The 287,282-nt window shown below is 42.9% G+C and overlaps 12 protein-coding genes and 3 pseudogenes across 19 annotated transcripts; 5 read left to right on the forward strand and 10 right to left on the reverse strand.

Moving 5' to 3' along the window:
* Positions 1-6,637: 6,637 nt before the first annotated feature.
* On the forward strand, positions 6,638-70,147 carry GABBR1 (gamma-aminobutyric acid type B receptor subunit 1). Of its 8 annotated transcripts, none has more exons than XM_051855794.2 (24): positions 6,638-6,987; positions 7,417-7,510; positions 8,147-8,350; positions 9,038-9,223; positions 10,496-10,516; positions 11,814-11,974; positions 15,151-15,285; positions 15,674-15,844; positions 16,920-17,021; positions 17,287-17,352; positions 17,847-18,038; positions 26,959-27,201; positions 27,840-27,903; positions 29,910-29,987; positions 31,354-31,504; positions 31,957-32,089; positions 33,314-33,430; positions 33,527-33,634; positions 34,035-34,128; positions 35,623-35,750; positions 36,325-36,453; positions 36,666-36,809; positions 42,089-42,130; positions 45,882-46,122. In XM_051855794.2, exons 2-24 carry the CDS (start codon positions 7,417-7,419, stop codon positions 46,086-46,088), a joined length of 2,970 nt encoding a protein of 989 aa, XP_051711754.1. In that variant the 5' UTR covers positions 6,638-6,987; the 3' UTR covers positions 46,089-46,122. The 8 variants fall into 8 exon arrangements, with proteins under 8 accessions (XP_051711754.1, XP_051711755.1, XP_051711756.1 ...); XM_008262635.4 differs by lacking the exon at positions 45,882-46,122 and adding an exon at positions 44,749-45,597 and having other exon boundaries at positions 6,641-6,987; XM_008262634.4 differs by lacking the exon at positions 45,882-46,122 and adding an exon at positions 44,771-45,597 and having other exon boundaries at positions 6,641-6,987.
* Positions 47,328-48,266, reverse strand: LOC100346202 (olfactory receptor 2H2). Its single transcript, XM_051855822.2, has one exon. The coding sequence runs from the start codon at positions 48,264-48,266 to the stop codon at positions 47,328-47,330; it is 939 nt and encodes a 312-aa protein (XP_051711782.2).
* LOC138849761 (olfactory receptor 2H2-like) lies at positions 60,909-61,426 on the reverse strand (annotated as a pseudogene).
* On the reverse strand, positions 67,468-77,803 carry LOC100352770 (olfactory receptor 2H1). The gene is made up of 3 exons (XM_017344998.3): positions 77,733-77,803; positions 77,217-77,360; positions 67,468-69,742 (listed from the first exon to the last, which is right to left on the reverse strand). Exon 3 carries the CDS (start codon positions 69,511-69,513, stop codon positions 68,578-68,580), a length of 936 nt encoding a protein of 311 aa, XP_017200487.2. The 5' UTR covers positions 69,514-69,742; positions 77,217-77,360; positions 77,733-77,803; the 3' UTR covers positions 67,468-68,577.
* Positions 77,804-78,779: 976 nt separating this feature from the next.
* LOC100345940 (PRELI domain containing protein 3B pseudogene) lies at positions 78,780-81,031 on the forward strand (annotated as a pseudogene).
* A 1,610-nt stretch (positions 81,032-82,641) lies between these two features.
* On the reverse strand, positions 82,642-83,599 carry LOC100345684 (olfactory receptor 2H2). Its single transcript, XM_002714321.3, has one exon. The coding sequence runs from the start codon at positions 83,578-83,580 to the stop codon at positions 82,642-82,644; it is 939 nt and encodes a 312-aa protein (XP_002714367.2). The 5' UTR covers positions 83,581-83,599.
* A 14,944-nt stretch (positions 83,600-98,543) lies between these two features.
* Positions 98,544-101,658, forward strand: UBD (ubiquitin D). Its single transcript, XM_002714335.5, has 2 exons — positions 98,544-98,955; positions 100,612-101,658. Exons 1-2 carry the CDS (start codon positions 98,878-98,880, stop codon positions 101,080-101,082), a joined length of 549 nt encoding a protein of 182 aa, XP_002714381.2. The 5' UTR covers positions 98,544-98,877; the 3' UTR covers positions 101,083-101,658.
* A 39-nt stretch (positions 101,659-101,697) lies between these two features.
* LOC100345169 (putative olfactory receptor 2I1) lies at positions 101,698-153,654 on the reverse strand. Its single transcript, XM_070074937.1, has 6 exons — positions 153,553-153,654; positions 153,379-153,432; positions 151,052-151,207; positions 106,624-106,699; positions 103,300-103,363; positions 101,698-103,197 (listed from the first exon to the last, which is right to left on the reverse strand). Exons 1-6 carry the CDS (start codon positions 153,652-153,654, stop codon positions 102,243-102,245), a joined length of 1,407 nt encoding a protein of 468 aa, XP_069931038.1. The 3' UTR covers positions 101,698-102,242.
* Positions 153,655-153,847: 193 nt separating this feature from the next.
* Positions 153,848-154,816, reverse strand: OR10C1 (olfactory receptor family 10 subfamily C member 1). Its single transcript, XM_008262707.3, has one exon. The coding sequence runs from the start codon at positions 154,814-154,816 to the stop codon at positions 153,848-153,850; it is 969 nt and encodes a 322-aa protein (XP_008260929.2).
* An 18,016-nt stretch (positions 154,817-172,832) lies between these two features.
* On the reverse strand, positions 172,833-174,425 carry LOC138849885 (ubiquitin carboxyl-terminal hydrolase 17-like protein 6). Its single transcript, XM_070074938.1, has one exon. It carries the CDS (start codon positions 174,423-174,425, stop codon positions 172,833-172,835), a length of 1,593 nt encoding a protein of 530 aa, XP_069931039.1.
* Positions 174,426-176,629: 2,204 nt separating this feature from the next.
* LOC138849886 (ubiquitin carboxyl-terminal hydrolase 17-like protein 6) lies at positions 176,630-178,222 on the reverse strand. The gene has a single exon (XM_070074939.1). It carries the CDS (start codon positions 178,220-178,222, stop codon positions 176,630-176,632), a length of 1,593 nt encoding a protein of 530 aa, XP_069931040.1.
* A 17,903-nt stretch (positions 178,223-196,125) lies between these two features.
* OR11A1 (olfactory receptor family 11 subfamily A member 1) lies at positions 196,126-197,151 on the forward strand. The gene has a single exon (XM_002714375.2). The coding sequence runs from the start codon at positions 196,126-196,128 to the stop codon at positions 197,149-197,151; it is 1,026 nt and encodes a 341-aa protein (XP_002714421.1).
* A 14,106-nt stretch (positions 197,152-211,257) lies between these two features.
* Positions 211,258-212,187, reverse strand: LOC100342131 (olfactory receptor 1f45-like). The gene has a single exon (XM_002714374.3). It carries the CDS (start codon positions 212,185-212,187, stop codon positions 211,258-211,260), a length of 930 nt encoding a protein of 309 aa, XP_002714420.2.
* Positions 212,188-228,961: 16,774 nt separating this feature from the next.
* Positions 228,962-230,122, forward strand: LOC100349502 (adiponectin receptor protein 1 pseudogene; annotated as a pseudogene).
* A 26,188-nt stretch (positions 230,123-256,310) lies between these two features.
* LOC100348745 (olfactory receptor 12D2-like) lies at positions 256,311-257,243 on the reverse strand. Its single transcript, XM_008262706.3, has one exon. The coding sequence runs from the start codon at positions 257,241-257,243 to the stop codon at positions 256,311-256,313; it is 933 nt and encodes a 310-aa protein (XP_008260928.3).
* Positions 257,244-287,282: the final 30,039 nt, after the last annotated feature.

Raw genomic sequence — 287,282 nt, forward strand, 5'->3', positions numbered from 1 at the left:
AGATTTCTATGAGAAATATCTAGATGATGTGTCTTATTCCTGAGTATTAGTTGCTTATTGTGATTGAATAAATAAGTAATCATTATAGGCACATGAGTTGGACATAATGGAAGAATCTGTTGCAGCAAAAAAGACAAAAATCACCAACCATTTTCATACACACATTACGATGCATTTGCTTTTTAGATTGGAATGAATAATTATGTATAGATATTTGAGTTAGCATATGCTTAATTATATGTATCTGCGATTAAACATGACACTTGTTAATTGTGAATTCTTTTTTAAAGATTTATTTTGTGTATTAGAAAGACAGTTACAGAGAGAGGTAAAGACAGAGAGAGAGAGAGAGAGGTCTTCCATCTGCTGGTTCACTCCCCAAATGGCCCCAGTGTGCAGAGCTGAGCCAATCTGAAGCCAGGAGTCTAGAGCTTCTTCTGGGTCTCCCACGCAGGTGCAGGGAGGGGCCCAAGGACTTGGGCCATCCTCCACTGCTTTCCCAGGCCATAGCAGAGAGCTGGATCAGAAGTGGAGCAGCTGGGACTTAAACCGGCACCCATATGGGATGCCGATGTGGCAGGCTGGGGCTTATAACCCACTGTGCCACAGTGCCGGCCCCAGTTACAAAATCTTTAAAAATAAAATTCTTTAATTGTTCCAGGAAGAGAAATACTCACTAAATCTGTGAGAACTGAGCTTTTTCTGTCTGTTAACTTGACCAAGAATGTACAACTGCTATCATGTGAATGTGTGGCCCTCAAATTCATATGTTGAAATCTAACCCCTAATGAAGTATCATTAAGCTGTGCCTACAGGGGCTGATGTCATGACACAGTGTGCTAAACTGGTGCCTGTAAAGCTGACATCCCACACTGGAGCACTGGTTCAAGTCCTGGTTGCTCATCTTCCAATCCAGCTCCCTGCTAATGTGCCTGGGAAAGCAGTGGAAGATGCTCCAAGTGCTTGGGCCCCTGCCACCTATGTGGGAGACTCAGATGGAGTTCCTTGCTCCTGGCTTTGATGCAGCCTAGCCTGGCCATTGTGGCCATTTAAGGAATGAACCAGTGGTTGGAAGATCTCTCTCCCTCTCTCCCTTTCAAATAAATAAATCAATCTTTTAAAAATATTGTGGATATTTTTCTTTCTTTCCTTCTTTTCTCTCTCTCTCTCTCTTAATTTTAGAGATCTGTTGGTTTGGTTCATGCCCTAAATGGCCACAATAGCTTGGGCTGGTCTAGGCTGCAGTTAGGAACCTGAAACTCCGTTCATATCTTCCACATGGGTTCAGGGGCCCAAGCACTTGAACCATCTTCTACTGCTTTCCCAGGCCACAGCAGAGAGCTGGACTGGAAGAGGAGCAACCAGGACTAGAACTGGTGCCATATGGGATGCTGGCACCGCAGGCGGAGGATTAGCCTAGTGCGCCACGGTGCCGGCCCCCGGCCCCCCCCCAATTTTTTTTTCAAAGATTTATTTATTTGAAAGACTTACAGAGAGAGAGAGAGAGAGAGAGAGAGAGAGAGAGAGAGAGAAAGCTTTCCATTGGTCACAATGGCCGGAGTTGCGCCGATCTGAATCCAGGAGCCAGGAGCTTCTTCTGGGTCTCCTATGCAGGTGCAGGGGCCCAAGGACTTGGGCCATCTTCTACTGCTTTCCCAGGCCATAGCAGAGAGCAGGATCAGAAATGGAGCATCTGGGACTTGAACTGGTGCCCATATGGAATGCTGGCACTGCCAGTGGTGGCCTTACCTATTACAATACAGTGCTGGTCCCCCTTCCCCCAATTTTTAACAGAAGTACTTGGCAGGGACACAAGTACTTAGGCCATCATTTCCTTGAGCCATCTGTCTTGCTGTCTTCCAGATACATTAGCAGGAACCTGGATCAGAAGTAGAATAGCTTAAACTAGGTGTTCCAATATGAGAGGCCAGTGTCCCAAGCTGCAGGTCAATCAGCTGGGCCACAACACTTACACTGAAGAGGTGGGCATTTTTGGGAAATGATTAAATGATGAGGGGGAAAGCTCTCACACATGGGGTTAGTGCCTTTCCTAAAGAGGCCTCTGGGAGGTTGTTGCTTCTTCCACCATGTGGGGACACAGTTGGAAGGCCCCACCTGTGAGGAACTTGGCTCTTACCAGACACTGAAGCTGTTCTTGGAATTCCCAGCCTCTCTGTTGTTTGTAAGTTATGCAGTTGGAAGTATTTTGCATTAGCAGCCTGAGCAAAAGATAAGAACCAAACTAGAGGCTGGCACAGTGGCTCATTCGGCTAATCTTCAGCTCACTTGGCTAATCCTCCGCTTGCGGCGCCGGCACCCTGGGTTCTAGTCCCAGTTGGGGTGCCGGATTCTGTCCCGGCTGCTTCTCTTCCAGTCCAGCTCTCTGCTGTGGCCTGGGAAGGCAGTGGAGGATGGCGCAAGTGCTTGGGCCCTGCACCCACATAGGAGACCAGGAGGAAGCACCTGGCTCCTGGCTTCAGATCAGCGCAGGGCACCGGCTATAGCAGCCATTTGGGGGGTGAACCAACGGAAGGAAGACCTTTCTCTCTGTCTCTCTCTCTCGCTGTCTAACTCTGCCTGTAAAAAAAAAAAAAAAAAAAAAAAAAAAAAAAAAAAAAAAAAGAACCAAGCTAGAATTGTATGTGTGGGGCATGTGGGGCATTTGTTAAACACTTTCCTTGTTTCTCACTTTCTTCTGGCCCAGTGATTCTGAGTGCCTACATCTATCAAGAAAAAAAAAAGGTGTAGGAGTTTAGCATAATGACTAAGACACGACTTGGGACACCCACATCCCATATCGGCATGCCTGGGTTCAGTTCAGGTTTTCTCCTCCTCCTCCCCCTCCTCCCTCCCCCTCTCTCACTTCTTCTTCCTCATCCTCCTCTTCCTCCTTCTTCTTTTAAAGTTTATTTATTTTGAAAGAGTTACAGAGAGGAAGATACATAGATCTTCCATCTGCTGGTTCACCTGCCTAGATGGCCACAATGGCCAGTGCTGGGCTAGGCTGAAGCCATCTGAGTCTCCTACATGGTGGCAGGCCCCAAGTACTTTGGCTACCTTTCCCAGGCCATTAGCAGGGAGCTGGACTCGAAGTGGAACAGCAAGAACACAAACTGGCTCTTTTATAGGATGCTGGCATTACAGATGGAGACTTTACCTGCTGTGGCACAATGCCAGCTCCCAGTTCCACTTCTGATTCCAGTTTTCTACTCATGTGCATCCTGAGAGACAGCATATGATAACTCAAGCACTTGGATCCTTGCCACTCATGTGGGAGACCCAGATTGAGTTCTGGGCTTCTGGCTTTGGCCTGGCACAGCCTTGACTGTCTGTGGGCATTTGGAGAATGAATCAGTGGATAGCAGATCTTTAGTTGTTTGCATCTCTGCCTTTCAAATAAAATGAATAAATAAATCCAAAAATCTAAAAATGCTGAGAGGCATTTGTGAAAAAAGGAAGGAAGAAAGGAAGAAAGGACACACAGGTAAAATGAGAGATGTGTCATTCAGGAAGGCTTTAGTGATATAAAATCATGACTAAGTGTTCACACACTCATTAAACAGCCAAGGCCAAGCTCAGAGGGTAAAGAACTTCATGTTCAAATTTAATTAAAATTTTTTTCATTTTATTTGAAAGGAAAAGAGATAGAGAAAAGGTAAGACAAAGTGAGAAAGGGAGAGAGAGAGAGAGAGAGAGAGAGAGAGAGAGATCTATCTTCCATCTGTTGGTTTACTTGCCAAATGCCTGTAATAGCCAGGGCTGGCCCAGGCTGAAGCCAAGAGTTGGAACTTCATTTGGGTCTCACATGTGGGTGGCAGCTCCCAAGTTTTTTTTGCCACTACCTGCTACCTCCCAGGATGTGCATTAGTAGGAACCTGGACTGGAAGAGGAGTTGCCAGGGCTCAAACTAGATACTTTGATTTGGGATGTGAGCATTCCCTATGGTGATTTAAGTGACTATACCAACACGTTTTGAATCATAGGTCTTTGCTTCATGCATTTTTCTAGACAGCAAGAGCTGTGGGACAGAAACCCCTCCCTGTATGTATATTTTTCACCCCCACATAAGAGGACATGGCTACCTTTCCCTTCATAGGCTGAGCACTGCTCCCTTGGGTGAGGAAACAGAATGGAAGTGCAGTCTGGCCTTTGATGAAAAATGCCCTGGGGTGGGATGTGGGTGAGAGAAGCACCTCTGAATTAAGCCTTGAGTGCAATGAGAATAATTCGGAGGGGCCGGCGCTATGGTGTAGCAGGTAAAGCTGCTGCCTGCAGTGCCAGTATCCTGAATGGCCACTGGTTTGAGTCCTGGCTGCTCCACTTCAGATCCAGCTCTCTGCTATCGCCTTGGAAAGCAGTAGAAGATGGCCCAATTGCTTGGGCCCCTGCACCCATGTGAGAGACCCAGAAGAAGTTCCTGGCTCCTGATAGGCTCAGTTCCAGCCGTTGCGGCCATTTGAGGGATACACCAGTGTGTGGAAGACCTTTTCGTCTTTCTCTGTTTGTAACTCTACCTCTCAAATAAATAAATAAAATCTTAAAAAAAATGTATTCCTTTGAATGGATGCATTCCAGTGTACTGAGTCAGTACCTTGTGATTTGGACATTAAGGTTGTTTTCTGATTTAGTAGCAGCAGTGTGCCAATGGACACCACTGAGATAACTTTCAGTGTCATGCACTCCTCTTGTCCAGAAGATTCCTCTGCTTCATTTCCCTCCATCAAGGCAGGACTTCAGAGAGGCTGCAGGTAGTGGACAGGTGTAGGTCTGAGTAAGGGTCTTGTGAATTGTTAGTTGGTCTATGACAAAGCATCAGATCAGATCCCTGCTCCAGAAGAGCCCTGCCAGGTATGAGAAGCGTGTCCTTTGGGCAAACAGCCTTGCCAGGTACACAGAAGCACACAGGAAGGGTGTGTGGGCATGTGACAGGTGAACTAGCCTGTAGACTGGGCTTCAAGTCAGGAAACTCCTCTTGTCCAGCCTTGTGATGGTCTTCCCGGTGTTAGTAACTTTCTTGCACTCACATTTCTTTGGTGGTGTTCTGCCTAGAGAACAGTTCACTTAGGGGAAGAGTGGTTGTCATTTTGAGTGGTCAGAAATCCTGTTTCACTCTCTTCTCTCTCTCATCTACTCATTTTCCAGGTCAGTGGTTCTCAACCACACACACCCACTGTGAAAGCTTGTGGGTCCTCTTTTTATTATTACAACAATGGAGTGAGGCACTACTGTCATTCATGAGCAGGGCAGGGGTATAGACATTGTTCAAAGTACAGCCTGCACAATGAAGGAATGTCCCTCATTCAGGTTCTCAGAAGTCCCCTAGGACATTGATGTAGGTGAAAACCTTGGTTAATTATTTGAGTCTAGAACTTAACACAGTTTTTTTTTTTTTTAATGGTCTAAATACATGATGAACTTTCTAGGAACGCAATTATGGTTTTCTGTAAATTAGGGGAAGATTTGCTTTGCTACCAAGAGTAGTTCGACATTTCATTGACTCACTTCAGTGATGGCCATGTGCTGGAGGGGGTTGAGTCACCAACTTAGCACCTGTATCAGCCTGTGCTGGTAGCAGTCTCATCACCGTGACTCTGTGCACAGGTGCAAACATCTGCCTACTACTCCATTATGACTTCTAGTGTAGCAAGATTTGAGCACTCATTCATTCACATATTGTTCGTGTTACTTTATTACAAGTAACCTTTATTTTCCTGGCAGGGACACATTTTGATCCTTTTTTTTTTTTCAAGTTATGTCATCTGTGAATTTCAATTCAGGTCACTACAAAGTGTTTATTATGAAAGAGGCATAAGACCTCGGTTGCAGGTAGTCTCACGTGCTTGGCGTCTTCCCCCTTTTTTTCCCAGGAGCTGTCAGAAAGCAGCCGCCCCTCCCCCTTCTCCCAGCTCCAAGTCAGGCCTGTGATGGACAGCACTGGCCTGGGCTGCAGACAATAGCCAAGGCGCTTCTGGAGCTGTCAAAAGGCCTGTACTTCCCTGACTATCTTCAGAGTTTCCACTCGGCCCTTAGCTAAGAAATATTGATTGTCAAGCTCTGCGGAAGTCTAGAACCTGGCTGCTCTTTTCTCTTGCGCGCTCCCCGCCCCCCTTTTCTTCTACCTTGATTTCTGTCCTGGATGCGCCCCCTCCCATCTTTGGCTTCCCATCCACTCTGCACCCCCTTCCCGCAGCAGGAGAGAGGCAATGCTGGCCCAAGGGGCCGCCCAGGTCTCCGGCTCTCCCTGTCGGCACCCGACGCTTCTCGCTCTTGGGTGGCTCAGGTGCACCGTCCCCCACCTCATTCCCCCTCCCCTTCTCGCCCAGGTTTCTGTCTCTCCCACCGCTCTCCGCGTAGCTCCCAGCCTCCGCCTCCATTGTCGCCCGGCTTCAGGGCCGCTTTCCCTCTGTGCAACCGTCTTTCTCCACCTTCATCCCAGACTCTGGCTCAGTGCCAGCTTCTCTCTGCCTTTTTGGCTCGGGGCTGCTAGCCGGTGCTCGGCCCCCGCCCGGGCGTACGTGCGCGCCGGGGTCGGTTCCCACCTCTCAGCCCTGCGCCTCTCCGCCGCCCGCCCCGCGCGCTGTGGGCGGTCCAGGGCGGGGCTGGGATCCGGGGCGGCTCCCGGGGCTGGGGTTGTGGGAGGCGCCCTCTCCCCGGTCTCCCCTCTCTTCCCCCCGCCCTGTCTTCCCCTGCACCCTCCTTCTTCCCTCCGCCCGAGAGCTTTCCCCGGTCCCCGGCGCCGCCTCCTTCCCTCCCGGCTCCCCGCTCCCGCGGCCGCCGCCGCCCCGGGGAAGGAGAGACGGGGGTGGGGTTCGGGGGAAGCGAGAGAGGAGGGGAGAGACCCTGGCCGGGCCGCAGCCCGGAACTGAGGGGAGGAAGGCTGGGAGGAAGGGAAAGGTGGAGGAGAGAGGAGGGGGGAGCGGGGAGGAGCGGCCGGGCCTGGGGCCTTGAGGCCCGGGGAGAGCCGGGGAGCTGGGCCGGCGCGCCGAGGTAAGAGCCAGGGTCCCGGGAGGCAGGGCTCGGAGAGGGGCGCGTGGGGGAGGGCGGGCCGGGGGCCGAGGGCGAGGAGGAACGGCGGGGATGGACTCGGGGAGCGGTGAGGCGGCCGGTCCCGGCAGCGTGGGTAAGCCGGGCTCCGCCGAGCTGCGGGGGCCGGGGAGAGGAGGTGGTGAGAGGTGGAGTCCCGGGAGGGTGGGGGGCCGAGGGAGGCAGGAGGAGGGTGGGGACAGGCGTTCTCTCCTCCTCTCCCCCCACCCCGCGCGGGGCTCCGCCCCCGCCTCCTCCGCGGGGCGCGCTCGCGGTCCCCGGGGCCGAGCGGGGTCGCAGCCTGCGAGGCCACCGCGGGGAGGCCAGGCCGCTCCCGGGTCCGGGCCGCGCCGGCGGGGCTCGGGCTGGTCCTCACGGCCGCCTCTCACTCAGATGCTGCCGTTGCTGCTGCTGCTGCTGCTGGCGCCTCTCTTCCTACGTCCCCCGGGCGCGGGCGGGGCGCAGACCCCCAACGCCACCTCCGAAGGTGCCCCCTTCTCCGGCGACCTCGGGCCCTCCTTCACCCAACTCCCGCTTTCCCCAGGCCTCTTCAATTCTGGAGCTTGTCACTGTCCCGTCAGCCCTACACGGCATCCCCGCCTGCCACCCCTTCTGCTCGGCCCCTTTTAGTACTCCCTACCTCCTTCCGGTCACCCCACCTTTCTATCCAGCACCCCTCCATCTGCCCAGGACTGCACGGCACCACCCGCCAGGAACCTGCACTATTTCCTCGACCCCACCTCCCTCTCCTGGCCCCAGGTTACCTCTGCTGGGTCCCACTTCACTGCTCAGATGGTCTTACAAGGTCCCCCACTCGTCATTCTAATTAACTCAAGGATCCCTTTAGCCTTTTTTGGGGGGCTAAGCTCCACCCACTCATCATACCCTTCACTATTTCCTAGTTACTTTTCTTCATCACCGTCCACTAGCATCGTCCCAGCCCGGCTCGTGGCGACTCCCCCCTCCCGCCCGGGGTTCTTTTCAGCCAGTCAGGCCTCCCCCTTTCCCCTGGCCCCCAGCCCGCCCAGCGGCCACGCCCTACTCTCCCTCCGCCTCCACCGCGGAGCCTCTTTTTCCTCTTTCCCACGATTCCTCTCTGTGTGCCTCCCCCACTCACCCTCAGGTTGCCAGATCATACACCCGCCCTGGGAAGGGGGCATAAGGTACCGGGGCCTGACTCGGGACCAGGTGAAGGCTATCAACTTCCTGCCTGTGGACTATGAGATTGAATATGTGTGCCGGGGGGAGCGCGAGGTGGTGGGGCCCAAGGTGCGCAAGTGCCTGGCCAACGGCTCCTGGACAGACATGGACACACCCAGCCGCTGTGGTGAGTAGCCTCGGGAAGCCCCTCCCCTGCTCAGGACCATTTGTTTTCATGACTCAAACTTAGCGTTACCACTTGCAAGTCAGCACTTTGTATCCGGGATAGCCAAATTCTCAAATACCTGAATGAATGGCAACCGCTGCTGTGTGCGATGGAGGTAGTAAAGCACTTCATTCCACCTCCCCTCGTGAGGCCACTGGGAACCGGATCAAGTAACTTTGACTATTCATCTTGTGAGTGATTCTTTTTAAGGATCATTAGTAGTGGGTTTTGCCAAAAAGTTGTAAAATGAGTTCACTGTGCTTTTGAATACCTCTGTCTCCAACTCGATGACTGTATGCCCAGGAAACAAAAGCCAGTTTTATACCCATTATAATAAAAAAAGCAGATTTGATTGTACATCCCATACCTGCATCTATACATTGCAAAGCTAGAGAACTGTCCATTGTGCTGACTTTTAAGAGATCCTATTTTATGGGCCTATAGCTCCATCTTGGGTTCCTAGGATGCAAGTGCTTTTCCTTTTCCTCTTGGAACCCTGTGGATGGAGCAGGTTTAGGGGAGGAGGGAAGGTAGAGCATGAATCCTTTTCACATCTGACTTTCTGTAGAGCAGGAAGCTGTGGACCCAAGCCCAAACTTGAGACCCCTGCTATCTCCAACTGGCTGTTCTATTTTCCTCTCTCCACAGTCCGAATCTGCTCCAAGTCTTACTTGGCCCTGGAAAATGGGAAGGTTTTCCTGACGGGTGGGGACCTCCCAGCTCTGGACGGAGCCCGGGTGGATTTCCGCTGTGACCCCGACTTCCATCTGGTGGGCAGCTCCCGGAGCATCTGTAGTCAGGGCCAGTGGAGCACCCCCAAGCCCCACTGCCAGGGTGAGGGGAACAGCTGCCTGCATGCAGCTGATGAGGACGCTTGTGCAAGGATGGGAGTGGGGTGGGATGGACGGTGGGAGAGGAAGGGGCACGATAAAAATGTGGGGGAGGGCTGGGGGACGATACAGGTGAAAACCCAACCCCTTTCTCCTTCCACCCACCCCAAACTTTCTCCTGCAGTCCCCACTGTCCACTTTATCTATTTTGGGGGCTTCCCTCCTGTACCTTTCTCTTTTTGTATTTTCTCCCCGCTCCCAGTTCTTTGGCCTTAATATTTTCTTTTTCATCATGCATCTTACGCCTTCCTCCACTTCTTAAGATTTAAAAATTCCAGTTTTCCCTAGACTCATTCCCTTTCTCTAAACTTACAGATTTCTGTCACCCTCTTCTAGATCCAACCTCTCACCGTTCATTTTATAATTGAATTATTGTAAAGATTAAGAAATAAATTGTACATTGCATTTAGAAAATTTGATAAGGGGAGTTATGGGAATGGAAATGTATCAGGGTAAAAAGACTTTAAATTGGGGGCACAGTGATCAGAACATCAAGGCCAACCCAGGGGTGGGTGGGAAGAGCATGGACCTTCTCCATACCTCCCAGAAACATCCATCATTCCTCAAGGGAATAGGGCTTGCGTCTACCACTTTTTTGCTGTCTAGTTCTGCAAGCATCTCCCTCTGCAGCTTTCTTTCTGGGCTGGCAGGTGTCCTGCTCCCCCTGCTGCATGCACCCTCCTCTTCTGTTGATTCTTTTAAGACCTCTGGTCTGTCTTTCTTCACGTAATTCAGTTATTCTGCTTCTAGAGTATCATTCCATTCCAAAAACGGGGAGTTCCATGGGTGGATTCACTATAAAGCACACGCAACTTAAGCTTCAGGGTTCCTCACTGAGGACTCTCTTCCAGTGCTTTCATAACGTGGAGGATTCTAAGAATGTGTTCACGTGGTAATAGATTTTTGTAAAAATTGCAGAAATAAGGTATTTTATCGATTGCTTGAAGCCAATTGTATTTGTAATTTTTTTCTTAAAGAGAACCACCAAATCTTATAATATTCAGGTGCCACAAGACCAGGATCTGTCCCTGCCTTGCCCTATGAAAAATAAAAGAAAACCAACACATCTTGATCCCCAGCCCCACCTTGCTCTTATCTCCGGGACCCTCCCCTCTGACTTCGGCATGGATCGGTGTGGGAGGGGGCTGGGGATCAGGCCAGGGAAGCTGGGCACCAGTGGTAACTCTTCTCTGATCCCCGTCTTTCCTGCCGCCAGTGAATCGAACGCCACACTCAGGTGAGATCAGAAACCCTTATCGCGTGCACTGCAATACCCTTACCCTTCACTTTTCCTCTCCACCCTCAGGGATTCGGCCCCTAGGCTCCCGGGGATGGTTCTCCTCCCAGCCGACCCTACCCAGCCCAGCTGGCGGTCGCCCCCCTCGCTCCCTACCTGGCTCCTGCCTCCAGTCCCGGTTTTCCGCGGGGCCGCGGTCCCTTGCGTCTCCCCGCTTGGCTGTGCTTCCTTCGGCTCCGCCCCCTCCCGGGCTCTGCCTGGCTGCCGCGCGGCGGAGCCCCAGCAGGGGGCGGCAGCGAGCTGGGAGACCCTGAGCTTCCACCCCGGCCTCTCTGTGGGGCTCCTTGCGACCCTCTGCCTGCCTCCCTCCTAAGATTTCGCCTAACGGACTCCGCCACCCGCCTCGACCCTGGCCAGGCCTCTCTCTCTTCCCCCTCCAGCTCTCGCCCCTAAGCCCATATCCCGCTCTTTCCCCTCAGTTCCTTCTCCCAGCAGCTTTCCTCAGCTTTCGGCTACGCAGACCCCCTATTCTCTCCCCCTGGCCCCACGACCCGCCTCTACATCACCCCCTACCCCTCTCTCCCAACTCTCTCGTCACGGCCGCTCCTCTCTCCCCTCAGCCCTGCTCCCCTTCCATTCACTGCGTCCTGCGAGACCCCGGCCGCCATCCCCTCGCCTCTCCCGCCCCACACCCCTTCCCGTCCCGTCCCTGCGCCCGCCCCTCGGTGGGACCTCTCTCTCCTCCCGGTCCGTCCGTCTTGCCCAAGAGGGTGCGACCTTTCCCTCCCCGCCCCCTGCCTGCCGTTCCCACCTCGCCGCCTGTTCCCTCCCCGCCCCTTTGCCGCCCCCCGCTGCCGCACGCCGCCCGTGACGTCAGAGCCCCCTCCCCGCCCCTCCCCGCCCTCCTCCTCCCCTCCGTCGGTCAGTCAGTCCGCGAGGAGAGTCCGCGGTGGCGGTGGCGGTGGCGGGAGCGAGAGCCGCGGGGGCAGTAGGAAACCCACCTTCCCTGCTTCTCCAGGGCCCCAGCCCCCTCTTCGCGCAAACGCAGGGATGGAGGCGCCTCCTCGACACCCCCTCAGCTGCCCTCCCCAGGAAAAGTGTCCCCCCTGAGCTCCTCCCCCTCCCCAGCGGCTACCCCCGCCCCTCCTCGCCATGGGTTCGGGAGCCCCCTCTCCGCGGCTGGGGTGGCCACTGCCGCTGCTGGTGGTGATGGCGGCGGGGGTGGCTCCGGCGTGGGCCTCCCACTCGCCCCATCTCCCGCGGCCTCACCCTCGGGCCCCCTCGCACCCCTCCTCAGAACGGCGCGCAGTGTACATCGGGGCGCTGTTTCCCATGAGCGGGGGCTGGCCGGGGGGCCAGGCCTGCCAGCCCGCGGTGGAGATGGCGCTGGAGGACGTGAACAGCCGCAGGGACATCCTGCCGGACTATGAGCTCAAGCTCATCCACCACGACAGCAAGGTAGCCCCGGACACGCGAGTGGGTGGGAGGTGGGAGCTTGGGGGGCCGGGGGACCGCGGGAGTGCATCTCAGTCCCAGAGCCTCTGGGATTGCGAAGCAGATCCCTCCCGTGCGAGCTGGGCTAGGGTTGCGGGAGCCAGGGGGAGAGTCGCAGTGGCTGGAGGTTCAAGATGAGGGTCTAGGGGTTCAAGACGGTTAAGCGCTCTGCAAGGCAGACCCTTCTGCCCCGCTGCGGAGGCTCGTGGAGGTGCTGGGGATTGGTTTAGGGTGCGGGCTGATGCTGATTCTCCGGGGGTAGGAAACTCGTCCTGGAAGGATTGGAGGGCGGAGGGAATGTCGGGGGTATGGGGCGGGAGCAGGGATTTACTTTTACCATGGTAACAAGTTAAATCTTGGCGTAGGTTGGGGCTGGGAGGAATAGGGACAGAATGAGGAAAATTTTGAGGGACTTGAGAGTTCTAGTTTATTTGTCAAAACAAACAGCTGACTCCTCTCATCCCTCCATCCCCAGCCTTGTTGAGGATTCCAGGGCCGTGCGAATTTATGGCCTGTGGTGGCTGGGAAAAACGGATGGTCAAGGAGTGGGCAGAGGCGCTGGGAAATGACTTGCAGGAGGGGTCCATAGGGGAGGCCCCACAGTAACATGGGGATGGAGAGGAGCCAGGGTGTAGGAATGGAGCGGGGAGGGGGCAAGGAGGCCCTGGGGCATGCTGCCGCTCTGACTTTGGCCTGGAGGATGTGAGAAGGGGAGTGGGATGCAGGGCAAGGGAGGTGAGTGCAGGGAGATGTGGGGAGGTAGGAAAATTTGGGCCCAAGGGTATTAGGGGATGGCTTTTCATAAGGTTCCTTTCCCCTACAGGAATACTTGAGGGTGTGGGAAAGGACTTGATGGGGAAGAAAAGATTTGAGACCTGCTCCAATTTATCTTTACCCACACGTTGCCCCAGAGATTTAGGGGACTGGGTGAGAGTGAAATAAAGCACAGAAGGTGAGGGTTTGGTGTCTGGGGTGGGCAGAGGACGTATAGTTATTCTCTGGAGCATCGGAGTGGGGAGGGGGCAGAAGTGGAGTTGAAGGTAAGATGCTTGGGGAGAGGCCAACACAAAGACTGTGGAGAGCCTGGAGAGAGAATGTCAAATCCCTTCTGTTAGCATCTCCGTGGTTCTCAAACTTCAGTGCACCTAAGAATCCCTAGAGGAGTTTGTTAAAAATACAGATCCTAACTCCTTGGTCAGGGGTGAATCCTGGAATCTGCATTTTTACGAACAGAAATCCTGTCCTGGTAGATGCATGAGCTATAGTTAACCCCAGGATGCCTACAGGAAGAGCCGCAGGGAGCAGGAAAAGAATTAGGTACTAGGGTAGGAGAAGAGGGGAGCCGCAGCTGGTCAGGAATGTTGGAGGGGTCAAGCTTGGGAGTGCAAGACGGATAATTGGCTATGGGGCACTGGAGTGTGGGGAGAGACTGGGAGAGGTGGGTGCAGGCTTTATGATAGGGGATTGCAGGGAGATCTGTGAGCTTAAACTCACGCACAGTGACAGGTGATTCCCTGGAGGTGTTGGGAGCAGATGGGGGGGCCTAGGAGAAAGGAGCTGGAGAATATAGGAGGGGTAGCAAGGGGAGGGGAGAAAATTCTAAAGCCAAGGGGCTGGAATGTGTCATCCGGAATGTGCCCCTTGTTGCAAATCAAGATCTTTGCTGGAGCAGGCTGTTGGGGAGGGAGGGTGGGGAAGCACGTGGCTGAGGGAATCTGCAGCCGTGAATAGGGAGTGTAGGGGGAGGTGAAGCAAGGGAAGGGGGAGAATGAGGAAGCAGGAGAGACCTCTGGCAGCATCCCTTGCCCCGTTGCACGGATCTTGTATGTTGTTGTGTGTCCTCATGTTTCTATTAAGCTCTGAGACAAGAAGTAGAGGGGCCCTTCCCTGGGGGTCTTGGGGAAAGCTGGGGGCTGGGTCTGCAGTAAGAGATCCTGGGTGAGTGCAGGAAGAGAATGGTAAAGATATACAGAGATGCCCCCGTGGGAGTCATGAAGAGAAAACCTTCAAAACGCCTGGTTGAGCACTGCCCTTGGCAGGGGTGAGGGTGGGGTGGGCAGCAGGGAGTTGTGGGTGTGTTGCTTCTTCCAATTCCGCCAGCCTTCCCTGGCTCCCCCTTCGTCAGCTTCCCATGGTGTCCCAAATGTCAGGCTCAGTGGGAAGTAAGCAGGCTCTAGGGGGCCTTCTTTATTTCCTTTCCACTCACCCCCTCCTGCTTCCTCCCTGTTCACCTCACCAGACCCTTTTGCCTCCTGTCTCTGTCCCCTCTGCCCTGGCTCCCCACTGGCTGCCATTTCTTCTCTGCTTCCTTTGGGGCTCCAGCAGCTTCTGAAATGTCGTATTTCAGCAGGAGGGGAACAGCCAGTGGGAGCCCCGTGGCTGACTCTTCCTCCTCCCAGCTCCGCTTTCACTCCACTTTCTGTCTTGTTTACTTTCCCTAGCTCTTGCCTCTTTTTCAGGCACCCCTAAAATGGTCTGTTTTTTGAGAATCCCGTTCTGTTTATTCTCGGTTCTTTCCTCATCCTAGATTGTTGCCCAGGTCCAGGTCTTTTTTTAATAGACCCATCAAATGTCAGAGCCCAGCAGGAGGGGATGAGCTGCTGAGCAGGACCCCCTACTGGTCTTGTTCCTGTTCTCTCTTGTTTACTTATCAGTGGCCCTGAAAAGAGATGAGGGAGAAAAAAAATGGGAGGTGGAAAGAGGCAGTTTGCAGTGATAAGGGAAGGCATCTCACAAATGGCTATGAGGAGGCCGTCTGGGGGGCTTGGGGGAGAGTTTGTTCTTGTTCCTGCAGGTCCTTTTCTATCCACAAATGTTTGCAGAGGAACAGAGGGAAAGTGGGCTTGGGGATGTCCGAGGATGAGCTGAGAGGAGGGGAGGCCATACATTTATTAATACTGAAGGGAGGAGGTATGCAGAAGAAGAGATGGATAAGGCCAGATGGAAGACAGAGAAGGGAGTTTTAACGAAAGAGGAGAAGCAAGCAAGTTGACAGGAAGAGATGTCAGGAGAGAGAAGATGTTAACAATGATGAAAGTGAGTGACTGAGGAAGTAGCTAGAGAAAGATGGAAGGGTGGGAGCTGCAGGGAGGAGAGAGGCCCTGGAAGAGCCTGCCCTCATCCCCTCCCTCCTCATTCAGTGTGACCCGGGCCAAGCCACCAAGTACCTGTACGAGCTGCTCTATAACGACCCCATCAAGATCATCCTCATGCCTGGCTGCAGCTCCGTCTCCACTCTCGTGGCTGAGGCTGCCAGGATGTGGAACCTTATTGTGGTAAGCAGGGCTGTGAAGTCAGAAGTTGGGGTCCTTCCCTTGTGGGCCACATTAAGGGGCCAGGGCAGCTCAGGTTTGTGTTTAAGAGAACTGTGTAGGACTTGCTTCCAAGATTCCAAGCCCTCTGCAGACCTGAGCTGGCTGGCCTCCTAGCAACAGTGGCTGGACTGTGCTACAGCCGACCTGGTTCTTCATCAGAAGGAAGTTGGATTATGAAGTGGGGCCGTATGGGTCTTTGATGATCATTTTTCCCGAGGGGATGGTGGGGGGAGCTTTGGAGAGAGTCAGGGAGAAAATCTCAGGGGCAGGGAGAGGGTTAAAGGACTCTTAAGCAGCTCTTAGTCGAGTCCACGTGAACATACTGTGTTGTGCTATCCCTGTCCCTCAGCTTTCCTACGGCTCCAGCTCACCAGCCCTGTCAAACCGGCAGCGTTTCCCCACATTCTTCCGGACACATCCATCAGCCACACTCCATAACCCTACCCGAGTGAAGCTCTTTGAGAAGTGGGGCTGGAAGAAGATTGCCACCATCCAGCAGACCACGGAGGTCTTCACCTCGGTGAGGAGGGACTGGGTAGAGGTTAATGGGGGCATCTGCTCAAACTCCTGTGGAGAGAAACGTAGCCCAGGATTTGTATCTGGGGGGAAAGCTCTTGGCTCTTTATCAAAAGAGAACAGATTCCAAGTGGGTTAAGTGCATGTTCTCTCTGTGCCCAGGGGAATGAACAAGTTGAATTTTTGGGATTCTCTCCATCTTTTTGATTTAATTTTTTCGTTTTGATGCTCTGCTCCCCAGAGAGACCCAAATGACTCAGTTCTGTTAAAGTAGGTTCAATTGAATGTTGAGACAAGAGAGGGAGGGAATATGAAATAGGAACCTGGAAGACAGCAGATTCCAGAGGCACTTACGGGGATGGGGATGCCGGGTGCCTGTGAATCGGAATAAAGGACATGGAGCTACTGAATATGGAGGCAGAGAAGAAAGGGAGCGGGAGAGCAGAAGAGAGAAGAGAGATGAAGAGATGATAGAGAACAGAGGACGGGGTAGAGGGAAGAAGGGCAGACAGCAAGTCCGTGAGTCTGGTATTTGGCACTGGGATATGCCAGTAGACCAGGAGAGGTTGAAGGAGGGGATAGGTGTGTGGAGGTGGAGAGGAAGAACATGGCTCTACTCGCATATCTGATGCAGGTAGTCCACTTTCTCCATTTTATTCTGTTCTTTGGGAGCTCTGTCCAGTCTTATATACAGGAGCCCTTTTGAGTATCCCCCCTCTTTTCATAGTGATTCAGACCCATTCTTCTCTGATGCTGTTGTCTGTCTGTTCCCTGCCTCTTGAGACTGATGTGATGCTTTCTGTAGCAGACCCTGCCTCATCTTTTCCTGGTTCCCTGGTGTTGCCTTTCAATGTAGGAGTTGGGTCAGTGTTAGGACTGGGGTTACTGGGGTGGTTTGCCCAGATACAGATCCTCAGGAGGGGCACTTCCTTTAAGCTTTCTTCTCCCTGGGGACAGAAGCTGTTAGCATTCAGAAGGCTGCTCCTTTGTTCTGAGTGTGCAGTCCCCAGTGAACATCTCTCTCTTGACCTCACTGTGCACCCCATGTTTTTCCTACTTGTTTCTCGTTCCCACCCAAGACTCTGGATGACCTAGAGGAGCGAGTGAAGGAGGCTGGAATCGAGATTACTTTCCGCCAGAGTTTCTTCTCAGATCCTGCTGTGCCGGTCAAAAACCTGAAGGTGGGATGGTCGGAGTGGTGGGCTCAGCCTTCAGAGGGGCTGCTTGGAGAGGACAAGGCTGGGGAGGTTTTGCTTTTGTGAAGCAGTGGCATTTCCTGGGGAAGACAAGCTCTGTCTTCCAGTTGACATTTATCCACTACCATTGAGCATTACTCTGCACTAAGCACCTTGGGACGGGAAAGCAAAGCTGTGTAAGCGCCTGGCTTAGCCCCTCAGGCGTTCCCAGGAGTCCCTCAGGAGCTCTGTTTCTCTTTCTGTTCTGCAGCGCCAGGATGCCCGAATCATCGTGGGGCTCTTCTACGAGACTGAAGCCCGGAAAGTGTTTTGTGAGGTGGAGATGGAATCTGGAGAGGGAGGGTGACTGGGTGGGCTTTCTGCTTCTGGTTTTCCCCTGGGATTTCCTCACTGCATCTCTGCTCAAGTTGGTAACAGATGATCAGAGGTGATGATTAATGGGGTGTCTTTGTCAGCTCTGGGGTTATCTTTCTCTCTCTCTCTCTCTCTCTCTCTCTCACACACACACACACACACACACACATTCACAGGAACACACGACACTTTCTCCAGATCTCCTTTTCCTTCCTCTTTGTATTTCCCGAGGAACCCCTAATTCCATCTTTCATGACTAGCTAGAAGAGCTACTGGAGAATGGCGGGGCTGGGGAAGAATCTAGTAGGAGGAGTTGTGTCTTTCCTACCACCCCTAAGACTTGCAGATTTCTCTTAATTAATCCTGTTCTTTTCTGATTCCCAAGAATCTGACTAGTGAGATGAGACAAAAATCCAAAGCAAACCAAACCCAGCCCTCCTCCTCCTCTGCATTCAGGTGTACAAGGAGCGTCTGTTTGGGAAGAAATACGTCTGGTTCCTCATTGGGTGGTACGCTGACAACTGGTTCAAGATCTATGACCCATCCATTAACTGCACAGTGGACGAGATGACCGAAGCAGTGGAGGGCCACATCACCACTGAGATTGTCATGCTGAACCCTGCCAACACTCGCAGCATCTCCAACATGGTGAGTGTGTGGGCACCCAGGATTAGGTGGAGGGCACTGAGGGAGCCCTGCAGGGGGGAGAGAGGGTGTGTAGTTTGGAGGTATGGGAGGGGAAGGGGCCTGTGCTCACTCTGAACATGTTTGCATCATGTTTCCTGTGTATCCTACCTCTGCAGTGACTTCCTTGGGCGAGAGAGAGAGAGAGAGACAGAGAGAGAGAGAGAGAACGATAGAGTATTTCTGTCTGTGTGTGTTCAGTAGGCCCCTGACGAGTGGAAGGGCTGTTACCATGGAAACAGGAGTCTTTGGTGAGAAGTCAAATGAGGGAGAGGCGTTAATGATACAATAGACGCCTGTACACGCAAGCACACCTTTGCAGGAGTGCTGTTCCTGGGCAGAAACACATTTTGCTTTTTTGGTGACTTACGTCGGTGCCTTAGAGTCGCTTAATGTATTCACTCAGGATTGATACGCAATAAGCTTGGATGCTGATGCTTTTTTCAATGATTCTTTTTTTAGAATTTTAGATATGAAAGGGACTTTTGAGATCATTTAGTCCCAGATGGATGTTTAGGGACAGACTTGGAGCCGGAGAATGCATTCCCTGATTTGCCAGGGCTGGGGCAGCAGCCTTGCAGATGCAGGGCACAAATGAGTATGGGTGTGGGACTGTTGGGAAAAAATACCTTTCTTGTTTGCACTATAGCCTAGAGTGGGGAATCTTGGGTGATCTTAAAAGGGCAACCTGAGGGACCCTCGGGTCTGCAGCACCTGCTCTGGAGAGAGTGGTAGGGGTGAGTTAATGGTGTCAAAGCCCCCAAGTAGCTTACTTTAAAAATAATCTTAGTAAAAATTGCGTTTATGTGGTAAACCAGGAACTTCTTAGGCAGATGATCTTGGCGATCCTCACAGTGTGCTAGATTTGTAGTTTATATTTTATAGACCTGGAAATTAAGACTCAGAGAGTTTTAATGACTTGACCCAGGTCAGGCAGACAGAATTGAATCCTATTTGACTCTGGTTCTAAGATGCTTTGCCCCATCACCTCCCAAGGAAAGTCATCAGGCTTAACTAAAACATTTGTGCTTTTATTCTCTAACTCTACTTAGCCACTGGTGATTTTTGAGCAGGAGATAAATAAGGCCCGGAGTTGGTTCTGGCAGTGGACTGTGACAAAGGATTAGTTGCCGTTGGGTTCTGATCATAGACACTGTACTTAGATATTCTTCTTTTATTTTATTTTGAAGATTTATTTATTGTTTTGAAAACAGAGTGACAGAGAGACAGAGATCTTCTATCCTCTGGTTTACTCCCCAGATAACCTAAGCTGGGGATGGGCCAGGTCAAAGCCAAAAACCGGAATTTCATCTGGGTCTCCCACATGGGTGGCAAGGACCCAAGTACTTGGGCCACCCTCTGCTGCTCCCCAGGTGCTTCTCAGGGACTGGATTGGAAGCAGAGTAACCAGGACTTCAACAGCAGCTCCCATTTGGAATGTTGGTATCTCAAACCCAGCTTAGCATTACAATGCCTGCCCTGTTTTAAGGAAACTTTATGCTTTCATTTGCATTTTTTGGAAAGGCAGAGAGAGAGAGAGAAAGAGAGAGACACACAGAGAAAGAGGATCTTTCATCTGCTAGTTCATTTTGCAAATGTCCACAGCAGCTGGGGCTAGGCCAGGCCAAAGCCAAGGGCCCAGAACTGAATCCAGGCCTCCTAAATGGGTGGCAGGGACTCCGCATCCCGGGGTGCACATTAGGAAGACACTGAAATTGGAAGCAGAGTCAGGATGTGAATTTAGGTACTCTGATATGGGATGCAGGCAATCTGAACAGTGTTTTAACCACTGGGCCAAATGCTTGCTACTATCCTTGGACTTTCTGAGGAGACTCCATGTTTAAGGCATCTTGGTTAAAAAATACCAGGAAAAAATTCTGGAAGTCTCTTCCCTGTAGAGTGCCTGGGAGGTGAGTCATCCTCAAGAAACTGGAGAAATAGTGGAGCTGGTTACCAGTGCCTGGAAGGAGAATCAGTGCTCTGATCCCAGGACCTGTCGATCTGACTTCTATCCCACAGCAGGGAGCTATAGAGCTGGACACAAAGCAGGACATTTGTTGAGGACATACAGGGACACCTCGGCTTTGGAGGTCACTTTCTGGCTCTTGGATTCTAGAAAAAGATGTTGGCTGCTCTTTAGGCCACAAGACTTCTTAGTAGCCTGAAATGCCAAGATTTTCCAATAGAAAATAGAAGCAGCCTTAGCAACTAAACTAGGGCAGAGATTATAGATGAATCAAACAGCACCAGAAGAGGATCAGAAGCAAGTGTTGAACCCAGGGGATCTAGAACCATGGAAACTTAGAAAGAAAGCAGAGTTGCCTTCACTCCATAGGGATGGCCTTAAGTTTAGATCAGTGATTCTCAGATTTTAGCTTCCTATAGAACCACCTGGAAAATTCACTAGTACAGACTATAGGTTCTTTCCAGGGAATTTCTGATTTAGTAGATCTGGGATAGGGCCTGAGGATTACATTCTAAAAAGTTCCTAGGGATGCTAATGCTGCTAGTCCAGGGATCGCACTTTGAGAACTATTAGGGCAGTGAGTTGTCTTTCTTTTTCCCTTCCTTCCTTCCTTCCTTCCTTCCTTCCTTCCTTCCTTCCTTCCTTCCCTCCTATCTTCCTTCCTTCCCTTTTTCTTTCTTTTTTAAAAAAGATTTATTTATTTATTCATTTGACAGGCATAGTGACAGAGAGGAGAGAGAGGAGAGAGAGAGAGAAAGAGAGAAGAAAGAAGAGAGAGAGAGATTGAGAGAGAGAGAGAGAGATCTTTCACTTGCTGGTTCACTCCCTAAATCATTGGAACGGCTGGGACTGGTGCAGACCAGTGCCAGAAATCCGAAATTCCATCTAGTCTTCTACATGGACAGCAGGGGCATAAGTACTTAGGCCATCTTCCATCCACTGCCTTCCCAGATACATTAGCTGGGAGCTGAATTGGAAGGGGAGCAGCCTGGACTTGAACTCATGCTCATATGGGATGCCAATCTGACAAGCAGCAGCTTAACCAGCTGTACCACAACCCAGCTCCAGGGCAGCAGTTTTAATCAGAGGTTCAATGTCTGTGGGTGGGAGTTTGGGGGAAGGATTGATGCTCCCGGCATTTACTGGGAAGAAGACAAGAATGCTTCTAAATATCCCACAGTGTACAGGACAGCCCCCACCTCAAGTGTCAGTAATGCAGAGATTGAGAAACACTGGTGTAGGGAATCTTTAGGGGCCATATATGGAAAAGAAGAGTGAGTTAGAGTGGCTTTGAGAAACATGTAGCTATGGGCTAGAGGGGAAGGAGGGAGGTGGCATACTTGAGGATAAGATTTTGGGTAAATCCTGATTGAAATAGAGAACCCATCAGACTTGGGTACAAAAGAAACTAAAAAGCTACCTCAGGATGCATGTACTAGATCACTGTCAAGCATCCATCAGCACACATAGAGATAGCCAGAAGGGCTGTTAAAAAATGGGATCATACTTTTGTACTTGTTTAACTCAGTAGTTTCCATGGGTTGTGGAATTTTTGGTTTTCAGTTTTCCTTAAGGCATATGGTAAAATTTCCTTTTGAAAATTTATAATCCTGTGTTTGTGGATTCAAGGGAGACATTTTTTTCTTGACTTTAGTCATGGGAGGGTCACTGGTGCCCCCAGTGGCTGGGTCTTTGAGAGGCAGTGACCTGGAGTATGGACCGTGTGAGGATCTGGGCAGGGTGACATCACGCAGAGCAGCTTAATCCCTTCCCATCTGGGTCTACTTTGAACTGAAGATTGGTTAGACCTGGAAAAAGCCGAGGATTACAATACTCAGGAAGTCTCAGCCTACCTGCTGTTGAAAAGCACTTCAGTGCATAGAGGTAGTGTAGAATCCTTGCTAAGAGTAAGGACTTTGGTGCCAGACTGCCTGGTTTTGAATGCCAGTCACTAGCAGTATAACTTTAGGCGATTTCCATACTTTTCTGTGTTTCAGTTTCCTTTTCTAAAGATAATGGGAATCGGATAATTCTTAGACATATGAATTAAATAAATTGGTAAATGTATCTTAATGAAGAGCCTGGCACTTAGTAAAGAAAATATAAATATTAGCCATTATCATATCATCATCATCATCATCATCATCATCATCTCATCATGCTGTAGAGGTAGAGAGGATATTAATGAAACATTTTAACAAAAGAATTAATACGGATTTGGTGATTTAAAAGGGTTTATGTAATTTCCAAGTTTCAATCTCACGTACTGGGAAATGTTAGAGGGTAAGGAAAAGCTGAGTTTAATCTTGGATATTTTGAATTTGTGATTATTGATCTTATACTTACAAATGCTTTAGAGTCAATTGAAGATACCAGACTTGATACTGAATTGGAATTGTAAACCTGAGTATCTAAAGAAGGTGAAATTGCTGGCGCCGCGGCTCACTAGGCTAATCCTCCGCCTTGCAGCGCCGGCACACCGGGTTCTAGTCCCGGTCGGGGCTCCGGATTCTGTCCCGGTTGCCCCTCTTCCAGGCCAGCTCTCTGCTGTGGCCAGGGAGTGCAGTGGAGGATGGCCCAGGTGCTTGGGCCCTGCACCCCATGGGAGACCAGGAGAAGTACCTGGCTCCTGCCTTCGGATCAGCGTGGTGCGCCGGCCGCGGTGGCCGTTGGAGGGTGAACCAACGGCAAAAGGAAGACCTTTCTCTCTCTCTCTCTCTCTCTCTCTCTCTCTCACTGTCCACTCTGCCTGTCAAAAAAAAAAAAAAAAAGAAAAAAAAAAGAAAAAGAAAAAAAGAAGGTGAAATTGAGGCAGGGAAATTCACAAAGTGATAAAGTAACTTACTTTGTACCCAGCATATTTTTTCTTAATTTTTTAAATTAATTAATTTATTTGAGAGATAAAGTTACAGAGAGGGGTGGAAGAGACAGGGAGAGAGAGTGTGAGAGATCTTCTATCCACTGGTTCACTCCCCAAATTGCTACAATAGCTGGGGCTGGACCAGGCCGAAGCCAGGAACTAGCAGCTTTATTTAAGTCTCTCACTTGGGTAGCAGGGGCCCAAGGACTTGGGCCATCTTCTGATGCTTTTCCAAGTGTATTAACAGGGAGCTGGATTATAAGTGGAGTGGCTGGGGCTTAAACTGGCTCCCATATGAGATGCCTGTGCTATTCAGGACAGCTTAACTCACTCTGCCACATGTTGAACCTTTATTCCCAGCATTTTAAACACATTCTTATTTCATCCTTGCACTGTCTTTTTTTTTTTTTTTTTTTTTTTGGCAGGCAGAGTGGACAGTGAGAGAGAGAGAGAGAGAAAGGTCTTCCTTTTGCCGTTGGTTCACCCTCCAACGGCCACTGCGGCCGGCGCACCACGCTGATCCGATGGCAGGAGCCAGGTACTTCTCCTGGTCTCCCATGGGGTGTAGGGCCCAAGCACCTGGGCTATCCTCCACTGCACTCCCTGGCCACAGCAGAGAGCTGGCCTGGAAGAGGGGCAACCGGGAAAGAATCCGGCGCCCCTACCGGGACTAGAACCCAGTGTGCCGGCGCCGCTAGGTGGAGGATTAGCCTGTTGAGCCGCGGCGCCGGCCCCTTGCACTGTCTTTTAAAGGTAATATTAGTATTATTCCCATTTTAAAGCTGAATAGCCAGCTTGTGAGGTTTGCTATCTTGTTAGAGATTTCATAACAGGTAAGGGGATTAGTTAGAATTGAAATCTATCTGTTGGCTTATTTATTCAATGAGATTTTAAAAAATTTAATTTGAGTACTCTTTTTTTTTTTATGTTTGGGATGCCTGCCACTTTGAGTGTTTTTTTTTTTTTTTTTTTTTTTTTTTTTTTTTTTTACAGGCAGAGTTAGACAGAGAGAGAGACAGAGAGAAAGGTCTTCCTTTTTCCGTTGGTTCATCACCCAAGTGGCCGCTACGGCCTGCGCATTGAGGCCTGTGCGCTGCGCCGATCTGAAGCCAGGAGCCAGGTGCTTCCTCCTGGTCTCCCATGTAGGTTCAGGGCCTGGGCCATCCTCCACTGCACTCCCGGGCCACAGCAGAGAGCTGGACTGGAAGAGGAGCAGCCGGGACAGAATCCAGCGCCCCAGCCAGGACTAGAACCCAGGGTGCCGGTGCCACAGGTGGAGGATTAGCCTAGTGAGCCACGGCGCCGGCCAGTGCAAGGGCTGCAAGTAATTTATTACTTTTTATAATATTTATTTTATTTATTTGAAAAGCAGAGTTAGAAAGAAGGGGAGAGACAGAGACAGAGAAATCTTCCATCTGCTGCTTTATTCTTCAGATTGCCGCAATAGTCTGGCCTGGAACCAGGAGCTTCTTTCAGGTTTCCCACATGGGTGCAGGGACCCAAGGATTGAGCCGTTCTCTGCTGCTTTCCCAGGTGCATTAGCAGGGAGCTGAACTGGAAGTGAAACAGCCGAGTCTTGAACTGGTGGTGCCCACTGGAGGCGGCAGCTTAACCTGCTATACCACAACACCAGCCCCACTTATTTTGTAAAGATCTGTTTATTTAGGAGTAAATCTCTCTCTTTTTAGAAGATTTGTTTATTTGAAAGTCAGAGTTACAGAGAGAGTGGGAAAGAAGGAGAGAGAGAAAGAGAGAGAGAGAAATCTTCATCAGCTGGTTCACTCCCCAGATGGCCACAATGGCCAAGGCTGGGCCAGGCTGAAACCAGGAGCCAGGAGCTTCTTCCAGTTCTCCCACATGGGTAGCAGGGGCCCGAGCCCTCAGGCCGTTTTCTGCTGCTTTTCCCAGGCCATCAGCAGGGAGATGGATCAGAAATGGAGCAGCTAGGTCTTGAACATATGGGATGGCAGCATCACAAGTGGCAGCTTTACCCACTATGCCAGGGAGAGACAGAGAGATCGTCCACCTGCTTGTTCACTCCCAAAATGACCGCAATTGGAACTCCATCTGGGTCTGCCATGTTGGTGGCAGGGACCCAAGCACTTGGGCCACCTTCCACTGCTGTCCCAGGTGCATTAGCCAGGAGCTGGATTGGTAGTGGAGCAGCTCCCTGGAATGAGCACTCTTATGGGATGCCAGCATTGCAGGTGATAACTCAACCACTATGTACAACCTGCTGTGCCAGAATGCTGAACCCCAGACCGTGTTTTTTAAAAAAGATCTTTTAGGGGAAATTTGGGTTTACACCAAAATTGAGAGGAAGGTAAAAAGTTCCTGTACATCTTCATACATACACAGCCTTCCCCATTCTCAGCATCCCCCAGCAGAGTGGTACATGTGTTACAGTTCATGAGCCTACATTGATGCAGTGAATTCACCCATCCAAAGTTCATTGTTCACACGAGCCTTCACTCTTGGTGTATAATTGGTGAGCTTGGACCAAGGAGTAATGACATATCCCCACTATTATAGTATCACACATGATATTTTTGCTTCTGTAATGCATGGACATTTATTCCTTGTCCATTAGAGGCTGGTCACAGTGCTAAATGCTAATGATTAAGAGAGGAGTGTAGGAGAGCCCAGGCCTGTGTGTCCTCACAGCGCTGGCTGCTTCCACTACACCACACTGCAGGATTTCTGCATATTCCACACCCCCCCTCCCCCCACAGAAAGTTGAATACAAAAAAAGTAGCAGGGTATTAGGAGCAAAGAGTTTTTTTTTTTTTCCATTCATTTATTCATTCCTTCATTACATTTTATGTGCTAATATGCTCCAAATTCAAATGATTATTTGTGGGATTCCCACAGGGGCTGCTTGTGCTTTGCTGAGAAGTAGTTGCCGAGCTTTCCCTTGTGTGGTTTCTGAGAGACAGGGAAAGGAAGATGTGAATTTCTTCCCCTCCACTGTGTGGAGGGAGTTTCAGGAGGTTAAGCAGTTTACCTGATGACCATTTAGCCAAAAAGTCTTACGACCAGGGGCACAGAGTTACATCTCTGCCCCACTTCATGCAGTGTTAAAGGAACTGGTTTTTAGCTTTCTTGGCAAAGGAAGATTGAGTACTGGGAGAGGCTTGGTAGAACTGGATAACAGGCTTCGAAAATGTGAAGGGTGTTTCTGTAATCCTGGTCTTCTGAAAACGCTGTCAGAGGAAGTGAGCTGAAAGCATTCCAGGATGGCAACAAGCTGGTGTGCTGAAGAGAAATCTTCCTGGCTGACAAACAGAGTGGGAAAGGCTATGGTATTCCTTTTTCTAGCATTTTTGGAACTGGAGGAACCATCAGGCCCTGGGCCAATGCTGTTGAGAAAGTCTGAAGGGTGAGAGAGCACCGACATCGTAGCTCTTCATTAGAGTGCCCTGTCTCTTCCTGTGTCTGTCTCTCCTTTCTATCCTTTACCATTCGTTATCAGAGTGTTTCCTTTTTTTTTTTCCTATTCTTTAAAATTTCTTTGAAAGACAGAGTGGCAGAAAGAGAGAAAGAGATCTTCCATCCACTGGTTCACTCCCCAAATAGCCACAACAGAATGATCTGGACCAGGCCAAAACCAGGAGCCAGGAACTCCATCTTGGAATCTTATGTAGGTGGCAGGGGCCCAAGTAGTTGGGGATCTTCTGCTGCTTTCACAGGTGCATTAGCAGGGAGCTGGATCAGAAGAGGAGCAGCTGGCATTGGAACCAGTGCTCTGATATGGGATGCTACTGTTGCAAGGGGTGGCTTCATCTGCTGCACCACAATGCCTATCCAAGATGTTTCAGACTTTTCTTTACTTCTGAGCTAGTAACTATGCATGTTAAGACTTTTGGATCTGGATAATCCCTGATGTAGTGTGGTAGCTTTCAATCTAAGAGACACATGGGTGTGGTTACAGATTTTGAATGTGCAATATGTTCAACCTGACAATATGAACATAAACCAGAGTCAGAATTGGGTGTCTCCACCCCCTCCTCCCAACACACACACATTCTAATCCTTTCCTCATGTTCTTCCCTTTCCAGACATCCCAGGAGTTTGTGGAGAAATTAACCAAGCGACTCAAAAGGCACCCGGAAGAGACTGGAGGCTTCCAGGAGGCACCTCTGGCCTATGATGCCATCTGGGCCTTGGCACTAGCCCTGAACAAGACATCTGGAGGGGGTGGCCGTTCAGGTGTGCGCCTGGAGGACTTCAACTACAATAACCAGACCATTACGGACCAAATCTACCGGGCGATGAACTCCTCATCCTTCGAGGGTGTCTCTGTGAGTTATGGCACCTTCTTCAGACCCACTCGTCCTCCTCTTTGTGAGGGCCCCTTCACAGATGCCCCCTCCTAGGCACATGTGCTCTCCAACTTCTCTGCCTATTCTTCGCCATCCTCAGTCTCAGGCCAGGGGAGCAGGGATCCCCAAACCAGAAAAACCCATACAAGATGATAAGGAAAAAAAAAAAAAACATGTGTTCTCCCCTCGTTTTCTCCTTCCTTCATTTCTTTTCAAACCAGTCCAGGTATTTATGAGTCGGGTGGGAATTGTAGGATTTTGAAAGAGGAAATAGTCTGAAAAAACCTCCTCATTCCTCTTAAAGTGAGAGAATGAGTGCCCAGGGTGGGTGCGGTGACTTGCTCAGGCCACACAGCCAGGAGCCAGGCTTCCTGGTGCTCTGTCTGGGGGATTTTTCCATTCAAATCTCATGGGTGAAGCTGTTCTCAAAAGAATACTGTTTCTAAAATCTAGGGTATGGGCATCTGGGGTATGTCCTATATGCAGGGAGATGCCATAAATAGCATTCATTCAGAAGCTCAATTACATCAATAACAGAAGGATTCAGAGTCCCTGATGTTCCCTTTTTGCTCTGCTTTTATCCCCTTTGCCTTCCTCCACATGTTTCTCTCCCTCAGGGCCATGTGGTATTTGATGCCAGCGGTTCTCGGATGGCGTGGACACTCATCGAACAGCTACAGGGTGAGTGCAAGGCCAGGACTCGGGGGGGGGGGGGAGCCACCAGGCTGGGACTGGGCTAGGAGAACACCTGAGACAGCACAAGATTGCCTGGCCCTCCTGCCTCCTGCTGTTTCCTCTTACTGTGTGTGTCAAGCCCTGAAGCAGTTTTAATAAAAAGCTGACATGGGATAGTTCTCTTTGAGTGCATTGTTGTATTCTTGAAAATGGGTGTGCAGATTGAAAGTAGGCTCTCTTTTCTCAGTGGCTTCTGTTTTGGTTCTGGACATTTTCCTTTGGTGACTTGGGATGAGGGATTAATGACCCAACAGTGCATACTTACAGACACAGAAAAGATCAATCTAGAAAGCTGCTATTTCCTGAAAATTTATTTGAAAGGAAGAACATGAGAGAGAGAGAGAGAGAGAGAGAGAGAGAGATCTTCCATCCACTGGTTCACTCCCCAAGTGTCTGCAATAGCCAGGCTGCGTCAGGCTGAAGCCAGGAGCCAGGAGCTTCATCTGGGTCTGCTGTGTGAGTTGCAGGGCCTAAGTGCTTGGGCCATTAGCCACTGCCTCCCCAGGCACATTAGCAGGAAGCTGGATCAGCCAGGACTCAAATTAGTACTTTAGTGTAGGATGCTAGAGTTACAAGTGGCAGAGTAAGCAGATGCACCATAATGCTGACCCAAAACCTGATATTTTTAAAAGGAAACTTGTTGAGTTTCCCTACTAGGTAAACTGTCATTCCGTCATTCCTGAGGTATCTATAGTTTGGCTTTTCTAGATTGTCTTTTCCCTTTCTCCCCTCCCTCCCTCCCTCCCTCTCTCCCTTCCTTCCTTCCTTTTGTAGAGGTACAGAGAGAGAGAGAGAAGAGAGAGAGAGATCTTCCATTTGCTGATTCACTTCCCAGATGGCTGCAATGGCTAGAGCTGGGCCAGGCTGAAGCCAGGAGCCTCTTCTGTGTCTACCACATGGGTGCATGGGCCCAAGCACTGGGGCCATCCACTGCTGTTCTCCCAGGCACATTAGCAGACAGCTGGATCAGAAGTGGAGCAACTGGGACCTAAACCAGTGCCCATATGGGATGCCAGCACTGCAGGCAGCAGCTTGACCTTCTACACCACAGGGCCAACCCCAGTTGTATTTTCTTATAATTCAGCACATTTATGTATATGAAAAACTTCTTTTAAAAATTATTTATGTGATAGATGGAAAGATACAGAGGGAAAGAGAGCTCTCATCCACCAGGTGACTCCCAAGTGGCCACAAATGCTGGCCTCTGAAAACTTCTGAGTTACTGTGTCAACTGCATCCCACTCAGCTTCACAAGGCATGGGCAAGGGACCAGTTTCTTGGCCTTTTGTGAACAGTTTCTTCCCTCCCCTCTCTCAAACTCCCACATCCTCTCCATTCTTATTTGTATCCAGAACAAGAGGCAATGGACTTCAGCCATGGTGAAAGGGGTGTGAGTTGGCTTTTGAAAGAATAATTTTGTTAACTAGGGCAGTTCTACAACAAAAATCGTAGGAGTGACTAGATTTCACTTAGTGGCTCTTTAAGAAGCAGAAGGGATTAGAGCCCAAGCCAACGGAAGAGAAATTTCTAAAATTAAAATGAAAGCCACTGGGAAGATAGATCCTGTGATTCTGTCCATCAAAAGAGAGAGAATAAGCAGAAATATGTTTAAAGCTTTAGAAGCCAGCATCAAAGTGAGAAACATCTTGCTAGAGAGGTGTGAGGCAGTGAAAGGGGTGGCAGACGTATTGCAGAGCCTTCCTCATGTAAGAGCTTTAAATATATGAGATATTCTTATTTATTTGAGTTGCCTTGGGAACCACCTTATATTACTCTTAAGTCACATTGCTGATTCAAGCAACCCCCAGATCCTTATAAGCATCTTTTAGGCTCAGTTGAAGATAACATTAGGGACAACCATGGGAAGCAGTGTTAGGGAAGTGGGGAGTTGAAAGTACCCATGATAGACACCTCACCTATCCAGGTCACTCCTTTTATTGTCTTCTGCCCAGGTGGCAGCTATAAGAAGATTGGCTACTATGACAGCACAAAGGATGCTCTTTCCTGGTCCAAAACAGATAAGTGGATTGGTAAGTTCATCCATCCTGTTTACGTTTTCCTTCAAGCCCTCTAAACAGTCAAGGAAAAGTCTCATGGGCTTGCATGAGGGGCGGGTGGTGGGTGCTGTTGAGTTGAAATGTGGCTGGGAGAGAGGCCAGGGGTAAGGATTAAGAGACAGTGAATACAACCTCCAAGACGTGGGTTTGGGGAGACTGGCGTATTTGGAGACAGAATAGGCGGTGGGTTGTACTATTTTTAATAGTACATTGCTGGGTAGCAGGATTAGAGGCAGAGGGTGGGCAGGGGGCGGGAAATGGAAACTCCATGTGGGTTTCCCAGGTGTCCTGGTGCCTTGATTAATCTGAACCAGCTACTTCAAGCCTGGAGCTGCCTCTTTGTCTCTGTCAGGGAAACAGTTGCTTAAGCTATCGGACAGGATGCAAAACCTCATGTAATTGTCGTCTACTAAAGTGTGCTTTCTAAAGAGGGGAAGTGAGCAGTTATTCTTTGTGTACTTGGTGGGCTAAGCAATAGGAGATGGGAAGGATGCTGGAGGTGGGCAAAAAGGACCAACTGCAGAAGAAAGGCTGAGCACCTGGAGGATGGAGCGGGGGAGGCACAGCCTTTGGAGATGGCTCCATCTGCCCTGCCCGACTGCAATCTAGCTGTTCCCAGCACTGCTGGAGCTTTGCAGTTTTTTTTTAATAATTTGAATTTAGGACAACGCTCTGTACTGCTATAAATGCTGCATGGCCTAAATTATCCTCCCCGCCCTTTAAACTAAGCAAATTGCAATTAGTTTTTTTTTAAATTTTTTGGTGAATCTGACAAATTTGAACTTCCCCTTAATGATAACTGGAAAATATCGTTGGAAATATCACACTTCTAGGGGTAAAATCTCCAATTTGCTTATTTTTATTTTAATTTTTGTTTGCCCACGATTAGGAAGCCCCATTAAATCTACTTGAAGGCCCCTTTAGTTTTATGATTCTATAATTGTTTTGTGCAGCTTATAATTTGGGTTACAAGAGACCTCACAAAATTTCTCAGCTACCCCTATCTTTTCCCCCTCCCATTTTCCTTTGCTGCAAGACAGACAGACAAACTGAAAGAATAAACAGTTAAAAACAGAGCCCACAGCCAAGGTGATAGACCTCAGCCTGTCCCAGCCTCTGGATGGACCATTCACTCCATCTTCTCATTTCATTTCTGGTTGTTCCCTGAGGGCTCTAGCCAAGGAACATTCTGCCTGTCCTTGCTGAGGACAGTTAGGCCTCATGTCCACAGCCAAAGACTCCTGTCTGTGGGCTGCCTTGTCCTCCACCCCTCTGCCTATCCTGTCTGCATTCCTTAGTCCTCCTTTCTTTCTCTTTTCCCCTTTCTTGTTCCATGCAGGAGGGAATCCCCCAGCTGACCAGACCCTGGTCATCACGACATTCCGCTTCCTGTCACAGAAACTCTTCATCTCCGTCTCAGTTCTCTCCAGCCTGGGCATTGTCCTAGCTGTTGTCTGTCTCTCCTTTAACATCTACAATTCCCATGTCCGGTAAGTATCTCTTCTGTCATTATCCCTTCCAAGATAATGATCATGCTCCTTAAAGGGGACAGGAATGAAATGTGCGTAGCTCCTAAGGCCATGGTTCACAGGTTTTCATTGTGACTTAACTGAGAATGAAAGTAGGGGTCCAGATAGGACCCTCCACCCCACCCTTTTCCAAAGCAGCTGACTGGAAAAAACAGCTGACCAACCTTTGGGACCAGATGACATAGTCCTGGTTCTGTATAAATCAGGTGTATTCTGGTGGAAGCCCTCTGCAGCTGTAACTCCAACCTAAGACCCAGGCTCTGTTGGTTGCTCCAAGCCTTTCTTCCTTTAATCCCATGACCTTGGAGCTGGGGTCACGCAGTTGTGTGATATTTGGAGAGCTGAGCCTTTCCAGAGAATAGGGAGTAATTCTGTTCTCTCTCCCTCTCCCACCTTCTCCGCCTCTGCCCTAGTTATATCCAGAACTCACAGCCCAACCTGAACAATCTGACTGCCGTGGGCTGTTCTCTGGCATTAGCTGCTGTCTTCCCCCTTGGGCTGGATGGTTACCACATCCATAGAAACCAGTTCCCCTTCGTCTGCCAGGTGAGGAGGTTGTGGTCAGGCACCTCACAGAACGTGGTGCTCCCACGCCTCTCAGGAGCACCTTCCACGATTTCTGGTTCCCTGCCTTGCCTTTCCCTGGCTCTTGCCCCCATTCCTTCCTCGTAGCATCAGTCCTCTGATCTCTGGCTCCGTCCCTTCTCTCTGAGTCTTTTCTATTATGTGCCTCATTGTCAGTTCCAAGGTTGCCATGGCATGCTTTGCAGAGAGGGGGAGTACTGAAGACGAAGAAAGGGGGTCTGCACAAAGAGCCCTTGAACAAAGGTGCCTTGTCTGGTGTGGGGGCTGAGAACCTGAACGTGGACTTCCTGTGGGAGCCTTAGTTGGGGTTTGATAGGATGATCTAAACAGAACAGAGAGACTTGGGGGAAGGGGCCACTGTCACACAGGGAAGAGGGCATCTGGAATTCACTGGTTCATGGGAGGTTCTAGGGCTGTGGGGACAGGCTGGCTTTAACAGTGATGTGTGAGCCATTCTCTGTTATGCTAGAAGGAAACACCTGCTCTCTTTCCTGATTCTGCCCATCTTTACTCTCTCTTTCCTCTGTCCCCATTCCTGTCTTGATCACGCAGCTATGCAAATGGAATTTGAACACACATGTACACACAGTCTACCAGGTGTTATCTGTTCTGGCTGCAGCGTGTCTGAGTAGAGCAGAGAAGCAGCTCACACCCAGTCCAGTGGTTGGGTTGACTGGACATCAAAGGACATGTGGGGCTTGGCCTGCTAGAGAATATAGAGGAGGGTTACTCCAGGAGCAGTGAACATTGTGTGATGAGCAGACACGAGAGTAGATCAGAGGAAAGTGAATAGGTCAGCATGGCTGGGCATGAGGTAGGTGATGTGCTGGGAGGGTGGACAGGTGGCTGGGATCATGTTGTGAAGGGTTTTGTATCCCATCTGGAGGTGTTCAGCTTGTAACCTGTAGGCACTGAAGGCTGGGCAGAGGTGTTTGGCCACTAAAAGCAGGAGGATTTTTAGCAAGATCACTGTGGTGGCAAAGTAGGAGATGGATGGGAGGAGTTGTTGAAGGGGGGCACTATCCCCTGTCCTTACCCTCCCCATGTGCGTTACCCCCTGGCTGCATCCTGCCTACTTTGTCATCTGCTGCCTGCCCACGCTTGCTCCCACAGTCCTTCCCCTCCTAGCTGAAGTCCCACCTTCTGCCCCACCCTGTTCTGTCTGTGTCCTCTGTCCTTTTCTAGGCCCGCCTCTGGCTCCTTGGCCTGGGCTTCAGTCTGGGCTATGGCTCCATGTTCACCAAGATTTGGTGGGTTCACACAGTCTTCACAAAGAAGGAGGAAAAGAAGGAATGGAGGAAGGTGAGCCGCTCCCCAACCCAGCTCCCAGTGTCTTGGCTGCTGGAGCTCTCAGGACTGTCCCCTGCTGATGTGCCTGTACTGTGTGTGTTTACTCAGACCCTGGAGCCCTGGAAACTGTATGCCACAGTGGGCCTGCTGGTGGGCATGGATGTCCTCACTCTTGCCATCTGGCAGATTGTAGACCCCTTGCACCGGACCATCGAGGTATACTCTAGAGGCTGAGCAGTGCCAGCCATCAGGGCCCTGGGGGCTGAGTGTGGCCTTGAGGAATGAAGTCGCCCTGTGAGTCAGTGTTTTCCTGCCATCTGTATATCGGTGGCTCTTCCTCTTCTCCTAGAAGGGCCCCTCAGAGGCCTCTGGATTTATTTGAAGACAGGGAGTGCTGGGGGTCTGGGAAGGATGTGTAGAACTTCTAGGCACCTGGGAAAGAGGGGAACACGCTCTTGCCGAAGTGTTAAGGAGACTGTGTCCAGGCCTAGGTGGGGGGATTTGGCTTCGCTATTGAAGGTTTTGTAGGAAAGCTGCTGCGTGGTTGGGAGGGAGGAACTGAGCGGAGTTGGTGAGGGAGGCAACATCTGTCCTCTGGCCCCCATTTCTTCCTTAGACTTTCGCCAAAGAAGAACCGAAGGAAGACATTGATGTCTCTATTCTGCCACAGCTGGAGCACTGCAGCTCTAAGAAGATGAATACGTGGCTTGGTGTGTGGCTGCGGGAAAAAGGAGGGGAATGGGGCAGCAAGGGCCGAGGGCTGCAGAGCAAGGGTCTTCAGGAGAGGAGTAGAGAACCCGTGAATGCAATTTCTGAATGTTCCCCTTTTTGTAATTGCACTCATCTTTTCTGAGAATAGGGACAGCTGGACTTTTTCTATGAGGAGTTTAGGGTTCAAAGTAGGGATGAGAAAGAACTTGTGTTTAGCAGAGAGACCAGTGAGAAAGACCTATCTTTGTCTGGCCGGCTCCACAGAGTCAGGCAAAGGTTGTAGGGTCATGGGTTTAGGCTTTGTTTGGCCTTTTTTTTTTTTTTAACTTTTTTATTTAATGAATATAAATTTCCAAAGTACAGCTTATGGATTACAATGGCTTCCCCCCCATAACGTCCCTCCCACCCGCAACCCTCCCCTCTCCCACTCCCTCTCCCCTTCCATCCACATCAAGATTCATTTTCGATTCTCTTTATATACAGAAGATCAGTTTAGCATACATTAAGTAAAGATTTCAACAGTTTGCTCCCACACAGAAACATAAAGTGAAAAATAATAGATGATTTTTTAAATGATGATGAAATCAGATCAGACCTATTGTCATGTTTAAGCCCAGTGAGAGTCAAGTTGGGAATTGATAATTTCTTCTTCTTCTTCTTCTTTTTTTTTTTTTTTTTACAGAAGATCAGTTTAGTATACATTAAGTAAAGCTTTCAACAGTTTGCACCCCCATAGAAACACAGAGTGAAATATATTGTTTGAGTACTCGTTATAGCATTAAGTCTCAATGTACAGCACACTAAGGACAGAGATCCTACATGAGGAGTAAGTGCACAGTGACTCCTGTTGTTGACTTTACAAATTGACACTCTTGTTTATGGCCTCAGTAATCTCCCCATGCTCCAGTCATGAGTTTCCAAGGCTATGGAAGCCCCTTGAGTTCTCCGACTCTTATCTTGTTTAGACAAGGTCATAGTCAAAGTGGAGGTTCTCTCCTCCCTTCAGAGAAAGGTACCTCCTTCTTTGAAGACCTGTTCTTTCCACTGGGATCTCACTCACAGAGATCTTTCATTTAGGTTTTTTCTTTTTTTTGCCTGAGTGTTTTGGCTTTCCATGTGTTTGGCCTTCTTAACATTGCTCTGATTGATGCCCATAAATGGCAAATTAACCTCGGTTTGGAAAGCCACCGGCAAACTTGGAGGATAAGGGGTGAGAACTTGTATGTTGCCCAGACTGGCCCATTCCCATCCCATGATCACCATGATCTTCCTGGGCGAAACATGGCTCCTAATCCAGGAGGAAGCCATGGGGTCTGGGCCAATTGAATAGATGTAGGGGTCACCGGGAGGGGTATCCTAGGTCAGAGGGGATGACTTTTTCCATTGTGGCACTATCAGAAGTGGCAGCAGTAGGTGAGGGGCAGAGAGGACGGGTGGTGGGTGGGGAGCATGAAGGTGCTTGTTGCTCAAGTGACTTTTTCTTGCTACCCTAGGCATTTTCTATGGGTACAAGGGGCTGCTGCTGCTGCTAGGAATCTTTCTGGCTTATGAGACCAAGAGTGTGTCCACTGAGAAGATCAATGACCACCGGGCCGTGGGCATGGCCATCTACAACGTGGCGGTGAGATCACCAGAAACCTGCTATTGAGCTTGTGGGCTGACCACAGCAACACCAGATATGGGGGACTAGGAAGCCCTGGGTGCTAGACTTGAGATCAGTTGCATGGAAGCATTAAAATGTTTGTCAGTGCTTCAGATTTGTAAAGTAATTTACAGGTTATAAAGCATACTACTTTACACACTGTGTCATAAATCCTAGAACTACCCAATAAAGTCTATGTTAGGGTCCCCACCTTGCAGGTGAGGAAACACAGAGGTGGTGGATTGCCCATCTGTGGTCCTCAGGCTGGACTCTGAATGGAGGTTTCTGCCAGGAGGTCTCCCCAGGCCTGAGTCTGGAGGACTCCGAGTATGTGTGTATGGATCCTGGGAATCCCTGCCTTGAGGAGGGGCTGACAGCACTGGGGACTTGTCTGGGACAGTGTATCTGCATCTAGTGTGGAGAGTGATCCTAGTCTGGATCCTTTCTAATGGGAAAGTTCACCAGGAACCTGTCCTCACAGGCTGTCTCCAGTGGAAGAACCCTGGACTCTGAGTCTGCAACCCTGAGACCCTGTGTGTGCTGTGTCCTCTAGGTCCTGTGTCTCATCACTGCTCCTGTCACCATGATCCTTTCCAGCCAGCAGGATGCGGCCTTTGCCTTTGCCTCTCTCGCCATAGTTTTCTCCTCCTATATTACCCTGGTTGTGCTCTTTGTGCCCAAGGTGAGGTTCTGGCTTCTCTCCCACCCTCTCTAGTCCCATGTTCTTTCCATTCCTTCTTCCCAGGTCTCTGTTCTCCTGGTCTTCCCTGCCCCTCCTGCTACTCCTTCCCTTATTTCGGGCTCAGCTTGTCTCTTGTTTTCATTCCTTCCAACTCCAACCCCACACCAACAAATCTCTGAACATCTCTGCTTGGCCAACCCGTGCCCAAACAGATGCGCAGGTTGATCACCCGAGGGGAATGGCAGTCTGAGGCGCAGGACACCATGAAGACAGGGTCATCAACCAACAACAATGAGGAGGAGAAGTCCCGGCTGTTGGAGAAGGAGAACCGTGAACTGGAAAAGATCATTGCTGAGGTGTGTGAGTAATGGCAGGTGTGGGGGCCAGGTTATCTGAAGCAGAGCCTGAGATACAGTCCAGGAGCTTGTGATTTATGGAGAGGGGGTGTATTAGTTTTCTGTCACTCAGTGAAATACCTAAGGCAGCCTCCCAGTGACCCAAAGACCTCTCTCACTAGGCCCCACCTAAAGCACCTTCTAATAACTCCACCCTGGGGACCTTAGAGGACAGCCAGACCATATCCAAACCATGGGAGATAATCTCAGGATAAAACCTGAAAAGGAGTGAGTGAGTCAGGATGGGGCAGGGAAAAGTGTTGAGCAAGTTGTTGTCTCAGATAAGATCTGGTGTTGGCCTCATCAGGCGAAGGGGGCTCTGGTGAGGGAGCTGCACCATCGACTACATCCCCTTGAGGCAACTGGGAGTGAAAGCTGTGTGCCATAGCAGCCAACACTCACAGAATCCAGATGTCAGGTGTATCCCTCAAGCAGGGCACTCTCACAGTGTCCACTGTGCTCCAGACTTTAGTTAGGAGCCCGTGCAGTGCCAAAGAGGAGCGTATTCCAAGTGGTTTGGTGTCAGTCCCTGTGTGGTTTGTTGGAAACTTTGTGCACTGACTTTTCTCCCCTTCTCCATTTTTTCCTGTTGTTTCTTCTAATTTCCTTGTTCTTTTTTCTTGCATGTGCCCTTTGTGTTCTTTGACTTTCCTTGTTCTTTTCTTGAGTCCTCACTTTAATTTCTTCTACCACTTACCCTGTACCCTGCCTCATGTTTCTGTGCTGTTCCTTTCTCTCAGCCCCACGCCTCGTGACCTCCTTTTCTCTAACTCTACTGACTCTTTTCTTCCTCCAGAAAGAGGAGCGAGTCTCTGAACTGCGCCATCAACTCCAGTCTCGGCAGCAGCTCCGCTCCCGGCGTCACCCCCCAACACCCCCAGACCCATCTGGGGGCCTTCCCAGGGGGCCCCCTGAGCCCCCTGACCGGCTTAGCTGTGATGGGAGTCGAGTCCATTTGCTTTACAAGTGAGGGAGTGTCAGGGAGGACAAGCTAGAGGGGGAGGGAAAGGGAGAGGGGGAGTGGGCAGAGAACTGGGGAGGCAGCAGGGGAATCCCTATCCCCAGATGGGGAGAGCATGCCATTCATTCCCATCTCTTGTAAATATACATCCCTCTGTGAGTCCTGGGGTTGTTTTGGTCTTGAATATTCTGGGAAGTAGACTTTTTTCTACCTTATCCATTCATATCATTCTATGTCACTACTTCATAGTTTGGTCTGTACCTTGCTTGAAGCTACTCACTCACCACTCCTCAGCATCCTTCCCATGTCCTTCTCTTCTCCTACATCAGGCCTCTGTCTGGTTACCAGGCAACCCCTGCAGCTCCCTCTGCCTTTGTACTCTGCTCCTATCCAGCAGGGGTCTCCCCACAAGTGCCCTTTCCACCCCAACAGGGGCCTCTCCATCTCTCTCATCATCATCGTCTCCTCCCATCCTATTGCCCTTCCATCCATTCCCTTTTGGTCCTCCCTGGATTTTCCTTCTTTGGAGGACTCATTCTTCTAGCCAGAGCTCACATGATCCTGTGCTCGACGTGTGTTCATGCTGCCCAACACAAGTGCGTCCTTTCTTCTCCTGCTTGTGCCCACTGGACATGCTCATGTGCACATGTGCTTTTCCCACGTGCATCCCTTAATGCTGTGGTCACAAGTGCTTGCTCATACACCTTGCACTCATAGCTGTGTGTTCTCCTCTCATGGTTGTGGATGTGCTGCTGCGTGTTTGGGTAGGCATGTGCTATTCGTCGTCTAGCATGTTTTCATGTCTTTCCTACTTGCACAATCCATGTTTATCCATGTATTTTTTCCTGTGTGCCCCCAATGTACCATGTGTACTTTCTTCCCTTTGCACCTTAAGATCATTGTATTCTTCCAACATAGCTACTCTGCACATTGGTGTGCACTCTCCCAACTCTGTGTCTGGTAGGGCTGTCCACACATACCCTCTCCTCTTCGCACACTCTCAGTTTCTGCCCACTCTTCCCCCTCTCCTTTGTGCTCATAGACCACCCTCAGTCTACAGCTCACAGTCACCCTCTCCCAAGATTACTCCCTTTTGCTTTGTGCTTTTTTGGGGGAATTAAGGGAAAAGAAGGGGGGCCAGGTTTGAGAAGCTGCTTCCAGTGGATAATTGGTGGAAATCCTGATCAAAGGAAGGCATCTCTTGACTGTTGGGATGGACAGATGGACTGATGGGGCGAGAGATGGCGTCCCTTTCACACTGTGGTGTCTCTTGGGGAAGGTTCTCCCCAGATCTCAATAAACCAGTGAACAGTGTGACTCAAGATCTCACCCTCATTACTGTGAACAGAGTGGGTTTAAGGCCAGGAGGGAGGCTATGAGTGGTCAAAATGAATGCAAAGACATTAAAGCAGAGGTGTCAAAGAGAAGTTTTGTTGATCCATTGAGCCTTAGCAGGGTGAAGCAGGACATGAGTAAGGCTGAGATTAGTGAGTGGTGACACTAGTTTAAAAGGGCTCTGGAATCAGACTGCCAGAGTGTCAGATCCACCACATACCAAACAAGTTCCTTAATCTCTGATGTCTGTGCCCTCATCTGATAAGATAGTATAGTAATGATAGCAGGAACACCAACCATACATTCCTCTACCCGATAGATGCAAGGCTAGAATAATTACGCGTTAAGGTGCCTAGGTCTATGTGGCCTGTGGTATATGCTGGGTAGATGTTAGCTCAGGCACTACTGTTTACTGAATTCTCTGAGTGTGGTGGGCATGTCCAGATGGCTGTTGACTTAGGACGGTTCAACTTAGGATTTTTCAACTTCATGATAATGCAAAAGCTGTGCACATTCAGTAGAAACTATACTTTGAATTTTCATCTTTCCCCAGGCCAGTGATGCTCTTGTGACACTGGGCAACAGCCACCACAGCCCCCAGTCAGCCCCAGGGTCATGGGGTGGTGGTGGGGGGACATGATACTATACCTTGTTGCTAAGCTAGGATATTTAGTAGGTAGGTGTATTACATTTAATATGATAGGATGCGATCCTGTGGGAAGTGAAGGCACATCAGTACGGGGGCCTGACAATGTGGTGGAACAGACGTTGACTACTCTCTTTCTCAGAAAGCAAGAACACCAGGGTGACAACTGCTAGAAGGCAGTGGGTGAGATGGCTCCCGAGTATTTCCAACTCCAAAAGACTTTGTCTAGGGACTCTGAGGAATTCTTGGAATTTGCTATCAAAATGAAGGTTTTGAATGGCTAAATGAGAAACAGTTTTCCTGGGACTTACAATTAATTGCATCCTCCTTGAGATGTGCTTTTTTTAAACTCAACTTTTTTTTTTTTAAGATTATTTAAAAAATTTATTTGAAAGAGTTACAGAGAGGCCGGTGCCGCGGCTCACTAGGCTAATCCTCCGCCTTGTGGTGCCAGCACACTGGGTTCTAGTTCCGGTCGGGGTGCTGGATTCTGTCCTGGTTGCCCCTCTTCCAGGCCAGCTCTCTGCTGTGGCCCAGGAGTGCAGTGGAGGATGGCCCAAGTGCTTGGGCCCTGCACCCCATGGGAGACCAGGATAAGTACCTGGCTCCTGCCATCGGATCAGCGCGGTGCACCGGCCACAGCACGCCGGCTGCAGTGGCCATTGGAGGATGAACCAACGGCAAAAGGAAGACCTTTGTCTCTCTCACTGTCCACTCTGCCTGTCAAAAAGAAAAAAAAAAGAAAAAAAGTTACACAGAGAGGTAGAGACAGAGAGAGAGGTCTTCATCCACTCTTTTGCTCCTCAGATGGCCACAACGGCCAGAGCTGAGCCGATCTGAAGCCAGAAGCCAGGAGCTTCTTCTGGGTCTCCCATGTGAGTGCAGGGGCCTGAGTGCTTGGGCAATTTTCTACTGCTTTCCCAGGGCATAGCAGAGAGCTGGATTGGAAGAGGGGCAGCCAGGCCTAGTACCGGTGCCCACATGGGATGCTGGCGCTTCAGGCCAGGGTTTTAACCCACTGTGCCACAGCGCCGGTCCCTCAACTTTTCTATATTAACATTGCTTTTTAAAAGTGATTCTTAAATTTTTTTGCAAAAGAGCTGCAAGGGTTAGATGGGCCCTCTCATTTCATTGTCCTGTTTAAGAACCAATTTCTGAAGTTATGCTAGAGCATGGATAGGTTAGATTTTAGAGTGGTACTTGAAAAACATTCCACTGTGATGTTCCACCTTGGGCCATTTGGATTTAATTTGGTTTCCCTTCTTCCCTCAGGGGAGAGGAAGAAGCCTATGGAGTAAGTAAGCCTGCCATGTGGAAAATGAACAATTGGCTTCAGAAACAGCAGTAGGAGCTATATACCAGCCTTGGATAGAACCTGAGAGACACAAATTACTACCTCAAACTTGCATTGCACTTAGGTGGGGTGCAAATTATAAACCAGGTTCTACTGTGGCTGGGGTGAACCTCTTTGCTAGCAGGAGTGCAGGAACGAAGCTAAATGGTAGGGCTAGTGGAGGTGTGGAGGGCTGTGGAGTGGATGTCTTGGCAGGCAGTGAGCTCACTGCACAGCAGTCCTAGGAAGTTACTCCCTCATACCTTGAGTCTGCCTCTGTGAGGGTGGCATTCACCCTCAGGCTTCTTATCTTTCTGACTTGGAAGCACCCTGGATTGTAGACTGCTTACTAGCCCTTGCTGTCCCCAGCTTTTCCATGACTTGGCCTCTGTCACCCTGCATTAGTACCTGCCACTTACAAATAGAATTTTGTGAGCACTTTGCTGCTGCGTGAATTTTGCTGTTTTCAATCCATCAACAAGTTACTCTTCTAAGCCCTTGGGCAGGGCACATTCTTGAGAGGAGAAGATGAACAGAAAGCATGTGGATAAACAAGATAAGGAGAGCCACCAGATGTGTTAAAGGTGGATATCTCATGGGTCAACTCTACAGGGGAGAGGAGCTGTATGCTCAGGTGTTTGGCAAGGAGACTGCTGTTAAGGGAGAGGGAGGATTGTGTCTGGTGTCACAGGTAATGAAGTAGAGCTGGTATTCAACTGCATTTAGTATTACCTATTACTATACAACCTAGGACCTTACATTGGCTTAGAACAGTAGTAATCATGTATTATCTCATGGTTTCTGTGGTTCAGGAATTCAGACAAAGTACATACATGGGGGAGATTTGTGTCTTGAAGATTTTCAAGGTGTGGGCTGGAGTCTTGTAAGAGACTGTCACTCAGTGTTTTAATAGTGAGTGTTGACCACCCACTGAGACTTGGAATCCCTGCATGTGGTCTTTCCAGGTGACCTGGGATTGCTCCTGCTGTGGTGTCTGGGTTCCAAAGGTGAGTTCTGAAAGAGAGAGAGAGCCAATGAGGTATCTGTTTTCTAGCAAAGCCTTGGAAGTCACACAGCATTGTTTGTGCCATTACTACTCCATCAGTCTGGGTAGCTGCAAAGCTGTGCCTGATTCACAGACCCACCGCTTAGCAGGATGAGCATAAGTCACATTGTAAAAAGAGTGTATGGGATGGGATTACTCTTGCAGGCTTCTTAGGAAAAAAAAATACCCATCATATATGCCTTCTCCAAAGCATGTTCACGCCATCTCACCTCACTAGTCCCCCCGCCCCCCCACCCACGTCCGTCCATGGTGTTTAGCCACCAGTCTGCCCTGTGATTCCTTTGTGATACCCCAGGGCCACCTGTGGTCCTACTCCCATCGCTTTCTGCCTGAAATGTTCAAGACGGCCCTGCCAGCTGTGGCTCTTCCCACAGGACTTGATAATTTTCAGGGCAGGCAACTTTTTGCTTATTTAGACTTTTGCAGGTTTTTTTTTTTTTTAAGTTTTATTTATTTATTTATTTGAAAGATAGAGCAACAGAGATAGAGATCGGGACAGAGAAATTCCACCCACTGGTTTTCTTTTCTTTTTTTTTTTTTGACAGGCAGAGTGGATAGTGAGAGAGACAGAGAGAAAGGTCTTCCTTTTTGCCGTTGGTTCACCCTCCAATGGCCACCATGGCTGGCGCGCTGTGGCCGGTGCACCGCGCTGATCCGAAGGCAGGAGCCAGGTGCTTCTCCTGGTCTCCCATGGCCACCCACTGGTTTTGTAAGGCCTCCACAAAACACACCAAACACCGGGGTAAGGGAAAGAGCTTATTGGGGGAAACATGGCAGACTGAAAGGAAGGGGCGAAGAAGGAGAAAGAGAAGGAGAGTGTCAGAGAGAGATAGAGAGAGCGAGAGAGCGCGCGCCACGTGTTCAGGAGCAGGTCCTTTTAAAACTTTGCTGGGGGGGGGGTCATGGAAGTAGGAGCAGTGAATCCCATTAGGATAGGGTGGGGCTTGACACCAGTGATTGGGCCATGTGACCACCTGGCTTCCAGCAGTGGTGGCAGGGGCTAGAGCCTAGGATGGTGTCAGGGTATAGATTGTGCCATAGATAAGACTGCACCATTTTACTAGCAGGTTCACTCCCCATATACCTGGAAAAACTGCAGGTCTCCCATGTGGGTGGCAGGGACCCAGGTACATTACCTGCTACCTTCCAGGGAACACATTAGCAGGAAGCTGGATGGGAAGCAGAGTGGGGACTCAAACCCAGGCACTCTGATACAGGAATACAGGCATCACAAGTGGTGTCTTTAATGCTGAGCCCAATGCCTGACCCTGATTTGGGCTTTTGAAACAGGGAATTGTGTTACATTGCCCATTTTGGCCCATTAACCTAAGGGTGATCATGTCAAGTGAGAGCTTCCCCCATCACGGGTGACATTCAAAATATGTAGCAACCAGTATGATGTTCACTTATGCAGACCCCAGGGCAAGGAAGGTGAGCTTCAGCACCAGTGGTGGCCATGATGGGTTGGAGTTGAGGCCTGTGTGGGCTGACACCGCAGGGGCCTGTGGTGCGGCAAAGCCAGGAGGCAGACAGATGGAAAGTGACAGTCACACATAGTGCCCAGTATGCTCTTCAAGTGTGTGTGGAGAGGTGCAGGGTGGGGAGAGAAGTCTTCTTCCTCTGCCTATCTTAGGTGCTACAGAAGAGGCTCTGTGAGTTAGACTGATCAAAGATTGATGGGACCGGCACTGTGGCCTGGTAGGTTAAACCTCCACCTGTGGCACCCGTTTCTTATATGGGCGCCAGTTTGAGTCTGGGAAGCTCCACTTCTGATCCAGCTCCCTGCTAATGGCCTGGGAAAGCAGTGGAAGATGGCCCAAGTGCTTGGGTGCCTCTCTCACGTGGGAGACGGGGAAGAGCCTCCTGGCTTAAGACCAGCCCAACTCCAGCTGTTGCAGCCATTTCAGAAGTAAACCAGCAGATGGAAGATGCTTCTACCCCCACCGCACCATGTAACTCTGTCTCTCAAATAAATAAATAAACCTTTAAAAGAAAGGCTGGCGCTGTGGCTCAATAGGCTAATCCTCCGGCTGTGGCGCTGGCACTCCAGGTTCTAGCCCCGTCGGGGCGCTGGATTCTGTCCAGGTCTCTCCTCTTCCTGTCCAGCTCTCTGCTGTGGCCAGGAGTGCAGTGGAGGATGGCTCAAGTCCCTGGGCCCTGCACCCACATGGGAGACACAGCGGCCATTGGGGGGTGAACCAACGGAAAAGGAAGACCTTTCTGTCTCTCTCACTGTCCACTCTGCCTGTCAAAAAAAAAAAAAACTTAAAAAAAAAAGATTGACAAGAGAAAAACAAATGGAAGTTTGTTAACATTGCTTCATGCCTCTATACACGGCAGTACCTAGTGAAGAGGAATCTAGAGTGTGGGGTACAATTTGGGCTTATTTACTATTTCAGGCTGGGCAAAGGAAAGGGACTGGAGGGAGGCAACTGGGAAAGGTGACCAGGGAAAGTGTGATCAGCAAAGGTTGCTCAGTGAGGTTTGTTATGCAGATTTAAACTGGCACTCTCCACCTTGCTGTTATATCTTTACAAATGTAAATTTTCTTTACAACAGGGAAATTGCCCTGTCTTTACAGCTTTCCTGGATCAAGTGTTTCTCAAAGGCACTTAGCTCAAAACATGCATTTGCTAAAGAGGCATGTTGACCCTCCCAGGGCCCTGGGATTCAGGACCTAGCTTTCAGCAGTGAACCTGGGACTACGTTTGAACAGGCACCTAAACCGGAGAGTTTTCAATAAGGTCTGTTTTAAGACCTCCAACTCGAGTGTTACTTTAGGTGGATGGGTAAGTCTTGAAGTCTGAAACATCTGTAAGGGGTCTCCCTTCCCCCTGTTGTATACAACTCAGTAGCTTCTACATCTTTTTCTAATAAGCTGTATCTTCCTTCTTGATTTCTTGGTTCCCTGGTGTAACGCCTTCCCCTGTTTTAGGAAACTGGCACAGTTTTAGCCAGGTGGCCACATGGCTCAACCTCTGTGGTCAAGCTCCACCCCCATCCTAATGGGATTCGCTGCTCCTGCTTCCCTGCCCATCCTCAGGCTAAGTTTTGAAAGGGCCTGTTCCTGAACACGAGCTCTCTTGGCTCTCCTCTCTTGCCCTCTTGGTTCTTCTCTCTTGGCTTCTCTCTGGTCTCTTGGCTCTATCTCTCGGCTCCTCTCATCTCTCTTCTCTCTCTTCCCTCCTTGCTAGCTCCTCTCCTCTCTGTTTCTTGCTTATATTCTTTTTCTCTTCCCCTTTGCCGCCCCTTCATTCCAGTCTGTTGGATGTTCCCCGATAAACCCTTCCCCTTATTCTGGCGTTCCGTGTGCTTTGTGACGGCTAACATTAATATATAACACCCTGTATGTACCTCCTTATCTTAGTGTGCAACATGATTATTCCTGCCTTAACCCTGTCCCAGCAAAAAGCAGTAAATATTTGACAATTTGTTCCCTCCACTGTGGTTCAGATCTCTAAAGAAGTTTTCTCTCCTTACACCAAGCACTCATGTGCTTTATTCTTTTTATTTTGTATTCCTTTGGCCTCTGATTTGATGTGCCTCCTAGTCATTTGTGTAACCATTACATGTGCTGGAAATATGACTGTGTGGGCCGGCGCTGTGGAGCAGTGGGTTAATGCCCTGGCCTGAGTTGCCAGCATCCCATATGGGCGCGGGTTTGAGACCCAGCTGCTCCACTTCTGATCCAGCTGTCTGCTATGGCCTGGGAAAGCAGTAGAAGATGGTCCAAGTCCTTGGGTTCCTGCAGCCATGTGGGAGACTTGGAAGAACCTCCTGACTCCTGGCTTTGGATTGGCACAGCTCTGGCTGGTGCAGCCAATTGGGGAGTGAACCATTGGATGGAAGACCTCTCTCTCTCTCTGCGTCTCCAAACTCTCTATAACTCTGACAAATAAATAAATCTTAAAAAAAAAAAAAAAAGAAATATGACTCTGGCCGCACCTGTCTTCTTTGAACTCTTTGAGGCTTGACTGAGTGATTTGGGAAACTGACTTCAGGGAAGCTGGGGAACCAGATTAGATGTGTGTTCAGATTGGAGTGATTTTCTCTAGATTTCTCAAGAAGTTCCGGCTTCTAGCTTGGGTCGTAGAAGCATTATGTATCAAGAGGCAGGGTTAGAGCATGGATCTGAGCCAGTCCTGGGCTCAAATCCTGGCTTTGACATTTTCAAGCTGTGTCTCAGTTTTTGCTGCTGCAGGATAATAATATATTAATAACATTATCTGCTTCCTGTGTTATAAGGATTGAATGAGTCAATATAGGTAAGTGGTATCTAGAAACAGATTACTATACAGATTAATAACAATAATAATTCTCTGAGCAGAGTACAGTCTGTACTGATGGTTTAGGTCAGGAGTTGGGGTGGGAAATCGGGGAGAGGGATTGCTATGAATAATACCACATTTAGCCAGTAGAGGGCACTAAAGCCCCAACATCAAAATTGTCCTGACCACTCAAACCTTTATGTTCCCATTGTTCTACATATAGGACACCAATAAAGACTTAAACTGAGCAATAAATATACCATTTATGATAAATTTGAAATAAATATTGTTATTGAAATATTCACAGAATTGGAAACTTGGGTCTTAATTGGTTGAGACAATGCCCTTTCTGAGCTGTGATTTGTGGGAATTCTAAGAGGAGAATCATAGAGTGGAAGAATTTAAACATCCTAGTTAAAAATGCCCAGGACTTTGTTCTGGCTTCAAGTCTAGCTGCACTGGGGTTTTTCATTATGGTGTGAAAGTAGTAGCATGTGTTTGAGCACTGCCTGAGTGGGGGTGCCTGGATTTTAGTTCTAACTCTGGGTTGCAGGTAACTTTCTGAATCTCAGCTTCCCCTCCCCCTTGCTGATATTTGGGAGATAAAGTAGAATGAGAATACAAACTAGACAGAAAAGTCAGAGGGGAAAAACTGAAAAGGAAAGAAAATGTGGTCATACTTAGAATTGGAAGTGAGGCACTGGTGACCCCATGACCTGAGAGGCGAGTTAGAAGTGAGAACATCACTAGCAGGGTGAGGACGGCTAACTAACAGGAAAACTAGAGGTTGAGGTGTAGAACTCAAGCTTCCAGATAAAAGCATGCAGAATCTCCTCCGAATTTTAAGGCATGCTCTTTCTCAGCTCTCCTTCAGCTTTCCCTGGGCTCCCCATCTTTCCCCAGCAACTTCCTGAGTGCCCTCCTTACCTCCTTGTTCCTCAGGGTGTATATGAGAGGGTTAAGTGAAGGAGTGCCTACTGCATAGAAGAGGCCAAAGAACTTGCCCCTCTCTTGGGCATAGGGACTTTTGGGCTGGAGGTAGACGGCAATGACTGAGCTGTAGAAGAGAGTGACAACCAGGAGATGGGAGGAGCAGGTTCCAAAGGCTTTCCTCCGCCCATTTGCAGAGTTAATCCTCAGCACTGCCCTGGCGATGGCGCCGTAAGAGACAAGGATGAGGCTGAGGGGCACCACCAGGATGAGGACACTGGCCACTGCCATCTGAATCTCATTGTAGGTGGTGTCCCCACAGGAGAGTCGAATCAGAGCGGGGACCTCACACACAAAGTCGTCCACCTGCCGGTGGGGGCAGAAGGGCAGGAGGAGGGTGGTTGGGGTCTGGACCACTGACTCCACCAGTCCAGTGACCCAGGCCACAGATGCCAGCTGCCGGCACAGGTGAGGGTGGACGATGGTGGCGTAGTGGAGGGGCTGGCAGACAGCCACATAGCGGTCAAAGGCCATCACTGCCAGCAGGATGCACTCAGTGGTCCCCAGGGACAGGAATATGAAGAGCTGCACAGAGCAGCCCAGGAAGCTGATGGTTTTCTCTGGGCCCCAGAGGTTGACCAGCATCTGGGGGATGAAACTTGTGGTGAAGCAGAGGTCCAAGAAGGCGAGGTTGCGGAGGAAAAAGTACATTGGAGAGTGGAGCCTGGGGTCCAGCAGGGACAGCAGGATGATGAGTGTGTTGCCCCCCAGGGTCAGGAGGTAGGAAATCAAGACAACCACGAAGAGAATCTTTTCCAGTCCTGGGTGTTCAGAGAAACCCAGAAGGAGGAAGCCCACGGGGGAGCTTTGGTTGACCATGACCTGGTCCTGTACAGGCTCTTGGAGGGAAGAGGCTGTCAGACCAGTGTGGATTCTTTTAGGTTATTCCAGGTGGTCGTTTCTCTTCTGCCTCTGCTCACCCAGCCCCGTTTCCCAGGCACATCAGCATCCAGCCTTCCTCTTCCCCAGTTCCTCCTGGTCAAGCGTCTGGTGGGATGGAGGGAGCCACGAATGTGGTAGACAGCGGATGGCACATCACAGGGTGCCTGATTTCCTGGTTGAGTGTGAAATAGGCTGATGTAAGACATGTATTCATTCATTCGCAGAAACATACTGAGTACCACTATTCTGAGTGCTGTTCTAAGTGCTGTGTTGTCTCCTACTTGTTGGAGGAGCCAGCCAAGTAACCTATTTTGAATGAGTTTTCTGAGTCTACGTTATCTCTGTGGGCATGGCATGAACTTCTTCATTTGCGGGGGCGGGGGGGGGGAGGGCTGTTGGAAGCAGAATGTTTTATCTGTGGAAGAGCTTATGTTTTGCTTTGAGAGAACTCCCTAACCATGGAGAGATCAGTTTTATTGTCCTAGCCTCTTCAGCAACCTGAGTCACCATGCCAGCTACCCTGGCTGGGGGAACTGCACCACATGATCAGTTTCTGATGTGAAACTTTACAGGCAGAAGACAAACAGAAGTGGCCCCAGGTACATTGAAATCACTGGGAGTTTAGGAGAACTGCCCAAAGACTCCAAGCTTTAAAGGCCAGCAGCCGCAGTGTAGTGGGTCAATGAGTGGAGAGAGTTGTAAGGTACAGGACCAGTTTGGTTGGACGCATCATGGAAAGCTTTCTGGAGGAAGTAACTTGACCGTTTTTTTCTGTAAGAGAAGTATTGGGGTATAGGAGTTCAGCTCAGTGATGGCAATGTGAGGCTGCAGCCGGCCAGCAGCTGAAAGACAAAGACTCAGGATTTCTAGTCTTAGAAGACCTTAGTCAGGCCATGGTGGAGCAAGTGTGGGACTCCTGGCAAAAGTGCCATGGGAGCTTATAGGGTAGCGGAAGTGTCTCCCCATCACAGGGTCCCCACCTGTGTTTACATTCCATCACCTCCTCCCTTTCTGCCAGAATTTGCCAATTTGTCTTTTTGGGTTTTTTTCCTCCTATTGTTATTTCCCTCCTTAATAGACCTTTCTTTAATATAAAAACTATTGCTTCATATTCAAGCCAAAGTGTAATAATAAACATCTACAGTTTAAAGGCTAATGATATCAGCCCCTGGTGTTCTCTAAAGCCAGGTTGAGGAACCGAGCAAATGCTTCAAGTGTCTTAGGGACTCCTGAGCATCTGGTCCCCACCTTGACCTCTCAGTTTTCCACCCTACGTGTGTAGCCTCCTCCTAAATTTTTAATTATTCCTTGCTCTATTTTTGAGATACTTTACACAACATAGAATCCATCATTGGGAATATTTTAAGTAATCTACAAGTTGTGCAACCAACCTATGAAGTTCAAGGATGTTTCATCCACCCAAAAAGGAACCCCATGCCCATTAGCTGTCACCTCCTCCTTTGCTTTCTTGATAAAGTAATGTTTTTGCATGTAAATTTAAACACACAGTAACCAACTGTCTCTTGTTCATCCATTGGCTGTCCTGATAGATTTTCTGCATTTCTATCTCTGTTCTCTGGTCATTTCACTCCCTTCCTTTGCCTTGTTTTGAATCTTTTTAGAATACATCTTCCCTAGTGACTCTCCTTAACCCTCTTTGATCATAGTTTTCCCACTGTCTTTCACTACCATTTTCTTCCAGTCCTCCTCCTTCTGATATATTCATTCACTGGTTTATGCATCTGTTCATTTTGTCAGCCCCAAGGTACCAGCATTGTGCAAGGAGATGGGGAAGAGGTTTATGATAGTCCAGGGATCACTGCTTGTGACTGTTGGTAGTAGCTATCATCCTCTGAGAGCTTCCTATGTACCACACACCATGCTAAATGGCTCCCTGTACATCTGGTTCTCATAACAACCCTACAAAAAACCCTCCCCATTTTACCAAAGAATGAAGAGTCTCAGAGATCATAAGCAAACTTGTCTCAGATCACCTAGCCAATAGTACCAGGTCAATAGACCCTGTTTAATTCTGAGGCTGTTCCATTATCAAGGACATGGAAACTAATATCTCATAGAAAAACAAATGTTCTACTCACCCTCGGTCATATAAAAATCTCTTCTGGTGTCAGCTGTCCCTCAGAACAAAACTTTTAATTAGTGCATAGCCTATACTTGAACAACTACAGCAGTTAGATAGTAATGACTGATGATGCTTACCACTCTGTACTTCTATGAACACGTGCATATGTGATGTGCTGGAGCTGGCTTGCTCTATCTCTTGCTTATTAAATTTTTAAGAATTTTATGAGATGGGGCTGGTGCTGTGGAGTAGCTGGTAAAGCTGCCACCTGCAGTGTCAGCATCCCATATGGGTGCTGGTGCTAGTCTCAGCTGCTCTACTTCCAGTTTAGCTCTCTGCCATGCCATAGGAAAGCAGTAGAAGATGGCCCAAGTGCTAGGACCCCTGTACCTGCTTGGGAGGCCTGGAGGAAGCTCCTGGCTCCTGGCTTTGGATTGGCGCAGCTCCAGCTGTTAAGGCCATTTGGGGAGGAAACCAATAGAATGGAAGACTTCTCTTTCTCTGCTTCTGCCTCTCTGTACCTCTGCCTTTTAAATGAATAAATAAATAAATCTTAAAAAAAGAATTTTAAGAGATAATTATTCAATCACTGATTAAATCACTGATAGCTCAAATCAGCCATGACAGGAGTATTTAGAACGTGGAAAATATCAAACACTCCAATTGGTGCTTTGCATTCCCCCAACCAAGTTTACTAAACATTAACTAGCACAGTTCTGACTGTCCCCAGCTACTCCATGTATTATTATATTTCTTTTAATAGGAAGAAGTGGAGCAAAGAAAGTTAGTAAACATCTCAGCTGATGTTTGAACTTGAATGAGCTGGATGCAAAGGCTATGCACCATGCATATCCCTGTGCCCATCATAACTGCATGGAAAACAAGACCAATAGAGGTCAGAGACAGCTTTTGCTAGGGAGGCCTTTGTCATCAACCTGCTGCCCCTTTCTGGGAGGCTGTTAGCTTCTGATTTAGGAGCTCTGGGGGTTGAAAAGCTGACCTGGTATTGTGGTAGAGGGAGGGATCCCAGGACTCCTATGGAGAGAAAGAGCTCATTAATTCTAAGACCCTAGGGTTCCACAGCCCACAGAAAATTAGCAACTAATTATGGTAGGGGTCAGGGGAATATCTTGAAGAAATATGCCAGCAATAGTCATCACTGTGGTAGGTACAAAGGCCATTCACTACTTCTCTTTGTCAGTATGGAAGAAAAAAAACCAATGTCCCTCTTCCTCCCCACCTCCAGTGATCGCCACTCATCAAATAATTTGCCCAAGCCTCTGGTCTGCCCATTCAGGATCTCGCTTTATATATTTTTTTTAAGATTTGTTTATTTGTTTAAAAGGCAGAGTTACAGAGAGAGGAAAGAGAGAGGGGAGAGAGAGAAAGAGAGAGAGAGAGAGAGATCTATCTGCTGGCTCACTCCTCAGATTTCAAATTTCAAATGGCTGCAGTGGCTGGGGCTGGGCCAGGCAAGGATCTGGGAGCTTCTTCCATGTCTCCCACATGGGTATGGAGATCCAAGCACTTGGGCCATCTTCTGCTTTCTCAGGCACATTAGCAGGCAGCTGGATGGGAAGTGGAGCAGCTGGGGCTCTAACCAGCACTACAAACCATGGTTTAACCCATTGTGCCACTGCACTGGCCCTAGGACCTCACTTTTTAAAATTTGCTCACTTATTTATTTAAAGGATGGTGGGAGGGCAGGAGAGAGAAGAGAAGGGAGGAGAGAGAGAGAGAGAGGGAGGGAGAGAGAGAGAGAATCTTCCATCCACTCCTTAAATGCCTACAAGAGGCAGGAACTCCATCTGGGTCTCCCATGTGAGTGGCAGGGACTCAACTACTTAACCGATCACCTGCTGCCTTCCAGGGTGAATATTTGCAGGAAGCTGGATGGGAAGTAGAGGTGGGACTCAAACTTTGCACTTCAATATAGGATGTAAGTGTCAAAGACAGTAGCTTAACCTGGTGTTCCACAATTCCTATCCCAGGACCCCACATTTCAAAGTTCTCAGTTTCTTCCTTTCTATTTAATTCTGTCTCTGAGATGGATCACACTGTAGTAACAGCGAATCATAAAGCCGGAGGGTTGGCAGAATACTTAGGACATTTAGTCTAATCCTCATACAATGTAGCAGAATCATTATTATGCCACTCCTGCATTAGAGTCCGAAAATAAATGGCATCCTGGTCAGTGCATGAATGAAGTCCACGGACCAACTGAAGTAGTTATTTCTGCACATATGCAGTGCATATGTGAGTAACTGGTAGTTGGCAGAATCTTGTTTTTGTTTGTTTCTGGAGGAAGATCTATAGTTGTAGGGAAGACAGAGTGGAAGCCCTGAATATATGCATGCACCTCCAGCCACAATGACAGCAAATCAGGAGTAATATCACGATCCAAGGAAATGATTGTTTGATTCTATCTTTAGCAGATGCAAGGATGGTGATATCTATCATACCCTCCATACTTCGGACTCATGGAAATGCTGCACAGAACCATTTACTTGTGACTTGAAAATGGACAAGAAAATGGCTCTGCAGCTGTTCTAGGTCATTATATTAGCAGCCTGGCTGCTTTGGTCATCTGTCCTAGCAGACTCTAAGGTGCTACAGGTATCAGTGGTAGGACATTTTGGCAAGCTTTTGAAGGAGAATAAATAAATATTCTTGGGGTTCTTGATCAAGGTTATACTACTAGCTGTAGAAAAGCATACCCTACTAAGAAACAGTTCCTATCCTGTGACTAAGCTGTAGTAGAGACAGAGCTGCTGACTATGGGACATCAAGTGACCACAGCTGGAGTTGTCCATCATGAGCTGCATTCTGCCTAACTGGATGAGTGATAAGGCCAAGGTGTTAAAGCATCAACACTTGTAAGTAGAAGTAGTACATCCTGGATCAAGCGTGAATAGAACTGGAGGGCGGAAGCAAGGTACATAGTAGATGGCCCAGATTCCCTATGTCATCCCCTATGTTAACTCAGTACCTCTCTCTTCACTCTCATCAATGGCTCATGGGGGGTGTTTCAGCAATTTATTGCTTCATTAAAAAAGCCTTCCAAGACTTGGTGGCTTAAACCAACACTCTTGATTGGGAGGTTGTCAAAGACTTTGTAATTGTCTTTAATTTGCCTTGGGTGAGTTGCATCTTGTGACAAACTGATGAAGGAAAATGAGGCTGATCTTGGTACATGGATGGATCAACATAATACATTGGCGTGAGCTGAAAATGGATTGCTACTGCATTGTAGCTGCATTCAATACTGCAGAATACAGTAGACATGTTATCCCAATGGGCAGAGCTTTGGGTGTTGCACCTGGTCAATCAATTTGTATGAAAAGAAAAGTGGCCTAACGGAGGAATATACATGTCCAATGGTAAATAGATGGGCAGATTGGTCATGGGTTTGGAAGGAGAAGGTTTGGAGGATCAAGGGCAATGAAGTCTTGGGTAATAGGGTCTATGAGAATGAGAAAGAAATGTGACTATCTTGTATTACATGCTGATGCCTACCAGAGAGCATCTACAACAGAAGTGGCGTAAACAACCAAGTAAAGAGAATCACTATTGGGTAGTTCATGTAAGCCAGCCATGGGCCACCCAGGGCTGCCACAATGGGCTTGTGGAAGTGGGAGCTTTGGCGGAAGGATGGAAGTACACATGGGTGTAACCACATGGGCTTCCACAAGTGTTCTAACTACTGCAGCTTCTGAATGTTAAATCTTTCAGAAATATGCAAACATTGTGCATCAACATGGCACCATATTCTGCATATTCTGAGTATGAGTTTTCTGATTCAGTATTGAAATCCAAGACCATCTGACTGCTACAAATTGGATAAGGGCCCTGAATAATAGGGGAAAAACACAAACTGATACTATTCTACTTTACTGTGAACACTCAGTACTTCTGGACACCAAAATGTGTTGATTTCTCTGTCACACTTATCAAGACATTTTTCAGTGGACTCCAACAGATGTTCAATTTGATTCAGTTCTGACACTATCTGCTTGTAGTTTGAATCAGATCCCATAGGTTACAGGATCCTACAAGGTTGCCTCCACTTCAGGTGTCAATCATAGGCCCAGGGATTTTTGACCTAGTGGCTAAAATTGAGAGTTCCTATAATCCCCTTTGCAAATTTGAACATTTGCTAAAGTGGTTCACAGAATTCAAGAAAGGTTTTTTTTTTTTTTTTTTTTTTTTTTTTTTTTTTTTTTAACTTATGGTAACCAGTTTATTATAAAGGATACAGATGAATAGCCAGATGGAAGAGACTCACAGGAAAAGGCATGTGGGAAGGGGCAGAGAGCTCCAAGTCCTCTCCAGGGCATGCCGTCCTTTCTGTATTTCCTTGTGTTCAGCAACCTGGTGCTCTTAAAGCTCCATAGATCAGGGATTTTTATGGAAGCTTCATCATGTAAGCATGATTGATGAACTCAATCTCCAACTTCTCTTTTTCATGGAGAATAGGAGCTAATGTTCCAATCTTCTAGTCCTGATTTGGTCCTCTTGGTGACCACCTTCCATTCAGACACCCACCAAGAGTCATCTCAGTAGAACAAAAGATACTCCTATTATCCAGAGAATTCTGACAAATCAGGAGCTCTGTGTCAAGAACCTGAGTTAAAGGCCAAATATCAGAACAAAAAATTCTCTCAGAGCCCATATTTCTCAGGAAATCACAAGGGTTTTAGAAGTTGTACCAGGAATTAGGGGCAGAGACAAAACACATATTTTTTATTATGTCACCATATCACCCCTTGGCTACCACATTATTCTGCAGCCCATGACTGCACTGGGTTTTCTTGATTATACTTGGCTGATTTTCACAAATGACAATAGACTGAAGTACAAAGTTCAGTGATGAGCTATGAATTATATGATTTTGCTAAGATTCTCTTCCAAATTTAGCTTTCTGAAAGTTCATTTTGTTTCATATATTATTCAGAGTTATATTAGCAATCTCTGATAGCTCTGTGAAGTAAAGATATTCTTGGGTATAGCAGTTTTTGGAGTGGATATGATACAAAGTGTTTATAGTTAATCTAGTTTAATTTTTATCCTGGTTACCACATTGTTAGGACCAATTTTTCCTGGTAGGTTGTGATGAACACTCGAACTGATCCCTGATGGGGCATAAACTTTTCCTGAGCCTATAGCAGCTTAAGATTCACACAGCTGTGCACACACACACACACACACACACAAACACACTTTATTTATTTGAATAGATTAAGTGTGCACAACTATAACATTAAAAAGACAGGAGACTAGTGTTGTGGCAAAATAAGCTAAACAGCTGCTTGCAATGCCAACTGGTATTCCATATTGGAGCACTTGTTGGGGTCCTCAATGCTCCACTTTTTTTTTTAAAAGATTTATTTGTTTATTTATTTGAAAGGCAGAATTACAGAGAGGCAGAGGTAGAGAGAAAAGAGTCTCTCATCCACTGGTTCATTCCCCAGATGGCTGCAACAGCCAGAACTGTGCTGATTCGAAGCCAGGAGCCAGAAGCTTCTTTTGGGTCTCCCACATGGGTGCAGGGTCCCAAGACTTGAGCCATCTTCCATTGCCTTCCCAAGCCACAGCAGGGAGCTGGATTAGAAGTGGAGTAGCCAGGACTGCAGTTGGTTTCCATATAGGTTGCTAGCACTGCAGGTAGAGGCTTTACCTATTATGCTACAGCGCCAGCTTCAATGCTCCACTTCTGATCCAGCTGCCTGCTAATGTACCTTGGAAAGCAGCAGAAGATGGCCCAACTTCTTGGCTCCTCGCTGCCCATTTGGCAGACCCGAATGGAGTTCTGGGCTCCTGACTTTGTTTGACCTGGTCCAGCCTTGGCCATTGTGGTCATTTGGGGTGTCAACCTGCAGATAGAGAATTCCCACCTCCCTCATCACTCTGCCTTTCAAATAAATAAAATATAGAATCTTTAAAAAAGACAGTCTCATATATATATATATATATATATACATTATTTATATAAAAGTCTACTTTCTTCCCATGTCTGTTCTTCAAGTTACCTGTTTCCTCTTCCTAGGTATGACAGATGTATAATTCTAGGAATATTTTATGTATATTAAAGTGGGGTAGGTCTAGCCAGGAGGCAGAAATCATATGGTGATTGATACAGGGGAAGCTTAGTATAAAGCATTGTTAAGCTATAATAAAAGAGTAACTGTTTGGTATAGAGATGGCTGTAGGGTACTCTTGCTGAGGGAGAGTGCACAAGTAAGGGTGAAACGGGGCCCCTTCCTCAAGTCTGGGTTGCAGCCTACTGGATGTCAGAGTTCAGTGGCTTGCCTTGTCCAGAGCTGGTCCACAGTTACTGGGCAAGCAGGAAGCAGCCCTTTGGGGTACAGGCTGCAGCTGTTGAGAAGATGCATGAGTATGAAGAAAGTGTTGGTGCTGCTGTGGGTGGGAAGACTCATGGCTGGTGTCTACTTTGGGAGAGCTGTAGAAGAAAACCTTTCAGGGTGCAGTCAACTAGAGGGAGTTGGGCTGTTTTCATATGGGTGGGAGATCTAGAGGGCAGGGTGCCTACATTATGAGAGCTGTGGCAAGGTGATTAGCAGGCTAATCACCTTAGCAGCTTTGAAATCACTGGGGGACCACATGTTCTAGGCAATGGTTGGGGCTGACACCACTGGTTTATCCTCATACCTGCACTTGAAATCGACAGTGGGCCCAGCAAGAGAAGCCCCTTTTCCTTTTTGTGTTCCTCTGGAGCTCTTGACTAAGAAAGCTAATATCTTACTCACTGCAAAGGAAAACTCTTTAAGGTAATTCTGTCTATTAATACAGAACAGCTATTGGAGTGAAATTTGAGGCTGAGAGCCACTATATTGACAGTTAGCACACACATAAAAATATAAATAACTATAACTTTGTAGCATCTTTTTTATTATACCTGCAAATCACCTCATTCTGTTTATTTGTTAAGAGAGAATTCGGGGGGGGGGGCAGTGCTGTGGTGTGGTGGGTAAGGCTACTACCTGTGGTGCCAGCATCCCTATGGGCACTGATTCAAGTCCCACCTGCTCTGCTTCTGATCCAGCTCTCTGCTATGGCCTGGGAAAGCAGTAGAGGATGGCCCAAGTCCAAGTTCTTTGGCCCCTACATCTGCGTGGGAGACTTGGAGAAAGCTCCTGGCTTCAGATTGGCTCAACTCCAGCCATTGTAGCAATAATGAACCAACAGATGGAAGACCTCTCTCTCTGTGCCTTTGCCTCTCTGTAACTCTGCCTTTCAAATCAATCAATCAATCATTCAATCATTCAATCAATCTTTTAAAAAAGAGAGAATTCTGGGGTCCCTGTTGTGAAATTGTGGGTAAAGCCGTTGCCTGTGATGTCAGCATCCCACATTGGTGCTGGCTGAAGTCCTGGCTGCTTCACTTCCTATCCAGTTCCCTGCTAATGCACTTGAGAAAGCAGCAGAGGATAGTCCAAGTAATTGGGTCCCTGCACCCATGTGTAAGACCTGGAAAAAGCTCTGGCTCCTGCCTTTAGATTAACTCAGTTCTGGCCCCATGGTCATTGAGGGAGTGAACCAGTGGATGGAAGACCTCTCTCTCTGTCTCTCCCTCTTTCTCTATCTGTAACTCTGCTTTTCAAATAAATAAATAAATCTTAAGAAAAAAAGACTACTCAATCAGTATGGCAGAACTCCAGTGAGCACTGAGGCAGGTTCATGGGCTCTGTCTGCATGCATTGGCTTAGCTTCTGTAGGTCTTGTGAAGGTGACTTGGTGTATGTAGCTATTTACATTGGTATCTCTGAAGGGATTTGGTTTCCAGAGCTTCTTACTCAGCTGTCATCTTGGCTGTGTCTCTCTGTTAATGCTTTTGACAATGTTCCAGATATGAAACTTTTTGCTCTCTGTTCCAAATAAACAGTTGTGCCCCTAACAGAGCTCCTAACCCCTGTGGTCTGCCCTGCTTACTAGAATTTTCATGCCATGGGGTTGGAAGGTGGTTGGGAACATCCAGGCCACTGATTTTACTGACAGTGGACTTTTTTGTTTTTTATTTGAGGTGTGTGTGTGGGGGGAGGGAAGGTGGGATGGCGGGGAAGAGAGAGAGAGAGAGAGGGAGGGAGGGAAAGAGAGGGAGAGAGAGAGAGAGAGAGGAGAGAGGGTGCTTCCATTTGCTGGTTCATTGCCCAAATACCCACAATGGCTCTGGGGGCTGAAGCTGGGAGCTGGGAATGCAATCCAGGTCTCCCATGTGGGTGGCAGGAACCTAACTACTTGAGCTATCATCACTGTCTTCTGGAAGTCACAATAGCAGGAAGCTGGAGTCAGGAGGTGGATGTTGGTATTGAACTCAGACACCTGTTATTACACCTGGTTGTCTTAACTCCTAGGTCAAATGTCTGCTTCTATTGTATTTTACTAAATAAAATTCTCTCAATTTTTTCTATACCTTTAATTAATTTCCAGAGCTCTGAAATGGTGCTTTCTATTTTGTCCAGGTGTAATGATGACTTTTGAGAATAGAAACAGCTAAATTCTCATTCAGGCATTCCTCTGTTCACTGAATTTTTTTTTTTGACAGGCAGAGTTAGACTGTGAGAGAGAGAGAGAGAGAGAGAGAGACAGAGAGAAAGGTCTTCCTTCCGTTGGTTTACCGCTCAGATGGCCTCTACAGCAGGCACGCTGCACCTATCTGAAGCCAGGAGCCAGGTGCTTCCTCCTGGTCTCCCATGCAGGTGCAGGGCCCAAGCACTTGGGCCATCCTCCACTGCCTTCCTGGGCCACAGCAGAGAGCTGGTGGAAGAGGAGCAGCCAGGACAGAATCTGGCACCCCAAACGGGACTAGAACCCGGGGTGCCGGTACCACAGGCAGATTAGCCTACTGTTCATTGAATTTTAATTCTAACCATTGGTACATAAGAATTCAAAGTAGGTTTTGGATTGAGTTTAGTTTGCATTCCTGAAGGATTATTCATTCTCAAAGCACTTTGGCAAAATTTCTTGTGAACTTTTACAGATAAAAGGGAAGGAGGCCTTTTTTCCATGCGTGGACTGACTTGATCAGAGTCACCCTATCACCAATAGGCAAGATGGGAGGTTCATGAATTTCCATGCTACTTCCCTCCAGCTTCTTAACCTATCACAATTCCCATAGCCTACTCCCATATTTTGGCTTTCTTATTTTTGTTAGATGACAAATAAAGTAATAATATTCATATTCTCTGGGAGAATTCAATACACACAGAATAAAATTATTTTACCTGATGCTGCCTTAAGGCCAAGTGCATCAGACACCAAGAAGATACCTTTCTTAAGGCCAGGAATGGGACACTCAGGGAGTCTGGAATAGTTGTGTCTCTGGTTTGGACAAGGAAGGAATTTCACATGGAGGGGAAGGAAGAGAGGGTTTTAGATTTATTGCTCACATTCCTTGACAGGACACCATTTTTCTAAATCCAAGTTTTCTCTGAATTAGTTTTTCTTGAGAGAATCCTGGGACTCTTGTAGCAACCTTATGAAGGGAATCCCCAAATTCAGTGGGTGATTTCTCTGTTGCCAGCCAGTGTCTGTCCAGTCAGGGACACTATGGTATTAGGTGAGTTTGGGAGTTGAAGATTTCTATTCTTGGTTTGTGGAGCTTTTACATGGGAGACAGGCTTACTTTAACCAACCAGAAGGGATGACTGACTAAAACTAAAACATTCTGTGAATGGACACTTCTAGGGTTGGTTCTTCATTTTGCTCCAACTGTTGGGATTCCCATAGGAAGCCTGTGAGACTGTATTCAAGAATGTGAGGAGTTAGGCGAAACTGAGAAGGAGGACCGGGGCAGAGAATCTGAAACCTTTTGCTCATCAAAAGTTGTTTTTCAGAGGATGTTCTAGGGAAGCTTATTGTGCAAATTGTACTCAGAGGGAACCAGACCACCAGCCAATCAATGAAGATGCAAACCCTTGACCTTCAAAATTTCTACAATTAAAAGATGACCCCATTCCTTCTGGAGAAGTACTTTTTATGGTAGAGGGAAATTGGAAGGGAGAGTGTTCCAAGCAGAAGAATGGCATGTCTAAAGGCTGGGGCAACAGAGCGAGGTGTGTTTCAGGGACTTCCAGTAGCTCTGTGAATTTGCAGGATTCTAGGTGGGTGGGTCATGGAGAGGGTGATGAGAAAATAAGGAAAACAAGAGCCTGATCTAGAAGTTTAGGCTCTGTGTTTAGTAACAGGGGGATTCACTTATTATTCTTGGCTAACAATTATAATACCATGAAAGCTGGGCCAGCCACGTGCGTGGTGAATTTAGCAAAGCCATAGTGGAGATGAAGACAGTCAAAATATTAATGGAAAAGAAAATAAACAGAAATTAAATTTTAACGATTTCCAGGCTTGATGATGTTTTTAGTTCTCAGGTATAAACTAGATGCTTGTGTCCTCTGACCTGACTCAATCTCTGCCTGTCCTTCTCTCTCTCTCTTTTTCTTTCTGTATTTCTGCCTTTCAAATAAATAACTAAATCTTCAAAAAAAAAAAAAAAAAAAAAAAAAGAAAGGCAGGCAGAGTGTGGGTGATGTTTGAACTATGGTTTTGACTTGACACACAATCCAGACCCAGATATCAGCTGCTGGCAGAGGTGGGGTGGATGATGGTGACATGGTGGAGGGGCTGGCAGATAGCCACAAAGCTGTCAAAGGACCATCATTGCCTGTGGGATGCACTCAGTGGTCCCCAGGGCCGGGAAGAGCTGCACAGAGCAGCCCAGGAAGCTGTTGGTTTCTTAGGGGCCGGTGTCTGGAGCCTGAACAGCATCTGGAGGATAAAGGACCTGAAGTAAAGGTTCAAGAAGCAGAGGTTGGAGAGGAGAAAGTGCATGGGAAGGTGGAGCCTGGGGCCGAGGAGGCAGCAGCATGATGAGTGTATTGCCTGCTAGGGTCAGGAGATAGGAAATCAACACAACAATGAAAGTAAATTTTTCTAGACCTGGGTATTTAGAGAAACCCATAAGGAGGAAATCCTCTGCAGAGCTCTGGTTGACCATGGCCTATTCCACCATGGTATGGCAAGCTATTGTACAAAACTCTGGGTACTTATGAAGTCACATCAAGTGGAAATTTATCTCTGCTTCTCCTGTTCATTCTGAAATAGACTGATTTCAACCTTTCTTTGTCATATAATATGAAAATTAGTAGTTGAAGTACACCATGTTGCACTTGGGACTTTTAAATAGAGTTTTTATTTTGCATAATGTGTGGTTAATTTTCTTCATATGTAGTTAAAAACTTTTTAATTTGAATTAATTTCAAACTTATAGGAAGTTTGCAAGAGTAGTTCCAAGGACTTTTATATAATATTTATCACGACTCACCAAGTTTTTGTATTTTCTCTCATTTGCACTATCATTCTCCCTCAGTGTATTTGCATATTATCATTTTTACTCTGAGTCATGAAGGAGTAGACTGTGTACTTCACTCCATTTTACTCTTTAATATTTCAGGATGCTTATGTTAAAACAAAATGATCTCCTAAACATTTTGCAATAAAAATTTAAAAACTTGGAATGCATGCAGTACTGATATCTACGTGCAGTCCATATTTCTATTTTGTTGATGCTCTCAGCAATATCTTTTGTAGGAATTTTACAAAAGATTTACTTTTTTTAAGATTTATTTATTTATTTGAAAGTTGGAGTTACACAGAGAGAGAAGGAGAGGCAGAGAGAGAGAGAGAGAGAGAGGTCTTCCATCTGCTGGTTCATTCCCCAATTGGCTGCAATGGCCAGAGCCGTGCAGATCCGAAGTCAGGAGCCAGGAGATTCTTCCGGGTCTCCCATGTGGGTGCAGGGGTCCAAGGACTCGGGCCATCTTCCACTGCTTTCCCAGGCCATAGCAGAGATCTGGATCGGAAGTGGACAGCTGGGACTCAAACCAGTGCCCATATGGGATGCCGGCACTGCAGGTGGTGGCTTTATCCACTATGCCACAGCACCGGCCCAAAAAATATTTACTTATTTATTTGAAAGGCCAAGTTACACACACACACAGACACACACACACACAGACACAGACACACACACAGGTCTCCCATCTGCTGATTAACTTCCCAAATAGCCTCAATGGCCAGGGCTGGGCCAGGCCAAAGCCAAGAGCCTAGAACTCCATCTGGACCTCCCACATATATGGTAGGAGTACTTGGGTGATTGTTGCTTTCCCAGGCACATTAGTAAGGAGGTAGATAGGAAGTGGAGCATTTGGGACTTGAACTTGTGCCCATATGGGCAACAGTTTTAACTTGCTGGGCCACAATGCTGAATCATTATTTATTTTTAAAGATTTATCATTATTATTTTTAAAGATTTTTATTTTTTAAAGAATCATTATTGTTTTTAAATATTTATCTGTTTATTTAAAAGCACCACAGAGGGAGAGAGAGAGACAGAGAAAGAGAGATCTTCCATCTTCTGGTTCACTCCCCAGATGGCTACAATGATCAGGGCTGGGCAAGGCTGAAGCCAAGAGCGTCTTCTAGGTTACCCATGTGGGTAGCAGGTGCCCAAGCATTTGGGCCATTTTCTGATGCCTTTCCCAGGCCACTGACAGGAAGCTGGATTGGAAATGGAGCAGCTGGGACAAGAACTGGCTCCCATATGCAGGCGGCAGTCTTACCTACTCTGCAACAACGCCATCCACTGGAATCATTATTATTTGTTTTATATAGAACCCAGTACATATTTGCATGGGCGGAAAGGTTTAGCACAGTGGGTAAGGTGCTAGTAAGGATGCCCACATCCCACATTGGAGCGCCTGGGTTGGAGGCTGGGCTCTGCTTTTGATTCCAGCTTCCTGTTGTTAACTGAAAATAAGTGTGAGTCTCATTGGGAAATCAAAGTTAAAGATTTTTAAAAAGATTTATTTATTTATTTGAAAGGCAGTTACAGAGAAGCAGAGGCAGAGAGAGAGAGAGAGAGAGAGAGAGAGAGAGATATCTTTCATCCACTGGTTCAGTCCTCAAATGGCTGCAATGACTGGAGCTGAGCTGATTCGAAACCAGGAGCCAGGAGCTTTTTCTGGGTCTCTCACGTGGGTTCAGGGGCCCAAGGACTTGGGCCACCTTCTGCTTTCCCAGGCCATAGCAGAGATCTGAATTGGAAGTGGAGCATCTGGGTCTCCAACCGGTGGCCATATGTGATGCAAACATTGTGGGTGATGGCATTACCCACTATGCCACAGTGCCGGCCCCCAAAGTCAGTTTTATTCAGCAAGTCAAACCGAGGATTTAAACCTGGAGACAATCGTCAGTTGCCTGTTCTGGCTGTTCCACAGGGCTGTTTGGTTACAGGATGAGTACACACACTGAAACAGGTTTAAACAGTACAGAGTTAATGTGCGGTTATCAATCACCTTGGAAGTCAGAGAATGCTGCTTTAAAAATTGAAGAACATCAGGTAATAGTTAACAGACTTGATTATTGATTAAAAGAGGTGTGGCTGGCACCGCGGCTCATTAGGCTAATTCTCCCCCTGCGGCGGCGGTACCACAGGTGGTAGTCCCAGTTGGGGCGCCAGGTTCTGTCCCGGTTGCTCCTCTTCCAGTCTAGCTCTCTGCTGTGGCCTGGGAGGGCAGTGGAGGATGGCCCAAGTGCTTGGGCCCTGCACCTGCATGGGAGACCAAGAAGAAACACCTGACTCCTAGCTTTGGATCGGCGCAGGGTACCGGCCGTAGCAGCCATTTGGGGGGGGCGGTGAACCAACAGAAGGAAGATCTTTCTCTCTGTGTCTCTCTCACTGTTTAACTCTGCCTGTCAAAAAAAAAAAAAAAAAAAAAAAAAAAAAAAAAAAAAAAGGTGGTACCCTACATTCCCATGTCTGATGTTATCTATATTCAGGGAGAGGTAAACAGTGGGGCTATTAATTACTTTTCCTACAATGGCCCTAAGAACAAAAGTTCACTCCCTTCTAACCATGCATACATTTTTCTTTTTGAGGTTTCTTTGTTCGTGGTTGTGGGTCACTGAGGAGGTCATGTTGTATGGGAACATCATCACAACACAGGCAGCATCCAGGTGATACACTATGGTCCCTTACACTCTGTGGGAAACCTGGATTGAGTTTCTAGTTTCTAGTACTAACCTGGCCCAACTGTAGCTGTTACAGACATTTAGGGAGTGAGCCAGTGGATGAAAGTTGTCTGCCTGCCTTTCTTTGTTTTTGTTTTTTTCTTTGTCTTTCTGACTTTCAAATAAATAAAAATAAAAAAAAATATAAGTTCTGGGGGCCAGTGCTGTGGCGTAGCAGGTAAAAGCCGCAGCCTGCAGGGCTGGCATCCAATATGGGTGCTAGTTCTAGTCCTGGCTGCTCCACTTCCCATCCAGCTCTCTGCTATAGCCTGGGAAAGCAGTAGAAGATGGCCCATGTCCTTGGGCCCCTGCACTCAAGTGGGAGACCTGGAAGAAGCTCCTGGCTCCTGGCTTTGGATTGGCCCAGCTCTGGTCATTGCAGCCAACTGGGAGTGAACCAGTGCATGGAAGACCTCTCTCCTCTTTCTCTCTCTCTCTCTGCCTCTCTGTAACTCTGCCTTTCAAATAAATAAATAAATAAATAAGAGAAAAATACACTATCTTTTATTGAACAAGTCCAAATGGAGCATTGGAAAGATGCCACCTCCCCAGGGGTTCCTCAAGGGACCACAGTAGCATGATCAGCACCAGTTGCCCCACTCTGGGGTACAGGGTCTCAAGGGTCCCACTCCTGAGAACTGTCACTGCAGTGCCCTTTTGCCTGGTGGAGCTGGTCCATACTCACCCTCATGGTGAGGAATTTGGAGGTCCTGTAGTTTGCAGAGATCGAAAGCTAAAGGGATTCTATAGGAATTTAATTCTAGGGGGTGCTGGAGCCCCCAGAGTGCAGAATGGGGCCTGGCCCCAGTGGGTGGATCCCCAGCTTCTCTGTCTGGGGGTAGTGGGAAGGTGTGGTGCCCAGAGCTGCGGCCTCCACGTGGATACCCTTTTCACTGGCCACAGGCCCTTGCTGTGCTCCTGCTGGACAGTCACCACGAAGCCCCCATGCTGACCTGGAGCTCTTATTGGAGCCATTGGACCACCAAAGAAACTTCCCCAGACTGCCCCTGAGAGGCATCTTATTATGTGGCATTTCCATTTAAACTTTTTGATTAGCCTCTTTGTCCCAACTATTATTTACAACTGCAGGCAGTCTATTTTCTTTAGCTAATATTTCCCCAGAAAACGGTTGTTCTGTCTCAGTAAAGCTCTTAGTTTTGTGAGTTCTGGGAAACAACCAGACAAGTAAAATAACGACAATTTTCTATAAGTAGGACGTTGAAGGATCTGACACCCCATGGTCCTTCCAGTGATTTTCTGTCTGCTAGTTTTCACCATGATTGTGTGCTGTGGAGGCTCCCGTGGAGCTTGGGAGGTGGAAGGGGGCTATGACGAAATCATTCCATAGAACTGAGTGTTCTTACTGAGACCCAGTCATTATCCTTGAATGAACATTCTTCAGATTGCAGCATGCTTTTGATTAATTTCTAGAGTTCTATAATTGTTAATTATAATGATGTTTTCTGGCTTATGAACAAGATAATTTATGAACATGATAATTTTTGGAGGATTTAACTGTGCTGATGTCTTTGTGTAGTCTTCAGTCATATTGGATACTTTTGGAATTACAATATAAATACTTAAGTCTTCACAGACTTCATAGAATTAACAGTTTACTGCTTCATGTGGAATACAGAAACCTCACCACTATATACTCAGAGATACTTTTGTCATTATTATTTTATTTTGTAATTGTCATATGTATTATATATATCCCATCAATTTTGTACACTTTGGTTCCAAAAGTGTTATATATTTTAAAGGACTCAAAAGCAGAATAATATACTATTATTATTCTATGTATGCAGATAGCTATCAGTTATGTGGGTCTTTCTTTGGTCATGATATTTCAAATTTCTCTCTGGCTTCAGGTCTTCAGCTAGTGATAACTCTCCTAATTTTACTTCTATGAAAATATTTTCATTTCATCTTTATTCCTATAGAATATTCTAACATGTATACAATTGCCCAGGTGAATGTTGATCCTTGAGGAGCAGAAATTAATGACTTTTGCTGCCAACATGGAATGAAGTTTAGGGAATATGTGGTCTAAGACCAAGATTTCTATGCAGGATCATGTGTTTTTGTTGGGCTCCAAGATCCTAAAGCTTGAGAAAAGGATGTAATTTTATGCTAAGAAGACCATCCACCTCTGAATGTGATGAAACCCACAGTGAAGTTCCTTGTTTCTGATAAAGTCACATGATCAGGGACAGAGACACCTTCTCCGGATGTGGCTTAAAAAAAAGAAAACCCACATGGTGGCTCATGGCGTGAGAAGGGACGCCTTCTCATGGTTCTTGATGTACCACTATGTTAGAGGTGAATATGGAGGGGTAGATTAATATTGGAGAAAAAGAGAAGCTCACTTGCATTTGGCTGACATTTACCAACCCTGGTGCCCAGATACCTTGATGACAGAAAGCCTTATCTATGGGGCAGAAGTTCTGTACTCTTTATATTTTGTGTTTACCTATTAGCAACAAAGTACCCATTGGAACATCCTGCTATAACCCAGAGGTTACATGATGTTGTCCTTTCTTGGTTTGGTGTGAAGGAAAGAAACACCACAAATGAAATAGTAAACGTTTCTCCTTCATATTCCACTTCTATTTCAGTCCCAAGGGAACTATTCTTTGTAACTACAGTTTGATAACAGCTATACACATTTGAAAGTTGGCTGGAATGAGAAAATTGGGGTCTATATTTTGTGCATGAGATTGTGTATGAGATCATAAACATGCTGAGTTTTAATTCTTTCACCTCTTTGTTCTTTGAAGGAGAAAAGAAGGCAGAAGTGGATCAATATAAGAAGGGCAAGGAATTAGAAAGGACCTTGAGGAAAGAGGAAAGAAGACAATGTGTGATGGGTTGAGTGCTTATGCCCGCCCAATTCCTATGCTGAAACCTAACCCTCAAGGTGACTGTGTTAGGAGATGAGTCCTTTGGATTATGATTAGGTCCTGAAAGAAGAGCTGTCATAATCAGGATTAGTGCCCTTATAAAGGAGACTCCAGAGAGCTAGCTATATGTGAAGTATGTGAAGACACAGTAAGAACTCACTATCTTAGGGTCAGAAAGTGGACCTTCACTAGACATGGAATCTACTTTAACTTTGGACTTGCCAGCTTTCAATACTGCAAAAAATGGATCTGTTGTTTACAATCTTCTCAGTTTCTGCAAATTTATTATAGTAACCCAGATTGACTAAGCAAACATGGTAGGAACTGGAAATGAATTGAATATAGAGTTACAGTGATGACTGTAAAATACTCTTATGATGAGTATGAGTCAAGGCCAAGGGCAATTGATTCGAGTGGCAAAGACATAGTGGACCACTTTTAGAGTCAGCGAGTTTATTATTTTCAAGCAAATAAAAGTCAAAGTTGCCAGCTCCTTGGGTCTTTGTGCTATGCACCAGATAAAACTGAAGGAAAAAGGGACCAGAGAACTAAAACACTGTTTGGGATATCCCAGTTATATACTACAGCTCAATCTCCAAATTTCTTCAGCTATATCCTAAATGATGTGGGGGCAGAAAGCCTCATGGTCCATGAGAACCTGGACAGCAATAAGGACAGCCTCCCAGGTGACATGAGGAAGAGAGGGATAAATAGCCCTTAGGTAGATACTAACAAGTTTCCCATCTTTATATTCCAGGAGGATCAAAAGCTACCCTTCCAAGGATCAAATTAGTTATGGTTCAAACTTTTGCTTGTGTGACCTATGTAGTTATGTGCAAAGTCTCCAGAACGCCATTTAGAGTAGTTCCTCAACATTGGCGGGACAATTGGAGACAGAGTGGACATTGGTGGAATTAGGCAATCTATAGAAGTGAAGACAGTAAAACAGAATGGAGAAGAAATATTAACAAAGGACAGACATGATAATATTTGAATTTAAGGTATATTATGGCTATCACTACTTCCTCTTAATCTCATCCTCTCCCACCTAGACACCACATGGTCACATTATGACCTACTGTAGTGGTGTGTATGGAGAAGGTAATGGTCTGAAAAACAAAAACTTCTCAAAATCATTAGAAACTTTATTTAGAAAGTACATTAAGCAGCTCTCTCAGTTTTCCCTGTTCTCTGCATCCTTCCCCAGCAACCTCCTGAGTGCCTTCTTTACCTCCTTGTTCCTCAGGGTGTATATGAGAGGGTTAAGAGGAGTGCCCACTGCATAGAAGAGGCCAAAGAGCTTACCCCTCTCTTGGGCATAGGGATTTTTGGGCTGGAGGTAGACGGCAATGACTGAGCTGTAGAAGAGAGTGACAACCAGGAGATGGGAGGAGCAGGTTCTGAGTGCCTTTCTCCATGCTACAGCAGAGTTAATCCTCAGCACTGCCCAGGCAATGGCGCCGTAAGAGACAAAGATGAGGCTGAGAGGCACCACCACAAAGACAACACTAGACACAGATAACTGGATTTCATTGTAGGTAGTATCCCCACAGGAGAGTCGAATTAGGGAAGGGACTTCACATAAAAAATCATCTATCTGGTGATGGGAACATAAGGGCAGGCGAAGGGTGGGTGGGGTCTGGACTATTGATTGGACTAGACCCATAACCCAGGCCACAGATGCCAGCTGCCGGCACAGGCGAGGGTGGACGATGGTGGCGTAGTGGAGGGGCTGGCAGACGGCCACATAGCGGTCAAAGGCCATCACTGCCAGCAGGATGCACTCAGTGGTCCCCAGGGACAGGAAGATGAAGAGCTGCACAGAGCAGCCCAGGAAGCTGATGGTTTTCTCCGGCCCCCAGAGGTTGACCAGCATCTGGGGGATGAAACTTGTGGTGAAGCAGAGGTCCAAGAAGGCGAGGTTGCGGAGGAAAAAGTACATTGGAGAGTGGAGCCTGGGGTCCAGCAGGGACAGCAGGATGATGAGTGTGTTGCCCCCCAGGGTCAGGAGGTAGGAAATCAAGACAACCACGAAGAGAATCTTTTCCAGTCCTGGGTGTTCAGAGAAACCCAGAAGGAGGAAGCCCACGGGGGAGCTTTGGTTGACCATGGTGCAGCATACGGTCTTATAAAAACTTACCTTGGTTATCTTCAGGTTATACCAAAGCAGGTGTTTTTTTTTTCCTCTGGCCACTCAGGCTCCTATTTTTAGTCACTTCACCATCCAGTAGCTCCTTCTTTTCTCCTATTCTTGCTGGTCCACTGTTTCATGGAAGTGAGCAAACCAGAGACGTGCAGACAATGGTTGGAGTCTCACCTTAGTACTTCTGACTCTCTGGCTGGTTGCAAAAGATGGTAATGTAAGACATTAATTAATTAACTAATATTAATTAATTCAGCAAACATTTATTGAATACCTATCATGATCTGAGACTGTGCTATCAAATTTTCCCTTCATGTGTGGATGGAATTAAAAAGTAATATTATTGAGTGAATTTCCTGATCTCATACATTACTGTAGAATTCTTCTTATTTTCCAATGGTAAGCATGAAATTCCTAGAATAATTCAAATTTTATTTACTTTACAGCTTTACCAGAGACTTGACCAGAGAAACAAATGTGGACTGTAAAGGTGATTTCTCCTTTATGTGAAATCATTCAGTCTCCAGCAAGATCAATTGAGGCCGGCGCTGTGGCTCACTTGGCCAGTCCTCCGCCTGCGGCTCTGGCACCCCAGGTTCTAGTCCTGGTTGGGGCGTCCGATTCTGTCCTGGTTGCTCCTCTTCCAGTCCAGCTCTCTGCTGTGGCCTGGGAAGGCAGTGGAGGATGGCCCAAGTGCTTGGGCCTTGAACCTGCATGGGAGACCAGGAGGAAGCACCTGGCTCCTCACTTCGGATTGGCGCAGCGCGCCGGCCGTAGCAGCCATTTGTGGGGTGAACCAACGGAAGGAAGACCTTTCTCTCTGTCTCTCTCTCTCTCTCATTGTCTAACTCTGCCTGTCAAAAAAAAAAAAAAAAAAAAAAAAGAAAAAAAGAAAAAAGTAAAAAAGATCAATTGAATGAACTAAGCACTTAAGAAGGTATGATGATTTATTCAACTAAAAGCAAATATTTTCTCTGAATATTATTAAGTCCTAACTTCAACTCTTCATTATGTGTGTTGTGGAATAATAATAAAAATACAGTATCAGTCATAAAATGATCAGTTTGGTTCTATAATACCAAAAGTTCTTACAAGGATTGAGGTTCAGAAATGGAAAATTCAAATAGACTGATTTCATTTCCCCCTTTTCATAGGAAATGAAAGTTAGTAGATAAAGTACACCATATTGAGTTTGGGATATTTAAATAGGGTTTTGTTTTCATATAATGTGTGGTTAATTTTCCTTATATGCTATTCAAAACTTTTTAATTTCAATTAAGTTCAAGTTTACAGAAAATTTGCAATAACAGTTCTAAGGACTCACAAAATTTTTATCAATTTTTGGTATTTTCACTCATTTGACTATCATTCTCTCTCAATATATTTGCATATTATCATTTTTACTCTGAGTCATGTGGGAGTAGGTCGTATACATTGTATCCTTTTACTCTAAAATTTCAGGATGTATTTGTTATAAGATGATCTCTTAATTACTGTATCATAATCAAATCAAGAAGCTTAAAATTGATATAGTACTTTTATCTAATAAGAACAGTCCTATTTTGTTAACTGTCCTAATAATATCTTCTGTAGGATTGTTTATTTGTTTTGTAGGATCCATTCTGGATTCACATATTGTGAAGTTAGCAATAGAAGGCTGCTTGGGAATGCCTGCATATTGGGGTGACCATATTTGAGCCCCATTTCTGCTTCTGATTCCAGCTCCTTGCTAATGTGCATCCTGGGAGGTAGCAGGTGTTGACCTAAATAGTTAGGTCCCTGCCATAGATGTGGTAGACCTGAGTTGAGTTTCTGGCTCCTGGTCAAGTTCCTTGGTGTTGCAGCCATTTGGCGAGAGAACCAGCAGACGGAAGATCTCTGTCTATCTGTCTATCTCTGTTTGTTTGCTATTCAAATGAAGTAAATAAATAAATAAAATATAAAAAATCATATTTTTTGTTAGTGCCTGACATTACTTTCTTTAGCAACCTATTCTGTGCCACTGTACTAAAGGGTTTGTTTTAAAACATTGGAGAACTAATCAGTACGTGCCAGTGAAGCTTATGGGCTAGATGGAGAGTGATTTCCCAGGAGAGTTTATTGGCCATCATCAGAAGACCCTAGGAACTGAAGGGCAAAGAATCAAAAATATCAGGCTGGCCAGAGACAAATTTGTAGAGAAAAGGAGCCATGTGCTTGTATTAATCAGGAAATGTTTGCAGGAGTATGTGACTTTATTTTTGTGAAAGAAAGGAGAGTTGGGTCCCAAAACACTGACTTAGAAGTGGGTGCGAAGCAGCATCAGAAACCGAGTAAGTGGATGAAGTGCCTTGAGAGGCCACATATTGGCAGTAAGTATCTCCCCACTAGCACGATTTTGTGTGTGCATAAAAGCTGAATTTCATCTCTGTCTGTCCAGTCTACCTCTGTCTCTCCCCAGCCTTGCCTTCTTTCCATTGTTCTTTTCATTCTGAGGGAAAAGGACCTTTGCTTTTAATTTTTATAATATACATGATCCCTAACTTATGCTTTAACATGATTTTTTGACTATTATTGTGTAAACGTGATACGTATATAGAAAAGCTGCAGTTTCAATCTTAATCTTTTGCTGGGCTGGTGATGTGTGGCATGATACTCTCTCATGGCCCTGGGCAATGGTAGCCATCCCAAGGGCAGATGTCAGATACTCTTTAGTGTACAGTGTTGCCAGCAATTTTTGTGTATTGTGGTTTGTGTTTTGCCTTTCATAATGTCTACAAAATGCCCATTGGTGTGTATACATATGATATTCAACATTTTATTATGAAGTCGTGTTAGATGAGTCTGATGACTTACAGTCTCATGTAAGTTTTCAAAGCATGATTAAGGCAGGTCAGGCTACACAGTGATGTTCTGTGGGTTAGACATACTAAATGCATTTACAATCCTGCAATATTTTCAATTCAGGATGAGTTTATCAGGATTTACCACCATGGAAAGTTGAAGAGTATCCGTATTGTTAAATATTTGAACAGAAGGCAGTGTGTATCTTAAAAGCTTTCTGTGTCTTGATCAAATCCAGTTCCTGCCCCTGAAGAGCTTATTAATATTTGCTTATTAATATTACTTTTAGTAAATTGTTCACATGCTGTCCTTAATTTTTTTAAATATCTATTTATTTATTTGAGAGGTAGAGTTACAGAAGAGAGAGGAAGAGACAGAGAGGAGGGTCTTCCATCTGCTGATTCACTCCCCAAATGGCTACAACGGCTAGAGCTGGGCTGATCTGAAATCAGAAGCCAGGCGCTTCTTCTGGATCTCCGATGTAGGCAGCAGGGACACAAACGCTTGGGCCATCCTTCACTGCCTTACCAGGCTCATTAGCAGGGAGATGGATTGGAAGTAGAACAGCCAGGACTTGAACCCATGCCCATATAGGATGCTGGCGCCACTGGTGGAGGCCTAGCCTACTACGCCGCAGTGCTGGTTCCCCTATGTTGTCTTTTAACATTATATTCTCTGTGTTGGTAAAAGGAACCAAAAACCAAAAACCCAAACCCAAACCAAACCAAACCAAACCAAGACAAAACAAAACAAACAAAAAAACTGGAGGTGGATGTTTGGCACAGAAGTTAAGGTTCTGCTTGGGAAGCCTTCATCGCATATCAGAGGACATGAATAGAAGTCACAGTTCCACTTTCAATTCCATTTTCCTGCTAATATGTACCCTGGGAGGCAGCAGGTGATGGCTCCATATGTGGGTCCCTGCCACCTACCTTGGAGACCCAGGATGAGTTTCCAGTTCCTGACTTGGGCCTGGCTCAGACCTGGCTGTTACAGACATTTAGGGGCGTCAACCAGTGGATGGAAAATCTGTCTGTCTCTTTCTCTGCCTTTCAAATAAAATGAAAATGAATTAAAAACAAATAGCTAACTGCTCCATATTCATCTACCAGCTGTCATTCCACTACTCTTTCTGCAGGCCTCACCTTCTCACTCTCCTGTTAACTTATTGTCCCACTGTTGTGAGATAACTATTGTTTCTTCCTTCAGTTTTCAGCATCCTCTGAGTCTCTGTTCTGTCATGTTCTGTTTCACAATCTCTTTTTTCTTCATTCTCTTTTGCTTGCTTTTTTTAATTTTTTTCTCAGGCACCAACAAACATCGGCTATTACTTTACTTACTTCCCACTATTTATTCCATGTTCATTTATTTATTTATTAACTGATCCCCAGGCCCTTGCTAAAAGGGAATCAGAGAGCAATTCTGTTTTCCCATCCAATAAAGATGAGCATATTATTACTTTCACGGCTGTCACCTGTTGAGTGCTTCCTGTACAGCAGACACTGTGATCGACACGTCCTTTTTACCTGGTTCTTACAACAGTCCTTCCACGTAGGTAGTATTATCCTCCCTTCATGGAAGAAGAAACAGTCTCCATAAAGGTTAAATAACCTGCCCAAATTTACACAGCTAAAAAAGGGTAAGGCCTGGATTCCAAGCCTTTTAATTCCAATGATGATGCTCTTGGTGGTTCCACTATGGAAGACACGTGGAAACTGAATGGTTGTAAGAGGATAAAAAAATGTACAACTTACCTGCACTTAAGTCAGAGTCTCCTTATGACTTTGCTGCTATAACTTTCCCATGACAAAGAGTTTCTGGACTGGTTTGAGCCTCCACTTGTCCCTCAAGATGAGAATTAAAAGCAAAATATAGAGGAACTGAACTCCTTGGAAAGGATTGGAAGTTAGGGTTCAGGTAATAGTTGATTGTTAATGCTACTGCCTTACTTTTCAATGCATATGATTTGGGTATTATTAGTATTCTCCAGTTTTGTTTTTAGATAAAGAAACTAAAACACAAACAGATTTAATGATTTTCTCATAGCAATGTAGCTAGAGCTAAGACTTGAGTGCAGGTAGGCTGTAGCATCATGCACTAAGCATATTACACTGCCATCATTCTGCTTTTATGTATGAGGACACAGGCTGCTCTTGGTCTCATCCCAGCAAGCCAACTCCTTTTCTAGTGGCACTGCAAGTGGAAAGGAGGCATAGTGAAGTGATGCAGGAAGGAATCCCAGGACTCCAGTGCCGTGGAGAGAAACAGCTCATTAATTACGACAAGACTCTGGAGCCTCATAGCCCACAGATAATTAGTCACTGGCACTAATGGTGGTTAAGAAAGGGGAGAGGATTCAGAGGAAACGTGCCAGCAACAGTGCTCCCTGTAGTAAGGAAGAAGGTCACCACCCTCTGCTCATCCTGTCATGGGGAGTACAAAGGCTTTGTCATCATTACTTCTGTCACATGTCCCGCGTTCTTCTTTCAATTCAACAGTCTATTATCTCCTTGTTAAAACTGAATATAACTTGTACACAATAAAGTCCAAATATCTAAATGACCCTAATCAAGATAGAAAATATTTCCATCACCTTAAAACCTCTCCTTTCTACTTTTCTCACTACCCTCCCCTGTCACCTTTGTCCAGGGACAAAAACTATCATGATTTCCTTTTTTTAAGATTTTATTTATTTATCTGAGAAGTATAATTACAGACAGAGAGAAAGTTCTCCTATCACTGGTTCACTCCCCCAAAAGCTGCAACAGTTGCAGCTGGACCCATCTGAAGCCAAGAGCCAGGAGCATCTTCTGGGTCTCTCATGAAGGTGCAGGGGTCCTAGCACTAGGCCATTCTCTGCTACTCTACCAGCTGAATTGGAAGAGGAACAGCTGGGACACAAGCCAGTGCCACAGGTGGAGGCTTAGCCTACTACATCACAGCGCTGCCCTGTTATGATTTCTTACCATCATAGTTTTGTTTTTCCTCTTTCAGGGCTTCACACAACTGGAACAATACAATATGTACTCCTTTGGGTCAGGATTCTTTCATGCAGCATAATTCTTTTGCTATGTATTCACATATCAGTAACTCTTTTTTGTTTCAAAAATCTACTAATTGAAGAACAATTTACATGGAATTAAGTGAACACATGTTAAGTGTACAGTTCAATAAGTTCTGACAAGTGTATATATCTGGTAGCCACCACCCCATTCAAGACATAGAGCATTTACTTCTATCATACAAGGTTAGTTTTTCCTGTTGTAAGAACTTTGTGTGAATGGAATTAGTGCATATTCTTTGCTCCTGGGTCCTTTTGCTCAGTTTGTTACTGAGATTCATTCAGGATGTTTCCAAATACCAGTATAGTAGTTTGTTGCTTTGAATGGCTCCTATTTCATTGCATGAATATACCATAGTTTAATTCATTCACTTGTTGATAAATGTTAAGGTTCTTTCCAATTTTTGGCTGCTTTGAACAATTGTATACAGTTCTCTGTATGGATACATGTCTTCATATCTTGAGTAAATTTCTGGGAACATAATTTCTGGCTTATAGGATGAGTGTTTGTAGGAAATGCACAAACTGTTTTCCAATGTGATTATGTTATTTACAATCTTACACACAATGAATGAGAGTCTCAGACACTCCACATTATTGATAATTCTCAGTAATCTATCTCTTGCCTTTGGAAGTCCTGTTGAGCATAAAGAACTCTTCATAACAGTTTTGATTTGCTCTGAGTTGATTAATGATGTTAAGCATATTAGTATATGCTTATTTTGGTCCTCACATGTTTTTTATTTATGTTTTATTTATATTTTGGTCTTAACATGTTTTTTATTTATATTTTTATTTTTTCCCATTTGTATTATACTATTTGACTTATTAAAAGTTGTAATTATAACATATAATATGCTAAATACCTTTGGAGATTGTGAAAATTATCTGTTCTTTATCTGTTCCTCATTATACTTTTCAAAAATTTCATTTAGTTTTATTTGAAAAGCAGGCACACACACACACACACATGCACACACACACACACACACACATGGTCAGATGGACAGAGATCTTTCATCTGCTAATTCCCCATTTACCCATAATAGCCAGGGGTACTGAGTCAGGTTGAAACCAAGAGCCTGGAGCTCAGTTCAAGTCTCCCACATGGGTGGCAGGGACCCAAATACTGGAGCCATTACCACTGTTTCCAAGGGTTCATGTTAGCAGGAAGTTGGAGTTGAGAGCAGAGCCAGAATTTCAATCCAGGCACTCTGCTATGGCATATGGTGTCCCAGCCGCCATCTAACTCCTGGGCCAAATGCCTGGCCCTGAAACAATTATTATTTGCCTGTTTTATGAATGATGACTTTCATCTTTGCTTCTATATTTATAATTTTTAATTATATAAATAAGAACTTTTCCTTTTCTCTGTTTGTTGTTTATTTATGTAAGTAATAACTCCTGGATTTTTAAAATTCTCTTGCCATTATTCTCACTATTTATTTTAATGTTTAAATTTTCCTAGATTCAGCTATTGGGAACCCATTGAATTTTTGATAAATCTCCATCATTTTTCGCACTACACAATGCTCCATTTTTATCTTGTATCTTCCCTTTCCTGTCTCTGGGGTCACTCACAGTCTCCAAGGACTCTTGGTTGTTTTTATTGGAAGATGGGGTTTAGAAAGCAAGATCTGGGTGCTAGGTGTTCCGATTGCTATTGGGATGTCTTTGTTTCAAAATAAGGCCCTCTCATCTAGATTATATACACATACACACACATACACACATATAGTTGTATAAATACACGAATATATATATATATATTATTTTCTATACTTACCTTCTGCTGGACTTCAAGATCTCAAGCCTTGGAAAAGTTCCCATCTTACGTCATTGACAAGGAGTAGACCATTAAATTCACTCTGAATGTGGTGATGTTCTCCATGTGGAGTCTGTTTCTGATGGAGCCTTCAGGTGTGGCTTACTAGAAGAAATATGTAGACTAGGGCATCAGAAAGAGTAATTCTCTGTTCTTGACATACCACTACATCGGGGGTGACTGCCCAAGAGTAGCTTTTGGCTCTTGTTTAGCAACCTGTATGCCCAGATATTTTTATAGTGGAAATTCTTTTTTTAAAACTTTTACTTAATAAATATAAATTTCCAAAGTACAACTTTTGGATTATAGAGGCTTTTCACCCCATAACTTCCCTCCCACCTGCAACCATCCCATCTCCCACTCCCTCTTCTATCCCATTCTTCATCATGATTCATTTTCAATTATATTTATATACAGAAGATCAACTTAGTATATACTAAGTAAAGATTTCAACAGACTGCACCCGCACAGACTCACAAAGTATAAAGTACTGTTTGGGTAGTAGTTTTACTGTTAATTCACATAGTACAACACATTAAGGACAGAGGTCCTACATCAGGAGCAGGAGCACAGTCACTCCCATTGTTGATTTAACAATTGACTCTCATTTATGACGTCAGTAATCACCCGAGGCTCTTGTCATGAGCTGCCAAGGCTATGGAAGCCTCTTGGGTTCACCAACTCTGATCTTCTTTAGACAAGGCCATATTCAAAGTGGAAGTTCTCTCCTCCCTTTAGAGAAAGGTAGATAGTGGAAATTCTTAATCCAGGAGAATGGAGTTCCATATGGTCAGTGTTGTGCATTTACTTGATGGAACAAAGTCCCCATTGCCACAAATTTTTACAAACCAGAGATTGTATGATGTTTTCCTATTCTTTCTTGGCTTCTTGGTGTGAAGGAAGGAAATATTGCAAACAAATTAGTGTTTCCCCTTAATTTTCAACTTCTATTTCAATCTCAAGGGAACTATTATTTGTTTTTTTTTTTAAAGATTTATTTATTTATTTGAAAGTCAGAGTTACACAGAGAGAGGAGATGTAGAGAGAGAGAGAGAGGTCTTCCATCCGATGCTTTACTCCCCAGTTGGCTGCAACAGCCTGAGCTGTGCTGATCAGAAGCCAGGAGCCAGAAGCTTCTTCCGGGTCTCCCACGTGGGTGCAGGGGCCCAAGGACTTGGGCCATCTTCTACTGCTTTCCCAGGCCATAGCAGAGAGCTGGATTGGAAGTGGAGCAGTCGAGTCTCGAACCGGGGCCCATATGGGATGCCGGTGCTTCAGGCCAGGGCATTAACCCACTATGCCACAGCACCGACCCCCTATTATTTGTTATTACAGTGTGGCAACAACCACAAATATTTGAAAGGTTGCCATAATGAAAATCCTAGGGTCTGTGTTTTGGTTGTAATAATTCACTGTGTGTGTTTGTATGAGATTATGAACTTGCTGAGTTTCAGGTCTTCCTCCATTTTGTCTATTCTTTGGAAGAGAAAAGAAGAAAGAGAAAGAAGGCAAAAGATGACCAAGATGGCAAGTGGCAAAACGACAGAAAAGACCCTGAGGAGGAAGGAAAACAGCCACGTGCAATGGACAGAATGCTGTGTACCTATCCTGCCACATTCACATGTGGAAGTAATAACCGGAATGTAACTGCATTAGGAGATAAAGGCCTTTGGGCAGTGATTAGGGCATTAGGTGTTAGTGACCACAAATAAGAGACACAAGTGAGCTAGCCAAGCCCATTCACCATGTGTAGACACAAGAAGTCACCATTTGAGTCACAAAGTAAGCACTTCTTTGCCACAGAAATTGCTTTGGTCATGGACTTCTGAGTCTCCAAAACTGTGAGAAATAAATATGCTATTCATAAAATGCCCAATTTATGTCTTTTTGTTACAAAAGCCTGAATTGACTAAAACAACATGGTAGGAACTGGAAATGAAAGTAGAGATGACCGTCAAGCACACTCAATGCAAGAAAGGCAGGAGATGCTCAGGGTGGAGTGGAGGTAGGCGTAGCCTCTCTGCCTCCTTGTCCCCTAGCACCCCTGGGACATTGCACAGGCCACCTGCACTGTGAAGATCTGGACCTTAGAGCACGTCTTGGACCACCCATGGAAACTGTTAAAACAGCGGCAATGCAGAAGTGCTCCAAACCACAAGCTTGAGTGTGATTAGAGGTGATGTGCTGGGCAGATACACAAACCCCTCTGAAAGTTGTACAGCCACAGATTTCTCCATGTGGAGGGAGAAATGCCTTCTGTTGTGAAGTCTCTGAGTGGGGCAGCAAAAACCCAAACACATGGGCAAGAGGATTCTATAGTTGATCCTGTAGAGAAAATAATGGAACTCAAATCTACTAGTGCTTCATCTACAATTATGGTTGCAGTAGATGAGAGACATACACAAGCCAAGTCCTCAGGATTCAGAAAAAGATATTTTAACTCAAGAAGCCACAACCACAGTGAAAGGAGTTAGCCTCAGTGGTTGCCTCGAAGGGCTGATGACAAGGACGACGTCTTCAAATGCAAAAAGGCTGAGAAGCAAAGGAGTGAGTAATACATTAACTAAATGCCGAGACTGAACTATTGGTGATACTACAACAAGAGGAAGCATAAGGGCATGGTTGGCGGTAGCAGTGTTTGTTGAGAAATGATACTGCCAGTCAGCATTTATCAACAGGCCCCCAGTTCTCTCTGGACTGCACATGTATTTATTTATTTTTTAAATTTCAATTTCAGAATAGTTTTAAATTTACAAGACAAAAATTATAGGGTTGTGCAAAGAGTTCCCATATACCTCACACTCAGATTCCCCTATTATTAGCATCTTCTGTCTATTTTTATTTAAAAATACAATTATATTTTAGACAGATTGTTTTCAATATGCTGGAGTATGGCTATGTGACTTTTGATCAAAATAAAAAACGCAGGGCTTCTAAATAAAATCAATCACCTGAAATTAGTGCTGTATGACTGTCTCATATAGAGGGTTCCAATATTAATTCAAAATATAACAATTGTATTTGGAATTTGGTATTAATGTTGAATCTCCTTAAGGTAGAATTTACAGCTTTTCCCACCCTGGGACTCTACCTGGTTTTGGGCCAGTCTTGGAATAACACAGAGTCACAGATTGTGCGACTGCCATAAACTGCAATGGCTTGCATGAGGGAACTCAGTTTAAAAGGAGAAACTATATGATTTTAACAGACATTAACTTTCAGAAATAACCTGCTCTGCTAAAACCACAGTATTTTGCTTTAGTATTTAAATGTTATTTTGGAATTCACATTAGCACTAAAGTAATATATGACAAAAATATGATTTTTATTGTATCAAAGGACACTGTATTGTTTTACTAAAGTTTTGTAACTTAGCAAAATGATTGCCTTCCTCAGATTTGTATTTCCTTAGTATTCTGTACATTGGGCTGGTTATGTAAACTCAAAAAATAAAGTCATTATTTGAGTTTTTCAGCTCCCTAAACTTAAGCAGAATATCTATTAATGTCTTTTAGCATTTCTCACTTGCCTTATAAATTGTCATGTATTAAAAATCATAGTTTTGTAATTGTTAAGGCATGATATGTCAGGTTATTTGAATACAATTAATTTTTGAAGTAATTGTGACCACAAAAACAATTTTACATGAAAATTGCCCATCATTTGAAATTAATCAAATGATGTCTTGATCTGATGAAATCTTTACTTAATATATACTAAATTGATCTTCTGTATATAAAGATAATTGAAAATGAATCTTGATGTGAATGGAATGGGAGAGGGAGCGGGAAATGGGGGGGTTGGGTGTGAGGGAATTTATGGGGGGAAAAAGCCATTGTAATCCATAAACTGTACTTTGGAAATTTATATTTACTAAATAAAAGTTAAAAAATTGCCCATCATTTGAAATTAATCAAATGACATCTTGATCTGAAGTACAAATTGTTAATGTGTTAATAATATGGTGCCACTGTAGAGGAAGGTGGGGGCACTGGTGAGACAAAAGAGAATAATCGTATAAAGAGGAGAAAGATTGGTCTAAGCCACCTACTAAATGAATTGCAATATTGCTTTTATTCATGGGAGATCTATATTTTGGATGCCAGACGTCTGCAAAATGAAAAGCCATCTAGCAAATATATTTTTTCATATCTTGTAGCAGGAAATGACTGATGACTAAATAATGCTCTTAATAATGCTCTTGCCCTTGGAGTTGCATGCAGAGCATTTTTTTGTGAACAGGTGTCTTACCTTTGTTTTACCTTGCTTAATGCAACAAACTTCTAATCAGATTTCCTTTAAAAGAGACCAGTTAATACATATACATAAACCACAGAACTAGAATATCAATGTAATTAAAATTTAGTGGTTTTTAGCTTAAAATATTTAGTTTAAGACTTTGTAAGACATTTTAAAGACAATTTAAATCTGAGGCCTCTGATTATCTTTTTTTGTAACCAGAGATGATTTTTATAACTGAAATAAAATTTCATCAAAAGAAAATACTGCTAAATATTGATACCTGATAAAAAGTTGCCTTGTATAATTTCTGAAAATTATACTTTTTTCTGAAAAGGATCTAATGCTCTAATGATAAAAGATTCCTGAACAAAACAAAGCAAGTAACACCAAGACTTGATTATGTGGCTGGTAAATGGGTTACTTTTAGACTTAGAGAGAGTATTATTTATATACAGTTGAAAAGTAGGAAAAAGCCAAAAGTACCAGCTCCCTGTGTATTTGTGCCACATACACCCAAGGATGACACTGAAGTAAACAGACAGGAAGACAGCAAAAGGCATCCTTCCATGCCTCAGATTTTCTGTGCAAGTTCTCCAGCATGCCATGATGAGCAGCGCTTCTATACTTTCACAGCAGTTGAGGAGAGATTGTGTAGTCGTAGATGGGCATAGTGGAACTGAGGAATCTATGCAAGTGAAGACCGTGAAACAGCATCAGCAGGGAGCAAGTCAGAAGCCAGAGCTGGAAATCAAGCCCAGATTCTCTGGTGTGGGACACGGACATCTTAACCATGAGGCCACCCCCAGCCCACCCCACCCCCACCCACCCCACATTTCATGGAGTGCATTTTGAGTGGTCTCAGGTGTTGCTGTTGGGCAGCTAGTTGAGGTCCACTGGCTTAGACTAGGAAGGAAATATTGAGTTTACAGGTATGCCGGTGTTTGAATTTAAAGTGTTTTATGGAGACAACTACCTCCCCTGGACTCACTCCCTGTCTGATTCCATGTAGCCACATCATGACCCACTGCAGGGACTCACGTGTGAGTGTGTAGGGAAGGGAATGGCCCACAGAACTCAATATTTTATTTTATTTTTTTTTACAAATAGTGCAGAAACACTCCTTCATTTAGAAAGTAGCTCTCCTTCAGTTTCCCCTGAGCTGCCCACTCTTCCCTAGCCATCTCCTGAGTGCCCTTCTTACCTCCTTGTTCCTCAGGGTGTATATGAGAGGGTTAAGTGAAGGAGTGCCTACTGCATAGAAGAGGCCAAAGAACTTGCCCCTCTCTTGGGCATAGGGACTTTTGGGCTGGAGGTAGACGGCAATGACTGAGCTGTAGAAGAGAGTGACAACCAGGAGATGGGAGGAGCAGGTTCCAAAGGCTTTCCTCCGCCCATTTGCAGAGTTAATCCTCAGCACTTCCCTGGCGATGGCGCCGTAAGAGACAAGGATGAGGCTGAGGGGCACCACCAGGATGAGAACGCTGGCCACTGCCATCTGAATCTCATTGTAGGTGGTGTCCCCACAGGAGAGTCGAATCAGAGCGGGGACCTCACACACAAAGTCGTCCACCTGCCGGTGGGGGCAGAAGGGCAGGCGGAGGGTGGTTGGGGTCTGGACCACTGACTCCACCAGTCCAGTGACCCAGGCCACAGATGCCAGCTGCCAGCACAGGCGAGGGTGGACGATGGTGGCGTAGTGGAGGGGCTGGCAGACGGCCACATAGCGGTCAAAGGCCATCACTGCCAGCAGGATGCACTCAGTGGTCCCCAGGGACAGGAAGATGAAGAGCTGCACAGAGCAGCCCAGGAAGCTGATGGTTTTCTCTGGGCCCCAGAGGTTGACCAGCATCTGGGGGATGAAACTTGTGGTGAAGCAGAGGTCCAAGAAGGCGAGGTTGCGGAGGAAAAAGTACATTGGAGAGTGGAGCCTGGGGTCCAGCAGGGACAGCAGGATGATGAGTGTGTTGCCCCCCAGGGTCAGGAGGTAGGAAATCAAGACAACCACGAAGAGAATCTTTTCCAGTCCTGGGTGTTCAGAGAAACCCAGAAGGAGGAAGCCCACGGGGGAGCTTTGGTTGACCATGACCTGGTCCTGTGCAGGCTCTTGGAGGGAAGAGGCTGTCAGACCAGTGTGGATTCTTTTAGGTTATTCCAGGTGGTCGTTTCTCTTCTGCCTCTGCTCACCCAGCCCCGTTTCCCAGGCACATCAGCATCCAGCCCTCCTCTTCCCCAGTTCCTCCTTATCAAACATTTGTTGGGAGGGAGGAAACCACAAGTGTGCTGGACCACAGAGGAATCCTCACGCTGTACCTTGCTGGCTGAGGACAATGTAAAACACTCAATAACTAATTACTCCTCATTAATTCAACAATAAACATTCAGCTCTTTTGTTCTGAATACTGTGGTAGCTCTTATACTTTCAGGAAGAATTAGCAAAAACATTTTTAACAGAAATTTTCTATGATACATATTTGTGTAGGATTATTTTTATTGTGGGGCATAAATTTCCTAAAGTTATTCATGTTTTGTTTTCTTTATCCCCCTCTTTTTTTGACAGGCAGAGTTAGATAGTGAGAGAGACAGAGAGAAAGTTCTTCCTTCCTTTGGTTCACCCCCCAAATGGCCGCTACGGCCGGTGCCCTGCGCCGATCTGAAACCAGGAGCCAGGTGCTTCCTCCTGGTCTCCCATGTGGGTTCAGGGCCCAAGCACTTGGGCCATCCTCCACTGCCTTCCCGAGCCACAGCAGAGAGCTGGACGGGAAGAGGAGAAACCGGGACAGAATCAGCGCCCCAATCGGACTAGAATCCGGAGTATTGGCGCCTCAGGCAGAGGATTAGCCTAGTGAGCCTCAGCCCCCGCCTCTTTACCCTTTTTGTAGGAAGACCATCCAGAAGCTGAAGAAAGTGAAGTGACCTTAACTGCAGTGAGATCAATTTGATAGTTTTTCTGCTTCCTTTTTTAAAAACAATTATGATTTGTTAAATTATTTTATTTATTTAAATATCATTATTTAAATTATTTAAATATGTTAAACAGTATATTATTTATTTAAATATTATTATTTTATTTATTAAATTATCATTTATTTATTGTAGACAAGATTTGTCTACAAATGGAAAGTTCTAACTTGAATTGAACATTATGTGAAATGTAGCAGAATAAGACAAAAAAATCCTGCCAATTGTCTTGTTCTGGGGATTAAAAATAAAAATGGTTAAACAATTAAAAAATATTTTTCCTTTCACATAAGATTACATCAATAGCAAAACACACTGAGCTGGGGCTAGTTGCCCCATCCACGGGGTAATCAACTAGGACACGAGGAGTGCAGACCTGAATGGAGAGGCAAACCAGACACGAGAAGGGAGACCAAGACAGTATTCTGATCAAGGTCTCACTTTACTGGAGAGGGAGGCAGCTTATATAGTACAAGGCAAGGATTGTAGCAGTCGAGGGCAAGCAGGGATCATTTTACAACATAGTTTGTAGGAATGGTTTTACAGGAGTTTTAAATCAACATCAGTTTGACAAGGGGAGTTACCATGGGGTTTTACAGCCACCAAATGTGCTTATCAAGGTACAAGAGGTCGTGAGGTCAGGGGGGCACTGAAGCCAGACGGCCAAGCGCCAACCATATCAGTGATCTGTACAAACGGAGCTTTCTAGTGATTCATAGTTGAAGGTTAATCTAAACAGAGGCCTATACAGGGAGACCAGCACAGTGGCTCCCAACAGCTGGTGCTGTTGTGCAGTGGGTTAAAGGCCCCCATGCAGTGCTACCATCCCATATGGGCACTGGCTTGAGTCCCAGCTGCTCCACTTTTGATCCAGCTCTCTGCTATGACCTAGAAAAGCAGTGGAGAATGTCCCAAGTGCTTGGGCCCCTGCACCGGTGTGGGCCCCGGCTCCTGGCTTTGGATCAGCACAGTTTTGGCTGTGTGGCCATTTAGGGAGTGAACAAGCAGATGGAAGAACTTTCTCTCTGCCTCTGCTTCTCTGTAACTCTGCTTTTCAAACAAACAAACAAACAAATAAATAACTGACTCTGTTGGAACACAGAAGGTGAGCTCAAAGTTCAGGGTGGCATGTGGCAGCCACACTGACAGTTAAGAGGCAAACACCATGGTAATCTGACACAATCTTGTGAAGGCTGCTTAGAGCAGGTGGCAAGCCAGTTAGTGGTCCCACTGGTGGAAAATAGGAACTTATGGGACAACGCCATCATCTTCCCATGCCTGTGTTTCCATTCTGTGTTCAAAGCTATCTCTCACTTCTCTTTATCAACCAGACATCCTCTTTTTTTTTTTTGTCTTCTATATTTCTTTCTCCATTATTACATTTTTCTTTGAAGATAATATTTGTTCCTCTTTAACAAATTAATTACTCAATCAAAAAACTATGCAAAATGTATCTATGTATTTTACAGAGTAATAAACACATGATATACTGGGCCCCTTCCCAACTTAAAAGCAGAATAAATTTATTAGTATCTTAGGAACTTTCTGTGTGCGCCATCATAATCACTCTCCTTCTTTGCCCTATAACTCTTTTCTTCTATAGATTTATTTACTTATTTGGAAGGCAGAGTTACAGAGAGGCAGAGGCAGAGAGAGAATATGATCTTCCACCTGCTGGTTCACTCCCCAAATGTTTTCAATGGCCAGAGCTGGACAGATCTGAAGCCAGGAGCCAGGAGCTTTATCCATGTCTCCCGCATGGGTGCAGGTGCCCAAGGACTTGGGCCATCTTCCACTGCTTTCCCAGGTCACAGCAGAGAGCTGGATCAGAAGAGCATCCGGGACTAGAACCGGCACCATATGGGATGCCGGCACTGCAGGCGGTGGCTTTAACTGCTATGCCACAATGCCGGCCCCACATAATTCTTTTTTAAACTTTATCATATATTTTTGTATCTCAGTAATTTCCTACCATGTTTTATTCATCCATAAACCAGAATTTCTCACATTCTTATTCTCTTGATAACTTTTCTCACTGCATTTTTTTAAAGAAACATCTCCAGTCTGTATCTTCCTTTGACTCTGCTGTGTCAAGTTTTCTGTCTATTAGCACAATCATTTTCTCTGACACCAACAAAGGCAGGCACTGCCCTTCCTATTTCCCATGAACTCCACACATGCATGCAGTCATTTATTCCTTTTTTGATCACCATGGAACCAGATATGTATTAGCTACTACAAGCTGAGATACAAATTCTGCTCTTCAATTCAATGATAATCACCCATGGTTTTAATAGTTACCTTCTGGTGAGTGATTCCTATACATACCAGACAACGTGCTGATATTTTCCTGGAATACGTGATTCTCACAACAGTGAAAGTTAATTATTATTATTCCCTCCCTTACCTAAGAAGAAACAGCCATAGAGAAGTTAAATAACTGTGCAAAGCTACCCAGCCAGCAAGTGCTAGGGCTGAGATTTGAGATCTTGTTTGATCCCAAGCACTACTGAGGACAAGTGGAAAGGGAGGGGCTCTAGAAGAAGAATAAACATGTAACTTACCTACAATCTGGTCAGAATCTCCTCATCACCTTGCTGCCAGAAGTTCCCATGAAAAGCAGCTTTTGGACTGGTTGGAGTTTCCACTTGATTCTCATAAGGAGAACTTTATAAACGCACAGTATGGGGGAACATTAGTTACATCCTTGAAAGTGATTAGAGCTTAGATTTCAGGTAGAAGTAATGAGGGCTTGTGCTACTTCCATGGACACAATGTGTGTCTTTGGCTTATTTTCTTCTTCCTTTTAAATTTAGATATAATTTACATAATAAAATGCACATATTTTAATGTACAGTTCGTTGAATTTTGAAAATGTATTCATCCAGGGAAACACCATCCTAGTGGAGCTATAAAACATTTTCATTACTCCAGAAAGTTCCTTGTGCCCATTTCCAATCATTCTCCCCATTCATGCTCTAGACAACCACTTTCCTGATTTCTATTGTTTTTGGTTGTTTTTAATCTGCTTTAGAACTTCATATAAAAGATTCATCCAACACGTACTTTGTGGTGTTTGGTTTCTTATACTCTGAATAATATTTTAGAGATTCATCCATTTTTTTTTTTGTATAAATAGTCCATTGCTTTTTAAAAATTTACCAAGAGTAGCAATGCATTATTTAAATATATACAATGTGTTCATCCATTCACCTGTTGATAGAATTTGGTTTTACAGTTGTTGAGAAATATGTCCCTTAGTATTTTGGTTTTTGTATACTATGAGAGGCAGAGGAAGTCTAGCTTCATTCCTCTGCATGTGTATATCCAATTTGCCCAACACTGTTGAAAAGCTTTACTTTTTTCCAATGTGTGCTCCTTGTAGCATTGTTAAAGATCTGTTGCCTGTAAATATGTAAATTTACTTCTAGGGTCACCATCCACTGGTGTAGGTATCTGTTTTATGCCAATGACGTGCTGTGCTGTTTTAATTTCTGTAGCTTTGTAATATATTCTAAATACAGGGAGCACAATGCCTCCTGCTTTGATTTTGATCTTATTGCTCAAGATTGCTTTGACCATTTGTGATGTTTTGTCAACTTTGTTTTTTTTTTCCCCTTAGTTCTGTGGAGAATGCTACTGGTATTTTGATAAGCATCACATTGAACTGGTATATTGTTTTTGTTAGTATGGATATTTTAACAATATTCATTCTTTCAATCTATGAACACACATGATGTCTTTCCATTTCTTTGTGTTCCTTAATTTCTTTTTTTATTATTCATTTATTTGAAAGTCAGAGTTACACAGAGAGAAGAAGAGACAGAGAGCGAGCGAGCGAGCGAGCAAGAGAGAGGTCTTCCATCTGATGGTTCACTCCCCAATTGGCCGCAGTGGCGGGAGCTGTGCTGATCTGAAGACAGGAGCCAGGAGCTAGGAGCTTCTTCTGGGTCTCCCACGAAGGTGCAGGGGCAAAGGACTTGGACCATCTTGTGCTGCTTTCCCAGGCCATAGCAGAGAGCTGGATTGGAAGTAGAGCAGCTGGGTCTTGAACCAGCACCCACTGGGATGCCTGCACTGCAGGCGGCGGCTTTACCCGCTACCCCACAGTGCTGGCCCTATGTGTACCTTAATTTCTTTCATTAATGGTTTATAGTTTTCATCACATTGTTTATAGTTTTCATCGTAGAGTTTTCACCTCTTTGGTTAAATTTCTCCTAGGTACTTTTTGGCAGTTATTGGATATGGCATTGCTTTCTTAATAATGCACTTTTTTTTTTTTTTGACAGGCAGAGTGGACAGTGAGAGAGAGAGACAGAGAGAAAGGTCTTCCTTTTGTTGTTGGTTCACCCTCCAATGGCCAACGCAGCTGGTGTGCTGCTGCTGGCGCACCACACTGATCCGAAGGCAGGAGCCAGGTGCTTCTCCTGGTCTCCCATGGGGTGCAGGGCCCAAGCACCTGGGCCATCCTCCACTGCACTCCCTGGCCACAGCAGAGAGCTGGCCTGGAAGAGGGGCAACCGGGAGAGAATCCGGTGCCCCGACTGGGACTAGAACCCAGTGTGCCGGCCCTGCTAGGTGGAGGATTAGCCTATTGAGCCGCGGTGCTGGTTGATAATGCACTATTGATAATGCACTACTGATGTATAATAACTATACTAATTTTTGTGGATTTTCTTTTGTATCCTGAAACTTTGCTTAATTCGTTGATCAGTTCTAATCATTTTTTGGTGAAGTCTTTGAGGTTTACTATATTCTCCCTCCCTCCCTCCCTTCCACCTTCCCTCCCTCCCTCCCTTCCTTCCTTCCTTCCTCTTTTTCTCTTTCTTTTTCCCAGCATAGCTACTCTTGCTTTATTTTGGGTTCCATGTGCCTAACATATGTTTTTAAACAATACTATTCTTTTAAAAATTTAATGTATTGATTTTTATTTATCTGAAATGTGCATGTGTGCATACACACACATATACACACACACACATATGGAGAGAGACAGGGAGAGGGAGATCTTCTATCTGCTGGTACACTCCCCAAATAGACACAACAGCCAATACTGGGCAATGCTGGATCCAGGATCCCAGAACTCAGTTTGGGTCTCCCATGTGGGTGGCAGGGATTCAACCACTTAAGTCATTACCTGCTGTCTCTCAGTATACCTATTAGCAAAAAGTTGGAATTGGATGTGGAACCAGGATTCAAACCCAGGCACTCTGACATGGGATACAGACATCCCAAATAGCTTAACTGCTGCAACAAGTGCCCACCCCAGAACTTATTCAATCTTTCACTTTCAGTCTATGTGTGTCCTTAGAGGTAATGTGAGTTTCCTGTAAGCAGCAAACAGGTGGTTGTTGTTTTTTATTTATTCAGTCACTCTATGTTTTTAATTGGAGAATTTAATTCATTTAAAGTAATTATTGATAAACAGTATTGCTATTTTGTTGTTTTTTCCCTAGCTTTACGGTAGTTTCTTTATTCTACTTTTGCAATCTCCATTTGTAGTTAAGCAATATTTTCTAGTAGCATGTTTTGATTCCTTACTTTTTATTTTTGGTAAGTCTATTATACATTTTGCTTTGTGGTTACTATGAGCTTACCAAATTACCTTTTGGTTATAATGAGCTGTTTTGAAAGGAAAGCAACCTGGCATTGATTATAAACAAAGGAAAAGAAAGAAAAGAGAAAGTACTAATGAAATACTGTACATTTTGGGGCTGGTGCTGTGGCGCAGTGTGTTAACGCCCTGGCCTGAAGTGCCGGCATCCCATATGAGTACCGGTTCTAGTACCGGCTACTCCACTTCTGTTCCAGCTCTCTGCTATGGCCTGGGAACGCAGTAGAAGATGGCCTAACTCCTTGAGCCCCTGCACACGCATGGGAGGCTCGGAAGAAACGCCTGGCTTCGGATTGGTGCAATTTTGGCCATTGCAGCCAATTGGGGAGTGAACCATCGATGGAAGACCTCTCTCTCTGCCTCTCCTCTCTCTGTGTAACTCTGACTCTCAAGTAAAAACCAACCAACCAACCAACCAAACAAAAACAAAGCAAAAAAAAAAAAAAAACCTAAAGCACAGATGGTTTACAAAGCATGTCTCCAGCATCAGAGCATCCTGAGTTTGTACAGTTAGTCTTACCAATGAGTTTTCTACCTTCTGGTATTTTCTTTTTTACTCATTAGTATCTTTCTTTCAGCCCAAAGAAGTCCCTTTAACATTCCTTGTAAAGCAGGTCTGGTTGAGATAAATTCTCTCAGCTTTAGTTTTTCTGGAAATGTCTAAGTCTTTTTCTTATCTAAAAGACAGCTTTGTTAGAAATAGCATTCTTGGATGGCAGGTGTTTTTTTTTTTTTTTTTTTTTTTCCCCAACTTAATACTGTGTAAAAGACTCATTCCACTCCTTCCTGGCCTGTAAGATTTCTGCTGAGGAATCTCCGGTGAGGCTAACTAAAACACATTTATATGTTATATCTTTCTTTTCTCTTATAGCTTTGTGAATCATCTCTTTGCGTTTAAAGAGCTTGGTTATAACATATCTTGTGGTAGACTTGGTTGAATTGACTCTGATTGGTGACCTCTGACTCCCTTCGCCAAGACAGCTGTGTCTCTAGGTTTTGGAAATTTTGTTATTATTTCTTCTTTCTTTGAAGATTTATCTATTTATTCATTTATTTGGCAGAGTGACAAGGAAGGAGAAATGGGGCAGGATGAGAGAGAGAAAGAGAGAGTGAGAGAGAGAGATCTTCCATCTACTAGTTCACTCTCCAGATGGCCAAAATAGCTGGTGATGGCCCAAGCCAAAGCCAGGAGCCAGGGACTCCATCTGGGTCTCCCACAAAGGGAATCAGAAACCTATGTAATTGGGCCATTATCTGCTGCATTCCAGGCCCACTCATAGGAAGCTGGATCAGAAGTGGAGGCAGTACTCAATTCCAGTCTGACACAGGAGACAGATATCCCAAGTGGTGGCTTAATCCACTGGGCTAAAATATGTGCTCCTATTATTATCTTTCATTTAGCTCTTTTCCTTTAACAGTCTCAAGAACACCTGGAATCCCAACAATTTGAATATTTGTTCTTTTAGTGCTATCTCACAGTTCCAATAGATTTTCTTTTTTCCTTTTGATTTTTTTCTTTTTTTGTTCTGCAATTGTTTATTTTCAAAGAGCTTCTTCAATCTGTGAAACCATGCACTGTGGTCCCTCATCTGACCTCACAATTGCTGTGAAGGTGACTTACTGTAGGATCAAATGTTCAAATTGTAGTTGTGCTGAGATGATTGTTGGAGTACCTTACTCAACTCCACTTTGTTCTGTCTCCCCTGCAGCCTCTAAGCACAGTTAAAGCCCTCTCTTTGGCTCCTTTCATTTATAACTTCTGCCATCCTTCTTCCTGGAATGCTGAAATAAAGAGTAGGGTACTCGCTGCTGTTTTGGACCACAAAAATGTGGGCCATACTTTAAGAATAGCTGAGCAGTGAACTCAAAGGAATCTGGCCATGAGTTCTTTGTGGAGCAGAACTGCCATATTTGCTCTAAATCATCTAAATTTTGATTTTTAAGAGTGTATTTGGGGGGACTGGCATGGTGGTGTAATGAGTTAAGCTGCACCTGCAGCACAGGCATCCCCTAAGGGAGCTGGTTCAAGTCCCAGCTGCTCCACTTCTGATCCAGCTCCCTGCTTATGCTCCTAGGAAAGCAGTGGGGAATGGCTTGGGCCCTTGCATCCACCTGGGGGGCCTGGAAGAAGCTTCTGGCTTCTGGCTGGCCCAGCCTTGGCTCTAATGTATATTCAGGGGCATGAATCAGCAGATGGAAGACCCCTCTGTCTCGCTTCTTCACTCTGTAACTCTGCTTTTCAAATAAATTAAAAAAAAATTTAAAGTATTTATTTATTTGAGAGAATGCTCTTATTTGCTGATTCATTCTCCCCACATCTCTTTCCCCCACATCTGCAACTGTCAGTAGGAAGAAGCCAGGAGCTAAGAACACCATCCAGGTGGCAGGAACCCAGTCACTTGAGCTATTACTGCCTCCTCCCAGGGTTCACATTAGCAGGAAGCTAAATCAGGAGCTGAAGCTGGGGATCAATCACAGGTACTCTGACGTGTAGTGCAGGCATCCTAATGATGTCCTAATTGCTAGGTCAGATGCTCACCCCTCTTTTCTTTTTAAAAAAACAAAATACCATATATACACTGTTTGAATCAATTTTTCAGCTAATTCCACTGAATAAACCTTTGTTTACTTAGTTCCCTATTGATGTTGTTTTCATTTTTAAGTTACAAATAATATCACATGGATATTCTTGTACATAGCTTATTTCATACACACATAAGAATAGGATAAATTCCAGCTGTAGCGGCCATTTGGGGAGTGAACCAACAGAAGGAAGATCTTTCTCTCTGTCTCTCTCTCACTCTCTATAACTCTATCTGTCAAATAAAAAAAAGGATTAGGATAAATTCCTAGAAATGGGATTGCCAAGTTAGAAGATTTGTACATGAAAATTCTTTTTTTTTTTTTGGAAAGGCAGAGTTAGAAAGAGAGAGAGAGAGAGAGAGAGACAGAGAGAAAGGTCTTCCTTCCATTGGTTCATCCCCCAAATGGCCACTATAGCCGGTGCCCTGCGCCGATCCAAAGCTAGGAGCCAGGTGCCTCCTCCTGATCTCCATGTGGGTACAGGGCCCAAGCACTTGGGCTATCCTCCACTGCCTTCCCGGGACACAGCAGAGAGCTGGACTGGAAGAGGAGCAACTAGGACAGAACCAGCGCCCCAACCGGGACTAGAACCCTGGGTGCCAGCGCCACAGGTGGAGGATTAGCCTAGTGAGCTGCGGTGCTGGCCCCATGAAATTTCTTAAGTTGTATTTTTACCATGTCCTTTGATAACACAAATAATTATATGTAACATGCACATAAACAATAAGGTATAGTAGTATCGTAATGAATATTCATATTTTATTTTAAATATTTATTCATTTATTTGAAATGCACAGTTACAAACAGAGGGAGAGACAGAGATTTTCTTTTCTTTCTTTTTTTTTTTTTTAGTGGGAGGTAAAATAGCAAGGTTTATTAGGGAAGGGACATCCATAAGGATGGATGGGCACCTCTCCAAAAAGAGCCTGAGAGACTGGGTGGAGGGGGGTGGAGGTTACATGGTTGAGTGGAGAGATTACACCTGGGCAGATCAGGCAGGCGGCTCTGCAGAGAGGCAGAGGGCTGAGTGCACAGTCCAGTTGAGGCCGAGTTTTTTTTTTTTTTTTTTTCACACAAACTCCAATTTTATTAAAGTAATTTGATACAGTTGGGGGCAAAATCTGAAGACATTGAGCTATTGAAGTAAATTAATTTTTTCCCAAGTTAAGAATACATCAAAACCAAAGACCAATTCTTGGGGGTGGAGAAAGAAAAGACCCTGAAGAAAGAGGTGAAACTCAAACCAATGGCCCTCAAGGAGTCCACAGTTGTGGCTTTCCCCAGAGTCAATGTCCAGGACTGGTAGACGGGAAAGCCATGATTACCAAGGAGACAGAAAGGAGAGGGTGATGTTGGTGGGGGTGGCAGTGAGGCAAATTTTGAGAAAAAAAACCAAACAGATAAAACCAAAGGAAAAAAAAAGGGGCTATTGAAAAGACATGGTGACAGCTTTGGTTGCAGCTGCAATGGCAGTGGTGGCAGTGATGGCAATGGTTGATTTGGTGGTGTCCAGAAGAGGGGGACCTTTGTGGCCTTAGCACCATGGAATTGTAGTGCTCTCAGAGGTCCCAGGGGTGGCACAGGTAGACCAGGGTGAGCAGCTTCTTGTTGTACTCCTTCCAGGTAACAACAGCAGGTGAATCGGCCTGCATTACCTCCATGATTGTATACAAGACTTGTGACCGGGTCCTCAACTGAAGCTGCCCTCCCCATGACACTTTGCACATGATGTTGCAGTATCTCATGAAGTGGTTGTGGGTGCCATCATCGTTGATGTTCGAGTCACTGAAGAATGGCATGAAGTCATTAATGTGCTTCTGCATGTACTTGGAGGTGCGGTGACACCACTACTAATGGCCACTGAGGACATCAGCTGGTCTTGGATGGTGTGATACATGCAGTGGCCGTTGGAGGCCGGGGATTTTTAAGGAGATGGGTCTTGCTTCCCCACCTCTGCTCCTCTTGGAACAAAGGGCTTTTTGGATGTAAATAGAAAAGCTTCTATCTGAGTTTTCCCCTGAAGGTATCAGACAGGAGGAAGCCCAGCTGGTACCATCCTGAGTTTAGAGGAAGGGTGAGCAAGACCCCTGCAGAATGGGGCTCTGGAGCAGGGTGTTTGAAGAGCAAATACTGGGCTGTACCTGGGAGATTGTGGAAAATTTGTCAGGCAGAAGGGGCGGGGACCTCCACCTGGCAGGTTATCAGGTAGAAGGGGGCAGGGCAGGATGCGAATACCGGGCTGCCCCTGAAACATTGTCAGGATGACTTTGAGATGCAGATGCATATGCTGGACATAGATGTCTTCTCTTTAGGCCTTTATGTCACACACACATAAGCTCATAACTGACTTCCTACCTAACATTCCCCCCTTAAGAGGTAATACCCAAAATTCTTCTTTGGGATTATGGATGGAGTTCTGTTTTCTGTAACTTCTTCAAAGCTGGCATGTGGGCGTTGAGGGGGATTTGGGTATTTCCTCTTGCTATCGAGAGACAGAGATTTTCTATCTACTGCTTTACTTCCCAAATGGCCACAATAGCCAGAGCTGAGCCAGACCAAAGCCAGGAGCCTGGAACGCCCACCTGGTGAAGAGGCCCAAGCAGTTGGGCTATCTTCCACTGCTTTCCACAGCATTAGCAAGGAGCTGGATTGGAACCAGCACCCATTTGGAATGCCAGCACTGCATGTAGTGGCTTAGCTCACTGTACCACAATACTGGCCCTGATTTTTACATTTTTACAACAGTTTTATTACATACATATGTGCTCCTAAACACTGTAGTGTTTAGTTTTGCTTATGTTAATGTCCCTTTTGAATATTTGCTTTAAACAACAATATTTTATCTCTAATATTTTATGTTCCTTAATTGAGTAATTCATTTCTTTAACACATTATTTGGTAAATAGATAGAAATATTGTTTTCAATGAATTTTACCCTCTAAATAATAATATATCTTTCTTTTTTGACTTTGATTGCTATGAATCCCATATTATGATATTAATATCCCTGTTTTCAAGAAAAATAGTGTGTATGTGTAAGTATGTACTAAATGTCAGATTTTGAAGTTTACATATTAACTGAATAGAGCAAAATGTTAAAATTATTGAATCTAATAAATAAATAAATAAAATCATAAAAATAAATTTCTTTAACAAACAGTTCTCATAGTTAAATTTTGGACTCTTTCTTTTTTTTTTATTTTTGACAGGCAGAATGGACAGTGAGAGAGAGAGACAGAGAGAAAGGTCTTCCTTTTGCTGTTGGTTCACCCTCCAATGGCCAACGCAGCTGGCGTGCTGCGGCCGGCGCACCGTGCCGATTCGAAGGCAGGAGCCAGGCGCTTATCCTGGTCTCCCATGCGGGTGCAGGGCCCAAGGACTTGGGCCATCCTCCACTGCACTCCCGGGCCATAGCAGAGAGCTGGCCTGGAAGAGGGGCAACCGGGACAGAATCCAGCGCCCCGACCGGGACTAGAACCTGGTGTGCCGGCGCCGCTAGGTGGAGGATTAGCCTATTGAGCCATTGTGCTGGCTTGGACTCTTTCTTTTAAAGATTTATTTATTTATTTGAAAGGCAGAGTTACAGAGAGGCAGAGAGACTGGTCTTCCATCTGCTGGTTCACTCCCCAGATGGCTGCAATGGCCAGAGCTGCGCTGATCCAAAGCCACAAGCCAGGAGCTTCTGAGTCTCCCACGTGGTGAAGGGGCCCAAGGACTTAGTAGAGAGCTGGATTGGAAGAAGAGCAGCTGGGACTGGAACTGGAGCCCATATGGGATGCTGGCACTGCAGGCAGCAGCTTTACCTGCTACACCACTGTGCTGGCCCTGGGGACTCTGACTTTGACAATGAGATGATGTCAGAGGGATCCTGAGGGCCTTGATACCCTTTGAAAGTTCCTTCAGATAACTCATATCAGCATTTAGATTTGACTTCATTTCTGTTAAGAAGGATACATGCCAGAATTTCAAAGTAGTTTCTGTGACTCCCTGTACTTTACCTGTCTTTGAGCTTTATAAAGAATGTCACATTTTATAGTCTTCTCGTTCTTGCTTTTTTCATGTAATAGGTTTCTAGAAATTCATCCATATTGTTGCTTGTAGGAATAATCCATCCATTTATCTGCTGATGATATTCCACAGTTAATTTATCTATTTTCTGTTACTGAAGGGCATTTGGGTTGTTTTGGCCTGGCATGTCTATTTTTATTTTTGGTAAGATTTTCCAAGCTATCTTTCTTTGAGGATGGACCAATATTTTCTCCCAACCACCAAAAGATGATAATTTATAGTAGCTTTTTAACTGAGTTAGGTTGACATTTCTGAACCAGTATTTCAGATTGCAAAGTTTTATAAACTCGCAGGCATTATTAAACACACTGGAAAGAGACCTATGTTCCAATGGGAGCAGTGATGAGCTAAGGTCACCTCATCAACCTGGGCCCAGCTGGGAGGTTTGTAGATGTCTGAGGTGTTTTGTAACCTGGAAGAATCTCCCTGGCATGATCTTTCACCTTGGCTCATCTTCTGAATTGTTAGAGGGGCAAATGAAATGATATCTTTATTGCTAAAAGAATATATTGTGACATAGATGGAAAAAAAATCAGATGGACACTGAGGTAAAAAGCTGAAGTAAGAATGAGGTAAGAAGGAGATCAAGTTCCAAGAAGAAATTCTGATGAGGTCTGCAGACTGGCAGCAGGGCACCCGGGACAGAGATTGCCCTGACCTTGGGCAGGGAGGGACTTTCATAAAGGAAGGGAAGAGAGGGGAAGGGAAGGAAAGAGAGAGAGAGATCAAAGTCCAAGTTAGTTGTTCACCTTCCTTGAAAGGACACTGTTTCTCAGAATCCAGGCCCTCTCAGGTGGGGAAACTTCTGAATTAGTTTTTCTTGGGAATATTCCAGGCTCACCCTCATTGTAAACACGTTTGGAAATTCCCAACTCCAGGGGAGACTCTTCTGCCTCTTTTCTTTGTGCTGAAGCAACATAATAAGAATACAAGGCATATAGAAATTGACATTTTCATTTGAACCATTACCTACTCTGCTTACATGACTATTGGTTGTTAGTATTCCAAAGAATACTAATATATCATTAGAATGTCAATACAGTAAATGAGATACCATTTGATATCTTGTGTAGTTCCAAGGATTTACTTAAATATTGCTTTCCATTTGCTGTTTTTTTTTTACTTGTTCATTCATTTATAATTCATTCATGCATTTAATATTTATTAAGTATTTCCTGTGCCAGAAAGCATGCTGGGCAGTGCTAAATACATGTTAGTTAGGACACAGTCATGACCCTCAAGAATCCTTCTGTTTACTGAAAATGAAAAGCAAATGTCCCTATTAAAGGGGAAATGTTCTCTGAGAGGTTTTTAGAGGAAGGATGGGAGGTTAGAAGATGGCCACATAACCCACGTAGGGAAGAAGAGATCTAGGGAAAACTTCCTGAGTGAGTTACTGCCTATACTGTGTATTCTTAAAATTCGTAGTGTTGGGGATAGAGTTGGAGGGAAAGATATGCTCACTGGCTTGGAGAGGGCAGAGAACTTTATATGGTCAAGGAAGTGACCTACAGATATGCAACTCAGGTGAGGGCTGTGGGTATAGATCTGGGGGTCTCAGAAGATAAAATATTTCCTGGGAAATGTCATTTCTCTGGCCAAGGTTTCCTTACAGCCCCTGATAAAGGGGCTGTATTAATGTGAAATGGTCAGATGGACAGAGAAGGAAAGGATATGAAAAGAGAGTGGACTAATTTTAAGCAACATTTAACCACCTACTCTCCTTCTTGCTTTCCGAGAAATGACATGATGTTCTCAGAAAGTAAAGCTTACAAATAAAGTTTCAAAAGTGAAAGCAGTTTATGCAAGCCTGGGGTTGAACTTTTCCTTTCTCTTTCCTCAGTCTCTTCCCCATCCCTAACCTGCTGCAAGGATTTCTGTTTCTTCATCTCCCTCAACCTGATCTAACATTTTCTACCTCACCACTGCTCATTTTCTCAGAATCACCAAATCCTATTGGACAGTGAATGTGGGGTAGCCCTTTCCTGCTGGATAGCAAAGTGCTCGAACATAAAGTATTATTTGTTTATTAACTACACTGCAGCAAAAGTGAAAGAAAATTGATGAGAGCATGCAAGAACAAAGGGCACAGTCAAGTTCGACAACACAGTTGTCCGGGCAGGGGATTTCCAGCTCAACTGTTTGCATATAAGCTGGATGCAAGGTCCGTTTGCTCAGTCTCTTCTTTCTGCTCCTTTGATTGCAGGAATGGCTCCCAATGCTTCCACCCTTGCTGTAAGTTTGCATTTAATAAAGGGTATGGGGAAAGGCAAAGCATTTTAAAGAGTTGGGAAGATATCTCAGGGATGGATAGTGTTCTAGAAGGAACAGTGGGAAGTGGGATGGTTGGGAAGGCATCTTGAAGGGGATGAATTAGGCATTGGGATCTGTAGAATGGGAAGGAGGGTGCTCAGAAGAGAAACTTGTTATCTGACTTCTGAGTTCTCTTGTGAATCAAACCTTGGACTGACTGCTGTTCAGGGTAAATGGTAAGAAGTGGGGGTGGACTTAGTGTGCAAGATTTAGAATTATGTCAAGATTTAGAATTATGGAAATTTTTTAAAGGTTTTCAAACTAAGTTTCTTGGTCCTTCCAAAGGATAGCTTTACAAAGCTCATTTATTAACTTATCAATGACCTAATGCAGACTTTAAAGAACAACATATGACCTATGAAGAGAACTTGGAATGAGGGCAAGGAGTATATGTGCCATTTAGGTTGGGAAGATTTTTTTTTAAAGATTTATTTATTTGAAAATCAGACTTATACAGAGAAGGAGAAAGAGAGAGAGAGAGAGAGAGAGAGAGAGGTCTTCCATCCGATGGTTCACTCCCCAGTTGGCTGCAATGGCTGCAGCTGTGCCTATCTGAAGTCAGGAGCCAGGAGCTTCCTCTGGGTCTCCCACATGAGTGCAGGGGCCCAAAGACTTGGGACATCTTCTACTTACTTCCCAGGGCATAGCAGAGAGCTGGATCAGAAGTGGAGCAGCTGGGACTGGAACAGTGCCCATATGGGATGCCGGCACTGAAGGCGGTGACTTTAACTGCTATGCCACAGCGCCGGCATCTGGAAGATATTTTTGAACAGGGCAGCTTTAAAGGGGCAACACAGAGGTGAAATTCACTACATTTCAGGATTTTTCAATTGTTGAAGTAGGACTGAGATGTAGTCTTTACCTTCTTTAAGTGAGGCTCTGGTCTAATTTAAGAAAAAGGTAATATTGTACCATAGGTGGATATAAAAAAGAAGTATAGGAACTATAGATTAACAGCAACACTGAGGATATGAACATAGTGTCACTGCATTAGGAAAGTTACTATAAAGCAATGGAACATTAGAAAAGAAACTACATGTCTTAATCTGGATTTTCTTGTAAGGTAGCCATGGAGGGGATTCTATGGACAGGAATATCCTGAGAGGCTGCCAAGTCTTGAAAATTGTTTGTGAGTTGTTTTTAGAATATGGTGTACAACTTTTGAAGCTTTGTAGTTGGATTTACTTTTTGGCATTTGACAAACTTTATCTGGACAGGAGAGGCAGGTAAAGTGGGAAATCATTATTATATTTTGAGATGAATAAAATGTATGGTTATAAGGTAATGACACTAATATTCTTGCTTATATTGCAACCTGGAAATTTTGAAAGAGAAATTCCAAGAAGGGGAAGGACACATATTGTTGTAGACAAGCCAGAAGACAAAAAAGGTGGTAGAAGGTGAGAACAATTAAGATAGGAGAGCCAGGGGTACAAGAATACTTAAAAAAAATTCATGAGGAAAAAGCATGAAGAGATAAATTTATTTTAGTGCATAAATGTTTGAAATCCATGTATATGAGAATAATGAGTGGCAGGCATTTTAGGCAACTAACTCTCTCTGGCTCTCATTGGGTAGGTGAATGTCTATTGTGAGACACAGGAATTAATGACATTCGAGGCCAACAGACATGACAGAGTACGGAAGATCAATGAACACGTGAGATCTAAGATCAAGATTCCTGTGCAGGAACAGGTCCTTCTGCTGGGCTCCAAGACTCTAGATCCACAGAGAAAGCTATCATCCTATGGCATTGACAAGGAGAAGACCATCCACCTCACTCTGAAGGTGGTGAAGCCCAGTGATGAGGAGCTGCCCTTGTTTCTAGTGGATTCAAGAGACCACGGGCAGAGGCATCTCCTGCAAGTGCGAAGATCCAACTCAGTGGTCCAGGTGAAAGAAATGATCAAGATCCTGACTGGTGCAGCCCCTAAAATCCCGAATGTGACTTGCAATGGAAAAAAACTGGAGGATGGGAAGATCATGGCAGATTACAATATTAAAAAAGGCACTTTACTCTTCATGACAGGTTACTGTATTGGGGGGTGACCACCTTGGGGATGGGGTGATAGTAGGAGTAGCAGAGCTTATTTTCTTTCGATTTACTCAGTAGCCACATCTTCTGATGTCTTCCCAAAATGAATGAGACTCAAATAGATTAAGATTTGGGTGAGGTGGGTAGGATGAAGGAAAATTTCCAACTCTATAATTCTTTGGTCCTAACATAGCTGATTAAATGGCAGGCTCTCGGCCTTTTGGCTAAGATCAAGTGTGTGAAAGGGCAGGATCATTTATAATGTATTATTGAGGATAGGAAGTAAATTTTTAATGTACACTTGAAATAGCATTCAAAGCTAACTTTTTGAAACTCAATCCTTTCTGATTTATAGAAAACTCCTATTTTTTTCCTCTGTAACAAGATAGTAAGTTTTAAATTGGGTTCCATGTTGTATTAATTTCTGTGTTTCTATATTAAACCCAGTGCTTCATCTATAATATCACTCAATTATTGCTGAACCAAATTGACTTTCTCCTTATAGAGAATAGTAAAATGACATGTGAAGAAGTAAATTAATTACTCTGATGATAATTATCATTAATAAATAATTCAGAGATTCAATTAAACTGCTTCCTCTCTCCTTTTTAAAAAAGCTGTTTGGTGTGAAGTGAAATCTGGAATCGTGTCTCCGATTACCCTCTATGTCACATATTTAGTTCCAATTGTTTTTACTTCTGCAGATGGTGGTGGGCATGATAAAGTCTTTTCAATATGGACCTGGAGATTTTGTGTCTCTAGAGGGGACCCTTGTGTGTGGATTACCTCAGAAGGAATGGACGTCCTGAAAGGTAGACACCGATGACCAGTCAGATGGCACACAGAGTCTTGAGTGACGGCTACAGGATTCCTTGAGGACAAGGAACCTGTCTCCCAAGTCATATTTCCTCTCTTGATGAGCTTAGGAGAAAGTTCGGGGGCCATTTTCCCCTCCCTAAACAGGTAAATATAGAGGAAATATTTATTTCCTTCAAGAATCTGAACATTTCCTGATGAGAGGAAGCAATCTTCTCCAATAACCTTGGACTCCCTGAGGACAAATCTTGTATTGTCACTAAATACATAAATAGCATGGAGGCTAGGCGGGCAGACTCTCCAGTGGGCATTTCCTTTCTTGGTTCCTGTCCAGTACCTTTGCCCCGCCCCAACCCAATCACTGTCCCGGGTGCCCTCTCCGCAGACTCCCCAGGAACCTCCTCGCGGCGCCCTTCACCTCCTTATTCCGGAGAGTGTAGATGAGCGGGTTGAGGGCCGGCGTGACCACCGTGTAAAAGAGCGAGACGAACTTGCCCCGCCCCTGGTTGTAGCTGTGTGTGGGCTGCAGGTAGGTGTAGATGGCCGAACCGTAGAAGAGGCAGACGGCAGTCAGGTGGGACCCGCACGTGCCCACCGCCTTCCTCCGACCTGCTCTGGACCGCATGCCCCAAACAGCGTGGCCCACGGCCCCATAGGAAGCCAGGATGACGGTGGACGGCAGCAGCAGGATGACCACGCGGGCGCCGAACATCTGGCACTCAATGGTTTCTCTGCCGCCGCCGCAGGCCAATTTGAGCAGCGCCGGCAGCTCGCAGATGAAGTGGTCCAGCAGGCGCGGCGCGCAAAGCGGTCGCGCAGCCAGGAGCGCTGTTTGCGCGGCGGAGTTGGAGAGGCCGCCTAGCCAAGAGGCGCCGGCCAGCAAGCTGCAGAGACGCGGAGAGGTCAGCCCGGCGTAGTGCAGCGGGCGGCACACGGCGACCGCGCGGTCCAGCGCCATCACGGCCAGGAGGACGCATTCGGCGGAGCCTAGCGCCAGCGAGGCGCACAGCTGGGCCATGCAGCCGCCGCGCGGCAGCCAGAGCGCGGGGGCGCGCAGGTTGGCCAGCAGCGGGGGCACCACGCTCGTGGTGAAGCCCGCGTCCACCAGGGCCAGGTGGCACAGGAAGTAGTACATGGGCGTGTGCAAGCGCGGGTCGCGCACAGCCAGCAGCACCAGCGCCGAGTTGCCTGTCAGAGTCAGGAGGTAGCAGAGAAGGACAAGGACGAAAAGGACCGGCTGCAGGGAGGGCCAGTCGGAGAAACCCAGCAGGAGGAAGCGCTCCTCTGCGCTGTGGTTGCCCTGAAGAGGAAAACTTCCGGAATGTTTGAAACCAAAAGAGGACACCAAATGTGGGGGTGTGCTGGCGGAAGGGCCGGGAGCCCGTGCAATGTTTATTTATTGGCTGTACATTTACAGATCTGAATTTAGTGAGTCGCCTGCTACTTGTTCTTTGATACAAGGGTACTTCGAAAAGTTTGCTGAAAACAGACTTTAAAAACGGGGTTTATCTTGGTGCAAAAATATTTTAAGGCTGTGCATAGTTTGTTTCATAATACACAATTACTAGCTTTTCACAGATGACTTAATAAGTATAAATCTTATGAAGGATACGGAACTTCCGCTTTATGGGTGAACAAACTGAGGGCAGGAAAAGCTAATTTAGTTGTCCTAGGGGCTGACACTGTGGCACAGCGGGTTAACGCCCTAGCCCATTCTAAGTCTGCCTCTCTCTCAGAAAGCACATAATGCCTAAAAATAATGGCAATGCCCAAAACCTGGCCTAACCAACCCTTGGTAATCAGCATTTAGCCTGCTTTGTTTCGGGTGCTCTGTTTTTATTAATACAGCTGCTAAATTAAAATAGAGATGGGAATGGAAGAATCCCAGAGCAGACAAAGCCAGTTAGATCTTCTAAGTGACCTTCACTTTGCTTGACTTGGAAACAAAAGCATTACTTGACCTATTTCTTGCAAATGCCTATATTAGAGGAAAACAGACCAACCAATCAGAAGCAGCCACCAGATGGTTGTGGCTGCCTAACTGCTCAAATGAACTCTAAATTTTTAGTATCTCAGTTAATGCAGAAATTTTTTTAAAAAATATTTATTTTCTTATTTGAAAGGCAGAAAGAACTAGAGAGACAGTGACAGAGAGGGATCTTCCATCTGCTGGTTCACTCCCCAAATACCTGCAATGGCCAAGACTGGGCTGGGCCAAAGCCAGAAACCTAGAACTAAATCTGGGTCTCCCACATGGATGTCGGAGACCCCAGTACTTGAGTCATTACTAATCTCTCCCAGTATACATTAGCAGGAAGCTGGAATCAGGAATAGAGATAGGACTCAGATGCAGGCACTCTGATATGTAATGCTAGTATCCCTGCTGCACCAAGGCCTGCCTCTTTTTGCTGTTGATTTCTGCTTTGCTGTGAACAGAGGCTGATTCCAATGTCCACGCCCTTGTTGATGTAAGAACTAATGTAATGATTGATATAAGTACTGAGGAACAAATGCTTTCTGTAGACCAGAAGTTAGACGTGGTTCTACCTAGCATAGCTGTCAGCTGGTATGGAGAACATGCAATTCCTTTTGTCTCAATTTGTTTATCTGTAAATCAGACTTTGAGCTAGATGGTCTCTGTGGCTTCTGTTTTGGCCCTCCAGCTTTAATATCAAATACTTCTCAATAAATGCCAAGGGAATAAAGGGGACACAGTTCTCTAGGATCTTTTGACCCTTGAATTATGTTTAACTATTTTAATGGGACAGAAACTATGATGATTGATATGATGGATAGATTTCATAGAAACCCTTCTGCTGTATGTTTTCTGATTGGTATTATAATGTAGACAGCTTATCTTAAACATCGTTCATTGCTCTTTATTGAAAAATGAGAATCTCTGATTTTTTAGTTCTCAGGGAAAAAACTCTTCCTTCCATGCAAAGAAAAATTTTGTTTACATGTTTCTCTAATTTTATCCTTATTAGGCAGAACAAATATTAATGTTGTGGTTAAAAACAAGCGCTTGGGAGGGGGACTACTTGGATTTGAATTTTGGGTTTATTGTTTCCTAGCTGAGCAACTTTGGACATATTGCTTAACCTGTCTGTGAGCCAATTTCCTCATAAGAAAACAGAAGTAGGTGAAGAGCACCAGATATACAAAGTTCTGGGGCCGGTGCTGTGGCATAGAAGGTTAAGCATCCACCTGCAGTGCCGGCATCCCATTGCGGATGCTGGTTTGAGTCCCAGCTGTTTCACTTCCTTTCTAGCTCCCTGCTAATGTGCCTGGGAAAGCAGCAGAAGATGGCCCAAGTACTTGGGTCCCTGCACCCACATGGGAGACCCAGAAGAAGTTCAGCCTGGCCCAACCGTGTCTGTTGTGTCCAACTGAAGAGTGAGCCAGCAGATAGATCTCTGTCTTTCCCTCCCCTTTTCCTTTCTCTCTCTCTCTCTCCCTCTCTCTCACTCGCCTTTCAAATAAGTAAAATAAATCTTTAAAAAAACACACAAAGTTCTTAGAACAGCTCCTGGCACATAGGAGATGTTTAGTGAGTGTTAACTATTGTCATCCCTATTTCAGGAACAGGAAATAGGTTTTTAAAAAGAGTTCTTCCTACACTTGGTAGTGACAGAACTGGTATAAAAATTCATAGTCTTTTTTATATATTAGCTCTGATTTTTACTCACCTGAAAATTAGACAATGAGCTTATTTTAAGAAGCAGGATAGCAGGTAAACTGAAATTCAATAATTTGGGGCTGGTGCTGTGGTGTAGCAGGCTAGATGGCAGATGCTGGCATTCCATATGGGTACTGGTCATGTCCTGGCTGCTCCACTTCCGATCCAGCTCCCTGCTAATGTGCCTGGGAAAGCCGGAGAGTATGGCCCAGGTCCTTGGGCCCCTGAACCCATATGGGAGACCTGGAAGAAACTCCTGGCTTTGGATTGGCCCAGCTCTGGTCTTTGCAAACATTTGAGTTGTGAAGCAGTGGATGGAAGATTTTCTCTCTCTGTCTCTTCTTCTCTCTCTCTAACTCTGCCTTTCAAATAAATAAATAAATTTTTTTAACGAATAAATTCACTAATTTGTCTTGGGTCACCTTGTTTGCACATGCTTGATAGGATTTTTACTCTAATCTGAGTAACCTCAGAGTCCTTGCCCTTCCCCCTTTTCTATAAAGAAGGCTCGGTTATGCTACAGACTATGAAGAGCAAGAGGACAAGCTAAGAGACTTTTAGCTGGAAAGTTATTTATTTGAAAGGAGAGGTAGGAGAAGAGAGCAAGAGACAGAAAGTAAATTTGTAGATAATTTTACAGCATTGAGGTTGTACTGGACATGAATAAGGTACAAGAGGTGACCTTTATGCTTATGACCTAATGGTAGCCTGAGAAGCTGTTACAAAACTTTAGATTCTTCAGTGCTATGATTACACTATCACACAGCAGTTCAGTCAGGCGAGCTCTAACCCTTTCCTCTACAAACATGCCACACCATGAAAATAGGCACACAGTGGTAACATTGTACAGATGATATACTGCATGTGTGCACAAGTCCTCCAAATAGCTCAAACATGTAAACATATACAATCAGCCCAGCATTCTCTCTCATACCCAGAGGGCAAATTCTTCATAGAACACTTTGTATACTGTGTCTGCAAGCCTCATTTGATATTCTATAATGTATTTCTCAACTGAAAGGTTATTTTTTTCCCTTGGCAATGTTAACAGCAAACTTACCTTCATGTCTGACCCTGATGTTTAGACCTTGGCTTTTCAGATCATAAGGTGGTTGCTTGCTCCTGCTCTGGATTCTCTAGGTTGAGACAGTGGAGGGAGAGATCAACAGAAGATCCAGTTGCATGTCTGTGTTAATTTCTGGAATGGGTGCCTTAGATCAGAGTCATGTGTCTCAGCAAGAAGGGAGGGTGTGGGTGCCATCTTCCTCTCAGCAGAGGAATGAATAGCACATCTGGAGAAGGAGGTATTTAAGTCTGTGAAACACAGATCCAGGCATAAGTGGTGACGTCTGTTGCTGGAGAGTTTCGTGATGGTTACAGACAAGGCAAGGATTTGAACCTTGCACTGGTTACAAATCAGCAGTAGTCAGGTGGTAGCAAACATATTGTTCCTGAGGCTAAAGGGCGTGGAGCTGGAGAGAAGAAGGGAACATGCCGATGACTGGAGAGGACACAGGGGAATCGACTTCCCCTGTTATCTAGAAGAGAGGACAGAGCTCTGGGGAATCTATGTCCCACTCCTGTAATTAGAACTTTGCATGGAGGTGTCCAGAGAGAAGTCTCCCAGGGTGAAGAAGAGGAAAGTCCTTGCAGTGTGTGAAGGCCAGAGGCAGGCTAGTTCCCTTTCATTTTCATTTCTCTTGGAGTTTTTCTCGGTTGAACGATCTTAAGCTGGCTGCTTAGCCTCAGTGATTCTGTGTTGCTATCTGCAAAACTTGGAGGAAAATCTTTAGTTGCCAGAGATGCAGATTTGTTGACGTCATCCTCGGTTTTGAATGCAGCTTTCTTATGTCATTAGCTTTTGCCAACCACACTCCTCTTTGACGTCATCCCCCCCATCCCCTTTGCTCCTAATTCTTTTAAGATTTTTTAAAATGAAGATTTATTCTCACTTCCTTCTTCAGTTAAGGTCTAGAAATGTATTTTTTAAAAAGATTTATTTTATTTATTTGAAAGACAGAGTTATAGAGAGAGGTAGAGACAGAAGGAGAGATTTTCCATCTGCTGGTTCACTTCCCAGACGGCTGCAATGGCTGGAGCTGCGCTGATCCGAAGCCAGGAGCTTCTTCTGGGTCTCCCACATGGGTGCAAGGGTCCAAGGACTTGGGCCTTCTTCTGCTATTCCAGGCTACTGCAGAGATCTGGATCAGAAGGGGAGCAGCCAGGACTACAACTGGTGCCCATATGGGATGCTAGCGCTTCAGGCCTGGGCTTTAACCTACTGCACCACAGCTCCGGCCCCTGGAAATGTATTGTCCTTTACTTCCTTTATGTCTGCTCTCCTCTTATCTGGCTTAGGTTACCATGTCAACCATTATAGTCACTCCTTTGCACACTCTCGGTGCTTCACTTCATTATATTCACTTGGATAATTGCTATCTTATCTAAACTCAACTATAGTCCTACTCTTTCCCTACGTTTGTTCAGCTGATTGAAGAAAAGCACTACACTCTAGAGAGCAGGGACTAAAGCATTTGATAATCACATTATGCACCCCTAGTCCACTCATTTGTACACATTCTTTATATATCTAGTACAAACTTTCTGGTCTTTCCTCAAATCTGTAATATTCCTCCCTCCCCACTCTTACAGAATATCCTGCTTTCCTAAATAATAATTTTATGTCACTGAAAAAATTTTAAAGAAATTATGGGAGAACTTCCATAAGCTCTCATCAACCCATCTCTCCTACTTGCATGCATGCTCATACTCACCATCTTTTTGTGTGATACTGCTAGCAACATACTATTTGTGGTTCTGTCTGAGGCCAATCCATTTGTCTACTATGTTCCATCCCTTTCCAACTACCCGAGGGCATGATTCTAGCATTTCCCTCTCTCTTCTGTACATAATTTACCCTCTAGTGTACTATCCCCACCAACATGTAAGCATGCTTTAATTACTTTCATTAAAAGTAATCTCTTTATTCCACTGACTGGAGTTATCACCCCAGCTTTGTCTTATATAGCACTTTTCTGCTTTCCTTCTCTTTTGAATTCACTCCATAAGGCTTTGACACAGAAACTGCTTTTGTCAAATGTTACAAATGATCTCTGCATTGCTACATACAATGTTCAGTTTTCAGTTCTCACATTAGCCAGGCCACCCAGTTTCTGCCTATTCTAATTCTTGTATAGTTAGCCAAACCTACCTTGTGCTGCTCTACTCTTGATTATTGCGGTCCATCGACATCTCTACATTGGTGCATCTAATGTAATGTCAGGAGCATGACATTTAAAGATTTACTTATTTGAAAGTCAGAGTTACACACAAAGAGAAGGAGAGGCAGAGGCAGGGAGAGAGAAAGAGAAAGAGAGAGAGAGGTCTTCTATCTGCTGGTTCACTCCCCAATTGGCCACAATGGCTGGAGCTGTGCTGATCTGAAGCCAGGAGCCAGGAGCCTCTTCCAGGTTTTCCATGTGCGTGCAGGGGCCCAAGGACTTGGGCCATCTTCTGCTTTCCCAGGCCATAGCAGAGAGCTGGATTGGAAGTAGAGCAGCTGGGTCTTGAACCCGTACCCATATGGGATGCCGGCACTGCAGGTGGCAGCTTTGCCCACCATGCCACAACACCGGCCCTGATTTTTCCTTTTTTGAAATACCCTTTTCACTTGGTTTCAAGTTGTGTCCGCCCCCGAATCTGTATGTTAAAGTCATGACCCCCAATATAGTGCTGAGATGGGCCTTTTAATAAGTAATTATACAGGGGCCAGTGCTGTGGTGCAGTGGCACAGTGGGTTAAAGCCCTGGCCTGAGGCACTGGCATCCCATGTTGGCGCCGGTTCTACTTCTGGCTGCTCCTCTTCCGATTCAGCTCTCTGCTGTGGCCTGGGAAAGCAGTAGAGGATAGTCTAGGCCCTTGGACCCCTGCACCCAAATGGGAGACCTGGAAGAAACTCCTGGCTCCTGGCTTCGGACTGGCACAGCTCCAGCCATTGCGGCCATCTGGGGAGTAGACCAGCGGGTGGAAGACCTTTCTGTCTCTCTCTCTCTCTGTAACTTTGTCTTTCAAATAAATAAAATGAATCATAAAAAAGAAGTAATTATACTTAAAGAAGTCATAAGGATGAGGTCCTTAAAAGCATAGGAGGTAGACTCCCTCTGAGTTAAGGCAGAACAAGGACCATATAAGAACATGGAGCAGGAGGTCATCTGCAAGCCAGGAAGAGGACCCTCATCACTAATTGTCAGCGGGTACCCTGATCTTGAATTTTCCAGCCTATAGAATGGGGAAAAATGGAATTCTACTGCTTGAACCACTCAGTCTATGCAGTTTGTTATGGCAGCCTGCACTAAGGCAATTTCAAAAGGCACCACCACTTGCCGCATTGCTCCCTTTCCATTTCCTTTGCTGGTTTCTCCTCAGGTTGTTGTTCACTGGACCTCTTCTCTTTTATACATAAATTTCTTAGCTAATCTCAGCATTTCTCAAGGTTTTATATACCACCTGCGTGATGATGACTCTTACAGTTACATTTCCTGTCTAATCGTTTATAGTTCTACCTAATCTGAGCTTCAGATTCCTATGTCCAATTGTCTACTCAATAACAACATTTTTGTATCTCAAGTTTAACAGGCCACAAATGGAGCACCTGTCATCCCCCACCCCAAATGTGCTTCTTCTGTAGCCTTTCTTATCTCTGCTTATGGGACTTCATCTTCCTAGTTGCTCAGATGAAAATATTGGGGTACTGACTCTTTTCATCTCACCCAGGTACAATCTATCAGCAATTTCTATTGACTTTACCTGCAAAAATTTGCCCTGAAACTGTCCAGTTGCAAGCAACCTCAGAACTACCCCTCTGCCTGGTGCAAGCCATGGTTATCTCTCTCCTGGATTATGGAAACAAGGTCCTTCTGTTGTCCTTACCCTTCAGTTCACTTTCTTCTTGAAGCCAGAGCAGACCATTTAAAACACAACACTGATCATATCATTTATTTTCCTAAAATCTCCCAACAGTTTTTTCATGTCACTTAGAATGGAAACCTAGTCCCACAATGGAAAGATTGGGGCTCCTCACTTCAGCAGTGTTGACAACTTGGACCAGATAGTTCTTTGCTGTCCTGTGCATTGTGGGTTGTTTGGCAGCATCCATGGCTTCTCCTCAGAAGATGACAATAGTGCCTCCTCTCCAACTGTGACAATCAAAAATAATCTCCAGACATTGCCGCATGTCCCATGGGGACAGAACTGCCTCACTTGAGAGCTACTGCCTCCCTGATCGGATCCTTTGTTATCTCTCTGGCCTCACCACCTTGGCCCCTGGCTTTTCTATGACCTTGCCAAGGCTGCGCCCACCCCACAGCCTTTGTTCTTGCTGTTTTCGATGCAGGGGATATATTTTCCTCAGACTGCTTCTTGGCCATTTCTCCTCAGCTCCTTCAGAAGCTTTATCTAAGCATCAACTTTTCACTGAGGGATCGTATGGCTATTTTTAGCTTAAAATTTATTTAGCTGACATTCCTATTCCCTGTCCCTGCCATTGCTTTCTTCTTAGCACTCATCATTATGTAACATACCTGGTATTTCACTGATTTTTTTTTTTATCTTTTATTTAATGAATATAAATTTCCAAAGTACGACTCATGTGTTACAATGGCTTCCCCCCCCATACCGTCCCTCCCACCCACAACCCTCCCCCTTCCCACTCCCTCTCCCCTTCCATTCACATCAAGATTCATTTTCGATTATCTTAATATACAGAAGATCAGCTTAGTATACCTTAAGTAAGTATTTCAACAGTTTGCTCCCACACAGAAACATAAAGTGAAAAATAATAGATGATTTTTTTTAAATGATGATGAAATCAGATCAGACCTATTGTCATGTTTAATCCCAGTGAGAGTCAAGTTGGGAATTGATAATTTCTTTCTTTCTTTTTTTTTTTTTTTACAGAAGATCAGTTTAGTATACATTAAGTAAAGATTTCAGTCGTTTGCACCCCCATAGAAACACAAAGTGAAATATACTGTTTGAGTACTCGTTATAGCATTAAGCCTCAGTGTACAGCACGTTAAGGACAGAGATCCTACATGAGGAGTAAGTGCACAGTGACTCCTGTTGTTGACTTTACAAATTGACACTCCTGTTTATGGCATCAGTAATCTCCCCATGCACCAGTTATGAGTTTCCAAGGCTATGGAAGCCCCTTGAGTTCTCCGACTCTTATCTTGTTTAGACAAGGTCATAGTCAAAGTGGAGGTTCTCTCCTCCCTTCAGAGAAAGGCACCTCCCTCTTTGAAGACCTGTTCTTTCCACTGGGATCTCACTCACAGAGATCTTTTTGCCAGAGTGTCTTGGCTTTCCATGCCTGAAATACTCTCATGGGCTTTTCAGCCAGATCCGAGTGCCTTTAGGGCTGATTCTGAGGCCAGAGTGCTATTTAGGACATCCGCCATTCTATGAGTCTGCTGAGTATCTCACTTCCCATGTTGGATCACTCTCCCCTTTATTTATTCTATCGGTTGGTGTTAGCAGATACTAGACTTGTTTATGTGCTCCCTTTGACTCTTAGTCCTTTCATTATGATCAATTGTGAACTGAAATTGATCACTTGGAGTAGTGAGATGGCATTGGCACATGCCACCTTGATGGGATTGAATTGGAATCCCCTGGTATGTTTCCAACTCTACCAATAGGGGCAAGTCAGCCCGAGCATGCCCCAAATTATACATCTCTTCCCTCTCTTATTCCCACTCTTATGTTTAACAGGGATCACATTTCAGTTAATTTTCAACACTTAAGAATAACTGTGTGATAATTACAGAATTAAACCAGTCATATTAAGTAGAACAGACAAAAAAAAAATACTATGAGGGATAATGTATTAAGTTGTCCATTAGCAGTCAGGGCTATGCTGATCAAGTCACCATTTCTCATAGTGTCCATTTCACTTCAGGAGGTTTCCTTTTTGGTGTTCAGTCAGTTGTCACCGATCAGGGAGAACATATGGTATTTGTCCCTTTGGGACTGGCTTACTTCACTCAGCATGATGTGTTCCAGATTCCTCCATTTTGTTGCAAATGACTGGATTTCGTTGTTTCTTACTGCGGTATAGTACTCTAAAGAATACATATCCCATAATTTCTTTATCCAGTCTACCGTTGATGGGCATTTAGGTTGGTTCCAGGTCTTGGCTATTGTGAATTGTGCTGCGATAAACATTAGGGTGCAGACCGCTTTTTTGTTTATCAATTTAAACTCCTTTGGGTAAATTCCAAGGAGTGGGATGGCTGGGTCGAATGGTAGGGTTATATTCAGGTTTCTGAGGAATCTCCAGACTGATTTCCATAGTGGCTTGACCAGTTTGCATTCCCACCAACAGTGGGTTAGTGTCCCTTTTTCCCCACATCCTCGCCAGCATCTGTTGTTGGTAGATTTCTGTATGTGAGCCATTCTAACCGGGGTGAGGTGAAACTTCATTGTGGTTTTGATTTGCATTTCCCTGATTGCTAGTGACCTTGAACATTTTTTCATGTGCCTGTTGGCCATTTGGATTTCCTCTTTTGAAAAATGTCTATTGAAGTCCTTGGCCCATCTCTTAAGTGGGTTGTTGGTTTTGTTTTTGTGGAGTTTCTTGATGTCTTTGTAGATTCTGGTTATTAACCCTTTATCTGTTGCATAGTTTGCAAATATTTTTTCCCATTCTGTCGGTTGTCTCTTCACTCTCCTGACTGTTTCTTTTGCAGTACAGAAACTTCTCAATTTGATGCAATCCCAATAGTTGATTTTGGCTTTGACTGTCTGTGCCTCCCGGGTCTTTTCCAGAAATTCTTTGCCTGTGCCAATATCTTGAAGGGTTTCTCCAATGTTCTCTAATAACTTAATGGTGTCAGGACGTAGATTTAGGTCTTTAATCCACGTTGAGTGGATTTTTGTGTAAGGTGTAAGGTAGGGGTCTTGCTTCATGCTTCTGCACGTGGAAATCCAGTTTTCCCAGCACCATTTATTGAATAGACTGTCCTTGCTCCAGGAATTAGTTTTAGATCCTTGATCAAATATAAGTTGGCTGTAGATGTTTGGGTTGATTTCTGGTGTTTCAATTCTGTTCCATTGGTCTATCCATCTGTTTCTGTACCAGTACCATGCTGTTTTGATTACAACTGCCCTGTAGTATGTCCTGAAGTCTGGTATTGTGATGCCTCCGGCTTTGTTTTTGTTGTACAAGATTGCTTTAGCTATTTGAGGTCTCTTGTGCCTCCATATGAATTTCAGCATCATTTTTTCTAGATCTGCGAAGAATGTCTTTGGTATCTTGATTGGGATTGCATTGAATCTATAAATTGCTTTTGGGAGAATGGACATTTTGATGATGTTGATTCTTCCAATCCATGAGCATGGAAGATTTTTCCATTTTTTGGTATCCTCTTCTATTTCTTTCTTTAAGGTTTTGTAATTTTCATCGTAGAGATCTTTAACGTCCTTGGTTAAGTTTATTCCAAGGTATTTGATTGTTTTTGTAGCTATTGTGAATGGGATTGATCTTAGCAGCTCTTTCTCAGTCATGGCATTGCTTGTGTATACAAAGGCTGTTGATTTTTGTGCATTGATTTTATATCCTGCCACTTTGCCAAACTCCTCTATGAGTTCCAATAGTCTCTTAGTAGAGTTCTTTGGATCCTCTAAGTACAGAATCATATCGTCTGCAAAGAGGGATAGTTTGACTTCTTCCTTCTTGATTTGTATTCCTTTGATTTCTTTTTCTTGTCTGATGGCTCTGGCTAAAACTTCCAGAACTATGTTAAATAGCAGTGGTGAGAGTGGGCATCCCTGCCTGGTGCCAGATTTCAGTGGAAATGCTTCCAACTTTTCCCCATTCAATAGGATGCTGGCTGTGGGTTTTTTATAAATTGCTTTGATTATATTGAGGAATGTTCCTTCTATACCCAATTTGCTTAGAGTTTTCATCATGAAAGGGTGTTGAATTTTATCAAATGCTTTCTCTGCATCAATTGAGATAATCATATGGTTTTTCTTCTGCAGTCTGTTAATGTGGTGAATCACATTGATTGATTTGCGAATGTTGAACCATCCCTGCATACCAGGGATGAATCCCACTTGGTCTGGGTGGATGATTTTCCTGATGTGTTGTTGTATTCTATTGGCCAGAATTTTATTGAGGATTTTTGCGTCTATGTTCATCAGGGATATTGGTCTGTAATTTTCTTTCAGTGCTGCATCTTTCTCTGGCTTAGGGATTAAGGTGATGCTGGCTTCATAGAAAGAATTTGGGAGGATTCCCTCTTTTTCGATTGTTCTGAATAGTTTGAGAAGAAATGGGATTAGTTCTTCTTTAAATGTCTGGTAGAATTCAGCAGTGAATCCATCTGGTCCTGGGCTTTTCTTTGTTGGGAGGGCCTTTATTACTGTTTCAATTTCTGTTTCAGTTATGGGTCTATTTAGGTTTTCGATGTCTTCATGGTTCAATTTTGGTAGATTGCATGTGTCCAGGAATCTATCCATTTCTGATAGGTTTTCCTGTTTGCTGGCATACAAGTCCTTGTAGTAATTTCTGATGATTCTTTTTATTTCTGTGGTGTCTGTTGTTACGTTTCCTTTTTCATCTCTGATTTTATTGATTTGGGTCTTTTCTCTTCTTTTTTTAGTTAGTTGGGCCAATGGGGTGTCAATTTTGTTTATTTTTTCAAGAAACCAGCTTCTCGCTTGGCTGATTTTTTGTAATGTTTTTTTGGATTCAATCCTGTTAATTTCTTCTCTGGTTTTAATTATTTCTCTTCTCCTACTAGATTTGGGTTTGGTTTGCTGCAGTTTTTCTAGGTCCTTGAGGTGCGTTGAAAGCTCATTTATTTGGTACCTTTCCAATTTCTTGGTATAGGCACCTATTGCTATAAATTTGCCTCTCAATACTCCTTTTGCTGTATCCCATAAGTTTTGATATGTTGTGTTGTTATCCTCATTTACTTCCAGAAAGTTTTTGATTTCTCTTTTGATTTCTTGAATGACCCAGTGTTCATTCAGGAGCATGTTGTTCAGTCTCCTTGTGTTTGCATACTTTCTGGGGTTTCCTGAGTTGCTAATTTCCAGCTTCATCCCGCTGTGGTCTGAGAAGCTGCATGGTATGATTCTAATTCTTTTAAATTTGCTGAGACTTGCTTTATGGCCTAGTATGTGGTCAATCCTAGAGAAGGTTCCATGCGCTGCTGAGAAGAATGTGAAGTCTGTAGATGTAGGGTTGAAAGTTCTGTAGATATCTGTTAGATCCATTTGGGCAATAGTGTCAATTAAATCTGCTGTTTCCTTGTTGATCTTCTGTCCGGATGATCTGTCTATTTCTGAGAGTGGAGTATTGAAGTCCCCCAGTACTATTGTATTGGAATCTAAATCTCCCTTTAAGTCCCTTAACATATCTTTTAAATAGACCGGTGCCCTGTAATTAGGTGCATATACATTTATAATAGTTACATCTTCCTGTTGAATTGAACCCTTAATCATTATATAGTGTCCCTCTTTGTCTCTCTTAACAGTTTTTGTATTAAAGTTTATTTTGTCTGATATTAATATGGCTATACCTGCTTTTTTTTGGTTTCTGTTGGCATGGAATATCTTTTTCCAACCTTTCACTTTCAGTCTGCATGCCTCTTTGTTAGAGAGATGTGTTTCTTGTAGGCAACAAATAGTTGGGTTGTGTTCTGTGAGCCAGTCAGCTAAACGGTGTCTTTTAACTGAAGAATTCAGACCATTAATGTTCAATGTGACTATTGATACGTAGTGACTTTGCCCTGCCATTTTCCCGGAAATATTTTCTAGTATATGCTTTGAGCTTCCCATGCTCTTTTACTGGTAGGTGTTCTTCCTTTCCCTTCTTTCATATTGATGGCCGTGTTTCTGTGTTTCTGAGTGTAGCACATCTTTAAGTATCTTTTGCAGGGCCGGACGAGTGGCCACAAAGTCTTTCAATTTCTGTTTGCTATGAAAGGTCTTTATTTCACCTTCATTCACAAATGAGAGCTTGGCAGGATATAATATTCTGGGCTGGCAATTTTTCTCTCTTAGCACCTGTGCTATGTCTCGCCATTCCCTCCTAGCTTGTAGGGTTTCTGATGAGAAGTCAGCTGTGAGTCTGATTGGAGATCCTCTGAGAGTAATCTGACGTTTCTCTCTTGCACATTTTAGGATCTTTTCTTTATGTTTCACTCTGGTAAGTTTAATTACCACGTGTCGTGGTGAGGATCTCTTTTGGTCATGTTTATTGGGGGTTCTATGAGCTTCCTGTACTAGGATATCTCCGTCCTTCTCCAAACCTGGAAAGTTCTCTGCTAGTATCTCACTAAAAAGGCCTTCCAATCCTTTCTCTCTCTCCATGCCTTCAGGAACTCCTAGAACTCGAATGTTGGTTTTTTTAATAGTATCCTGTAGATTCCCAACAATATTTTTTAGGTTTCTAATTTCCTCTTCTTTTCTTTGGTTTGACTGTATGTTTTCCTGTGCTCTATCTTCTAAGTCCGATATTCTCTCTTCTGCTTCACCCATTCTGTTTTTAAGGCTTTCTAATGTGTTTGTCATTTGATCTATTGAGCTCTTCATTTCATTTTGATTTCTCTTCACTATAACACTTTCCTGTTCTACTAGTTTCTGAGTTTCATTTTGACTCTTCCTTAAAATTTCGTTTTCACGAGAGAGATTTTCAATCTTGTCCATTAAGGATTTCTGTAGTTCAAGGATTTGCTTTTGAAAACTTCTAAATGTTCTTATCATAAATTTTTTGAAATCCATATCTTGCATTTCTTCTATCTCATCATCTTCATACTCTTGGCTTGGGGTGTTTTGCTTATTTGGAGGCATCATAGTGTCATCGTTGATCTTGCTCCCTCTATTTCTGTGTTTGTTACTCGGCATAGTTAATTCTTCTTGCGTCACTGTGCGTTTTTTTTTTTTTATACTGTGTCCGTGTTAAGTGGACTGCCTGCTGTTGGAGGAGCCTTGGAGGCTTGAGATGGGTGCGGCCTGAGAGCTCTGCCTGGTTCTTCCAGGTTAAGGGTGTGCAAAGGTGACACCCTCAGGTTATGCGTGGTAAATCTCTCTCTTTTTATTTATTTATTTATTTTATTTATTCAGGGGGTAAGTAACACCGCAGGGCATGGCTGTGCAGAATTGATGGTATTTAGCTTCCAGTCTTTGGCTCCTCTGGACTCCCACTGGGTTGCCTAGGCTACTGAATTGTAGTGACTCAGTTCCTTAGCTCTCCCCCATTGATATGTAAATCCAGAGAGCAGGCCTGCTCTTTGTCTCTTGGGAATTCTTCTAGCCTTGCAGCCTTGTAACCTTTGCAAGGTTAGGGGGAAGAGAAACCCCGAAGCTTTTTTTTTCCTTCTTTCCTGTAGTGAGTTTGCTGCACTTTCCGGCCCCCCTCTAGATTCTGACCCCCGTTTCCCCACCAACGTCTCGGGTTATTGAGCTCACCTCCCCTTCCAGCGCCGATGTGTGGACTCGGAGCCCTGAGCGTCCCAAGTCTCCCCGCTGTTGTCTGTGTGGCATGCACTCCCTTTGGAGCACTGGGGCTTCTGCGGCTCGGTCCCGCGACTTGGCTTCCGCGCGGTGGGCGACCTTGTTCTCCCAGTAGGTCCTCCGATTCACGATTCCCGTGCAATTTTTTCCTGGTTCTTTTTTCTGCGGCTACCGTAACTCCCCTTTTATTAAACTAAATTTTCCCGGACTATCGGTGCGCGCCCTCACTATTCCGCCATCTTGGCTCCGCCTCACTGATTTTATTACTTAAGTAAATCAGTGAAATGATTTTATCTCTCCCTCTGAAATATAGGTTTGTTGAAGGCTATGACTTGCTTTCTTCTGTTTTATCCATTGTTGAATCTGAAGTGCCTAGAGCATTCCCTGGTCCGTAGTAGGTAGTGAATAGATTTGAGGAATGAGTGAGTGAGTGCGAAGGCTGAGTGCGTGGTAACCACTGCACATGTGGTAGCTGTTATTATTTTATGGAGGAATTGCTTTCTGTGAAGCTTCATGTTTGGTGCTGGGGTTACAAAGATGATAACAACAAGTTCTGCCTGTAGGAGATAACCCTCAATTTAAGGAGGCAACTTAAATCCCTTCAAACAGAGTAAAACAGTAGTTTAAAATGTACTTGGAACACAATGCAGTAAACATCGAGGACAGGCAAGTGAGCGCTGTGAGGACTGTGAGCAGGACATGCATCAGGAGTGTGGGAATGGAGAAGGCTGTCTCCAAGAAGGAGGAACAAAACCCTCTTCTGAACCTGAGGGAGTCAAGAGAGCTGTTTCCAGCAGAGGTGCTGATGTAGGAACATGAGCAGATGAGATAAAAAAAAGCCAGAATTCAATACATTTTCACCTGTGATTGACAGCTTGAGTAACAGAGAAACACAGGGCGCCTTCCCCAATGTCCCCTCCATTTCCTTCTCACTTCCCTCAGGTTATTTCCAGAAGATTTTGTTTTGCTTTGCCTTTAATGTCTCATGGCTCAGTAAGGGGAATGGATGGTGGCTAGAGTTACCTGCTGAGCTCTCTCACCAGGCAAAACTGGATGTCTCAGGCTGTCATTAGAGGCTTCCCATGATCTGGCCCCCAGCTTCCCCACTCAACTGGTGCTCTTCTTCTCATGGGACTGTGCGTGCAGTCTTGGTCATCCTGGGTGACTGACAGCTTTTCTGCCTCACAGCTTTACACCTGCATTTCTCCTTGTGTCAGTGAAATGGTCTTTTGTGTCCTCTCCCCATCAGAGACTTCTGACCCTCAAGGGTCAGCACAAGATCCGCCTCCTCCAGGAAGCCTTCCTAAGCTTCCTCTCACCTCTCAGAGTCCTAACACTTTGCACCATTGTATATGATCTTTCTCACATTCTGCTTTTCATTCTTTTTTTTTATTTTTTGACAGGCAGAGTGGACAGTGAGAGAGACAGAGAGAAAGGTCTTCCTTTGTCATTGGTTCACCCTCCAATGGCCACTGTGGCCGGTGTGCTGCGGCCAGCGCACCGCGCTGATCCGATGGCAGGAGCCAGGTGCTTTTCCTGGTCTCCCATGGGGTGCAGGGCCCAAGGACTTGGGTCATCCTCCACTGCACTCCCAGGCCATAGCAGAGAGCTGGCCTGGAAGAGGGGCAACCGGGACAGAATTTGGCGCCCCGACTGGGACTAGGACCCGGTGTGCCTGCGCCGCAAGGCAGAGGATTAGCCTAGTGAGCCGCGGCGCAGGCCTAAAGTACAATTTCAAGAAATAGAATTTTTTGTATTTTTATGCATTTCCTTAAGAAAGAGTGGTGGGGAATAAAATGATTATATCAGATATATCTGTGGTATTCCAGGAGTCTATCTATTTATCTACCCATTGATCAATCAATCATCTACCTGCAGATCTATGCCTCTGGTGACATAGTGGAAAGAGTGTATACTTTGCACATGGGGAGATCCATCAAAATCCTCATCTGAGTATAGCACCTCCCTTAGTAACAGGCTGCTGTGAGGATTAGAGATGATGCAGGCCAAGCCTCAGCACACAGTAAGGGTAGGTACATGGTCTATCTTGTTCATAGCTACATCCTCAGAGTCTGTAGGTTAGAATTGCTAGCTCTCTTTCTCTCCTTTTTTAAAGATTTATTTATTTATTTGAAAGTCAGAGTTACAGAGAGGGACACATACACACACACACACACACACACACACCCCTTCCATCTGCTGATTTACTCCCTAGATGGCCGCAATAACCAGCTCCTGGGCCAGGCCAAAGCCAGGAGCCAGGAGCCTCTTCCAGGTCTCCCTCAAGGGTAGCAGTGGCCATCTTCTACTGCCTTTCCCAGGACATTAGTAGGGAGCTGGATTGGAAGTGGAGCAGCTGGGACACAAACCGGCACCCATATGGGATGCTGGCAGCATTGCAAGTGGCAGCTTTCCCTACTATATCACAAAGCCAGCCCCAACTAGTTCTCTTTGTTTCATTGCATTTGAAATACCTTATAAAGTAGAGTGAGACATTACTATTGCACCGTCTGTTTCTACTTCTCAAATAAGTTAAAAATATAATTAAGTCAGCTTTATTGAGGTATGATTTACATACAATAAATCACATCTATTTTAAAAATAAAGTTGGCTGAATTAAGTTTTTTTTAAAGAATTTATTTACTTGACAAGCAGAGAGAAATAGAGGGAGAGAGAAAATGCTTTCGCCTGCTGGTTCACTCCCCAAATGCCCACAATGAGGGGCATTACTTAAGCCATCACTGCTGCCTCACAGGGTTTGCACTGGAGGTGAGGGCTGGGCTGGGAATTAAACAGTGAAAATGGGAAATGAGAATCTTAACTGACATCTTAACTGCTGGTCCAAATGCCTGACCCAAACTAATGAGTTTTGACAAATAGGTGTTTGGTGAAACCATTTCCACAATCAATATATAGAACATTTCTTATCACTCCCAAAGGTTCTTTCTGTCCCCTTCTAAGTGGCTTTAGTTCCAAGCAACCACTGATCTTTTCTTTCACTGCAGTTTGTATTTTCTTAAAACTTCTCATCATGGAATAATACATTTTTACGATTGCTTCTCTGTGACTGCTTCATTTCAGTAATTCACCTGTGGTAGTGCTGGTATCAGCAGTCCTTCATCTTTATTGTTGAGCAGTACTTCATTGCATGGATATATCACAATTATGAAATCCATTCTCTTGTTGAAGAGGGTTGTATATTGTTTTCAGTTCTTGACTGCGATGAATAACTGCAGCTGTACTCTGATTACTTAGGAGGTAAGGATTCAACAGCTCCAAGACCATCCAAGAGCGTCAGTAGGATGTTCTGTGTAGTGGCTGGACAAGGTGATAATGTCAGAATTTGGAGAAGTCGTCACTACAGATAACAATTGACTGATACGTCTTCAAGCATGTTAACTTCATTATTCGTATTACTTTACTAGGAGTGCAGTGCATCCAAAGGATCAAAACTTCTATTAACCCCATGCCCATCCAGCCTACCAGAACTCCTCCCTAGTCCAGGCCATCTTCCCTCCAGTGGGCCTGGACCTCCCCTCGCCCCCTAAAGTACCACTTCTTCCTACAAGCGGCTCCAGCCCTTAGAAACTGCTCCCACTCTTCTCCTGGGCGCCTGCGGCCTCTTACCTTAAGTATCCTCTGCACTGCATCCTTCTTCCTCTCCACGCGCGTTCATCACGAACCTCCCCGCTTTCCTCCCCTCCCCTGGCTCCCTCGTCCTTTCGTTCCCCTGCCCTCTCTGCCGTTTCAAGGGTTCTGTGCTAGGACATAAGGCTCAACCAGCTCCCTGGAGCGTCCCCTTTTATTCTCGCCCGCTCAGTGCCCACTTCAGCTAAAGATTTAAAACCCACTGATATTTCCTAGCTCCATCAACTCGCACACTTGGAGAGAACGGTGAAGCGTATCAAGATCCGACCTCCCGGGCATCCTACAGAGGCCCAGGGGTGCCGTTGTGGCGGTGCGGAGAGGAGAGGGAAGCCGCTGACCTATCTGGAGGGGCGTGGCCTCCACGGAAATCTGGCGTCTCCATGGCAGCAGGGGCGTGTCCGCGCCAGAGGCTCGGGAAGGGTTCCGCCCTCACCTGCGCTCCAGGTGTCCTGCTGGGTGGCAGGTGCAGTACAGGTTAGTGCAACTGAGTTGTGCTGCCACAGACACTGGTGAAAAGCTGAGGAATTCAAGGGATTCGCTCCAGGTCACGCTGTTACTAGCGCCAGGTGTGTGATATGTATGTATTTGTATGGGTGAGTAGTCAGGAAGATGCTCATTTTAAAAATTTTAATTGGTTTTTAATAGATTCAACATGCTTTGTAGATAAAATTCTAAGAACATAATGCTATTCCCTTCCTCTTTCCCCCTCTCTCTGTCCCACACTTCCTTTCCTTTTCCCTTTCCCTCTATCCTCTTTTTTTTTTCATTTTTGAGATTACATTTTAAATTTACATTACGGTAACAAGGCTTAACACTTCACCGAATTAACAGCTTAATAAGTAAACAGCAAAAACAGCCTAGTTTAGTGGGAATTCAGACAATGCTTTAAACAATAATTAAATGAAAAATGGCCATTTCATCCATATACAATAAATTTTTAAAATTATTTCTAATTTTTACGAAAGCATCACATATGTAGGAAAGAATTTAGACAGATTCATGAGAGATGGTCAGGGAGCATGCTGAGATCGGTCCCGAAGAAATATTTTTTATTTTTTAAGATTTGTTATATTTATTTGAAAGGCAGATTTAGAGAGAGAGAGAGAGGGAGAGAGAGAATCCTCCACCCACTGATTCACTCCTCAAATGGCCACAACAGCCAGAGTTGGGCCAGACTGAAGCCAGGAACCAGGAACTTCTTCTAGGTCTCCCACATTGGTGCAGGGGCCCAAGGACTTGGGCAATCTTCTCTACTTTCCCAGGGGCATTAGCAGGGAACTGGATCAGACGTGGAGCAGCCAGGATTTGAACCAGTGCCTATATGGGATGCTAGCATCATAGGCAGCAGATTTACCTGTTATGCTGGCTCCCATATACAGTAAATTTTAAAGTAATCATGGATCATGAAAACTATATCAGAATAACATTCTTAACTTTTAGGTTGAAAAAGGTATAAAACAAAGTTTGCAAAACTTTTTTTTTTGCAGCAATACTGATACAGACATTTCTTTCTCTTTTTTTTAAATTTTAGCTCCCACATATAAGGAGAACATGTGGTATTTTCCTTTCTGGGTCCAGTTTATTTCATTCAATATGATATCCTCTGATTGCATTCATTTTGCTAAAAATGGTAGAATTTAATTCTTTTTTATAATTGAATAATATTCCATTGTGTATATATACCACATTTTCTTTATCCATTCATCTGATGAATCAAGATGATGATCAACCTTGGTTGATTCCAAATTTTGGCTATTGTGAAAAGTGCTGCTATAAACATGGTGTGCAGGTGTCTTTTTGATTCATTGTGTTCACATTTTTGGGTATATGCCCAGTAGTGGGATTCCTGGATCACATGGCAAGTCTATTTCCAGCTTTTTAAGAGGTCTTCACTCTGTTTTCCATCTGCCATGCTAACTGCGATGGAGAAGATTTGTTGATCATGGATCATTTTTGAGTACCAATAGCATAATGCTATTGGAAGCATAATGCTGGTTGGAAGAATGAACTAAAGGATTTATGACAGGTTTACTAGCCATAAAACACTGGTGAAAAATCCAGGGTATATGAAGAAGACATATCCAGTGCTCTAGAGGATCTGGGAAAGAGCTAAATCCTTGGGGAGAGCCAGTCACTGTGGTCTTTATTTCATTAACGTCTCGTTGTAGTTTCTCTCTTGGCATGATATAGGAGATAGCTCTACAGTAGCCCCACCATACTTCCAGAGTACAAGAATACATTTAATCATGATTCTGCAAACAGTGCATGACTGGAGTTCTCATTTCCACCTGGGTAAACCCTGTATTTATCTCTAGGCCTCCTTCACATTATCTTTACACCCATGCTGGTGTACGGTTGCAAGCAGTGCTCCGGAGTCTTCCATCACTGTCCAAAATGTTAGTACAAAATTCCAATTTATAATTAATAATGCAAAGTTGTCAAGGCAAACTCTTTTTTTTTTTTAAGCTGCTTACCTTTGGGAAGGGAACAAAGATTAACGTGACAATGTCTGATGTTGCATATGTATTTGTGGTCCCACTGCAAAAATTCTAAAAATGACTTCCCAACTGCTGCTTTAGAAAACTTCCTAGTTATTTCAGGGCAAAGAAGAGGCAGCATGATTTCCTATTACAGTTTTCTTTTTTATCCCTTGGAATCATGGATATTTAGTTTGTATGACTATGGTCTATGTTCTTTATGCACATGGGTAATAAGGCCTAGGTAGCAACAGCTAGATGGGTAGATGTTTGAGGTAGGAGATAAAGAGTAAAAAAAGCTCACTGGAATGTCATCCAATGAAAATACAAAAGTCAGAAGACACTGGTCTGGTTGATAAGTTTCCATCTTTTTGTTAATATTTTTTGTTGTAGAAAATGAGTGACTTTTTTGTTTAGGTCTATCATGAGGCCTAAGGTAGTTAAAGGTCTTGTTTTGCTTTCACTGTCTGGGTTCTAAACAATGTTTTGACCTGTTATTTGGCTTACTGAAGAAGATGATTGCAAAACTGACCCTACTACTCAGCCCAGGTGTGCTGCGCATTTAGAACTACTGAGCTGTCTGGGCCGGTGTTGTGGCACAGTAGGTTAAGTTGCCACCTGCAATGCCAGCATCCCATATGTGTACCAGTTCTTGTTCTGGCTGCCGCGCTTCAGATCCAGCTCCTGCTAATGTGCCTGGGAAAGCAGCGGAAGATGTCTCAAGTATTTGGGCCCCTGCCCCTCATGTGGGAGACCCAGATGTAGTTCCAGGCTCCTGGTTTCAGCCTGTCCAGCTCCAGCCATTGGGGCCATTTGGGAAGTATACTAGTGGGTGGACGGATGGATTGAGAGAGAGAAAGAGAGAGAGAGAGAGAGAGAGAGAGTCAGTCTTCCGTGCACTGCACCACAATGCCAGCCCTGATGAAATAAATCTTAAGGAAAAGTAGTCAGTTGTCGTTTTGGCTTCATACCAGCCACTTGGGAAGTCACTTTTGATAAATAATTTACTTCACAAGGGCCCAGTCCTTAACAGGTATATTATCTAACACATGTAGGCATGCTGAGGGTGAATCAAATGTGAACTTTGCAAAAAACAGTGAGAAAGGAAACAAATTTTATGCTTTCACCTCTGCAATCCTTATTGGCTAAATGTCTATTCTCAGCCATATGCTACAGTTCTATCCTTGTGCCTCCAAATAAATCAAGACCATTTATGGCCTGCTGGTCCACCTTCTCCTGATGCTCTCTGTAGTGCTTTCAACTTCTTGGTGGCAAGAGAAGTTTCTAAGAAGGGTGCGTTCATATTTCCCAGTGTCTTGGAAGGTGACAGTGCCAGTCCTGGCTTTCAGGAAAGGAAACATCTGGAAAATTGCCAGGTGGTGGTTGTGGTGGTTACAGTGGCTGAGGCAGATGGATAAAACTGTGTACCCCTGCAGGGCGGTGATGAGGGAGATGGGGGAGGGAACAAGTGGGACTGGGTTTGGGTGAGAGTGAGGGAGATTGAAGAGGATAGAAAACAGATGCTGGGCCCGTGCCATGGCTCACTTGGCTAATCCTCCGCCTGCGGTGCCAGAATCTCATATGGACACCGAGTTCTAGTCCCGGCTGCTCCTCTTCCAGTCCAGCTCTCTGCTGTGGCCCGGGAAGGCAGTGGAAGATGGCCCAAGTTCTTGGGCCTTGCACCTGCATGGTAGACCAGGAAGAAGCACCTGGCTCCTGGCTTCGGATCCGTGTAGCTCCTGCCGTAGTGGCCATTTGGGGGGTGAACCAATGGAAGGAAAACCTTTCTCTTTGTCTCTCTCTCTCTCTCTCTCTCACTGATCTAATTCTATCTGTCAAAAAAAAAAAAAAAAAAAAAAGAAAGAAAAAAGAAAAAAGAAAAAAAAGAAAACAGATCCTGAGCAGAGTGAGAAGGCACATGGAATTTACTAGATCCTGAGGAACGTGTAGAATAAGGCATTTCATAGCACTTTGGTAATACGTGATAACACTGGAAAAAGGTGTTAAACAGTACAAAGAAGGTTGAATAGAAGAGTTGGAGGGGCATCTTTGAAGCCTGGAGTCTGCATTCAGATCCCATTTCCTGTTTTTCTCAGCTTCTAAAGGACCAGGAGTACACAAGTATGCAGAGCGGCAAGCTGAGTCAGCTTCTCCTCTTTCAGTGTGTATCTCCATTCAACCGTCTCTCAGCAGCTCTGTTGTGCCCGAGTTTTTTTCCTTCTTCCACCTCGTTTCTTTTCTCTTCCCACCATTTCATCCACCCTAGGGAGACTGGGCCAACACACAGACACTCCCATTTCCTGGGAACTTTGTTCAGTGTCAATTCCTGCTCCCACATCCTTTTCCTGGCCCCTTCAGGAGATCCTCACCTACTGGGCTGTCCAGTCCCTCCCAAGGGCACTGATCTGTAAATTCTAGAGTCCTTGGGGGAGAGGTTAGGCAGGGGACAGGTGCTGCCTTGGGAGGAGCTGATGGGGGAACCAGTGTGTGCATGCTGGCGAAGTGAACCCTGGGTGAAGGACTGCTCTCTGGCCAGGAGACAAGAAAGACTGACTCAGTGAGCACATGCACAGTTTTCCCAGGAAGCTTGAGTTCTCCCTCACCACCTTTCCACTTCAGTTCTACAAATGAGGGACAGAGGATACCTCCAGTGGCAGACACCACCTGAGTCTGGGGCACACTCTAGATGGTGGGTTTGTGGGCCTGGGGAAGATAGGGAAGGGGAAGGAGGCTGGAAAGGAAAACAGGGAAAGGGCAGTAAGAGTTCCAAAGGGCCAGGAATTGTACTGGGGCTGGGGCAGGATGTGAGAGAAGCTAGGCAGAGCTTAGGTGTCAAATTCAGGGAGGTAGAAGGCAGAGAGGGCTCAAGACCGGGGTCTCTGTAACAGCCTCCCCCAGCTTAACTTTCCTCCATCTTCATCCTCCACAGACCAGCCATGACAACCATGCTCTTCACATCTGTTGTTTCCTAGCCCATGTTTTATTTTCTTCCTCTCTCCCTTTTCATTTTTCCTCTTTAGGCTTGTACTCAGCCATCTCTTTCCCTTTCTTCCATCTCACTAGCCTTTTCTGACTCCACAGCTTTGATTCAAATCTTGTGATGAACCTGGGTAAGAAGGATTCATTCAGAGAGGAGAGGAAACAGGAGCACGAAGGCCAGAGAATTTGGCTGGGGACCTGAATTCTAACTATGGCCTTTTTGCTGGGTCACTATGTGACTTCTGGCACATTTTAGCCACTCTAGGCCTTTTTTTCTCATTTCCAAAATGACGACATTGAACCAAATGGGCTCATATTTCTGCTTAAATGATCTAATAGCTGTGAATGTTGTGGTTCTATTTATTGAACAGTGCTGGGAATTTTATTCACACTCCCTGAATTTTGGCATATAGTTTTTCTCTAGGTCACTCTGTTTTTCTTTTTTCTTATGGATTAACTTATTTGAGAGGCATAGTGACAGAGAAAGAGGGAGAGACAGAGTCAGAGAGAGATATCTTCCATCTGCTGGTTCACTTCCCAAATGACTGCAACAGCCAGATCTGAGCCAGGCCAAAGCCAGAGGCCAAGAATTCCATCCTGGTATCCCATATGGGCGGTAGGGGTCAAGTATTTATGTCATTATCTGCCTTCCCAGAAGCATTTAGTAGGAAGCTGAAGCAGAAGTGGAGCAGCAAGGAGTTGAACCCACTTCAATATGAAACACTGGCATCCTGAGTGGCAGCTTTAATGCTGTGCCACAATACTTGCCCCTCACTCTTTATCTTTTTTATTTTTTGTCTCCTTTCTCTCCACATCTTTGTGTCTTGCTGTGTTTTCCATGCTTGACTGTCCATTATTGTCTTTTAGTCCCTCAACACTGTCTCATTATACTCTAGTTTTTGCTCTGTTCATTTAGCAAGCATTTATTAAACGAACTGAATACTGGAGCTATGCCATTCCTGAGCTCTACCAGCCTGTCCTGACCTGAGAAAGCTGTCATTTGGAGTGTGAAGTAGACTTGGAGTTGCTCCAGGGTCATAAGTGAGACACAATGATTGCTCTTTACCCTTGTGAGTGGCTTTGTAAGTTTTTGAAAAATAAAAGTTACATCTTTCTGCTTACAAATGTGATGTCTTCTCATTGTAGAAAAGTTGCAAACACAAAAAGTATAAAAAACTTAAAAGCACTCATAATCTCACTACCCAGACACACAAGTTATCTTTGTGTTTTGTTGTCTTCCTCATAGACTCTTCCAAAAGTTAGTTTAATATTGGTCTAAAGACATCGTATTTATGTAGCCCCAAATGTCTGTAAGATAAGAATGTCAGAGTGATAGGAGCATGGCTTGGAGCCACAGTCAACTTTTAGGGTTGTTTAAATTAAACTGTCTTCTAAGATCAATTCTCATGTCTTTATTTTTTTTGATAGTGATGCCAAGTAGTATCTTGGTGCTCATTTAAATTTGGAGCTACCTGGTTTTTACATGAGGGTGCTTCAAAAATTCTGTGGGAAAAATTTCTTTCTATACTGAGAATATGAGACCCGAAAGGCCTGGTGTTATCGCTGGCAGATTATGTGGTGATGCGGCTTGGGGATAATAGCAGGTACACTAATGCCTTCACCTGGTATTGCCTTCGTTGGTCACTGGCAGTAGTGTGGCAGGTTCGTTGATTTGTCACCCATCTGAAGTCATGTTGGCTGGTTGTTAAATAGATAGATTATCCTCCTATATGGATCATGTGTGCTCATGAGTCTTTATACATGTGTGTGTACCTCTGTCTAAGAAAAAAAAAGGTCATGCATTTGATGACATTATTTCTGAATAGTTAAAAACTGTTTCACAATCACACACCTATCCTGGCCCTTTCATTGCCCACTAGCCTACTACTGAGAGAACGCCAGATATCAATCCTATTCTCATTTATAGAAAGTATTCTGTACATGCATGTTGTTGGTATATATAGTCATATGTGTGTTTCTGTCTAATCTTTTGTGGGGTGCCCCAGAGCTCATGGATAGGCCTAGAAGAATTCAAAACCAAGTTATACACATAAATGTAGTTCATGGAGCACTTTCCTAGTCTTGATGCTAATTGAAAAGAATAACTGAATGATAGCACAACACGTGGCAAAAACAGTAAAAAATATTTTCTGTTTAGCTTAGCTTTTTTTTTTTGAGATTTAAAAGCAAGATTTATTACAAAGACCTCCAGCCACAGTGGCATGGAGGAGGGCTCCAAGAGAGGTAAAACCCAAAGGGGCTGGTAGTAGTGGGTTTTTTAAGCACAATTTTGGGGAAGAAAAAACTTGGCAATCAGATTGACATTCAGTTACAAGGCAGGGACAAAACCAATCAAAAGACCTGATTTGGAATCTTTTATCCTGTCTTCTTGCTCACGCTAATACAAAAAGAGCCATCACAAGGGTGGGATACCTAACTTGCTTTACAGTAAACTGGGAGCTCAGAAGGGTGGAGTCACCACTCCCTTGCTATTCTCATGATAAGATTGGAAGCTTTCAAGGAGTGGCGCTTGCTAAAGATAACTTTTGGGAGGAAGAAAGCATTTTGCACCTTCAATTTCCACTGGGACTATCTGTCTGAAGTCTCACATTCCCCTCTCCCCAGAAGAATGGACCCTAACTTCTGTTAGGGGTATGGTGTGATGACTGCCCTGGCTTCTTCAAGCTGAGTACGGGCAGAGCAGCAGTCAAGATGGTTCCAGCAGCAGGTGGGGGGATGCAATGCCAACCTGCAGAAACTGCTTCCATTTGGGGTTTCATGTACATAGATAGCCATAGATCTATGTACATAGATGCTTCAGGTCTGGAGAAAACAAATCTAATAAGCAGATTAAACTTCCAGGCTCTAAAACAAAGGACAGAGTCATTATTAGAAGACCTAAGAAAGGTACTGTCTAAACCATGAGCAAGTTTTCCCATGAAGAGGCAAGTAGAAACTGACAGAAGGGGCTTGATAATAACCAGATGGGCTTAGGGCATGCCCAGGTTTGAGGCCCAGACCTATACATCTCTTCAGATAGGGTACCAGAAGAGATATAAGAGAAGGCACCCTGCTGACTTCCATTACCTAGCAGTCAGGAGGAGAGCTGGCCTGAATAGAAGGCAGGTGGCATCTCTGGAAGGAGGTTTACAGGTCTGCCTGCAGTGTTACTGACCCTGCTTGGCTTTCTCCTCCACAGTGGTGGCCACTTTGGAAGCTGGAGTGAAGGGATTTTTCTAGATTAGAGCCAACAGGGTCTGTGGCTCTGACCCAGGAGTCCTCCAACCCCCAGGGAAGTTTTGTTTCCAGTGACCCACCTTTTCACTGGCAGAGCTGCCAGGGCTCTTAAAAAACTGACTTTTATGTCCATCTGAAGCACTGGCTTTCCACATCAAAAACAGATGCCATTTGCAGTAGACTGGCCTGTTGGGTCTCCTTGATGGCAGATCACTGTTTAAAGCAGCCTTTATTTGGCCTGCCACCTATCTTTTCATTGCTACTGCTGCCTAGCTTTCTCCTCTTTCTTCTTGGTTTCTGGCAAAGGTGACCATGGAGGCAGCCTTTAAGAGGATGCAAGTCATGGGGGTGCTCAGTCCCATTCCTAATCATTGGTAGCCTAAGCTAGAAATCTACAGTCACAGGTATGTTCTGATAGTGGTCTTCCTCTGAGGTAGACAATGCTCATGACGAAAGCTATGTCCTCACTTTAACATCAAACATGATGACCACCTTATTTATGAAACTTGAAGTCATCAGTAAAATTTTCTCTCCCTTTATTTGATCTGAAAGGGAGGTTTTTCCTACTTACTGTGCCCATGGCAAAGTGAATCTAGCTGTTAAATCATAACTTAAGCTCTCTTTTTAGCTGTGCTATTATTACAGAGAAGTGTTAGCCATCCCTTTTATAAGGTCTAAAGATTGAACTGTACATCCTGGAGAGACCTTCAGTATAGAATCAGCTTCCCATCTTGAAGAGAATAGAGAAATAAGGGAACAAATCAGGCTTTCCAGATCACTTACTGTCAATGACTTAACATCAAATGAAAACTTAGCAAGCAGCTTTAACTGTTAAATAACAACTTATGAAAACATTTACCAGATGGCCCAATGCCTTCTATATATTTCAAGACAAGAGTACATGTATATAGAAACATTGCTTAAATATCTAACACAAGTGTAACTTGTTTGACCAGCAAACCAAAGTACAAACATGTCAATGACAAACATTTTTAGTTTCTTTCTACCAACAAATTTAAAACATCTGGTCACGTGAACCAAAAAAGGGATCTTCAATTAATTTAACAGTTTAAATTTATGAGCAATCATTTATCTATGAGCCAATTAAAACAGAGCTCTTAATAAATTTTCTCATGTAGACATACAGTATGTACACATGTGTAACATAATATACAAGATAGAACAAAAGCAGTTTCAGTAGAAAACTTTATTTAATAAATATAAATTTCATAGGTACAGTTTTTTTTTAAATTACCATCAATTTATTAGAATTACTTCCCGCTGTTAGTAGCCTGAATTAACCATACTTTTTCTCAGATGGAACCTGTAGTCCATTACTGGCTGTATGTGCTTACAGAACAGTCCTTAAAATACTAAATACAGGGAAGAGAGGCAAGATGGTGGAATAGGAAGGGAGCACACTGATAGTCCGGGGAGAGACAGTTTAATAAAAGTGGAGATACTGAAGGTTCAAGGAAGAGTAGGGGAGGAAACAGCAGAAGAAACTCTTCCGGAACGAGTGATTCACAGTGGACCTGTGTGGAGAGTGTGGGAGCCCACAGTTCGGGACACCAGCAGCAGACTCAACACACCAGCGCTGGAACGCGAGGTGAGCCGAACCTCAATAGCCTGAGACACCGGCAGGCAAGCGGAAAGAGGAGACTAGAGAGAATGACCCCGGGGGGTAAAGTTCACCAGGCTAACTAGAAGAGAGAGAGAGAGAGAAAAAAAGTGACTGATACGGACACGGGTTTCTCTCCCTCCACTCACCTCTCAAAGGCAAGCAAGACAAAGAGCAGGTGCCATCTTGGACATACGTCATAAGCAGAGCGACCTCAGGTCTGCACCGGCCCTGAGCCTAGCAGAAAAACCTGACTCTGGGCGGGGTGAATTAACAGGAGATTAGGACCTAGTGAATTTGTGGTGCTACTGAGCTGAGACAGTGAAAAAAGAGATGGTGGGGGAGAGAACTCACGAAATTCATGTGAGTCTCTCCAGAGATGCTACAATTCTGTAACTTTGGCAACCCAGTGGGAGACTGAAAGAGAATTTGAGCCCACACTGAGGGCAGAACAGATTCCCTGTGTGGTCCTTGGGAAAGAGCTTCCAATCTCTGGCTCCTGTGGGTATATCAGTTGCCTGCTAACTACCTCCAACTTCGTTCAGCTGTGCGGAATTACTTCCTTTTTGAATAAAAAAAAAAAGAAAGAAAGAAAGAAAGAAAGAAAGAAAGAAAGAAAGAAAGAAAGAAAGAAAGAAATCGATCGATCTACCACGAAATCTGGGAGTGTCACCTTTGGTACACCAAACACAGCTCTCAGGCCACACCCATCTCAAGCCTCTAAGGCTTAATCTAAGTCATAGTATAACAAAAAAGCACCACAGTGAAGAAACCAAATATCTCCAATATGCCAAATAACAAACACAAAAACCGAGGTAATAAGAACAAGGAAGTCACCATGATGCCCCCAAATGAAAAAGACACCCCAATTCAAGATTATGAAGATGATGAGGTAGAAGAAATGCAAGAAGCAGATCTCAAAAAATTGATAAGAACATTAAGAAGTTCTCAAAAACAAATTCTTGAACTACAGAAATCCTTAATGGACAAGATAGAAAATCTCTCTCATGAAAATGAAATATCAAGGAGGAATCAAAATGAAATGAAACAACTAGTACAACAGCAAACTGTGATAGTGATAAAAAATCATGATGAAGTGAAGAATTCAATAGATCAAATGACAAACACATTAGAGAGCCTAAAAAACAGATTGGGTGAAGCAGAAGAGAGAATATCGGACTTAGAAGACAGAGAACAGGAAAGGATACAGTCAGACCAAAGAAAAGAAGAGGAAATTAGAAATCTAAAACATATTGTCGGGAATCTTCAGGATACTATTAAAAGAATCCAACATTCGGGTTCTAGGAGTTCCTGAAGGCATGGAGAGGGAGAAAGGATTAGAAGGCCTTTTTAGTAGGATTTTAGCAGAAAATTTCCCAAGCTTGGAGAAGAACAGAGACATCCTAATACAGGAAGCACATAGAACCCCTAGTAAACATGACCAAAAGAGATCCTCACCATGACACGTTGTAATTAAACTCACCACAGTGAAACAGAAAGAAAAGATCCTAAATTGTGCAAGAGAGAAACATCAGATTACTCTCAGAGGATCTCCAATCAGACTCACAGCAGATTTCTCATCAGAAACCCTACAAGCTAGGAGGGAATGGCGAGATATAGCCCAGGTACTAAGAGAGGAAAACTGCCAGCCCAGAATATTATATCCTGCAAAGCTCTCATTTGTGAATGAAGGTGAAATAAAGACCTTTCATAGCAAACAGAAATTGAAAGACTTTGTAGCCACTCGTCCGGCCCTGCAAAAGTTGCTTAAAGATGTATTACACACAGAAACACAGAAACACGGTCATCAATATGAAAGAAGGTAAAGGAAGGAAACCTCACAGCAAAAGATCACAGGGAATTCAAAGCATATATTAGAACTTATCTTTGGCAAATGGCAGGGCAAAGTTACCACTTATCATTAGTCACATTGAACGTGAATGGCCTGAACTGTCCAGTTAAAAGACACCGATTGGCTGATTGGGTTAAGGAACAAAACCCATCTATTTGCTGCTTACAAGAAACACATCTTTCCAACAAAGATCCATACAGACTGAAAGTGAAAGGCTGGAAAAAGATATACCATGCCAACAGAAATGAAAAAAGAGCGGGCGTAGCCATCTTAATTTCGGACAACATAAACTTTACCACAAAAACTGTTAAGAGAGACAAAGAGGGACACTATATAATGATTAAGGGATCAATTCAACAGGAAGATATAACAATTATTAATGTATATGCACCTAACTACAGGGCACCGGTTTATTTAAAAGATTTGTTAAGGGACTTAAAGGGAGACTTAGACCCCATTACAATAGTACTGGGGGACTTCAATACTCCACTCTCAGAAATAGACAGATCAACAGGACAGAAGATCAACAAGGAGACAGTAGATTTAAACGACACTATAGCCCAAATGGATCTAACAGTTATATACAGAACTTTCAATCCTACAGCTAAAGATTTTACATTCTTCTCAGCAGTACATGGAACCTTCTCTAGGATTGACCACATACTAGGCCATAAAGCAAGTCTCAGCAAATTCAAAAGAATTAGAATCATACCATGCAGCTTCTCAGACCATAAAGGAATGAAGTTGGAAATTAGCAACTCAGGAATCCCTAGAGCATATGCAAACACATGGAGATTGAACAACATGCTCCTGAATGAATATGGGTCTTGGAAGAAATCAAAAGAGAAATCAAAAACTTTCTGGAAGTAAATGAGGATAACAGCACAACATACCAAAACTTATGGGACGCAGCAAAAGCAGTGTTAAGAGGAAAGTTTATATCAATAGGTGCCTACATCAAGAAATTGGAAAGGCACCAAATAGATGAGCTCTCAATGCATCTCAAGGATCTAGAAAACCTACAGCAAACCAGACCCAAATCTAGTAGGAGAAGAGAAATAATGAAAATCAGAGAGGAAATCAACAGGATTGAATCAAGAAAAACATTACAAAAAATCAGCCATACGAGGAGCTGGTTTTTTGAAAAAATAAACAAAATTGACACCCCCTTGGCCCAACTAACTAAAAAAAGAAGAGAAAAGACCCAAATCAATAAAATCAGAGATGAAAAAGGAAACGTAACAACAGACACCACAGCAATAAAAAGAATCATCAGAAATTACTGCAAGGACTTGTATGCCAGCAAACAGGGAAACCTATCAGAAATGGATAGATTCCTGGACACATGCAACCTACCTAAATTGAACCAGGAAGACATCGAAAACCTAAACAGACCCATAACTGAGACAGAAATTGAAACAGTAATAAAGGCCCTCCCAACAAAGAAAAGCCCAGGACCAGATGGATTCACTGCTGAATTCTACCAGACATTTAAAGAAGAACTGACTCCAATTCTTCTCAAACTATCCAGAACAATCGAAGAAGAGGGAATCCTCCGAAAATCTTTCTATGAAGCCAGCATCACCTTAATTCCTAAGCCAGAAAAAGATGCAGCACTGAAAGAGAATTACAGACCAATATCCCTGATGAACATAGATGCAAAAATCCTCAATAAAATTCTCGCCAATAGAATGCAACAACACATCAGAAAGATCATCCACCCAGACCAAGTGGGATTTATCCCTGGTATGCAGGGATGGTTCAATGTGTGCAAAACAATCAATGTGATACACCATATTAACAGACTGCAGAAGAAAAACCATATGATTATCTCAATAGACACCGAGAAAGCATTTGATAAAATACAACACCCGTTCATGATGAAAACTCTAAGTAAACTGGGTTTGGAAGGAACACGCCTCAATACAATCAAAGCAATCTATGAAAAACCCACGGCCAACATCCTATTGAATGGGGAAAAGCTGGAAGCATTTCCATGGAGATCTGGTACCAGACAGGGATTCCCACTCTCACCACTGCTATTCAATATAGTTCTGGAAGTTCTAGCCAGAGCTGCTAGGCAAGAAAAAGAAATGAAAGGGATACAAATTGGGAAGGAAGAACTCAAACTATCCCTCTTTGCATATGATATGATTCTTTACTTAGGGGACCCAAAGAACTCCACTAAGAAACTATTGGAACTCATAGAAGATTTTGGCAAAGTAGCAGGGTATAAAATCAATGCACAAAAATCAACAGCCTTTGTATACACAGACAATGCCACGGCTGAAAAAGAACTTCTAAGATCAATCCCATTCACAATAGCTACAAAAACAATCAAATATCTTGGAATAAACTTAACAAAGGACGTTAAGGATCTCTACGATGAAAATTACAAAACCTTAAAGAAAGAAATAGAAGAGGATACCAAGAAATGGAAAAATCTTCCATGCTCATGGATTGGAAGAATCAATATCATCAAAATGTCCATTCTCCCAAAAGCAATTTATAGATTCAATGCAATACCAATCAAGATACCAAAGACCTTCTTCTCAGATCTGGAAAAAATGGTGCTGAAATTCATATGGAGACACAGGAGACCTCGAATAGCTAAAGCAATCTTGTACAACAAAAACAAAGCCGGAGGCATCACAATACCAGATTTCAGGACATACTACAGGGCAGTTGTAATTAAAACAGCATGGTACTGGTACAGAAACAGATGGATAGACCAATGGAACAGAATTGAAACATCAGAAATCAACCCAAACATCTACAGCCAACTTATATTTGATCAGGATTCAAAACCAATTCCTGGAGTAAGGACAGTCTATTCAATAAATGGTGCTGGGAAAACTGGATTTCCATGTGCAGAATCATGAAGCAAGACCCCTACCTTTCACCTTACACAAAAATCCACTCAACATGGATTAAAGACCTAAATCTATGACCTGACACCATCAAGTTATTAGAGAACATTGGAGAAACCCTTCAAGATATTGGCACAGGCAAAGAGTTTCTGGAAAAGACCCGGGAGGCACAGGCAGTCAAAGCCAAAATCAACTATTGGGATTGCATCAAATTGAGAAGTTTCTGTACTGCAAAAGAAACAGTCAGGAGAGTGAAGAGACAACTGACATAATGGGAAAAAAATATTTGCAAACTATGCAACAGATAAAGGGTTAATAACCAGAATCTACAAAGAGATCAAGAAACTCTACAACATCAAAACCAACAACCCACTTAAGAGATGGGCCAAGGACCTCAATAGACATTTTTCAAAAGAGGAAATCCAAATGGCCAACAGGCACATGAAAAAATGTTCAAGGTCACTAGCAATCAGGGAAATGCAAATCAAAACCACAATGAGGTTTCACCTCACCCCGGTTAGAATGGCTCACATGCAGAAATCTACCAACAACAGATGCTGGAGAGGATGTGGGGAAAAAGGGACACTAACCCACTGTTGGTGGGAATGCAAACTGGTCAAGCCACTATGGAAGTCAGTCTGGAGATTCCTCAGAAACCTGAGTGTAGCCCTACCGTTCGACCCAGCCATCCCACTCCTTGTGATTTACCCAAAGGAAATGAAATTGGCAAACAAACAAGCGGTCTGCACCCTAATGTTTATTGCAGCTCAATTCACAATAGCCAAGACCTGGACCCAACCTAAATGCCCATCAACAGTAGACTGGATAAAGAAATGATGGGATATGTACTCTTTAGAATACTATACCGCAGTAAGAAACAACGAAATCCAGTCATTTGCAACAAAATGGAGGAATCTGGAACACATCATGCTGAGTGAAATAAGCCAGTCCCAAAGGGACAAATACCATATGTTCTCCCTGATCGATGACAACTGACTGAACACCAAAAAAGAAACCTGTTGAAGTGAAATGGACTATGAGAAACGGTGACTTGATCAGCATAGCCCTGACTGCTAATGGACAACTTAATACATTATCCCTCTTAGTAGTTTTTTTTTGTCTGCTCTACTTAATATGACTGGTTTAATTCTGTAATTAATACACAGTTATTCTTAAGTGTTGAAATTTATCTGAAATGTGATCCCTGTTAAACATAAGAGTGGGAATAAGAGAGGGAAGAGATGTACAATTTGGGACATGCTCAAGCTGACTTGCCCCAAATGGTAGAGTTAGAAACATACTAGGGGACTCCGATTTAATCCCATCAAGGTGGCATGTACCAATGCCATCTCACTTGTCCAAGTGATCAATTTCAGTTCACAATTGATCATAATGAAAGGACTAAGAGTCAAAGGGAGCACATCAACAAGTCTAGTACCTGCTAATACTAACCGATAGAATAAATAAAGGGGAGAGTGATCCAACATGGGAAGTGAGATAGCAGACCCATAGAATGGCGGGTGTCCTAAACAGCACTCTGGCCTCAGAATCAGCCCTAAAGGCATTCGGATCTGGCTGAAAAGCCCATGAGAGTATTTCAGGCATGGAAAGCCAGATACTCTGGCAAAAAAAAAAAAAAAAAAAAAAAAAAAAAAAAAAAAAAAAAACAAACAAACCTAAATGAAAGATCTCTGTGAGTGAGATCCCAGTGGAAAGAACAGGTCTTCAAAGAGGGAGGTACCTTTCTCTGAAGGGAGGAGAGAACCTCCACTTTGACTATGACCTTGTCTAAACAAGATAAGAGTCAGAGAACTCAAGGGGCTTCCATAGCCTTGGAAACTCATAACTGGTGCATAGGGAGATTACTGATGCCATAAACGGGAGTGTCAATTTGTAAAGTCAACAACAGGAGTCACTGTGCACTTACTCCTCACGTAGGATCTCTGTCCTTAATGTGCTGTACATTGAGACTTAATGCTATAACGAGTACTCAAACAGTATATTTCACTTTGTATGTTTCTATGGGGGTGCAAACTGTTGAAATCTTTACTTAATGTATACTACAGTGATCTTCTGTAAAAAAAAAAAAATAGAAGAAATTATCAATTCCCAACTTGACTCTCACTGGGATTAAACATGACAATAGGTCTGATCTAATTTCATCATCATTTAAAAATCATCTATTATTTTTCACTTTATGTTTCTGTGTGGCAGCAAACTGTTGAAATCTTTAGTTAATGTATGCTAAACTGATCTGTAGATAAAGAGAATCGAAAGTGAATCTTAATGTGAATGGAAGGGGAGAGGGAGTGGGAGAGGGGAGGGTTGCGGTTGGGAGGGACGTTATCGGGGGGAAGCCATTGTAATCCATAAGCCGTACTTTGGAAATTTATATTCATTAAATAAAAGTTAAAAAATTAAAAAAAAAAAGAAAAAACCATGCAACAGTGTTCGTGGTTGGGCCTTGCAGAAGCATGGGTAGCTGGTCTCTTAGGTTAGGTTGAAACAACTGGAGAACGTTGTGTTTGCTTCATGCGGGAGTTGGTGTTTTACCGAAAGGACCACTACGTTCTTGATGAGATGAGGTGTGGTAAGTTTGTGCACAGCCAGCGATGAAAACGCATGTGGGTAATGGCTCCTACCGCGCGAGGGGAAAATTAGTATCCACCCATAGAAAGAGATGTGCAGGCATGTGTTGCTGCATTCTTGCTATTCAGAACAGTGTTTCCCCAAATCCTAAGGCCAGAAATCAAGATTTTTAGAGGACTGTAACTAGTCCGGCCTTCTTTGCTCCCCACAGCATCCCCACTGTGCTCCATGGCCAGTGACTTTGACCTTCATCTCCTGTGTACCACCCACCCCCCTCGGGTGCTGGGGGCATCCTCTATTACTTGCTAACAATTGCAATGTGTTCCTTACAAAATCTTGGATCACTCTTTCTGCTTCGACCAGGAGCACATATAGTGTTCTTTATTATTATTCACATAGCTCAAGATGGTTAGCCGTATTGTTAACAATAATTATTCTCCTGGACTAATTGTTGTGCATTTTGTATTTTCATAATACCTTACAACCACTAATTGTATGAGGAGGTCTGTTTAAAGCAGGCTGAGAGTTGTTTGTGTTTGACGATGCCTATCTTTGTATACTTAGTACAGACACAATAAAATACATATTTTGTTCTAGATAAAAAAAAAAGAAAGAAATCAAGAAACTCCACAACATCAAAACAAACAACCCCCTTAAGAGATGGGCCAAGGACCTCAATAGACCTTTTTCAAAAGAGGAAATCCAAATGGCCAACAGGCACATGAAAAAATGTTCAAGATCACTAGCAATCAGGGAAATGCAAATCAAAACCACAATGAGGTTCCACCTCACCCCGGTTAGGATGGCTCACATTCAGAAATCTACCAACAATAGATGCTGGAGAGGATGTGGGGAAAAAGGGACACTAACCCACTGTTGGTGGGAATGCAAACTGGTGAAGCCACTATGGAAGTCAGTCTGGAGATTCCTCAGAAACCTGAGTGTAGCCCTACCATTCAACCCAGCCATCCCACTCCTTGGAATTTACCCAAAGGAAATGAAATTGGCAAACAAACAAGCGGTCTGCACCCTAATGTTTATTGCAGCTCAATTCACAATAGCTAAGACCTGGAACCAACCCAAATGCCCATCAACAGTAGACTGGATAAAGAAATTATGGGACATGTACTCTATAGAATACTATGCAGCAGTCACAAACAACGAAACCCGGTCATTTGCAACAAAATGGAGGAATTTGGAAAACATCATGCTGAGTGAACTAAGCCAGTCCCAAAGGGACAAATATCATATGTTCTCCCTGATCAGCGACAACTAACTGAGCACCAAAGGGGAAACTTGTTGAAGTGAAATGGACACTATGAGAAACAGTGACTTGATTAGCTCTTGTCCTGACAGTTGATGTACAATGTAATACTTTATCCATTTTAGTATTTTTTTTTTGTTTTAGTACCATTAGTTGAACTCTGTAATTAACACAATTATTCTTAGGTGTTTAAATTTTAACTGAAAAGTGATCCCTGTTAGGAATTTGGAAAACATGATGCTGAGTGAAATAAGCCAATCCCAAAGGGACAAATACCACTTATTCTCCTTGATAGGTGACAACTAACTGAGCACCAAAAAGGAAACCTGTTAAAGTGAAATGAACACTATGAGAAACAGTGACTTGATCAGCCCTTGCCCTGACTGTTGATGAACAGCTTAATATGTTATCCCTCTTAGTATTTTTTTTTGTTTGTTCTACTTAATACTTTTGGTTGAATACTGTAATCAATACACAATTCTTCTTAAGTGCTGAAACTTAACTGAAAAGTGATCACTGTTAAATATAAGAGTGGGAATAAGAGAGGGAAGAGATGTGCAATTCGGGACATGCTCAAGCTGAGTTACCTCAAACGGAAGAGTTAAAAACATACCAGGGGATTCCAATTCAATCCCATCAAGGTGGCATGTACCAATGCCATCTCACTAGTCCCAGTGATCTAGAACTTTGGATGGCAAAAGACTTTAAATAGCCATGTTTAAAAGTATAAATTCATTAACCAAAAAGAAGAGGGACTTGCTTATTCCACACAGTATTTTGAAAGCAGCTGTAGGATTTTATAAAACATTTATACCTTTTAGGCCTCTGGTTCTTTCTCATTGAGAAAACAATATGTTTGATAACACTACAAGATCATTAGACTTTTCTAACCTTTGGACATTTGTATAAGTAGCATATGATGTAGACCAGATTTGATCACTGTTACAAAGTGATCACCCAAGTTCTTTAGAATAAGTATTTATCTAAACATACCATAACTCTTAGTAAAAAGAAAAAGCTTACTTATTTTTAAACAATCAGAACTTAAATAGACATTAAGAGAACACAATAGATTACTTCAACAAGACACAAAATCCATATCTCTTTTGTCATTCCATAAATGAGAAATAAAACCTTAAATGTAAGAGTTAGCATATGGAATAATCCTATAAGTTGGAACAATTTTAATAATGTCAGAACTAAGGAAGAGAAAACAGCTCACTGGAGCTGGCTAGAAAATTAACAGAGTCATCAATTAAACAAGAACTATTTTTTTTAAGGTAAAGAGTTTATTGGGGGAAACCCAACAGACTGGAGGGAAGGGGCAAAGAAGGAAAAGAGGGAGAAGGAGAGCGTTAAGAGAGAGACAGAGACAGAGACAGAGATAGAGGTCAAGAGATGGAGAGGAAGAGAGAGACACGTGTTCAGGAACAGGTCCTTTTAAAACCTCGCTTGGGGGCGGGCAGGCAGGTAGGAGCAGTGAATCCCATTAGGATGGGGGTGGGGCTGACACTGGTGGTTGGGCCATGTGGCTACCTGGCTTCCAGCAATGGCAGTGGGAGCTAGAACCTAGGATGGTGTCAGGGTGTAAGTCATGCCATAGATAAGACCATTTTGCTTTTTTTATTTTTTTGACAGGCAGAGTTAGACAGAGAGAGAGAGACAGAGAGAAAGGTCTTCCTTCCATTGGTTCACCCTCCAAATGGATGCTATGACCAGCACACTGTACTGATCCGAAGCCAGGAGCCAGGTGCTTTTTCCTGGTTTCCCATGAGGGTGCAGGGCCCAAGCACTTGGGCCATCCTCCACTGCCTTCCTGGGCCACAGCAGAGAGCTGGACTGGAAGAGTAGCAACCTGGGACAGAACCTGGCACACCAACTGGGACTAGAACCTGGGGTACCGGCGGAGGATTAGCCAAGTGAGCCACAGCGCCGGCGGACTGCACCATTTTACTAACACTCCCCCCCCCTTTTTTTTTATATAAAGCAGGAGTTGTATGGGATTACATTAGTCCCAAAAGTCCAGGAAGGATAGAGGGACGATGATCTATCTTTAGAGCTACTTCCCGCTGACATGGGGTGATAAGGTACTCTTCGCTGGCATGGGACAATGTCTCAAGCTGCTGTCTCCTGGGTGAGGAGCCAAGTATATTCCTGTAGCAGCATTTGGTTGACTGCCTGGTTGCTGAAGGCCTTGGTTCATTCCATTATCACCTCCAAACAAAAACTGTTAAAAGAAGATGTTGCAGTTTTTAAACAGATTTTTAAAGACTATTTAAAAGTACTTACCAACATATATGTATTGCAAAAACCTCACTGCTTTAACAGAGGATCAGATTCTAATTCTATGTCAAAGAAAAATATATTAATAATTTTTGTCTCCAAAATTTCTTTCATAACCTTCTGGTATTTCCTCACACCATGTGCAACTTACTTAAACCTTTCTATCTTTTACATTCTAGTCTAGAGTAAACTAGCCATGAGGATAGGTAATTTTTACAAACCAGGTCCTTATTCAAAAAAACTCTTTCCTTCTTTTACCTTCCTTATCAAGAACACATTTCTATGCTTGTGACCTTTTTCCATTTGCTGATTTCCATTTTGAAATAATTCCTTAAAAATCTCCAAATTAAGACATTTCTAAATTAAGATAACACATTGAATTAATTTCAGCCTTAGTTATTTTCAAGTAGTGCTGAACTATTTTTATAGACTATTTATGAAAATATATTTGTTAACAAACCCAAATTGTTTTCCCATAGAATATAAGGTGTTTAGAGTATCAAAGTGTACATTTAGGCACATTTCCCTCATTTACTTTTACCCAATTTACATTTAGCAGTTATACCTAGATGACTGAAGCTGATATTATATCATACCTCTATCTGAATTAAGATAAAAATTATACTCCTTTTTATAAAACTCAAGCTAGAAATCAATGACATAAACCAGAAACTGCAAAATCCATTTTAGGGGGGGCTATAACAAGCTATTTCATCAGAAACCTGCTAGAACAAGTTGTAAGACAAGTTTGGCAAGTTACAAAGCATTATTTTTAGGCAGTATTCTTAAACTCAATGTACCATTGCAGTTGAACTAAATTTTCATGCACAAGATTGTTTACCAGAGAAGTCTCTAGATTTTTATTGAGTTTGAGTCTAGTTTTCTTTTTACCCAAAAAAAGACATTAGGCTAATGATGTCCAGCCAACAGTCAGTACTTGGGACTGCCTCTGAAATAAAAAGTTCAGGAAGCTGCCAGATAGGTCCCGAGGGTGACTGTGGGTTAGGAACTGATGTGCCGGGGACAAGAACTGCACTGAAGATTGTTCACCATTATGTGAAGTTTAATGGGAGAGGTCACCATCAGAGTAGATGTGCACCCCTCCAGAGATTACTAAGGAGAATCTGATAGGAGGCAGAATAGAGGGCAATGACCAACAAGGAGGCTGTAAGAACCCACAAAGAGGCAGCCTAAAGGGAGAAACTGGAAGCCCTGAAAAGAGACAATAACCTGATACTCCAAACCAGGAGCCAACACTGCAAGTGTGTGTAATCATGAGGCTGCAGATAAACCAGTCTCAGCAATAAGGAGTCAGCTCAGGAGGTAGCTCAAGTCCAAGACTTCATCACCTGGATCAATCCATAAATATTCAATAGCATCTGAGGTTATTGGGCCTAGATTCTTGCCTAGAAACCCCTGGGCAAAATTATAACAATGGGGGCAATGGGCACCTGATAAAAACTCTCCTCCACCCAACAGGAATTAGAAGCCTCAACAACAGACAAACGTAATAACAGAGGGCTCATTAAATAGACCCAAGGACCCTGTGACACTCTGGAAAAGAATTTAATGCATATTGGAGCACATGTAGGGAAATAGAGGCAAGAGGCTTCCCGAGATGGGAGTCAGAGTAGGAGGGCTGACACTTTTCACAACTCACTTTCAGCTAGCTTCACTATCTTCTAGTTTGTAACCAGGCCAGATGGTGGTGCAGAAAATGATGAGGTGCTTTTCTTTAAGCTCAGGGATCAAAGGAGTCCCAAAGTCTAAGGATGCATCTCCAGGGAATGCCTACTATAATGAAAGTATAAAAATGGAAGTATCCCCAGTTCTATCCTCTCTTGGGTTTGAGACATCTCTCAAAACTCTCTCACTGCCTTGGTGTCCAGATGTGCACTGAAGCCCACAGGGAGGGGAGGAAGGTGAGGGTGGGATTAGCATGTGTTATGCTCACTCAGTGTTCCATGCCTGTAACCTTGGGTGTATATTTGTCAGAATAGCATGCACATGGAATGATCAGTTCCCTTTGCTGGCAGTGTGCTAGAATGGGCCTCTGCCTGGTCAAGTATATACTGTTGCTTTGTTCCCCTACATGAAGAGAAATAGTTGTTCTATGCCTCTTAACTTTGAGTCTTATCTAATGGGCCTGAATTCAACAATGAGACTTTGTGGTGAGAGCCCTAGGAAACAAAGGTGTTTTGAGCGAGAGTTTGGTGAGAGAATGCTGGTCCTGGTTACCACCAAGGTTGGTGACTAGGCAGATGAAGGGATAAAGAAACAGAGTGGGGAATAAAAAATTCTCCCCAATAAGCTTCCCTGAGGTAGGTACTACATACAAAGGACCAGACAGAAGTGACCCAAAAGAGGGGATTTGAGAAGGAACATAGGGGATACCTGAGACATGCTGAGACTTGTCCACACAAGTTCAGGCCATGTGAGGATGTACATCTAATGGGAGTCTAGATCAAAAAACTACCCATCTGCAAATGGGATAATTAAAATATAACCTAGAAGGGGCCAGCACTGTGGTGCACTGGGTTAACGCCGTGGCTTGAAGTGCTGGCATCCCAGATGGGCGCCGGTTCAAGACCTAGCTGTTCCACTTCCTATCCAGCTCTCTGCTGTGGCCTGGGAAAGCAGTAGGGGATGACCCAAGTCCTTGGGCCCCTGCGCCAGCGTGGGAGATCCAGAAGAAGCTCCTGGCTCTTGGCTTCGGATCAGCACAACACTGGTTATTGCAGCCAATTGGGGAGTGAACCATTCAATGGAAGATCTCTCTCTTTCTCTCTCTCTCTCTCTCTCTCTCTCTCTCTCTCTCTGCCTCTCCTCTCTCTGTGTAACTCTGCCTTTCAAATAAAGAAATCTTTAAAAAATATAACTTAGAGCTAACAAAAAAATTCTAAGAAATACCTAGTAATGGAACCAGGAAATCGAGTCTGTAGGAATTGAGAAGACCTGGTGAGGTACAGTAAGCATTTAGAGGAGCAGAGAGAGATGAGATCTTGTCAGGATCTGGGGTAAAGGAAAAACTCACTGAGTTGTGGAGCCTGGAGCCCATGGCCTCACTCTAAGCTGTGCCCAGTCTCACTGACAAATCAAATCTCTGAGGAAGGAAGAACAGAAGTCAGTTTTTGGCTGACTCCCTAATGGGCCATTGGGCTGATCCCTGTGAAAGGAAGCTGGGTTGGACCAGCCAGCATTCCCAGAGCTGAGGTGAGATCTGTGAAGAGCTGATCCTCTGGCTTCACAGCTTGTGAGGGCTCCAAAACAGCAGGGGGCTTGCTCCTTGCAGGGAAGTGCATTTTCTAGCCCAACACCATCCTGGCTGTTGGGGTCTGGTGTCCAGACAAGAGAACTTCTGGAAGCACTGGAATATAGCCCTGGCCAGAATCTGTCAGATCTCTTGAGGCCTTCTGTCAGTCAGCAAAGGGCTGACCCACACAAGACAGCAGAGAGGTTAGAGTAGAATTTCAGCTCCAGGGCATTGTCCTGGCTATAATCAGCAAGCCTGGCCCCTGAGTCTTAAGTCCAGCAGCCAGGCTAATTGCTTTTCACTGGTTGGCAGGGATCCAGTGTTTTTGAGAAAATTAAAGTTGCTATGGAGGAGAGTGAAATTCTAAAAAAAAAAACCAAAGAAGCAAAAAATTAAAAAACAAGAGCCGTCTGCATGGTCACCATTCTGGCAGGATGATACACTACTGGCTGGAGTTAAATTCCAATGGGATCTGTGTCATGTTGGAGTTGCTATCCAAGTCATGGCACCAAAATGTTACGGGTGAAACGGCAACGGAGAAAATATTATTACCTCGGTTCTTTGTCATGGAATAATTTCCAAGTGGACAAGCAGAGACAGTTAAAAGAAAGATTTATTAAAGTCAGAGACCTCCAGCCAGACTGGCATGGAGTGGGGCTCCATATATATATATATAGTGTGTGTGGAATACTACTCAGCAGTAAAAAAGAATGAAATCTTGTCTTTTGCAACAAAGTGGATGTAACTGGAAACCATTATACTTAGTGAAATAAGCCAGTCCCAAAAAGACAAATATCATATATTTTCCCTGATCTGTGTAACTAAGAAAGTACTAAAAAAAAAAAGTGTAGGAGTGAAACTGACATTTTGAGTTTCCATGGTTGTTTACAGTCCTTGTCTCTACTGTTGAGGAACAAGTCTTTTCCTCTAACTATTTGTGAACTTGTTGCTTGGTTCAGGGTTAATTTTAAGAGTATAAAGTTAACTGGAAATAGATCACTGCAGAGAGTGAGGAAGGAGGAGGAAGGGTGGGAGCGTGGACGGGAGGGAGAGTAGGGTAGGAAGTATCACTGTGTTCCTAAATCTGTATATATGAAATACATGACATTTGTTCACCTTAAAAATTTTAAATAAATAAATAAACAAAAAAATAAATGGAGAGCTTTGCAGCCACAGGAGACTGGGAGTGGAGAGGGACTTTCAAGGTGACTGTAGTCACCACTTTCAGGGACACAGGCTGACTACTTGGGGCTTACGGGACTCAGATCTCCTTAGAGTTTCCCAGGCTCTTCTAAAGCATGGGAAATCATATTACAAGTCCCTGGGTGCTTGGGTCACCAGGGAATTACCTGGGCGCAGAAGATATAGAACAAAAAGTATAGCAGGCAGTATGAATCTGGGAAAAACTCTTCAGAGTTTTCTCATCCTGTTGCCTACATCTTATTGTCTAGGGGTTTCACCTCCTGTTCCTTAGTGGCTCATAGAAGTGTCTGGGCTATCTTATTGGTGACGTTAATGATGGAGAAGCTGCTTCCCATTTCTGATGGTCCCACCCTATGTTTCCAACCCCAGATGGTCTTCTGAGCCATGCAGGTCAGGGATTCTCATTTGCATCAGCCCCTCCACTTGCCCTCTCCTCACTGTACCAAACCTTCAAGTTTCAGTTAAGGATATTCTGAACTTTGATGGTACACAGGGTGGGATTTCCTTTATATCACACTCTGCCCATTCCTCACTTGTGGAATTTCTGGATGTGCTGGGAGTCTGGGTGATTAGAAAGTAAAACAAGATAAGAAGCACATCTTGTCTTTCACAGAGCACAGAGCAGAAGTCAGACACAGGAAAAGGTGATGGTATGGGGGCTGCATTGGCCTCGGCTTCCTCCAGGTCCTGGATATTTCCTAGTCAATGAGACTTTTGGAGTGACAAAGTGTGGGTGGAAACCCCATCCTTCTCTCAGTCCCCTTACACGGAACATCAGGGTTTGTGGAAGTGAAATCATTCCCAAAGTCTATGGATTCACCCAGAGGGTGGGGCTGCACCTGTTTTCTTGTGCACCAAGCTGCTCCCTGCAATGAACTGCCTTTCACTGGAAGAAGAATGCCGTTTTAAAATTTGTGGTTGGTGATAAAAGTGGGAATAAGAGAGGGAAGAGATGTATAATTTGGGGCATGCTCGGGCTGACTTGCCCCAATTGGTAGAGTTGGAAACATACTAGGGGATTCCAATTCAATCCCATCAAGGTGGCATGTGCCAATGCCATCTCACTATTCCAAGTGATCAATTTCAGTTCACAATTGATCATAATGAAAGGACTAAGAGTCAAAGGGAGCACATAAACAAGTCTAGTATCTGCTAACACTAACCGATAGAATAAATAAAGGGGAGAGTGATCCAACATGGGAAGTGAGATACTCAGCAGACTCATAGAATGGCGGATGTCCTAAATAGCACTCTGGCCTCAGAATCAGCCCTAAAGGCACTCGGATCTGGCTGAAAAGCCCATGAGAGTATTTCAGGCATGGAAAGCCAAGACACTCTGGCAAAAAGATCTCTGTGAGTGAGATCCCAGTGGAAAGAACAGGTCTTCAAAGAGGGAGGTGCCTTTCTCTGAAGGGAGGAGAGAACCTCCACTTTGACTATGACCTTGTCTAAACAAGATAAGAGTCGGAGAACTCAAGGGGCTTCCATAGCCTTGGAAACTCATGACTGGTGCATAGGGAGATTACTGATGCCATAAACAGGAGTGTCAATTTGTAAAGTCAACAACAGGAGTCACTGTGCACTTACTCCTCATGTAGGATCTCTGTCCTTAATGTGCTGTACACTGAGGCTTAATGCTATAACGAGTACTCAAACAGTATATTTCACTTTGTGTTTCTATGGGGGTGCAAACTGTTGAAATCTTTACTTAATGTACACTAAACTGATCTTCTGTTAAAAAAAAAAAAAAAAGAAAGAAACTATCAATTCCCAACTTGACTCTCACTGGGATTAAACATGACAATAGGTCTGATCTGATTTCATCATCATTTAAAAAAAAATCATCTATTATTTTTCACTTTATGTTTCTGTGTGGGAACAAACTGTTGAAATCCTTACTTAAGGTATACTAAGCTGATCTTCTGTATACTAAGATAATCGAAAATGAATCTTGATGTGAATGGAAGGGGAGAGGGAGTGGGAAAGGGGAGGGTGGTGGGTGGGAGGGACGGTATGGGGGGGAAAGCCATTGTAACCCATGAGACGTACTTTGGAAATTTATATTCATTAAATAAAAGATAAAAAAAAAAAAAAAAAAAAAAAAAAAAAAAACCAACAACGGTAGACTGGATAAAGAAAAAAAAAAAAAATTTGTGGTTGGTGGAGACCAGCATTTCTTTACAGATGAATTATTTGGACCAATACTACTCTCCTGTGCTTTCTTTGGGATTGTTTAAAGCTATTGTTTATAACAGCTTTTACATTGGCTTTCTAATTCTGAACTTTTCAGGAGCCTACCGATTTCTGCATAGAGGCCTTTTCCTCTAGCAGTGCCAATGCCTCTCTCCTCACAGGAAAATAGCAGAATCATTATGCCACCGTGTGGCCAAGATGGGAATTGTATCTTCTGTAGCATTGGAAGGCACTCTTATCCTGAAATACTGTACAAACTTTTCGTTGAGCTACGGCCTAAGGCAGGAATTGTCAGATTTCAAGCTGGATCTTACCCACAGAATTCCTGATTCAGTGTTGTGAGGTAGCACCTGAGAATTTGCTTTTGTAAGTTCTCAGGTGATGCTATTGCCACTGGACAGCATTTAAGTATTTTAAGAATAAGTGGGCTAATATAAAGATAGGCCAATAGTTGTGAGCCCCCAGCTACTCCGCTGCAGGCTTCCATCCCACTCTGAACAAAAAGTGATCCCTGTGCTGGGGTCTGCAAACTTTGAGGAGATGGGGTAGTGTGCTACATGTTCCTGAGTCACCAGGAGGCGATCTATCAATTTGTCTAAAAAGTGTTAGGAAGTAAGGACAGTGGAGGTGAGGTCCTGCCTATCCCAGGGAGTTGTGTTGTTGACTGAGACACAACGGGACATGGTCATACCCAGCCATCTTCCTACCTTCTGGGACCTTTCCTTTTTGCTTTTGGCTTACTTGCTTACTTATCATTCCCTTGGGTCTGGGGCCCAAGTCCTTTGATGTTTTGCTGTTAGATGACTCACATCCCCCTACCCCCAACACCACAGCTGTAAATGAGAAATGGCTCAGGTAACACACCTTTACAGAAATTCTCAACGTCAAAATTACACATGACCCAAAGGAGAGGCTTTTATTAGTCTTTAAGAATGGAATTTCAGGCACCTCTTCTGGCAATTGTGTCAATGTTTCTAATGTATGTATCTGGTCTCAAACATACCATCCAATAACACGATAATACTGATGAGATTTCCCCTTTTTGGGAAATTCCTTTCAGGCACTTAGCTAAATTGGATGCTTGCTTCTTAGACATAACTCACAGATATGATGGGCACTCACAAGAAGGAGATGGAGCAGAAAGCTCACTGGATTTTGGGAACAGGTGTTATCTGATTTTTGGTCTCCCAATCTTGGGGAAAAGTAGATCTTGGTCACCAAAAATCCCTCTAACAAGTAATTCTTCCCAATCTGTTCCTTCTCTACTGGTGAGCACATGCATGTCTGCTCTCTGCTGCAAATCTCTGCAAATAAAGGAGACAAACCAGTCTGCTTGACTTCTTTTAGGTATGGGGCTCTGGTTCTTAATATAGAAGCTTCTTACCTATTTTGGCTGATATTTGTCATGGAAACCAAGTGAACATAATTATAATTGGTAAAGGACCAATGTAATTCAAGATCCGTTGGTATTGATAGTGGACAAGGAATATTTACCGCAGTCATCATCCTCTTCTTCTTCCTCTTCCCCCTCTTCCCTCCTTTTCCTTGTCCTCCTCCTCCTTCTCCTTTTCCTTCTACTTCTTCCTCAGAATCAGAATCAGCTACGGGATGTAGAAGGTCTTTTGGTGAAATAGGAATAGAATAGTGGAGCTGGAACCCAGCACAGAGCTCATTTGATTCAACCTTTCTGTTTATTCATGAAGAAGTTAAAGACCAGAAGGTATTTAAAGTTTTCTCTAGGTTGTGTAAAATTTTAGTAACAAAGTGAAGATCATATATCCCAGGATTTTAGTCTTACTCAGAGTTTTCCCCATTCAAAAACACCTTTTGCTGTTTATTTCTTTTTGCTTGCTATGCCTCTAAATTTCAACATGTCTTACCTATGCAGAAAATAAAGATGAAAGCTACTGGATGAAGAAAAAAATAAGGTGAAACCAGAAATCAAGTGAGTATTTCAAAAGTATACTTTTTTTTGAGGGCTTTCACATTTCCTGGAAATGAGTTACAAATTCAAGTGAAAGCTTACTAGCTGTCAGGTGAAATGGCCGAAGTGATTACTTCATTTCTCAAAAAGTTAAACACACACCTTCCCTTTTATACAACCAATTCACATCCATGTGTTCACCTAAGAGAAATGGAAGTATACAAATACTGTACAAAAGTATTCAGAGAACTTTTATTTGTATAACCCCAAACTGTAAACAACCTAAATTTCTATCAGCAGGTGAATAAGCAATTTGTGGCATAGCCATACAATGGGATATTACCCAGAGATGAAAATAAATGAACTGTTGTATACATCACAACATGGATGAATCTCAATTATGCTGAATGAAATAAATCAGACTAAAAGGAGTACATAACTATAATTACATTTATGTAAAACTCTAGAAAAGGAAATCTACAAGGACAGAAAGTAGATCAGAGGTTGTTAGAATGAGAAATGCAGAGAGGGATGGAAGAGAGAAATTACAGTGGGGTAGGAGGAGATCTTTTTGGGGAGGACAAGTTCTTTCCTAGTGGTGCCAATTTTTTTTTACAGTGTATGCATATTTGAAAACTTGTCAAGTTGTACACTGAATATGTGCAATTTATTATGTTACTTCCACAAAACTGTGAGAAAAAGTTATCGGTTATATCGCCTGTAAATCACAACTATTGCTATCATTGAGGAATGAGAGAAATTTTTCCTCTGAGACTTTTATAATATTGCTTCTTGCAATCTTCCTCAGTGTAAATGAACAGCACAATGCAAAGCACTCTTCAGCAAGAACAGTTCTGTTGAGGATGGGTAGGTAAGTGGACATAAGTAGGAGGTGGAAAATGCACATTGCATTTTAGGTGTGCAGATCTCTGCTGGTTTGCTTTAGCTTGAGGATAAGATTTTAGGTTATCAGAGGAAGAACTCTTGCCAATCCTTTGGGCAACCCTTCCTAAATGTTGTTCTTCCCTATTGAAGTTTTAACAATAGTTTTGAGATTTTACTTATTAATAATAGTGGCATGGAGAAGGCCATACTGCCCTTCTGGGAGGTTGATGGGTGAGGAACCACTTACATCTCTTCACTTTAGTGTTTTGAGTATTTTCTTACTTTGCATCTTTCTCTGTCAGTTTCTTGGGAATCAGTGTTTTTTTTCCCTCCAACCAGAAGCAAGCATTCTCTGAGAAAAATCACCACCCTGTATTTGCATGGTGCCAAGCAGAGTAATGGGTATAGAATTTCCTCAATAAATGGTATTACAATTAAATAAAACATTGAGAGCAATAAAAAATGTGTGGATTATATTTTTGACTAACCATCTAAGCTTATCACAGTTATTTGTTCTTCAGGTTACTGACTGACTGTCCTGCATGTCATTGCTATTACATTTGTTCTTTAGCATCCTGGTTGTTTCTGGTTTATGTCTGTTCTGGGTGACCTGTAACAGTGTCATGTGGGCTCACTTCCTCTACCTTCCTTTTGTTTTCTGGCTTCCTAATACCACTGACATTTTCCCCAGAAAAAGCATCCAGTATGAGCTGGACATTGTCTTCTCTGCTGACTTGTCTGACTCACTAATAAAAGCACTTACTGATACATTATTTTGTTCCAGCTACTAAGCTTGGTGATATACAAATCTGAATCCTGTAAATGCTCCAAGAAATAGACTCTATTTGTTATCCCGACAACAAGGTAAGGAAATTAAAGCCCAGAGAGATTGCATCATTCTTCTGTGGTCACATAGTTAATTAGTTGGAAGAATTAATACTTGAATTCAAATCTGTCTGATACCAAAATTCTACTCTCTTACTGTGTCATATGGATTTCCATGAGGACTTACCTTTCTTGATACTTTTCTGGCCCCTCCTCCCTTCTTAAGAAATTTTACTTTTTCCTGGAGATAGATTCAAATAAGGTATAATTATGAGAGCTACCATACTAAACAGTAGTGTCACCTAGGAACAAATACCTAGCCCAGGCTGTACAAACATCAAATGACTTGAAGGACCGTTACTGTGGCTGGAAATCGTGTCACCTTTGTAGTCTGGTAGGGGTGATATTTTGCTTCTTTCCCCTTAGCTCGCCACTTGCTCTGCTTGTCAAGTTGCTTATCCATCCTGTGTCTCTTGTTTCTTGCAACAGAAAGCAGGTCAGAGGATGTGTGTGTGTTGTGAAGTCCTGATTAGGGGGTTTGGTTCCAGGAGGTCCTCAAGGATCAGTCTGTCTTCTTGGCTTCCTGGTTCTCTGCTAAGCTGAGGTCCAGGCTTTCTCTCCCTTTGACAGATGGTGATAGGGCTAACTGGGAAGGGTCAGCAGCAGTCACCACTAACTCCCCTTTGTCGAATCTCTGCAGACCCCATATTCTGGATGATTCTCTTTAGGGCAGCTTTGACATCAGTGTTTCTCAGGCTATAGATGATAGGATTGAGGATGGGCGTGACCACGGCATAGAAGAGGGACAGCAGAGGATCAGTGGCTGGATCATAGCTGGCCTTGGGGCGAATATAGATAAAGATGGCTGTGCCATAGAAGAGGGAGACTACGATCAGGTGGGAGGAGCAGGTGGAGAAGGCCTTGCGTCGGCCGGCAGCAGATGGGATCCGGAGAATAGCAGCCAGGATACGCCCATAAGAGCTCAGGATGAGCCCAAAGGGGCAGAGGATGATGAGGGCAGCCGCCAGGATAATCTGCAATTCATTGAGCGACGTGTCTCCACACACCAGCTGCAGGACGGGCTGGATCTCACAGAAGAAATGAGGGATGGCATTGGGGCCGCAGAAGGGCAAGGAGAAGATGAAGGATGTGTGGCCCAGCCCCACCATCGCTCCGCAGGCCCACGCTGACCCCGCAAGCTGCAGACACACGCGGCGGTTCAGCAGCAGTGGGTAGCGAAGCGGTTCGCAGATGGCTGCATAGCGGTCATAGGCCATGGCCGCCAGGAGGCAGCACTCGGTGGCACCAAAGAAGAGGAAGAAGAACATCTGGAGAGCGCAGCCAGAGCGGGGGATGTGGCGCCGGCCGGTGAGGAGGTGGTGAAGTAGCAGGGGCACCGTGACCGAGGTGTAGCTGATCTCCAGGGCGGAGAGGATGCGCAGGAAGAAGTACATGGGGGACTGCAGGGCGGCGTCGGCCGAGACCAGCGCCACGATGAGGAGGTTGCCCGCCACGGTGAGCAGGTAGACAGTGAGGAAGAGCGAGAAGAGCAGGCCCTGCAAGCCTGCCAGCTGGGAGAAGCCCACGAGAATGAACTCGCTCACCGCGGAGACGTTGGTACTCATGCTGCTCACATCCCCTCGACTGCAGGACAAGACCACCCAAAGCAAGGAGAAGCTGCCGCGGTGGAATTGCGCAGCGGGCAAAGCTGCCTGGGATGGAAGCACTGGGACTCCGCCACTTTTAGAATAGGATGGCCTTTGAAATTGGGCAGCCCAGCTCTAAGTCCGCGGTGCACCCTAGCTCACTCTTGGACCCTGGGATAAAGTTCCACTGTGCTCTCTTCCTGACAGTGCCTATGTTTCCCAAGAACACAAGGAACTCTCTTCTGTTTATCCTGGGCAGAGGGCCGGATCATCCCAGCTCCCCTTCCACCCCCCCCACCTCCCCGCCCCCCAACTTCCCATCCTTCCCCAAAATCTGGGCATGAAATTTCCTCCTCCTAACAGATTTTTCCTTCTCAAAGCCAGAGTTGGTTTTATGTTCAGGGCATGAAAAATCCCATTCCAAGTCAAGGTACTTTTCTCTTTTACCCCTATTTCTTTCTCTTTCCGTTGTCTACATGTTTTCTGTCTCTGCTCCTATCAACTGTCTCCTTGGTGACTCAACTTTCACCTCTTTGCCTCTAGTTTTACTTTATTCCTTCAGCTCCCAGATCTACTCAGTCCCCTCCACTGTTTACTGTCAGGTGAAGTCCACAGGTTTCAAGGAGGGGAGGGGGAAGCAGTTTGAGAGGTCACCTCCTTCATGCTTCTGTGACAGGTGAGCAGTTCAGTTGTTCAGAGGAATGAGGGTCTCTCTAGTTTCAAAAAAAAAGGGTCGTGAAGGAGATGACAAGACCTTCTTAATTACTTCTTCTGCATCTTATGGTCTCTCAAACTTCATCCCTTTATATCATAACACATATGCATTCCCCAAACCAAAACACACAATATTCCACAAGTCTACATGCTGGCTAATGTATTACATTTCTGAATATAAGCACAGAAAAATAGCCTGATAGTCTCAGGTGCCAGATTTGTCTAAGGTTACAAATAAATCATGTACTGTATTTATATAGAAATATCATTAGGATAATAAGGAAAGTCAAGATACACTGAATGTGAAAATACAACCAGAGAAACATTTAAATAGATACATGAATGCAAATTCTGTCTACAAATATAAACATATTAAAATGCTTATTAGCAACACAAGCCCACACAGTGATATCCTTTTGCAGTTGGACGTCCTGGGTTTGTTCCACGTTGGGGGTTCTTTCAGTGTTTTCTAGGAGACGGTGTCTGAATAGCTCCTTTCTGCTTAGAGAGTTGGCAGGTGGCGTCTGATGACCCACTCGTTTTCTCCTTTCTCTCCATGGTGGGTCCCTTGTGAGGAAGTTACTCTTAGGTTTGGTATCTCTTTAAGCTCTCTGAGGACCGTAGTCTCCAAGCATATTTGTCCTTCCAACAGGGAGAACTCTTCACATAACCAATTAATCTGTTATTGTGGAGTCTGTTTATTAGACCACAAAAGTATCAAATGATCTGTCAAAGATATTTTGGAGAAAATGTCTGGGTCTGTTAGCTCACACATAATGCAGCAGGTACAATAATTTGAATTTTCTTCATTATCTCCATTATTGTAGATGTCCTAGTTACATCCATTAAAGGTAATAATGTAATTTTACCCATCTTATGAATATTTATATAATTAGTAATTAATTTATTTGGTAGTCATTCATAAATTGCATTGCATTTTTAAAGTCATTCTCCAGAAAACTAAGATTATAAGAGAGAAATAAATGAATTTTGGCCCTCAATGAACTGATAAATATCATTTTCTTGAAAAAAGTGTTCTTAATTTTTCTTACTTTGAATTTTTCATTTATTACACAAGACTTTAATTTGCATTTCCATTACTTGAATTTATTATTTGATTTGTTTCTTCTGTGTTCTTCTTTAAAAGATTTATTTATTTACTTAGGTGTAGTTACAGACAGAGAAAGGGAGAGACAAAGAGGTCTTCCATTCACTGGTTGACTCCTCAAATGGCCTCAATGGCAAGAGCTGAGCCAATCTGAAGCCAGGAGCCAGATTTTCTTCCAGGTCTCCCATGTGGGTGCAGGAGCTCAAGCAGTTAGGCCATCTTTTGCTGCTTTCCCAGGCCATCAGCAAGGAGCTGGATTGGAAATGGAGCAGCTGGGACCTGAACCGGCCCCCCTATGGGATGCTGGCACCACAAGCAGATGCTTAACCTACTGCACCAGAGTGCTGGCCCCTCTTCTATGTTCCTACACATTTTAGTGATGTGTTTAAAATAAGATCTTATTAAAACATGTAACAACCATTACAACAGGAAGCTTCCAACTCAGCCTCTTTAAATAATAAGCCCATTTATTGATTCATAAACCTGGAAGTTCAGGGTTTACTTTTATCAGAAATCCTATGTATTCTTCTAATTTTCTTGTATCTTCCCTTTTATTAGGTTTGACTGAAAGTAACGGAAATATCAGTGGCTCAAAAAAAATTGTGAAAATTTATCTCTCATTTAAATATTTAAGGTTTTTTAATCCCAGGAAGTAGGGTTTCTTGATCTAAGAAGTCCTCAAGAATCCCATTTCCTGTCTATTCACCTGTCTTCTAATTCAGGAGATACTGTCTAAATGGTTCCTTTCTATTAGAGAAAAAACTAGTGAAACAAACTAGTTGACCAAATGACAAACCTGGTCTCTTCACTGCTTTTGATCCAAAATCCATTTTGTCAGATACAAGTATGGCTATTCTTTTATTCTGGGGCCCATTTCCATGGAATCTTGTTCCATTCTTTCACTTTCAGTCTATGTGTGTCTTTATAGGTGAAGTGAGTTTCTTTCTTTCTTTTTTTCTTAACTTTTATTTAATGAATATAAATTTCCAAAGTACGGCTTATGGATTACAATGACTTCCCCCCGATAACGTCCCTCCCACCCGCATCCCTCCCCTTTCCCACTCCCTCTCCCCTTCCATTCACATGAGGATTCATTTTTGATTCTCTTTATCTACAGAAGATCAGTTTAGCATACATTAAGTGAAGATTTCAACAGTTTGCTCCCACACAAACATAAAGTGAAAAATAATAGATGATTTTGTAAATGATGAGGAAATCAGATCAGAGCTATTGTCATGTTTAATCCCAGTGAGAGTCAAGTTGGGAATTAATAATTTCTTCTTTTTTTTTTTTTTACAGAAGATCAGTTTAGTATACATTAAGTAAAGATTTCAACAGTTTGCACCCCCATAGAAACACAAAGCGAAATATACTGTTTGAGTACTCATTATAGCATTAAGTCTCAATGTACAGCACATTAAGGACAGAGATCCTACAGGAGGAGTAAGTGCACAGTGACTCCTGTTGTTGACTTTACCAATTGACACTCCTGTTTATGGCATCAGTAATCTCCCTATGCTCCAGTCATGAGTTTCCAAGGCTATGGAAGCCTTTTGAGTTCTCTGACTCTTATCTTGTTTAGACAAGGTCATAGTCAAAGTGGAGGTTCTCTCCTCCCTTCAGAGAAAGGTACCTCCTTCTTTGAAGACCTGTTCTTTCCACTGGGATCTCACTCACAGAGATCTTTCATTTAGGGTTTTTTTTTTTTTTTTTCCAGAGTGTCTTGGCTTTCCATGCCTGAAATACTCTCATGGGCTTTTCAGCCAGATCCGAATGCCTTTAGGGCTGATTCTGAGGCCAGAGTGCTATTTAGGACATCCACCATTCTATGAGTCTGCTGAGTATCTCACTTCCCATGTTGGATCACTCTCCCCTTTATTTATTCTATCAGTTAGTATTAGCAGGTACTAGACTTGTTGATGTGCTCCCTTTGGCTCTTAGTCCTTACATTATGATCAATTGTGAACTGAAATTGATCACTTGGACTGGTGAGATGGCATTGGTACATGCCACCTTGATGGGATTAAATTGGAATCCCCTGGTATGTTTCTAACTCTACCATTTGGGGCAAGTCAGCTTGAGCATGTCCCAAATTGTACATCTCTTCCCTCTCTTATTCCCACTCTTATGTTTAACAGGGATCACATTTCAGATAAATTTCAACACTTAAGAATAACTGTGTATTCATTACAGAATTAAACCAGTCATATTAAGTAGAACAGACAAAAAAAATACTAAGAGGGATAATGTATTAAGTTGTTCATTAACAGTCAGGGCTATGCTGATCAAGTCACCGTTTCCCATAGTGTCCATTTCACTTCAACAGGTTTCCTTTTTGGTGTTCAGTCAGTTGTCACCGTTCAGGGAGAACATATGGTATTTGTCCCTTTGGGACTGGCTTATTTCACTCAGCATGATGTGTACCAGATTCCTCCATTTTGTTGCAAATGACTGGATTTCGTTGTTTCTTACTGCGGTATAGTATTCTAGAGAGTACATATCCCATAATTTCTTTATCCAGTCTACCGTTGATGGGCATTTAGGTTGGTTCCAGGTCTTAGCTATTGTGAATTGAGCTGCAATAAACATTAGGGTGCAGACCGCTTGTTTGTTTGCCAATTTAAATTCCTTTGGGTAAATTCCAAGGAGTGGGATGGCTGGGTCGAACGGTAGGGTTATCTTCAGGTTTCTGAGGAATCTCCAGACTGACTTCCATAGTGGCTTGACCAGTTTGCATTCCCACCAACAGTGGGTTAGTGTCCCTTTTCCCCCACATCCTCGCCAGCATCTGTTGTTGGTAGATTTCTGCATGTGAGCCATTCTAACCGGGGTGAGGTGAAACCTCATTGTGGTTTTGATTTGCATTTCCCTGATTGCTAATGACCTTGAACATTTTTTCATGTGCCTGTTGGCCATTTGGATTTCCTCTTTTGAAAAATGTCTATTGAGGTCCTTGGCCCATCTCTTAAGTGGGTTGTTGGTTTTGTTTTTGTGGAGTTTCTTGATGTCTTTGTAGATTCTGGTTATTAACCCTTTATCTGTTGCATAGTTTGCAAATATATTTTCCCATTCTTTCGGTTGTCTCTTCACTTTCCTTACTGTTTCTTTTGCAGTACAGAAACTTCTCAATTTGATGCAATCCCAATAGTTGATTTTGGCTTTGACTGCCTGTGCCTCCCGGGTCTTTTCCAGAAATTCTTTGCCTGTGCCAATATCTTGAAGGGTTTCTCCAATGTTCTCTAGTAATTTGATGGTGTCAGGATGTAGATTTAGGGGGGCGGAGCCAAGATGGCGGAATAGTGAGGGTGCGCACCGATAGTCCGGGAAAATTTAGTTTAATAAAAGGGGAGTTACGGTAGCCGCAGAAAAAAGAACCAGGAAAAAATTGCACGGGAATCGTGAATCGGAGGACCTACTGGGAGAACAAGGTCTCCCACTGCGCGGAAGCCAAGTCGCGGGACCGAGCCGCAGAAGCCCCAGTGCTCCAAGGGGAGTGCATGCCACACAGACAACAGCGGGGAGACTTGGGACGCTCAGGGCTCCGAGTCCACACATCGGCGCTGGAAGGGGAGGTGAGCTCAATAACCCGAGACATTGGTGGGGAAACGGGGGTCAGAATCTAGAGGGGGGCCAGAAAGTGCAGCAAACTCACTACCGGAAAGAAGGAAAAAAAAGCTTCGGGGTTTCTCTTCCCCCTAACCTTGCAAAGGTTACAAGGCTGCGAGGCTAGAAGAATTCCCAAGAGACAAAGAGCAGGCCTGCTCTCTGGATTTACATATCAATGGGGGAGAGCTAAGGAACTGAGTCACTACAATTCAGTAGCCTAGGCAACCCAGTGGGAGTCCAGAGGAGCCAAAGACTGGAAGCTAAATACCATCAATTCTGCACAGCCATGCCCTGCGGTGTTACTTACCCCCTGAATAAATAAAATAAATAAATAAATAAAAAGAGAGAGATTTACCACGCATAACCTGAGGGTGTCACCTTTGCACACCCTTAACCTGGAAGAACCAGGCAGAGCTCTCAGGCCGCACCCATCTCAAGCCTCCAAGGCTCCTCCAACAGCAGGCAGTCCACTTAACACGGACACAGTATAAAAAAAAAAAAACGCACAGTGACGCAAGAAGAATTAACTATGCCGAGTAACAAACACAGAAATAGAGGGAGCAAGATCAACGATGACACTATGATGCCTCCAAATAAGCAAAACACCCCAAGCCAAGAGTATGAAGATGATGAGATAGAAGAAATGCAAGATATGGATTTCAAAAAATTTATGATAAGAACATTTAGAAGTTTTCAAAAGCAAATCCTTGAACTACAGAAATCCTTAATGGACAAGATTGAAAATCTCTCTCGTGAAAACGAAATTTTAAGGAAGAGTCAAAATGAAACTCAGAAACTAGTAGAACAGGAAAGTGTGATAGTGAAGAGAAATCAAAATGAAATGAAGAGCTCAATAGATCAAATGACAAACACATTAGAAAGCCTTAAAAACAGAATGGGTGAAGCAGAAGAGAGAATATCGGACTTAGAAGATAGAGCACAGGAAAACATACAGTCAAACCAAAGAAAAGAAGAAGAAATTAGAAACCTAAAAAATATTGTTGGGAATCTACAGGATACTATTAAAAAAACCAACATTCGAGTTCTAGGAGTTCCTGAAGGCATGGAGAGAGAGAAAGGATTGGAAGGCCTTTTTAGTGAGATACTAGCAGAGAACTTTCCAGGTTTGGAGAAGGACAGAGATATCCTAGTACAGGAAGCTCATAGAACCCCCAATAAACATGACCAAAAGAGATCCTCACCATGACACGTGGTAATTAAACTTACCAGAGTGAAACATAAAGAAAAGATCCTAAAATGTGCAAGAGAGAAACGTCAGATTACTCTCAGAGGATCTCCAATCAGACTCACAGCTGACTTCTCATCAGAAACCCTACAAGCTAGGAGGGAATGGCGAGACATAGCACAGGTGCTAAGAGAGAAAAATTGCCAGCCCAGAATATTATATCCTGCCAAGCTCTCATTTGTGAATGAAGGTGAAATAAAGACCTTTCATAGCAAACAGAAATTGAAAGACTTTGTGGCCACTCGTCCGGCCCTGCAAAAGATACTTAAAGATGTGCTACACTCAGAAACACAGAAACACGGCCATCAATATGAAAGAAGGGAAAGGAAGAACACCTACCAGTAAAAGAGCATGGGAAGCTCAAAGCATATACTAGAAAATATTTCCGGGAAAATGGCAGGGCAAAGTCACTACGTATCAATAGTCACATTGAACATTAATGGTCTGAATTCTTCAGTTAAAAGACACCATTTAGCTGACTGGCTCACAGAACACAACCCAACTATTTGTTGCCTACAAGAAACACATCTCTCTAACAAAGAGGCATGCAGACTGAAAGTGAAAGGTTGGAAAAAGATATTCCATGCCAACAGAAACCAAAAAAAAGCAGGTGTAGCCATATTAATATCAGACAAAATAAACTTTAATACAAAAACTGTTAAGAGAGACAAAGAGGGACACTATATAATGATTAAGGGTTCAATTCAACAGGAAGATGTAACTATTATAAATGTATATGCACCTAATTACAGGGCACCGGTCTATTTAAAAGATATGTTAAGGGACTTAAAGGGAGACTTAGATTCCAATACAATAGTACTGGGGGACTTCAATACTCCACTCTCAGAAATAGACAGATCATCCGGACAGAAGATCAACAAGGAAACAGCAGATTTAATTGACACTATTGCCCAAATGGATCTAACAGATATCTACAGAACTTTCAACCCTACATCTACAGACTTCACATTCTTCTCAGCAGCGCATGGAACCTTCTCTAGGATTGACCACATACTAGGCCATAAAACAAGTCTCAGCAAATTTAAAAGAATTAGAATCATACCATGCAGCTTCTCAGACCACAGCGGGATGAAGTTGGAAATTAGCAACTCAGGAAACCCCAGAAAGTATGCAAACACATGGAGACTGAACAACATGCTCCTGAATGAACACTGGGTCATTCAAGAAATCAAAAGAGAAATCAAAAACTTTCTGGAAGTAAATGAAGACAACAACACAACATATCAAAACTTATGGGATACAGCAAAAGCAGTATTGAGAGGCAAATTTATAGCAATAGGTGCCTATACCAAGAAATTGGAAAGGTACCAAATAAATGAGCTTTCAGCGCACCTCAAGTACCTAGAAAAACTGCAGCAAACCAAACCCAAATCTAGTAGGAGAAGAGAAATAATTAAAACCAGAGAAGAAATTAACAGGATTGAATCAAGAAAAACATTACAAAAAATCAGCCAAGCGAGAAGCTGGTTTTTTGAAAAAATAAACAAAATTGACACCCCATTGGCCCAACTAACTAAAAAAAGAAGAGAAAAGACCCAAATCAATAAAATCAGAGATGAAAAAGGAAACGTAACAACAGACACCACAGAAATAAAAAGAATCATCAGAATTACTACAAGGACTTGTATGCCAGCAAACAGGAAAACCTATCAGAAATGGATAGATTCCTGGACACATGCAATCTACCAAAATTGAACCATGAAGACATCGAAAACCTAAATAGACCCATAACTGAAACAGAAATTGAAACAGTAATAAAGGCCCTCCCAACAAAGAAAAGCCCAGGACCAGATGGATTCACTGCTGAATTCTACCAGACATTTAAAGAAGAACTAATCCCATTTCTTCTCAAACTATTCAGAATAATCGAAAAAGATGGAATCCTCCCAAATTCTTTCTATGAAGCCAGCATCACCTTAATCCCTAAGCCAGAGAAAGATGCAGCACTGAAAGAAAATTACAGACCAATATCCCTGATGAACATAGACGCAAAAATCCTCAATAAAATTCTGGCCAATAGAATACAACAACACATCAGGAAAATCATCCACCCAGACCAAGTGGGATTCATCCCTGGTATGCAGGGATGGTTCAACATTCGCAAATCAATCAATGTGATTCACCACATTAACAGACTGCAGAAGAAAAACCATATGATTATCTCAATTGATGCAGAGAAAGCATTTGATAAAATTCAACACACTTTCATGATGAAAACTCTAAGCAAATTGGGTATAGAAGGAACATTCCTCAATATAATCAAAGCAATTTATAAAAAACCCACGGCCAGCATCCTATTGAATGGGGAAAAGTTGGAAGCATTTCCACTGAAATCTGGCACCAGGCAGGGATGCCCACTCTCACCACTGCTATTTAACATAGTTCTGGAAGTTTTAGCCAGAGCCATCAGACAAGAAAAAGAAATCAAAGGAATACAAATCAAGAAGGAAGAAGTCAAACTATCCCTCTTTGCAGACGATATGATTCTGTACTTAGAGGATCCAAAGAACTCTACTAAGAGACTATTGGAACTCATAGAGGAGTTTGGCAAAGTGGCAGGATATAAAATCAATGCACAAAAATCAACAGCCTTTGTATACACAAGCAATGCCATGACTGAGAAAGAGCTGCTAAGATCAATCCCATTCACAATAGCTACAAAAACAATCAAATACCTTGGAATAAACTTAACCAAGGACGTTAAAGATCTCTACGATGAAAACTACAAAACCTTAAAGAAAGAAATAGAAGAGGATACCAAAAAATGGAAAAATCTTCCATGCTCATGGATTGGAAGAATCAACATCATCAAAATGTCCATTCTCCCAAAAGCAATTTATAGATTCAATGCAATCCCAATCAAGATACCAAAGACATTCTTCGCAGATCTAGAAAAAATGATGCTGAAATTCATATGGAGGCACAAGAGACCTCGAATAGCTAAAGCAATCTTGTACAACAAAAACAAAGCCGGAGGCATCACAATACCAGACTTCAGGACATACTACAGGGCAGTTGTAATCAAAACAGCATGGTACTGGTACAGAAACAGATGGATAGACCAATGGAACAGAATTGAAACACCAGAAATCAACCCAAACATCTACAGCCAACTTATATTTGATCAAGGATCTAAAACTAATTCCTGGAGCAAGGACAGTCTATTCAATAAATGGTGCTGGGAAAACTGGATTTCCACGTGCAGAAGCATGAAGCAAGACCCCTACCTTACACCTTACACAAAAATCCACTCAACGTGGATTAAAGACCTAAATCTACGTCCTGACACCATTAAGTTATTAGAGAACATTGGAGAAACCCTTCAAGATATTGGCACAGGCAAAGAATTTCTGGAAAAGACCCGGGAGGCACAGACAGTCAAAGCCAAAATCAACTATTGGGATTGCATCAAATTGAGAAGTTTCTGTACTGCAAAAGAAACAGTCAGGAGAGTGAAGAGACAACCGACAGAATGGGAAAAAATATTTGCAAACTATGCAACAGATAAAGGGTTAATAACCAGAATCTACAAAGAGATCAAGAAACTCCACAAAAACAAAACCAACAACCCACTTAAGAGATGGGCCAAGGACTTCAAAGGCTGTTGATTTTTGTGCATTGATTTTATACCCTGCTCTTTTGCCAAAATCTTCTATGAGTTCCAATAGTCTCTTAGTAGAGTTCTTTGGGTCCCCTAAATAAAGAATCATGTCATCTGCAAAGAGGGATAGTTTGAGTTCTTCCTTCCCAATTTGTATCCCTTTCATTTCTTTTCCTTGCCTAATAGCTCTGGCTAGAACCTCCAGAACTATATTGAATAGCAGTGGTGAGAGTGGGCATCCCTGTCTGGTACCAGAACTCCGTGGAAATGCTTCGAACTTTTCCCCATTCAATAGGATGTTGGCTGTGGATTTTTCATAGATTGCTTTGATTGTATTGAGGCATGTTCCTTCCATACCCAGTTTACTTAGAGTTTTCATCATGAACGGGTGTGTTTTATCAAATGTTTTTGAGGCGTCTATTGAGATAATCATATGGTTTTTCTTCTGCAGTCTGTTAATGTGGTGTATCACATTGATTGTCTTGCGCACATTAAACCATCCCTGCATACCAGGGATAAATCCCACTTGGTCTGGGTGGATGATCTTTCTGATGTGTTGTTGCATTCTATTGGCCAGAATTTTATTGAGGATTTTTGCATCTATGTTCATCAGGGATATTGGTCTGTAATTCTCTTTCAGTGCTGCATCTTTTTCTGGCTTAGGAATTAAGGTGATGCTGGCTTCATAGAAAGATTTTCGGAGGATTCCCTCTTCTTCGATTGTTCTGAATAGTTTGAGAAGAATTGGAGTTAGTTCTTCTTTAAATGTCTGGTAGAATTCAGCAGTGAATTCATCTGGTCCTGGGCTATTCTTTGTTGGGAGGGCCTTTATTACTGTTTCAATTTCTGTCTCAGTTATGGGTCTCTTTAGGTGTTCTATGTCTTCCTAGTTCAATTTTGGTAGGTTGCATGTGTCCAGGAATCTATCCATTTCTGATAGGTTTTCCTGTTTGCTGGCATACAAGTCCTTGTAGTAATTTCTGATGATTCTTTTTATTGCTGTGGTGTCTGTTGTTACGTTTCCTTTTTCATCTCTGATTTTATTGATTTGGGTCTTTTCTCTTCTTTTTTTAGTTAGTTGGGCCAATGGGGTGTCAATTTTGTTTATTTTTTCAAAAAACCAGCTCCTCGTTTGGCTGATTTTTTGTAATGTTTTTCTTGATTCAATCCTGTTGATTTCTTCTCTGATTTTAATTATTTCTCTTCTCCTACTAGAGTTAGGTCTGGTTTGCTCTAGATTTTCTAGATCCTTGAGGTGAATTGAAAGCTCATCTATTTGGTGGTGCCTTTCCAATTTTTTGATGTAGGCATCTATTGCTATAAGCTTTCCTCTTAACACTGCTTTTGCTGCGTCCCATAAGTTTTGGTATGTTGTGCTGTTATCCTCATTTACTTCCAGAAAGTTTTTGATTTCTCTTTTGATTTCTTCTATGACCCATTGTTCATTCAGGAGCATGTTGTTCAATCTCCATGTGTTTGCGTATGCTCTAGGGATTCCTGAGTTGCTAATTTCCAGCTTCATTCCTTTATGGTCTGAGAAGCTGCATGGTATGATTCTAATTCTTTTGAATTTGCTGAGACTTGCTTTATGGCCTAGTATGTGGTCAATCCTAGAGAAGGTTCCATGTACTGCTGAGAAGAATGTAAAATCTTTAGCTGTAGGATTGAAAGTTCTGTATATAACTGTTAGATCCATTTGGGCTATTAGTGTCGTTTAAATCTACTGTCTCCTTGTTGATCTTCTGTCCTGTTGATCTGTCTATTTCTGAGAGTGGAGTATTGAAGTCCCCCAGTACTATTGTATTGGAGTTTAAGTCTCCCTTTAAGTCCCTTAACAAATCTTTTAGATAAACTGGTGCCCTGTAGTTAGGTGCATATACATTGATAATTGTTATATCTTCTTGTTGTATTGATCCCTTAATCATTATATAGTGCCCCTCTTTGTCTCTCTTAACAGTTTTTGTGGTAAAGTTTATGTTGTCCGATATTAAGATGGCTACGCCCGCTCTTTTTTCATTTCTGTTGGCATGGTATATCTTTTTCCAGCCTTTCACTTTCAGTCTGTATGGATCTTTGTTGGAAAGATGTGTTTCTTGTAAGCAGCAAATAGATGGGTTTTGTTCCTTAACCCAATCAGCCAATCGGTGTCTTTTAACTGGACAGTTCAGGCCATTCACGTTCAATGTGACTAAAGATAAGTGGTAACTTTGCCCTGCCATTTGCCAAAGATAAGTTCTAATATATGCTTTGAATTCCCTGTGATCTTTTGCTGTGAGGTTTCCTTCCTTTATCTTCTTTCATATTGATGACCGTGTGTCTGTGTTTCTGTGTGCAACACATCTTTAAGCATCTTTTGCAGGGCCGGACGAGTGGCGACAAATTCTTTCAATTTCTGTTTGCTATGAAAAGTCTTTATTTCACCTTCATTCACAAATGATAGCTTTGCAGGATATAATATTCTGGGCTGGCAGTTGTTCTCTCTTAGTACCTGGGCTATATCTCGCCATTCCCTCCTAGCTTGTAGAGTTTCTGATGAGAAGTCAGCTGTGAGTCTGATTGGAGATCCTCTGAGAGTAATCTGACGTTTCTCTCTTGCACATTTTAGGTTCTTTTCTTTATGTTTCACTGTGGAGAGTTTAATTACAACGTGTCGTGGTGAGGATCTCTTTTGGTCGTGTTTATTAGGGGTTCTGTGAGCTTCCTGTTATAGGATTTCTCTGTCCTTCTCCAAACCTGGGAAATTTTCTGCTAAAATCTCACTAAAAAGGCCTTCTAATCCTTTCTCCCTCTCCATGCCTTCAGGAACTCCTAGAACCCGAATGTTGGGTTTTGTAATAGTATCCTGAAATTCCCGACAATATGTTTTAGATTTCTAATTTCCTCTTCTTTTCTTTGGTCTGACTGTATCCTTTCCTGTTCTCTGTCTTCTAAGTCCGATATTCTCTCTTCTGCTTCACCCATTCTGTTTGTAAGGCTCTCGAATGTGTTTTTCATTTGATCTATTGAATTCTTCACTTCAGTCACTATCACAGTTTCCTGTTGTACTAGTTGTTTCGTTTCATTTTGATTCCTCCTTAATATTTCATTTTCACGAGAGAGATTTTCTATCTTGTCCATTAAGGATTTCTGTAGTTCAAGAATTTGTTTTTGAGAACTTCTTAATGTTCTTATCAATTTTTTGAGATCTGCTTCTTGCATTTCTTCTATGTGATCATCTTCATAATGTTGAATTGGGGTGTCTTTTTCATTTGAGGGCATCATGGTGACTTCCTTGTTTTTATTACCTCGGTTTTTGCGTTTGTTATTTGGCATATTGGAGATATTTGGTTTCTTCACTGTGGTGCTTTTTCTTGTTATACTATGACTCTAGATTAAGTTTTTGATGGAGTCTTAGGGCTTGAGATGGGTGTGGCCTGAGAGCTCTGTTTGGAGTGCCAAAGGTGACACTCCCAGGTTAGGCGTGGTAAATCTCTCTCTCTCTCTTTCTTTTTTTGATTCAAAAGGGAAGTAATTCCGCACAGCTGAACGAAGTTGGAGGTAGTTAGCAGGCAAATGATATACCCACAGGAGCCAGAGATCGGAAGCTCTTTCCCAAGGACCACACAGGGAATCTGTTTGGCCCTCAGAGTGGGCTCAAATTCTCCTTCAGTCTCCCACTGGGTTGCCAAAGTTACGGAATTGTAGCGTCTCTGGAGAGTGCTCACGTGAATTCCATGAGTTCTCTCCCCCACCGTCTCTTTTTTCACAGTCTCAGTTCAGTAGCACCACAAATTTACTAGGTCCTAATCTCCTGTTAATTCGCCCCGTCCAGAGTCAGGTTTTTCTGCTAGGCTCAGGGCCGGTGCAGACCTGAGGTTGCTCTGCTTATGACGTATGTCCAAGATGGAGCCTGCTCTTTGTCTTGCTCGCCCTTGAGAGGTGAGCGGATAGAGAGAAACCCGTGTCCATACCAGTCACCTTTTTTTTTTCTATCTCTCTCTCTTCCAGTTAGCCTGGTGAACTTTTCCCTCCCGGGGGTGGTTCCCTCTAGTCTCCTCTCTCCGCTTGCCTGCCGGTGTCTCAGGCTATTGAGGTTCGGCTCACCTCACGTTTCAGTGCTGGTGTGTAGAGTCTGCCGCTGGTGTCCCGAACTGTGGGTTCCCACGCTCTCCACACAGGTCCGCTGTGAATCACGTGTTCCGGAAGAGTTTCTTCTGCTGTTTCCTCCCCTACTCTTCCTTGAACCTGCAGTATCTCCACTTTTATTAAACTATCTCTCCCCGGACTATCAGTGTGCTCCCTTCCTATTCCGCCATCTTGCCTCCTCCCCATCATTTCTTTATCCAGTCTACTGTTGATGGGCATTTGGGTTGGTTCCAGGTCTTAGCTATTGTGAATTGAGCTGCAATAAACATTAATGTGCAGACAGCTTGTTTGTTTACCAATTTAATTTCCTTTGGGTAAATTCCAAGGAGTGGGATGGCTGGGTCGAACGGTAGGGTTATATTCAGGTTTCTGAGGAATCTCCAGACTGACTTCCATAGTGGCTTGACCAGTTTGCATTCCCACCAACAGTGGGTTAGGGTCCCTTTTTCCCCACATCCTCTCCAGCATCTGTTGTTGTTAGATTTCTGAATCTGAGCCATTCTAACCGGGGTGAGGTGAAACCTCATTGTGGTTTTGATTTGCATTTCCCTGATTGCTAGTGACCTTGAACATTTTTTCATGTGCCTGTTGGCCATTTGGATTTCCTCTTTTGAAAAATGTCTATTGAGGTCCTTGGCCCATCTCTTAAGGGGGTTGTTTGTTTTGATGTTGTAGAGTTTCTTGATTTCTTTGTAGATTCTGTTTATCAACCCTTTATCAGTTGCATAGTTTGCAAATATATTTTCCCATTCTTTCGGTTGTCTCTTCACTTTCCTTACTGTTTCTTTTGCAGTACAGAAACTTCTCAATTTGATGCAATCCCAATAGTTGATTTTGGCTTTGACTGCCTGTGCTTCTAGGGTGTTTTCCAAGAAGTCATTGCCGGTACCTATATCTTGCAGGGTTTTTCCAATGTTCTCTAATAATTTGATGGTGTCAGGTCATAGATTTAAGTCTTTAATCAATGTTGAGTGAATTTTTGTGTAAGGTGTAAGGTAGGGATCTTTCTTCATGATTCTGCATGGGGAAATCCAGTTTTCCCAGCACAATTTATTGAATAGACTGTCCTTATCCCAGGAATTGGTTTTGGATCCTTGATCAAATATGAGTTGGCTGTAGATGTTTGGATTGATTTCTGGTGTTTCAATTCTGCTCCATTGGTCTATCCATCTGTTTCTGTACCAGTACCATGCTGTTTTGATTACAACTGCCCTGTAGTATGTCCTGAAATCTGGTATTGTGATGCCTCCGGCTTTGTTTTTGTTGTACAAGATTGCTTTAGCTATTCAAGGTCTCCTGCGTCTCCATATGAATTTCGGCATCATTTTTTCCAGATCTGAGAAGAATGTCTTTGGTATCTTGATTGGTATCACATTGAATGTATAAATTGCTTTGGGGAGAATGGACATTTTGATGATGTTGATTCTTCCAATCCATGAGCATGGAAGATTTTTCCATTTTTTGGTATCCTCTTCTATTTCTTTCTTTAAGGTTTTGTAGTTTTCATCGTAGAGATCTTTAACGTCCTTGGTTAAGTTTATTCCAAGATATTTGATTGTTTTTGTAGCTATTGTGAATGGGATTGATCTTAGCAGTTCTTCCTCAGCCGTGGCATTGCCTGTGTATACAAAGGCTGTTGATTTTTGTGCATTGATTTTATACCCTGCTACTTTGCCAAAATCTTCTATGAGTTCCAATAATCTCTTAGTAGAGTGCTTTGGGTCCCTAAATAAATAATCATATCATCTGCAAAGAGTGATAGTTTGAGTTCTTTCTTCTCAATTTGTATCCCTTTATTTCTTTTTCTTGCCTAATAGCTCTGGCTAGAACTTCTGGAACTATATTGAATAGCAGTGGTGAGAGTGGGCATCCCTGTCTGGTACCAGATCTCAGTGGAATGCTTCCAACTTTTCCCCATTCAATAGGATGTTGACTGTGGGTTTTTCATAGATTGCTTTGAAAAGTCAGAGTTACACAGAGCGAGGAGAGGCAGAGAGAGAGAGAGAGAAAGAGAGAGAGAGGGTTCCATCCGATTACTCACTCCCCTACTGGCCTAAAAAGCAAGAGTTGCACCAATCTGAAGCCAGGAGACAGAGGCTTCCTCCATGTCTCCCATGCAGGAACAGTCGGCCAAGGGCTTGGGCCATCTTGTCCTGCTCTCCAAGGCCATAACCGAGAGCTAGATTGCAAGTGGAGCAGCCGGGTCTCAAACCAGTGCCCATACGGGATGCTGGCATTTCAGGACAGGGCGTTAACCCACTGCACCACAACGATGGCCCCTATACTACTTTTCTAAGATTTCCATATGAATTTGAAAGGTGCTGTTATGTAGAGGCACAGGGAGGGACGCATGAAGGGAGAGAGGCTGAGAGAGAGAGAGAGAGAGAGAGAGAGAGAGAGGTTGTCCTTCCAATGGTTCACTCCCCAAATTGCCACAACACGTGATCTGTGCCTATCCACATCCTTGAGCCAGAAGCTTCTTCCAGGTCTGCCATGTGTGTCCAGAGGCCCAAGGTTGCAAGCCACCTTGTCCTGCTTTCCCAGGCCATAGCAGAGAGCTGGATCGGAAGTCAAGCAGCTGGGACTTGAACCGGCGCCCATATGGGATGCCAGCACGGCAGGCGGCGGCTTTCCCTGCTCTGCCACAGTGCCGGCCCCTCCATGATGTGCTGGTATGTGCTTCCATTTCTGAAATGCAAACAAAGAAGAACGCTGGAAAGACTAAGAGTGGAAAATAGGTTTCTTTATTTGGTAAACCCTTAGAAAGGCATACTTTAATTTCCTTGGTTTAGTTTTACAGTTTTAATTTAGTTACTTTATTTCAAACAAGGTACACACACACACACACACACACACACAACTGTTTGAAAACACATTTCACAGTTAACTCTCCTAATGCAATTCATTCAGGACAGAGGTCCTGTGTGGGAGGTTAGTACGCTGTGATTTCAGTTGTGAGTTTAACAAACACAAACTGTGGCGATTCTGGAGGATGAAGGGCTCCTGTTCAGGAGCTTGGGATGATCACACAATGTGGTTGATGCTTCAAGACAATGGTTGATTTCCAGAGGCTCCTAGTAGGTGCAACGAAACTCCCAGGGACTGTGACAACCTGAGGTCATACATTGTGGTAAGAGAGAGGGCCATGAGGTTCGCCCTCACGATTGACTTGGAGAAATCTGTCACCAAGACTTCCATGAGAGGTGATGGAGAGGAAAGCATGAAGCAGGATTGTTTGTAGCCAAAGGAGAAGGAGGCCATTATTCCCCATCTTTCTCAGCTGCTTCAGAATTCCTTCATGAAGCAGAGAGTTCTGTGCCTCCAATCTCAACAATTGCTTAGCGACATGACACGCTGGAAAGCACACATCTCGATCCAACATTGTGGCCTCACACAAAACACAGTCTCTCACCCCTTGCAAATGCAGAAGACATAGACATTTGGTTCCAACCTAAGATTCCAATTCACACCTAGGACAGTTCATAAGGACAAACCCTTTGCCCTTGCAAATGCAAACACTTAACTCGTGCACTGTCACCCAACCACATAATCGTGAAGTCCTCTTGCACTAACGTCAGCGGAACAGCAACAACAGAGGCCTCTTTGCAGGTTTGTTCTTCCTCTTGGGAGGTTTGCTCCTTCCTCCCGGACAAGGGAGGTTGCCAGGATTCATGGCTACCTGCTGAGTGATGTGCCCAGCTGCCCCGTGCAGCAGGGCCCTTTCCTGGTCAGGATGGTGCTTCCTCATCCCTGCGGCAGATCTTGCCTGGTGAATTACGATCGCATTGCTGGGCAGCGTGGGCTCCACTGTCCTGAGGCTGAATGCACTCCTTGGTCTGTTCTGGGCTTGGAGGGATTGCCACGCATCCAAGGTCAAGTCCTGAGTTGTTTGCTCCAAGTGCTCCTCTGACTCTCCAGCTTCAAGAGGGGAAGGCCTTTCAAGCTCTCCTGGTGTATGGCCATGTGTGTTTGCAGCCTCCAAGTCGGAGGGTCCCCTGCCTGCAGACACTGTCCCATGTTCTCCTCCAACTCCACTCTTGCGGACATAAAATAGCACGTAGGCACTTTGATTCAGGACACAAGTGGTGTCACAGGCAGTTACCTTCGCATCATCCATTTTATACCAGTGGCCATTGCCAGCTTTGACATAGCAGAAGTAGTGTCCTGATTGACACCTCAAGCCAACGTGGACGAGAACCGCATAGAGAACATAGTCCAGTGGCCTCCCGTTCTGCTGAGACATGTAAGGTCTCATGTCCAGGCACTCGGGATAGTGCACTTGTCCTCCAAGTTTCTCACCCGTGAACTCAGAAAACCGTTTCAATACAAAGAGAAGCACCTTGCCAGCCGATTGCAAGGTGAGTGTCTTGGAAGCAGCTGTCTTCTGTCGGCAGGTAGCACAGTGATAGGCGTTTTCTCCAGCTAGCTCTTCAGGTTGCACCAAGTGCTGCAAAGCTTGCTCCACACTGTCGGCTGTCTTGATATCCAACGCGATCTCCAGGTAAGGGTCCAAGGTTTCTGAAATGCCTTGGCACTGGAGACATTGGATTTGAGACCTCCAGTGTCCTCCCACTATCTGCTGGGATGGAGATTGGTCCTCTTGGGGACCCACCCCGTCCGTGAGCCCAGGCAGACCTGCTGCCTTCAGGACATCCAGAGCAAACATCAGAAATTCGTGGGCGTCTTCCTGCCTGTTTGTGTGAAAGCCAGCAGCCAGCACTTGACAGGGCTGGATCACGTCGCCAGGACTGTGCAGGGCCCAGAGAAAGTGCGTTTCCACGGCACACAGAATGCAGCGATCCGAACGACGACAGCTCTGAGAATGCACCTGGGACAGCATATAGTTGGCGAGGGGTGGGGTATACGTGAGACACTGCAGGGCTGCATTCAGGTAGCAGGTGTTGCCCGTATTCTGCAGACCGGCCCCAATGCCATAAGGTCTCTTCCAGCTGCAGCTCAGAGAAGCTCCTCCACTGGGAGCCAGATGGGTCGCCCCCGAAGCCAAATCACTTTGCAGCGGGAGCTCTTTCTGAGGTGAGGGTGGTGATTTCCCTGGGAGACAAACACCACCATGAGTATCATCCCCCTCTGAGCTAGAATGGGAAAGTTGGCGTGTTGGCAAGTCATTAAAGTGGAACTCACCTTCCTTGAGAGGTGAAGCAGCCATCATGTCTCCAGGAGCCACTGTCACAAGGCAGCAAGATGCTTCCACCTCTGAGACTGGCATCCAAGGACCACCTGTTCCTCTCCCCCCTCCTTTTATAGTCCACACTGCATGCCACACCCTGGACCTGCTACAGGACCCACCCATCCGCTTCCAGCCCTTGATGGGATTAGGGGCTTTAGGGTGTGGTCTCACGCCCTCACAGCCTCTGGGCCTTCACCGCTTGATTCCACTACCTGGGGAAGATGCATGTGAAGGATAAGGCTTTCATGTGCCTTGTGGAACTTGGTGATGTGCCATGATGTGCTTCTATGTGCCTTGGAGTTCTTCAAGGAAAACAAAGAAGAATGCTGGAGAGACTGATGGCTGAAAGCAGGTTTTGGTTTTTAGTTTGCTGAGCCCTTATAAAGGAACATTTTAACTTTTGTTTAGTTTTGCAATTCTGTACATATTCTCCAAAGAAGCTTTTTACGTATGGAATACAACCCTTCCAACCCTTCTCCTCATTCATCTGCCATTCCCCGTCCCATTCTCCAGTAAGATATATTTTCTTCTTTTTTAAATGGTTCTTTATTTATTGGAAAGTCAGAGTTACACAGAGCGAGGAGAGGCAGAGAGAGAGAGAGAGAAAGAGAGAGAAAGAGAGAGAGAGGGTTCCATCCGATTACTCACTCCCCTACTGGCCTAAAAAGCAAGAGTTGCACCAATCTGAAGCCAGGAGACAGAGGCTTCCTCCATGTCTCCCATGCAGGAACAGTCGGCCAAGGGCTTGGGCCATCTTGTCCTGCTCTCCAAGGCCATAACAGAGAGCTAGATTGCAAGTGGAGCAGCCGGGTCTCAAACCAGTGCCCATACGGGATGCTGGCATTTCAGGACAGGGCGTTAACCCACTGCACCACAACGATGGCCCCTATACTACTTTTCTAAGATTTCCATATGAATTTGAAAGGTGCTGTTATGTAGAGGCACAGGGAGGGACGCATGAAGGGAGAGAGGCTGAGAGAGAGAGAGAGAGAGAGAGAGAGAGAGAGGTTGTCCTTCCAATGGTTCACTCCCCAAATTGCCACAACACGTGATCTGTGCCTATCCACATCCTTGAGCCAGAAGCTTCTTCCAGGTCTGCCATGTGTGTCCAGAGGCCCAAGGTTGCAAGCCACCTTGTCCTGCTTTCCCAGGCCATAGCAGAGAGCTGGATCGGAAGTCAAGCAGCTGGGACTTGAACCGGCGCCCATATGGGATGCCAGCACGGCAGGCGGCGGCTTTCCCTGCTCTGCCACAGTGCCGGCCCCTCCATGATGTGCTGGTATGTGCTTCCATTTCTGAAATGCAAACAAAGAAGAACGCTGGAAAGACTAAGAGTGGAAAATAGGTTTCTTTATTTGGTAAACCCTTAGAAAGGCATACTTTAATTTCCTTGGTTTAGTTTTACAGTTTTAATTTAGTTACTTTATTTCAAACAAGGTACACACACACACACACACACACACACACAACTGTTTGAAAACACATTTCACAGTTAACTCTCCTAATGCAATTCATTCAGGACAGAGGTCCTGTGTGGGAGGTTAGTACGCTGTGATTTCAGTTGTGAGTTTAACAAACACAAACTGTGGCGATTCTGGAGGATGAAGGGCTCCTGTTCAGGAGCTTGGGATGATCACACAATGTGGTTGATGCTTCAAGACAATGGTTGATTTCCAGAGGCTCCTAGTAGGTGCAACGAAACTCCCAGGGACTGTGACAACCTGAGGTCATACATTGTGGTAAGAGAGAGGGCCATGAGGTTCGCCCTCACGATTGACTTGGAGAAATCTGTCACCAAGACTTCCATGAGAGGTGATGGAGAGGAAAGCATGAAGCAGGATTGTTTGTAGCCAAAGGAGAAGGAGGCCATTATTCCCCATCTTTCTCAGCTGCTTCAGAATTCCTTCATGAAGCAGAGAGTTCTGTGCCTCCAATCTCAACAATTGCTTAGCGACATGACACGCTGGAAAGCACACATCTCGATCCAACATTGTGGCCTCACACAAAACACAGTCTCTCACCCCTTGCAAATGCAGAAGACATAGACATTTGGTTCCAACCTAAGATTCCAATTCACACCTAGGACAGTTCATAAGGACAAACCCTTTGCCCTTGCAAATGCAAACACTTAACTCGTGCACTGTCACCCAACCACATAATCGTGAAGTCCTCTTGCACTAACGTCAGCGGAACAGCAACAACAGAGGCCTCTTTGCAGGTTTGTTCTTCCTCTTGGGAGGTTTGCTCCTTCCTCCCGGACAAGGGAGGTTGCCAGGATTCATGGCTACCTGCTGAGTGATGTGCCCAGCTGCCCCGTGCAGCAGGGCCCTTTCCTGGTCAGGATGGTGCTTCCTCATCCCTGCGGCAGATCTTGCCTGGTGAATTACGATCGCATTGCTGGGCAGCGTGGGCTCCACTGTCCTGAGGCTGAATGCACTCCTTGGTCTGTTCTGGGCTTGGAGGGATTGCCACGCATCCAAGGTCAAGTCCTGAGTTGTTTGCTCCAAGTGCTCCTCTGACTCTCCAGCTTCAAGAGGGGAAGGCCTTTCAAGCTCTCCTGGTGTATGGCCATGTGTGTTTGCAGCCTCCAAGTCGGAGGGTCCCCTGCCTGCAGACACTGTCCCATGTTCTCCTCCAACTCCACTCTTGCGGACATAAAATAGCACGTAGGCACTTTGATTCAGGACACAAGTGGTGTCACAGGCAGTTACCTTCGCATCATCCATTTTATACCAGTGGCCATTGCCAGCTTTGACATAGCAGAAGTAGTGTCCTGATTGACACCTCAAGCCAACGTGGACGAGAACCGCATAGAGAACATAGTCCAGTGGCCTCCCGTTCTGCTGAGACATGTAAGGTCTCATGTCCAGGCACTCGGGATAGTGCACTTGTCCTCCAAGTTTCTCACCCGTGAACTCAGAAAACCGTTTCAATACAAAGAGAAGCACCTTGCCAGCCGATTGCAAGGTGAGTGTCTTGGAAGCAGCTGTCTTCTGTCGGCAGGTAGCACAGTGATAGGCGTTTTCTCCAGCTAGCTCTTCAGGTTGCACCAAGTGCTGCAAAGCTTGCTCCACACTGTCGGCTGTCTTGATATCCAACGCGATCTCCAGGTAAGGGTCCAAGGTTTCTGAAATGCCTTGGCACTGGAGACATTGGATTTGAGACCTCCAGTGTCCTCCCACTATCTGCTGGGATGGAGATTGGTCCTCTTGGGGACCCACCCCGTCCGTGAGCCCAGGCAGACCTGCTGCCTTCAGGACATCCAGAGCAAACATCAGAAATTCGTGGGCGTCTTCCTGCCTGTTTGTGTGAAAGCCAGCAGCCAGCACTTGACAGGGCTGGATCACGTCGCCAGGACTGTGCAGGGCCCAGAGAAAGTGCGTTTCCACGGCACACAGAATGCAGCGATCCGAACGACGACAGCTCTGAGAATGCACCTGGGACAGCATATAGTTGGCGAGGGGTGGGGTATACGTGAGACACTGCAGGGCTGCATTCAGGTAGCAGGTGTTGCCCGTATTCTGCAGACCGGCCCCAATGCCATAAGGTCTCTTCCAGCTGCAGCTCAGAGAAGCTCCTCCACTGGGAGCCAGATGGGTCGCCCCCGAAGCCAAATCACTTTGCAGCGGGAGCTCTTTCTGAGGTGAGGGTGGTGATTTCCCTGGGAGACAAACACCACCATGAGTATCATCCCCCTCTGAGCTAGAATGGGAAAGTTGGCGTGTTGGCAAGTCATTAAAGTGGAACTCACCTTCCTTGAGAGGTGAAGCAGCCATCATGTCTCCAGGAGCCACTGTCACAAGGCAGCAAGATGCTTCCACCTCTGAGACTGGCATCCAAGGACCACCTGTTCCTCTCCCCCCTCCTTTTATAGTCCACACTGCATGCCACACCCTGGACCTGCTACAGGACCCACCCATCCGCTTCCAGCCCTTGATGGGATTAGGGGCTTTAGGGTGTGGTCTCACGCCCTCACAGCCTCTGGGCCTTCACCGCTTGATTCCACTACCTGGGGAAGATGCATGTGAAGGATAAGGCTTTCATGTGCCTTGTGGAACTTGGTGATGTGCCATGATGTGCTTCTATGTGCCTTGGAGTTCTTCAAGGAAAACAAAGAAGAATGCTGGAGAGACTGATGGCTGAAAGCAGGTTTTGGTTTTTAGTTTGCTGAGCCCTTATAAAGGAACATTTTAACTTTTGTTTAGTTTTGCAATTCTGTACATATTCTCCAAAGAAGCTTTTTACGTATGGAATACAACCCTTCCAACCCTTCTCCTCATTCATCTGCCATTCCCCGTCCCATTCTCCAGTAAGATATATTTTCTTCTTTTTTAAATGGTTCTTTATTTATTGGAAAGTCAGAGTTACACAGAGCGAGGAGAGGCAGAGAGAGAGAGAGAGAAAGAGAGAGAAAGAGAGAGAGAGGGTTCCATCCGATTACTCACTCCCCTACTGGCCTAAAAAGCAAGAGTTGCACCAATCTGAAGCCAGGAGACAGAGGCTTCCTCCATGTCTCCCATGCAGGAACAGTCGGCCAAGGGCTTGGGCCATCTTGTCCTGCTCTCCAAGGCCATAACAGAGAGCTAGATTGCAAGTGGAGCAGCCGGGTCTCAAACCAGTGCCCATACGGGATGCTGGCATTTCAGGACAGGGCGTTAACCCACTGCACCACAACGATGGCCCCTATACTACTTTTCTAAGATTTCCATATGAATTTGAAAGGTGCTGTTATGTAGAGGCACAGGGAGGGACGCATGAAGGGAGAGAGGCTGAGAGAGAGAGAGAGAGAGAGAGAGAGAGAGAGAGAGAGAGAGGTTGTCCTTCCAATGGTTCACTCCCCAAATTGCCACAACACGTGATCTGTGCCTATCCACATCCTTGAGCCAGAAGCTTCTTCCAGGTCTGCCATGTGTGTCCAGAGGCCCAAGGTTGCAAGCCACCTTGTCCTGCTTTCCCAGGCCATAGCAGAGAGCTGGATCGGAAGTCAAGCAGCTGGGACTTGAACCGGCGCCCATATGGGATGCCAGCACGGCAGGCGGCGGCTTTCCCTGCTCTGCCACAGTGCCGGCCCCTCCATGATGTGCTGGTATGTGCTTCCATTTCTGAAATGCAAACAAAGAAGAACGCTGGAAAGACTAAGAGTGGAAAATAGGTTTCTTTATTTGGTAAACCCTTAGAAAGGCATACTTTAATTTCCTTGGTTTAGTTTTTTTTTTAATCTTTTTATTTAATGAATATAAATTTCCAAAGTAGGACTCATGGATTACAATGGCTTCCCCCCCCCCCATACCGTCCCTCCCACCCACAACCCTCCCCTTTCACATTCCCTCTCCCCTTCCATTCACCTCAAGATTCATTTTCGATTATCTTAATATACAGAAGATCAGCTTAGTATACATTAAGTAATGATTTCAAGAGTTTGTTCCCACACAGTAACATAAAGTGAAAAATAATAGATGATATTTTTTTAAATGATGATGAAATCAGATCAGACCTATTGTCATGTTTAATCCCAGTGAGAGTCAAGTTGGGAATTGATTGTTTCTTTTTTTTCTTTTTTTCTTTTTTTTTACAGAAGATCAGTTTAGTGTACATTAAGTAAAGATTTCAACCGTTTGCACCCCCATAGAAACACAAAGTGAAATATACTATTTGAGTACTCATTATAGCATTAAGCCTCAATGTACAGCACATTAAGGACAGAGATCCTACATGAGGAGTAAGTGCACAGTGACTCCTGTTGTTGACTTTACCAATTGACACTCCTGTCTATGGCATCAGTAATCTCCCTATGCACCAGTCATGAGTTTCCAAGGCTATGGAAGCCCCTTGAGTTCTCCGACTCTTATCTTGTTTAGACACGGTCATAGTCAAAGTGGAGGTTCTCTCCTCCCTTCAGAGAAAGGCACCTCCCTCTTTGAAGACCTGTTCTTTCCACTGGGATCTCACTCACAGAGATCTTTTTGCCAGAGTGTCTTGGCTTTCCATGCCTGAAATACTCTCATGGGCTTTTCAGCCAGATCGGAATGCCTTTAGGACTGATTCTGAGGCCAGAGTGCTGTTTAGGACATCCGCCATTCTATGAGTCTGCTGAGTATCTCACTTCCCATGTTGGATCACTCTCCCCTTTATTTATTGTATTGGTTAGTGTTAGCAGGTACTAGACTTGTTTATGTGCTCCCTTTGACTCTTAGTCCTTTCATTATGATCAATTGTGAACTGAAATTGATCACTTGGAATAGTGAGATGGCATTGGCACATGCCACCTTGATGGGATTGAACTGGAATCCCCTTGTATGTTTCCAACTCTACCAATTGGGGCAAGTCAGCCCGAGCATGCCCCAAATTATACATCTCTTCCCTCTCTTATTCCCACTCTTATGTTTAACAGGGATCACATTTCAGTTAATTTTCAACACTTAAGAATAACTGTGTGATAATTACAGAATTAAACCAGTCATATTAAGTAGAACAGACAAAAAAATACTAAGAGGGATAATGTATTAAGTTGTCCCTTAACAGTCAGGGCTATGCTGATCAAGTCACCATTTCTCATAGTGTCCATTTCACTTCAGGAGGTTTCCTTTTTGGTGTTCAGTCAGTTGTCACCGATCAGGGAGAACATATGGTATTTGTCCCTTTGGGACTGGCTTAATTCACTCAGCATGATGTGTTCCAGATTCCTCCATTTTGTTGCAAATGACTGGATTTCGTTGTTTCTTACTGCGGTATAGTATTCTAAAGAGTACATATCCCATAATTTCTTTATCCAGTCTACCGTTGATGGGCATTTAGGTTGGTTCCAGGTCTTGGCTATTGTGAATTGTGCTGCGGTAAACATTAGGGTGCAGACCGCTTTTTTGTTTGTCAATTTAAACTCCTTTGGGTAAATTCCAAGGAGTGGGATGGCTGGGTCAAACAGTAGGGTTATATTCAGGTTTCTGAGGAATCTCCAGACTGATTTCCATAGTGGCTTGACCAGTTTGCATTCCCACCAACAGTGGGTTAGTGTCCCTTTTTCCCCACATCCTTGCCAGCATCTGTTGTTGGTAGATTTCTGTATGTGAGCCATTCTAACTGGGGTGAGGTGAAACCTCATTGTGGTTTTGATTTGCATTTCCCTGATTGCTAGTGACCTTGAACATTTTTTCATGTGCCGTTTGGCCATTTGGATTTCCTCTTTGAGAAATGTCTATTGAAGTCCTTGGCCCATCTCTTAAGTGGGTTGTTGGTTTTGTTGTTGTGGAGTTTCTTGATCTCTTTGTAGATTCTGGTTATTAACCCTTTATCTGTTGCATAGTTTGCAAATATTTTTTCCCATTCTGTCGGTTGTCTCTTCACTCTCCTGACTGTTTCTTTTGCAGTACAGAAACTTCTCAATTTGATGCAATCCCAATAGTTGATTTTGGCTCTGACTGCCTGTGCCTCCCAGGTCTTTTCCAGAAATTCTTTGCCTGTGCCAATATCTTGAAGGGTTTCTCCAATGTTCTCTAATAACTTAATGGTGTCAGGACGTAGATTTAGGTCTTTAATCCACGTTGCGTGGATTTTTGTGTAAGGTGTAAGGTAGGGGTCTTGCTTCATGCTTCTGCACGTGGAAATCCAGTTTTCCCAGCACCATTTATTGAATAGACTGTCCTTGCTCCAGGGATTAGTTTTAGATCCTTGATCAAATATAAGTTGGCTGTAGATGTTTGGATTGATTTCTGGTGTTTCAATTCTGTTCCATTGGTCTATCCATCTGTTTCTGTACCAGTACCATGCTGTTTTGATTACAACTGCCCTGTAGTATGTCCTGAAATCTGGTATTGTGATGCCTCCGGCTTTGTTTTTGTTGTACAAGATTGCTTTAGCTATTCGAGGTCTCTTGTGCCTCCATATGAATTTCAGCATCATTTTTTCTAGATCTGAGAAGAATGTGTTTGGAATCTTGATTGGGATTGCATTGAATCTATAAATTGCTTTTGGGAGAATGGACATTTTGATGATGTTGATTCTTCCAATCCATGAGCATGGAAGATTTTTCCATTTTTTGGTATCCTCTTCTATTTCTTTCTTTAAGATTTTGTAATTCTCATCGTAGAGATCTTTAACGTCCTTGGTTAAGTTTATTCCAAGGTATTTGATTGTTTTTGTAGCTATTGTGAATGGGATTGATCTTAGCAGCTCTTTCTCAGTCATGGCATTGCTTGTGTATACAAAGGCTGTTGATTTTTGTGCATTGATTTTATATCCTGCCACTTTGCCAAACTCCTCTATGAGTTCCAATAGTCTCTTAGTAGAGTTCTTTGGATCCTCTAAGTACAGAATCATATCGTCTGCAAAGAGGGATAGTTTGACTTCTTCCTTCTCGTTTTGTATTCCTTTGATTTCTTTTTCTTGTCTGATGGCTCTGGCTAAAACTTCCAGAACTATGTTAAATAGCAGTGGTGAGAGTGGGCATCCCTGCCTGGTGCCAGATTTCAGTGGAAATGCTTCCAACTTTTCCCCATTCAATAGGATGCTGGCCGTGGGTTTTTTATAAATTGCTTTGATTATATTGAGGAATGTTCCTTCTACACCCAATTTGCTTAGAGTTTTCATCATGAAAGGGTGTTGAATTTTATCAAATGCTTTCTCTGCATCAATTGAGATAATCATATGGTTTTTGTTTTGCAGTCTGTTAATGTGGTGAATCACATTGATTGATTTGCGAATGTTGAACCATCCCTGCATACCAGGGATGAATCCCACTTGGTCTGGGTGGATGATTTTCCTGATGTGTTGTTGTACTCTATTGGCCAGAATTTTATTGAGGATTTTTGTGTCTATGTTCATCAGGGATATTGGTCTGTAATTTTCTTTCAGTGCTGCATCTTTCTCTGGCTTAGGGATTAAGGTGATGCTGGCTTCATAGAAAGAATTTGGGAGGATTCCCTCTTTTTTGATTGTTCTGAATAGTTTGAGAAGAAATGGGATTAGTTCTTCTTTAAATGTCTGGTAGAATTCAGCAGTGAATCCATCTGGTCCTGGGCTTTTCTTTGTTGGGAGGGCCTTTATTACTGTTTCAATTTCTGTTTCAGTTATGGGTCTATTTAGGTTTTCGATGTCTTCATGGTTCAATTTTGGTAGATTGCATGTGTCCAGGAATCTATCCATTTCTGATAGGTTTTCCTGTTTGCTGGCATACAGGTCCTTGTAGTAATTTCTGATGACTCTTTTTATTTCTGTGGTGTCTGTTGTTACGTTTCCTTTTTCATCTCTGATTTTATTGATTTGGGTCTTTTCTCTTCTTTTTTTAGTTAGTTGGGCCAATGGGGTGTCAATTTTGTTTATTTTTTCAAAAAACCAGCTTCTCGCTTGGCTGATTTTTTGTGGTTTTTTTGGATTCAATCCTGTTAATTTCTTCTCTGGTTTTAATTATTTCTCTTCTCCTACTAGATTTGGGTTTGGTTTGCTGCAGTTTTTCTAGGTCCTTGAGATAGGCTGAAAGCTCATTTATTTGGTACCTTTCCAATTTCTTGGTATAGGCACCTATTGCTATAAATTTGCCTCTCAATACTGCTTTTGCTGTATCCCATACGTTTTGATATGTTGTGTTGTTGTCTTCATTTACTTCCAGAAAGTTTTTGATTTCTCTTTTGATTTCTTCTATGACCCATTGTTCATTCAGGAGCATGTTGTTCAGTCTCCATGTGTTTGCATACTTTCTGGGGTTTCCTGAGTCGCTAATTTCCAGCTTCATTCCGCTGTGGTCTGAGAAGCTGCATGGTATGATTCTAATTCTTTTAAATTTGCTGAGACTTGCTTTATGGCCTAGTATGTGATCAATCCTGGAGAAGGTTCCATGCGCTGCTGAGAAGAATGTGAAGTCTGTAGATGTAGGGTTGAAAGTTCTGTAGATATCTGTTAGATCCATTTGGGCAATAGTGTCAATTAAATCTGCTGTTTCCTTGTTGATCTTCTGTCCGGATGATCTGTCTATTTCTGAGAGTGGAGTATTGAAGTCCCCCAGTACTATTGTATTGGAATCTAAATCTCCCTTTAAGTCCCTTAACATATCTTTTAAATAGACTGGTGCCCTGTAATTAGGTGCATATACATTTATAATAGTTACATCTTCCTGTTGAATTGAACCCTTAATCATTATATAGTGTCCCTCTTTGTCTCTCTTAACAGTTTTTGTATTAAAGTTTATTTTGTCTGATATTAATATGGCTACACCTGCTTTTTTTTTGGTTTCTGTTGGCATGGAATATCTTTTTCCAACCTTTCACTTTCAGTCTGCTTGCCTCTTTGTTAGAGAGATGTGTTTCTTGTAGGCAACAAATAGTTGGGTTGTGTTCTTTGAGCCAGTCAGCCAAACGGTGTCTTTTACCTGAAGAATTCAGACCATTAATGTTCAATGTGACTATTGATACGTAGTGACTTTGCCCTGCCATTTTCCCGGAAATATTTTCTAGTATATGCTTTGAACTTCCCATGCTCTTTTACTGGTAGGTGTTCTTCCTTTCCCTTCTTTCATGTTGATGGCCGTGTTTCTGTGTTTCTGAGTGTAGCACATCTTTAAGTATCTTTTGCAGGGCCGGACGAGTGGCCACAAAGTCCTCCAATTTCTGTTTGCTATGAAAGGTCTTTATTTCACCTTCATTCACAAATGAGAGCTTGGCAGGATATAATATTCTGGGCTGGCAATTTTTTTCTCTTAGCACCTGTGCTATGTCTCGCCATTCCCTCCTAGCCTGTAGTGTTTCTGATGAGAAGTCTGCTGTGAGTCTGATTGGAGATCCTCTGAGAGTAATCTGACGTTTCTCTCTTGCACATTTTAGGATCTTTTCTTTATGTTTCACTGTGGTAAGTTTAATTACCACGTGTCGTGGTGAGGATCTCTTTTGGTCATGTTTATTGGGGGTTCTATGAGCTTCCTGTACTAGGATGTCTCTGTCCTTCTCCAAACCTGGAAAGTTCTCTGCTAGTATCTCACTAAAAAGGCCTTCTAATCCTTTCTCCCTCTCCATGCCTTCAGGAACTCCTAGAACTCGAATGTTGGTTTTTTTAATAGTATCCTGTAGATTCCCAACAATATTTTTTAGATTTCTAATTTCCTCTTCTTTTCTTTGGTTTGACTGTATGTTTTCCTGTGCTCTATCTTCTAAGTCCGATATTCTCTCTTCTGCTTCACCCATTCTGTTTTTAAGGCTTTCTAATGTGTTTGTCATTTGATCTATTGAGCTCTTCATTTCATTTTGATTTCTCTTCACTATCACACTTTCCTGTTCTACTAGTTTCTGAGTTTCATTTTGACTCTTCCTTAAAATTTCATTTTCATGAGAGAGATTTTCAATCCTGTCCAATAAGGATTTCTGTAGTTCAAGGATTTGCTTTTGAAAACTTTTAAATGTTCTTATCATAAATTTTTTGAAATTTGTATCTTGCATTTCTTCTGTCTCATCATCTTCATAATCTTGGCTTGGGGTGTTTTGTTTATTTGGAGGCATCATAGTGTCATCGTTGATCTTGTTCCCTCGATTTCTGTGTTTGTTGCTTGGCATAGTTAATTCTTCTTTCGTCACTGTGCATTTGTTTTTTTTTTTAATTTTTTTTTTTTTATTTTATACTATGTCTGTGTTAAGTGGACTGCCTGCTGTTGGAGGATCCTTTGAAGCTTGAGATGGGTGTGGCCTGAGAGCTCTGCTTGGTTCTTCAGTGTTACGGGTGTGCAAAGGTGACACCCTCAGGTTATGCGTGGTAAATCTTTCTCTATTTATTTATTTATTTATTTTATTCAGGGGGTAAGTAATACCGCACGGCACGGCTGTGCAGAATTGATGGTATTTAGCTTCCGATCTCTGGCTTCTACCCAAAGGGTCTGTGCAGGCTGTGTTTCTCCTCTGGGCTCCCACTGGGTTGCGTCGGCTACTGAATTGTAGTGACTCAGTTCCTTAGCTCTCCCCTGTTGTTATGTAAATCCAGAGAGGGTACCTGCTCTTTGTCTCTTGCAAACTCTTGCAAGCCTTGCAGCCTTGCAACCTTTGCAAGGTTGGTGGAGAGAGAAACCCCCCACCTTTTTTTCCTTCTCTCTGGTGGTGAGTCTGGTGCACTTTCCCGCTCCCCTCTAGATTCTGACCGCCCTTTCCCCGCCAATGTCTTGGGTTATTGAGCTCACCTCCCCCTTCCAGCGCCGATGTGTGGACTCAGAGCCCTGGGCGTCCCAACTCTCCCCGCTGGTGTCTGTGTGACATGCACTCCCCTTCCTGCACTGGCGCGCAGACCCTGCGGCTCCCGCGGCTCAGCTTCCGTGTGGTGGGTGACTTTGTTCTCCCAGTAGGTCCTCCAAGTCACAGCCACTGGATCCAGAAGAGTTTCCTCTGCAATTTTTTCCTGGTCCTTTTTCTGAGGCTACTGTAACTCCACTTTTATTAAACTAAATTTTCCCGGACTATCGGTGTGCGCCCTCACTATTCCGCCATCTTGGCTCCCCAAATATATAATATATATTTATTATATACATTAAAGATTTATTTTTATTTGAAAAGCAGAATTAGAGAGAGAGAGAGTGACAGAGAGATGAAGAGATAGAAAAATCTTCCATCTGTTGGTTCACTCCAAATGGCCACAATGGCTAGGGAGTAGTAGCCAAAGCCAGGAGCTTCTCCAGGAGATTCTCCAGGTCTTCCATGTGTGTGCAGGGGTCCAAGGACTTGGGCCATCCTCTGCTGCTTTCGCAGACACATTGGCAGGGAACTGGATAGGAAGTGTAACAGTCGGGACTTGAACGAGTGCCCATATGGAATGCTGGCACTGCAGGTGGTGGCTTTACAGCTATGCCACAGTGCCGGCCCCCGTTAATTTTTTTTTAATTAAAAAAAGAATTTACATAAAACTCCCATTTTAAAAAATGATTTATTTTTATTTATTTGAAAGACAGAGTTAAGAAAGAGATAGAGATAGAGATAGATACATAGATAGAGAGAAGTGTTCCATCTGCTGGTTCACTCTCCAAATGGCTGCAGAGGTCAGAGCTGAACCAATCTGAAGCCAGGAGCCAGGAGCTTCTTCTGGGTCTCCCACACAGGTGCAGGGGCCCAAGGACTTGGACCATTTTCCACTGCTTTCCCAGACCACAGCAGGGAGTTGGATGGGAAGTGGAGCAGCCGGGACTCGAACTGGCACCCATATGGGATTTCAGTGCTGCAGGCCGGGGCTTTAGCTCACTGAGCCACAGCATGGGCTCCAAGACTCCCATTTTTATAATTAAATTTTCAAATCTATTTTTCTTGATTTTAAAAGAATTATGCCTCAAAAAGAGTATTTCTGTAATCTAACAGTTTCATAATTCACAATGATTTCCACATGACCAGAAATCCATAAATGACCATTTGTGCAGTTAAACTAAGGAACCTTAAGTAAATATTTATAAAAAAATTTCTAAACATAGAATAGAGACTCAAAGCTCTCGGGTCCTGGAGTTTTTAAAAGATATTTGTCTTTTTCATTAAATGCATATTTAATACATTCAACTTTATACCTTTTATATTTGGCAATTTTTAACATTTTGCCATATTTGCTTTATATATAAATTTTGTATATATGTATATATACACATCTTTTTTTAAAAGCAGGATGGATATATATTAATATCACGGAATGTGTGGTTTATAACAAATACCATAGGATGAAGAAAGAAGGATATGTTGTTACATAAAGTATACAACTCAGTGAACATATGCATATATAATATATAGCATATAACATACATTCACAAAATAATAAGGAATCTACACATTTTTCCACATATATTAACTTCCACATATGAGAAAAAATGTGGTATTAATCTTTCTGTGGCTTATTTCATTTGGCATAATGATGTTTAATTTTATACATTTTGTTAACAAATGTCAAGATTTCATTCTTTCTTATAGCTGAGAAATATTCCAGTGTGTATATATACTCCATTTCCTTTATCCAATCATCCACTGATAGACATTTAGGTTGATTCATTGTGTTTGCTTTTGCGAATAGTGTTGCAATAAGCATGGAAGTGCAGGTATCCCTTTCATGTACTGACTTCATTTCCTTTGTATATATTTTTAGAAGTGGGATAGCTGGGTCATATGGTGGATCTAGTTTTGTGAGGACTCTCTATACTGTTTTCCATAACAGCTGTGTAATTTTCAATCATACCAAGAATGTATTAGAGTTCCCTTTTCTCCACATCCTCACTAGCTTTTATTATTTTTTGACTTTTTGATAATTACTATTCTAACAAGTTAGACGATGTTCCATTGTGGTTTGGACTTGCATTTCCCTGATGACTAATGATGTTGAGTAATTTTTCTTGTTTGTTGACCATTTGTATCTCTTCTTTTGAAAAATGTCTGTGTAGATCCTTTGCCCATTTTTTAAAAGATTGATTTATTTATTTGAAAGTCAAAGTTACACAAACACACACATACACACACACACACACACACACACACACACACACAGAGAGAGAGAGAGAGAGAGAAAGAGAAAGAGGTCTTCCATCTACTGGTTCACTCCTCAACTGGCTGCAACTGCAGGAGACGTGCCTATCTGAAGCCAGGAGCCAGGAGCTTCTTCCAAGTCTCCCATGAGGGTGCAGGGGCCCAAGGACTTGGCCATCTTCTACTGCTTTTCCAGGCCATAGCAGAGAGCTGGATCAGAAGTGGAGCAGCTTGGTCTCGAAACGGTGCCCATATGGGATGCTGGTGCTTTAGGCCAGGGCATTAACCAGCTTCACCACAGCACTGGCCCCTGTCCATTTGTTTTTAAAATTTATTTAATTATTGAATTATTGATTTAATTGACAAGGAGAGAGGGAGGGAGGGAGAGAGAGAGAGAGAGAGAGAGAGAGAATCTTCCATCTGATTGCATTCTCCACAGATGATTCCCCTAAAACAGTCTGGTCTAGGCTGAAGCCAGAAGCCCAGAACTCCATCTAGGTCTCTCACGTAGGTGGCAGAAGTCCAAATACTGGGGTCATTTTCTGCTGCCTTTCCAGATGCATTAGCAGAAAGCTGGATCAGAAGTGGAGCAGCTGGGACTTGAACTGACATTGCAATGTGAGATGCTGGCATTACAAGAGACAGCTTAACCTGCTATACACCAATGCTGGCTCCTCATTTTTCCTTTATCTTCCTTTTTGTCACCTTTCTTTCCCTCCATGTTTTTCTTTCTTGCCTGGGTGTCTTTTATTCTCTTTTTGTTCCTTATCCACTTACTTTGGGGGCATCTCTGCCATTCCTGGGACTGCCAACATTTGAGGAGGCAGTAGTCAACTTCTCCCAGGAAGAGTGGGGATGACAGGACTTGGCCAAGAGGCCCTGCTACAGAGGTGCCATGTGGGAGAACTACAGAAATCTGGCTAATGTAGGTGAGGTTTCATTTCTACAGTAGTTGAGGGAGGTGACTTTTCTTTGTGAGGCAAATTTTACCTGTTGATTTCTTGGTCAGGGAGAAAGTGAAACTGAATAACTCTCTGAGTTTCATAATCACTTTCTTATTTATTTTCATTTTTTTATTTGAAAGGAAGAAGAGGGGGGAGAGAGAGAGAGAGAGAGAGAGAGGAACTTCCAACCACAGGTTGACTCCCCAAATGCCCACAATAGCCAGGGCCGAATAAAGCCGAAGCAGTGAATTTGGAGCGCATTCTGAATCTCTTATGGGGTGATAACGACTCAAGTATTTAACTTATCATCTCTTGCCTCCCAGAGTGTACAGTAACAGGAAGCTGGAATCAAGAGCAAAGTCAAGACTGAAAACCAGACTCTCTGATATGGGATGTTGGCATCTTAAGTGACATTTAAACTGCTGTGCCAGAAGTCCACCCTTCTGAACTTGATAAATGACACATAAAGGTCTTGAACGCACGTTTGGAGATGAGAAGTGAAAACATAAGTCTGATTTTCATAGATGATTCAAAGAAGGGAGTAGTCAGAGGTGGAGTTGTCAGGCAGACATTGGGCTATGGAGAATATTGAAATAAAACCATTTGAATCACTTTGTAACATCATCATGCTAGCTTCTTTCTCCTTCAGTGAGGCTCAACATCGACAAGGCTTTGATGATCTATATAAAATGCTGGTCTCTATTGAAATGGTTGTGGGACAGTGAGAGGACCTGGAGACTGTAGATTAGGGAATGAGAATTGAAAACTGGCTTCTTGGAGGAACCACGCTGTAGAGGAGCACTGAGGGATGTTGCACTGGGAACTGGGGGATGAGACGCCTGGTACACAGCATTTGTTTTGAAGGAGATGGAAATGTGGGTTTCCGTGTGGCTTTTTTGGTTTGTTCCATATTTGGCTGAACCAACAGTTTAGGAGCTTCCTCTCAAAAAAATTCAAGTTCCTTAGGGGCCTGATATAAGTCTTGCTCATTTAAGGCTACTTCTCTCCAGTAAACCCATAATTGGTTCTCGGGGGCCTTTTCCTTCTTGGCAATTGTCTTCCTTCCCTTGTGATAAAAGGAATGGCCCACAATGAAAGGATAGAATAGACTTGGAGCTAGAAAAGGGAATGGAGGAGGAGAGAATAGTATGTGAGTGGCAGGAACCAAGGGTGACACTTCTTCAATGTCCTGTGTTATTTCAGATCCTGCTTAGAGAGGGAGCTGAAGGTAGGAGACTGCACCGTTCTGACGTCTTCAGCAAACCTTAGCTCATTTTCACCTGCTTATAATCTTGTTTTTAGAGATCAGGATTACTATTTCAGGTGAGTTTCCTATTTTTGCATAATTCTTTACAATTCAGTTAAAAATCTTTTAAGAAAATCTAAAGAGTTATTCTTTATATAACCATTTCTCCTCTAGTCATGAATTCAATTAACCTAGAGAGTTGAAAAATTTCTTTTTAAGAAACATTTCAGGAAACCTCACACTGATCCTTCAGGATCCTAGTGCTAATATTTCCTCCACTGGACTTTTCAAAAATTGACTTCCAATCCTCTGTGCTGTATTCCAGCTTATTTCTTATATCTCCTTTGGGAGATGAGGAACAGTTGATGGTCACACTACCCATGCTTTAAGTGGTATTTTACAGACTTGGAGGGAGTAGAGTACTGATTTCTCCATGATGGGAATTTATCCTTCTATTTTCCTGTAACATGGCAAAACCGAGTTACAATTAAAATATTAAATGTTTTCTTTTAAAACCTTTAATATATGAGGAGAATTCAAAAAGCTTATTGGAAATGGAATTAAAAGACATTTGTTTTGGTGCAAAAATTTTTGGGATCCTCTCTAACGTATATTTTACATGAAAATTTGAAGACCTCCTCATTGTTTCCTGCTTTATTATTGAGTAATTGCTGAAGAGCCTGAAAGAATTAACAAATTAAAAACTCAAACTCAAATAAAATTTCTTTACTGTTTGTTTTTTGCTTATAAAATAACATATTTAGCATATATAAGAATAAATTTTCTTATTTCCTGAAGATAAATTAAAGTTTAATTTGGCATATTTCTTAAAATATTTTTCCTTGGAATGTTTTTCTCATTGCTTTTCCAGAATTGGTGATTGTTTTACATGAAGCCTCTATGCTTTCTGAGTCTGGGCTGAATGACTGCTTCGGTTGTTACTTAGGACTGAGATGTGATTGGATGCACTTTGAACTATTCTCATTTTTTTTTAACAGAATGCTGGAAATCATCTTCATGCATAGTTTTTTTTTGTCATTTTAAATTTTGACTTCGTTCAGTTCCTTGGGGTTTCCAGCTCTAACTTCAGCGATTTCTGCCACTCCATAATCTCTGCCTGTTTCTAGGGGAATTACAGCCTCTCATCACCCTGCTCTTGCTGTGTCTTTCCCATTTCTCTGTCATCCTCATTTCCCTCTGCCTTCTCTTCACTTTCTCTTTCTCCCAATTCTGCTAGTTGAACACTAGGATTGGGGAAGTGGTGTTCTGAAAATCCAGGTTGATGTGTCCTTTTTTATCTGAAAAGCTTTCATATGGGGGAAATTTTAAATGCTTCAAAAACAGTCTGAACACACCTGAGTTTTACATATTCTGCAGACCTATGAACAAGCACCACTTTCCTCTAATACTTTTTCTTTCAGGTTAATTCATTAACTCTCTTTCAGTATGTTGCAAGTGCATGCTCATGTGTCCACCTACTATGTAATTTTGTGAGCTTTTAATGGTTTTGGACTGGTTTTATTTGATCTAATATCATGAGAAACTAATGTAATAACTTTTATGTCCCAGACATTTAGTATATGACTGCTCAAGAAATAAAGAGCTTCACTAGCCAAAGAGGCTTCATAAGGGAAATGAAACTGAAGGCAAGTCTTTCAGGACTTAGTATTAGTAACAAATGGGGAAATAAAAATGATATTCATGGAAAAGGTAGGTTTGGCTTTAGGCAAAAGTATAAAATAGTATACAGTAAAGTCTTCTACCCCTTCTGTCCTGAACCGTCCAGTTTTCCACCTCTTGTGCAACTTATGTTCTAGGCCCTTTGTATTACAGACAATTTATGTTTTATGTGTTAATGAATGTAATGTATGTTTATTAATCTGATAATCTAGGAAGTAATGTTGTTTAAATTATATATGAGACTATATCATTATGAGGGTACTTCAAAGAGGTTGTGAAAGTGGGATAAAGTGTTGTTTGTTCTGCTGAAAAAAACTTTGAAATCCACACACAGTCTTTTTTTTTTTTTTTTTTTTTGACAGGCAGAGTGGACAGTGAGAGAGAGAGAGACAGAGAGAAAGGTCCTCCTTTTGCCGTTGGTTCACCCTCCAATGGCCGCCGCGGCCGGCGCGCTGCGGCCAGCGCACCACACTGATCCAAAGTCAGGAGCCAGGTGCTTCTCCTGGTCTCCCATGGGGTGCAGGGCCCAAGCACCTGGGCCATCCTCCACTGCACTCCCTGGCCACAGCAGAGAGTTGGCCTGGAAGAGGGGCAACCGGGACAGAATCTGGCACCCCGACTGGGACTAGAACCCAGTGTGCCAGAGCCGCAAGGCAGAGGATTAGCCTATTGAGCTGTGGCGCCGGCCCACACAGTTTTTTTTTTTTTTTGACAGGCAGAGTGGACAGTGAGAGAGAGAGAGACAGAGAGAAAGGTCTTCCTTTGCCATTGGTTCACCCTCCAATGGCCGCCGTGGCTGGCGCGCTCCGGCCGGCACACCGCGCTGATCCAATGGCAGGAGCCAGGTGCTTCTCCTGGTCTCCCATGGGGTGCAGGGCCCAAGGACTTGGGCCATCCTCCACTGCACTCCCAGGCCACAGCAGAGAGCTGGCCTGGAAGAGGGGCAACCAGGACAGAATCCGGCGCCCCAACTGGGACTAGAACCCGGTGTACTGGCGCCGCAAGGCGGAGAATTAGCCTAGTGAGCCGCGGCACTGGCTAGTCTTTTTTTTTTTTTTTTAAAGATTTATTTATTTATATGAAAGAGTTACACAGAGATAGAAGGAGAGGCAGAGAGAGAGAGAGAGAGAGAGAGAGAGAGAGAGTCTTCCATCTGCTGGTTCACTCCCCAACTGGGCTCAACAGATAGAGCTGAGCTGATCCAAAGCCAGGAGCCAGGAGCTTCTTCCAGGTCTCCTACGTGGGTGCAGGGGCTCAAGGGCTTGGACCATTTTCTACTGCTTTCCCAGGCCTCAGCAGAGAGCTGGTTTGGAAGAGGAGCAGCTGGGACTCGAACTGGAGAGAACTGGTGTCCATGTGGAATGCTGGTACTGCAGGCAGCAGCTTTATATGCTATGCCACAGTGCTGGCCCCCACACATAGTTTTTTATGATATATATTTTCCACGGACTTTTTGAAGACCCACATAGGCACAAAATTTAATTTTTTGCATCAAAATAAGTTTATCTGATAATTACATTTTAAATGAAGTTTTGAATTCTCTCTTTATTCCTTACCATTCCCCTACACTCTCCATCACTACATGTACTTTCATTATTTTCAGGGAAAAGTAAACATGACTCTGGATAGCATATAAAGTCCTTCCTCTAAGCCTCCAGGCCCATTTTCCAGATCCTCATAAGGACCATGATAATTAACTCTGTTTTCACAGAAGCCTTTCTTCCCATGAACTCTCTCTCCAGTCCTCTGTCATATGCCTGACCAGCTCCTACCTGTCCTCCAGAGCTTAGCCTGTGAGCCTCCATCCACAGAAAGCCTTTCCTGACCTCAATTCCCACCCCTCCACCCCACAATCCTGGTCCCTTCTCCCACAGCACCTACAGTTCCACCAGCATTTTTTATTTATTACATTGTTGCTATAAAATTGTGAACAATCTAATAAAATTAGCATTTAAAAATACTTTTCAGGGGACATAGCCATTGGCAGTGACTGAGAATACTCCAGCTCCTGAAATGAACTTGTTAGATAAGATAGAGACTCCCAGACCCAGGACAGTCAGGGCCTGTGCCTCTGGTCAGCAGGATGCAGCTATAGAATATGTGATGATTCTACACTCCTCAACATCAACTTAAGATTAAGGTCTGAGATACCTGAGGGCGAATGATATAGGCAGGCATATAGGATTAAATTGATTAGATTTGTGAGCCAGAGACCAGGCCTTCACTCTGCTCCCTTTTCATTATCTCACACCACTACCTGACCTCACCTATATGCCCACCTGCCAATCAGACTATGTAACCACTCCCCTTTGGAAGTGAATAAAAGACCTGGAGCGCAGTGGGCCTGCCCTTGTTGTCCCAAACCTACAGGTACATGGCTGTCTGGCTGCCTGCTCTCTGCTTTCCTGCCTGCAATATGTTACCTGTGGCTGAACCTAACTGCATGCTTGCTCCACGTGGCTCCTAGCCTGCTCTCTGCCTAGTATGGATCTAACTTAGTCTCTAGACTTCTTTCTCCTCTAAATAAAGCCCTCACTTTCCTGCATATTTCTCTCACTGAATAAATGCTAAAAACTGAGAACCAACCAACCAACCAACCAAGATTACTTTTGATAAGGCAAAAGAACAAAACTGTAGACTAGAGTGATACACAGTGAGTCATTGTGTTTATATAGACATGCAGTAGGGAGAAAGGCATATAAAAGAATTTTCCAAGTAGCAGCTGATAAGATGTCACTGAATGGTAGATGGGAAATGAAAAGGGTGGTTGAGATGGAGATGACTATGAGATAGTAAATTTTTTCAATCCAGAAATCTTTTATTTAAGGCTTACAAACCTCATGCATTTCATAAATACTTTAGAGACATAGTGATTCTTCCCAGTCTGCTCATATGGAAATTGATTCTGATTGGGGAATATAAAGGAGTTTGTTGTTGAACGTGGTGTCACTGAGCTGATGATAGGACATGTCCAGCAGGTATCTGGAGGATAACACTGGTACATATGAAGGAGGTTATGGTTCTATACACAGATTAGGATGATAGCATTCATTATATGATAGAGGTAATAAATTGAATTAATATATTAAAGGGCTTTGAAAGACTGCAATTATGAATTTATATGAACTGTATTAAGCCTTGAAGAACACGTACAGTTGAAAAATGTAGGGAAGAATAGGAATTGAGGAAGGAGTGACGAGTTAAAAGGCAGAGAGAGGAGGGCCTGTGCAAGTGGTTCCTGTTCTGGAAACTCACTTCTACCTTTATTGTTTTAGCCCTATTAGTCTTCTCCTTTGTATGGAAGATGTATAATCTAAAGTTTCCTTCTCAGTTACTGTCAAACGGAAGCTTGCATAATCCACATGGAGAGGATCTCACCAGGAAATGAAACTATTGCAGAATTTGTTCTCCTTGGCTTCTATGATGTCCCTGAACTGCACCCCCTTTTCTTTATTGTGTTTACTGCTGTCTATGCCTTCATCATCCTAGGGAATATGCTGATCATTGTGGCTGTCGTCAGCTCACAGAGGCTCCACACACCTATGTATTTCTTTCTGGCTAATCTGTCCTTCTTGGAAATCCTCTACACCTCCACAGTGGTGCCAAAAATGCTGCAAGGATTCCTGCAAGAGGCAGCCATCTCTGTGGCTGGTTGTTTGCTCCAGTTCTTTACCTTTGGCTCTCTAGCCACAGTTGAGTGCTTCTTGCTAGCTGTCATGGCGTATGATCGGTATCTGGCAATCTGCTACCCACTTCGCTACCCACTCCTGATGGGACCCAGATGGTGCTTGGGCCTGGTGGTGACAACCTGGCTCTCTGGCTTCATGGTAGATGGACTGGTGGTAGCTCTGATGGCACAGCTGCGGTTCTGTGGCTCCAAGTACATTGACCACTTCTACTGTGACTTCATGCCCTTAGTGGGCCTAGCTTGCTCAGACCCCAGAGTGGCCCAGATGACAACATTCATTCTCTCTGTGATCTGCCTCACTGTGCCCTTTGGACTGATTTTGACATCATATGCTCAGATTGTGGTGGCTGTGCTGAGAATTCCTGCTGGGGCCACTAGGAGAAAGGCTTTCTCCACATGCTCCTCTCACCTCACTGTAGTGTCCACATTTTATGGGACCTTGATGATCTTGTACACTGCACCCTCTGCTGTCCACTCCCAGGTCCTCTCCAAGGTCTTTGCCCTGCTGTACACCGTTGTCACCCCAATCTTCAACCCCATGATCTACACTCTGAGGAACAAGGAGGTTCATCAGGCACTACGGAGGCTTCTCTGCACTAAGCAAACTGAAACTCTTGATTCAAGGAAGATAGTGAAGCTTTTATTTGGAGTTTCTATACCTCCATTGGGAAGTCTTCCAAGATTAGCTGGTGAAGACTAACTCCATTCATTTCAACATTTGCTTTTACTCTTTTGTAATTATGCTAAGAATTAGGATGGTAAGGAAACAATTTTTAATGGAGTTTAAAAGTTGATTTAAACTTATATAGGTTTATCATTAGATATACTATAAATGTTTAGTATAGAAAAATAAACAAAGCAATGTAAAATAAACTATTGCTTATGAATATTATTGCTGCATGACATTTCAAAATTTCTTCCTGATATATAACAGTTTGAATCAGCCCTTATCTTGACTGTAAAAAAAACTTTTCCTGCACATCCCACTCTGCTCATATGAAAATTTATTCTGATTGGGGAATATAAAGGTGGACAAATATGAGAAGCATCAAGTTATTTCAAGTCTTTATTCTGAAATCTCAGATCATAATTGTGAATCTTTATAAATATACAATCAAAAGTAGCAAGATGCAAAATCTGTGTTTATTTTTTATTCAGGAGACATAACTCTTCTTTCTCATTTTTACCTTTGGTCAGAGGCATTAGAAAGCATTACCATTCGTTAAAAATCTACATTTTAGGAGCCAGTGCTGTGGTGCACCAGGTTAATCCTCCACCTGCGGCGTTGGCATCAAATATGGGTACTGGTTCTAGTCCCGGTTACTCCTCTTCCAGTCCAGCTCTCTGCTGTGGCCTGGGAAAGAGTAGAAAATGGTCCAAGTGCTTGGGCCCCTGCACCCACATGGGAGACCAGGAAGAGGCACCTGGCACCTGGCTTTGGATAGGTGTAGCTCTGGCTGTTGCGGCCATTTGAGGAGTGAACCAATGGAAGGAAGACCTTTCTCTCTGCCCCTCTCTCTCACTGTCTGTAATTCTAGCTGTCAAATAAGTAAATAAATAAAATCTTTTTTTTAACTTTTATTTAATAAACATAAATTTCCAAAGTACAGCTTTTAGATTACAGTGGCTTCCCCACCCCCCATAACTTTCCTCCCCCCACAACCCTCCCCTCTCCCCCTCCCTCTCCCATTCCATTCTCATCAAGATTCATTTTCAATTATCTTTATATACAGAAGATAAATTTAGTATATATTAAGTAAAGATTTCAACAGTTTGCACCCACACAAACACAAAGTGTAAAGTACTGTTTCAGTACTGGTTATAGCATTAAATAACATTGAACTACACATTAAGGACAGAAATCCTACATGGGGAATAAGTGCACAGTGACTCCTGTTGTAGACTTATTTGACATTCTTGTTTATGGCGTCAGTAATCACCCCAGGCCCTTGTCATGAGTTGCCAAGGCTATGGAGGCCTTTTGAGTTCGCCAACTCTGATCTTACTTAGACAAGGTCATAGTCAAAGTGGAAGTTCACTCCTCCCTTTAGAGAAAGGTACCTCCTTCTTTGATGGCCTGTTCTTTCCACTGGGATCTCACTTGCAGAGATCTTTCATTTAGGTCATTTTTTTTCCCCAGAGTGTCTTGGCTTTCCATGCCTGAAATACTCTCATGGGCTCTTCAGCCAGATATGAATGCCTGAAGGGCTGATTCTGAGGCCAGAGTGCTGTTTAGGACATCTGCCATTCTATGAGTTTGTTGTGTATCCCACTTCCCATGTTGGATCGTTCTCTCCCTTTTTGATTCTATCAGTTAGTATTAGCAGACACTAGTCTTGTTTGTGTGATCCCTTTGGCTCTTAGTCCTATCATTATGATCAATTGTGAACTGAAATTGATCACTGGGACTAGTGAAATGGCATTGGTACATGCCACCTTGATGGGATTGAATTGGAATCCCCTGGTATGTTTCTAACTCTACCGTTTGGGGCAAGTCCAATTGAGCATGTTCCAAATTGTACATCTCCTCTCTCTCTTATTCCCACTCTTATATTTAACAGGGATCACTTTTCAGTTAAATTTCAATGCTTAAGAATAATTGTGTATTAATTAAATAGTTCAACCAATAGTATTAAGTTGAACAAAAAATACTAAAAGGGATAAAGTATTAAGTTGTTCAACAACAGTCATGGTAAGATATGATCAAGTCACTGTTTCTCATAGCGTCCATTTCACTTCAACAGGTTTGCTTTTGGTGCTCGGTTAGTTGTCACCAATCAGGGAGAACATATATTTGTCCCTTTGGGACTGGCTTATTTCACTCAGCATAATATTTTCCAGATTCCTCCATTTTGTTGCAAATGACCAGATTTCATTGTTTTGACTGCAGTATAGTATTCTATAGAGTACATGTCCCATAATTGCTTTATCCAGTATACTGGTTTTTTATTTTAAATTTTTGACAGGCAGAGTGGACAGTGAGAGAGAGAGACAGAGAGAAAGGTCCTCCTTTGCCATTGGTTCACCCTCCAATGACTGCTGCCGGCGTACTGTGGCTGGCACACTGCGCTGATCCGATGGCAGGAGCCAGGTACTTATCCTGGTCTCCCATGGAGTGCAGGGCCCAAGCACTTGGGCCATCCTCCACTGCACTCCCTGGCCACAGCAGAGAGCTGGCCTGGAAGAGGGGCAACTGGGACAGAATCCAGAGCCCCAACCGGGACTAGAACCCGGTGTGCCGGAGCCGCAAGGTGGAGTATTAGCCTAGTGAGCCGCAGCGCCGGCCCAGTCTACTGTTGATGGGCATTTAGGTTGATTCCAGGTCTTAGCTATTGTGAATTGAGCTGCAATAAACATTAAGGTGCAGACAGCTCTTTTATTTGCCAATTTAATTTCCTTTTGGTATGTTCCAAATAGTGGGATAGCTGGGTTTTATGGTAGGGTTATATTTAGATTTCTGAGGAATCTCCAGATTGACTTCCATAGTGGCTTTACCAGATCGCATTCCTACCAACAGTGGGTTAGTTTCCCTTTTTCCCCATATCCTCGCCAGCATCTGTTGTTGGTAGATTTCTGTATGTGACCCATTCTAACCGGTGTGAGGTGAAACCTCATTGTGGTTTTGATGTGCATTTCCCTGAATGCTAGTGATCCTGAACATTTATTCACGTGCCTGTTGGCCATTTGGATTTCCTCTTTTGAAAAATGTCTATTCACCTTGTCTTAACAAAATCAGAGACAGCGAGCTTAAAAGGTCTCCATAGCCTTGGCAACTCATGACAAGAGCCTAGGGTGATTACTGACAACATAAACAAAAGTGTCAATTGTTAAGTCTATAACAGGAGTCACTGTGCACTTACTCCTCATGTAGGATCTCTGTCCTTTATGTGCTATACATTGTGATGTAATGCTTTAACTAGTACTGAAACAGTATTTTACATTTTATGTTCTGTGTGGGTGCAAACTCTTGAAAGCTTTACTTAATATATGCTAAATTGATCTTCTATATATAAAGATAATTGAAAATGAATCTTGATGTGAATGTAAGTTGGGAGAGAGTGGGAGAGGGGAGAGTTGCGGGTAGGAGGGAAGTTATGGGGGGAGAAAAGCCATTGTAATCCAAAAGCTGTGCTTTGGAAATTTATATTCATTATAAAAGAAAAAAAAGAACAATTCACCAAATAAAGACAGCTGTAATGTTCTTGAATGGAAAAAAAAAAAAGAAAAATGTCTATTGAGGTCCCTGGCCCATCTCTTAAGTGGGTTGTTTGTTTTGTTGTTTTGGAGTTTCTTGATCTCTTTGCAGATTCTGGTTATTAACCCTTTAGCTGTTGCATAGTTTGCAAATATTTTTTCCCATTCTGTCGGTTGCCTCTTCACTTTCCTGTTTCTTTTGCTGTACAGAAACTTCTCAATTTAATGCAGTTGCAATAGTTAATTTTGGCTTTGACTGCTTGTGCCTCTGGGGTCTTTCCAAGAGTCTTTGATGTGCCTATATCTCTCTGGGTTTCTTCAATGCTCTCTAATAATTTGATGGTGTCAGGTCATAGATTTAAGTCTTTAATCCATGTTGAGTGAATTTTTGCGTAAGGTGTAAGGTAGGGGTCTTGCTTCATGATTCTGCACATGGAAATCCAATTTTCCCAGCACCATTTATTGAATAGACTGTCCTTGCTCCAGGAATTGGTTTTAGATCCTTGATCAAATATAAGTTGGCTGTAGCTGTTTGGATTGATTTCTGGTGTTTCTATTCTGTTCCATTGGTCTATCCATCTGTTTCTGTACTAGTACCATGCTGTTTTGATTACAACTGCCCTGTAGTATTTGAAATTTGGTATTGTGACGCCTCCAGCTTTGTTTTTGTTGTACAAGATTGCTTTAGCTATTCAAGGTCCCCTGCGTCTGCGTATGAATTTCAGCATCATTTATTCCAGATCTGAGAAGAATGTCTTTGGTATTTTGATTGGTATTGCATTGAATGTATAAATTGCTTTTGGGAGAATGGACATTTTGATGATATTGATTCTTCCAATCCATGAGCATGGAAGATTTTTCCATTTTATGGTATCCTCTTCTATTTCTTTCTTTAAGATTTTGTAATTCTCATCATAGAGGTCTTTAATGTCCTTGGTTAAGTTTATTCCAAGGTATATGATTGTTTTTGTAGCTACTGTGAATGGGATGGTCTTAGAAGTTCTTCCTCAGCCATGGCATTGCCTGTGTATACAAAGGCTGTTGATTTTTGTGCATTGATTTTATATCCTGTTACTTTGTCAAACTCTTCTATGAGTTCCAATAGTCTCTTAGTAGAGTTCTTTGGGTCCCCTAAGTAAAGAATCATATTGTCTTAAAGAGGGATAGTTTGAGTTCTTCCTTCCCAATTTGTATCCCTTTAGTTTCTTTTTCTTGCCTAATCGCTCTGACTAAAACTTCCAGAACTATGTTAAATAGCAGTGGTGAGAGTGGGCATCCCTGTCTGGTACCAGATCTCAGTGGAAATGCTTCCAACTTTCCCCCATTCAACAGGATGTTGGCCGTGGGTTTTTCTTTTTTCTTTTATCTCCCATTCTGTGGGTTGTTTATTCACTTGTTTTTTTTTTAAACTTTATTTAATGAATATAAATTTCCACAGTACAGCTTATGGATTACAATGGCTTCCCCCCCATAACGTCCATCCCACCCACAACCCTCCCCTTTCCCACTCCCTCTCCCCTTCCATTCACATCAAGATTCATTTTCAATTCTCTTTATATACAGAAGATCAGCTTAGCATACATTAAGTAAAGATTTCAACAGTTTGCTCCCACACAGAAACATAAAGTGAAAAATACTGTTTGAGTACTAGTTATAGCAATAATTCTCAATGTACAGCACACTAAGGACAAAGATCCTACATGAGGAGTAAGTGCACAGTGACTCCTGTTGTTGACTTAACAAATTGACACTCTTGTTTATAGCATCAGTAATCACCCTAGGCTCTTGTCATGAGCTGCCAAGGCTATGGAAGCCCCCTGAGTTCACTGACTGATCATATTTAGACAAGGCCATGGTCAAAGTGGAAGTTCTCTGCTTCCTTCAGAGAAAGGTACCTCCTTCTTTGATGACCCATTCTTTCCACTGGGATCTCACTCGCGGAGATCTTTCATTTAGGTTTTCTTTCCCCCCCCAGAGTGCCTAGGCTTTCCATGCCTGAAATACTCTCATGGGCTTTTCAGCCAGATGCGCATGCCTTAAGGGCTGATTCTGAGGCCAGAGTGCTGTTAGGATATCTGCCATTCTATGGGTGCTGTGTATCTCACTTCCCATGTTGGATCATTCTCTCCCTTTTTTATTCTATTAGCTAGTATTTGCAGACACTAGTCTTGTTCATGTGATCCCTTTGGTTCTTAGTCCTATCATTATGATCAATTGTGAACTGAAATTGATCACTGGGACTAGTGAGATGGCATTGGTACATGCCACCTTGATGGGATTGAATAGGAATCCCCTGGTATGTTTCTAACTCTACCGTTTGAGGTAAGTCAGCTTGAGCATGTCCCGAATTGCACATCTCTTCCCTGTCTTACTCCCACTCTTATCTTTAACAGGGATCACTTTTCAGTTAAGTTTTAACACTTGAGAATAACTGTGTATTGATTACAGTATTCAGCCAAAAGTATTAAGTAGAACAAACAAGATTTTTCCATTTCTTGGTATCCTCTTCTATTTCTTTCTTCAAAGTTTTGTAATTTTCATCATAGAGATATTTAACATCCTTGGTTAAGTTTATTCCAAGGCAGTTGATTCTTTTTGTAGCTATTGTGAATGGGATTGATCTTAAAAGTTCTTCCTCAGCCACGGCGTTGCCTGTGTATAAAAAGGCTGTTGATTTTTGTGCATTGATTTTATACCCTGCTACTTTGTCAAACTCTTCTATGAGTTCCAATAGTGTCTTAGTTGAGTTCTTGGGTCCCCTAAATAAAGAATCATATCATCTGCAAAGAGGGATAGTTTGAGTTCTTCCTTCCCAATTTGTATCCCTTTCATTTCTTTTTCTTGCCTAGTAGCTCTGGCTAGAACTTCCAGAACTATATTGAATAGCAGTGGTGAGAGTGGGCATCCCTGTCTCGTACCAGATCTCCGTGGAAATGCTTCCAACTTTTCCCCATTCAATAGGATGTTGGCTGTGGGTTTTTCATAGATTGCTTTGATTGTATTGAGGAATGTTCCTTCCATACCCAGTTTGCTTAGAGTTTTCATCATGAAAGGGTGTTGTATTTTATCAAATGCTTTCTCTGAATCTACTGAGATAATCATATGGTTTTTCTTCTTCAGACTGTTAATGTGGTGTATCACATTGATTGTTTTGCGCACATGAAACCATCCCTGCATACCAGAGATAAATCCCACTTGGTCTGGGTGGATGATCTTTCTGATGTGTTGTTGCATTCTATTGGCAAGAATTTTATTGAGGATTTTTGCATCTATGTTCATCAGGGATATTGGTCTGTAATTCTGTTTCAGTGCTGCATCTTTTTCCGGCTTAGGAATTAAGGTGATGCTGGCTTCATAGAAAGAATTTGGGAGGACTCCCTCTTTTTCGATTGTTCTGAATAGTTTGAGAAGAATTGGAGTCAGTTCTTCTTTAAATGTCTGGTAGAATTCAGCATTGAATCCATCTGGTCTGGGCTTGGGATGGCCTTTATTACTGATTCAATTTCTGTCTCAGTTATGGGTCTGTTTAGGTTTTCTATGTCTTCCTGGTTAAAATGTAGGTAGGTTGCATGTGTCCAGGAATCTACCCATTTCTGATGGGTTTCCCTGTTTGCTGACATGTAAGTCCTTGTAGTAATTTCTGACGATTCTTTTTATTGCTGTGGTGTCTGTTGTTACGTTTCCTTTTTCATCTCTGATTTTATTGATTTTGGTCTTTTCTCTTCTTTTTTTAGTTAGTTGGGCCAATGGGGTGTCAATTTTGTTTATTTTTTCAAAAAACCAGCTCCTTGTTTGGCTGATTTTTTGTAATTTTTTTGGATTCAATCCTGTTGATTTCCTCTCTGATTTTCATTATTTCTCTTCTCCTACTAGAATTGGGTCTGGTTTGCTGCAGTTTTTCTAGATCCTTGAGATGCGTTGAAAGCTCATCTATTTGGTGCCTTTCCAATTTCTTGATGTAGGCACCTATTGCTATAAACTTTCCTCTTAACACTGCTTTTGTTGCGTCCCATAAGTTTTGGTATGTTGTGCTGTTATCCTCATTTACTTCCAGAAAGTTTTTGATTTCTCTTTTGATTTCTTCTATGACCCATTGTTCATTCAGGAGCATGTTGTTCAATCTCCATGTGTTTGCGTATGCTCTAGGGATTCCTGAGTTGCTAATTTCCAACTTCATTCCTTTATGGTCTGAGAAGCTGCATGGTATGATTCTAATTCTTTTGAATTTGCTGAGACTTGCTTTATGGCCTAGTATGTGGTCAATCCTAGAGAAGGTTCCATGTACTGCTGAGAAGAATGTAAAATCTTTAGCTGTAGGATTGAAAGTTCTGTAGATATCGGTTAGATCCATTTGGGCTATAGTGTCATTTAAATCTACTGTATCCTTGTTGATCTTCTGTCCTGTTGATCTGTCTATTTCTGAGAGTGGGCTACTGAAGTCCCCCAGTACTATTGTATTGGAGTTTAAGTCTCCCTTTAAGTCCCTTAACAAATCTTTTAGATAAACTGGTGCCCTGTAGTTAGGTGCATATACATTGATAATTGTTATATCTTCCTGTTGAATTGATCCCTTGATCATTATATAGTGTCCCTCTTTGTCTCTCTTAACAGTTTTTGTGGTAAAGTTTATGTTGTCCAATATTAAGATGGCTATGCCCGCTCTTTTTTCATTTCTGTTGGCATGGTATATCTTTTTCCAGCCTTTCACTTTTAGTCGGTATGCATCTTTGTTGGAAAGATGTGTTTCTTGTAAGCAGCAAATAGATGGGTTTTGTTCCTTAACCCAATCAGCCAATCGGTGTCTTTTAACTGGACAGTTCAGGCCATTCACGTTCAATGTGACTAAAGATAAGTGGTAACTTTGCCCTGCCATTTGCCAAAGATAAGTTCTAATATATGCTTTGAATTCCTTGTGATCTTTGCTGTGACTTTTCCTTCCTTTACCTTCTTTCATATTGATGACCGTGTGTCTGTTTTTCTATGTGCAACACATCTTTAAGCATCTTTTGCAGGGCTGGACGAGTGGGGACAAATTCTTTCAATTTCTGTTTGCTATGAAAAGTCTTTCTTTCACATTCATTCATAAATGATAGCTTTGCAGGATATAATATTCTGGGCTGGCAGTTGTTCTCTCTTAGTACCTGGGCTATATCTCGCCATTCCCTCCTAGCTTGTAGAGTTTCTGATGAGAAGTCAGCTGTGAGTCTGATTGGAGATCCTCTGAGAGTAATCTGATGTTTCTCTCTTGCACATTTTAGGTGCTTTTCTTTATGTTTTACTGTGGTGAGTTTAATTACAACGTGTCGTGGTGAGGATCTCTTTTGGTCGTGTTTATTAGGGGTTCTGTTAGCTTTCTGTACTAGGATTTCTCTGTCCTTCTCCAAACCTGGGAAATTTTCTGCTAATATCTTACTAAAAAGGCCTTCTAATCCTTTCTCCCTCTCCATGCCTTCAGGAACTCTCAGAACCCGAATGTTGGGTTTTGTAATAGTATCCTGAAATTCCCGACAATATGTTTTAGATTTCTAATTTCTTCTTCTTTTCTTTGGTCTGACTGTATCCTTTCCTGTTCTCTGTCTTCTAAGTCCGATATTCTCTCTTCTGCTTCACCCATTCTGTTTGTAAGGCTCTCCAATGTGTTTTTTTTTTTTGACAGGCAGAGTGGACAGTGAGAGAGAGAGAGACATAGAGAAAGGTCTTCCTTTTGCCGTTGGTGCACCCTCCAATGGCCGCCGTGGCCGGCGCACTGTGGCTGGCGCACCACGCTGATCCGATGGCAGGAGCCAGGAGCCAGGTGCTTTTCCTGGTCTGCCATGGGGTGCAGGGCCCAAGCACCTGGGCCATCCTCCACTTCACTCTCTGGCCACAGCAGAGAGCTGGCCTGGAAGAGGGACAACCGGGACAGAATCCGGCGCCCCGACTGGGACTAGAGCCTGGTTCGCCAGCGCCGCTAGGTGGAGGATTAGCCTAGTGAGCTGCGGCGCCGGCCCTCCAATGTGTTTTTTACTTGATCTATTGAATTCTTCACTTCGTTATGATTTCTCATCACTATCACAGTTTCCTGTTTTACTAGTTGTTTCATTTCATTTTGATTCCTCCTTAATATTTCATTTTCACAAGAGAGATTTTCTATCTTGTCCATTAAGGATTTCTGTAGTTCAAGAATTTGTTTTTGAGAACTTCTTAATGTTCTTATCAATTTTTTGAGATCTGCTTCTTGCATTTCTTCTATGTCATCATCTTCATAATCTTGAATTGGGGTGTCTTTTTCATTTGGGGGCGTCATAGTGACTTCCTTGTTCTTATTACCTCGGTTTTTGTGTTTGTTGTTTGGCATATTGGAGATATTTGGTTTCTTCACTGTGGTGCTTTTTCTTGTTATACTATGACTCTAGAGTAGGTTGACTGTCTGTTTTTGATGGAGCCTTAGAGGCTTGAGATGGGTGTGGCCGGAGAGCTCTGTTTGGTGTGCCAAAGGTGACACTCCCAGGTTAGGCGTGGTAGATCTCTCTCTCTCTCTTTCTTTCTTCTTTTTTTTGATTCAAAAGGGAAGTAATTCCGCACAGCTGAATGAAGTTGGAGGTAGTTAGCAGGCAAATGACATACCCACAGGAGCCAGAGATCAGAAGCTCTTTCCCCAGGACCACACAGGGAATCTGTTCTGCCCTCAGAGTGGGCTCAAATTCTCCTTCAGTCTCCCACTGGGTTGCCAAAGTTACGGAATTGTAGCATCTCTGGAGAGTACTCACGTGGATTCTGTGAGTTCTCTCCCCCACCGTCTCTTTTTTCACAGTCTCAGTTCAGTAGCACCACAAATTCACTAGGTCCTAATCTCCTGTTAATTTACCCCACCCAGAATCAGGTTTTTCTGCTAGGCTCAGGGCCGGTGGAGACCTGAGGTCGCTTTGCTTATGATGTATGTCCAAGATGGCGCCTGCTCTTTGTCTTGCTTGCCTTTGAGAGGTGAGTGGAGGGAGAGAAACCCGTGTCCCTATTAGTCACTTTTTTTTTCTCTCTCTCTTTCTTCTAGTTAGCCTGGTGAACTTTCCCCCCTGGGTCATTCCCTCTAGTCTCCTCTTTCTGCTTGATGCCGGTGTCTCGGGCTATTGAGGTTCTGCTCACCTCACGTTCCAGTGCTGGTGTGTTGAGTCTGCCGCTGGTGTCCCGAACTGTGGGCTCCTACGCTCTCCACGCATGTCCACTGTGAATCATTAGTTCCGGAAGAGTTTCTTCTGCTGTTTTTTCCCCTACTCTTCCTTGAACCTGCAGTATCTCCACTTTTGTTAAACTGTCACTCCCCGGACTATCAGTGTGCTCCCTTCCTATTCCACCATCTTGCCGCTCCCCCTCTGATCTGGCCGTGGGTTTTTCATAAATTGCTTTGATTGTATGGAAGAATGTTCATTCTTTACCCAATTTGCTTAGAGTTTTTATCATGAAAGGGTGTTGTATTTTATGAAATGTGTGTTAATTCCAGAGTTTAACCAATAGTATTAAGTAAGACAAAAATACTAAAAGTGATAAAGTATTAAGTTGTTCATCAACAGTCAGGACAAGGGCTGATCAAGTCACTGTTTCACATAGTGTCCATTTCTCCTTCATTCACAAAGGAGAATTTGCAAGATATAACATTCTGGGTTGGCAGTTTTTTTTCCCTTAGTAGCTGGGCTATGTCTCGCCATTCCCTCCTAGCTTGTAATGTTTCTGATGAGAAGTCTGCTGTGAGTCTGCTGGAGATCCTCTGAGAGTAATCTGACATTTCTCTTTGCACATTTGAGTATCTTTCTTTATGTTTCACTGTGTTGAGTTTGATTACAACGTGTCGTGATGAGGATCTGTTTTGGTAATTTTTTTCCAGGGTTCTATGAGCTTCCTGTACTAGGACGTCTCTGTCCTTCTCCAAACCTGGAGTAGTATCTCACTAAAAAGGCCTTCTAATCCTTTCTCTCTCTCCATGCCTTCTGGAACTCCTAGAACCCGAATGTTGGGTTTTTTAATAGTATACTGTGGATTCCCGACAATGTTTTTTAGATTTCTAATTTCTCTTCTTTTCTTTCGTTTGACTGTATCCTTTCCTGTTCTCTGTCTTCTAACTCCAATATTCTTTCTTCTCCTTCACTGACCCTGTTTTTAAGGCTCTCTAATGCGTTTTTCATTTGATCCATTGAATTCTTCAATTCATTTTGATTTCACTATCAGAATTTCATGTTCTATTAGTTTCTTCATTTCATTTATTTTTCTTCCTATGGAGATTCAATTTACTCAGCATCATTTGCTGAAAAGGTTATCCTTTCTCCGGGGTGTGTTTTCAGCACATTGTCATGCATTAGTTGCCAGTTGATGCCTGGGTTTACTTCCAGGATCTCTATTTTGTTCCATTGCTGTATGTATGAATTTTTATGACAATATTATGCCATTTAAATTACTATAGCTTTGTAGAATATTTTGATGTCAGGTAGTGCAATGTCTCCTGCTTTTTTCCCCCCTCAAGATTGCTTTAGCTATTGGATTTTTTTGTGATTCTGTATGAACTTCAGGATTTCTTTTTTTTCAGTTCTATGAAGAATTTCAGTGTATTTTGATAGGAATTACACTGAATATGTAGATTGTTTTAGGCAACATGGATTTCATTGGATTTTCATTCTTTTGCTCACCTCCACAGTACCCAGAGTTTGTATTCCTTTTGATATAGATATTTCTTCAGTGGCACCCAGTATCCAGTTAAAGGATACTCAGATAAAGAGAAAAATGTTTGTATTCATCAGATCCTGGGAGACAGGAGATAATTTTCTTGTAAGGCTAGAATGATCACCTTAGGTTACCCAGTGTAGTCATCATTAATTTAAAAATAATTTCTGAACACATGCTGTGAAAAGTAATCAGAATATAGTTGGAAATAAGGAATTTAATTGTACATAATGCAGCTAGGAAGTCTGGGCCAGGCATGGGCCAGATGCAGATGCTCTAAAGAAATCCAGTCTGAGTATCTCAGGGACACTCCTCCTAAGTCAGTGCTGTATGCAGTCTGTGCCTTGAGCTGTTCTCCCGAATAAAACTGCACATCAGGTATTGGTTTAAATACCAAACTTCTCAATGCACAGTAACACAAATAGGAGAGTGTGGTGCGAATAAAAACCATGTAAATGTAGTGTCTGCTGTGACATAATACATGGTACATATAGAAAGACAAACTGAACACATCATAGAGACCAAACTAGACTGTGTGCATTCTGTTTATGATGTACCAGATCTTTTCTTGGAAACATCCTTTGCCTGTCCGAATCTGAAAAAACCATTCATTACAGTGATGCATTGATTGTTTTATTTTTCAGAACAAACTTACATAGAGAATATTCTTTTATTCTATTACAAAACAAAGAGTATTGGAAAAATCCTCCTAATTTAAGCTATCAATTCTCAGGCAAAAAATCAAAGACTCCCAGAATCTCTCAAATATAGCATAAGCACACACATATATAAAATATTCTGAAAAGTGAAGAATTAAGTAGGGGAAAACTGCATAGAGCCAAGTCCTCTTTCTTATTAGTGGGGATTGTACTAATGGCATTGATAGAGATAGAGCTGAAGATGGTAACTTTTACACAGTGATTTTGATGGCAACAAAAATGATATAGACTACAGTAAAGGTGCTGAGGATCTCCATTAAACCACTGATAGAAATGCCAATGTTCATCATATGGCTGTAGTGATGTCAGCAGATACCCAACTTTCAGAGATATTAATGTTAGAAGGCAATTTAAAGAAGAGCCAATTTAATCCAGCATTCTTTCTGGCAGATAGTACAACACTCTGTAACAGCTGTGGTGTTAACGGATTTGCTTTTTTTTTACTTTTATTTAATAAATATAAATTTCCAAAGTACAGCTTTTGGATTACAGTGGCTTCCCCCACCCCCCATAACTTCCCTTCCACCCGCAACCCTCCCATTTCCTGCTACCTCTTCCCTTCCTTTCACATCAAGATTCATTTTCAATTCTCTTTATATACAGAAGATCAGTTTAGTATATATTAAGTAAAGATTTCAACAGTTTGCACCCACACAGAAACACAAAGTGTAAAGTACTGTTTCAGTACTAGTTATAGAATTAATTCACATAGTACAACACATTAAGGACAGAGATCCTACATGGGGAGTAAGTGCACAGTGACTCCTGTTGTTGACTTAACAAATTGACACTTTTGTTTATGGTGTCAGTAATATCCCTAGGCTCTTGTCATGAGTTGCCAAGGCTATGGAAGCCTTGAGTTCACTAACTCTGATTTTATTTAGAAAAGGTCATAGTCAAAGTGGAAGTTTTCTCCTCCCTTCAGAGAAAGGTACCTCCTTCTTTGATGCCTTGTTCTTTCCACTGGGATTTCACTCATAGAGATCTTGCATTTAGGTTTTTTTTTTTTTTCAGAGTGTCTTGGCTTTCCATGCCTAAAAGACTCTCATGGGCTCTTCAGCCAGATCTGAATGCCTGAAGGAGTGATTCTGAGGCCAGAGTGCTGTTCAGCACATCGGCCATTCTATGAGTCTGCTGTGTCTTATTCGCTTTTTACGAGTGGTACTGAAGAAGGGAGTGATATTTCCTCAAGTGCTTGGTTAATCCTAATGCTGAAAATTTTTCATGCCTAGAATCATTTTCAGTGAACTTTTCACATCCTTATTTCTCAGACTATAAATAAAAGGGTTCAGAGTGGGAGTCACCAAGGTATATGTGACTGCAGCAACCAGTTCCCCAGAGGAGTGAGAAGTTGATGGGGGTTTCAGGTATGTGGCAAAGATTGTGCTGTAGAAGAGAATGACCATGGAGATGTGGGAGCTGCATGTGGCCAGGGCTTTCCTTTTCCCCTGTGCTGACGGAACCCTAAGCACAGCATAGAAAATATGAGCATAAGAACTTATGATGCAGAGCAGGGGCATCATTCCTAAAAACCCAGCCAGAGCCATCATCAGATCCTCATTGAGGTGGGTATCAGAACAGGAAAGCCACAAAAGTGGGCCAAAATCACAGAAAAAGTGAGGAATGTCTTGGTTAATATAGAAAGATAGTTGAGATAGCAATATAGTATGGATCAGAGATACAGAGTGGGCCACTCCCCATGACACACCCACTAGTACCCCACATCTGCAAGGAGTCATTAGGAGTGGGTACCACAGAGGATGGCAAATAGCAGCATAGCGGTCAATGGCCATGACCATCAAAAGCAGGTTGTCCATATCAGCAAAAACAGCAAAAAAATATAATTGTGTCAGACACCCAGAGAAAGAGATGGATCCACTCCTAGTCCACAAGTCTCCCAGCATTTTGGGCGTTGTGGTAGTAGTGAAGCAGAGGTCTACAAAGGAGAGCTGGCTAAGGAAGAAGTACATGGGCGTGTGGAGGCGGATGTCAGTAATGATAGCCAGCAGAAGAATCAGATTCCCTAGGAGGCCCAGCAAGTATAAAGTCAAGAAAAGAAGAAAGAGAAATTGGCATTTCCCTGCATCATTGGACACCCCCGAGAGAACAAAGCCAGGAGTCTTGCTGCAGTTCATTCTGGCCTTTTTGTGCTGCAAAAAGTCTTAGTGTGAGTGGGGTTCACTCACGCAGGTACCAGAGTGATGGATCTTGCCTCTTGCGGATAGGTCTCCCTTATACCACCAATCTGGGAACTGGAGAAGAGAAACTAAAATAGCAATAGGAGAGACAAGAGTTGAATTCATAAAGGACGGTCAAGTGAGGAGGCACAAATACAATGAAGTGAGGGTAAGAGGCTTCCTGAAATTCTCTAAATGCGAAAGAGCTATGTTAATTCAATTAGTTCCATGTGATGTGGTTATTGCTTGGTGTGAAGCTGTTTTTGACCAAAGTTCCTTTGAAGGCAGAGGCTGCATCTTAGTTCTTAGCTTAGTGGTCGGCATGTAGTAGGAGCTCAGGAAGTGTTTCTATCCATTGATTTAGTAACTGTTCTTGCTCAAGCTACTGTTTATTGACTAGTGTACTGCTAGTCTCCTAATTGGTCAGCATGCTGGCACTTGCTCCATTGAATATGTTGCTCAGAGTGCAGCCAGAGAGATAGTTCCTTAAAAGAAAATATTGTTTTTTTTTTAAACTTTTATTTAATGCATATAAATTTCCAAAGTACGACTTATGGATTACAATGGCTTCCCCCCCATACCGTCCCTCCCACCCACAACCCTCCCCTTTCCCACTCCCTCTCCCCTTCCATTCACATCAAGATTCATTTTTGATTATCTTAATATACAGAAGATCAGCTTAGTATACATTAAGTATGGATTTCAACAGTTTGCTCCCACACAGAAACATAAAGTGAAAAATAATAGATGATTTTTTTAAATGATGATGAAATCAGAGCAGACCTATTGTCATGTTTAATCCCAGTGAGAGTCAAGTTGGGAATTGATAATTTCTTTTTTTTTTTTTTACAGAGGATCAGTTTATTATGCATTAAGTAAGGATTTCAACAGTTTGCACCCCCATAGAAACACAAAGTGAAATATATTGTTTGAGTACTCGTTATAGCATTAAATCTCAATGTACAGCACATTAAGGATAGAGATCCTACATGAGGAGTAAGTGCACAGTGACTCCTGTTGTTGACTTTACCAATTGACACTCCTGTCTATGGCATCAGTAATCTCCCTATGCTCCAGTCATGAGTTTCCAAGGCTATGGAAGCCCTTGTGTCACTTCTTGGTTTAAAACTAGTTATCTGGAAAAAAATTTCTTTCACAAAAAATGCAATCCCTAACATATTTTCCAAACTCAGTGTATTTTTATTTTGCAATACCTTGCCATCTCATCTTACACCATCATCTACTCCTTCTCCACTCCTCAGCCACTGTGGATGCATTGTATTCCCTTAAGCACACCATATTGTTTATCTTCACTTTATGTGAACTCTGACTGAACCACATGGTTTTAGTTTAATTGATGACTTTCTTAGGGAAGTCTTCCTTGCTTTTTTGGTGGTCAAATTTACATTTTATGTCTTGTCACAGCACCTTCAGAGGGTACCACGCTTATAATATGGAGAATATAATCATATTTATTTTATTTTTATGCTGTTTAGTTAACGTTGTTGTTCTTCAGAAAGCATGTACAATATTGTAGAACCTACATCTGATTTTCTTTGCCAGGGTAGCTCCAATGTTTGGTATACAAAAGATGGCATTTGTCACAAATTGAGTAAATTAATCAATTAATGGAGATTGGAGACAGGAGCAAGTAATATCTTGTCCAGCTCAAAAAGCAACACTTCAAATTTATTTTTGTCACCAGGTATTTTCCCAGTAACGTGGATTGGAAACACTGGTTCCTTCATTTTTTTTTTAAGGGAAAGAGTTTACTGGGGGAAACCTGACAGACTGGAGGGAAGGAGTGAAGAAGGAAAAGAGGGAGAGGAGAGCATAATAGAGATTTTTATATATATATATATATATATATATAGAGAGAGAGAGAGAGAGAGAGAGAGAGAGATCAGGACATGGGGAGAAGGGGGAGGGAAGATTATTCATTCCCTGGTTCACTCCCTAAATGGCTTCAATGGCTGGAGCTGGGCTGATCTGAAGCCAGGAGCCAGGAGCTTCCTACAGGTCTCCCATGTGGGTGCAAGGGCCCAGGTACTTGGGCCATCCTCCGCTGCTTGTTTAGGCACATTATCAGGGAGCTAGTTCAGAAGTGGAGTAGCTGCCACTCCAACCATTGGCCATATGGGATGCCGGTGCTGCAAGAAATGTCTTAACTCACTATGCCACAATGCTGATCCCCATGTTTTGTTTTCAAACAGTTACTTATAGCAGCAGCCAAAGACCTGAGCACATGGTTTCTCTAGAACTTATTGATCATTGGTTGCTCTCAAACTATGAGGGCATTTATTTCACATACATGGATGGGGAAGAAAACTCTCTTTGGATCAACCATCATGAAGAGGTGGATCATACTAACTGGAAATAATTGATTATATCAAAGCAAAAGATTAATTACTACTATAGGTCCTTTTCAATCTGCAGAGAAGATAATTGCAACTTTATGATAGGTTTTATGGCAGACAAAGTTTCCTTTTCTTTTTCTACTTATATTTTAAGTACCTCATTTCTAGTAACCTTTAGATATTCCAATGGATGACATTTTAGGATAAAGAAACACAACTTTTTCTAGAGTATTTTTGAATATGTAATACATGTGTAATATGTAATGAAAGCTCTCAAACTTTTACATACTTAAGGATCATCTGGAGATCAAGTTAAGTCACAGATTTCCGGGTTATGACTTAGTAAGTCTGAAGCAGAACAAGACAGTTTACATTTATAACACACTTGAGCATCAGATGATGCTGATGCTGCTAATTTTTTGAGTTGCGTTAAAGATTTAGGACATGAGAGACTCAATATGGAGAAATAGAGAGGTCCAGTGTCTGCCTTGTCCTCCCAGGAGAATTTGAAAATTAGCTATATCTGGAGGCGAGTGTCTGAGAAAGAGAACATGAACAGTAAATGAACAGTGGGAACACAGTAGCACACTATGATAAGCCATAGCAACATAGAGAAAGAAACAATGCCAACCCGTGGCCACTGACTCCCCAGCCTCACAGCCAGGGGAATTCTCTGTAGCAGGGTAAAGGGTGGGTAGGAGAGTTTCAGTGGAGCCCATCTGCAGGAACACCTAACACTGGCAGTCCTCACTAGAGAGGAATCCAGTCACCACAGACCAACAGCTCAATAAAGAGAACTCCCTGAAAAACACAACCACTTCACTGCAGAGAAGGAACTCATATTGTCCCCTCTCCCAACCCCCCAGGGCATACAATGTAGTAGTATGGCACCTTCTGGTGAAAGGAGTCACTGTTAGAAGTTACAATGTGCTAGGAGAGAAAGTCATTGCATATCTCCTTCCTAGGAACCTATGGACATTTTTGCATTCTAGAAAGGAAGGCTGAACTTCACAGGCCTAACTGGGCCCAACTAAGTAAGAATGATGCCATCACCCTAAGCCACATAGCTCTCTGACCTCAGGGGGCAGTGGGAGTAAGGCAGCTGGGATATCCAGTACCTAGAATCCTGTAAGTAAGGATTCCTTTCCCCTCAGACTAGGGAATCATCCTTCTCACAACTGCCCACCCCCACCTTCCTCAACCACTTGAAACATAGATGGTTGGTGCTGGAATCTGTGGACCCCGGAACTCAGAGTTCTCATGCTTCTACCTAGTCTGCCTACTGAGGCTTAGAGTTACCTGTGAATTAGGGAAGGTTCTTTTAAAAATGTTTATGTAGGAGTTTCCAAGATGGTGGAGTAGGGAAGGAGCTTACTGCTCTAGCCCAGGAGAAGACAATTTAAGAAAAATGTAGATAGTGTAGTTTAAGGGAAGAGCTAGAGAAAAAATGGCAGAGAAAACTCTACCAAAATTAAGGAGACATGGTGGACTTAAGTGGAGGGTGTAAGTGCCCACAGCTCAGGATTCCAAAGCTAACAGCCTATGCACCTGCACCGGAAAGTGAGGTGAGACCAGATAGCAGTCGCCCAAGCCACTGGCAAAAAAGTGGCAGGAAGAGCCTAGAGGGAATGAAGTTTGAAGCCCCGTGGGGGAAAGTGTACCAGCCAAACTAGAGGGAAAAAAAGACAGGACAGACACATTTCTTTCTCTTTGATCACTTTACAAAGGTGTACTGTGACAAGCCAATAGATTGGGTGCCATTTTCGACATATGTAACAGCTGGGCCCGCTCATGTCTGCACTCAGAAATCAGCCACATGGAGACTTCTGACTCTGGTGGAGAGAAATAACAGTGAGCTAGGAGCTTGTGACTCTGTGAAGCTTCTGAACTGGTCCTGTGAAAAAAACTGAGGGTGTGTGGGAGCAATCATGGTATGGCTGGGACTTTGAGCACTCTTATTGGGAAACAACACAAGCTTGGGGGTTCCTGGTTACCTAGTGAGAAACATTGCTGGGAATCTGAACTTACACTGAGGTGATCTTTTTGTGACCTTTGGGATAGAGCAGACAAATATTATACCCACTGAGGCTAGCACACAGGCATCGGTTTCCACTGAGGAGAAGAGCTCAGCTGAACAGAATATACCTCCGTTCTGAATAAAAAAAGAGAGAGATTTACCATGCTAAACCTGGGTGTGTCACCTTAGGCATGCCCTTAACCCTAGAAAACTGAACAGAGCTCTCTGGCCACACCCACTACAAGCCTCTAGAGATTTACTGAAAAGCAGACATTCTACTTATCTACAGAGTCATAGTAAGATAAAAGCCACACAGCAAAAGAAAAGAAGATGAAGAAGAAGGAGAAGAAGAAGAAACCAGTGGGCATATCCACAAATGTTGAGCAACAAACGCAACCATCCAAGAAATAAGAATAAGGAAGGCAACATTTTGATGCTCCCAAAAGAACACAACACTACAATTCAATACTAGATTATTAAGATGATGAGATAGAAGAAATGCAAGAAATGGAACTCAAAAATTGATCATTAGAATACATTGAAGTAGTCAAAAGCAAACACATGAACTATTGAAATCCATGCAGGACATGAAAGAAAATCTCTCCCATGACATTAAGATCTTAAAGTGGAATCAAAATGAAATGAAGAATTGAATAGAACAAATAAATGCAGCGGAGAGCCATAAAAACAGAATCAGTGAGGCATAAGAGAGACTATCAGACTTAGAAGACAAAGCACAGGAAAGTATACAGTCAAGAAGAGGAAATTAGAAAACAAAAAACCACTGTTGGGAATTTACAGGATACTATTAAAAAACCCAACATTCGGGTTCTAGGAGTTCCTGAAGGCATGGAGAGGGAGAACGGATTAGAAGGCCTTTTTAGTGAAATAATAGCAGAAAACTTCCTGGGTTTTGAGAAAGAAAGGAACATCCAAGTACAAGGAAGCACACAGAATTCCCAATAAACATGACAAGAAAATATCCCCACCATGACACATTGTAATCAAACTCACCACAGTGAAACATAAAGAGAAGATTCTAAAACGCACAAGAGAGAAACGTCAGATTACTTTCAGAGGATCTCCAATTAGACTCACAGCAGACTTCTCTTCAGAAACCATGCAGGCTAGGAAAGAATGGCAAGATATAGCCCAAGTCCTAAGAGAAAAAACTGTCATCCAGAATATTATACCCTTCAAAGCTCTCATTTGTGATTGAAGGTGAAATAAAGACTTTTCAAAGCAAACAGAAATTGAAAGAATTTGTCATACCTGTCCAGCCCTGCAAAAGATGCTTAAGGATGTATAACACACAGAAACACAGAAACATGGTCATAAATATGAAAGAAAGCAAAGGAAGAAAATCTCTTAGTAAAAGATCAAAGGAAGTTCGAAGAATAATAGGAATATCTTTGGAAAAATGTAGGACAAAGTCATTACTTATCAATAGTCACATTGAATGTAAATGGCCTCAACTCCCCAGTTAAAAGACACAGACTGGCTGAATGGATTAAAAAACAAAACCTATCTATCTACTTGCTGCCTACAAGAAACACATCTTTCCAACAAAGATGCAAGCAAACTGAAAATGAAAGGATGAAAAAGATATTCCATGTCAACAGAAACCAAAAAAGAGCTGGCATAGCCATCTTAATATCAGACAGAATAGATTTCAACACAAAAACTGTTAAGGAACAAAACCCATCTATTTGCTGCTTACAAGAAACACATCTTTCCAACTAAGATCCATACAGACTGAAAGTGAAAGGCTGGAAAAAGATATACTATGCCAACAGAAATGAAAAAAGAGCGGGCGTAGCCATCTTAATATCGGACAACATAAACTTTACCACAAAAACTGTTAAGAGAGACAAAGAGGGACACTATATAATGATTAAGGGATCAATTCAACAGGAAAATATAACAATTATCAATGTATATGCACCTAACTACAGGGCACCGGTTTATCTAAAAGATTTGTTAAGGGACTTAAAGGGAGGCTTAGACCCCAATACAATAGTACTGGGGGACTTTAATACTCCACTCTCAGAAATAGACAGATCAACAGGACAGAAGATCAACAAGGATACAGTAGATTTAAACGACACTATAGCCCAAATGGATCTAACAGATATCTACAGAACTTTCAATCCTACAGCTAAGGATTTTACATTCTTCTCAGCAGTACATGGAACCTTCTCTAGGATTGACCACATACTAGGCCATAAAGCAAGTCTCAGCAAATTCAAAAGAATTAGAATCATACCATGCAGCTTCTCAGACCATAAAGGAATGAAGTTGGAAATTAGCAACTCAGGAATCCCTAGAGTGTCGCTCCCCCTCTTCGTGGAGGAACGACACAGGACCCTGCGCTGTTCTTTCGTCTGCTCGGCCCTCCCCGGGTTTGCTGCTGGTTCTTCCCGGGTTGGCTACTATCCCTTCCACCTCCGTGGAAGGGCAGTTCCCCCTGGCCGCATTCCCCACTTCCACAGGGGAGCGGCACACCGCCGGCCGGCTTTCTCGGGGGCTGCACGGGTGTTCCTTCAGCTAGATGTTCCCCTTAGATGTTCCCGGTGCATGCCGTCTCTCTCCTCCTTTATAGTCCTCCTCCGCCAATCCCAACTCGGCTGCCCACACGCCGAGCACGCTGCTCTCCAATCAGGAGCAAGTCCTACAGTCCATTGGTTGAACTGGAGGCAGCTGTGCGGAAGCTGCTTACTTCTCTCCCAGCGCCATATTGTGGGAGAGCAGATGCATAGAATAAGTCTTAATTCCAGTAACTCAGTCTAGTCCGGTTTGCTCCCCACAGATCCCCCTTTCTTTTTATTTTTTGGCGTTGATACGTGCCTGTCTTCGGTGTCCCATGGCACACACTCTGCTCTACTTGCTAGAGTTGCCACAGGCTCTTACAAGTCCTATCAAATCAGGCAAACCGAATCCGGGTCCTCTCTTCGCCATGTTGTGAGGAGGTTTTTAGGCGCTGATGCGTGCCTGTGTTCGGTGCCCTGCAGCGCATGCTCTGGTCGAGCCTGCAGGGGCTTACAAGCCCTATCAGGCAAACCGAATCCAAGCCTTCTCATTGCCTTATTGTGGGGAAGACTTATTAGTGTTGGTTCGTGCCTATCTTCGGTGACCTGCAGCTCATACTCTGGTCGAGCTGCCTGCTGGTGCTTATCGCCTAATCAGGCAGACCGAATCCAAGCCTCCTAATTGTATTGTGGGGAGGCCTTACTGATGTTAATTAGTGCCTGTCTTCGGTGACCTGCGGCGCATAAGCTGCTAACCGCCCAGGTGCTCATCGCCTCACTTAATCAGGCAGACCGAATCCAAGCTCTCACATTGCAGTGTTGTAGGGAGGCCTTTCTATTTCTCTATTTCTCTATCTCCGGGCATTCCTATTTCTCCCATTTTACTTCTATCTTCCAGCATTCCTATTTCTCTCATCTTGCTTCTAAACTTCTGTTTCTCTTATCCCTGCGGCTTCCCGGCGGCGCTCGCCCCGAGGCTGCTTCTCGGCACCTCGCCCCGCGGCAGCTTCACGGCTCTGCACGGCTTCCCGGCGCCTCGCCCCGCCGGCGGGTTCCCGGCTCTGCGCGCACGCTCCGCGGTCTCCACGCACTTCGCGCCCGCACCACGGCCTCGCGCCAGCGTTCCCTATCTATTCACGCTCCGAGCTCTCTCTGCACGCGGCGGCTTCCGCGAATGTTTCCGCCACCACCGGCATTCAGTCCAAGTTCCCCGGGCTAGCTTCGCCCCCTATTCCCGGGCTAACTTGAGAATCCCAAAGTGGCTTTCGTTTCCGCCTCGGCCTGCCCCCCGCGGCTTCAATTTCCCTAACATTTTTCTCTACCCGGTATGTTTCCCCAATCTTTCTTCCAACAATATTCCTCCCTCATTTCTCCTGGCCTCTCCCCACAGTCCGCATCCGAGTCTGTTTGTTCTAGCTTTCACTTTCGCTTTCGACCTTAGAGATTTCTCCCAGCTTCCCCCCGTAGTCCGTATCCGAGTCTATGCCTAGGCTTTCAATAGCTTCTTCTGGCACGTTTTTCGTCCGGCTTTTCCCTAGGCTGTTTGCTAGTCTCTCTCTCCGATATTTTCCCACTTCTTCCCGGTCTTTCCCTCCTAGGTTTCCTATCCGAGTCACGGCACCACTATGTCGCTCCCCCTCTTCGTGGAGGAACGACACAGGACCCTGCGCTGTTCTTTCGTCTGCTCGGCCCTCCCCGGGTTTGCTGCTGGTTCTTCCCGGGTTGGCTACTATCCCTTCCACCTCCGTGGAAGGGCAGTTCCCCCTGGCCACATTCCCCACTTCCGCAGGGGAGCGGCACACCGCCGGCCGGCTCTTCTCGGGGGCTGCACAGGTGTTCCCTCAGATGTTCCCCTTAGATGTTCCTGGTGCATGCCGTCTCTCTCCTCCTTTATAGTCCTCCTCCGCCAATCCCAACTCGGCTGCCCACACGCCGAGTACGCTGCTCTCCTCCAATCAGGAGCAAGTCCTACAGTTTATTAGCTGAACTGGAGGCAGCTGTGCGGAAGCTGTTTACTTCTCTCCCAGCGCCATATTGTGGGAGAGCAGATGCATAGAATAAGTCTTAATTCCAGTAACTCAGTCTAGTCCGGTTTGCTCCCCACACTAGAGCATACGCAAACACATGGAGATTGAACAACATGCTCCTGAATGAACAATGGGTCATAGAAGAAATTAAAAGAGAAATCAAAAACTTTCTGGAAGTAAATGAGGATAACAGCACAACATACCAAAACTTATGGGACGCAGCAAAAGCAGTGTTAAGAGGAAAGCTTATAGCAATAGGTGCCTACATCAAGAAATTGGAAAGGCACCAAATAGATGAGCTTTCAATTCACCTCAAGGATCTAGAAAATCTACAGCAAACCAGACCCAACTCTAGTAGGAGAAGAGAAATAATTAAAATCAGAGAAGAAATCAACAGGATTGAATCAAGAAAAACATTACAAAAAAACAGCCAAATGAGGAGCTGGTTTTTTGAAAAAAAAAAAAAAATAAACAAAATTGACACCCCATTGGCCCAACTAACTAAAAAAAGAAGAGAAAAGACCCAAATCAATAAAATCAGAGATGAAAAAGGAAACGTAACAACAGACACCACAGCAATAAAAAGAATCATCAGAAATTACTACAAGGACTTGTATGCCAGCAAACAGGGAAACCTATCAGAAATGGATAGATTCCTGGACACATGCAACCTACCTAAATTGAACCAGGAAGATATCGAAAACCTAAACAGACCCATAACTGAGACAGAAATTGAAACAGTAATAAAGGCCCTCCCAACAAAGAAAAGCCCAGGACCAGATGGATTCACTGCTGAATTCTACCAGACATTTAAAGAAGAACTGACTCCAATTCTTCTCAAACTATTCAGAACAATCGAAAAAGAGGGAGTGCTCCCAAATTCTTTCTATGAAGCCAGCATCACCTTAATTCCTAAGCCGGAAAAAGATGCAGCATTGAAAGAGAATTACAGAACAATATCCCTGATGAACATAGATGCAAAATTCCTCAATAAAATTCTCGCCAATAGAATGCAACAACACTTCAGAAAGATCATCCACCCAGACCAAGTGGGATTTATCTCTGGTATGCAGGCATGGTTTAATGTGCTCAAAACAATCAATGTGATACACCACATTAACAGACTGCAGAAGAAAAACCATATGATTATCTCAATAGATGCCGAGAAAGCATTTGATAAAATACAACACCCTTTCATGATGAAAACTCTAAGCAAATTGGGTATGGAAGGAACATTCCTCAATACAATCAAAGCAATCTATGAAAAACCCACAGCCAACATCCTATTGAATGAGGAAAAGTTGGAAGCACTTACACTGAGATCTGGTACCAGACAGGGATGCCCACTCTCACCACTGCTATTCAATATAGTTCTGGAAGTTCTAGCCAGAGCTACTAGGCAAGAAAAAGAAATGAAAGGGATACAAATTGGGAAGGAAGAACTCAAACTATCCCTCTTTGCAGATGATATGATTCTTTACTTAGGGGACCCAAAGAACTCTACTAAGAGACTATTGGAACTCATAGAAGAGTTTGGCAAAGTAGCAGGGTATAAAATCAGTGCACAAAAATCAACAGGCTCTGTATACACAGACAATGCCATGGCTGAGGAAGAACTTTTAAGATCAATCCCATTCACAATAGGTACAAAAACAATCAAATACCTTGGAATAAACTTAACCAAGGACATGGAGACACAGGAGACCTCGAATAGCTAACGCAATCTTGTACAACAAAAACAAAGCCGGAGGCATCACAATACCAGACTTCAGGACATACTACAGGGCAGTTGTAATCAAAACAGCATGGTACTGGTACAGAAACAGATGGATAGACCAATGGAGCAGAATAGAAACACCAGAAATCAACCCAAACAGCTACAGCCAACTCATATTTGATCAAGGATCCAAAACCAATTCCTGGAGCAAGGACAGTCTATTCAATAAATGGTGCTGGGAAAACTGGATTTCCACATGCAGAAGCATGAAGCAAGATCCCTACCTTACACCTTACAAAAAAATCCACTCAACATGGATTAAAGACCTAAATCTACGTCCTGACACCATCAAGTTATTAGAGAACATTGGAGAAACCCTTCAAGATATTGGCACAGGCAAAGAATTTCTGGAAAAGACCCGGGAGGCACAGGCAGTCAAAGCCAAAATCAACTATTGGGATTGCATCAAATTGAGAAGTTTCTGTACTGCAAATGAAACAGTCAGGAGAGTGAAGAGACAACCGACAGAATGGGAAAAAATATTTGCCAACTATGCAACAGATAAAGGGTTAATAACCAGAATCTACAAAGAGATCAAGAAACTCCACAAAGACAAAACCAACAACCCACTTAAGAGATGGGCCAAGGACCTCAATAGACATTTTTCAAAAGAGGAAATCCAAATGGCCAACAGGCACATGAAAAAATGTTCAAGGTCACTAGCAATCAGGGAAATGCAAATCAAAACCACAATGAGGTTTCACCTCACACCGGTTAGAATGGCTCACATGCAGAAATCTACCAACAACAAATGCTGGCGAGGATGTGGGGAAAAAGGGATACTAACCCACTGTTGGTGGGAATGCAAACTGGTCAAGCCACTGTGGAAGTTAGTCTGGAGATTCCTCAGAAATCTGAATATAACCCTACCGTTCGACCCAGCCATCCACTCCTTGGAATTTACCCAAAGGAAATTAAATTGGCAAACAAAAAAGCAGTCTGCACCCTAATGTTTATTGCAGCACAATTCACAATAGCCAAGACCTGGAACCAACCTAAATGCCCATCAATGGTAGACTGGATAAAGAAATTATGGGATATGTACTCTTTAGAATACTATACTGCAGTAAGAAACAACGAAATCCAGTCATTTGCAACAAAATGGAGGAATATGGAACACATCATGCTGAGTGAAATAAGCCAGTCCCAAAGGGACAAATACCATATGTTCTCCCTGATCGGTGACAACTGACTGAACTCCAAAAAGGAAACCTGCTGAAGTGAAATGGACACTATGAGAAATGGTGACTTGATCAGCATAGCCCTGACTGTTAATGAACAACTTAATACATTATCCCTCTTAGTAGTTTTTTTTGTCTGTTCTACTTAATATGACTGGTTTAATTCTGTAATTAATACACAGTTATTCTTAAGTGTTGAAATTTAACTGAAATGTGATCCCTGTTAAACATAAGAGTGGGAATAAGAGATGGAAGAGATGTACAATTTGGGACATGCTCAAGCTGACTTGCCCCAAATGGTAGAGTTAGAAACATACCAGGGACTCCAATTTAATCCCATCAAGGTGGCATGTACCAATGCCATCTCACTATTCCAAGTGATCAATTTCAGTTCACAATTGATCATAATGAAAGGACTAAGAGTCAAAGGGAGCACATAAACAAGTCTAGTACCTGCTAATACTAACCGATAGAATAAATAAAGGGGAGAGTGATCCAACATGGGAAGCGAGATACTCAGCAGACTCATAGAAAGGCGAATGTCCTAAACAGCACTCTGGCCTCAGAATCAGTCCTAAAGGCATTCCGATCTGGCTGAAAAGCCCATGAGAGTATTTCAGGCATGGAAAGCCAAGACACTCTTGCAAAATAAAAAAAAAAACCTAAATGAAAGATCTCTGTGAGTGAGATCCCAGTGGAAAGAACAGGTCTTCAAAGAAGGAGGTACCTTTCTCTGAAGGGAGGAGAGAACCTCCACTTTGACTATGACCTTGTCTAAACAAGATAAGAGTCGGAGAACTCAAGGGGCTTCCATAGCCTTGGAAACTCATTACTGGAGCATGGGAAGATTACTGAGGCCATAAACAGGAGTGTCAATTTGTAAAGTCAACAACAGGAGTCACTGTGCACTTACTCCTCATGTAGGATCTCTGTCCTTAATGTGCTGTACATTGAGTCTTAATGCTATAAGGAGTACTTAAACAGTATATTTCACTTTGTGTTTCTATGGGGGTGCAAACTTGAAATCTTTACTTAATGTATACTGAACTGATCTTCTGTAAAAAAAAAAAAGAAGAAGAAATTATCAATTCCCAACTTGACTCTCACTGGGATTAAACATGACAATAGGTCTTATCTGATTTCATCATCATTTAAAAAATCATCTATTATTTTTCACTTTATGTTTCTGTGTGGGAGCAAACTGTTGAAATCTTTACTTAATGTATGCTAAACTGATCTTCTGTATATAAAGAGAATTGAAAATGAATCCTCATGTGAATGGAAGGGGAGAGGGAGTGGGAAAGGGGAGGGTTGCGGGTAGGAGGGAAGTTATGGGGGGTGGGAAGCCATTGTAATCCATAAGCCGTACTTTGGAAATTTATATTCATTAAATAAAAAAAAAAGAGACAAAGAAGGGAACTATATAATAATTAAGGGATCAATTCAACAGAAAGATGTAACTATTATAAATGTATATGAACCCAATTACAGGGCACCTGGCTATTTGAAAGAAATGTTACGATTTAAAGGGAGACTGAGACTCAACTACAATAGTATTGGTGAACTTTAACACTCCACCTTCAGCAATGGACAGATCAGCCAGTCAGAAAATCAGCAAGGAAACAGATTTAATTGACAGTATAGACCAAATAGACCTCCTAACAGATATCTACAGAACTTTTCATCCTACATTTGCAGAGTACACATTCTTCTCAGCAATGCATGGAACTTTTTTTTTTAACTTTTATTTAATGAATATAAATTTCCAAAGTATGGCTTATGGATTACAATGGCTTCCCCCCCATAACGTCCCTCCCACCCACAACCCTCCCCTTTCCCACTCCCTCTCCCCTGCCATTCACATCAAGATTCATTTTCGATTCTCTTTATATACAGAAGATCAGTTTAGCATACATTAAGTAAAGATTTCAACAGTTTGCTCCCACACAGAAACATAAAGTGAAAAATACTGTTTGAGTACTAGTTATAGCATTAAATCTCAATGTACAGCACACTAAGGACAAAGATCCTACATGAGGAGTAAGTGCACAGTGACTCCTGTTGTTGACTTAACAAATTGACACTCTTGTTTATAGCATCAGTAATCACCCTAGGCTCTTGTCATGAGCTGCCAAGGCTATGGAAGCCCCCTGAGTTCACCGAATCTGATCATATTTAGACAAGGCCATGGTCAAAGTGGAGGTTCTCTCCTCCCTTCAGAGAAAGGTACCTCCTTCTTTGATGACCCGTTCTTTCCACTTGGATCTCACTCATGGAGATCTTTCATTTAGTTTTTTTTTCCCCCAGAGTGTCTAGGCTTTCCATGTCTGAAATACTCTCATGGGCTTTTCAGCCAGAACCGCATGCCTTAAGGGCTGATTATGAGGCCAGAGTGCTGTTTAGGACATCTAATGCATGAAAATTTTTCTAGGATTGACTACATAATAGGCCATATAGCAAGTCTCAGCAAATTCAAAAGAATTGAAATTACACCATGCATCTTCTCAGACCACAATGGAATGAAGCTGGAAATCAGCAACTCAGGAATCTCCAGAGCATATGAAAACACATGGATACTTAACAACATGCTCCTGAATGAACAACAGGTCATGGAAGAAACCAAAAGAAAAATCAAAAACTGTCTGGAAACAAATGAAGATAACAGCACAACATATGCTCCAACGTGGGAAGGAGGCCACACAGCAGAGTCATAGAAGGACAAATACCCTAAACAGCACCCTGGCCTCAGAATCAGCCCTTAACGCATTCTGATCTGGCTAAAAAGCCCCTGAGAGTGTTTCAGGCTTGGAAAGCCAAGACACTTAGGTAAAAAATGACCTACATGAAAGATCTCTGTGATTGAGATCCCAGTGGAAAGAAGGGGCCATCAAAGAAGGAGGTACCTTTCTCTGAAGGGAGGAGAGAACTTCCATTTTGATTATGGCTCTGTCTAAATAATGTCGGAGTTTGTGAACTCAAGAAGCTTCCATATCCTTGGCAACTCATGACAAGAAACTCAGGTGATCGCTAACATCATAAATACGAGTGTCAATTGTCAAATAAACCACAGAAGTCACTGTGCACTTGTTCCTCATGTGGGACCTCTCCTTAATGTGATGCACTATGAGAATTAATGGTAAAACTAGTCTTCGAACAGTACTTTAAACTTTGGGTATCTATATGGGTGCAACCTTTGAAATCTTTACTTAGTATAGAGTTTATCTTCTGTATATAATGATAATGAACAATGCAGAATTGGATGCGAGAGGCTGTAGACATGAGACAATTTGGGGGTGGGAGGGCAGGTATTGGGGGAAGAACTGCTATAATCCCAAAGTTGTATTTATGAAATTTATATTTATTAAATAAAAGCTTTCTATAAAAAGGAGACTGGATCAGAAGGAGAGTAGCTGGGACTTTAACTGGCAACCCAATACGGGATGTGGGCAAACCAGCAGCAGCTTACCGCACTGTACCACAACACCTGCCCTTAATGATGGTTCTTGTAGTACAGTCAGAGCACACAGTAAGGAGTGTGCTCATCCTCTGGGCTCTGGATAGTGTACATGTCATGGAGAGTGAACATACTTGGGAATGTGTGCCCACTCTGAATGGTGAAAAAACCACCTCCCAATAACAGACTGTAGACTGAGCTCCACAACATAGAGGTCCTGCCCTTCCCTCTGATAGTGGCCACAGTTTCTGTGCCATGGTCACACTGGGTATTAGTTTGGATACTTCCACCAACCTGGAACACTTGCCTGGGCTTTCTGGCACCAACCTGCATTCCATAGTCCACCTAACACAGCAGGCAATGCGTGGACTCCCTTGGACCTTTGATCTGAGCTTTCCATGCTACAGCTAGCACAGCACAGATACACTCATTTGGGGCTTTGGCCTGGGATTTCTGCGTCCTGAATAGTGCAGTAGACAGTGTGTTCAAACAAGTCTTTGGCCTGGCCTTACCATGCCATACCCAACCCAGCACTCCATTCACTTGCTAGGGTGTGTGGCTTAGAGTTTCTGTGCTCTGCCCGTGTCCAGTGTGGGTTTCAGAGAGTCAAAGCCTCCCATGGAAGCTGACAAATTCCTGTGTCCCAGCATTAATACGTTGCAGCTTGCTTATGGCTATGGCCTGAGGTTTCTGCACCCAATGAAGCTCAGCATGAAGCCCTGCAGAGACTGGCATATGACTTTTTTTGCTGAACCAGAGCCAAAGTCATCATCATGGATACATCCATTCTCTTATAGCATTTGTGGGACCCACCTCCTCCACCCAGCATTAGTGCTACTTTTGGGAATCAGAAGTTGGGCATTGTCTGGAGTCCATGAGACTGTTGCACTCCTGGGGTAGTGCTGGTCTTGCATTTCCAGCTCATCATCAGGGTGGTGACTGGGAATCTCTGTGAAAGGCTTATGTACAGCATCAGCAGGACTTGTGCCAACATCTGGGAAGGTTGTGATTCCAGCTCCTCCCTCAGAAGATGGCTGAGGATGCATGTGATTGGGATCCTAGCAGCCATATGGAGCCAAAGGAATGCCCCAGATACTTACTGCTGCTATCATTAATTATAACAAAAAATATACAGAGACTATACCAAAGATTCCGAGTGGAACTAAAGCCAAGGCAATTTCCCAACTTGATGCCAAAATGCCTATCTTTAGGAAAAAGTCTTCAAATAACAAAAGTCAACTTCTAAAAGTTGTAAAAGAATAGAGAAGGTCTGGCCAAGATGGCAGTATAGCAACAGGATGTTACGAGTCACAAAATAGATAGCCTCCTGAGCCTGAGAGACCCTGACCTTCCTGCAAGCTGATGCTGCATGTTACTGTGGTACTGGCCTGATGTCTTTCCACAAAGGATCTGTGGTGGCACAGGGCAATGAGGCACCTGCCAGTAACAGGAAAGCAGACTCAATAGAGCTGACTGAAATGGGACCTCTGTTAGAAGAAAAGGGCAAATGAGCAATCATCAGCCAATACAAAGCTGAAGAAGAGCAAACATGCCCAGTGACCCAGGAAGAAGAGGAGGTTTGGGTGTGGACACTGCCCTTGCAGGGGCACAATGCCATGGAGAAGATGGAGGAGCTCATATACAAGGTCTGGGAGGGACGTTTAGGGGTCATCCTGTATGTTGTGCTGCATGACTGGCTGAAGGACAATGACTACTTGCTTCATAGCCACAGACCACCCTTACCCTTCTTCCAGGCCTACTTCAAGAGCATCATTTGCATCCATAGAGAAACTGCCAATATCTGGACTCATCTGCTTGGTTTTGTGCTGTTTATCTTTTTGAGAATCTTGACCATGCTCAGACCAAATATGTACTTCATGTATTCCACTTGCAATGCACAGACATATGCACTTCATGGCCTCCCTTCAGGAGAAGGTGTGTTCTGGATGTTCTTTTTGGGTGCCGTGCTCTGCCTCAGTTTCTCCTGGCTGTTCCACACCATCAATTGTCATTCAGAGAATGTCTCTTGGACTTTTTCCAAACTGGACCATTTAGGGATTGCTCCACTGATTATGGGGAGCTTTGTTACCTGGCTCTATTACTCCTTCTACTGCTCCCCACAGCCACAGCTTATCTACATTTCCATCATCTGTGTCCTGGGTATTTCCACCATCATCGTGGCATTGTGGGACCTTTTTGCCACCCCTAAGCAATGGCAGACAAGAGAAGCTGTGTTCCTGGGACTTGGTTTGAATGGTATCATGCCCACCATGCACTTTATTATCACTGAAGGCTCTATCAAGGCCACCACGGTGGGCCAGATAGGCTGTTTCTTCCTCATGGTTGTGATGTACATCACCAGAGCTGGCCTTTATGCTGTGCAAATTCCTGAGTACTTCTTTCCTGGAAAATTTGACATTTGGTTCCAGTCTCTTCAGATTTTCCACTTCCTGGTGGTGGCAGCAGCCTTTGTTCACTTCTACAGGGTCTCTAAGCTTCAGGAATTCTGTTACTTCCTAGAAGGTGACTGTACAGATGACTCCCTTCTCTGAGCCTTCCCACCTGAGGGGTAAAGGAGGAACTTCCAAAGTGCTTTTAAAATAACTTCTCTGCTGAAGTGAGAGGAAGAGTGTGAGTTGTCTGTTTATAGAAGAAACCTCTTAGAGAATTCAGTATCAGCTGAGCCGCAGTCCACTGTAACCCCACTGGGCAATACACTTGCATTTCCTTTCTGCTAGCTGGGGAGGGTGGCAATGGGTCGACCTTGCTGTCCTCCTCCTCAGCATGGCAGTTGCTGGACTTTCACAGAAGCAGAATTTTGAAGCTCATGTTGAGATTTTACCCCCTCCTATAACCATTTTGGGGAAAAAGTTATGGACTGGGACTCTAAAGAATTTTTTTGGAAGAAAATGTCCCTCCCTTATCCCATCCTTTTTTGTAACCTGGATTATGACAGGCCATCATTTTTGTAGCACATTTTTCAAAAACAAGTAGAGCCTGGCCCTATCCTTCTAGGGCCCCGATTTGCTTATATAGCAGGAAGAATAAAGATACCAACTTGTACCTAACCAAGCTAATCATAGAGGTGTGTCTAGGCTTCAGATAACTTGAGCTTTAATTTTTTTCTTGGCAGAGTAATGGAAGTGTAAAATGGGGAAAGATATTTAATATTTAGTACTAAGCTTTAAGAGAAACCTACTATCATTTCTATGTATCTTGATGCAAATAGTATCATGATAATAAAAGAACATAAAGAAGAAAAAAAGAATAAGGAAGACAATATGCGACCCCCAAAAGAACACTACAACTTTTCAATAATAGAGCTGAAGAAGAAGAGATTGAGGATATGCCAGACATAGAATTCAGAAAATTAATTGCCAAATTACTTAGAAGCAATCAGCAACAAATTCATGATCTTAAATGAAAAGTGTTCCCAAGAAATGGAGATATTAAAGAGAAGTCAGAATGAAATAATAGAAATGAAAAATTCAATAGATTAAATGAAAATACATTGGAAAGCATTAACAGTAGAATAAGTAAAACAGAAGAAAGAATATCAGAACTAGAAGACAAATTACAGTCAGACCAAACATAAGAAGAAGAAATTGAAAAATTAAAAAAGCACAGTTGAGAATCCACAAGATTCTTCAAATAACCCAAGATATGGATCCTAGGAATTCTGGAAGGCATAGAAAGGGAGAAAGGATTAGAAGGCCTTATTAATGAAACAATAACAGAGAACTTCCCCAATCTGGAAAGAGAAAGAGACAACCAAGTACAGAACGTACACAGAATTCCCAATAGACAGGACCAGAAAAGATCTTCACCTTGACACACTGTAGCAAAGCTTTCCTCAGTCACACATAAAGAAAAGAACTTAAAACTGTGCATGAGAGAAACACCAAATCACATTCAGAGGAACCTCAATTAGACTAACTGTAGAGTTCTCATCACAAATCCTACAGGCAAGGAGAGTATGGCGAGACATACTCCAAATCCTAAGAGAAGAAAACTGTCAACCCAGAATTCTGTATCATGCAAAACTCTCATTTATGAATGAAGGAGAAATAAGGACCTTCCAAAACAAACAGAAATTGAAAGAATTCATAACTACTCACCTACTGTTACAAAAGATGCTCAAGGATGTCCTATACACAGAAACACAGAAACCGGAACATCATTACAAAAGAAGATGAATGCAGAAAATGACCCAATAAAAGTACAAAGGAAACCCAAAGTAAAAAATTAGGACTACTAACAGAAATATGGCAGGGAAAAGTTTGTACTTAACAATAGTTACCCTGAATATAAATGGTCTCAACTCCTTAGTTAAAAGACAAAGACTGGCTGAATGGATTAAAAAAGAAAACCTATCTATTTGCTGCCTACAAGAAACATAACTTACCAACAAAGATGTACACAGACTGAAAGTGAAAGGATGGAAAAAGATAATCCATGCTAACAGAAACCAAAAAAGAGCTGGTGTGGCCATCCTAATTTCAGATTAAATAGACTTTAACATAAGGGCTGTTAAAAGAGAAAGAAGGACAGTATATAATGATTAAAAAATCAATTCAACAGGAAGATGTGACTATAATAAATGTATATGCACCTAATTACAGGGCACCTGGCTATTTAACAGGAATGTTAAGGGTTTAAAGGGAAACATTGGCTCAAATATAATAGTAATGGACTTCAATACCCCACTTTCAGCAATGGATAAATCAATGAGACAGAAAATCAGCAAGAAAACAACAGAGTTGACACCGTAGACCAATAGACCTAGTAGATATCTACAGAATCTTCTACCATACTGCAACAGAGTACACCTTTTTTTTCCTGGTACATGGAACTATCTCCAGGATTGATCACATCCTAGGCCATAAAGTGAGTAATAGAAAATTCAAAACAATTCAAATCATACCATGTATCTTTTCAGACCACAATGCAATGAAGCTGGAAATCAACAACTCAAGAATCTCTACATCATATGCAAACACATGGAGAAGGAACAATATGTTCCTAAATGAGCAGTGGGTCATAGAAGAAACAAAATGAGAAATCAAAAAATTTCTGGAAACAAATGAAGACAATAGAACATGTGAAAATTTGTGAGAAACAGTAAAAAATGGAAAGTTTAAAGCCAATGTTGTCTACATCAAGAAACTGGAAGGCACCAAATAAATGAGCTATCTATGCACCTCAAGGATCTGGTAACACAACAGCAAACCATACCCAAAACCAGTAAAAGAAAATAAATAATTAAAATTAGAGATAAATCAAAAAATTGAAATCAAGAAATACAAAAGATTAGCAAACCCAAGAGCTAATTTTTTGAAAAAAAAAAAAAAAAAGAACAGAATTGACACACCATTGGCCCGAAAAATCAGAAAAAGGAGAGAGAAGACCCAAATCAATAAAATTAGAGATGAAAAAGGAAATACAACAAAAGACACCACAGAAATAAAAAGAATAATTAGAATTTACTACAAAGAACTCTATGCCAACAAACTGGAAGGCCTAGAAGAAATTGATAGATTCCTGGACACATACAGCCTACCTAAATTGACCCATGAAGACATAGAAAACCTAAACAGACCTATAATCAAGACAGAAATTGAATCAGTAATAAAGACCCTCCAAACAAAGAAAAGTCCAGGACTGGATGGCTTCACTGCTGAATTTTACCAGACATTTAAAGAAGAACTAACTCCAATTCTTCTTAAGTTATTAAAAAACAATTGAAAGGGAGGGAATCTTCTCAAATTCTTTTTATGAAGTCAGCATCACCTTAATTCTTAAATCTGGAAAAGATGCAGTTGAGAAAGAGAACTACAGACCAGTTTTCCTGATGAATAGAGTCACAAAAATCCTCAACAAAATTCTGGCCAATCAAATCCAATGGCACATCAGGAAGGTCATTCACCTGGACCAAATGGGATTTATCCCTGGTGCACAGGGATGGCTCAAAATTTGCCAGTCAAAAATATGATACATTACATTAACTAACTGAAGAACAAAAATCATACAATTATCTCAATAGATGCAGAGAAAACACTTGACAAAATACAATACCCTTTCATGATAAAAATTCTAAGCAAATTGGTATAGAAGGAACATTCCTCAACACAGTCAAGGCAATTTATGACAAACACCTGACCAGCATCCTATTGAATGGAGAAGAATTGGAGGCATTCCTATTGAGATTCGGAACCAGAGAAGGATGTCCACTCTTCCCATTGCTGTTCAATATAGTCTTGGATGTTTAAGCTAAAGCCATCAGGCAAGAAAAATAAATTAAAGGTATGCAAATTGGGAAAGAAGAAGTCAAATTATCTCTATTTTCAGATGATATAATTCTATATATGGGTACCCAAAAGACTCTACTAAGAGACTATTGAAACTCATAGAAGAGTTTGGAAAAGTAGCAGAATATAAAAATAACACACAAAAACAACATTCTTTGTATACTCAGACAATTCCACTGCTGAGAAAGAACTTTTGAAATCAATTCTATTCATAATAGCTGCAAAAAAAATCAAATACCTTGGAATATATTTAACCAAGGATGTCAAAGACCTTTACAATGAGAATTAAAAATTTTATTTTATTTTATTTATTTTTTAAAGGTTTATTTATTTATTTGAAAGTCAGAGTTACACAGAGAGAGGAGAGGGAGAGAGAGAGAGAGAGAGAGAGAGAGAGAGAGAGAGAGGTCTCCCATCAACTGGTTCACTCCCCTATTGGTCGCAATGACGGGAGCTGTGGCTATCTGAAGCCAGGAGCTGGAAGCTTCTTCCAGGTCTCCCACATGGGTGCAGGGGCCCAAGGACTTGGCCATCTTCTATGGCTTTCCCAGGCCATAGCAGAGAGCTGGATTGGAAATGGAGCAGCTGGGTCTCAAACCGGAGCTCATATGGGATGCTGGCGTTTCAGGCCAGGGCTTTAACCCACTGTGCCATAGCACAGGCCCCAAGGATTAACAATTTTAAATAGGGGACGGCACTGTGCCGTAGTGGGTAAAGCCACCGCCTGCAGTGCCAGCATCCCATATGGGCTCCATTTCGAGTCCTGACTGCTCCACTTCCAGTCCAGCTCTCTGCCATGGCCTGGGAAAGCAGTAGAAGATGGCCCAAACTCTGAGTCCCCTGCACCCACATGGGAGACCAGGAAGAAGCTACTGGCTTTGGCGTTGGATCGTCACAGCTCCAGCAGTTTGTGGCCAACTGGGGAGTGATCCATTGGATGGAAGACCACCCCCGCCCCCCGTCTCTCCTTCTCTCTCTGAGTAACTCTGACTTTTAAATAAATAAATAAAAATAAAAAAATTAAGTAAAGAAATTAAGAAGACACACACAGAAAAAATGGAATAACTTTCATGTTCATGGGTTGGAAGAGTCAGTACCATCAAAAGGTCCATTCCTCCAAAGAAATTTACAAATTCAATGCGATACCAATCAAAATACCAAAGACATTCTTTCAGATCTAAAAAAATGATGCTAAAATTCATATGGAGGCACAGTAGACTTGGAATAGCTAAAGTGATCTTAGGCAACAAAAACAAAGCCAGAAGCATCACAATACCAGATTGCAAGACGTGTTACAAGGCAGTTATAATCAAAACAGCCTGGTACTGGCACAAAAACAGATGGATAAACCAAGGAACAGAATAGAAATGCCAGAAATCAATCCAAACATCTACAACCAACTTATATTTGATAAAGGAGTTAAAACCAATCCCTGGAGCAAGGACAGTCTCTTCAACAAATAGTGCTGGGAAAACTGGATTTCCACATGAAGTATGATGCAAGACCCCTACCTTACAATTTACACAAAAACCCACTCAACATGGATTAAAAATCTAAATCTATGACACGACACCATCAAATTAATTGAAAACATTGGGGAAAACCTGCAAGACATTGGCACAGGCAAAGAATTCCTGGAAAAGACCCCAGAGGCACAGACATTCAAAGACAAGATTAAGAAATGCAATTATTTCAAATTGAGAAGCTTCTGTACAACAAAAGAAACAGGAAAGTGAAGAGGCAATTAACAGGATAGGAGAAATTATTTGCAAAGTGAAGGCTCAAATAAATAAAAGCAGAGATGAGAAAAATATTTTACAACTGATACCACATAAATGTAGATTCATTAAGTACTATTATGAAAAACTGTATGCTGACAAATTGTAAAACCTTGAAGAAATGGATAGATTTCTTGAAATGTATAACATACTCAGATTGAATCATGAAAACATAGAAAACCTGAGTGAACTAATAACCAAGGATGACCTGGAATCAGTAATAGTCTCCTCTCAAAAAATAGAAGCCCAGACCAGACAGTTTCATTGATGAATTCTGTCAGACTATAAAGGAAGACCCAACACCACTACTTTCAAATGATTCCAAACAATTGAAAAGGAAGATAAGTTTTCCAAAATCATTCTATGAAGTCAGCAGCATTTTAATTCCAAGACAAGAATACAATTTAAAAAGAGAACTATAGAACAATAATCTTGATGAAAATAAGTGCAAGAATTCTCAACAAAATATTAGCAAATAGAGTGCAGCAACAAATCAAAAAGAGAAAAAAAATCCACCCATCTAGACCAAGTTGGGATTATCCTAAAAATGTAGGTGTATTTCAACACATATGATCAACAAATGTGATACATCACATCAACAGAATGAAGAGTAAAATTAAATGATGATCTCAGCATATACAGAAAAAGCATTCAATAAAATACAACACTGCGTCATTAAAAAATCTTAAATTATGTACAGAAGGAACATATATAAACACAATAAAAGTTATATATGACAAATATGCAGGCAACGTAATATTAAATGGGAAAAGCTAGAATTACTTCCACTAATAACTGGGACCAGACAAGGGTGTCCACTCTTATTAAATATCATTGTAAAGGTGTTAGCAAGTGTCATTATTCAAGAGAAAAATAAAAGGCATACAAATCAGAAAGGAGAATGTAAATTATCTTTGTTTGCAGTTGACATGATTCTATATACATTGGAACATATATTCACCAAGAGACTGTTAGAACTGATTAGAGAATTCAGCAAAGTTGCAGGATAAGCAATCAACACACAAACATCAAGAGCACTTTTATACACCATATATAATACAATATACACCAGATATAATACAAAATATGAGAAAGAATTTATAGGAGCAATCCCACTCACAATAGCTACAAAAATTAAATGCTGTAGGATAAATTTAACCAAGGATGTGAACACCTCTATAATGAAAATTACACTTAATGAAAGAAACAGAAGGCTCACAAAAAACAGGAAAACCTTCATGTTAATGGATTGTGAGAATTAATATCGAAAAGTCCACATAACTGAAAAAAATTTACCAGCATTAAATACCAATAATACTCTTCACAGAATTAGAAAAAAGAATCCTAAAATTCATATGGAAACACAATAGACCCTGGATATCCAAAATAACTTTGAACAATAAAAAGCCAGAGACTTAACGATGTGGTACTGGCATAAAGGTAGAAACATAGGCCAATGGAACACAATAGAAACCACAGAAAGAGATCCACGAATCTCCTTTTTTTTGACAGGCAGAGTGGATAGTGAGAGAGAGAGACAGAGAGAAAGGTCTTCCTTTTTTGCTGTTGGTTCACCCTCCAATGGCCGCTGCAGCCGGCGCGCTGTGGCTGGCGCACCACGCTGATCCGATGGCAGGAGCCAGGTGATTCCCCTGGTCTCCCATGAGGGTGCAGGGCCCAAAGACTTGGGCCATCCTCCACTGCACTCCCAGGCCATAGCAGAGAGCTGGCCTGGAAGAGGGGTAACCGGGACAGAATCCAGTGCCCTGACTGGGACTAGAACTTGGTGTGCCGGCGCCGCAAGGTGGAGGATTAGCCTATTGAGCTGCGGCGCCGGCTACGAATCTCCTAATAATTTAATTTTGACAAATGTGCTAAAAACTTTTCCTGGAGAAAAAACTTTTTCTTCAATATGTGTTGTTGGGAAAGCTGTTTTCACATGCAGAAGTTTGAAACAAGACCTCTTCCTTCTACAAAAAGTAACTTAAATGGATCAAAGTATATAAATTTAAGACCTGAACTATAAAACTAAGAGAGGAAAACAGGGGAAACACTTGAAGACATTGGTATAGGCACTTACTTTTTGAATATGAGCCCAAAAGCAAGACAATAAAAGGGAAAGTAGGTAAATGAAATATCAAACTAAGGTGCTTGTGGAGCTGGTGCTGTGGCACAGTGGGTTAAGTCGCCATCTGCAACACCAATTATCCCATATGGGTGTCTTTTCCAGTCCCTCCTACTCCATTTACAGACAAGGTCACTTCCTGGGAAAGCAGCAGAAATGGCCCAAGGCTTTGGGTCTCTGCTCCCAGTGGAAGACCCAGAAGCAGCTCCTTGCTTTGACCTGGCTGGGCCCCAGACACTGCAGCCAAGTGGGGAGTGAACCAGTTGATGTAAGGCCTCTCTCTCTCTCTCTCTCGCTCTCGCTCTCCTTCTCGCTCTCTCTCCCTCTTCCCACCCTCTGTAATTTTGCCTTGCACATAAATAAAATAGATCTTTAAAAGAAAGAAAATACTAAGATCCTCTGCACAGCTAAGGAAACAATCTCAACAAAGTGAAACAAAACCCAACAAAATTAAAGAAAGTATTTGCAAATTACGCATCTGATAAAATATTAAATACCCGCACTCCTATGTTTATTGCAGCCAAATTCACAACAGTAGAGGTGTGGAATCAACTTACATGTCCATAAATGGATGATTGGATAAAGAAAATGTATACACACACACACACGCACACACACACAGAGGAATATCACTCAGAGTCATAATACGGAATGAAATCCTGATTTTTTACCAAAATGGATGGAACTGGAGATTATTACATTAAGTGAAGTAAGTGTGACACAGAAAGAAAAATTCCATCTGTTTTTCTCATATGAGAAAATTTATATAGATGTAATACAAAATATGAAAATGTGTGGGTGTCACATTATTTGATATATAGATATATTTAAATGTTTTTCCTGAATTATATCCTTTACATAATACTCATTTCCTTTCCTACTTTACTGCATTTGTCCTGAATCCTACTTCATGTGGTATCAAATATCTCTTTTCAATAAAAATAGTATATGTGTATATATAATATTTATATATGTTCTGAATATGGAAAAATTTAAAAATTGTTGAATGTATGTGTGGTTATTGAACTTTATCCTTTTCCTTATTGTTTACAGCTTTTAAAAATAATAAAAAGGTGAAAACATTTTTAGCAGCCCCATTAAAAAAGTAAAAAAAGGACATCTTACCAGATAGGTATCTACCATTATTTTTTATACTGTTATTTTTATTTTACCTTCTATATTTAGTAGAAATGGAACATTCTTCTCCTTCAAGGATGAGTCTATGCCTTATCTTTTTAAGAGCAATACTTCCTTCAGTTCAGACAATGCCATAACTTTCATTGTTTTCACATTTTCTATGAGGTTGAATCTTCTTTATGATTTTGTTCAAATAGTCTTACTACTCTTATATAAACTTCCAGGTTATTTATCTACAAAAAAATTATTCACAATGATCCCCGGATCCCATATGACTTGGTACTGAGAATATTTGAATGATATTTCAACATCTAGGAATTGTGAAGTCCCATCATTTCATCTATAAAATTTCAGCCTGAAGTGGGTCATATTCAAGCACCTTAAAAGGTACCCCCATTCTTCTCCAGCTGTTGCACCACTTTTTTGCTTTTTATCTATAATCCATCAAAAATGTAAATTTTCCCATCATTCATTGTCCACTGCTTTCCAAACTCATGCTCATTTGAACCATCTCAATTCAAACTTTTGCTTATATTATTCTACTGAAATACTTATGTCAGTCAATGTCAAAGTCCAACTTTCTGTTCTTCAGTTGGTTTGCATCTCAATAAGACTTAACATAGTTAATCTCTAATGTTACTTTCCACACTCACCCACTAGTTTCTCTAATTTTCACCTCATGAGTGATGACTTGGGAAAAATCCACTCTATCCAATACTCTTGGATAGGTGGTACAGACTAGAGAATTCACTCTTCTTCCTTGCATTGCTGAGGCAATGTCAGAAAGCAGAAATGGTATAATTCTGGAGGTGAGTATTATCAACTGTTTTTCTCTCTTGAGATCTAATGAAATTTGGCTACAGAAGGAATAGTTCTTGGCCTTTGAGACTCAGTCCCCTGAGTTTCTCATTAGTGGCAATCAGAAGGAATTTCTCACTGAGAAATTCACTATAAATAGTGTTGAGGAATAAAATCACCGATTAAAAAGAAGTACAATATTAACAGTGATTTGGAAGTAAAATCAGAAAGATCACTTAAAACTCAACAAACTCTTTCTAGTCATTACTCTGCTTCTTTAAGAGAATATCTTTAAGGATGTTTCAAAGCCTTTAAGAGAACCACAGTTTCATATATATATGCATGTATGTATATATATATGTATATATGCATATATATTTAGTTGTCATCTTTTAAGCAAATACAAATTGAAATATTTAGGCTACCCATTTGTCATATAGTCTTATATATCTCTGTCAAGCATATCAAATTTAATTCTATATACATGAAAAGTTTTGTTATAATCCCTTTCCTCTTCTTTGTTTCTTATCCAGTACTCACATTTTAATAAATGGCTGTATGGATCATCCTTTGTTGAAATAAGCTAAGAGTCACACCCAGGTATTAGAGACTGCCAGTGCAGTTTTAAATAAGTAAAAGTTTATTTTTTCTCTTTAATAAAAAAGTAGTTCAGATGTTAGTAGTATTGGGAGGGTAGGAGTGATTCCTGGGGTCATAAGAGACTAGATCTCCTTCTGTTTTCATAAAATATAAATTCAATGTCTTTGGAACTTTAAAGCTTTTCTTCTCTATGTGGCTTTTATTCTTAAGGTCAATGCTAGAACTGTATTAACTTGGGTTAATTATGGTTAATTATGCTGTTTCTCAGTCATAAATTAAGTATGTGTGTGTGTGTGTGTGTGTGTGTGTGTGTATGTGACTGTTCTGGCACTCTGATCCATTCTTAGATGCTATTTCAGAAGCCACATATAAATTTTTCATATATTTTGTTAAAATTTTATTTAAGGTGAACAGATTTCATATATTTTAAATATACAGATTTAGGAACATAGTGATGCTTCCCACCCTGCCCTCCCTCCCACTATGCTCCCAACTTTCCTCATCTCTCCTCTATTATTCCCTCTCTCAATTTTTACAATGATCTACTTTCTTTTTAAAATTTTATTTACATAAAAACCTTTAATTTAAGGTATACAAATCATGCATTTCATGTACACAAATTTAGGAACATAGTGATTCTTCCTACCATCCCTCCTTCTTGTTCACCCTCCCACCCTTCTTTCCCCTTCCTCTCCTAGTCTCATTCTTATTTTTTACAAATATCTATTTTCAGTTTGCTTTATACTCATAAGATTAAGCCTATACTAAGTAAAGAGTTCAAAAAATAGTATGGAAACAGAAAAACACTATGTCTCAACAGTTGAGACAAGGGCTGTTCAAAAATCATCACATCTCCAAGTGTCAATTTCACTGCTATAGATTACTTTTTTTTTTTTGTCTTGGGACCAACATTCTTTTTTTTTTTTTAACTTTTATTTAATGAATATAAATTTCCAAAGTACGATTTATGGATTACAATGGCTTCCCCCCCCATACCGTCCCTCCCACCCACAACCCTCCCCTTTCCCATTCCTTTTCCCCTTCCATTCACATCAAGATTCATTTTCGATGATCTTAATATACAGAAGATCCGCTTAGTATACATTAAGTAAGGATTTCAACAGTTTGCTCCCACACAGAAACATAAAGTGAAAAATAATAGATGATTTTTTTAAACTTTTATTTAATGAATATAAATTTCCAAAGTACGATTTATGGATTACAATGGGTTCCCCCACATACCGTCCCTCCCACCCACTACCCTCCCCTTTCCCACTCCCTCTCCCCTTCCATTCACATCAAGATTCATTTTTTTTATCTTTTATTTAATGAATATAAATTTCCAAAGTACGACTCATGTGTTACAATGGCTTCCCCCCCCATACCGTCCCTCCCACCCACAACCCTCCCCTTTCCCACTCCCTCTCCCCTTCCATTCACATCAAGATTCATTTTCGATTATCAAGATTCATTTTGATTATCTTAATATACAGAAGATCAGCTTAGTATACATTAAGTAAGGATTTCAACAGTTTGCTCTCACACAGAAATATAAAGTGAAAAATAATAGATTATTTTTTTTAAATGATGATGAAATCAGATCAGACCTATTGTCATGTTTAATCCCAGTGAGAGTCAAGTTGGGAGTTGATAATTTCTTTCTTTTCTTTCTTTTTTTTTTTTTTTTTTTTACAGAGGATCAGTTTAGTATACACTAAGTAAAGATTTCGACAGTTTGCACCCCCATAAAAACACAAAGTGAAATATATTGTTTGAGTACTCGTTATAGCATTAAATCTCAATACACAGCACATTAAGGACAGAGATCCCACATGAGGAGTAAGTGCACAGTGACTCCTGTTGTTGACCTTACCAGTTGACACTCCTGTCTATGGCATCAGTAGTCTCCCTATGCTCCGGTCATGAGTTTCCAAGGCTATGGAAGCCTTCTGAGTTCTCCGATTCTTAAATAGATGATTTTTTTAAATGATGATGAAATCAGATCAGACCTATTGTCATGTTTAATCCCAGTGAGAGTCAAGTTGGGAGTTGATAATTTCTTTTCTTTTTTTTTTTTTTTTACAGAGGATCAGTTTAGTATGCATTAAGTAAAGATTTCAACAGTTTGCACCCCCATAGAAACACAAAGTGAAATATATTGTTTGAGTACTCGTTATAGCATTAAATCTCAATGTACAGCACATTAAGGACAGAGATCCTACATGAGGAGTAAGTGCACAGTGACTCCTGTTGTTGACTTTACCAATTGACACTCCTGTCTATGGCATCAGTAGTCTCCCTATGCTCCAGTCATGAGTTTCCAAGGCTATGGAAGCCCTCTGAGTTCTCCGATTCTTATCTTGTTTAGACAAGGTCATAGTCAAAGTGGAGGTTCTCTCCTCCCTTCAGAGAAAGGTACCTCCTTCTTTGAAGACCTGTTCTTTCCACTGGGATCTCACTCACAGAGATCTTTTGCCAGAGTGTCTTGGCTTTCCATGCCTGAAATACTCTCATGGGCTTTTCAGCCAGATCCAAATGCCTTTAGGGCTGATTCTGAGGCCAGAGTGCTATTTAGGACAGCTGTCATTCTCTATAGATTACTTTTTAAGTATCCTATTATTTACTACTGAACAAGGAGAAAATATAAAATTTGTCTTCTTGGAACTGGCTTATTTCACTAAGTATAATGGTTTCCAATTGTATCCATTTTGTTACAAAAGAAAACATTTCATTTTTGTTGCTATGTAGTATTCTGTAGTGTACATAAACCATAATTTCTTTTTTTATTTGCATACATTTCATAAATACAACTTTATGAACATAGTAATTCTTCCCACTGTACTCCCTCCCACTCAGACTTCCACCCCCTTTCCTCTTCCTTTTCCCTCTCCTGTTCCCAGTTTTGTTTTTCACTAAGATCTATTTTATTTTCTTAAAAAGCTTTTATTTAATGAATGCAATTTTTATAGGTACAACTTTAGGAATATAGTGGTTCTTCCCCCCATATTCATCATCACAACCCTCTCCTGTCCCACCTCCTACTCCCTCTCTCATCCCATTCTTCATTAAGATTCATTTTTAATTAACTTTATATAAGAAGACCAACTTTATACTAAGTAAAGATTTCAACAGTTTGCACCCCTCCACACACAATGTATAAAGTACTGTTTGAGAACAAGTTTTGCAGTTAATTTTCATAGTACAACTCATTAAGGACAGAGATCCTACATGGAGAGTAAGTGCACAGTGACTTCTATTGTTAATTTAACAATTAACACTCTTATTGTCATTCTATGAGTCTGCTGTGTGGACTGCTTCCCTTGTTGGACATTCCCTCCTTTCAAATTCTGTCCATTATTATTAGGCACTTGAGGTTATTTATATGGCATCTTTAACACTTAATCCTATCTATGTGTAACTTTAACACTTAATATGATCACTTTAGCAATTAAGATGACATTTTTACTACCAGTTATAGGTTTTTAAACTGTACCCATAAAAGTAATTTGTAGGACTGTATGCAGAACTATACAGCTTTACAGTTACAAATTTCTTCCTCCCTCTCTTAATCTCCCTCTTATTTTTTACTGAGATCTATTTTCAATTGACTTTATGTAAATATGATTAACTATGTTAAGAGTTCAGCATATAGTATGAAGAAGAGAAAAAAATAAAAATAAAAGCTGTTCCTCGACAGTCAAGATAAGGGTTGTTCAAGTCATTGCTTCTCTAAGTGTCAATTTCACTTCCACAGCTTTCATTTTAGGTGCACTATTAGTTCTCACAGATCAGGCAGAACTTAGAGTATTTGTCCCTTTGGGATTGGCTTATTTCGCTAAGTGTGAAGTTTTCTAGATTGGTCCATTTTGTTGCAAATGAATGGATTTCATTTTTTTTACTTCTGTTAGTATTCCATAGTATATATATCCCATAATTTCTTTATCCCATCTTCAGTTGATGGGCATTTAGGTTCCATGTCTTAGCTATTGTGAATTGAGCTGCAATAAAGATGGAGGTGCAGATAGCTCTTTTATTTACTTATTTCATTTCCCTTGGGTAAATATCCAGGAGTGGGATGGTTGGATCATATGGTCGGTCAATATTCAGATTTTTGAAGTATCTCCATACTGTCTTCCATAGTGACTTTTACCAGTTTACATTCCCATCAACAGTGGATTAGGGTGCCTTTTCCCCCACATCCTTGTCCTCATTTGTTGTTTGTTAATTTCTGTATGAGAGCTATTCTCATTGAAGTGAGGTGAAACCTCATTGTGGATTTGAATTGCATTTCCCTGACAGCCAGTGATCCTAAACATTTTTTCATGTGCCTGCTGGTCATTTGTATTTCCTCTTTTGAAAAATGTCTGTTTAAGTCCTTTGCCCACCTCTTAACTGGGTTGTTTATTTTGAGGTGGAGATTCTTTATCTCTATAGATTCTGGTTATTAATCCTTTATCAGTTGCATAGTTTGCAAATAATTTATCCAATTTTTTTCAGTTGCCTCCTCACTTTCTTGATTGTTTCTTTTGCTGTACAAAAGCTTCTCAATTTGAAGTAATCCCATTTGTTAGTTTTGGCTTTGACTGCCTGTGCCTCTGGGATCTTTTCCAAGAACTCTTTGCCTGTTCCAATGTCTTGTAGGGTTTCTGCAATGTTCTCTACTAATTTGAAGATGTCAGGTCATAGATTTAGATCTTTAATGCATGTTGAATGGATTTTTGTGTAAGGAGTAATGTAGGGGTCTTGCTTCATACTTCTCCATGTGGAAATCCAGTTTTTCCAGCACCGTATGTTGAATATACTGTCCTTGTTCCAGGAATTGGTTTTAGCTCCTTGATCAAATAAAGTTGGTTGTAGGTGTTTGGATTGATTTCTGTTGTTTCTGTTCTGTTCTATTGGTCTCTTTTTTTAAACTTTTATTTAATGAATATAAATTTCCAAAGTACGACTTATGGATTGCAATGGCTTCCCCCCCATACCGTCCCTCCCACCCACAACCCTCCCCTTTCCCACTCCCTCTCCCCTTCCATTCACATCAAGATTCATTTTTGATTATCTTAATATACAGAAGATCAGCTATTTTTTTCACCAGTACTAGGCTGTTTTGATTATAACTGCTGTGTAGTATATCATTTTTTAAAAAAAGATTTATTCATTGATTTGAAAGTCAGAGTTACACAGAGAGAGAAGAGGCAGAGAGGTCTTCCATCAGCTGGTTTATTCCCCAACTGGCTGCAATGGTCTGAATGGTGCCAATTTGAAGCCAGGAGCCAGGAGCTTCTTATGGGGTCTCCCATGTGGGTACAGGGGCCCAAGGACTTGGGTCACCTCTCACTGCTTTCCAAGGCCATAGAAGAGAGCTAGATCAGAACTGGAGCAACCAGGACTCAAACTGGTGCACTTATGGGATGCTGGAACTGCAGGTGGTGGCTTTATCCATTATGCCACAGTGCCGGACCCATGTATTATGTCTTAAAATCTGGTATTGTGATGCCTCTGGCTTTGTTTTTGTTGTATAAGATTGCTTTAGGTATTCAAGGTCTCCAGGGACTCCATATGAATTACATCATCAGGTTTTCTAGATCTGAGAAAAATGTTTTTGGTATTTTGATTGGTATCACATTGAATCTGTAAATTGCTTATGGAAGAATGGACATTTTAATGATATTGATTCTTTCAATCCATGAACTACATCTTTGGAGGTAAGATGTGTTTCTTGTAGACAACAAATAGATGAGATTTCTTTTTTAATCCATTCAGCCAGTCTGTGTCTTTTAACTGGGGAGTTGAGACCATTTACATTAAAGTGACTATTATTAAGTACTAACTTTGAAGTGCCATATTTTCTTTTTATTTAATGAATATAAATTTCCAAAGTACAGAATATGGATTACAATGGCTTCCCCCCCATAACGTCCCTCCCACCCACAACCCTCCCCTTTCCCACTCCCTCTCCCCTACCATTCACATCAAGATTCATTTTCGATTCTCTTTATATAAAGAAGATCAGTTTAACATACATTAAGTAAAGATTTCAACAGTTTGCTCCCACAGAGAAACATAAAGTGAAAAATACTGTTTGAGTACTAGTTATAGCATTAAATCTCAATGTACAGCACACTAAGGACAAAGATCCTACATGAGGAGTAAGTGCACAGTGACTCCTGTTGTTGACGTAACAAATTGACACTCTTGTTTATGGCATCAGTAATCACCCTAGGCTCTTGTCATGAGCTGCTAAGGCTATGGAAGCCCCCTGAGTTCACCGACTCTGATCATATTTAGACAAGGCCATGGTCAAAGTGGAAGTTCTTTCCTCCCTTCAGAGAAAGGTACCTCCTTCTTTGATGACCTGTTCTTTCCACTGGGATCTCAGTCGCGGAGATCTTTCATTTAGATTTTTTTTTCCCCAGAGTGTCTTGGCTTTCCATGCCTGAAATAGTCTCATGGGCTTTTCAGCCGGATCCGCATGCCTTAAGGGCTGATTCTGAGGCCAGAGTGCTGTTTAGGACATCTGCCATTATATGGGTCTGCTGTGTATCCCACTTCCCATGTTGGATCGTTCTCTCCCTTTTTTATTCTATCAGCTAGTATTTGCAGACACTAGTCTTGTTCATGTGATCCCTTTGGTTCTTAGTCCTATCATTATGATCAATTGTGAACAGAAATTGATCACCAGGACTAGTGAGATGGCATTGGTACATGCCACCTTGATGGGATTGAATTGGAATCCCCTGGTATGTTTCTAACTCTACCGTTTGAGGTAAGTCAGCTTGAGCATGTCCCGAATTGCACATCTCTTCCCTCTCTTATTCCCACTCTTATATTTAACAGTGATCACTTTTCAGTTAAGTTCAGCACTTAAAAAAATGTGTATTGATTACAGTATTCAACCAAAAGTATTAAATAGAACAAACAAAAAAATACTAAGAGGGATAATATATCAAGTTGCTCATCAACAGTCAGGGCGAGGGCTGATGAAGTCACCATTTCTCATAGTGTTCATTTCACTTCAACAGGTTTCCTTTTTGGTGCTCAGTTAGTTGTCACCTATCAAGGAGAACAAGTGTCCCTTTGGGATTGGCTTATTTCACTCAGCATAATGTTTTCCAAATTCCTAACAGGGATCACTTTTCAGTTAAAATTTAAACACCTAAGAATAATTGTGTGTTAATTACAGAGTTCAACCAACGGTACTAGAACAAAAAAATACTAAAATGGATAAAGTATTACATTGTACATCAACTGTCAGGACAAGAGCTGATCAAGTCACTGTTTCTCATAGTGTCCATTTCATTTCAACAAGTTTCCCTTTTGATGCTCAGTTAGTTGTCATCAATCAGGGAGAACATATGATATTTGTCCCTTTGGGACTGGCTTAATTCACTCAGCATGATGTTTTACAAATTCCTCCATCTTGGTGCAAATGACCGGGTTTCGTTGTTTTTGACTGCTGTATAGTATTCGATAGAGTACATGTCCCATCATTTCTTTATCCAGTCTACCATTGATGGGCATTTGGGTTGGTTCCAGTTCTTAGCTATTGTGAATTGAGCTGCAATAAACATTAATGTGCAGACAGCTTGTTTGTTTGCCAATTTAATTTCCTTAGGGTAAATTCCAAGGAGTGGGATGGCTGGGTTGAATGGTAGGGTTATCTTCAGGTTTCTGAGGAATCTCCAGAGTGACTTCCATAGTGGCTTGACCAGTTTGCATTCCCACCAACAGTGGGTTAGTGTCCCTTTTCCCCCACATCCTCTCCAGCATCTATTGTTGGTAGATTTCTGAATGTGAGCCATTCTAACTGGGGTGAGGTGAAACTTCATTGTGGTTTTGATTTGCATTTCCCTGTTTGCTAGTGATCTTGAACATTTTTTCATGTGTCTGTTGGCCATTTGGATTTCCTCTTTTGAAAAATGTCTATTGAGGTCCTTGGCCCATCTCTTAAGTGGGTTGTTTGTTTTGATGTTGTGGAGGTTCTTGTTTTCTTTGTAGATTCTGGTTATCAACCCTTTATCAGTTGCATAGCTTGTGAATAATTTTTCCCATTCTGTTGGTTGCCTCTTCACTTTCCTGTCTGTTTCTTTGCAGTACAGAAACTTCTCAATTTGATGCAATCCCAAATGTTAATTATGGCTTTGACTGCCTGTGCTTCTGGGGTGTTTTCCAAGAAGTCATTGCCAGTACCTATATCTTGCAGGGTTTTTCCAATGTTCTCTAATAATTTGATGGTTTCAGGTCGTAGATTTAAGTATTTAATCCATGTTGTGTGAATTTTTGTGTAAGGTGAAAGGTAGGGGTCTTGCTTCATGATTCTGCACGTAGAAATCCAATTTTCCCAGCACCATTTATTGAAGAGACTGTCCTTACTCCGGGGATTGGTTTTGGATCCTTGATTAAATATGAGTTGGCTGTAGTTTTTTGGATTGATTTCTGGTGTTTCAATTCTGTTCCATTGGTCTATCCATCTGTTTCTGTACCAGTACCATGCTGTTTTGATTACAACTGGCCTGTAGTATGTCCTGAAATCTGGTATTGTGATGCCTCCAGCTTTGTTTTTGTTGTACAAGATTGCTTTAGCTATTCTAGGTCTCCTGTGTCTCCATATAAATTTCAGCATCATTTTTCCAGATCTGAGAAGAATGTCTTTGGTATCTTGATTGGGATTGCATTGAATGTATAAATTGCTTTTTGGAGAATGGACATTTTGATGATATTGATTCTTCCAATCCATGAGCATGGAAGATTTTTCCATATTTTGGTATCCTCTTCTATTTCTTTCTTGAAGGTTTTCTAATTTTCATCGTAGAGATCTTTAACGTCCTTGGTTAAGTTTATTCCAAGGTATTTGATTGTTTTTGTAGCTATTGTAAATGGGATTGATCTTAAAAGTTCTTTCTCAGCCATGGCATTGCCTGTGTATACAAAGGCTCTTGATTTTTGTGCATTGATTTTATGCCCTGCTACTTTGCCAAAATCTTCTATGAGTTACAATAGTCTCTTAGTAGAGTTCTTTGGGTCCCCTAAGTAAAGAATCATATCATCTGCAAAGAGGGATAGTTTGAGTTCTTCCTTCCCAATTTGTTTCCCTTTCATTTCTTTTTCTTGCCTAGTAGCTCTGGCTAGAACTTCCAGAACTATATTGAATAGCAGTGGTGAGAGTGGGCATCCCTGTCCAGTACCAGATCTCAGTGGAAGTGCTTCCAACTTTTCCCCATTCAATAGGATGTTGGCTGTGGGTTTCTCAGAAATTGCTTAGATTGTATTGAGGAATGTTCCTTCCATACCCAGTTTGCTTAGAGTTTTCATCATGAACGGGTGTTGTATTTTATCAAATGCTTTCTCGGTGTCTATTGAGATAATCATATGGTTTTTCTTCTGCAGTCTGTTAATGTGGTGTATCACATTGATTTTTTTGTGCATATTGAACCATCCCTGCATGCCAGGGATAAATCCCACTTGGTCTGGGTGGATGATCTTTCTGATGTGTTGTTGCATTCTATTGGCGAGAATTTTATTGAGGAATTTTGCATCTATGTTCATCAGGGACATTGGTCTGTAATTCTCTTTCAATGCTGCATCATTTTCCGGCTTAGGAATTAAGGTGATGCTGGCTTCATAGAAAGAATTTGGGAGCACTCCCTCTTTTTCGATTGTTCTGAATAGTTTGAGAAGAATTGGAGTCAGTTCTTCTTTAAATGTCTGGTAGAATTCAGCAGTGAATCCATCTGGCTTTTCTTTGTTGGGAGGGCCTTTATTACTGTTTCAATTTCTGTCTCAGTTATGGGTCTGTTTTGGTGTTCTATGTCTTCCTGGTTCAATTTCGGTAGGTTGCATGTGTCCAGGAATCTATCCATTTCTGATAGGTTTCCCTGTTTGCTGGCATACAAGTCCTTGTAGTAATTTCTGATGATTCTTTTTATTTCTGTGGTGTCTGTTGTTACATTTCCTTTTTCATCTCTGATTTTATTGATTTGGGTCTTTTCTCTTCTTTTTTTAGTTAGTTGGGCCAATGGGGTGTCAATTTTGTTTATTTTTTCAAAAAACCACCTCCTCGTTTAGCTGATTTTTTGTAATTTTTTTTTTTGGATCCAATCCTGTTGATTTCTTCTCTGATTTTATTTATTTCTCTTCTCCTACTAGAATTGGGTCTGGTTTGCTGCAGTTTTTCTAGATCCTTGAGATGCGTTGAAAGCTCATCTATTTGGTGCCTTTCCAATTTCTTGATGTAGGCACCTGTTGATATAAACTTTCCTCTTAACACTGCTTTTGCTGCGTCCCATAAGTTTTGGTATGTTGTGCTGTTATCCTTATTTACTTCCAGAAAATTTTTGATTTCTCTTTTAATTTCTTCTATGACCCATTGTTCATTCAGGAGCATGTTGTTCAATCTCCATGTGTTTGCGTATGCTCTAGGGATTCCTGAGTTGCTAATTTCCAACTTCATTCCTTTATGGTCTGAGAAGCTGCATGATATGATTCTAATTCTTTTGAATTTGCTGAGACTTGCTTTATGGCCTAGTATGTGGTCAATCCTAGAGAAGGTTCCATGTACTGCTGAGAAGAATGTAAAATCCTTAGCTGTAGGATTGAAAGTTCTGTAGATATCTGTTAGATCCATTTGGGCTATAGTGTCATTTAAATCTACTGTATCCTTGTTGATCTTCTGTCCTGTTGATCTGTCTATTTCTGAGCGTGGAGTATTGAAGTCCCCCAGTACTATTGAATTGGGGTCTAAGTCTCCCTTTAAGTCCCTTAACAAATCTTTTAGATAAACCGGTGCCCTGTAGTTAGGTGCATATACATTGATAATTGTTATATCTTCCTGTTGAATTGATCCCTTAATCATTATATAGTGTCCCTCTTTGTCTCTCTTAACAGATTTTGTGGTAAAGTTTATGTTGTCCGATATTAAGATGGCTATGCCCACTCTTATTTCATTTCTGTTGGCATGGTATATCTTTTTCCAGCCTTTCACTTTCAGTCTGTATGGATCTTAGTTGGAAAGATGTGTTTCTTGTAAGCAGCAAATAGATGGGTTTTGTTCCTTAACCCAATCAGCCAATCGGTGTCTTTTAACTGGACAGTTCAGGCCATTCACGTTCAATGTGACTAAAGATAAGTGGTAACTTTGCCCTGCCATTTGCCAAAGATAAGTTCTAATATATGCTTTGAATTCCTTGTGATCTTTGCTGTGACTTTTCCTTCCTTTACCTTCTTTCATATTGATGACCGTGTGTCTGTTTTTCTATGTGCAACACATCTTTAAGCATCTTTTGCAGGGCTGGACGAGTGGGGACAAATTCTTTCAATTTCTGTTTGCTATGAAAAGTCTTTCTTTCACATTCATTCATAAATGATAGCTTTGCAGGATATAATATTCTGGGCTGGCAGTTGTTCTCTCTTAGTACCTGGGCTATATCTTGCCATTCCCTCCTAGCTTGTAGGGTTTCTGATGAGAAGTCAGCTGTGAGTCTGATTGGAGATCCTCTGAGAGTAATCTGACGTTTCTCTCTTGCACATTTTAGGATCTTTTCTTTATGTTTCACTGTGGTGAGTTTAATTACAACGTGTCGTGGTGAGGATCTCTTTTGGTCGTGTTTATTAGGGGTTCTGTGAGCTTTCTGTACTAGGATTTCTCTGTCCTTCTCCAAACCTGGGAAATTTTCTGCTAATATCTCACTAAAAAGGCCTTCTAATCCTTTCTCCCTCTCCATGCCTTCAGGAACTCCTAGAACCCGAATGTTGGGTTTTTTAATAGTATCCTGAAGATTCCCGACAATATGTTTTAGATTTCTAATTTCCTCTTCTTTTCTTTGGTCTGAGTGTATCCTTTCCTGTTCTCTGTCTTCTAAGTCCGATATTCTCTCTTCTGCTTCACCCATTCTGTTTGTAAGGCTCTCTATTGTGTTTTTCATTTCATCTATTGAATTCTTCACTTCATTCACTATCACAGTTTCCTGTTGTACTAGTTGTTTTGTTTCATTTTGATTCCTCCTTCATATTTCATTTTCACGCGAGAGATTTTCTATCTTGTCCATTAAGGATTTCTGTAGTTCAATAATTTGTTTTTGAGAACTTCTTAATGTTGTTATCAATCTTTTGAGATCTGCTTCTTGCATTTCTTCTACCTCATCATCTTCATAATCTTGAATTGGGGTGTCTTTTTCATTTGAGGGCATCATGGTGACTTCCTTGTTTTTATTACCTTGGTTTTTGCGTTTGTTATTTGGCATATTGGAGATATTTGGTTTCTTCACTGTGGTGCTTTTTCTTGTTATACTATGACTCTAGAGTAGGTTGACTGTCTGTTTTTGATGGAGCCTTAGAGGCTTGAGATGGGTGTGGCCTGAGAGCTCTGTTTGGTGTGCCAAAGATGACACTCCCAGGTTAGGCATGGTAAACCTCTCTCTTTCTCTCTCTCTCTCTTTCTTTTTTTTTTTGATTCAAAAGGGAAGTTATTCTGCACAGCTGAACGAAGTTGGAGGTAGTTAGCAGGCAAATGATATACCCACAGGAGCTTGAGATCGGAAGCTCTTTCCCAAGGACCACACTGGGAATCTGTTCGGCCCTCAGAGTGGGCTCAAATTCTCCTTCAGTCTCCCACTGGCTTGCCAAAGTTACAGAATTGTAGTGTCTCTGGAGAGTGCTCACGTGAATTCCGTGAGTTCTCTCCCCCACCGTCTCTTTTTTCACAGTCTCAGTTCAGTAGCACCACAAATTTACTAGGTCCTAATCTCCTGTGAATTTGCCCCGCCCAGAGTCAGGTTTTTCTGCTAGGCTCAGGGCCGGTGCAGACCTGAGGTCGCTCTGCTTATGACGTATGTCCAAGCTGGCGCCTGCTCTTTGTCTTGCTCGCCCTTGAGAGGTGAGCGGAGAGAGAGAAACCCGTGTCCGTACCAGTCACGTTTTTTTTTCTCTTTTTTTCTCTCTCTCTCTTGCAGCTAGCCTGGTGAAGTCCCCCCCCCCCCCCCCGTGGTCGTTCCCTCTAGTCTCCTCTCTCCGCTTGCCTGCCGGTGTCTCGGGCTATTGAGGTTCTGCTCAGCTCGCGTTCCAGCGCTGGTGTGTTGAGTCTGCTGCTGGTGTCCCGAACTGTGGGCTCCCATGGTCTCCACGCAGGTCCGCTCCCCTTCCAGCACCAATGTGTGGACTCGGAGCCCTGGACTTCCCAAGCCTCCCCGCTGTTGTCTGTGTGGCACGCACTCCCCTTCGAGCACTGTCGCGCAGACCCTGTGGCTCGGTCCCGCAGTTCGGCTTCCGCGCGGTGGGCCACCTTGTTCTCCCAGTAGGTCCTCCGATTCACGGCCACTCGATCCAGAAGCGTTTCCTCTGCAATATTTTCCTGGTTCTTTTTTCTGCAGGCAAAGTCTTAACCTGCCATGCCACAATGCTGGCCTCAATTAAATTTATTTTAAACTATTAAAATTTGGGGTTCCAGGCAGAAATAATGTCATGTGATCCTCTATAGTTCACACATTCTGTGCAAATTGGATTATGCAACAAATTTTTACCCACATAAATGACAGTGGGTATGATATTAATGCTACTGTGGGACAGCTCAGAATGGAAGGTATTTTCTCCACACATACATCCTTTTATACAATAAATTGGAAATGAGAGACCAAAGAAGATGAAGTTGTAGGATAGAAGCATGGGAGAAAGGCCAATATCAAATTTGTTTACAAAAAGTGGATATAGAAACTGGTTCATCAATTCTTCAGTTTAAGATATCTTTTTGTACACTTTTCTATGTCTTTGAATATTTAAAAGTTCTTTAACCCACAATTTTGTTAGGACCAGTGGTCACTTAAGTAAGTGCCTTGATTTGAGAAATGCAGTATTTTTTTCCCTCAATTAGCTCCAGAAATACTTCAGTAATTATGACTTTTAGATGAGATCGGGTGTGTTCAGGGTGGTATGGCTGTAGACAGTAATTATGACTTTTAAAAGAAAGATTTATTTATTTGAGAGTCACAGTTACAGCGAAAGAGAGGCAGAGATGGAGAGTGAGTGAGTGAGTGAGAGAGAGAGGTCTTCCATTTGTTGGTTCACTCCCCAAAGGGCTGCAATGGCCAGTGCTGGGCCAGGCTGAAGCCTGGAGCCAAGAGATTTATCTGGGTCTCCCACATGGGTTTATGACCCAACCACTTGGGACATCTTCCATTGCTTTCCCAGGCACATTAGCAGGGAGATGGACGTGAAGTGGAGCAGCCAAAGGGGATGTGCCAGCAGTGACTTTGCCCACTATGCCACAGTGCTGGCTCCAGTAATTATGACTTCTATGTTTTTACTTACCGTGAACTTGTTGCCAAAATTTTGGAATGAAAACCAAAATTTTGATTAATAGTTCCCATTTCACATCAAATTACATCCTATTAAAATCTGCCAAAATAAGTATAGAAACTGGAAAGCAAATCAAGAAATGGAAGGTTTTGGCAAGTTATCATACTCTATGACCAAAAGTTGAAGGGAAAATAACATATTATTGAGAAATATTTGTAAGGGTTTTTTCAAAAGGCATCCCATGTTAATACAATTTTATAATAATACTTGACAGTTTGGCCAATTGACTTCAAAAAAACATCGATGGGCATAGGGGCTCCAGAATTATTTAGATGAGTTAGCAATTGTTATTTTCTTTTTATTAATTAGTAATTATAATGTCATTTAGTTGAATTACTTCTCTCCCCTTTGAAGAACAAATTATAAGGGCATATATATATATATATATATATTTACAGAGTACAACTCTTTATTCCCCTCAGAGGTAGAAACTTAAGTATATATAAATAGACTCCAAGGTAAACAATTAAGTCAGCATCCATCCTTAGTTTCCTTAAACGTCACATGACAAAGTTAAGTTGCATAATTGCAGTCAGTCACATAGGGGGAGAAGTCAACATTTCCAGATTTAAACTCTTTATTCCTTTTACTATTCATTATGCCTGTGTTGTTCATTATTATTCACTGGATTTTTGTTTATTGTTTTTTGTTTATTTGAAAGGCAGAGGGACACAGACAGAGATCTTCTATAAACTGGTTTATTTCCAAATTCCTCAACAGCTGTGGCTGAGTCAGGGCAAAGTTACAAGCCTGGAACCCAATTCAGATCAACCACATGCATGGCAGGGACCCTACTTCTTGAGCCTCCACCTGCTGACTTCCAGGGTCTACATTAGCAGGAAGTTGGAATAGCAATCAGAGCCAGGACTTGAACCTAGGTATTGCATTATGGGATGCAGGTGCCCTCAGGGGTATCTTAACCACCAGGGCATATTTCTTTTAATTTATCCTTAACAATTCAGCATTTATTTTTCCAATCAATAGACATTAGCATTCACTTTTCCAATCAGTAGCCATGAAATTGCCAAAATATGAAACTGTTATAATTTTATTGATCACATTTCATCATGTTAACCTACAGAGACCCTTCTAAATATTATCCAGCTATTCAATACATTGATAATGCAGGTATGTTTTCATACATTATTTCAAGTAATAACATAAGAAAAACATCAGATCGACTTTATCAACTGATATCCCCCAAACAAATACAGATTAATGTTAGATGGATAACATCCCATTTGTTCAAACTTCCTTTTTAGTACCTAGAATGCATTTAGTACAAAGAGACCATTTCTTCTATTTTTTAAATTTATTGATCTGAAAGCTAGAGAGAGAGAGAGAGAGAGAGAGAGAGAATCTTTGTTGGCTCACTTCCCAGACAGCTGCAAAGACCAGGGCTGGAGCTCCATCTGGGTCTTTCATGTGGGTAGCAATAGCCCAAGCACTGGGCCACCTTCCCCTGCTTTCTCAGGTACATTAGCAGGGAGCTGATCTGTGTGGAGTAGCTGGGACTTGAAGTGTCACTCTGATATGCGATGGCAGAGTTGCAAGTGGCAGTGTAACCCACTGCACAACACTCTGGCCCATTATCCATATTATGAAACTTTTTGCTTGGTTCTTTGTGCTTCGGAAGAGTTTTCTTTATTTATTAAAGTAAGATCCTCCTTCTCATTGCCCTACCCAAGGCACTCTTCACTTCCTTGTTTCTCAAAGTATAGATGAGTGGATTTAGTACAGGAGTGATCACACTGTACATAACAGCAATGATCCGGTCCTGATCCATGGAGCTCCTTGAGGCAGGAAGAATGTAGGTGAAGAGAACAGGAGCATAGAAAAGAATAACTACCATGAAGTGGGAGGCACAAGTGGACAGAGTTTTATGAAGCATCCTGCAAGAACCAGTCTTGAAGAACAAATAGATAATAATGTAGCAATAAGAGAGAAGTGTCAGAAAGAAGGGGCCCATGGCAATGGTCCCTGTGACAGTATTGAGCAGCCACTGGTTGAGCTCAGTGTTCCCACAGGCCAGCTTCAGCAATGGCTTAATATCACAGAAGAAGTGGTGGATCTGGTTAGAAGCACAGAAGTCCAAACGAGAGGTCATAATGGAGTGCAGTAGGGCATGGAAAAAGCCAATGGTCCAGATTGTGATAGCCATCTGTGTGCAGAGCTGACGACTCATGATGAGAGTGTAGTGGAGAGGCTTGCAGATAGCCACAAAGCGGTCAAAGGCCATCACGGCCAGCAACATGGCCTCTGTGCTACCTAGGAAGTGGAAGAAATGGAGCTGGCTCATGCATCCCAAGAAAGAAATGGTTCTCTGTGTGGAGAGGAAGTTCTCCAGCATCTTTGGCAGAGTCACTGTGGAGTAACAGATATCTAGACAAGACAGGTTTCCCAAGAAGAAATACATAGGTGAGTGGAGTCTTGGATCAGAGATGACAACTGTAAGGATGGCGCCATTCCCAGTCACATTGGCAAAGTAGATGGCGAGGAAAACCACAAACAGAAAAGCTTGCAATTCCTGGATGTCTGTTACTCCCAGGAGGAGAAATTCACAGACTGAGGTTTGATTCAGCATCACTGAAAAGAAAAGAGAAAAGTAATAAATGGAACAACATCTTTAATATGGATTCATCTTTATAACTTAGGACTGACTTTCCAAAATAAAATTATTTTGAGAGTACATATTATTATTATTTTTTTGGACAGAGTGGATAGTGAGAGAGAGAGACAGAGAGAAAGGTCTTCCTTTTCCGTTGGTTCACCCCCCAATGGCCGCTGTGGCCAGTGCACTGCGCTGATCCGAAGCCAGGAGCCAGGTGCTTCTCCTGGTCTCCCATGCAGGCACAGGGCCCAAGCACTTGGGACATCCTCCACTGCCTTCCTGGGCCACAGCAGAGAACTGGCCTGGAAGAGGAGCAACTGGGACAGAATCCGGCACCCCGACTGGGACTAGAACCTGGGGTGCTGGCGCTGCAGGCAGAGGATTAGCCTAGGGAGCTGCAGCGCCAGCCAAGAGAGTACGAATTATTATTAACATTTATCTTTTCCCTGGGATTTCTCAGCTGGCCATATTCTCTGGGTGTTAATATCTGCATCTAGACGTCACTTTTCTTTCATTTCTCAAGCCAGCTCTTCAAGGGGTCACTTTTTAATCGCTCCACCCAGTTGATATCTCTTTACTGGTAAGGAATTGCTTGAAGGATTTTAACTTAAGTGAAATAAGGAGAGATATACTTATTACAGCCACACAGTCACTAAAGCAGCAAATGGAAACAAATCAGGAAATAAATTTATGGGCAATTTAACAATAATTATAATTCTTAGTCTTTCATAATGAAAATGGGGATAGAAATATCCTTTTGCTGGTTCTTTTCTGATCCACATCCCTTGAAAGTCACAGAGCCATAGAGTAAGAAGCATGACCACAGTAATTACATATTAGCCTGACCTGAGGTGTATATGAAATTCTTCTGATGGTGGGTTTAATTTTTTCCTATAACCTGAGTGTTTTTCTTACAGGGAAATAATTCATTTATTGTTTAAAGATAACAAGACAAAATTTGAATTTCTGTAGCACAATTTAAATATTTTACTTTTCTGATAAAGCAGAATATAATAAAAAATCAGTTTCCAGTAACACACACACACACACACACACACACACACATATGCATTCAGAATTAAGTTTTCTTCAGATATGTTACCTGGAAATAAAAGCCTGTTTCATAAGCAAAGCTTCAAACAGAGCAGCTACTTTTCATACCAGGGAAAAGCTCACCACTATAGGAGGAATATGTGCTATGTAAAATTCCTGTGAGATCACAGCCTTGAGGGCATTGGAAGTATATTTCTTATTCCACATTAAGTAATTTGTTGAGCTGCAAATATCAGTTTATCTGCAACCATGCTGACAACTTTTAGATAATATTTCAATCAGATAAAATATACATTAAGAAATTCCTTAACTGATGCTTCTTGATTCACAATGTTATTGAAATGGAATAAAAAGTAACTTCTTTCCATGACAAATGTTATTCATATTGAGTTTCTATTTTCTAGTTTCCCTGAGACTTTTTCTCCTTTCCCAGTTTCTGAATCTGTGGAGAAGTTCTTCCTGTAATAGACTCAACAAATCCTCCTTTTTTCTCACAGTACTGACCTCTCAGCAAAATATCTATGGCTTCTGTTGCTTTGAGATGCTATTTTCTCTTATGATCTCCTTTCTTAAGTCTTGGGTTTATATTGTCTTAAGTGAACTAACTCTTCATGTAAGAAGGGATCCTATCTCAAATAAAATCCACTTCCTTCTCTTCATTAAGTTTAACACTGGCAGATATGTTGTCTTTGATAACCTCATAATTCTATGTACCATGTATCAAGTCTCTCAAAAATTGCCACAAATTTCCAGTTGTTCTCATTTGAGAAATGTGTTTTCTCTACTTGTCTTCCCCACATCATACAAAAATTCTGTTTTTCTCCAAAGGGATACATTTAAAATATTTCATTTGAATCTTTTTTAAGTAAATGCTGTAAGTCTTGAAGAAATATAAGCTACTTAATTTGTAGTGAGCGTTAATATTTGCCTGAATTTGCTTTGTTTACTTAAAGGAAGCACTTTTTCAATTTTTTCTCCATTATTGGAACATTATCTGGCATTATCTCCTTGGTGTATTGATAAAAGCAGACATAAGTACATGAAGAAGTTTTTTCTTTGTTCCTTTCATTTATAGATACAGTGGATTAACTCCTGCATATTGGGAGGAAAGAAGCAAAGATGCATGAGAAATAATTTGATGTAATTACAGTAAACAATTTAATGAAGTATGGAGAATTTCTAGAAAGCTCCTTCTTTGCTTTGTGAATGAAAGAAATTTTGAAAAATTACATCTGCTTGGTGAAAAATGCTTTATATAATTTAGAGTAACTTTCTTTGATAGCCACACATATTTTGTGTCCTGATTAATTCACATTTACATTTAAAATACAAATGATATACACATTTAATTTTTGCTTTTCTGATCTAGAAAATATAATCATGTCCAAGAACCATATAAAAATATTTTCATATCTTTTAAATAAAATTAACAGTAAGACTGTAATATTAAGTTAGTTTTCACTGCAGCTTCATTATTTGGGATTAAAGAATTTCTTTGTAGAATGTCTAGAGAAGCAGGCATATTGAATTTAGATGTGATATGGCAATAATAATATGGGAAGTAAAGTGTGTTCACACTGCACAAAAACAACAAGGAACCTATCATATTATAGGAAACCAGCTCTAAATTCTGGACATTTTTTAAGACTCAGAATGGGCTTTTCTGCCATGATTCTTCACGAGTTAAGAATGCCAGCAGTTTCTTTGTATAAAGAGACCTGCCTTTAAAATCACACATTCTGAACATTTTAGTCAAGCTACAACAGGTTTGGAAAACCTCTGTGGGGGAGGGGTGAATATAACGTTTCCTCTTTTTTGTCTGTTCCCTTTGCCCTTCAAACTGCAGATTTTTTTTAAAGTGGGGATTTGTCCCTACTTGATTAAAGATTGAGTGGAATTCTAAAAAAAAAAAAATTCTGGACATTTAACTTTACTGCTAGCAATCACATAGATCAATAGACCATATGAACAAATTCCCAGTCTTTCTCCTGTTTTCTTATCTTACCTGAACTGAGTGATTAGAATCACAGGTATAAAAGCTCTTTAGTTTTATACTCCCAGTGATTATAAAGGTTGAAAAAAATCTGCAGCTGTAATTCATATTAGGATTTTAAACTCTTTGTGTCAAAAATCTTCTTCCTTTCTCTCTGAAATCCTCCCCACTTTTTATTGAGCCACAGATCTCCAGACACAAAGACCCCGCGAGGCAGCATTGTCCCCTGATGCTTGAGAAAAATCATTGTCAGAGTAAACAGGATACCTTTCTATATTTGTAATGAGACAGCATATTTCAGGGAATTCCCATGTGGAGGTTCCATTTTTCCCCATTCATTCTATTTTCTGTCATTATTACCTGTATTCTTTACTTTCAGAACTATGAACAAAATAGGTCTCAGTGCCCTACTATAATATGCCAGATTTCCTTTCATTTCCTAGGGCCGAGGTATGGATTCACTTTCTCATCTTGAGGACTGCTCTGGAAAATATTCTGGTGTAAAGTAGAAATGGCAATAAATGTTAAGAATTGTGTGACAGTTACTTCCCATTGATTAACCAAAAGATGATAATTGCATTTATGTAATTTATTAATGTTCTTTGGATACCAAAGAAAGGAATAAGAGAAGCCATATTACTTTTCTTCTTTCTATACCTGGCTCTTCACTATTGGTAATAACACTAAGTGATTTTTTTCTAATTTTGGGATTTGAAAGCTCACTTTTTTTCTGTTTGGGGGTGGTAATACTAGTCTTTCCAATCTGTGTCATCATGCCTTGCTGTATCCTTATCTTATCCAAGGGATGCATATGTGTAACCTTCCATCTGTCAAAAGATTCTAATAGTTATAAATACAGTGTACTTTGTTCCTATTTTCAAAAAACACTTTTTTTGCTTTCACAGTAGTTCTAAAGTTATAAGCCAAAAAATCTGAAGTAGTACAGAGAGTTCACATACACTACACCCCAGCTTCCTTTATTATTAATATTGCCTAATAATATATTAGTCATAATACGTGAACAATACCCAGCTGACCTTATTTTTGTAATGCAAAGTCCCTCTATCCTGCCATCCTCCCAGATTCCAGTAATCAATATTCTGTGCTCAGATTGAGATGTTATTTATGTGCGTCCACATATAAAGGGGAATCTTCAAAATTTATCTTTCACGTCTGGCTTATTTTACTTGATATGATACCGTCTAGTTCCATCCATTTTGCTGCAAAAAACAGAATTTATTTATATCTATGCACTGCTCTACTTTTTTTATTTTTTTTTATTTTTTTATTTAGTAAATATAAATTTCCAAAGTATAGTTTATGGATTACAATGGCTTCCCCCCATTATTTCCCTCCTACTTGCACCCCTCCCATCTCCCGTTCCCTCTCCCATTCCATTCACATCAAGATTCATTTTCAATTCTCTTTATATACAGAAGATCAGTTTAGCATACATTAAGTAAAGATTTCAACAGTTTGCACCCACACAGAAACACAAAGTGTAAAATACTGTTTCAGTACTAGTTATAGCATTACTTCACAATGGACAACACATTAAGGACAGATCCCACATGAGAAGTAAGTTTACAGTGACTCCTGTTGTTGACTTAACAATTTGACACACTTTGTTTATGGCATCAGTAAACCCCTAGGCTCTAGTCATGAGTTGCCAAGGCTATGGAAGCCTTTTGAGTTCGCCGACTTTGATCTTATTCTGACAGGGTCATGGTGAAAGTGGAAGTTCTCTCCTCCCTTCAGAGAAAGGTACCTCCTTCTTTGATGACCCGTTCTTTCCACTGGGATCTCACTCGCGGAGATCTTTCATTTAGGTTTTTTTTTTTCCCCAAGAGTGTCTTGGCTTTCCATGCCTGAAATACTCTCATGGGCTTTTCAGCCAGATCCAAATACCTTAAGGGCTGATTCTGAGGCCAGAGTGCTGTTAGGACATCTGCCATTCTATGGGTCTGCTGTGTATCTCACTTCCCATGTTGGATCGTTCTCTCCCTTTTTTATTCTATCAGCTAGTATTTGCAGACACTAGTCTTGTTCATGTGATCCCTTTGGTTCTTAGTCCTATCATTATGATCAATTGTGAACAGAAATTGATCACCAGGACTAGTGAGATGGCATTGGTACATGCCACCTTGATGGGATTGAATTGGAATCCCCTGGTATGTTTCTAACTCTACCGTTTGAGGTAAGTCAGCTTGAGCATGTCCCGAATTGCACATCTCTTCCCTCTCTTATTCCCACTCTTATATTTAACAGTGATCACTTTTCAGTTAAGTTTCAGCACTTAAGAAGAATTGTGCATTGATTACAGTATTCAACCAAAAGTATTAAGTAGAACAAACAAAAAAATACAAAGAGGGATAACATATTAAGTTTTTCATCAACAGTCAGGGCGAGGGCTGATCAAGTAACTGTTTCTCATAGTGTTCATTTCACTTTAACAGGTCTCCTTTTTGGTGCTCAGTTAGTTGTCACCTCTCAAGGAGAACAAGTGGTATTTGTCCCTTTGGGATTGGCTTATTTCACTCAGCATCATGTTTTCCAAATTCCTAACAGGGATCACTTTTCAGTTAAAATTTAAACACCTAAGAATAATTGTGTGTTAATTACAGAGTTCAACCACTGGTACTAGAACAAAAAAAAATACTAAAATGGATAAAGTATTACATTGTACATCAACTGTCAGGACAAGAGCTGATCAAGTCACTGTTTCTCATAGTGTCCATTTCACTTCAACAAGTTTCCCCTTTGGTGTTGTTAGTTGGCACCAATCAGGGAGAACATATGATATTTGTCCCTTTGGGACTGGCCTAATTCACTCAGCATGATGTTTTACAAATTCCTCCATCTTGATGCAAATGACCGGGTTTCGTTGTTTTTGACTGCTGTATAGTATTCGATAGAGTACATGTCCCATCATTTCTTTATCCAGTCTACTGTTGATGGGCATTTGGGTTGGTTCCAGGTCTTAGCTATTGTGAATTGAGCTGCAATAAACATTAAGGTGCAGACAGCTTGTTTGTTTGCCAATTTAATTTCCTTAGGGTAAATTCCAAGGAGTGGGATGCCTGGGTTGAATGGTAGGGTTATCTTCAGGTTTCTGAGGAATCTCCAGACTGACTTCCATAGTGGCTTAACCAATTTGCATTCCCACCAACAGTGGGTTAGTGTCCCTTTTTCCCCACATCCTCTTCAATATCTATTGTTGGTAGATTTCTGAATGTGAGCCATTCTAACTGGGGTGATTTGCATTTCCCTGATTGCTAGTGATCTTGAACATTTTTTTCATGTGTCTGTTGGCCATTTGGATTTGGATTTCCTCTTTTGAAAAATGTCTATTGAGGTCCTTGGCCCATCCCTTAAGTGAGTTGTTTGCTTTGATGTTGTGGAGTTTCTTGATTTCTTTGTAGATTCTGGTTATCAACCCTTTAACTGTTGCATAGCTTGTGAATAATTTTTCCCATTCTGTTGGTTGCCTCTTCACTTTCCTGACTGTTTCTTTTGCAGTACAGAAACTTCTCAATTTGATGCAATCCCAAATGTTAATTTTGGCTTTGACTGCCTGTGCTTCTGGGGTGTTTTCCAAGAAGTCATTGCCGGTACCTATATCTTGCAGGGTTTTTCCAATGTTCTCTAATAATTTGATGGTTTCAGGTCGTAGATTTAAGTCTTTAATCCATGTTGAGTGGATTTTTGTGTAAGGTGACAGGTAGGGGTCTTGCTTCATGATTCTGCACGTGGAAATCCAGTTTTCCCAGCACCATATATTGAAGAGACTGTCCTTACTCCGGGGATTGGTTTTGGATCCTTGATCAAATATGAGTTGGCTGTAGATGTTTAGATTGATTTCTGGTGTTTCAATTCTGTTCCATTGGTCTATCCATCTGTTTCTGTAGCAGTACCATGCTGTTTTGATTACAACTGCACTGTAGTATGTCCTGAAATCTGGAATTGAGATGCCTCCGACTTTGTTTTGGTTGTACAAGATTGCTTTAGCTATTCGAGGTCTCCTGTGTCTCCATATGAATTTCAGCATCATTTTTTCCAGATCTGAGAAGAAGGTCTTCGGTATCTGATTGGTATTGCATTGAATGTTTAAATTGCTTTTGGGAGAATGGACATTTTGATGATATTGATTCTTCCAATCCATGAGCATGGAAGATTTTTCCATTTCTTGGTATCCTCTTCTATTTCTTTCTTGAAGGTTTTCTAATTTTCATCGTAGAGATCTTTAACGTCCTTGGTTAAGTTTATTCCAAGGTATTTGATTGTTTTTCTAGCTATTGTGAATGGGATTGATCTTAAAAGTTCTTTCTCAGCCATGGAATTGCCTGTGTATAAAAAGGCTGTTGATTTTTGTGCATTGATTTTATACTCTGCTACTTTGCCAAACTCTTCTATGAGTCACAATAGTGTCTTAGTTGAGTTCTTGGGTCCCCTAAATAAAGAATCATATCATCTGCAAAGAGGGATAGTTTGAGTTCTTCCTTCCCAATTTGTATCCCTTTCATTTCTTTTTCTTGCCTAATAGCTCTGGCTAGAACTTCCAGAACTATATTGAATAGCAGTGGTGAGAGTGGGCATCCCTGTCTCGTACCAGATCTCAGTGGAAATGCTTCCAACTTTTCCCCATTCAATAGGATGTTGGCTGTGGGTTTCTCAGAAATTGCTTAGATTGTATTGAGGAATGTTCCTTCCATACCCAGTTTGCTTAGAGTTTTCATCATGAACGGGTGTTGGATTTTATCAAAATTCTTTCTCTGAATCTCCTGAGAGAATCATATGGTTTTTCTTCTGCAGTCTGTTAATGTGGTGTATCACGTTGATTGTTTTGCGCACATTGAACCATCCCTGCATACCAGAGATAAATCCCACTTGGTCTGGGTGGATGATCTTTCTGATGTGTTGTTGCATTCTATTGGCAAGAATTTTATTGAGGATTTTTGCATCTATGTTCATCAGGGATATTGGTCTGTAATTCTGTTTCAGTGCTGCATCTTTTTCCGGCTTAGGAATTAAGGTGATGCTGGCTTCATAGAAAGAATTTGGGAGGACTCCCCCTTTTTTGATTGTTCTGAATAGTTTGAGAAGAATTGGAGTCAGTTCTTCTTTAAATGTCTGGTAGAATTCAGCAGTGAATCCATCTGGTCCTGGGCTTTTCTTTGTTGGGAGGGCCTTTATTACTGTTTCAATTTCTGTCTCAGTTATGGGTCTGTTTAGGTTTTCGATGTCTTCCTGGTTCAATGTAGGTAGGTTGCATGTGTCCAGGAATTTATCCATTTCTGATAGGTTTCCCTGTTTGCTGGCATGCAAGTCCTTGCAGTAATTTCTGATGATTCTTTTTATTGCTGTGGTGTCTGTTGTTACGTTTCCTTTTTCATCTCTGATTTTATTGATTTGGGTCTTTTCTCTTCTTTTTTTAGGGAGTTGAGCTAATGGGGTGTCAATTTTGTTTATTTTTTCAAAAAACCAGCTCCTCGTTTGGCTGATTTTTTGTAATTTTTTTTTGGATTCAATCCTGTTGATTTCTTCTCTGATTTTATTTATTTCTCTTCTCCTACTAGATTTGGGTCTCGTTCGCTGCAGTTTTTCTAGATCCTTGAGGTGAATTGAAAGCTCATCTATTTGGTGCCTCTCCAATTTCTTGATGTAGGCACCTTTTGCTATAAACTTTCCTCTTAACAATGCTTTTGCTGCGTCCCATAAGTTTTGGTATGTTGTGCTGTTATCCTCATTTACTTCCAGAAAATTTTTGATTTCTCTTTTAATTTCTTCTATGACCCATTGTTCATTCAGGAGCATGTTGTTCAATCTCCATGTGTTTGCATATTCTCTAGGGATTCCTGAGTTGCTAATTTCCAACTTCATTCCTTTATGGTCTGAGAAGTTGCATGGTATGATTCTAATTCTTTTGAATTTGCTGAGACTTGCTTTATGGCCTAGTGTGTGTTCAATCCTAGATAAGTTTCCATGTACTGCTGAGAAGAATGTAAATATTGCTGTGTAGGATGAAAAGTTCTGTAGATATCTTCTACTGTTTCTTCCCCTACTCTTCCTTGAACCTGCAGTATCTCCACTTTTATTAAACTGTCTCTCCCCGGACTATCAGTGTGCTCCCTTCCTATTCCGCCATCTTGCCTCTCTCCCAACATCTGCCATTCTATGAGTCTGCTGTGTATCTGGCTTCCCATGATGGATCATTGTCTCCCTTTTTGATTCTATCAGTTAGTATTAGCAGACACTAGACTTGTTTGTGTGATCCCTTTGACTCTTAGATCTATCAGTGTGTTCAGTTGTGAACTGAAATGGATCACTTGGACAAGTGAGATGGCATTGGTACATGCCACCTTGATGGGATTGTTTTGGAATCCCCTGGCATGTTTCTGATGCCACCATTTGGGGCAAGTCCAATTGAGCATGTCCCAAACTGTACATCTCCTCCCTCTCTTATTCCCACTCTTATATTTAGCAGGGATCACTTTTCAGTTAAAATTTAAGCACCTTAGAATAATTGTGTTTTAATTACAGAGTTCAACCAATAGACTGTTCTACTTTTGTGTACACACACACACACACACACACTACATTTTAATCTATTAATCTTATGATGATGGACACAGTGGTTGATTTTGGCTGTTATTGAAGAGTCCTGTGATAAATATGGTGGAGCAAGTGTATCTTTGATACAAAGATTTCATGCTATTTAAATATATCTATCCAGTAGTGTGGTTGCTGTACCATATAACAGTTATATTTATAGTTTTTAAAGAAATATTCATACTTTTTTCCGTGGTGGCTGTACTAATCTACATTATCACCAGCAATACATAAAAAGTTCCTCCCTTTCAATGAGTAATAGCTTATTGAAGTTTTTTAAAGAGATTTTAAAAATTTATTTGAAAGGCAGAATTACAAAGATGAAGAGAGACAGAGTGATCTTCCACTCTAATGGTTCACTCCCCAAATGGCTGCAATGGCTTGAACTGGGCCAGTCCGAGAACTGGAGCCAGGAGACTTAAGCTTCATTCAGGCCTGCTAAGTGGGTACAGTAGCCCAACCACTTGGGCCATCCTCTGCTGCCTTCCCAGGTATATCTGCAGGGAACTGGATCTGAAGTGGAGTAGCTGGGACTTGAACTGGTATCCATATGAGATGTCAGCTTTGCAGGCAGTAGCTTAACCAACTATGTTGCATTGCTAGCATCTAGAGTTTTTTTTAATCATGAAGGAATGTTAATATTATCAAATGCTTTTCCTGAATCTATTGAGATGGTCTTATGGTTTATGCTATTCATTTTGCTAAAGTGGTTTATGATATTTATTGATTTGCAAATGTTGATCCAACCTTACATCACTGGGATAAGTCCCACTTGACCTTGTTGTATGATTGTTTTCATGCAGTGTTAGATTTGGTTTGCTAATATTTTGTTGAGAATTTTTGAGTATATGTTTATTAAGGCTACAGGTCTATAGTTTTTTTTTAAAGATTTTTTTTTATTTGAAAGACAGAGTTACAGAGAGAGGTAGAGACAGAGAGAGAGGTCTTCCATCCACTGGTTCATGCCCTAGATGGCTGTAACAGCCAGAGCTGCACTGATTCGAAGCCAGGAGCCAAGAGTTTCTTCCAGATTTCCCATGTGGGTGCAGGGGCCCAAGGACTTGGGCAATCTTCCACTGCTTTCCCAGGCCACAGCAGAGAGCTGGATTGGAAGAGGAGCAGCCGGGACTAGAACCGGTGCCCAAATGGGATGCTGACATTTCAGACCATTGCTTTAACCCACTGCTCCACAGCACCGGCCCTAGGTCTATAGTTTTGTTTGCTGAGTTGTTGATTTTTATATCAGAGTAAGACTAGCATCATAAAAACCACTTGGCAGAGTTCCATCCTTTTAAGTATTTTGAAGTTAGAAAAGTATTAGAGTTATGGGGCTTATTGATGCTTCAGTCTCCTGGAAACATGGTCATTTCTTTGTTGTTCTGGGCTCCATGCCTCAGTGAGTTTTTCCTTTACCCCAGATCTTGAGAAAATCTCTCTCTCTCTCTTTCTCTCTCTCTCTCTTTCCCTTGCTAAATGCTTTCTGTAACTCGTCAAGTCTCCACAGTTCCTACAAACTCAATTTCCAGGTCTCATTAATGGCTACTTCCTAGATAATTTATTTGTTAGTTCTGGTTTAAAGTCTAACTATCTCATTTGCAGACAGTCTCTTGATCTAGATTCCTATTAGATGCAGCTCCTCACGTGGCATTGACAAGTCTCGGCATGCCTCTGGTTTCCCTCAACTTCCTTCTCGAGTCTGCATTTTTGGGTCCCCACTCTCAGATATTATGTAGTGGCTACCTCAGAGAGTCACTGGATGAAAGGCCATGGAAGCCATGGGGTTCTTGTCTTCATGCAAGAAAGAATTCAGGTGTGACACAGAGAGCAGAGTGATAAGGCTTTATTATTCCTCAGAATGCAAGGGACAGATAGTCTGAGAAGAGACTGGGAGAGAGCAAGGTTACATGATTGAGTGGAGAGAACACACTTGGGCAGGCCAGGCAGGCAGCTCAGCTGAGGCAGAGAGCTGAGTACCCAGTCTGTTGGGACTCCCTAGGTTTTTTAAGGGAGTCTGTTTACCCACCTCCCCCTCTCCTCCAGGACCAATGATGGGGAGTTTTGGTGGAAGGGTTTGTTGGGTGAAAATCAGCAAATTCCTCCCCAGATTTGCTGGCCAGGCACAGGGACAGAGTAGAGGGGCTTCCCTTAGGGTGTCTGTTAAGGTTTTATTGCTCTATGTTATCAGGTCAGGGAACCAATTTGGTCCTGAGGAGAGAATTCTCCTGGGAGCTTTCTTTGAGGGCAGGGTTGGACCACCTGGAAAGTTATCAGGGTCTGAGCAGGACTTTGAAGTGCAAAATGCTTGGCTTCTGGGGCTTCCATAGTGGGTGCTGGTCTTCAGTGTTGTCCCACACACACATGTGCTAACTTTCTGATTTCCTACCTAACAAAAGAAGGTTTACTGGGGAGAATTTTAACCCCCTACTCTGCTTCTTTGTGACTTCACCTGTGTAGTCACCAACATAGGTGGTAACCAGGGCTGGCACTCTAGCTTACAAATACCTCTCTCCATGAAAGCTCATTGTCAAAATCAGGCCTATTAGGCAAGACTCAAGGAGAGGTGTATAACAACTATTTTTCCTTATGTATAAGAACAAAGCTACAGTATATATTTGACCAGGCAGAGGCCCAGTCTAGGACACCACCAGTAAGGGGACTGATCACTTCCTGTGTGTGCTATTCTGACAAATATAAACCCTAGGCTGCAGGTGTGGAAGGCTGAGCAAGAATGGGTGACATGTGCTAATCCCATCCTCAACTTACTCCCTTCCCTGTGAGCTTCAGTGCATGTCTGGGTGCCACAGGCAGCAGAGAGAGTTTTGAGATGTTTCAAACTCTCAAGACATAAGACCTGAGGTACACTTCTGTTTTTTTTTAAAGATTTTATTTATTTACTTGAGAGGTAAAATTACAGCCAGTGAGAGGGAGAGACAGAGACAAAGTTCTTCCACCCATGGGTTCACTCCCCAAATGGCTGCAATGGCTGGGGCTGAGCCGATCTGAAGCCAGGAGCCAGGTGCTTCTTCCTGGTCTCCCACGTGGGTGCAGGGGCCCCAGGACTTGGGCCATCTTCCACTGCTTTCCCAGGCCAAAGCAGAGAGCTGAATTGGAAGAGGAGCAGCTGGGCCTAGAACTGGTGCCCATATGGGATGCCGGCACTGCAGGTAGAGGATTAACCTACTGTGCCACAGTGTTGGGCCCACACTTCTGTTTTTATGTTCTTATTTCAGCCAGGAGGCAAACCATCTATTTCTTTGGCCCCTGATCTTAGAGAAAAATGCCTCATCATTTTCTACACCACTACCTGGCCTGCTTACAAGATCGAGGATGGAGAAGTTAGCTTAAGTGAGTAATAAAAAGTGCCAGCTCCTCTACTCTGACTCCTCATCTCAAAACTTTCTAACAGGCCTCTTGCCACTATTAACCTGCATGTGCTCCAATTTGTATTAAATTCTTTTCCAGAGTGTCACAGAGTCCTTGGGTCTATTCAGTGAGCCACCAGGATTCTTCTGTTACTGTTTGTGAACGCTGATTTTAGTCCCAGTGGAGGAGTTTTTTTATCAGGTGAAATTGCCCCCACTGTTTTAATTTTGCCTGTGGGTGTTACTGGGGAATGGCACTGTTCTTGTCTTAGTGCAAGAAAGAATTCAGGCATGAGACAGAGAGTAGTGGAAAAGTAAAATAGCAAAGTTTATTAGGGAAGGAGCATCCATAAGAATGGATGGGCACCTCTCCAGACGGGACCTGAGAGAGTGCCCAGTCACTCGGACTGGGTGTGTGTGGGGGAAAGAGTGAGGTTACATGGTTGAGTGGAGAGATTACACCTGGGCAGGCAGGTGGGCTGTTAGGAAACTTACGAAGTTTTAGCCAGGTGACCACATGGCCAACCTCTGTGGTGAAGTTCCACCCCCATCCTAATTGGATTCACTGCTCCTGCTTCTCTGCCCACTCTTGGGCAGTTTTAAAAGGGCCTATTCCTGAACACATGCTCTCTTGGTTCTTCTCTCTTGGCTTCTCTCCTGCTCTCCTGGCACTCTCTCTAGCCTTCTCTCCTCTCTCACTCCCCTCTCCCCTCTCCTCTCTCTTCTTTCTCTCTTACTTTCCTTTTTCTTCTTTGCCCCTTCCCTCTGGTCTGCTGTGTTTTCTCCAATAAACACTTTCCCTTACTGTGGTGTTTGGTGTGTTTTGTGACAGCTAACATGGGCGACTCAGCAGAGTGAGCACGCAGTCCAGTTGAGGCAGGGGATTTTTAAGGAGATGGGTCTTGCTTCCCCACCTCTGCTTCTCTTGGAACAAAGGGCTTTTTGGATATAAATAGAAAAACTTCTGAGTTTTCTCCCTGAAGTTATCAGACAGGGGGAAGTCTGGCTGGCACCGGCCCCACTAGAGGAAAGGCAGGGAGGGCATTTGAAGTGCAGATACTGAGCTGCACCTGGAAGGTTATCAGGCAGAAGGGGCGGGAACCCCCACCTGGCAGGTTATCAGGTAGGAGGGGCAGGGCAGGATGAGAATACTGGGCTGCCCCTGAAACATTATTGGGATGACTTTGAGATGCAGATGCATATGTTGGACATAGATGTCTTTTCTTTAGGCCTTTGTCACACACACATAAGCTCATATCTGACTTCCTACCTAACATTCCCCCCTCAAGAGGGAATACCCAAAATTCTTCTTTGGGATTATGGATGGAGTTCCATTTCTGTAGCTTCTTCAAAGCTGGCATATGGGCATTGAGGAGTATTTTGGGTATTTCCTCTTGCTATCTGTCTTATGGTGTAAACAGTGGCCTTGAAAAGACTGTTTGCTCAGTCCACAGGGCTGCTCAGGTCATCCAATGGAATGGGCTGGAAACCTTGTCTGATGACCATTTGGAGTTTGACAGCTTTTATTCTGTTAGAGACAAAATGAACAAGGGCATTAAAAACACATGGTCCAAAGAGAAGCAGTAAGATTATAGAAGTTATTGGGCCGAAGAGAGGAAATCCAGGATTTCCATGACCAGATATCAGGCCAGAAATACCAGCCCTGCTTGGCCTGTTTCTGGAGGTGCTTGGCTTTGTCCAGGAAAGTACAAATTTGGGTTTGTACCTGTCCAGTCTGATTGACCCAGAAGCATTTTTCCTGGAGCATGGCACAGATGCCTCCTGGAGCAGCAGTTAGCATGTCCAATATTTCTTTCTTTAATAATATTTTGTGACTTCCACACACCCTCTTCAACTTACTTGAAACATTCCATCATTTCCATTCCAGTCTAGTGTAAACTAGCCATCAGGATAAAGTAATTCTTACAAACCATGTCCTTTATTAAAAAAAAAAAACTCTTTCCTTCTTAACCTTTCTTACCAAGAACACTCCTTCCTTCTTAACCTTTCTTACCAAGCACACATTTCTATACTTGTGATGTTTTCCATAGAGTCTGGTTGGCTCTTTCTACCTTACTGGAAGACTGCGGTCTCCATGCAGGTTGAAGGGGCCAGGTTATTCCTAGGGTCTTACAAATCCCTTGTGTATCTGGGAGATGAAGGAAGGCCCATTATTGCTTTGTAAAGATTTTGGGAGACCAAAGCTTGGAATAACTTCCTTTAGGAGAATTTTGGCCACTGAGCTTTCAGTTCTGGTTGGGAAGGCTTCTACCCATCTAGTAAAGGTGTCTGTAAGTACAAGCAGGTACCTATAGCCTTGACAGAGTGGCATCTGTAAAATCTATTTGCCAGCCTTCCCCAGGGTAAGTTCCCTTTTGCTGCATAGGTTTAATTAAAGGTGGAGGTTGAGACCCCTGGGACCTATTTTCTCTTGTCCTTACCTAGTTCTGGAGCTCTGGTTAGGGTGATCAGTTCTGCTAACTGAGCAGAAGTTCCTGGGGGCAGAGCACGAGCTTCAATAACATGCCATGCCATAACTATTGCATATCCTGAGAAGCAGGTTCTGTCCCTGACAAAGCTGCTTCCATCTGTGAACAAAACTTCATCTGTGTTAGTCAGAGGGCTGTCTTTTGGGTCCCTTCTGTTGGCATAGATCAAGTCTATAGTCTCAGTACAGGAGTGGAGGGCACCACTTTCCCTTGGAACTGGCATTAAGGTAGCTGCATTCAAAGTAGAGTAATGCCTTATTTTTACCTGAGGGTTTTCTAGAAGGAGGACCTGATATTTTAGTATTCTACTATCTGTGAGCCAGTGAGAGCCCTTTTGCTCTAATAGAGAACTTATTTGATGTGAGGTATAAAGGGCAATATCTTGTCCTAATGTAATTTTAGACGCCTCCTCTGTCAGCAAGGAAGCTGCTGCCATTATCCTTAGGCAGTGAGGCCATCCTTGTGCAGCCATGTCTAAGGTTTTAGAAAAGTAGCCCATAGGTTGCTTAACAGGTCCCAGATCCTGAGTTAACCCTCCTAAGGTGACTCCCTGCCTCCCAGTGACATACAGCTGGGAGGGTTTCTCTGGGTTTGGCAGTCCTAGCACAGGGGCTTTAGTCATAGCATCCTTTAGCTGGGCAAAGGATGTGGTTTACTCTTTCCCCCAAAGGAGGGGGCTCTGCTTTGGCTGCCTGTCAAGAGCCTGGTTTAGGAACTGTGCGTTTTCCCTGTATCTAGGAACCTGTAACCTGATAGAGAAAAGCTGGGACTCTGAAGTTTGCAGAAGTAGGAATTTGCTGCATGGCCCATATCCTCTCTGGGGCTGAGGATAAGGGTTAAATAATTAACACTCTAATGGACTAGCAATGCTTTTTTCCTCTGGGTATCTAGCAGCTAGCGTTGTTAGGAAGTTAAGCCAATGTACAAGACTAGAGTCTCAGGCTGGGAAAGGAGACAGACTAACAAATCATTTACATTTAACCATCTACATTATGGATTATTGTGCACCCCCCTGAAGAGATAGGCCCTTTAAGTCCTCAGTGAGGACCTGTCAAAATAGGTGCAGGATGAGTTAGCTGTTACTGAAAGCCCTGTTTTTAGGAACTGGCAGGGAGGGATTTCTAAGCTGAATACTGCTTGGATAGACTTTTAAGGCCTGGCTGGGTATGTGAGGCCCAGACCTATCCATGGGGTGCTGGAAGAGAATTGCAAGAGATACGAATCTCCTTTAAGGGAGGCACCCTGTTGACTTGCATTACATGGCTGGACTAGGAGGAGAGCTGAATAGGAGGCTGATAGAAATAGGCAACTTGTGTTTCACTGACCCTAGGCCATCCCCTCAATAGCAGTGACTGGAGCTGGAAGCTGGGAAGAGGCTGGGCAGAGCCAAAGGTTTTTTTAGCTTGGGGCCACAGGGTCTGTGGTTCTGAACCAGGAGTCCTTCAACACCCAGGGCAGTTCCGTGTCCAGTGGCCTTGCTCTTGGCAGAGCTGACAGAAGGCAGTTTCTATCATGACAGCTGCTTGCCCAATGCCCTGGCTCCTTATATCAGCAACAGGTACTGTTTGGGGTGCACTGGCCTTGCTGGGTCTCCTTTATGGCAGATCACCATGCAAAGCAGCCACTGATTGGCTTGTTGCCTATCCTTACATTGCTCCTGCTGCTAGCTTGTTCCCCATTCTCCTGGTCTGTAATAAAGTAGACCATGGAGGCAGCCTCTATGATGTTAGTCAAGGGGGTGCTCAACCCAACCCTGATTTTTGAAGATTTCTTTAATATCAGTGTGAGCTAAAAAACTATGGTCAACAACAGGAGTCACTGTGCACTTACTCCTCATGTAGAATCTCTGTCCTTAATGTGCTGTACATTGTGATTTAATGCTATAACTAGTACTCAAACAGTATTTTTCACTTTGTGTTTCTATGTGGGTGCAAACTGTTGAAATCTTTACTTAATATATACTAAACTGATCTTCTGTATATAAAGAGAATTGAAAATGAATCTTGATGTGAATGGAAGGGGAGGGAGCGGGAAAGGGGAGGGTTGCGGGTGGGAGGGAAGTTATGGGGGGTGGGAAGCCATTGTAATCCATAAGCTGTACTTTGGAAATTTATATTCATTAAATAAAAGTTAAAAAAAAAAAAAACTATGGTCATGGGCAAATTCTGACACTTAGTATTTTCCTGTGAGTTAAAACTGTGCCCATGAGGAGAACTATGACCTTTTAGGTAAGATCAACTGTGGTGACCTGCTTTTATACTTTGAGGTCACCAGTACAACTTCCTATCTTTCCCTCAATTTGGTTTAGTAGGGGAGTTCTGCCTGTTTACCATGTACACCAAAAAATCAATCTAGGTGTAACATTATTTCATAGTTTAATCACTTATTCTGGCTGTGCTGTTTGGTCCTCTATACTGTGGCCAGGCATTATTACGGAAAAGGTCAATCAAAAAAAAAAATAAAAAAATAAAAAAAAAGAAAAGGTCAATCATCCCTTACATAAAATCTGGGGATCAAACCATACATCACAGTGGAGAGTCCTGCAGAACAGTAGTAACTTCCCTTCTGGAAGAGAAAGGAGGAGAAGTGAGGCAGCAAGTCGGGTTTCTAGCCTGACTTCCTGGGCTTTCAGATTTAACTGGCATTTAACTAGTGTTTACTGCATAGCCTGACTTAGAGGAGAAATTGTGGCAGACATCTCTGCCATCCTTTGGCTTTCAGATATTTACCATATAACCAGTGGATTATGGGCCTGGGTTTCCAGGTTTAACTATTCTTACTGTGTAACCCCTTAAGTTTAGGTTTTGGGCTTCCGGGTTTTTACCATGTAGCCTGTGGAGACTAGAGCTTTTTTGGGCTCCTGGAACCCAGTTCTCTAGCATCTGCCACACAACCATCTCCTGACGTCTCTAAGTCTCTTTTGAAACACTTTCTCCCTTTTGGCTAGACCTCCATTTGATCCACATTTGAACCAGCAATGCCTGGTTATTCAGCGTTAGCTGGACAAAGACTTTGTCAGTCCCTCTTTAAAGTATCTGGTTTCTGAGCCAGGGACTGGAGCAGCTAGAAAGAAACATGTTTATAACTGAAGTTTAGCATCTTTTCACATCTTGGCATCACTTTTAATCTAAACAGCCTAATTGGTTATTATCTCTGCAAGATGAGAGATATATCTTTTGACATCTCCAGGGGCTCTCTGGGGATATAAAAAGTCTGGAGAATTTAGAACTTTGATTTTCAGAACATCTGTTAAAGGTGCCAAGAGAACTTAGAGTTTCTGGTCAAAATAGAATTCCTTAACATCCTGAAATGATAGCCATTCATTTAGTCAGGGTGATTTTAACACTTTTAGACCAGATCTAATCATAATGATATTTAACAATGCTTTTCATCAATCTGAACTTAACAGAGACAGTAGAGTACACAATAGATTACTTTGGCAGAACATGAATTCTATGTCTCTTGTCGAATAAACCAGAAATAAAAAAACCTTGAACATAAGAGTTAGCACACAAAATCATAATCTTGAATTGCCATGTATGGACAACCTATGAGAATACATGCTAACAAACTCAAACAGTCTCTTATTGAATTTAAGATGTGAAAAGTACACATAATACATTTTCCCAAGTTTTACTTAGCACTGATGCCTAGATGACACCGAGTTATTAATTAATACCACACCATTATCTGAATTAAAAGTCAAAATTACATTTCCATGCTTTTAAGTAACATAAGGATAACACCTCCTGAGCAGCAAACAGGGGCACTAGTGCATGCTTACAACTTTGAAAAGGTCTTTATCGTTAAAACGCGTTTAAAGCATATCAAAGACATGTAAAACTGAGCAAGTGAGCCACAGAGCAAACCGAAACTGAAGGGCATTTGCATTAACTCAATTCTCTGAATTGAGTTACTTTAACAACATAAAGGTTTGTATACGCAGAATTTACTCTCATTTTCATAAGACCACTCTAGCTGGAAAGCAAAAACATGAATACAACATAGGTCTGACATCATTTACAACATTTTTATACACTTCGCATAATCTGAATTGACTCAAACAGTTACTTTAACAAATTTAGTCTCATCCTTTGAGAGTTCCAGGGATCTGACTGGAAGCCTCAAAATTGGAAGACTCAGTTTGGAATTTAAACTGTCAGAGAGTCAAACCACTTAGCCAAAAATTAGTATGTTTAACCTGAGCATTTTAACCAAGGCTTTGGGCTATATCTGATCAGTTAGGTAATCACTCAAACATTAAAACAGGCAAATAATGTAAACAACTTCGCATTGCAGTTTTCCCAATCAAGACTCATACTGACAATAGAAAAATGCGAAACGTTCTGGACATGTAAAAGCTCTCATCAGATAAGTTAGCTACAGTAGCACAGAAAAGAGCTGGTCATTAGCATATGAGCCTATTGCTTAGGTTTCCATTAACTGCAAAGAGAAAAACCCATCAGGTTGGAAAGGGTTAATGGATTATAGTTCTCACTCCCTTAGGTAAGGCCAGCAGTAGTATTGAACTGGAAATGGAGAGCGGAAAAAAAAGCAGCCCTGGGGAGTGCTCTCCCAAGAGATACCTGGCTATGCCTGCACAAGTGTGGCAGGCCATGCGGACTGGAATAGAGTGCAGAGAAGGGCCATGATTCCCCATTTACAGGGAAGACTGCACACGCTGGGGCCTAGCAGGACTGGCCGTGGGGTTGGGTAGGTGCACCATTTCACCAAGAGTGCTGGGAACCTCCTATAGCAACCGTAATAGTGGACAGAAGCTTTTCAAGATGCACTAGAGCTACCATAAGCTGCAAAGACAGAAAAACATTTATCGGGTTGGAAAGGGTTATTGGATCAAGACTTTTCCCTAGGTTGAGAGACCTGTGGGATTTTTCCTCTCTCTTTCTCCTGGCCAGCGGTATAGGAATGGAGATGAGCAGAACAAAGAGAGGGGGAGAGAAGAGGAAGGGGGAAAGTGACAGAGGACAAGATGTGAGTGACTGCCCTCACCTTCCCCTACAAATCTCAACTGGAGAAGAGCATAGGGAAAGGCCCTGATGTCTGGGGGCTGAGTGGGTGTTCAAAATCTCCTATTGCTCAAGATTGCCCACTTCTTAGTTGTCCGAATTTACCTGGAGGGCCAATATCAGCCTCGACCGAAGCTAGGCCCTGCTCGCATAGCAATAGGCAGCCTGACCTCTCTCCAAGAGAGACATCTGGTCCTCAGGTCACAGTCTGGCCACCAGGAAGCCAAAGCAAGCTCAGGGGGTCTCCAGGCTCTCAGCCAACTGCCCTTCATAATTTCTCTCCCGTCCTTACAATCCCTCTGGATTTTCTGCTGTAGCTAAGCCATGGCTGGGGGTACTCCACGTTCTCAGAGAGCTGTGCGGTGCTGGACACTCAACGGTCACTTCCACAGATCCAGTCCCACTTGAGGAAAGGAATACTGACCTCCGATGTCTTCTTAAAAACCCTTCGTGGTTGCTAAAATGTTACCGGGGAATAGCAGGGTTCTTGTCTTCATGCAAGAAAGAATTCAGGCATGAGACAGAGAGTAGTGGAAAAGTAAAATAGCAAAGTTTATTAGGGAAGGGACATCCTTAAGAACAGGTGGGCACCTCTCCAGACAGGACCTGAGATAAAGTGTCCAGTCACTCAGACTGGGGGGGGTGAGCGAGGTTACATGGTTGAGTGGAGAGATTACACCTGGTCAGGCAGGCTGGTGACTCAGCAGAGAGGCAGAGGGCTGAGCTCACAGTCCAGTTGAGACAGGGTATTTAAGGAGATGGATCTTGCTTCCCCACCTCTGCTCCTCTTGGAACAAAGGGCTTTTTGGATATAAATAGAAAAACTTCTGAGTTTTCTCCCTGAAGTTATCAGACAGGGGGAAGTCTGGCTGGTGCCAGGCCCCATTAGAGGAAAGGCAGGGAGGGAGTTTGAAGTGCAGATACTGAGCTGCACCTGGAAGGTTATCAGGCAGAAGGGGTGGAGACCCCCACCTGGCAGGTTATCAGGTAGGAGGGGTAGGGCAGGATGAGAATACTGGGCTGCCCCTGAAACATTATTGGGATGACTTTGAGATGCAGATGCATATGTTGGACATAGATGTCTTTTCTTTAGGCCTTTGTCACACACACATAAGCTCATATCTGACTTCCTATCTAACAGGGGTTTCTAGGCAAGAATCTAGGACCAATAACTTCAGATGCTATTATATGCATATGGACTAATCCAAAGGATGACTTCTTGAGACACCTTCCAACCTGATTCCTCATCCCTGAGAATGACAGCCTCACTATTCGACATGTCCAGTATTGGCTTTGGTTTTAGAATATTAGGTTATTGACTCTGCAGGGCCTCCAGTTTTTTTCTCTCTACCCTGCCCCTTCCTGGGCTCTTACAGGAGCCTCCTTGTAATAACTGCCCTCTTCTACTTAGGAATCTCTGTAGGGGTGCCCACCTGCTCTGGTGGATGCCCTTTCCCATTAAAACCTAACAATGGTGAGCAATCTCCAGTGGACTTCTCATCTCTGGCACCTCAGACCCTAGCCTACAATAACCCTTGAGACCCACCTTGCAGCTGCTAAAGAGTAGCTGACTGCTGACTAGGCATCATGGCCTAAGGTATTTTTGTTGTTGTGGAGTAAAAGGAAAACCAGACTCAAATTCAGTTAGACTCTAAAGTGATATCTTTGTAAACAGAATTTGATTCAACTGTAACTGAACACCGGGTTTAAAGAAATTTCTTTGTTTTGAATCTAGGAAGATCACTGCCTTTAAAAATATTGCTTTGTAACTTGCCAAACTTGTTTTACAACTTGGTTTAACAGATTTCTGATAGAAGTGGGTAATCAATGCTTGCCTCCCTAAGGTGAATTTTACAATCTCTGGTTTAATGCCACTGACTTATACCTAGAGTTTTATAAAAAGGAGTAGAAGTTGATGTATATGTAACTTTGACCTTAATTCAGATAGAAGTATGATATAATTTCATCTTCAGTCACCTAGGTGTAATCGTTTAATGTTGTCTTGATTTGGAGACTTCTAAAGGGTTATTTCAAAATGTAAATCAAAGAAATCAGCAGATAAAAAGCAAAAGTTATTAGTATATTTGTCATAGAGCTAGAAACTGGTCCTCTGTTATAGCAATGAAATTTTTGCAATGCATCTATATTAGTAAATATTCTGAAATATTGTTAAAAATCTGTCTTTTCAAAAAACTGCAGCATCTCCTTTTAATAGTTTTGGTTAACTGATGACTCTCTGTCAGTTTTCTAACTAGCTGCAGTAAGCTATTTTCTCTTCCCTGGTTCTGACTTTGTTAAAAGTGTTCCAAGTTTTGGGATAGTTCCACATGCTAACTAATTTAAGTTTTATTTATGATTCTTGGTATGACTAAAGACAGATTTTGTGTTCTGTTGAAATAATCTATTGTGTTCTCTTAATGTCTCTGTTAAGTTCTAATTGTTTAAAAACAGGTGAGTTTTTTTTATTAAGAGCTATGGGTTTTTAAAATATGCACTTATTTTAAAGCATTTGAGTAATCATTTTGTATTACTGATCAAATTTGGTCTATATTATGTCATGATGTAAAGGATCCTATTTAAACCAGAGATTTTAAAACTTATTGGAATCCTTGACAGGCATTCAAAAACAAACAAAAAAATCAAAGTTCCAAATTTTAGTTGGTCCCCAGAAATATCAAAGGATATATATCTCATCTTGTAGAGATACCAACTAATAAGTCTATTTGGATTATATTAAAGATACTGTCAAAAGATGTGAAGCAGTGCTAAATTTTGTTATGGTACTATAAAATGCTATAGATACAAATGTACAAAATTCTATGCATCTTGTGCTAATATCAGACATGATGATTAGCTTAATGAAAAAGGCCCAGAGGCCTAAAAGAGTTAAAATCCTAAAGGTGTTTTAGAAAATACTGTGGAGAATAAGCGAGTTCCTATTCTTGTTGGTTAATGAATTTATAATTTTAAAAATGGCTGTTTAAAGCCTTTGTAATCCATAGTTTTGTATTCTCCAAACCTTAAAAATCATATTTACTGCTCATGAAGTTAAAACATTATTGGTTCTGTTTAAATGTGTCCTTCTGGCTTCCATAGCCTTGGAAACTCATGACTGGAGCATAGGGAGATTACTGATGCCATAGACAGGAGTGTCAATTGGTAAAGTCAACAACAGGAGTCACTGTGCACTTACTCCTCATGTAGGATCTCTGTCCTTAATGTGCTGTTTATTGATATTTAATGCTATAACGAGTACTCAAACAATATATTTCACTCTGTGTTTCTATGGGGGTGCAAACTGTTGAAATCTTTACTTAATGCATACTAAACTGATCTTCTGTAAAAAAAAAAAAAAGAAATGATCAATTCCCAACTTGACTCTCACTGGGACTAAACATGACAATAGGTTTGATCTGATTTCATCATCATTTAAAAAAATCATCTATTATTTTTCACTTTATGTTTCTGTGTGAGAGCAAACTGTTGAAATCCTTACTTAATGTATACTAAGCTGATCTGTATATTAAGATAATCGAAAATGAATCTTGATGTGAATGGAAGGGGAGAGGGAGTGGGAAAGGGGAGGGTTGTGGGTGGGAGGGACGGTATGGGGGGGAAGCCATTGTAATCCATAAGTCGTACTTTGGAAATTTATATTCATTAAATAAAAGTTAAAAAAAAATGCAATAAAAAAATAAATGTGTCCTTCTAGGTTCCAAAGGACCTCCTTTTCCCTGACCTCTGTTGTGTTCAATACTCTTGGGACAGTCTGTAAGCAGATAATACTAATATTGTAGTACAGGTTCAAACTCAGATTAAGTATGGTTAACTCAAATTATGAAGAGCAGAAAGTAATTCTAATTGGTTGATGATAATTTTTTTTTGACAGGCAGAGTGGATAGTGAGAGAGAGAGACAGAGAGAAAGGTCTTCCTTTTGCTGTTGATTAACCCTCCAATGACAGCCATGGCTGGCGTGCTGTGGCCGGTGCACCATGCTGATCCGAAGGCAGGAGCCAGGTGCTTCTTCTGGTCTCCCATGGGGTGCAGGGCCCAAGCACTTGAGCCATCCTCCACTGCCTTCCTGGGCCACAGCAGAGAGCTGGCCTGGAAGAGGGGCAACTGGGAAAGAATCCGGCTCCCTGACTGGGACTAGAACCAGGTGTGCCAGTGCCGGTAGGTGGAGGATTAGCCTATTGAGCTGCAACACTGGCCAGTTGATGATAATTAAACAAAACAGCTACAGATTTTAGAAAACTGCTACTGAAGCTGCTCTATGGTCCTATCTTGTATGTCATGTTACATGTGTGCAAATATTGTATGTCTACATGAGAAAATTGATTAAAAATTCTGTTTTAATTGACTTATACATAAAATATCACTCATAAATTCAAACTGCTAAGTAAATCAAGGACACCTTTTTGGTTCATGTGACCTAAATTTCTGTATCAGATGTTTTAATTTGTTGACATGTTTGCACTTGGGTTCGTTGGTCAAACAAGTTACACTTGTGTTAGATATTTTAGCAAAGTTTCGAAATACATACACTATTGTCTTGAAATTTATAGAAGGCATTAGACCTTCAGGTAAATGTTTTCATAAATTATTTAACAGTTAAAATTGTTTGCTAAGTTTTCATTTGATATTGTCAGTAAGTGATCTGAGAGGTCTGATTTGTTCCCTTATTTCTTTCTCTATTTTCTTCAAGAAAGGAAACTAATTCTATTCTGAAGAACTCTCTAAATGTAGAATTTGATCTTTAGACCTTATGAAAGGGATGACTAACATTTTTCTGTAATAATAGCATAGCCAAAATGAGAGCTTAAATTCTGATTACACAGCTAGATTTACTTTGTCATGGGCACAGTAAACAGGTAAAACCTGCTTTAAAAAAAAACAAGGCCAGCGCTGCAGCTCAATAGTCTAATCCTCTGCCTGCGGTGCTGGCACCCCAGGTTCTAGTCCCGGTTGGGGTGCTGGATTCTGTCCCGGTTGCTCCTCTTCCAGTGCAGCTCTCTGCTGTGGCCCGGGAGTGCAGTGGAGGATGGCGCAAGTCATTGGGCCCTGCACCCACATTGGAGACCTGGAGAAGCACCTGGCTCCTGGCTTCGGATCAGCACAGTGCACTGGCCACAGTGGCCATTGGGGGGTGAACCAACAGAAAAGGAAGACCTTTCTCTCTGTCTCTCTCTCTCACTGTCCACTCTGCCTGTCAAAGAAAAAAAAAACAAAGGAGGAGAGTTTTACTAATGACATAAAATTTAATAAATAAGGTGGTCATCATTTTTGACATAGGGCATTGTCTACCTCAAAGAAGAACCACTATCCAAACATGTCTATGACTACAAATTTCTAGTTTAGGCCACCAATTATTAGGGTTGGAGCACCCTCTTGACTTGCATTCTCTTAAATGTTTCCTCTGGTCTGCATTAACAAAAACTAGGAGGAAGAGGAAGCTGGGCTGTGGAAGCAATGTAAAGGTAGGCGGCAGGCCAATTAATTGGTGCTCTGTACAGTGATTTACAGTCAAGAAGATTCAACAGGCCAGTCCACTGCATTGGTTTTCATGTGGAAAGCTAGGGCTTCAGTAGAAGTCAGCTTATGAAGAGCCCTGGCAGCTCTGCCAGCCAAGAGTTGGGTCCCTGGAAACAGACCCTCCCTGGAGTTGAAGGGCTCTAAGTCAGAGCCACAGATCTTGTTCGCTCTAAGCTGAAAAGCCCATCATTTGCCCCAGCTTCCAAAGTAACCACTGTTGTCTAGGGGATGGCCAAGTAGTGTCAGCAACATTGCAGGCAGAACTGTATATATTTTTTTTAAACTTTTATTTAATGCATATAAATTTCCAAAGTACGACTTATGGATTACAATGGCTTCCCCCCCATACCGTCCCTCCCACCCACAACCCTCCCCTTTCCCACTCCCTCTCCCCTTCCATTCACATCAAGATTCATTTTCGATTATCTTAATATACAGAAGATCAGCTTAGTATACATCAAGTATGGATATCAACAGTTTGCTCCCACACAGAAACATAAAGTGAAAAATAATAGATGATTTTTTTTAAATGATGATGAAATCAGAGCAGACCTATTGTCATGTTTAATCCCAGTGAGAGTCAAGTTGGGAATTGATAATTTCTTTTTTTTTTTTTTTTACAGAGGATCAGTTTAGTATGCATTAAGTAAGGATTTCAACAGTTTGCACCCCCATAGAAACACAGAGTGAAATATATTGTTTGAGTACTCGTTATAGCATTAAATCTCAATGTACAGCACATTAAGGATAGAGATCCTACATGAGGAGTAAGTGCACAGTGACTCCTGTTGTTGACTTTACCAATTGACACTCCTGTCTACGGCATCAGTAATCTCCCTATGCTCCAGTCATGAGTTTCCAAGGCTATGGAAGCCCTCTGAGTTCTCCGATTCTTATCTTGTTTAGACAAGGTCATAGTCAAAGTGGAGGTTCTCTCCTCCCTTCAGAGAAAGGTACCTCCTTCTTTGATGACCTGTTCTTTCCACTGGGATCTCACTCGCAGAGATCTTTTGCCAGAGTGTCTTGGCTTTCCATGCCTGAAATACTCTCATGAGCTTTTCAGCCAGCTCCGAATGCCTTTAGGGCTGATTCTGAGGCCAGAGTGCTATTTAGGACATCTGCCATTCTATGAGTCTGCTGAGTATCTCACTTCCCATGTTGGATCACTCTCCCCTTTATTTACTCCATCGGTTAGCGTTAGCAGGTACTAGACTTGTCTATGTGCTCCCTTTGACTCCCAGTCCCTCCACCATGACCAACTGTGAACTGAAACTGATCACCTGGAACAGTGAGATGGCATTGGTACATGCCACCTCGATGGGATTGAATTGGAATCCCCTGGTATGCTTCCAGCTCCACCACTTGGGGCAAGTCAGCCTGAGCATGTCCCAAATTATACATCTCTTCCCTCTCCCATTCCCACCACCATGTTCAACAGGGATCACATTTCAGTTAATTTTCAACACTTAAGAATAACTGCATCAATTACAGATCAGAACTGTATATTAACTAATAAATGCTCTCCTTTCAGAAATGCCACCTTTTTTATTTATTTATTTTTTATTAAGTAAATATAAATTTTCAAAGTACAGTTAATGGGTTACAATGGCTCCCCCCATAATTTCCCTCCCACTAACACCCCTCCCATCTCCTTCTCCCATTCCATTCAAATCAAGATTCATTTTTCAATTATCTTTATATACCGAAAAACAATTCAGTATATATTAAGTAAAGATTTCATCAGTTTGCACCCACACAGAAACACAAAGTGTAAAATACTGTTTCAGTACTAGTTATAGCATTACTTCACATTGGACAACACATTAAGGACAGATCCCACATGAGAAGTAAGTACACAGGGACTCCTGTTGTTGACTTAACAATTTGACACTCTTGCTTATGGCATCAGTAATCTCCCTAGGCTCTAGTCATGAGTTGCTAAGGTTATGGAAGCATTTTGAGTTCAATGACTTCGATCTTATTCTGACAGGGTCATAGTGAAAGTGGAAGTTCTCTCCTCCCTTCAGAGAAAGGTACCTCTTTCTTTGATGGCCCCATTCTTTCCACTGGGATCTCACTCGTAGAGATCTTCCATTTAGGTCTTCTTTTTTTTTCCCAGAATGTATTGGCTTTCCATGCCTTATCTGAATGCCTTAAGGGCTTATTCTGAGGCCAGAGTGCTATTTGGGACATCTGCCATTCTATGAGTCTGCTGTGTATACCCCTTCCCATGATGGATCGTTCTCTCCCTTTTTGATTCTATCAGCTAGTATTAGCAGACACTAGTCTTGTTTGTGTGATCCCTTTGATTCTTAGAGCTATCGGTGTGATCAATTGCGAACTGAAATTGATCACTTGGACTAGTGATATGGCATTGGTACATGCCACCTTGATGGGATTATATTGGGATCCCCTGGCATGATTCTAACTCCACCATTTGGGGCAAGTCCGATTGAGCATGTCCCAAGTTGTACATCTCCTACCTCCCTTATTCACACTCTTATATTTAACAGGGATCACATTTCAGTTAAAATTTAAACACCTAAGAATAATTGTGTATTAATTACAGAGTTCAACCAATAGTAATAGAAAAAAACAAAGAGAAAATACTAAAATGGATAAAGTATTACATTGTACATCAACTGTCAGGACAAGAGCTGATCAAGTCACTGTTTCTCACAGTGTTCATTTCACTTCAACAAGTTTCACCTTTGGTGCTCAGTTAGTTGTCACCAATCAGGGAGAACATATGATATTTGTCCCTTTGGGACTGGCTTAATTCACTCAGCATAATGTTTTCCAGATTCCTCCATCTTGGTGCAAATGACCGGGTTTCGTTGTTTTTGACTGCTGTATAGTATTCGATAGAGTACATGTCCCATCATTTCTTTATCCAGTCTACTGTTGATGGGCATTTGGGTTGGTTCCAGGTCTTAGCTATTGTGAATTGAGCTGCAATAAACATTAAGGTGCAGACAGCTTGTTTGTTTGCCAATTTAATTTCCTTAGGGTAAATTCCAAGAGTGGGATGGCTGGGTTGAATGGTAGGGTTATCTTCAGGTTTCTGAGGAATCTCCAGACTGACTTCCATAGTGGCTTAACCAGTTTGCATTCCCACCAACAGTGGGTTAGTGTCCCTTTTTCCCCACATCCTCTCCAGCATCTGTTGTTGGTAGATTTCTGAATGTGAGCCATTCTAACCAGGGTGAGAAAACCTCATTGTGGTTTTGATTTGCATTTCCCTGATTGCTAGTGATCTTGAACATTTTTTTTCATGTGTCTGTTGGTCATTTGGATTTAGATTTCCTCTTTTGAAAAATGTCTATTGAGGTCGTTGGCCCATCACTTAAGGGGGTTGTTTGTTTTGATGTTGTGGAGGTTCTTGATTTCTTTGTAGATTCTGGTTATCAACCCTTTAACTGTTGCATAGCTTGTGAATAATTTTTCCCATTCTGTTGGTTGCCTCTTCACTTTCCTGTCTGTTTCTTTTGCAGTACAGAAACTTTTCAATTTGATGCAATCCCAAATGTTAATTTTGGCTTTGACTGCATGTGCTTCTGGGGTGTTTTCCAAGAAGTCATTGCCGGTACCTATACCTTGCAGGATTTTTCCAATGCTCTCTAATAATTTGATGGTGTCAGGTCATAGATTTAAGTCTTTAATCGATGTTTTTGTGTAAGGTGAAAGGTAGGGGTCTTGTTTCATGGTTCTGCATGTGGAAATCCAATTTTCCCAGCACCATTTATTGAATAGACTGTCCTTACTCCGGGGATAGGTTTTGGATCCTTGATCAAATATGAGTTGGCTGTAGTTGTTTGGATTGATTTCTGGTGCTTCTATACTGTTCCATTGGACTATCCATCTGTTTCTGTACCAGTACCATGCTGTTTTGATAACAACTGCCCTGTAGTATGTCCTGAAATCTGGAATTGAGATGCCTCCGACT

Source organism: Oryctolagus cuniculus, chromosome 5, assembly GCF_964237555.1.
Source record: "Oryctolagus cuniculus chromosome 5, mOryCun1.1, whole genome shotgun sequence".
Lineage (NCBI taxonomy): Eukaryota > Metazoa > Chordata > Mammalia > Lagomorpha > Leporidae > Oryctolagus > Oryctolagus cuniculus.

What these genes read in the sequence shown, in the direction of transcription:
- GABBR1 (XM_051855794.2), top strand. Translation starts at nt 7,417, where the DNA reads ATGCTGCCGTTGCTGCTGCTGCTGCTGCTGGCGCCTCTCTTCCTACGT. An exon ending in CCCCAACGCCACCTCCGAAG is followed by an intron (nt 7,511 to 8,146) that starts GTGCCCCCTTCT and finishes ACTCACCCTCAG; the next exon opens with GTTGCCAGATCATACACCCG. An exon ending in ATCTACAATTCCCATGTCCG is followed by an intron (nt 31,505 to 31,956) that starts GTAAGTATCTCT and finishes CCTCTGCCCTAG; the next exon opens with TTATATCCAGAACTCACAGC.
- LOC100346202 (XM_051855822.2), bottom strand. Translation starts at nt 48,266, where the DNA reads ATGGTCAACCAAAGCTCCCCCGTGGGCTTCCTCCTTCTGGGTTTCTCT.
- LOC100352770 (XM_017344998.3), bottom strand. Translation starts at nt 69,513, where the DNA reads ATGGTCAACCAAAGCTCCCCCGTGGGCTTCCTCCTTCTGGGTTTCTCT.
- LOC100345684 (XM_002714321.3), bottom strand. Translation starts at nt 83,580, where the DNA reads ATGGTCAACCAAAGCTCCCCCGTGGGCTTCCTCCTTCTGGGTTTCTCT.
- UBD (XM_002714335.5), top strand. Translation starts at nt 98,878, where the DNA reads ATGCAAGGTCCGTTTGCTCAGTCTCTTCTTTCTGCTCCTTTGATTGCA. An exon ending in CCAATGCTTCCACCCTTGCT is followed by an intron (nt 98,956 to 100,611) that starts GTAAGTTTGCAT and finishes CTCATTGGGTAG; the next exon opens with GTGAATGTCTATTGTGAGAC.
- LOC100345169 (XM_070074937.1), bottom strand. Translation starts at nt 153,654, where the DNA reads ATGGATAAGCAACTTGACAAGCAGAGCAAGTGGCGAGCTAAGGGGAAA. An exon ending in CATCAGGGTCAGACATGAAG is followed by an intron (nt 103,364 to 106,623) that starts GTAAGTTTGCTG and finishes GTCTGTTTTCAG; the next exon opens with CAAACTTTTCGAAGTACCCT. An exon ending in GACTCACTAAATTCAGATCT is followed by an intron (nt 103,198 to 103,299) that starts GTAAATGTACAG and finishes ACATTCCGGAAG; the next exon opens with TTTTCCTCTTCAGGGCAACC.
- OR10C1 (XM_008262707.3), bottom strand. Translation starts at nt 154,816, where the DNA reads ATGAGTACCAACGTCTCCGCGGTGAGCGAGTTCATTCTCGTGGGCTTC.
- LOC138849885 (XM_070074938.1), bottom strand. Translation starts at nt 174,425, where the DNA reads ATGGCTGCTTCACCTCTCAAGGAAGGTGAGTTCCACTTTAATGACTTG.
- LOC138849886 (XM_070074939.1), bottom strand. Translation starts at nt 178,222, where the DNA reads ATGGCTGCTTCACCTCTCAAGGAAGGTGAGTTCCACTTTAATGACTTG.
- OR11A1 (XM_002714375.2), top strand. Translation starts at nt 196,126, where the DNA reads ATGGAGAGGATCTCACCAGGAAATGAAACTATTGCAGAATTTGTTCTC.
- LOC100342131 (XM_002714374.3), bottom strand. Translation starts at nt 212,187, where the DNA reads ATGAACTGCAGCAAGACTCCTGGCTTTGTTCTCTCGGGGGTGTCCAAT.
- LOC100348745 (XM_008262706.3), bottom strand. Translation starts at nt 257,243, where the DNA reads ATGCTGAATCAAACCTCAGTCTGTGAATTTCTCCTCCTGGGAGTAACA.